Source organism: Lithobates pipiens, unplaced genomic scaffold (genome assembly GCF_037356315.1).
Source record: "Lithobates pipiens isolate NorthernLeopardFrog02 unplaced genomic scaffold, aLitPip1_a1.2 Scaffold_8, whole genome shotgun sequence".
Lineage (NCBI taxonomy): Eukaryota > Metazoa > Chordata > Amphibia > Anura > Ranidae > Lithobates > Lithobates pipiens.
Window position 1 is genome coordinate 72,474,287 of NW_027507903.1, and position 237,943 is coordinate 72,712,229.

At 44.0% G+C, this 237,943-nt stretch overlaps 1 protein-coding gene across 1 annotated transcript; it reads left to right on the forward strand.

Moving 5' to 3' along the window:
• The first annotated feature begins 39,304 nt into the window (after positions 1–39,304).
• On the forward strand, positions 39,305–234,635 carry TNFAIP8L3 (TNF alpha induced protein 8 like 3). Its single transcript, XM_077468398.1, has 2 exons — positions 39,305–39,498; positions 223,999–234,635. The coding sequence occupies exons 1-2, from the start codon at positions 39,453–39,455 to the stop codon at positions 224,559–224,561; spliced, it is 609 nt and encodes a 202-aa protein (XP_077324524.1). The 5' UTR covers positions 39,305–39,452; the 3' UTR covers positions 224,562–234,635.
• Positions 234,636–237,943: the final 3,308 nt, after the last annotated feature.

Here is a 237,943-nt window from a genome sequence, read left to right on the forward strand (position 1 = left end):
GCAACCTAATTAAAGTAAAAGTGCCACCCATCAGTACCGCCCCTTAGTGCCCATAGTGCCACCCATTAGTGCCCATAGTGCCACCTATCAGTGCCCATAGTGCCACCTATCAGTGCCCACAGTGCCACCTATCAGTGCCCACAATCTGCCTCAACAACAGTGCTGCACCTCATATGTCACATATCCGTGCCCATCAGTGTCCATCAGTGCCACCTATCAGAGCCACCTATCAGTGCCACCTATCAGTGCCCATCAGACCCATCTATCAGTGGTACCTATCCATGCCACCCATCCGTGCCACCCATCCATGCCATCATATCTGTGCCAATCTTTGCCCATCAGTGCCGCCTTATCTGTGCCCATCAGTGCTGCCTTATCTGTGCCCATCAGTACCGACTTATCTGTGCCTATCAGTACCTTCTTATCTGTGCCTATCGGTGCCACCTTAACAATGCCTATCAGTGCCCACCAGTGCAGCCTATCAGTGCCCACCAGTGCTGCCTCATCAGCGCATTTCAATGAAGGAGAAAAATGACCTGTTTGCAAAATTTTATAACAAACTATTAAACATGATTTTTTATTTTTTTTTATTTTGCATCTTTTTTTGTTTGTTTAGCAAAAAATAAAACTCCCAGCTGTAATTAAATACCACCAAAAGAAAGCTCTATTTGTGGAAAAAAAATTATAAAAGTTTCATTTGGGTACGGGGTTGTATGACCGCGCAATTGTCATTCAAAGTGCATCAGCACTGAAAGCTGAAAATTGGTCTGGGCAGGAGGGGGTTTTAAGTGCCCAGTAAGCAAGTGGTTAAATAGGCCATCTGGCACCAGTTCTGATGACAGGCACGCGCACGTGTGATCACGTCCGTGCACACGCATGCGTGTTTACTGATGCACCCGTGGCTGTTCTGTGTATTCTTTGTTGGCGCCTGCACACAGGTGTGTGCCTGAGAACGTCAGCTGTACTCCACGGATGACTTCCCTGACAGCAGGTAGCTGAAGCATAGTTAGTAAACAAGCCAAAGGTCGGTAACAAATGGTTGTTGGTTGGGATCAGGCAGAAGCGTAATCGAGGAACAAGCCACAGATCGGTAATGAGTGGTAGTGAAGATACAGACTGCAGCATGAGTAACAAGAGTGAGAGTTTGGCTGGACAGAGCACAATATTCTGGCAAACAGGAAGTGTAAAGGCATGGCTTTCTAGTTCATCGGAGGAGCAAAGAGTTCAAGGTTACATAGCTACATAGTTGGTAAGGATGAATAAAGACACCAGTCAATCCAGTTCAACCTGTGTGGGTGTGTGTATGCTCATGTCAAAAATCATATCCCATATCCCTCTATACTGTGTTCACTAAGGCCGCGTACACACGCGGGGACTGTTCGCTCAACTTTGTCCGCTGAACAGTGTTTCAGCGGACAGTCCGCTCGTGTGTGGGCTTCAGCGGACAGTTTCAGCGGACAGTTTGACGAACAAAGTTTTTCGGAAATCCCGAAAAACTGTCCGCTGAAACTTGGTTTGAGCGGACAGTCCGCCCGTGTGTAGGCTTGTTCGTCAAACTAAGTCTCGCGCATGCTCAGAAAGAATTTACACGCCGAAGGTTGCATTGCAGTGTATAGGACGTCGTTTTCTAGTCCCGTCGTACGTGCCGTTCACGTCATCGCGCACGGTTTCAGCGGACTGTTTGTTCGTCGTGTATGGGCAAGTCCGTCCATGCTAATTTTGAGCGGACTGTCCGCTGAAACTGTTTGACGAACAAAGTTGAGCGAACCGTCCCCGCGTGTGTACGCGGCCTTAGATGCCCATCTAAAAGTTTTTGAAACTATCAAAACTTCCCACTAACACCATCAATTGTGGAAATGAGTTCCACATTCTTTTGCCCTAACAGTGAAAAACCCTCTATGCAGTTTAACCACCTCAATACAGGGCAGTTACACCCCCTTCCTACCCAGACCAATTTTCAGCTTTCAGCACTCTCACACTTTGAATGACAATTACTCAGTCATGCAACACTGTACCCATATGAAATCTGCGTCCCTTTTTTCACACAAATAGAGCTTTATTTTTGGTGGCATTTAATCACTAGTGGGGTTTTGTATTTTTTGTGCTATAAATAAAAAAAGACCGTACATTTTGTGGGAAAAAATGCCTTTTTTTTGTTTCTGTCATAAAATTTTGCTACTTAGTAATTTTTCTTCATAAATTTTGGCCAAAATGTATACTGCTACATAGCTTGGTAAAAAAATAACCCACATTAGTGTATATTATTTGGTATTTTTGAAAGTTATAGAGTCTACAAACTATGGTGCCAATCACTGAAAATTGATCACATCTGATCAGGCCTTCAGTACATCAGGTGAATCTAATTTCTTGAGACACTGACAAGTTAAGAAAGTACAAATACCCCCAAATGGCCCATTTCTAGAAAGTAGAGATTCCAAGGTATTAAGTAAGTAGCATGGTGAGTTTTTTTTAAGTTGTATTTTTTCCCACAATTCTTTGCACAATGAAGATGTGTTTTGTTTTTTCTAATTGTCATATCAGGTTATTTCTCATACACAGCATATGCATACAACAAATTACCGTATATACTCGAGTATAGGTCGATCCGAATATAAGCCGAGGCCCCTAATTTACCACAAAAAAACTGGGAAAAGCCAAGGGTGAGACATCCCTGTGTCCCGTCCATCCCTGTGTCCATCCCTGTGTCCCATCCATCCCTGTGTCCATCCCTGTGTCCCGTCCATCCCTGTGTCCATCCCTGTGTCCCGTCCATCCCTGTGTCCATCCCTGTGTCCTGTCCATCGCTGTGTCCCGTCCATCGCTGTGTCCCGTCCATCGCTGTGTCCCATCCATCCCTGTGTCCCATCCATCGCTGTGTCCCGTCCATCGCTGTGTCCCGTCCATCCCTGTGTCCATTCCTGCCTACCTGTGCCAATCTGCAGCCTCTGTGTGCCATGCCGCACCTCTCCTCCTCGTCTGACAGACGGCGGCCATTCCACTGTTCAAAAGCCGCGCCTCTCTGTCTGTGATAGGCAGAACACTCAATTTCCCAGCAGTCAATGTTCCGCCTATAACGGACATCCTCTCATCCTCGTCCGTAGTATGAGAATGAGCGGATGTCCGTGATAGGCGGAACACTGACTGCTGGGAAATTGAGTGTTCCGCCTATCACAGACAGGGAGGCGCGGCTTTTGAATAGTGGAATGGCCGCCGTCTGTCTACCTGAAAACAGGCCAATGCCTTGCGAGATCCCCTCATTTTAAGGGGATATTCTCGTACCAACTTAACCACTTAAGCCCCGGACCAATTGTCAGCCTAAAGACCAGAGGTCTTTTTACAATTTGGCACTGCACTGCTTTAACTGGTAATTGCGCGGTCATGCAAAGTTGTACCCAAACGAAATTTGCGTCCCTTTTCTTTCCACAAATAGAGCTTTCTTTTGATGGTATTTTATTGCCTCAGCGATTTTAATTTTTTACGATATAAATGGAAAAAGACTGAAAATTTTGAAAAAAAAAGATATTTTCTACTTTTTGTTATAAGAAAAATCGAATAAACTCCATTTTAGTCATACATTTAGGCCAAAATGTATTTAGCCACATGTCCTTAGTAAAAAAATGTCAATAAGCGTATATTTATTGGTTTGCGCAAAAGTTATAGCGTCTACAAACTAGAGTACATTTTCTGGAATTTACACAGCTTTTAATTTATGACTGCATCTCATTTCTTGAGGTGCTAAAATAGCAGGGCAGTACAAACCCCCCCCAAATGACCCCATTTTGGAAAGTAGACACCCCAAGGAAATTGCTGAGAGGCATGTTGAGCCCTTTGAATATTTTTTTTTTGTCCCAAGTGATTGAATAATGACAAAAAAAAAAAAAAGTTTACAAAAAGTTGTCACTAAATGATATATTGCTCACACATGCCATAGTTATAAGTGGAATTGCATCCCAAAATATATATATTTTTGGAGGATTTGGACAATGGCAAACAAAAAGGCAGTTGGCCAGGGTATAAACCCTCCCATTCCCAATATACTTCATTTTTGTAGCAGTATTTAGAAGTAGATCACACAGTGAGAACTGTGTCCCTTGACTGCTTCACGTCTAGTGTACGTACATATGCATCTTGGACTAGAAGTGGGTATACCAGAATCATGGCTACAGCTATGATCCTGGTGTCATTTTTAGAGCCTATAATCGGCTTTACAGTAAAAGTTTTCTGAACGGCTGTATAGGGCTCTGAAAGGCACAGTCGTCCCTCCACTACCATTTCCAGGGTCTCCTGTTCCATCACAGAGCCCAGTACTGCAGAGAAGGAGGAATATCCTTAAACAACAATTTTGTCATTTTGGGTTTAGGTTCTTTGGTCACCTTGTGTCATGGTCTGGGGTCAGGCTTGGCAATCAGTAGATATAGCAGAAAAAAGGCTCTCACTGACCGGGCAGAATAAGTATACAAGCAGGTCACCCTGGCAGATGATGCCGGTTCACCTGAGGTGCAAGGTCTAAGTACTAATCAGTGTTCACCAGAGCTCCTGATGGTGGAGATGGGTTTTGCTGTGTGTTAGCACCAGGTCGAGGTCCTTAGGATTGCCCCACTAGGAGGTGAGCAAGCCGGGGGCCAGTAGCAGATATAGCAGGTGTCACGTACCTGGTGGTGGAGCCTGACCTGTAGAGGAAGGCCTGCCGTACAGCTCTGGCTCAAGGGCCACTGGTAGTGGAACAGCTGGCGCTGGAACATGGTGGAGTAAGAATGCTTAGGATCAGTCCTGAAGTCTGTGTAGGTAGTTGCCAGGAACACACAGGCAGGAAGCTGGACTTGGCTGGTAGCAGACAGGAGCATAGCCGGTTCACAGGCAGGTCTTTGGCAACAGACAGGAGGATCAGGTACAAACAAGAGGCAGAAGAGTGGTTGAGTCACAGGCAGGTTAGGCAGCAGACAGGCAGATCAGGTACAAACAGCAGGCAGAAGTGTATTTGGGTCACAGGTAGGTATGGCAACTGATAGGCAGATCAGGTATAACAACAGGCAGGAGCGTAGTCAGGGAGTAAGCCGGAACGGTATCAGGAATCAACACAGGTAACAAGATTTCAGATAAATGCTGTAGACCAAGCAGCAATTAGCCAGTACTGAATCTGTGTTTAACCGCTTGATATCCGTGCTATAGCCGAATGACGGATGCAGCGCGGACCTGCTTTGCCGGGACTACATCTATTGACGTCGTCCCGTGCACGAGCGGCCTGCGCGCCCCCTGAGGGGCGCGCTCTGTGATCAGCGAGTCTATGAGGCTCGCCTGATCATAGATCGGAGCAAGGGGTCGATCCCGACCCTTACCACATGATCAGCTGTCAGCCAATGACAGCTGATCATGTGATCACAGCAGAGCCGATAATCGGCTATTTTTCCTCCTCGCACTGACAGCGCGAGGAGAAAAAAAAATAGCCGATCACCGGCGGCCGTGAGAGGGACTTCAGTCCCGATCACGGCCAAGTCATCAGTGCCTACCTGCCCCCTGCCAGTGCAACCTAATTAAAGTAAAAGTGCCACCCATCAGTACCGCCCCTTAGTGCCCATAGTGCCACCCATTAGTGCCCATAGTGCCACCTATCAGTGCCCATAGTGCCACCTATCAGTGCCCACAGTGCCACCTATCAGTGCCCACAATCTGCCTCAACAACAGTGCTGCACCTCATATGTCACATATCCGTGCCCATCAGTGTCCATCAGTGCCACCTATCAGAGCCACCTATCAGTGCCACCTATCAGTGCCCATCAGACCCATCTATCAGTGGTACCTATCCATGCCACCCATCCGTGCCACCCATCCATGCCATCATATCTGTGCCAATCTTTGCCCATCAGTGCCGCCTTATCTGTGCCCATCAGTGCTGCCTTATCTGTGCCCATCAGTACCGACTTATCTGTGCCTATCAGTACCTTCTTATCTGTGCCTATCGGTGCCACCTTAACAATGCCTATCAGTGCCCACCAGTGCAGCCTATCAGTGCCCACCAGTGCAGCCTATCAGTGCCCACCAGTGCTGCCTCATCAGCGCATTTCAATGAAGGAGAAAAATGACCTGTTTGCAAAATTTTATAACAAACTATTAAACATGATTTTTTATTTTTTTTTATTTTGCATCTTTTTTTGTTTGTTTAGCAAAAAATAAAACTCCCAGCTGTAATTAAATACCACCAAAAGAAAGCTCTATTTGTGGAAAAAAAATTATAAAAATTTCATTTGGGTACGGGGTTGTATGACCGCGCAATTGTCATTCAAAGTGCATCAGCACTGAAAGCTGAAAATTGGTCTGGGCAGGAGGGGGTTTTAAGTGCCCAGTAAGCAAGTGGTTAAATAGGCCATCTGGCACCAGTTCTGATGACAGGCACGCGCACGTGTGATCACGTCCGTGCACACGCATGCGTGTTTACTGATGCACCCGTGGCTGTTCTGTGTATTCTTTGTTGGCGCCTGCACACAGGTGTGTGCCTGAGAACGTCAGCTGTACTCCACGGATGACTTCCCTGACAGCAGGTAGCTGAAGCATAGTTAGTAAACAAGCCAAAGGTCGGTAACAAATGGTTGTTGGTTGGGATCAAGCAGAAGCGTAATCGAGGAACAAGCCACAGATCGGTAATGAGTGGTAGTGAAGATACAGACTGCAGCATGAGTAACAAGAGTGAGAGTTTGGCTGGACAGAGCACAATATTCTGGCAAACAGGAAGTGTAAAGGCATGGCTTTCTAGTTCATCGGAGGAGCAAAGAGTTCAAGGTTACATAGCTACATAGTTGGTAAGGATGAATAAAGACACCAGTCAATCCAGTTCAACCTGTGTGGGTGTGTGTATGCTCATGTCAAAAATCATATCCCATATCCCTCTATACTGTGTTCACTAAGGCCGCGTACACACGCGGGGACTGTTCGCTCAACTTTGTCCGCTGAACAGTGTTTCAGCGGACAGTCCGCTCGTGTGTGGGCTTCAGCGGACAGTTTCAGTGGACAGTTTGACGAACAAAGTTTTTCGGAAATCCCGAAAAACTGTCCGCTGAAACTTGGTTTGGGCGGACAGTCCGCCCGTGTGTAGGCTTGTTCGTCAAACTAAGTCTCGCGCATGCTCAGAAAGAATTTACACGCCGAAGGTTGCATTGCAGTGTATAGGACGTCGTTTTCTAGTCCCGTCGTACGTGCCGTTCACGTCATCGCGCACGGTTTCAGCGGACTGTTTGTTCGTCGTGTATGGGCAAGTCCGTCCATGCTAATTTTGAGCGGACTGTCCGCTGAAACTGTTTGACGAACAAAGTTGAGCGAACCGTCCCCGCGTGTGTACGCGGCCTTAGATGCCCATCTAAAAGTTTTTGAAACTATCAAAACTTCCCACTAACACCATCAATTGTGGAAATGAGTTCCACATTCTTTTGCCCTAACAGTGAAAAACCCTCTATGCAGTTTAACCACCTCAATACAGGGCAGTTACACCCCCTTCCTACCCAGACCAATTTTCAGCTTTCAGCACTCTCACACTTTGAATGACAATTACTCAGTCATGCAACACTGTACCCATATGAAATCTGCGTCCCTTTTTTCACACAAATAGAGCTTTATTTTTGGTGGCATTTAATCACTAGTGGGGTTTTGTATTTTTTGTGCTATAAATAAAAAAAGACCGTACATTTTGTGGGAAAAAATGCCTTTTTTTTGTTTCTGTCATAAAATTTTGCTACTTAGTAATTTTTCTTCATAAATTTTGGCCAAAATGTATACTGCTACATAGCTTGGTAAAAAAATAACCCACATTAGTGTATATTATTTGGTATTTTTGAAAGTTATAGAGTCTACAAACTATGGTGCCAATCACTGAAAATTGATCACATCTGATCAGGCCTTCAGTACATCAGGTGAATCTAATTTCTTGAGACACTGACAAGTTAGGAAAGTACAAATACCCCCAAATGGCCCATTTCTAGAAAGTAGAGATTCCAAGGTATTAAGTAAGTAGCATGGTGAGTTTTTTTTAAGTTGTATTTTTTCCCACAATTCTTTGCACAATGAAGATGTGTTTTGTTTTTTCTAATTGTCATATCAGGTTATTTCTCATACACAGCATATGCATACAACAAATTACCGTATATACTCGAGTATAGGTCGATCCGAATATAAGCCGAGGCCCCTAATTTACCACAAAAAAACTGGGAAAAGCCAAGGGTGAGACATCCCTGTGTCCCGTCCATCCCTGTGTCCATCCCTGTGTCCCGTCCATCCCTGTGTCCATCCCTGTGTCCCATCCATCCCTGTGTCCATCCCTGTGTCCCGTCCATCCCTGTGTCCATCCCTGTGTCCCGTCCATCCCTGTGTCCATCCCTGTGTCCTGTCCATCGCTGTGTCCCGTCCATCGCTGTGTCCCGTCCATCGCTGTGTCCCGTCCATCGCTGTGTCCCATCCATCCCTGTGTCCCATCCATCGCTGTGTCCCGTCCATCGCTGTGTCCCATCCATCCCTGTGTCCATCCCTGCCTACCTGTGCCAATCTGCAGCCTCTGTGTGCCATGCCGCACCTCTCCTCCTCGTCTGACAGACGGCGGCCATTCCACTGTTCAAAAGCCGCGCCTCTCTGTCTGTGATAGGCGGAACACTCAATTTCCCAGCAGTCAATGTTCCGCCTATAACGGACATCCTCTCATCCTCGTCCGTAGTATGAGAATGAGCGGATGTCCGTGATAGGCGGAACACTGACTGCTGGGAAATTGAGTGTTCCGCCTATCACAGACAGGGAGGCGCGGCTTTTGAATAGTGGAATGGCCGCCGTCTGTCTACCTGATCTCCGTGACTCGAGTATAAGCCGAGGGGGGCACTTTCAGCCTAAAAAAAGGGGCTGAAAATCTCGGCTTATACTCGAGTATATACGGTACACCCCAAAATACATTATGCTACTCTTCCCGAGTACGGCGATACCACATGTGAGACTTTTACACAGCCTGGCCACATACAAAGGCCCAACATTGAAGCAGCGGCCCTGGAGCCCAAAAACAACGGAAATGCCCACAAAATGACCCCATTTTGGAAAGCAAACACCCCAACGTATAATCTATGAGGCATAATGAGTCTTTTGAACTGTTCATTTTTTTCCAGAAGTTTTTGAAATATGTGGGAAAAAATGAAAACGCATTTTGTTTACACAAAGTTATCGATTAATAAGATATTTCTAACACATAGCATGTATATAGCAAAAATTACACACCTAAATACATTCTGCTACTCTTCCCGAGTATAGCGATACCACATATGTGAGACTTTTACACAGTCTGGCCATATACAGAGGCCCAACATTAAAGCAGTACTTTCAGGCCTTCTAGGAGCATAAAATAGAATTTTTATAACAGCTTAAGGCTTCATGCACATGAGACGCTGTTAAACACATGTTCAGAGGCAGTTGGACACTTTTTTCAACTGCCCCTGAACTCATTCAATGTTATCCTATGTGTCCAAGAACACAGTCTAGTTTTTTGCCATTTTTATGCAGTTGCGTTTAACCTCATTTTTCCAGAAGCAAAAAAATGGGTTCACACGCAAACGTTTCCATGTTTCAGAAGCAAACGCGGCAAAACGCTGCTACTGCGTTTTGCCACGTTTTCGTTTATAAGCGCTTTTAAAGGTGACCTATTTTTTTACATTAAAAATCTCAAAAATGATTGCAAATGATGAAAAACCATTAAGAAAATAATTAAAAAAATTGCAGTTGCAAGTGGACAATCCACAACTTGTGGCAAGTGACATGGCAGGTGGCAAGTGACGTGGCAAGTGGACAATCCACAACTTGTGGCAGGTGACGTGGCAAGTGACCTGGCAGGTGGCGTGGCAAGTGGACAATCCACAACTTGTGGCAGGTGACGTGGCAAGTGACGTGGCAAGTGGACAATCCACAACTTGTGGCAGGTGACGTGGCAAGTGGAAATCCACAACTTGTGGCAAGTGACGTGGCAGGTGACGTGGCAAGTGGACAATCCACAACTTGTGGCAGAGGACGTGGCAAGTGGAAAATCCACAACTTGTGGCAGGGGACGTGGCAGGTGATGTGGCAAGTGGACAATCCACAAATTGTGGCAAGTAACATGGCAGGTGGCAAGTGACGTGGCAAGTGGACAATCCACAACTTGTGGCAAGTGACATGGTAGGTGGCAAGTGACGTGGCAAGTGGACAATCCACAACTTGTGGCAGGTGACGTGGCAAGTGGACAATCCACAACTTGTGGCAGGTGACGTGGCAAGTGACCTGGCAGGTGACGTGGCAAGTGATGTGACAAGTGAACAATCCACAACTTGTGGCAAGTGACGTGGCAAGTGACGTGGCAAGTGGACAATCCACAACTTGTGGCAGGTGACGTGGCAAGTGACGTGGCAGGTGACATGGCAAGTAGACAATCCACAACTTGTGGCAGTTAACGTGGGAAGTGGACAATCCACAACTTGTGGCAAGTGACATGGCAGGTGGCAAGTGACGTGGGAAGTGGACAATACACTACTCATGGCAAGTGACATGGCAGGTGACGTGGCAAGTGGACAATCCACAACTTGTGGCAAGTGACGTGGCAAGTGACCTGGCAGGTGACGTGGCAAGTGGGCAATCCACAACTTGTGGCAGGTGACGTGGCAAGTGGACAATCCACAACTTGTGGCAAGTGATGTGGCAAGTGACGTGGCAAGTGGACAATCCACAACTTGTGGCAAGTGACATGGCAGGTGGCAAGTGACGTGGCAAGTGGACAATCCACAACTTGTGGCAGGTGACGTGGCAAGTGACCTGGCAGGTGATGTGGCAAGTGGACAATCCACAACTTGTGGCAGGTGACGTGGCAAGTGACCTGGCAGGTGACGTGGCAAGTGATGTGGCAAGTGGACAATCCACAACTTGTGGCAAGTGACGTGGCAGGTGACGTGGCAAGTGACGTGGCAAGTGGACAATCCACAACTTGTGGCAGGTGACGTGGCAAGTGACGTGGCAGGTGACATGGCAAGTGGACAATCCACAACTTGTGGCAGGTGACGTGGGAAGTGGACAATCCACAACTTGTGGCAAGTGACATGGCAGGTGGCAAGTGACGTGGGAAGTGGACAATCCACTACTCATGGCAAGTGACATGGCAGGTGACGTGGCAAGTGGACAATCCACAACTTGTGGCAGGTGACGTGGCAAGTGACGTGGCAGGTGACGTGGCAAGTGGACAATCCACAACTTGTGGCAGGTGATGTGGCAAGTGGACAATCCCCAACTTGTGGCAAGTGACATGGCAGGTGGCAAGTGACGTGGGAAGTGGACAATCCACAACTTGTGGAAAGTGACGTGGCAGGTGACGTGGCAAGTGGACAATCCACAACTTGTGGCAGGTGATGTGGCAAGTGACATGGCAGGTGATGTGGCAAGTGACGTGGCAAATGGACAATCCACAACTTGTGGCAGGTGACGTGGCAAGTGACGTGGCAGGTGATGTGGCAAGTGACGTGGCAAGTGGACAATCCACAACTTGTGGTAGGTGACACGGCAAGTGACGTGGCAGGTGATGTGGCAAATCACGTGGCTTGTGGACAATCCACAACTTGTGGTAGGCGCTGTGGCAAGTGACACGCTAAATACAAGTACACTGCTGCTCTCACAGCTGCTGCTACTCACTCTGGTCTCACAAAATTGTTGAAATAGTTAATAATACTGTTTTCTGAGCTGGGGAGGGTCTATGATGTTAGCTTAACTAAAGCTTCTAGACGCAAACGCGGCAAAATGCGGTAAAACGCCGCTAAATCGCGGTAAAATCGCGGCAAAACGGGCATTTCTAAACGCCGGTTTCAGCTTTTAAAAACATGTGTCCAGCAGAGTTTGCATCTGTGTCTCGTGTGCATGAAGCCTAACTGTAAAATCCTTTTCTTGGAGTACATCACGGGACACAGAGACACAGTAATAACTGTATGGGCTATATGGCACCTTCAGGTGATGGACACTGGCACACTGTCAGGGAAGCAATTGCAGAATTGGCAATCCTGCCAGGAACCATTACGGTCGCGCTGGGCGAATTCCTGGGCGCATGCGCGCACACAGGTGCGCGACAACGACAGGTGCACACAGATGCGCCAGTGTGCATGGACGTGTGCCAACATGCACACCAAAGCATGTGTGCACACGGGCGCGCGCGCACGGTGATGTAGTTGGCGCCTGCTGGTCTATTTAAGCCTGCTGCAAACTATAGGCAAGTTGCTGGATTATCGTCAGTTCCCGTGTTCCCTGTACCCGCTGCCTGTATCTAATTACCTGATTGCCGTGACCTGCCATACCTCGTATCAGATTGGATCTGCTGTGTATGACCCCTGGCCTGGCTTGACCCTGCTCCTGTTTGCTCCACTGGAACCCCTCCACGCACGGTTGTCCAACCTGCTTACCTGCGCACCTCAGCAGCCCAGCGACTCAGCAAACTGTATCCGGCAACCCGTGTACCTTTGGGCACCGTATTCCCTGTCTCACTCCCAGGGGTACGCTGCACTCAGCCGCAAGGGGCACCCTCTCAGCAACCCGGCCTCCCACCAGAGACTTGATAGTATAATTCAGCCATTACCAAGGCCGGCAGAGGTGCTTCCCCTGTAGAGAGTTTGTGCCAACAAGCTTCCACCCTCACTCAAATAGTCCAAGAACTAAAGGAAGGATACCTGCATTTAGAGGGTAGGTTAAAGATACTAATGAAGTCAACTACTTCTTCATTATGATCCCACCTCCGGAGCCACGAGTACCTACTCCCGAGCGATTCACTGGAGATCGATTAAAGTTCAGATCTTTTCGGAATGCCTGTCTGCTGTATCTGGCTTTGCAGACCCGGACTTTTTCCACTGAAACTATTAACCACTTAGCAACCGGCCCATAGCTGAATGAAGGCTACAGGGCGGTTGCTTAACTCTGGGAGGGCATACTATGACATCCTCCCAGAATTCCGCTCTCGCTCGCCCCCTGGGGCGCGCACCCGAGAACTTCCGTGAACATCACGTACCACGGGGAACGGCTGCTGATCGCGGCCGTTTACCATGTGATCGCTCCGTCCAGTGTGAGCGTAGAGGGGAGAGATCGGTGCCAGCAGCACTGTGGGCTGCATGTGTAGTGCCCACAGTGCTGCTTAGTGACATATCCATCCATGCTCACCCATCCATACTCTGCATACCCATCCATACTCTGCATACCCATCCATACTCTGCATACCCATCCATACTCTGCATACCCAGCCATACTCTGCATGCTCTGCATACCCATCCATACTCTGCATACCCATCCATACTCTGCATACCCAGCCATATTCTACATACCCAGCCATACTCTGCATACCCAGCCATACTCATCCATACTCGGCATGCTCTGCATACCCATCCATACTCTGCATACCCATCCATACTATGCATGCCCTGCATACCCAGCCATACTCTGCATACCCAGCCATACTCTGCATACCCATCCATCCATACTCTGCATACCCATACATACTCCGCATACTCATCCATCCATCCATACTCACCCATCCATACTCAGCATACTCATCCATCCTCAGCAATACTAATCTATTCATCCATCCATGCTCAGCCATCCCATCCACCTCTATTCATAATTAGCTGTACCCAGCCATAATCAGCCATACCCAGCCATACCCAGCCATACTCAGCCATACTCAATCGTACTCAGTCATACCCAGCCATACTCAATCGTACTCATCCATACTCAGCCATACCCAGCCGTACCCAGCCATACCCAGCCGTACCCAGCCATACCCAGCCGGACCCAGCCATACCCAGCCTTCCTCAGCCATACCCAGCCATACTCAATCGTGCTCAGTCATACCCAGCCATACTCTGCATGCTCTGCATACCCATCCATACTCTGCATACCCATCCATACTCTGCATACCCAGCCATATTCTGCATACCCAGCCATATTCTACATACCCAGCCATACTCTGCATACCCAGCCATACTCATCCATACTCGGCATGCTCTGCATACCCATCCATACTCTGCATACCCATCCATACTATGCATGCCCTGCATACCCAGCCATACTCTGCATACCCAGCCATACTCTGCATACCCAGCCATACTCTGCATACCCAGCCATACTCTGCATACCCATCCATCCATACTCTGCATACCCATCCATACTCCGCATACTCATCCATCCATCCATACTCACCCATCCATACTCAGCATACTCATCCATCCTCAGCAATACTAATCTATTCATCCATCCATGCTCAGCCATCCCATCCACCTCTATTCATAATTAGCTGTACCCAGCCATAATCAGCCATACCCAGCCATACCCAGCCGTACTCAGCCATACTCAATCGTACTCAGTCATACCCAGCCATACTCAATTGTACTCATCCATACTCAGCCATACCCAGCCGTACCCAGCCATACCCAGCCGGACCCAGCCATACCCAGCCTTCCTCAGCCATACCCAGCCATACTCAATCGTGCTCAGTCATACCCAGCCATACTCAGCCATACCCAGCCATCCCATCTATACTCAGCCATACTCAGCCGTACCCAGTCATACTCATTCATGCTCAGCCATCCCCATCCATGGCTCATCCATTCCCATTCATGCTCATTCATGCCACATCCATGGCACTACAGTGCCTCACAAAAGTGCAATAGGTAGCCAAATTAGATTTGAAACTTATGTCCCTAGAACACCTGATGGTGCTCCCTGCATGTTGGTCCTTTGTATGTGGCCACGCTGTGGAAAAGTCTCACACATGTGATATCGCCATACTCAGGAGGAGTAGGAGAATTTATTTTGGGGTGTAATTTTTGGTATCTATATGTTATGTGTTAGAAATATTGTTTAAATTGACAACATTTTGTAAAAAAAAAAATGTGTTTTCATTTTCTTTACACATTTTCCAAAAACTTGTAGAAAAAAATGACATGTTCAAAAGACTCGATATGCCTCATAGATTATACATTGGGTTGTTTTCTTTCCAAAATGGGGTCATTTTTGGGGCGTTTCCATTGTCCTGGTTCTCCAGGGCCTTCAAAAATGTAAGGGGTAGTCAAGAAATTATATGTGTCATTTATGCTCCAAGAACGCCTGCTGGCGCTCCCTGCATGTTGGGCCTCTGTATGTGGCCACGCTATGTAAAAGTCTCACATGTGGTATCGCCATACTCAGGAGCAGTAGAAGAATGTGTTTGGGGTGTAATTTGTGGTATGCATATGCTGTGTGTGAAAAATTACCTGCTAATAGAACAATTTTGTGAAAAAAATAAAATCTTGAATTTGCAAAGAATTGTGGGAAAAATTACAACTTCAAAAAACTCACCATGCCTCTTACTAAATACCTTGGAATGTCTACTTTCAAAAAAGGGGTCATTTGGGGGATTTGTACTTTCCTGGCTTGTTAGGGGCTCAAGAATTGGGATAAGCCGTCAGTACTTGAGGTGTGATCAATTCTCAGAGATTGGCACCATAGCTTGTGGACTCTATAACTTTCACAAAGACCAAATAATATACACCGATTTGGGTTATTTTTACCAAAGATATGTTGTGGTATAAATTTTGGCCAAAATATATGAAGAAAAATTACTAATTTGAAAAATTTTATAACAGACACAAAGAAAAATTCATTTTTTACAGAATTTTTCGGTCTTTTTTCTCTTATAGCGCAAAAAAATAAAAAGCCCAGTGGTGATTAAATACCACCAAAAGAAATCTCTATTTGTGTGAAAAAAAAGGACAAAAATTTAAAATAGGTACAGTGTTGTATGACTGAGTAATTGTCATTCAAAATGTGAGAGCATCAAAAGCTGAAAATTGGTCTGGTTATTAAGGGGGTTTAAGTGCCCAGTGGTCAAGTTGTTAAAGTCAGATTCCTTATTTCCTTGCTCTCAGGTGACCCCCCAGGCTTGGGCCCACATTTTATTGGAACGTAAAGACCCAGCTATCCGCACAGTGGACACTTCCTTTGCAGCTGTCCCATTAGGTCCTGCAAGCTACCTAAGTACACTCCAGCATACTTCCAGGTTTCCGGAACTTCTTCCTCCCACCTTGTCCTTCCCGTTAGGCTACAGTTGACAACACGGAGTGTCTCTCTGCAGGCCATAGTGGATTCCGGGGCCTGCAGCTGCTTCTTGGATATAAACCTGGCCAAAGAACTCGGTGTACCCCTGATCCCGAAGAAACGCAGGTTGGAAGTTCTCCTGGCTGATGGTATCTTGCCTAGTTCTGTCCCCATTACCCTAGAGACTGTTCCTCTCTTTGTTACCACTGCCATCAGGAGTTCATACGTTTCAATGTCCTGAGTTCCCCCCATGTTTCCAGTTATATGGGTTCTACCTGGCTCCAAGCACACAACCCCCAGATCAACTGGATCAAAAGAGAAATTTTGTTCACCTCTTCTTACTGCTCGCAGCATTGCCTTGTTCCCGGCTACAAGGATATCTCCAGTTGTCTGTCAGTGCAACCTGTCCCTGCCAGTTATCCAAACGTGCTTCCAGCCTATCATGAATTTTTGGATGTCTTTGATAAGAAGAAAGCTGATGTTCTGCCCCCACACAGGACCTACGATTGCCGATTGAATTACTTCCTGGGGCCGAAGTTCCTTTTGGACGTATATTCCCCCTTTCTGAGACGGAATTAGGAGCTCTATGTCAATATATTGACGAAAACCTAGAAAAGGGCTTCATTAGGCCCTCTCCTCCACTGCAGGAGCCGGAATATTTTTAGTTGAAAAAAAGTCCCTCGGGCCATGTGTGGATTACAGGGAATTTAACAAGATTACCGTAAAAAAACGGTACCCTCTCCCTCTTGTTCCAGAGCTCTTCTAGAGATTTTGTACTGCCTGGATATTCACTAAACTTGACCTACGGGGGGCCTACAATCTCATTCGCATCCGAAAGGGTGACAAATGGAAGACCATGTTCAGAACACGCTTTGGGCACTTTGAATATTTGGTAATGCCCTTTGGGCTTTGCAAAGCCCCAGCCACGTTCCAACATTTTGTAAACAATATTTTCTGTGAATACTTAGATTTTTTTGTCATCATCTATCTGGATGATATCCTCATATTTTCAACTACCCTGGAGCTTCATCGGACTCACGTAAAAACAGTACTACTCACACTGCAAAAACACATCCTCTATGTGAAAGCAGAGAAGTGTGACTTTGAGAAGACGCCCATACAATTTCTGGGACTAATAATCTCCACAAGCGGTGTAGCCATGGACCCACAGAAAGTGTAGGCAATCCTAGACTGGCCAACTCCATTTGACAAAAAGGGGGTACAAAGATTTGTGGGCTTCGCAAACTTTTATAGAAGGTTTTATTAAGAACTTCTCTTTGATTATTTCACCTATAACCCAAATCACCGGCTTACATGCTCGATTCCTGTGGTTTCCAGAAGCCCAGTCTGCCTTCGACAAGCTGAAGTCTCTATTTACCTCAGCCCCAATTCTACGACACCCGGATCCCACTCTGCCTTACATCCTGGAGGTCGACGCCTCTGAGGTAGCCACTGGAACAGTTCTCTCTCAACGCCAGGGTCCTAAATTGCTACTGCATCTCATGGCCTTCTCTTCACGGAAAATGAGCCAATCCAAAAGGAACTATGATGTGGGTGATCAGGAACTCTTGGCCATTAACACGGCACTAGAGGAGTGTAGATATCTCCTCGAAGGGGCCTCTCACCCCATAATGATTTTCACAGATCACTGGAACTTAGAGTACCTCCGCACCACAAAGCGCATAAGACCTCGGCAGGCTCGATTGGCTCTATTCTTTGCCCGATTCATTTTTTTTACATTACCTTCTGCCCTGGATCCAAGAATGGGGAGGCCGATGTGCTGTCCCATATGTTCTCTGACACTCCCAGCGCCATTCTGTCCCCACAGAAATTTCTGATGATCCAACCTGATCTGAGCTCTTCACTCAGACAAGCTTCTTCCCACTGCTCAGAACCAGTAGCATCCTCCCTAAGAAACATGGACGGTTTCCTTCTCTACCAGGATAAGATCTTTGTCCCCCAACAAACCAGAATTCAGGTCCTGAGGACCTTGCACGATCATCAGCTTGCTGGCCATTTCGGGGTATGGAAAACAATGGAGCTGGTCCAACGATACTTTTGGTGGCCGTCTTTGAAATCCGACTGTAGGAAATATGTAAATTCTTGCATCATCTGTCAGCGGAACAAGGGGTCCAACGTGAAATCTTGGAGTCTACTACGTCCCTTGCCAGTACCAGAGCAACCATGGAAAGACATTTCAATGGACTTTATTGTAGAGTTGCCTCCCTCTGAAGAGTCTACAACAATTCTGGTTGATGTGGATGGGCTCTCCAAAATGGCCCACTTTTTGTCCATGAGGGGTACACCATCTGCCGCTGAGACGGCAAAGACTTTTATAAAAGAAATAGTCAGACTGCACAGCTTACCCAATAGCATTGTATCTGATAGAGGGGTACAATTTACCTCCAGATTCTGGAAGGAGCTCTGCAAAATGCTGTCAATTAAGATACATCTATCCTCTGCTTATCATCCCCAAAGTAACGGTCAAACCAAAAGAACTAACCAAACTTTAGAACAATACTTACGCTGCTTCTGCTCTTTTTCCCAGGATGACTGGAACTCCTTACTCCCATGTGAGGAGTTTGCTTATAATAACTCAATCCATGCAACCACCAATCAGTCCCCCTTTTGGGCTAATTACGGGTTCCATCCCTCATTCCTGCCCAACGTTATTCCGGGAAGCTTCAGTTCCAGCAGTTCAGGACCGGATGAACGGTATCCAGGCCAACTATCAGACCCTCCATGCAACTATGCAAAAGGCCCAAGAGGATTACAAAAAGCAGTATGATAAGAGAAGGAGGAACCCTGTGTTTAAAGTTGGAGATAGGGTATGGCTCTCTTCGGCAAATTTGAAGCTTCCTTGTCCCTCCCGGAAACTGGGACCTTGGTTTATCGGGCCATTTGCAATTAAACGGGAAATTAACCCCGTGGCATTTGAACTGTCATTGCCAAGTTCCTATAAGATACACCCTGTATTTCATGTCTCTTTGCTTAAATCTGTTGTCTATAGTCCCTTTTCAGGAAGAGAAGAAGTTCCACCACTCCCAGTCTCTGTGGGAGACAAAACAGAATATGAAGTGGAAGCCACCCTGGACTGTCGGCGGAGAGGTAGGACAATTCAATTCCTTGTTAAGTGGAAAGGTTATGGCAAAGAAGAAAATTCTTGGGAACCGGCAAATAATATTCATGCTCCCAGACTGTTACAGAGGTTCCGTGTCCGCTATCCCGAGAGATGGGCCCGATTGGGCATCCAGAGGCTGCCCCTTGGGGGGGGGCACTGTCAGAGAAGCAATCACAGAACTGCTGATCCTGCCAGGAACCATTACGGTCGCGCCGGGCGAATTCCCGGGCGCATGCGTGCACACAGGTGCGCAACATCGGCAGGCGCACGCAGATGCGCCAGTGCGCATGGACGTGCGCCAACGTGCACGCCAATGCATGTGCGCACACAGGTGCGTGCGCAAATAGACCAGCAACTTGCCTATAGTTTGCAGCAGGCTTAAATAGACCAGCAGGTGCCAACTACCGCCACTGTGCGCGCGCGCCCACACCAATGCGTGTGCGCACCTGTGCGCACACAGGTGCACGCACACAGTTTGCGCACGCACCCGTGTGAACACATGCGTTGGCGCGGGCGCGCACGGTGACTGACGGTAGTTGGCACCTGCTGGTCTATTTAAGCCTGCTGCAAACTATAGGCAAGTTGCTGGATTATCATCAGCTCCTGTGTTCCCTGTACCTGCTGCCTGTGTCTGATTACCTGATTCCCGTGACTACCTAGCTTGCCTGACTCTCCCTGCTCTCCACCTGCACCGACTCCTGGCTTGGACCTGACTTCGCACACGCCTGCTCCTCCTGTACCTCTGCTTGTCCACACGTTGTTGACACTTGGCCTGGCTTCCAACCCTGCTCCTGATTCATTCTGCTGTACCTCGTATCGGATTGGATCTGCTGTGCATGACCCCTGGCCTGGCTTGACCCTGCTCCTGTTTGCTCCACTGGAACCCCTCCACGCACGGTTGCCCAACCTGCTTACCTGCGCACCCCAGCATCCCAGCAACTCAGCAAACCGTATCCGGCAACCTGTGCACCTTTGGGCACCGTATTCCCTGTCTCACTGCCAGGGGTACACTGCACTCAGCCGCAAGGGGCGCACTCTCAGCAACCCGGCTTCCCACCAGAGACTTGATACACACCCTAAACAGGAAGTTCCATTCCCCATATAACCCCTCCTCTTACTGGGAATACCTCAGTTTTGTAGCAAAGCAATACACGTGTAACCAGAAAGAGGGGAGGGACCTCTGTGTCCCATGCTGTACAAGAAAAGGATTTTACAGGTAAGCTGTTATAAAAAATCCTGCTTTCTTTATCGTACATCACGGGACACAGAGCCACAGTAATAACTGTATGGGATGCCCCCGAGCAATGCCACCTGAGGGGAGTGGACACAAACAAAAGCAAACAAAAGTAGGGTGCAATCAGACCTGAGGACCTATACTGCTGCCTGCAGCACACTACGCCCAAAGGCGATATCCTCATGCCTTTATACATCCACCTGATAGAATCTGGTGAATGTATAGACTGAAGACCAGGTTGCAGCCTTGCAGATTTGAGCCATGGAGGCTTGGTGATGCACTGCCCACGAAGCACTAACAGCCCTGGTGGAGTGCGCTTTGACCTGAGAAGGTGGAACCTTCCTCTTCAAGCCATAAGCTTGAATAATTATCTTCCAAATCCATTTGGCAATAGTGGATTTCGATTCTGCCTGTCCTTTCCTAGGACCTTCAGGCAACACAAACAAAACATCTGTTTTCCGAATCTGAGCAGTCGCCTTCAAATCTTGACTGCTCTCACTACATCCAAAGAATGTAGTGACTTTTCTTCCTTAGAACAGGGTTCTGGAAAAAATGAAGGTAAAACAATATCCTGGTTTAGGTGAAAACCTAAAACCATCTTTGGCAGAAAGCTAGGATGAGGACGCAATATTACTCTATCCTTGTGAACAATTAAATATGGCTCTTTACAGGAAAGAGCCTCCAACTCTGATACCCTTATTGCAGTAGAAATGGCTACCAGAAAAACTAGCTTCCTTGTCAAAAGGACCAAAGGAATATGTCATAGGCTGTTTCTGTAATGCTGACAGAACTAAATTCAAGTCCCAAGGGTGCTCTAACTGGTGAATTAAGCCGGGTTACCCCCTGTATAAAGCTACGGACCAAAGAATGCAAAGCAAGCAGACATTGAAATAATATTGATACGGCAGAGACCTGGCCCTTGATAGTACTCAATGCCAGTTTCATCTCTAGCCCCATTTGCATAAAGGCAAGAATTCTACCTATGACATACTTCCTACGATGCCAACCCCTGGATTCACACAAAGAAACATATTCCTTCCAGACTCTATAATAAATGACTCTGGAAGCTGGCTTCCTTGCATTAATCAAGGTAGGTATCACTGAGCCTGAAAGCCCATGATTCTTTAGAATGTAGGTTTCAATAGCCAAACCATTACATTTAGCGTTTGTAAAGTAGGATGGAACACTGGTCCCTGCGATAGCAGGTCTGGACGTGGCGGTAGGGGCCATGGGGCCCCCTACCACCATCTTTACTATTTCTGCATACCAAGATCTTCTGGCCCACACTGGGGCCTCAAGAACTACCGACTTCCTTTCCTGCTTGATCCTGCAAAGAAGTCGAGGTAGCAGCAGAATAGGAGGGAATGCATAAATCAGTGAGAACTGATCCCACGGGGTCACCAACACATCTGTTCCGCATGCGAGTGGATCCCTTATCCTTGATACAAAGTTGTTGACTTTGTTGTTAAACCAGGACGCAAACAGATATACATCCGGGATCCCCCATCTTTGCTTCTTCCAGGACTGCTCCCCAACCTGAAAGGCTGGCATCTGTTGTTAACACCTTCCAGGTAACTGGTAAGAAGGATTTCTCCTTCTGCAGATTCTCGGATATCCTCCACCAACTGAGGCTCTGGCACACTTTTGGCGATAAACGCATTGGAAAACCTAGTGCCTGAATCTTCTTGTTCCAGGCTGTTTTGCAGCAGTCTCAAATGAAACTGAGCATAGTGAACTGCTTCGAATGAAGCCAAAATCTTCCCCAACAACTTCATACAAAGGCGAATGGAAGGACCCTTCTTTGCCCTGACCCCTTGGACCAGCTCTTTTATGGCGCTGATCTTTGCCTGGGGTAAAAACACCTTCTTCTGGGCTGTATCTATGACCAGACCCAAGTACTCTAATCTTCTTGTTGGCTTTAAAGAAGATTTATCTAGGTTGATGACCCAACCTAGGTATTCCAGGTAGTTGACTGTGGTGACCATGCTTTGGTCCAAGGGGTCTACCGACTGGTCTATTAAGAGCAGGTCATCCAGGTATGCTATTATTGTTATACCTTGAGTCCTTAATCTGGTCAGAGGAAGGGCCAGAAGTTTTGTAAACACCTGAGGTGCAGTAGCTAGACCGAAAGGCAAGGCTACAAACTGAAAGCTTTTCTCCTTCGAAACGCAGATACTTCTGGTGAGCGGGGAAAAGTCGGTCTAACGCTAGAAGGAGAGACGTCTTTTTTTTCTCTGGATCTTTGGGGACATTTGACCTGAGGAAACAAGGAGATGGGAATTCTCGGAACTCTAGTTTGTAACCTAGAGCTATTGTGGAGACCACTCATATGTCCCGAAATTCTTCCTGCTAGACCTTTGAGAACTGAAGAAGTCTTCCCCCTACTCGAGCAAGCAGGGGTGCCCCTTCATAAAGAGGCTTTACCGTTGTGTCTTGCAGGTTTCCTCCCCCAAGACTTCTTTTGTTGATCCTGAGGTTTATCTCTTGAACCTGATGGTGGAGGCCATCACGACTGCCTGGAGGCTGATGCCCCTGGCACTGGAGAAAGAGCCAGTTTAAATGAGGGATGTTTACTCTTTTTTCTTAACTGGCAAAAGGGTACTTTTCCAAATCCTCCCCAAAGAGCTTTTCACCGCGGAAAGGAAAACCAGTCAGGAGCTTTTTGCATGGTGCTTTGGCTGATCAACTTTTCAACCATAAGATTTTACTCATGTACAAACCCAAACGTAAGGGGTTTGAAGAATAGAATCTCTGATTGCATCAATTGCAAAGCACAAAGCTGCTGGCAGCTCAGATAATTCCCAGGCCTGCTGTTCAGGGAACACCTTGAGCACTTGTTTCAAATGGTCTCTCAAGGACTGACATACCCCAATTGCCACCACTGCAGATTGAGTCACTGAACCTGCCAGGGAGAAAATGTTTTTTAACAGGAATTCCAATTTTTTTGGATCCCTAAGCATTTGCGCATTGTCAACTGGACAAGTGAAACTTATTTACAGAGGATATAGCAGTGTCAATTACTGGTATACAATGCATCTTAGTAAATTTTTCCTCCATAGGATAAAGTGTTAAAAACTTTTTAGGAGGGGAAAATGTGCTTATCTGGGTGATCCCACTCAGAATACATAAGCTTTTCTAGTAATGAATGGACAGGAAAGGCACGCAAGGCTTGCGAAGGCTTTAGTGAACCCAAACAGGAACTGACTCTGTTAAGGGTAGTTTAAATGTGGAGCGGACCATTTCAATAAGAAAATGTACCAGCAACTTCGCAGCATGTGAAGCTGAAGAAGGTCCTTCCTCACTTGATTCCTCGGAAGAAGGAATCATCAGCCTGTTCACGGTCCCCTGAGGGGGATTAATCTTCCCCCTCCCACAGTTCCTCCGTTTGAGGATCTTCGGTGGTAGAAGGGGACCTAATGTGTTTTCATCCACTCTGCGATGACGTGATTAAAGCCACTAATCTTTCCTCTAAACCACTCATAGCTGAGGAGAAAACCTGCTCAGTTATTTAGACAGAGGCTGAAGTGTCGGAAGAAATTGCAGCCCCTGATGACCCTGATGGCTCACTCTGACTAGCCTCCTTAGATCGAAATGGTGTTGTAGAGGGAGGGTCCTTAGAACCTGAGGGCAACCCCTTTGTGTCAGGCCCAGGGCCCTTTTTGTGGCATTTGAACCACTTCCTCTGGTCATAGTGCTGAGCACAAACGCAGAGGTGCCACCCACTGCTGAGCAATAGTCCAGCAACTGCCGCTGCTATTAAGCTCAGTCTGATGCTTAAGTAAATGTGCCTGGGAATGCCTGTGTCACCCACTCACATGCCACCCATCCGCTCTGTGTCCCTCCTTTAGCTGTATGCACCTAAAAAAAGGTGAATTTTATAGCTACACAGCCTGCGTTGTGGACATTGAAGCATGCCCGCCCCCTTCCTCCAACCACCCACCGCGCCTCCCTCATCTATTTTAAAATAGATTGTTTTTCTGCGCGAGCGGGCTCCGAATGGAGGAGGACTGGGGAGGAGTAGAGGAGGAGAGCCGCCATAATGGTGGTGGGAGCTGCGCGGCATACCGCTGTCTGATGCCATGCTCCCTCTGCCTGGAGGAAAGCTATCCAGGTGGGGGGACATTCTTAGGAGAAGCATTCAGCTTGTACACAGAGGTGAGACTGAAAAGCATAGAAGAGGTACATGCTCTTGACAGCCCCCGTGGGGACTATAGGCATGACAACATTTACTTAAAGGAGAAAACCCACAAGAATTAGAAAAATTCCTTAGGAACCTCCCTTACCTCATCCAGCTGCAGGGTTCTGTGGTAACAGACCCAATCTTCACCTCTCATGGTGGGCTCCATTAAAAAACCTTCAGGGACTGGGGCCCCCTTTTTATCGGAGGATCCACACAGCTCTGGGCCTGTAAAAATCACCCCTCCAGGAATATGGCTGGAAAAACCAAATACTGGATCCCGGGGTCCAGCTCTCTAAAAAGAGAAGCGCTACAGGTAAAACCTTGTTTCTTCGGACACATGCCTGGGTACCATTCAATTCGGTCTAGAAAAGACACTTTGAATGGATCCAGTTGCATGGCTTGCACCAGTAAGGAAAATTCCAGTGGAAGCTCAGCACAGCACTTCTTTACTCGTGATCAACACCTAAGACACTGGCGAAAAAACTGAGGTACTCTCGGTAAGGGGAGGGGTTATATGGGGAATTGAACTTCCTGTTTAGGGTGTGGCAGTGTCCATCACCTGAAGGTGCCATATAACCCATACAGTTATTATTGTGGCTCTGTGTCCCGTGATGTATGATAAAGAAATTGCACATCTCATTTAATTCCTACCTATCACTATTTTAAAGGTCCTTGAGCACCAGGACCGTGGAATTACCCACAAAATGACCTAATTTTGGAAAGCAAACACCCCAACGCATATTCTATGAGGCATGGGCTGCAGATAGGTACTCGGGTACTCTGATGGGCTAGAGATAGGCACTCTGATGGGCTGGTGACAGGTACTTGGGTACTCTGATGGCCTGGAGACAAGTACTCGGGTACTCTGATGGGCTACAGATAGGTACTCGGGTACTCTGATGGGCTGGTGACTGGTATTCGGGTACTCTGATGGGCTGGTGACTGGTATTCGGGTACTCTGAAGGGCAGTGATAGGTACTCAGGTACTCATTACTCATATGAACTGTGACAGGTACTCAGATGGACTCCTACCCCATCCCATATTGTAACAATTGTAAAAGGAATGCCCTAGAGGGGATTGTGCTGGTAGGAGTATGAGTGAGGGATGAACATGAAAGTACCACAGTATATAAAAATATGACAAATTTTATTACAAAATGGAATTCACAAAATACATTTAAGATATCCCTAAAAGCATAGGATATGTATTACATATACAGTTGCTTATTTTGTTGGATCACATATAGACTCCAAGGGGGTCAAGCAGGTGATGTGATCGGACAAATACCCAGTATGTTTTTCGGAAAAACAAGGGAATAGGGATAACAGTATTAATTTCCTTCCTCAGGGGTTTAAGCGAAAGCAGAACTTTTATGTCTGGCAGAAAAAAGTTGTTTTCAGTATAACACATACAATAGAAATACAAATATATATCTTTACTCCTACCTGCACAATCCCTTCTATGCCATTCCTTTTCCAATAGTTACAATATGGGATGTGGTAGGAGTGTTTTGGGAATTAGCTCTTTGGTGATTTCTCCTTTTTCATTTAATATTCACTTAACGTTTGTGAGGATACATCACATGTGTGGTGAAATCATTGTTTGCATATGTGTGCGGACAGTACGTGACCCATGTGCATGTTTGTATTTGCGTTTCAGCGTGGGGGCAGGGGCGCTATAAATTCTTTATAGAGTCTTTAATTTATTTTATTTAAATCTTTTTTTTTTTTTACTTTTAAAAATGTTTTCATTAAAATGCATTGCTATCACAAGGTATAAACACAAAGTTATCTTCGAAATAAGTCCTCGACACCCAGGCACCATCTCACGGGTCTATTCCTCCTTCAATGCACTTGATTGTTCGGGTGCCACCTCCTATAAGTCTCAATGGGAACATGATATGGCGGCATCCATTGACCCTGAGTAGAGTAAGGCCTGGTCTCACGTTGCAAAGTGGTCCTTTAACACTACTACATTGGAGGCTGCTTACAAGGTTCTCTTTAGGTGGTATTGGGTTCCAGCTGATATAGCCAAAGCAAATCCATCCTATAGCGACAGATGCTTCAGAGGCTGTGGACATCAGGGAGACATTATCCACACCTGGTGGTCTTGTCTTCAGTTGATGGGGTTCTGGTCCAGGGTCTTCGGACTCCTTCAAACCTTATTCCACATATCCGTGCATAAGGATGAAAGATGGCTTTGTTGCATTGTTTCAGAGTCTATTTTCGTACCAACAAAAACTAGCGACTTACCTGTTTATTACTGCGAAGAGAGTCATTGCCAGAGCCTGGAAGAAACCCTCTGTTTCAATAGCTGTGATGAGGAGCATAATGACGACCTTATGATTAATGAGAAAATGTTGAGTATTTTCCATGACTCCCACACTAAATTTTTGAAAATGTGGTCCCCTTGGTGGTCTTATGCCCTCCCCACAATACCCCCAATCAGTCTGGCGCTACCTAGATAAGGGTGGGGTCAAGATCCTAGCCTGCAGGTATTTTCCCCCTTTCACTACCCTTCCCTACTCCTTGTGCCTTTCTCAACACTCCCCGTGTAACTTTTCTTTTTTCTTTTCTCCTCCTTTCTCTCTCTTTCCTTTTGGGGCTCCTGCACATTCCCTCGCCCCTTTCTAATATGTGCCGGTGCCTTTAAACTTCCTTGTTGACCTGTACCATGTGGTCATACCTTAAGCTCTTGCAATATAAACTGGACCTCTTTTGGGTTCATTCATTGATGTTCTACTGTATGACATTTTTATGTCTTTCACCTGATCCCCCTGCATGGTTAACTGTTGATCTGCTTATGTTTTTTTTTTTTTTTTTTTAATAAAAAATATTGTACCAGAAATAAGACCTCAAGAACCAAGATGTGTGGCTTGATGCTACTCAAGGCTAACGTTGATCCAAACCTGATTGTGGAAAGGTTAGGATTTGTCACACAGAGTATTTTTTTAGGTGAATCTTTCGCTGTTCCCACCAGACAAAGTAAAGCCCCGTACACACGATCAGAAAATCATACAACAAATACAGCTTTCAAATCTTACGATAATCTGATCAATAGTACACTGGTTTTGTCCAAAATTATCCAAAGGGACAAACACGAAAACTTTTATCATACGATACCAGATTTTACCATTTTCATTTAATCCGTACACTTTACATTACATCACTTCCAAATTGTTATTCTGTCGTATGAGAATGTTTGTACTTTAGTAACCTCTTCATTTTCGATATAGAGACTAGCACGTAAAAAAAAAAAATGGACAATCATTCGTCCGATAATCTCATTGTGTGTACTAAGCTTAAGCCTTCCATATGAAATGGTAGATGCTATGAGAAGTATATTTCCTAGATTTTAAAATTATGAGATTTATTGACTCATGCTGCGTACACACGATCGGACATTCCGACAACAAAATCCATGGGATTTTTTCGGAAGGATGTTGTCTCAAACTTGTCTTGCATACACACGGTAACACAATGTTGTCGGAAATTCTGAATGTCAAGAACGCAGGTGACGTACGACAAGCCGAGAAAATTGAAGTTCAATAGCTTGATTCCGAGCATGCTTAGAACTTTGTGCATCGGAATTGTGTACACGTGATTGGAATTTGCGACAAATGGATTTTGTTGTCGGAAAATTTGAGATCCGATGGAAAATGTCCGATGGAGCCTACACACGATCAGAAATTCCGACAAAAAGCTCCCGTCGAACATTTTCCGTCTGAAAATCTGACCGCGTGTACGCGGCATCAGAAATGTCTCTCAAGACCTGGGCTTCAACAGCCCTGCCATTAAAGCCAGCCACTGTGAAGCAAGGTGGTCAATGAACTTTGAGAGAGGAGATCCAGTTCATCTTGAACATATAGAAGAAACAGGGGGAGGGGGAAGCGCATCTCTAGTGTAGTATTAAAACAGTATCATTTATTGCACAAGATTAAAAACACAAGGTATAGGTGGGAGTCATGCTCGTCATAAGTATGTAGTCCTGGCACTTCTACTGCGTCCCACAGGCTCCTCTCACGATCCGGGTAGCTGGTAAAGGTTCTGGTGTTTCCCAGTTACTCGGATCGTGACAAGCATGACTCCCACTTATATCTTGTAAGTGTTTTTAATCTTGTGCATAAAATGATACTGTTTTAATACTACACTTAGAGAGGTAACCCCCCCCCCCCCATTTATTTATATGTTTTGCAGAGTTGCTGGACACACTCGGAGGAGGGCTGCCTCTTTTTAAATCACCCCCTTACCGTGGTTCAACGTTGTTTTTGCCTAAAGACTGACTACTCAAATGTACCTTATTACAAACTAAGGGCATTGCATCCTGGAGCACTAGATACCTTCACTAGTTCATCTTGAACAGTCCATGGAGTGTTTGCCAGAAGCATAGGCGTGTGCAGGAGGTGTGCCAGGTATGCCTGGGAACACCCTAATCACCCCGGTGCGGCGTAGATTCCCACAGCTTCCCTATTCAGACGCAGATCTGTGGCCCGCCCCCATGCTGCCCCTTTCTCTCCTGAATGGCTGACTGGCTATGATTGACAGCAGCAAAAGCCAATGGCGCCACACTTCTGTCTCAGCCAATGAGGAGGGGAGTCCCGGCCAGTCAAGACACTCCTGCAACATCGCTGGATCTAGATGGACCTCAGGTAAGTATTAGGGGGGCTGCTGCACACAGAAGGCTTTTTATCTTAATACATTCTATGCATTTAGATAAAAAATCTTCTGACTTTACAACCACTTTAAGGCTGGGTTCACACCGCTGCGGGGGGAGAACCGGATGTGATTCGCACAGCAAATCACATCCGATCTCCGTAGCGCTGCGAGTTCAGCCATACAGATAGTATGGCTGAACTCGCAGCGGTCCCGCAGCAAACTCACACGGGACCCTTTTTTGGGTCCGCAACGGAATCGGATCGCATGGGGGTTCACACCATGCGATCCGATTCCTGTGCGAGTCGGCAGATCGCACTGCGATATGCCGACGGATCTGGGGGTGTCATTAACATAACATTGACACCCCCAGCCGTCCGCATAGGGCAGTGTGAACTGCCGGCGGGAGGTATGCGATGCGGGAAAACGCCGCGGATTCGCGGCGTTCCCGCATCACAGCAATGTGAACCTAGCCTAAAAGTAGTGGCTCTGCTGCTTTGAATGCAGCTCAGGTATACCAAGTACTGCTGTTACAACTGCCAATGAAACAGTCGTGCAAGAGAGTCACATTACATTTGTAACACTACCCCGTAAGGGCTGCTGGTAAATGTGGTCGTTTCCCACCCTACACAGCCAGGCACACAAATTTCCAGTCAATCACAGACAAGAAGTAGTCCTTGCGCCTTTTTTTTTTTTTTTAGGGAAATTGAACTTGGATGGGAAAGGGTGCATATGGGATGCCCATTTGATCAATGAAACTTTGTAAGGACTCTTATATACACTCCAGTATATACATTCTCTCCTCTTCTACTTCCAGCACACACTACCTTGCAGACTATCACTCCCAGGACCAGCTAGCACAGGTTTCAGATTCAGCACGATCTCAGCTGGGTCTGGATGAATGCCCTTTGCAGGCAGGGACTATGGGCGCCTATGGTGTAGCAAAAATGAAATGGAAATCTTGGTGCTAACTGTCCTATATGTGGCTATTGCTCCCAGTACCACCTCTTCAGGCACTGCCAGCCCTCCTGCAGCTGCCCCTTTCCACTTCCTGTGCCACCACAGTCCTCCGGACCTCCTCCAGGTCCTCTCCTTTTTCCCAGTACCTCCTGGCCACGACACCTCTGTGGGTTTTGAGAAGGTCCACCCGCCCCTGGTCACCTCTCGGCCGCCCCTCCCCCCCCCCCCAAACTGGGAAGCTCCCTCCAAGGGCACAACAGCCTAGCTCTCCATCTCCAGCTTCCACCTGAACTCTCCTCCACAGCTGGGCTAACCCTGAGTATTTGAGAGGACCTCTCCCCTGCCAACCCAAGTGGCGATTGGTCAGGGCCCTCAAATTACTCCAGGCAGCTCCACTTTACTTCCCCTCCCATTTTTCCAGAAGGTTCCAGTACATTCTGGAACTGGGGGGGAGGTCTCAGTGATGTTGCCTGTGAGTCATCCAGCTCTCCCTGGATCTCTGCCCAACCCAGGAAAAAACACAGACAGGCTTGGCTGCCAGCCAGAGAAAATCACCTTGAAAGCTTTCATGGATGTCATTGACAATTTTATTGCCAAATACGGAGCACCAAACTACATTCAGCTGGTTGACAAACTTCTTACAGCAACAAGACCATGAAGCTCAACATGTCCCTGAAGATTCAGTTCCTGCAATCACACTTGGACTTCCTTTCTGAAAATCTAGCTGCAATCAGTGACAAACATGGTGAATGGTTTCACCGGGACAATGATAAAATGGTGTTAGGGCAACTGGAATCTATCAGTGCTGGCTGACTATTGTTGGACATGGCAGAGAGATGCGCTGCATATGAGTTTTGATTGAAAATCAGCAGCAAAACCCTTTTAACCTTGTTTAACTTATTTCGCATTTCTCAAGATTCCTACTTGATACAGTTGTAGTACCCTTCTGAGTAGGTTGCTTGGAAAGCTAGGTAAATTTAGTTCTTGTTTAAAAAAATGTAGTTCTTTTGGGTTCCAGTGTAGCCAGTGGAGCTGTTTGTGATTACTTTGGGCTGCCCTGGGCTCTGCAGGCTGCAGGTTTAATTTTTTTTCCCTGTCTTCTGGAGGATTCCAGAATATAGCAGGTTGGGAGGAGGCAGTCTGAATATTTATGTTGTCTCAGCCAATTCCTGGGGGAGGGTGCCCAGTAGGTGGCTGAAAAGTGCATAAATAGTCTGGAGCTTGAAACAGTCCTGTTTTTGTCCACAAGGTGACGTATCAAGCCTGAAAGACTACTGTCCATCTGGGGAGCCAAACTGAAAATTCTATGTGCTCATTGGGGTCCATCTGAAATTGTCCATCTGATATAGGAAGAAGGCATCCAAGTAACCATCCAAGGACATTGCGAGTACAGACCCCAGTGAAGGACCCTGGTGACTATTGCTGTGGCTATCCCTAGCATGTCAATAATTCTGCTTGCCTGGCCTGGTACATTTCTGAGCGTATTTTGGTGCTGTCCACTTTTTTTTGGTCCTGTCCTGAGAAGTAGTAACATGGTGAAGATGAATATCATCAATTAATTTCTCAGCATTCGTGGAGTATCCCACAGCTCCCTCTACCCTATCCAATTTATTCAGCAATATGTAGGGGAACCCCCAGACTATTTATTGAGCCAGATGAGTGAATTTTGTTGTGTGCCTGGCTGCAACTGCACCAATCTGGGAAAGAAACCAGAGGAAAACCAGGGGCCTCTTTCGTGGCTGTGTGCTACACAGTTATGCTGAAATTATATTTGTATTCCCTTTGAAGGGATCTGTCATAATCACCAAAAGTTTTACAGAAAGCAACACTTTTGGGAAAAAAAGTGTTGTCCAGTGTAATTGATATAAAAGATTTTAGTTTTATGGCTTAACAACAAAATACACATTTTTTTTTCCTCACAGTGTATGCCAGCACACAGCTGACTCACTTCACCTATTTCTGGTAACAATATATTGGAACATTTAATAATGAGGTATATATGTGGCTGCATCTGAGAGTCAGACATGGGAAGAATTTCATGGCTGGAAAATCCCCTTAATTAGATTATTATTTCAGAAAGGCGTGCTACAACTGATGGCAATGCAAACATTAGGCTCAGAGGTTAGGTGCTGGACCAGTATGAGAATTGGGGTGATAATGACAGAGGATGGTCTCCCCTCATACTGTACACAGCGATATGAAGCGGGATGGTCTTCCCTCATACTGTACACAGGAATATGAAGCGGGATGGACTCCCCTCATACTGTATACAGTGATATGAAGCGAGATGGTCTCCCCTCATACTGTACACAGTGATATGAAGCGAGATGGTCTCCCCTCATACTGTATACAGTGATATGAAGCGAGATGGTCTCCCCTCATACTGTACACAGTGATATGAAGCGAGATGGTCTCCCCTCATACTGTACACAGCGATATAAAGCGGGATGGACTCCCCTCATACTGTATACAGTGATATGAAGCGGAATGGTCTCCCCTCATACTGTACACAGCGGTATGAAGCGGGATGGACTCCTCTCATACTGTACACAGTGATATGAAGCGGGATGGTCTCCCCTCATACTGTACACAGTGATATGAAGCGGGATGGTCTCCCCTCATACTGTACCCAGTGATATAAAGCGGGATGGTCTCTCCTCATACTGTACACAGTGAAATGAAGCGGGATGTCTCCCCTCATACTGTACACAGTGATATAAAGCGTTATGGACTCCCCTCATACTGTATACAGTGATATGAAGCGGGATGGACTCCCTCATACTGTATACAGTGATATGAAGTGGGATGGTCTCCCCTCATACTGTACACAGTGATATAAAGCGTTATGGACTCCCCTCATACTGTACATAGTGATATGAAGCGGGATGGTCTCCCCTCATACTGTAGACAGTGATATGAAGCAGGATGGTCTCCCCTCATACTGCACACAGTGATATGAAGCGGGATGGACTCCCCTCATACTGTACACAGTGATATGAAGCGGGATGTCTTCCCTCATACTGTACACAGTGATATAAAGCGTTATGGACTCCCCTCATACTGTACACAGTGATATGAAGCGGGATGGACTCCCCTCATACTGTACACAGTGATATAAAGCGGGATGGTCTCCCCTCATACCGTACACAGTGATATGAATTGCGATGGTCTCCCCTCATACTGTTGTAGCATTTACCCCCGAAGGAGCTGCTGGTATTGATTGGGCCTGCACTCTACCTAGAAACCCCACTGACTTGACTCAATCCCCTTGGCACAGCTGTGGTGCAATGTAATACAGCACAGTATACAACCATGCAAAGTACCTGTATTGTACCCTCAGGATCCACTGGCTCCACCTGGTGGGGAAAACAGTACACCACACAACTGGATACTTAACCAGAAATATTGTTTACTGTAAAATATTTCAATAGGCGGTTACAGTAATTGTGCTGTCATCCCAACATAGAATGACAGCACAATATATTTCAATATAGCAAAATATAACAGATGTATATACATGTATTTATATGAACCTGGGAGCTCCCCTTGTTTTAAAGGCTATACGTGAGGCCTCACTTAAAGTACTTCAGTCCAGGGGTTTTCTTTTCTTCGCTAGCTCAAATCACTCCTCTGTATTTGTAATCCAAAGTAATGTGAAAGATTAAGCTGAAATGCTCCTGGTGTAATTCCAGTAACTTATTTACATGCGCTGAGGTGCCAAAGTAAATAGGCCCCAAGCCTGCTCAGTGTCAGTGGTTCTGCTACGCCTCCGTGGAACTGCAGATTCCAGCGAGTCCTGTATGCGAGTCTAACTGCGTGCAAAGATTAACAAACAGTGGGTCGTAACCCACTCACCAACTGGATCAGAGTTCCGTGTGATCACTTTGTTCCGGTGACTGTCACTTGTCTTTCCATAAGCTGGGCCAGATGCTCTGTATCGCTCCGCCAAATCGATCCAGTTCTCCGATTCTCCGCTGAATGTCTTTGGACCATCTCAAGCCAGCAACCGTCTCTCAGGCTCCGTCAGGTCACCCCACAAGAACAAACAGGCTGGTGCTCTGCGATGGCTGCCGGCCGCTGCCTCTCGGGACACCCCTCCACAGATCTGCACAGGCAGGTAACGTGGTCCCAAGAGACCTAAAATGGCCGCTGCTGTCCCTTATATTCCCTACCCAGCATGCACTGCGTAAGAGAGTGTTCATGGTTAGGTCACACACGGACTCCAGGGTAACAAGGTCAACCTTCAGAATCCAAACAGTCACTTCCTGTACAAGTCTTTAGGTTGTTCTGAGGTAAATCATATCAATCAACAGGTGCGTTACCCATATTTGGTCACTAGATGGCTCTAGTGCAAAACCACAGTAATGTCCATATACTTCACATTAAAGCATTTATAATCACATCAATAAACCATGATGTCAGCGCTACACTGTACAAAGTGATATGAAGCGGGATGGACTCCCCTCATACTGTACACAGTGATATGAAGCGGGATGGTCTCCCCTCATACTGTACACAGCGGTATGAAGCGGGATGGACTCCCCTCATACTCTACACAGTGATAGAAAGCGGGATGGACTCCCCTCATACTGTACACAGTGATATGAAGCGGGATAGTCTCCCCTCATACTGTACACAGTGATATAAAGCGGGATGGACTCCCCTCATACTGTACACAGTGATATGAAGCGGGATGGACTCCCCTCATACTGTACCCAGTGATATGAAGCGGGATGGACTCCCCTCATACTCTACACAGCGGTATGAAGCGGGATGGACTCCCCTCATACTCTACACAGTGATAGAAAGCGGGATGGACTCCCCTCATACTGTACACAGTGATATGAAGCGGGATAGTCTCCCCTCATACTGTACACAGTGATATAAAGCGGGATGGACTCCCCTCATACTGTACACAGTGATATGAAGCGGGATGGACTCCCCTCATACTGTACACAGTGATATGAAGCGGGATGGACTCCCCTCATACTGTACACAGTGATATGAAGCGGGATGGACTCCCCTCATACTCTACACAGTGATATGAAGCGGGATGGACTCCCCTCATACTGTACCCAGTGATATGAAGCGGGATGGACTCCCCTCATACTCTACACAGTGATATAAAGCGGGATGGACTTCCCTCATAATGTACACAATAATATGAAGCGGGATGGTCTCCCCTCATACTGTATACAGCGGTATGAAGCGGGATGGTCTCCCCTCGTACTCTACACAGTGATAGAAAGCGGGATGGACTCCCCTCATACTGTTCACAGTGATATGAAGTGGGATGGACTTCCCTCATACTGTACACAGTGATATGAAGCAGGATGATCTTCCCTCATACTGTACACAGCGGTATGAAGTGGGATGTACAGTGATAGGGGTTTCTCCCTTTCTCTCGCCCATCCTATGTAAAGTGATGGGGTGTATATCACTCTCTAATCCTATGTACAGTGTGGCTGGTCTCTCATTTTATGTGCAGTTATAGAGGTGTCTCTCGCTCCCATCCTATGTACAGTGTGGCTGGTCTCCCATCCTATGTACAGTGATGGGGGTCTCTCTCTCTCCCATCTTATGTACAGTGATAGAGTTCTCTCTCGCCCCCCCCCCCCATCCTATATACAGTGTGGCTCTTCTCCGATCCTATGTACTGGATGGGGGACCAGCCCAGTTATAGGGGTGTCTGTTCCATCCTATGTAAAGTGATAGAAGTTTCTCTCCCAACCTATGTACAGTGATAGGGGTCTCTCCCATCCTATGTACAATGATAGGGGTCTCTCTGCCATCCTATGTACAGTGATAGGGGTCTCTCTCCCATCCTATGTACAGTGATGGGGGTTTCTCTCCCATCCTATGTACAGTGATAGGGGTCTCTCTGCCATCCCATGTACAGTGATAGGGGTTTCTATCCCATCCTATGTACAGTGATAGGGGTCTCTCTCCCATCCTATGTACAGTGATAGGGGTCTCTCTCCCATCCTATGTACAGTGATAGGGGTCTCTCTGCCATCCCATGTACAGTGATAGGGGTTTCTATCCCATCCTATGGACAGTGATAGGTTTCTCTCTCCCATCCTATGTACAGTGATAGGGATCTCTCTCCCATCCTATGTACAGTGATAGGGGTCTCTCTCCCATCCTATGTACAGTGATAGGGGTCTCTCTGCCATCCCATGTACAGTGATAGGGGTTTCTATCCCATCCTATGGACAGTGATAGGTTTCTCTCTCCCATCCTATGTACAGTGATAGGGTTCTCTCTCCCATCCTATGTACAGTGATAAGATGATAAGAGTCTCTCTCTCATCCTATGTACAGTGATAGGGGTCTCTCTGCCATCCTATGTACAGTGATAGGGGTCTCTCTCCCATCCTATGTACAGTGATAGGGGTCTCTCTGCCATCCCATGTACAGTGATAGGGGTTTCTATCCCATCCTATGGACAGTGATAGGTTTCTCTCTCCCATCCTATGTACAGTGATAGGGATCTCTCTCCCATCCTATGTACAGTGATAGGGGTCTCTCTCCCATCCTATGTACAGTGATAGGGGTCTCTCTGCCATCCCATGTACAGTGATAGGGGTTTCTATCCCATCCTATGGACAGTGATAGGTTTCTCTCTCCCATCCTATGTACAGTGATAGGGTTCTCTCTCCCATCCTATGTACAGTGATAGGGTTCTCTCTCCCATCCTATGTACAGTGATAAGAGTCTCTCTCTCATCCTATGTACAGTGATAGGGGTCTCTCTGCCATCCCATGTACAGTGATAGGGGTTTCTATCCCATCCTATGGACAGTGATAGGGTTCTCTCTCCCATCCTATGTACAGTGATAGGGTTCTCTCTCCCATCCTATGTACAGTGATAAGATGATAAGAGTCTCTCTCTCATCCTATGTACAGTGATAGGGGTCTCTCTGCCATCCTATGTACAGTGATAGGGGTCTCTCTCCCATCCTATGTACAGTGATAGGGGTCTCTCTCCCATCCTATGTACAGTGATAGGTGTCTCTCTCCCATCCTATGTACAGTGATAGGGGTCTCTCCCATCCTATGTACAGTGATAGGGGTCTCTCTGCCATCCTATGTACAGTGATAGGGGTCTCTCCCATCCTATGTACAGTGATAGGGTTCTCTCTCCCATCCTATGTACAGTGATAAGAGTCTCTCTCTCATCCTATGTACAGTGATAGGGGTCTCTCTGCCATCCTATGTACAGTGATAGGGGTCTCTCTCCCATCCTATGTACAGTGATAGGGGTCTCTCTGCCATCCCATGTACAGTGATAGGGGTTTCTATCCCATCCTATGGACAGTGATAGGTTTCTCTCTCCCATCCTATGTACAGTGATAGGGGTCTCTCTCCCATCCTATGTACAGTGATAGGGGTCTCTCTCCCATCCTATGTACAGTGATAGGGGTCTCTCTGCCATCCCATGTACAGTGATAGGGGTTTCTATCCCATCCTATGGACAGTGATAGGTTTCTCTCTCCCATCCTATGTACAGTGATAGGGTTCTCTCTCCCATCCTATGTACAGTGATAGGGTTCTCTCTCCCATCCTATGTACAGTGATAAGAGTCTCTCTCTCATCCTATGTACAGTGATAGGGGTCTCTCTGCCATCCCATGTACAGTGATAGGGGTTTCTATCCCATCCTATGGACAGTGATAGGGTTCTCTCTCCCATCCTATGTACAGTGATAGGGTTCTCTCTCCCATCCTATGTACAGTGATAAGATGATAAGAGTCTCTCTCTCATCCTATGTACAGTGATAGGGGTCTCTCTGCCATCCTATGTACAGTGATAGGGGTCTCTCTCCCATCCTATGTACAGTGATAGGTGTCTCTCTGCCATCCTATGTACAGTGATAGGGTTCTCTCTCCCATCCTATGTACAGTGATAAGAGTCTCTCTCTCATCCTATGTACAGTGATAGGGATCTCTCTCCCATCCTATGTACAGTGATAGGGGTCTCTCTCCCATCCTATGTACAGTGATAGGTGTCTCTCTCCCATCCTATGTACAGTGATAGGGGTCTCTCCCATCCTATGTACAGTGATAGGGGTCTCTCTGCCATCCTATGTACAGTGATAGGGGTCTCTCCCATCCTATGTACAGTGATAGGGTTCTCTCTCCCATCCTATGTACAGTGATAAGAGTCTCTCTCTCATCCTATGTACAGTGATAGGGGTCTCTCCCATCCTATGTACAGTGATAGGGGTCTCTCTGCCATCCTATGTACAGTGATAGGGGTCTCTCCCATCCTATGTATAGTGACAGGGATCTCTCTCCCATCATATGTACAGTGATAGGGGTCTCTCTCCCATCCTATGTACAGTGATAGGGGTCTCTCCCATCCTATGTACAGTGATAGGGGTCTTTCTCCCATCCTATGCACAGTGATGGGGGTCTCTCTCCCATCCTATGTACAGTGATAGGGGTCTCTCTCCTATCCTATGTACAGTGATAGGGGTCTCTCTCCCATCCTATGTACAGTGATAGGGGTTTCTATCCCATCCTATGTACAGTGATAGGGGTCTCTCTCCTATCCTATGTACAGTGATAGGGGTCTTTCTCCCATCCTATGTACAGTGATAGGGGTCTCTCTCCTATCCTATGTACAGTGATAGGGGTCTTTCTCCCATCCTATGTACAGTGATAGGGGTCTCTCTCCTATCCTATGTACAGTGATAGGGGTCTCTCTCCTATCCTATGTACAGTGATAGGGGTCTCTCTCCTATCCTATGTACAGTGATAGGGGTCTTTCTCCCATCCTATGTACAGTGATAGGGGTCTCTCTCCTATCCTATGTACAGTGATAGGGGTCTTTCTCCCATCCTATGTACAGTGATAGGGGTCTCTCTCCTATCCTATGTACAGTGATAGGGGTCTCTCTGCCATCCTATGTACAGTGTGGCTGGTCCCCTCTCCTATGTACAGCACTCTGCTATCTCGGATTCTGCAGGCATGGAACAGACGCTATGCTGCTGCTGCTGCTGCCATGAGGATAAAGAATTCTTCCCATTGGTGATGACGTCGAGGCGGGGACAAATGCCGCATTTTGATTGGTCTCAGCTCGCTCCCTTGTCTGGATCGCTGGGAAGCTTCGGAGATGCGGATCCGCACAGCTCACCCGGAGCCAGAGGCGGCGGAGCTCAGCGGTGTCACCAGCATAGAGCAGCCGGGGAGTGATCCAAGGGAGCAGCCGGACCCCCAGCCATGGACACGGACTCCGGGGACCTCAGCGAGGGGGAGCTGTCACCAGGTAATGACAGAACTTCCCCCCCCCCCACTCTGTACCGGCCCCCCCACTCCACTCACTGACATGGGCGGGACCCAGACTTCACTTCTAACTACTTGTACCGGGAGAGAGGGGACCGGAGAGGAGCGAGCCCGAGCTCTACAAGTGGGACCCGGCGGGTGTGGGCTGTACGGAGAGGGATTGCTCGGTGTATTCAGGGAACAACTCCATACACTCATATACTCCATACACCTGTGCGATCTGTGATCGGCCTCACCTGGGCGATGGGACCATCCAATCCATCAATTCATAAGACACATACCGTGTTATTGATTCAGGAATAACACGATTCCATTGAAATTGTTCTGATCAATCTGGATGGAAAATCTGATTAGAAGTAAAGCAGATCAGGAAGAAGTGTATGGGCAACCAGCGATCGTATCAATCTTCCAATCACATCTCTCTACAGGACAGTACAGACAGTCTCATTGTATATAACATTATTCTGTGTATGGCTACCTGTGCTGCTGCTGTGTGTGTGTGTGTGTGTTTGTGTGTGTGTGTGTGTGTGTGTGTGTGTGTGTGTGTGTGTGTGTGTGTGTATTGTACATGATTCAAGTATGGTTGGGGATAAAAAACACAGATCTATACTCAGACAAAAAAAAAGTATTTTTCCCTATATTTATTTGTGCTCTCTCTCTCTCTCTCTCTCCTATTATCTCTTCTCTCTCTTTTTCTTTCTCTCATTCTCATTCTCATTCTCTCTCTCTCTCTGTTCTATCTCTTCTCTCTCTCTCTCTCTCCTATTATCTCTTCCCTCTCTCTCTCTATTCTCTCTCTCTCTCTCTCTCTCTCTCTCTCTCTGTTCTCTATATTCTCTCTTCTCTCTCTCTCTCTCTCTCTGTTCTATCTCTTCTCTCTCTCTCTCTCTCCTATTATCTCTTCCCTCTCTCTCTCTATTCTCTCTCTCTCTCTCTCTCTCTCTGTTCTCTATATTCTCTCTTCTCTCTCTCTCTCTCTCTCTGTTCTATCTCTTCTCTCTCTCTCTCTCTCTTTCCTATTATCTCTCTCTCTCTCTTCTCTCTCTCCTATTATCTCTTCTCTCTCTCAATTCTCTCTCTCTCTGTTCTCTATATTCTCTTCTCTCTCTCGTCTCTCTCTCCTCTCTCTCTCTCTGTTCTCTATATTCTCTTCTCTCTCTCGTCTCTCTCTCCTCTCTCTCTCTCTGTTCTCTATATTCTCTTCTCTCTCTCGTCTCTCTCTCCTCTCTCTCTCTCTGTTCTCTATATTCCCTCTCTCTCTCGTCTCTCTCTCCTCTCTCTCTCTCTGTTCTCTATATTCTCTTCTCTCTCTCGTCTCTCTCTCGTCTCTCTCTCTCTGTTCTCTATATTCTCTCTCTCTCTTTCTCTGTTCTCTATATTCTCTCTCTCTCTCCTATTATCTCTTCTCTCTCTATTCTCTCTCTCTGTTCTCTATATTCTCTCTCTCTCTCTTTCCCTCTATTATCTCTCCTCTCTCTCTATATATATATTCTCACTCTATTCTCTCTCTCTCTCTCTCTCTGTTCTCTATATTCTCTCTTCTCTCTCTCCCCTCTCTCTCTGTTCTATCTCTTCTCTCTCTCTCTCTCTCTGTTCTATCTCTTCTCTCTCTCTTTCCTATTATCTCTCTCTCTCTCTCTTCTCTCTCTCCTATTATCTCTTCTCTCTCTCAATTCTCTCTCTCTCTCTCTCTGTTCTCTATATTCTCTTCTCTCTCTCTCGTCTCTCTCTCCTCTCTCTCTCTCTGTTCTCTATATTCTCTTCTCTCTCTCGTCTCTCTCTCCTCTCTCTCTCTCTGTTCTCTATATTCCCTCTCTCTCTCGTCTCTCTCTCCTCTCTCTCTCTCTGTTCTCTATATTCTCTTCTCTCTCTCTCGTCTCTCTCTCCTCTCTCTCTCTCTCTGTTCTCTATATTCTCTCTCTCTCTTTCTCTGTTCTCTATATTCTCTCTCTCTCTCCTATTATCTCTTCTCTCTCTATTCTCTCTCTCTGTTCTCTATATTCTCTCTCTCTCTCTCTTTCCCTCTATTATCTCTCCTCTCTCTCTATATATATATATTCTCACTCTATTCTCTCTCTCTCTCTCTCTCCTCTCTATTCTCTCTCTCTCTCCTATTATCTCTTCTCTCTCTCTATTCTCTCTCTCTCTCTCTCTCTCTCCTATTATCTCTTCTCTCTCTCTATTCTCTCTCTCTATTCTCTCTCTCCTATTATCTCTTCTCTCTCTCTATTCTCTCTCTCTCAGCTTTCTCGCTCTCTCTATTCTCTCTCTCATCTCTCCCTTCTCTCTTCTATCCTCTCTCTTCTCTCTCTCTCTCTATTCTCTCTCTCTATCTATCTTTATATATATATTCTCTCTTCTCTCTCTTCTCTATTCTCTCTCTCTCTCTTCTCTATTCTCTCTCTCTCTCTCCTCTATTCTCTCTCTCTCTCTCCTCTATTCCCTCTTTCTCTTCTCCATTCCCTCTTTCTCTTCTCCATTCCCTCTCTCTCTTCTCTATTCCCTCTCTCTCTTCTCTATTCCCTCTCTCTCTTCTTTATTCTCTCTCTCATCTCTCTATTCTCTCTCTCTTCTCTCCTTTATTCTCTCTCTCTTATCTCCTCTATTCTCTCTCTCTCTCTCTTCTCCATTCCCTCTCTCTCTTCTCCATTCCCTCTCTCTCTTCTCCATTCCCTCTGTCTCTTCTCCATTCCCTCTGTCTCTTCTCCATTCCCTCTGTCTCTTCTCTCTCTCTGTCTCTCTCTTCTCTCTCTCTCTCTGTCTCTTCTCTCTGTCTCTTCTCTCTTCTCTCTATTTTTTTTCTCCCTTTCTCTCTCTCTCTCTCTCTCTCTCTCTCTCTCTCCATTCTCTCTTTTCTCTTCTCTTTCTTTTCTTTCTCTTTTTACTTTCAGTAGATTTTTATTGAAATAATTTACGGTAGAAAACATGGCATACTGGAACTTTTTGAAATTGCCAAGAAGATATTAGACAGCCGGAACATAACTGGTGAGAATGTAAAAGCATTCAACAGTATACATGGCATACTAATAAAACTTGTAGCTTGCAAGTTAGACTAGGTGTTAATGAGCCAGCTAAATGTGTTGCAGGCCACAAAACAATAAGCAGATCAAGACATCAAGTCTGAAAAAACAACATGATCTGCAACAAGGAAATATGAAAGAGAAAGGAAGGATGTCCAAGGTAGGAAGGTGGGAAAGAGGGGAGGGGAATGAGTGTCAGGAATGCCCAAAGCCAGACCCCCAATTATAGACTACTATAATGAGTTCTAGCAATCCATGGGCAGCGATGGATGAGCATATTGTATCCACAGGGCCGTATCTGGGAGAATGTAGTTTGCATGTCTAGCAGGATTCTGGAAAGTTCTTTATTAATAAAGAACCCGTTGATCCGCTTACAAACTTCCTCCAAGGAAACTCATTTATCTATCTATCTATCTATCTGCATTAGTAATTCCACCATTATTCAGCAGAGCCTGCCTCATACAGACATCCAAGTTCTATTCCCAAGACTCTGACTTGAGTCTCCTACAGTAACTGTTGTACGGTACTTAACGTTCTCTGTAACCATTGTAACCATATACTTTATTCATTCCCAGCTGATTAAATTGAGGCAATCTCGGGTTAATAAAATTAGTGGTCTTGCTGACCCGTAGACGTAGCCTGCACACCATACAAAAGTGTATTTCATACAGCCTTTGCGCAGGATATTTGGACGGAGCTCCGGTATAGAACAGCAAGGCTAGAACACAATAAATCAAATTAATTGTGTTTAAAACCTAACGCCATATGTTTCCCTGCAGCTTCATAGAACTTATTTGATTCAAACGTTTCTCTTCTTTTGCCCTTCTTTTTTTTTTTTTTTGTTCTGGCACAAAGTATCGGCTTAGGGAAAAGTAAAAGCAGACCTTGTTTGCTGGGGGCCACATCCCTTCCAGTTCAGTCTGATGTCAGGAATGGGGTCATTCCACAACATGACATAAAAAGGTTTGCAAACGGTAACAGTAATCCAGTGAGAGCCCATAAGACTTTTATATATTTTGTTTTCAGAGAGCGTAGGGCAGCCATTCTTATCAAGGGTTCCATGAATTCCTAGGGTTCCTCCAGATGTTGCTAGGGGTTTCATGAGCTGTGGCTGATTGACCGTCAATTAGATGGAGTGTACACGGTTTTGGGTCCAATGATTTCAAGTGACTGTGGGCGGTAAAGATGGGTGGTTGAGCTGCAATTTTGCTGCTCTCCCTCACACCCCTTTCCCCCATAACTGCCCAGCAGGAAGTTAACACGGCCCCCAGCCATGTTAGTTCACACTGCTGCAGCACGGCAAAAATGATACCATAGATCACATTCTGCAGGCAATACTTCCACCAAACACAACCTACTTAGGTGAACAAGGTTGCACAAGTTGAACTGTATGCAATGAATGTGATTGTTGTACAGTACTGCAAGCCTTCAGTCTTTTAGGCCTTGTTTACACTCACATTGCGGTCTGAGGAGTGATTTGCATTTGGAACGCTCTTCAGAGAGCATTTGACAAGTGGTGAGGAGGCATTGTATCGCCTCCTTGCTGCCTGTTTTAACCCCCTAAATGCCTGACTACCGTGCGCATTTGTGGGGCAGTTGCAGCGTGACTCCATGCCACAGCATGTGATCCTCCGCCCATTTCCAGATGTTACCTTTCCAGCTAAAGGGGGAGCATTTTGAGGGTGAGGGGTGGTAAAGCATGGTTCAGTTGTATGATTTTAATGCCTCCCTCCTCTCACTGGCCATCGCTGTAAGGGGGGCAATCCTCTTGCTGCCCATTGCTGTAAGCGGGACATTCCTCCCACTGGTCATCGCTGTAAAGGGGGCATTCCTCTCACTGCCTATTGCTGTAAGGGGGGCATTCATCTCCCTGGCCACAGCTATAAAGGGGGGGGGGGCATTCCTCTCACTGGCCATGGCTGTAAAGGGGGGCATTCCTCTCACTGGCCATGGCTGTAAAGGGGGGCATTCCTCCCACTGGCCACGACTGTAAAGGGGGGGGCATTCCTCCCAATGACCACTGCTGTAAAGCGGGGGGGGCATTCCTCCCACTGGCCATGGCTGTAAAGGGGGGCATTCCTCCTACTGGCCACAGCTGTAAAGGGGTGGGGCATTCCTCCCACTGGCCGCGGCTGTAAAGGGGGGCCTTCCTCCCACTGGCCGTGGCTGTAAAGGGGGGCCTTCCTCCCACTGGCCGTGGCTGTAAAGGGGGGTCATTCCTCCCACTGGCCGTGGCTGTAAAGGGGGCTCATTCCTCCCACTGGCCACGGCTGTAAAGGGGGGGCACTCCTCCCACTGACCACAGCTGTAAAGGGGGGGCACTCCTCCCACTGGCCACAGCTGTAAAAGGGGGGCATTCCTCCCACTGGCCACACTTGTAAAGGGGGGACACTCTTCCCACTGGCCACAGCTGTAAAGGGGGGGAGGGCATTCCTCCCACTGGCCACAGCTGTAAAGGGGGGGGGCATTCCTCCCACTGGCCACAGCTGTAAAGGGGGGGCATTCCCACCACTGGCCACAGCTGTAAAGGGGGGCATTCCTACCACTGGCCACAGCTGTAAAGGGGGGCATTCCTACCACTGGCCACAGCTGTAAAGGGGGGCATTTCTCCCCTGACCTCTTGATAAAAGTTGACAGAGTTATCCCCCATGCCCCCGCTAGCACAGCGCATTCTGACAGAGGGACCCGCTGCAGTCCGAATACACTGATCAGCGGCTACAGCCATTGGAAAAGACAGCGGAGCTATCCAAAACTAAAACGAAAAAGTTTTTAAATACAAATGAGGTCCCGTTTAGATCTATGTACATGTGTGAAGAGGTGTGCTACTTTTGTAGTGTAAGGCAAGTTCATTGTCATGTGCAAACATGCATTTACTTTGTGCATTGGCATTCGGTATTGATGTGTGTTTTCAATTTGTTTTTCATGTTAGGATTTGGAGTAAATAGACTAATGCCGCGTATACACGACCGGACTTAGGTCCGACAGACTTTCGACGGAGTTCTGACAGTTCTGACGGACTTTCCGAATGAATGGACTTGGCCACACACAATCACACCAAAGTCCGACGGATTCGAACGTGATGACGTACGACTGGACTAGAATAAGGAAGTTCATAGCCAGTAGCCAATAGCTGCCCTCGCATCGGTTTTTGTCCGTCGGACTAGCACACACACGAGCGGATTTCTCGGTAGGAACTGGGTCCGGCGGAGTTCTGGCAGAAAAATTTGAAACATGTTCCATTTCTAAAGTCTGTCAGACTTTTGCAAATCAAAAGTCCGCTGCAGCCCACACACGATCGAATGGTCTGCCGGAATCATTCCGTCGGACATTTGATGTTGAAAAGTCTGGTCGTGTGTACGCGGCATTACAGTCATACCTGTTACCAACACCTCAAAACACACATTTTGCGTATTTTCATGCACTGTCATTGACTTCTATGGACCTTCCAATACACAAAGGGCTCATTCACAGTAGAGGTGCTGAACGCACAGCCACAAAGCTGTGTTTTTAGCACATCACACTGTTTACTTTGTTTATTGGAACTTTATTAAAATGTTCCCAGTAACATTTCATTCAGTTGTATTCACCGCAGCCGTGTTGCGATGTGGTGGTTTGTTGCACAACATGCTGCACTGAAGAAAAATGTACTACATGTAGCCTATTTTTTATTTGTTTGCCCACACAATGTAACAAAGTGGTGTGAACTGACTTCATAGCCAACAAGGCAAAATGTCTTGTTTTTAGTTGGAACTGCGCTGCACAGTTCTGAAAGGGCCCTAAAAAAAAAAGAAAAAATAGACATGCCATATTTTTCAAAATGCACTGCAGCGCTGAAATGGAAACGATTATTTTTTCTTTTTTCAATATGGGAAGGATGAACACATTGCAATGTGTGTGTTTAAACACAACAGTGTAAATGGGCCCTTGACGTCCTTTTGCCCTTGTTCTAATTTTCAGAGAAAGTTGCAGCAAGCATCACTACTCTGTGTGCTCTAGACCAGTGGTATCTCACAGGCCAGATGTGACCCTCTGCTTTCCTGCATGTGGCCCTTGGGGCATACTTGTTCCCATTGATACAAGTGACTATGCCTCGGGTCGCTGTTCCTCCCACCAACACCAGCGGCGGGTTGCTGTAGCTCCCACCCGCCCACACCAGCGGCGGGTTGCTGTAGCTCCCACCCGCCCACACCAGCGGCGGGTTGCTGTAGCTCCCACCCGCCCACACCAGCGGCGGGTTGCTGTAGCTCCCACCCGCCCACACCAGCGGCGGGTCGCTGTAGCTCCCACCCGCCCACACCAGTGGCGGATCGCTGTTCCACCCGCCCACACCAGCAGCGGGTCGCTGTTCCACCCACCCACACCAGTGGCGGGTCGCTGTACCTCCCACCCGCCCACACCAGCAGCAGGTGTCTTTTATACTGATAAGTTCAAACAGGTGCCAATAAAACAGGTAATTATTGATCCAAGTGACTATGCCTCGGGTCGCTGTTCCTCCCACCAACACCAGCGGCGGGTTTCTGTAGCTCCCACCCGCCCACACCAGCGGTGGGTTGCTGTAGCTCCCACCCGCCCACACCAGCGGCGGGTCGCTGTTCCACCCACCCACACCAGCGGCCGATCGCTGTAGCTCCCACCCGCCCACACCAGTGGCGGATCGCTGTTCCACCCGCCCACACCAGCAGCGGGTCGCTGTTCCACCCGCCCACACCAGTGGCGGGTCGCTGTACCTCCCACCCGCCCACACCAGCAGCAGGTGTCTTTTATACTGATAAGTTCAAACAGGTGCCAATAAAACAGGTAATTATTGATCCAAGTGACTATGCCTTGGGTTGCTGTAGCTCCCACCCGCCCACACCAGCGGCGGGTTGCTGTAGCTCCCACCCGCCCACACCAGCGGTGGGTTGCTGTAGCTCCCACCCGCCCACACCAGCGGCGGGTCGCTGTTCCACCCACCCACACCAGCGGCCGATCGCTGTAGCTCCCACCCGCCCACACCAGTGGCGGATCGCTGTTCCACCCGCCCACACCAGCAGCGGGTCGCTGTTCCACCCGCCCACACCAGTGGCGGGTCGCTGTACCTCCCACCCGCCCACACCAGCAGCAGGTGTCTTTTATACTGATAAGTTCAAACAGGTGCCAATAATACAGGTAATGAGTGGAGGAAAGAGGAGCCTCTTAAAGAAGAAGATACAGGTCTGTGAGAGCCAGAAATCTTGCTTGTTTGTAGGTGACCAAATACTTATTTTCCACCATAATTTGCAAATAAATTCTTTGAAAAATCAGACAGACAATGTAATTGTCTCTCTCATCTTTTTAAGTGGGAGAACTTGCACAATTGGTGGCTGACTAAATACTTTTTTGGCCCACTGTAAGTTCTAACGCCACAGATGAGCGCCTTATCATAGCTAATGCAAATCAGGTTTTTCCCTCATATACGTAGGAGTCGCCTTCCCTTAATTTTTTGTTTTCCAGTGTAGATTATTCGGAGCACTTCTGATTTTGATTGTGACTCTGACAGCAATTTTGATTTGAATTTAGATTTGATTTCTTGGTCTAATTTAATTTAATGTATTCCTGTATGATTTTGCTGACGACACACTCCATGTCACAGTCATCCACATTTCAATGTGTGCATGCTTTACAACCTTTTGGTATTCGATCGTGTAGTGTAGTGTGCTCGACCGCATTTTCCTTGCCATTTTTTAGTTTCCTATTTTGTTACATGGTCCGCCGGAGGTTCTGTCTTTTGTGACACTGTTTTACACAAGGTTTTTGTTAATTCAATAATATCATTGTTATTATGATTATTCTCCTCCAGTGGTGCCATGTTATTTAAGTTACAGAATATATTCCTTCCATTGAAACATAACAGTTTTCATTTATAGGGGTTTACTTCAGTGTTTTTATGATTGTATGCATTTTTATTTTTTGTGTTTGTTACACATGTTTTTATTTAACCACTTACAGACCGGACCATTTTACAGGCCAATGACCAGAGCACTTTTTGCGATACGGCACTGCGTCGCTTTAACTGACAATTGCGCGGTCGTGCGACGTGGCTCCCAAACAAAATTGACGTCCTTTTTCCCCACAAATAGAGCTTTCTTTTTGTGGTATTTGATCACCTCAGCGGTTTTTATTTTTTGCGCTATAAACAAAAAAAGAGCGTAAATTTTGAAAAAAACTAATTATTTTTTACATTTTGCTATAATAAATATCCCCCAAAAGTATATAAAAAACATTTTTTTTCCTCAGTTTAGGCCGATACGTATTCTTCTACATATTTTTGGTAAAATCGCAATAAGCGATTATTGATTGGTTTGCGCAAAATGTATAGCGTTTACAAAATAAGGGATAGTTTTATGGCATTTTTATTAATATTTTTTTCTTTTACTATTAATGGTGGCGATTTTTTTTTTTTTTTTTTTGTAACTATGACATTATGGCGGACACATCGGACATTTTTGACACATTTTTGGGACCATTGTCATTTATACAGCAATTAGTGCTATACAAATGCACTGATTCCTGTGTAAATGACACTGGCAGTGAAGGGGTTAACCAGGGAGTGGCAGTGTAGGAGTTAAGTGTGTCCTAGGGGCGTGTTTATTAACTGTGGGGGGGCTGGGCTGTGTGTTAGTGAACACTGATCTCTGCTCCAATCACAGGAAGCAGAGATCAGTGTCACTTGTTGCTAGGCAGAACGGGGAGATTCTGTTTACAACGGTATCTCCCTATTCTCCTTCCCCGTGAGAAGATCGCGGGTATCCCGCAGCGATCGAGTCCGTGGAACCCGCGACCGGACTCACGGGGGTCCCGACTGGCACGCGCACGAAATGGCAGGGCGGAAAATTCAACTGGACGTACCTGTATACCAGTTTGCCTGCCCGTGCCATTCTGCAGATGTATATCGTCGTGCGCCGGTCGGGAACTGGTTAAATAAATATATTTAAAAAAAAGTTTAGTGGTGGGATCACCTCAGGTGGTACCGGTTTTGGCAATTTGGACAATAGGTATTTGAACAATTGTCATTCCATGTCACTTTGTTTCATTCTCTGGTGGAGCTGCACAATTCTGGCCAAAATGAGAATCACAATTTTTTTTGCTTAGAATAAAAAGATCACGATTCTCACGGCGTAAAATCTTTCACATTATACAAAAAAAATTGGGCTAACTTTACTGGTTAGTTAAAAAAAAAAAAATCATTACAGTGTAATTTTTTTTCCCCAAAAAAATGCATTTGAATGAACGCTGCGCAACAACAGTGTGACATAAAATATTGCAACAACTACCATTTTATTCTCTAGGATCTCTACTAAAAATATATATGTGTGTGTGTGTGTGTGTGTGTGTGTGTGTGTGTGTGTGTATATATATATATATATATATATATATATATATATATATATATATATATAATGTTTGCGGTTCTAAGTAATTTTCTAGCAAAAAAAATTATTTTAACTTGAAACCAACAAATGTCAGATAAAGGTTTAGTGTTTAAGTGGTTAAACTTCCCTCATTTACAGACCGAAGTCTATTCCTTTGATCTAAAGGACAAATGGTCACAATGTTTATACTTAAGTTCCACTGCTAAAGAATGTTGTGATTCTTGGCAGACTGGCGGTTCTTTTTTTTCTTTCTTTTGACAGCTGTCGCAGAGCAGAGAGAATTCTTCATAGAAAGATTTGGGAAATAATTTATCAAGATTGCAACGGGAAAATAAAATTGTGACAACGATTCTTGATTAATCGTACAGCTCTATTCTGTGTCATCCCATGGCATATACTGATACCGGCTCAGGTGTTCTGTATTATGTTCTGGTAAATGGTTTTCCTATTGTGTATGTGGGTGGCCCTTCCCAGTTAATTACCTTTTGAAGGGGAGGTGACTCCTACATATACAGGAAACAACCTGATTCACATTAGCTATGATTAAGCATCCATCTGTGGCATGAAACGCGTTAGCTGCTTGTCCTGTACCTGTGACCGTATGTGACTGCTTGGATTTTGCATTGTGCGGCCATCCAGCTTTTTCTTGGTTCTTCTATGCTGCACGCAGAGCCTGTGGCTTGACTAGCGGGAGGTTTAATCATGGGATAATTGCCTAGAGCGGTGAGTTCTTATCTTATTGGAAGGACAGCGCAAGTAGATGTCTGCATTGTGTTTTCCTGGTAATGATCCGTATTTTAAGACGATTAACACTAATCAGGAATACAAGGCATTGTACAGTACACTGCTAATGACGTATTTGTGGATACACAATAAGCATTCCTTCTGCTTTTCTGGAAAAGGACCAGGAGTACATAGCGATGTCACACATATGTCGTTTTCTTACCGGCATTATCCTCGGGAATTCCAGTAGGGTCACAATTATCTGGGAGAGATTGCCGGGGGGTCTGTTTAGTGAAAAACCTTCTGTGGTTTACTCCATCGTTATTGTGTCCAATTAACACTTACACAATGTACACATATGTGATCTATGTAGTCTGACAATCTTATAAATAGTCTTATAGACAAGCCTAATATATAATTTATAGCCAGAAAGTTCACTAATACAATCCAGTATAATGGGTTAAAGGAAACCTGTCAAGAGGGGAATGAAGGGGATGATGTCTTGTGATGAATATGTCAATCCTGGTTAGAGTCGGAAAGGGTTAGAACCCCTGTTTGGTTTGTACTGCTATCTTTGGCTCTGTTAGAGAGATTCCCCTTACTTCCTGTCATGGTGACAACACTTTCTCCAGCGAGGGAGTAAGGGGAATGTTCTAAAAGCAACACAAATATATATAAAAGCACATTTTTTTTTTCTTCTTAGTAGTGTAGGGGAAAGCTAAATCTCCTGTCAGGCTTTTATTGCTGTCTCTGATGCATTTTTTTCTTCTCACTTCCGGTGGGTAAAGGTAGCCACACTGAGTTGTTTTCTTTTTCAGCCTGAACAATAATAAAAAAAAAAAATCAAATGCGTTTTACATCCGCACAATACAGCATGCAAGAACAAATCCCCCCTGCTGGGAAATTGTATTCTTGTATTCTAATGCCGCGTACACACGAGCGGAATTTCCATCAGAAAAATCTTGGATGGTTTTTCTGACGGAATTACGCTCAAGCTCAGTTTGATTACACGCGGTCACACAAGTTTTTGATCGTCAAGAACGCGGTTACATACAACGAGCCAAGAAAATGCAGTTCAATGCTTCCGAGCATGCGTCAAATTGTTTCCGAGCATACATAGGAATTTTGTGCGTCGGAATTGGTACAAACGATCAGAATTTACGATGGGAACTTTTTCCAACCGAAAAATTGAGAATATGCTCTCAATATTTTGCTGCCTGGAATTCGGACAGCAAAAGTTCGACGGAGCATACACGCATTTTCCGCATTTTCTGACCAAAAACCCACATCGGTCTTTTGCTGGCCGAATTTCCGATTGTGTGTACGGGGCTTAACAGCTGCCGGTAGTGGCTGTTAGACTACTGAAACAGTAGCTGCATCTGATTGGATGTATCCCCTGTCCGGCTGTCAATTTGCCACCCGGCTACTTCAGTTTTTCATTCAAAGCAGGGATATGCAATTAGCGGACCTCCAGCTGTTGCAAAACTACAAGTCCCATCATGCCTCTGCCTCTGGGAGTCATGCTTATTGCTGTCAGATTCTTGCTATGCCTCATGGGAATTGTAGTTCTGCAACAGCTGGAGGTCCGCTAATTGCATATCCCTGATCTAAAGGATGTCAGGAAGTAGGGGGCCAACGGGGCCACCTGGAAAGCAAATTTTTGATCGGGAACCTGCTGAAAATCGCACAGTGTATGGCCAGCTTTAGTTTCTAATGGAGGCCCAGATGGCAGTGAAAGCAGATCAGGGTTTTAATCCTTCCCTACTCCATCCAAAACTAAAGACGCTGTAAGATTTTGCTCATTTAGCCCTGCAGGTTGGACAAGAGAAATCTTTTGATTTCCCCATCCACCCTAAAAAAGCATAAATTGATGAATCTCCACTGCCAGCTTTTGTTTTCTGAAAGCTGGCATCTACGGCTGTTAGAATACCTGAACGGAAGCTATATCTGATTGGATGCAGGCCCACAGACTTCTGCCCAGCTCTGTTTGAAGGATGTCAAGCAGGAGGGTGCTGACACCCACCCATGGTTTAAACTTCAGTTGGTTTATTAGGAACTGGCGGAAAGTCTTCGACTTGACATACCATTTAACGTATTACTAAATCCAGGACCTGGTCTCCCACAGTACACACAACATTGAAATGCAATTATTTTAGTAAATATAAACCGCTAAAAACCTTTTCTCATCAGCAGTATATAACAGTCTTGTGACGTCCACCAGTGTCTGGTTAAAGCTTGTAGGAAGAATTTTCATTCTGCTCTGATTGTCCTATGAGACTGCTTGACCCTCTGTCTGGATGTACTGTCTATGTAGTCCTATTTCATCCTCTTTATACCACGAATGATTACTTTTCAAATTTTTTTGTATTTTATTATCGTTAGAGCTGTGTCATTACTGGTGTACTAAAATAAGCCCCTGAGGAAGCCAATGCTGGCGAAACATGTTGGGATATAACATCTACTTTTGACTATCCATGACCCTGTGGGACACCAGCGACCAGCTATCAGCTAAACTGCATATGTTCTGTTAGTCAATTTTATCTGAACTTTTCTTTTTCTTCTTATGTAACAATAAAGATTGATACATTTTATATGTATAGTTCATTATTCAAGCACCGTTATAATCCCCACCTTACATTCATTTCTGATACCAGGGATTCTAGAGTCACTCAATCTATTTCCCCAGCTCTGTGTGGACAATGCTGATTGGCCCCGTGCTGATCACATGCAACCTCCCAAGAAAAAAAATAAAGCAATACACACCAAACTGAGCATGCGCAGAGTGACACCAAAGGCTCTGTACCGGGGTGGATAAAAATCAATGTTTTTTTTTTAAATAAAATTAAAAAAATGTTATTTTGTTGACATCAGAAGAGACCAAAGGCCAAAATATAATAGGCAGCGAGTAGACATGTTGTCCCTGAAGTTGATGTTTTGAATGCAGAAAAAGAAAAATGTGCAAGAGGAAGGATTTGAGTGACTTTGACAAGTACCATGTTGTAATGATTAGAAGACGGGGTCAGAGCAACTCCAAAACTGCAGGTCTTGTGAGATGTTCCCGGTCTGCAGTGGTCAGGATCTACCAAAAGTGGTCCAAGGAAGGAGGACGGGTGACAGGGTAATGGGAGGCCAAGGCTCATTAATGTGCATGTGGTGGGTGAAGGCTGGACCGTGTAGTCAGTGCGATCCAATAGAAGAGATACTGGAGCTCAAATTGCTGAAAGTTAATTCTGGTTCTGATAGAAAGGTGTCAGAACACAACGCATCGCAGTTTGTTGTGTATGGTGCCGTGTAGCCACAGAGAGGTCAGGGTGTCCATGCTGACTCGTTTCCACAGCCAAAACTGCCTAGAATGGGCATGTGACCATCAGAACTGGACCACAGGGCAATGGAAGAAGGTGGCCTGGTCTGATGATGACATGTGCATGGCCGGTTGCGTGTGTGCCACCTACCTGAGGAAGAGATGGCACTGGGGGAAAGAAGGCAAGCTGGCGGAGGCACTGATCTCCTACTGATGACCTGGTGCCAGATACCACAGCATACCTTCAATATTTTAGTCAACTAAACTACCACTATTTTAGTAGTATAAAATATGACTAAACCTAAAACCATTCAGATGACAAAAATACAACTTTAACTAAAAAAGACTATGGCTAAAACGAAATCGAAATTTGACGTCAAAATTAACACTGCACTATGCCATAAGAATAAGTAGGGGGCATCTACTAAGCTGCTGATAGGGGGAAAAAACAGGAAAAAGGCTTTTGTTGTTGTGTTCTTTTTTTTTTTTTATTTATTAATATTTAAAGTTGATAAAATATGTGCAATGGCATTTCAAACAATTGTGTTATTTTTTTTTTTTTTCTTGTGTTTTTTTTTTTTAAATATTTTTAAAGTTGCACTTCTGTTTGTCAAAAAGGAACATTTTCATTTGTTTATGAAACTTGGTATTATTTATAAGGACATTCTATATATCACAACGGCTAAGGCCTTTTTCACATGGACTGGTTCGCCTGTCAGTTTTTTTTAGGTGGACCTGAACGGACACTCCATAGACCTCTATGGAGCGTCAGATGTCAGCGGTGACATGTCCACTGACATCCGATATGCTCCAATCGGAAAAAGTGTGACGGAGAAAAAACCTACTCTCCCACCCGTCATCGGAACAGGTGACGACAGACTCTATGGTCCGTCTTCATCCGATCCCCTATAGGGGAGAGCGGCGCTCTGACAGGTCCATCCCTGAACAGTGTGCAGAGACGGACCTGTCATCTGCCTGCTCAGCGGGGATCGACGGAGCGATCCCCCGCTTAGCAGAGCGGGCTCCGTACACGAACACGTCCATGTGAAGGAGCCCTTAATCTGTTTCTGTAGTGTGTTCAAACCTTAATACCATAAATAATATGTTATTAGATTTTTACTCCAGGAGTATATAATGAGTATGGCAATTCTTTAGAAATGCTTAACCACTTCCTGCCCGCAGGATGTCATATGATGTCCTTAGGTTGAAGTAGTGATATCTGAATGATACCTGAAGCTACAGGCATCATTCAGATATCTTTGTTTTCAGACAGCGATTCCCTGTAATCTAAAAGCTATCATAGCGGCTATTCAGCTACTGGATTGCTTTTACAGCCAGAGGGAGGGGACGTTCTCCCCGCATGGGATGAATGAACTGGATGGTCCCCGGCCATCTCTATGACCTCGGGAGGCCAGAAGCAACGTCATGACAGCACCAGCACATGTAAACACTGTTTTTTTGTTTTGTTTTTTTCTGGAAAGCAGAGATCGTTGTGTATAAGTTTGTTTGTGTGTTTATTTTTTTTTTTTGGATCTCATGCTTTCCAGTAGAAGAGATATCTGGGGTCTCATTGATCCCAGATGTCTCCATAAAGAGGACCTGTCATGCCTTATTCCTATTACAAGGGATGTTTACAAAAAATAAAGGGACAGGGTAAAAATCAAATATTAAAAATAATAATAAAAATGAAAGCGCTCTTATCCCCTCGTGCTCACATGCAGAAGTGAACGCATACGTAAGTTGCACCCACATATGTGAACGCCGTTTCAACCACACGTGTGAGTTATCGCCAAGAATTTCAGAGCCAGAGCAATAATATCTATTTACTCAGCATAACCTCATCTTAGGCCGCGTACACACGGGCGGACTGTTCGCTCAACTTTGTCCGCTGAACAGTGTTTCAGCGGACAGTCCGCCCGTGTGTGGGCTTTCAGCGGACAGTTTCAGCGGACAGTTTGACGGACAAAGTCTTTCGGAAATTCCGAAAAACTGTCCGCTGAAACTTTGTTTGAGCGAACAGTCCGCCCGTGTGTAGGCTACTTTCGAAATTAGCAAACTGTTCCCGCTCGGAGGAAAGTCTGCTCATTTCGAGCGCGTGTCAAGGTAGGCGGGGCCCGCAACGGAGACGTCGCGGGCTCCGCCGCCTGGAATGGACTTAAAGGGGAACCCCAACGCCGAAAAAAATCGGCGTGGGGGTCCCCCCAAAGTCCACAACAGACCCTTGTCCGAGCACGCTACCCGGCCGGCCAGGAAAGGGGGGCGAGCGAGCGTGCCCCCCCTCCTGAGCCGTACCAGGCCGCGTGCCCTCAACATGGGGGGTGCCTTGGGGAAGGGGGGGCCGCGCGGCCCCCCCACCCCAAAGCACCTTGTCCCCATGTTGATGAGGACAAGGGCCTCTTCCCGACAACCCTGGCCGTTGGTTGTCGGGGTCTGCGGGCGGGGGGCTTATCGGAATCCGGGAGCCCCCTTTAATAAGGGGGCCCCCGGATACCGGCCCCCCACCCTATGTGAATGAGTATGGGGTACAATGTACCCCTACCCATTCACCTGTAAAATAAAAGTACCCCAAAAAAAAACACAACACACGAGAAAAAATATTTTATTGCACAGCTCCGGGGGTCTTCCGTCTTCGGGGGTCTTCTCGCCGGACTCCTCCGCTATCTTCGTGTAGCTCTTTTGCTAGCGGAGGAGTCCGGCTTTCTTCCTCCCCGCCGCCGGCCTCTTCTCCCGACTTCGGGGGTCTTGTCCCCCTCTTCGGTTCTTCTGCCGGGCCACCGCGCCTTCTTGTAGCTCTTTTGCAGGCGGTGGCCCGGTCTTCTGTCGCCGCTGTCGCCGTCGCCGCCTTCCGTTCTTCTTCTTCTTGTTCTTCTTCTTCTTCTTCTCCAGGAGATGTTGACACGACGCTCTCTCCGGCCGGAATGCCAGAGCCGCCCTGCGCTGCCACTTATATAGTGACAATGGGGCGGTGTCACATGGTATATGTCACATGGGTTGATGTCACATGGTGACCCCGCCCCCTTACGATGTCATAGTCCCCATGTGACATCAACCCATGTGACCAACCCATGTGACATATACCATGTGACACCGCCCCATTGGCACTATATAAGTGGCAGCACAGCGCGGCTCTGGCATTCCGGCCGGAGAGAGCGACGTGTCAACATCTCCTGGAGAAGAAGAAGAAGAAGAAGAAGAACGGAAGGCGGCGACAGAAGACCTTGCCACCGCCTCTAAAAGAGCTAGAAGAAGGCGCGGTGGCCCGGCAGAAGAACCGAAGAGGGGGACAAGACCCCCGAAGTCGGAAGAAGAGGCCGGCGGCGGGGAGGAAGAAAGCCGGACTCCTCCGCTAGCAAAAGAGCTACAAGAAGATAGCGGAGGAGTCCGGAGAAGACCCCCGAAGACGGAAGACCCCCGGAGCTGTGCAATAAAATATTTTAACCCTGTGTTGTGTTTTTTTTTTGTACTTTTTTTCACAGGTGAATGGGTAGGGGTACATTGTACCCCATACTCATTTACATAGGGTGGGGGGCCGGTATCCGGGGGCCCCCTTTTTAAAGGGGGCTCCCGGATTCCGATAAGCCCCCCGCCCGCAGACCCCGACAACCAACGGCCAGGGTTGTCGGGAAGAGGCCCTTGTCCTCATCAACATGGGGACAAGGTGCTTTGGGGTGGGGGGGCCGCGCGGCCCCCCTTCCCCAAGGCACCCCCCATGTTGAGGGCACGCGGCCTGGTACGGCTCAGGGGGGGGGCGTGCTCACTCGCCCCCCCTTTCCTGGCCGGCCGGGTAGCGTGCTCGGACAAGGGTCTGTTGTGGACTTTGGGGGAACCCCCACGCCGATTTTTTTCGGCGTTGGGTGTCCCTTTAAGTCCATTCCAGGCGGCGGTGCCCGCGACGTCTCCTTCGCGGGCCCCGCCTACCTGTACACGCACTCGAAATGGGCGGACTTGCCTCCGCCTTACGTGGGCGAGTCCGTTCATTTCAAAAGTTGAGCGAACTGTTTGGCAAACAGTTCGCTGAAACAGTCCGCTCGTGTGTGGGCAAGTCCGCTCATGCAAATTTTGAGCGGACTGTTGCGGCAACTGTTTGACGAACAAAGTTTCAGCGAACAGTCCCCGCGTGTGTACGCGGCCTTACACATTATACAAAAAATTGGGGTAAATATATATATATTTTTTTTTTCTGTTTTTATTATATCATTTTTTTCACCCAAAAAAATTCACTGGAGTCTCTGTTAAAAAAATATATTTTAATGTTTGGGGGCTCTGGGTAATTTTCTAGCAAAAAAATTATGATTTTTTTTTTTTTTTACTTTTTTTACATGTAGGAGAGGAATGTCAGAATTGGCCTGGTATGGAAGTTTTTAAATAATGCAAGGCCTAGTGGAGTTTATGCCTCAACCGATTGTGGCAAATAGGGGGGCCTTCTCAATATTAAGTGGGTGGTCATGGTGGGTTGTCACAATGTTATGGTTGATCGGTATGTGTGATAGTTGAAAGCTGTTCAGATTCTTGGAGACCAATTATACACCCCTTGAGATTTGTCTATTATTCTGTCAATATTGCCCAGATTTTAGGACTGATTCCTAAAAGGTTGTTACAAAGAAAATGCAAGACTGTCACCAATAGCAAGTGATCAGGTCATGGCTTTATTTTTTAGTGCATGAAGGAAAAATAACATCTGGAATCCGGGGCAACAGCTCTGCTTTTTATTTGTAGTCTTTTTTTTTTTTTTTTTCCTTGTGGTTTTACAAGATGTCACTTAGGAATTCATCATATGCATAGACATCTGTGTGTTGGTCCAATCAGCAGTATATGGATCTTCATGGCAATCAGCGGAGGCCAGGTGGTACGTGTGCGTCTGTGAAATTCATCTATCAGGTGCCAGGAATGCTTGTGCCACTCATTTAGAAGCAAAGTAAAATCTGACATTGTTGCACTCACACTTGGGTCTTCTCATTATTGGTATATGTGAGAGCGTTACTTAATGATTCATTTGTCAAAGAGGGAGGTCAGTGAAAGTCTACAGAGATTGTCTACAGGTTGTTTTCTTCTGGCAATATAAGTTGCAGCATAGCCCCCATCCAGCTTAGGCCTTTCTGCTCTCAGTAACATTCATCATTGAGCCTAGTTTCACACTGGGAACCGCAGTTGAATGGCACAGGAATTGCACTGCGTTCCTGTGCAAATCACATGCGATTCTGTGCAATGTGATTTGAACCCATTCATTTTTGATGGCTCAAAATGGAGCAGTTCCGCATCAAAAAGGTACAAGCACTGAAATCCAGTTCATGCAAGTGCTGCGTTTGTTACCTGCTTTTGGGGTGTTGTTAACCTTTAATTGACACCCACAGCAGATCGCTTAACTCAGTGTGAATGCAGTTTGGGAAACCGGTGAGTGTGAACCAGGGTTTAAAAAGAAGTTCAGGATTTAAAAAAAATAAAACATATTTACCTAGGTGGATGCAGCATCAATTTGATGCTGCACCTGTCCCCCACTGGCTCTGCAGTCAGAATTGAGCGATCAAACACCACTGATCACTCAGTTCTCCCCTCTGCTCTGAGCAGAGAGCCGTGACTGTCAGTCAGCGGCTCTCTGCTCTGCCCTTCTGCGCTCACTGTGGAGGGGGCGGGAGGGGCTGGCTTAGGCCCTCATTGAATCTCTGAGAGGCATCATTCAGATATCTTTGTTTTCAGACAGCGATTCCCTGTAATGTAAAAGCCATCATAGCGGCTATTTAGCTACTGGATTGCTTTTACAGGCAGAGGGGGGACATTCTCCCCGCATGGGATGGATGAACCAGATGGTCCCCGGCCATCTCTACGACCCTGGGAGGCCATAATCAACGTCATGACAGCACCTGGCGCATGTAAGCACTGCCTTTTTTTTTTTTTTTTTGCCGGTCCACACATCTGGGTGGATCCGAACTGTATGCCAAAAAATACAAATATACTGTGTGTATACATGCACATTATGGCAAGAGCTCCTGGGGGGGCTAGAGTAACTAGGTTCCCCTTTAAGACACCAATAGCTAGTGTGATGGTTAGCAGACTCATAGTCTATTGATACTTCCTCCAGCTTACTAAAGCCGCGTACACATGGGCGGATTGTATGGCCTACTTAGTCCGCCGAAACACATTTCAGCGGACAGTCCGCTCGTGTGTGGGCTTCAGCGGACTTTTTCAGCGTGCAGTCTGGCGTACTAAGTATTTCGGAATTTCTGTAATATTGTCCGTCATACTTTGGTTTCAGCGGACAATCCGCTCGTGAGTAGGCTAGTTCGACGGACTAAGAATGGCGCATGCTCAGAAAGGATTTACACGGCGGAAGGTTGAATTGCTGTGTATTGGACTTCCTATTTCTAGTCCCGTCGTACGTGCTGTACACGTCATCGCGCAAGCTTTCGACGGACTGTTTGTGCATCCGTGTGTGGTCAAGTCCGTTCATTCGAAAGTATGACGGACTGTCCGTCGGATTGTATGACGGACTAAGTAGGCCATACAATCCGCCCGTGTGTACGCGGCTTTACTTGAAATTCTGTTCAGTGGTACAGTCAGAAAGCTGGAGGAAGTGTCTGCAGGAGCCTGGCATTCCACCTGTGATCCACTGCTTTGCAGGCTCCTGCAGAAAAGAATAATAAATGCACATTTTTTTTCCCCTGAAAAAACATGTGCATTTATTTTTGTTTAGTAAACCTAGCCTTTAGAACAGGGATGTCCAACCTATGGCCCAAGAAGGCTATGAATGCGGCCCACCCTAGGGGTTTGGGATTCTTTGTAAAAATGTATTTACACTTAGCAAACACATGCGGCCGAACAAAATTTTGACAGTGTCTCTCTACTGGACTTTTATAAGTTTTATCTTCCCAAATGAAATCCCCCACTCTTCACAATCACACGTTTTACTCGTGTCATAAATTTTCGGCAGAACCTATATTTGTTAGCAACTGTTGCTATTGTGCACAAAGGGCAACCAAAATATCTGATGAGCACCTTGAGAATTCATTGAGAATTGCTATTACATCCATCGAGCCAGATATTGATGCATTCGTTTATCAAAAGCAGTGTCAAATATCGCACTAGTTTTATGTCGCCCTCTCTTTTTAAAACATTATTTTAAAAAAATGTACGTTTTTTTTTTCTCAGATGGGTACATTATCTATACTTGTGATCTGCCCGACTTTTTCTGCTCATCGGCTATCTTTTATTGTTGATGTATTTTATGTGTGGCCCTAGCCAATTCCTCGTCTTCCAATGAGGCCCATAGGGTTACCGCCTGTCAGGGGTTTGAATCATGTGTCCGGTTTTCAGTCCATCTGAAAACCGCAAACTTTATTCAGACTGGATTGGGGCTGCCTGAGATAGTTGGAGTGAGGATTGAGCGTTCTCCTCCCGCCAGGCTGCAGGGGGCGATGAGAGAACCCTGCACACCAGCACGCACGCAGCACGCCACTGCTGGGGAGAGAAGACAGTCTGACTGGAGAGCGGAAGAAAGAGCTGCCTTGTTTGTGGCTTATCATTTGTGAGCACATGGGGGAGGGGGGAACTCTGATGTGTGGAGGGACACCTGGGGGCACTTGATGTAACAGGGAACTGTGATGTGTAGAGGGACACTGATTGGGGCACCTGATGTAAGGAGGTACTCTGATGGGGACACCAGATGTAAGAGGGACTCTGATGGGGGCACCAGATTTAAGAGGGGCATTCTGATGGGGGCACCAGATGTAAGAGGGACTCTGATGGGGGCACCAGATGCAAGGGGGCATTCGATGGGGGCATCAGATGTAAGAGGGACTCTGATGGGGCACCAGATGTAACAGAAACTCTGATGGGGGCACCTAATGAAAGAGAGATTCTGATGGGGTCACCTGATGTAAGGAGGTACTCTGATGGTGACACCAGATGTAAGAGGGACTCTGATGGGAGCACCAGATTTAAGGGGGCATTCTGATGGGGGCACAAGATGTAAAAGGTACTCTGACAGGGACACCAGATGTTTTTTATGGGGGCACCAGATGTAAGGTGGTTTTATTTTATTTTACTTTAAATATGGATGTGATTAGCTTACTTTTTTTTTGTTATATTAGAGAGAATTTGGACCTCCTTGAATTTTAATTTCACAACCGCTGCCCTAGGTGGAAGTTTTTACGTTTCAGGAATGTGTGCAGAATTGTGTGCATTCCTGCAATGCACAAAAACACACAGCCCTTTTGCAGGTGTACAGTGGTGCCATTAAGGCCCTTTTCACACTTGTGCGACTTGCCCCTTGAGTACCATTCATATTTGTGTGTGTAACTTCAAAGTAGTCTCTGCACTACTTTGGTTCGACTTTGATGCGACTTGAGGTTCATAGACCTCAAGATTACACAGACATTGCTTCAAGTCACCGCAAAATCATGCGACTTTAAGGTCGCACAAGTGTGAAAGGGGCTAAAGTGGCCCAGGAAGGTCAAAAGGTTGGACAGGCCTGCTTTAGGGCAAACCTATGCTTTTCCCAAGCAGAGCAATGCAACTGTTTGGCAACTGGTGTCTCCTCTCGTGCAACATACTCTATATGCTTTTACTTTATTTCACTACCACACTGCTTTGAAGCAAAAAAGTTCACTTTGACAACTAAGTTCACTTTTAGTAACATATTACACCCTTTTTTAGGGTGTAACATGTTACTAATGCAGCAGCCCATTCACCTCCCAATGCCCTGCTGTGAGAGCAGGCAAGGGTTCCTTTCCCCACACCTGCTGTCACATTTAAAAAGAGCTCTGCCCACACAGCTGCATCATTCATTCACAGCTATCTGTGAATGAATGAACTACAAGTCCCGTCTGGCACCGTGGCATATGGTTTGTAGTTCTCTGTGAACTACCAGAGTGCTAATCAACACCTTCATAGTTAACTGACCCTTCCTGCTCTTCAGTAACTGTCTGTATGGAGATACAGGCAGACAGCTGGTGCCAGACATTGCCTGCAATCTACTGATCGTGGATGCAAGGCTTTACAGGCTCCAAGGTAAAAATAATACACATTTTTTTAATGTGCAAAATCATGTGAATTTATTTTTATTTTTTTAAAAGGTTTACTTAGTCATAAATAAATGTATTTATTATTTATTTATTTATGTTGTGCATTACTATGCTTTTTCATCTTTCTGGAATCCCCCTTTAACGCCCTAGGGTGGCAGTAAGTGCCTATTTTTGGTTTATAAATTAACATTTATGGGAGCTCTCGGAAAAAAACAGGAGCAAGTATAGAAGACCTGTTGTGCAGCCATACGTGGTATAGTACATACTCATTTATGTGAATTGTGACAGATCAGCTAGATCATTAGTGTTGGTTGTCACCATTAATGATCTGGTTGATCCGCTGTGATTCTTGCATGCTGGCATGTGCATTTACATGTGAATTCAGTTTATGTGCTTTCTGATTGGAAAAAGCTTTGAATTGATTCAGACGTCTCTGTTGCTGTGGGCAGAGGCATCTAGTGATATCTGCTCTCAGCAGCATCATTCCAAGCTTGAAAATGCAGAGGAACAGTGTGCAGGTACCCATGTGCATACAAAATAAGAACTCCGCTGTGAGCACGATGCTATTATCCTCTCAGCAGCCATTCTGAACACTGTGAGGCTCTTGGGACCAGTGGGAGCAATGCTATATCCCCGGTGATGAGGACTGACCCTTTTCATAGGTGTCAGCTAGTTTTTACAAACTATAAACCCTGAATCCTTCCTTCTGTGAAGTCGTTTCTTACTTTTTTCCCCTAGACAGCATTTGGCATGTTAATATCTTGGTGCTCGCTGTCCAGTAGTTTTAAAGTCTAATTTGAAATATTTTATTCTGGAACTGTGGGTTGTGAAATACTGTAATATACATTTTGCCAAAAGGGAATTAATCCTTATAGTACCAGCTGGCCTGACTGTCATCTGTTAACCAGGCCTAGGGTGAACATTTTATATCAGGTGTGTCCAACCTTTTGACCTTCCTGGGCCACATTGCAATAAGAGGAATTGTCTTGGGCCACACATAAACACTTATGCCGCGTACACACGACCAGACTTTCCATCAGAATAAACTCTGACGGTTTTTACGATGGAGTTCTGACGGAGTTCCGCTGAAACGGACTTGCCTACACACGATCACGCCAAAGTCCGTTCGTTTAGAACGCAATGACGTACGATGGGACTAGAAAAGGAAGTTCAATAGCCAATAGCTGCCCTTGCGTCGTTTTTGGTCCGCCGGAATAGCATACAGACGAACGTTTTTCCAGATAGGAATTGATTCCATCTGAAAGATTTAAAACATGTTCTATTTCTAGGTCCGTCAGAATTTTTGAAAAAAAAGTCAGATGAAGCCCACACACGATCGGAATATCCGATGAAATGATTCCGCCAGGCCTTTTCTGCCGGAAAGTCCGGTCGTGTGTACGCGGCATAACAATAAGGATAGTAGGGCTGAAACAACTAAATAAATTAATCGACAACCAATCGATTATGAAATGAATCGATTACTATTTTCATAATGGATTAATCGGCCAGTAACAAAATTGGGTTAAAGTTAATGAGTCTGATGATATTTACTAGATTGACCCTTTAAAAGTATATCTCTCCTCTAATAGTATATACACGATATCTCCTCTAATAGTTTATACAGTATATCTCCTCTAATAGTTTATACAGTATATCCCCTCTAATAGTATATGCAGTATATCCCCTCTAATAGTATATGCAGTATATATCTCCTCTAATAGTATATACAGTATATAGCCTCTAATAGTATATACAGTATATCTCTTCTAATAGTATATACAGTATATCTCTCCTCTAATAGTATATAGCAGGGATATGCAATTAGCGGACCTCCAGCTGTTGCAGAACTACAAGTCCCATGAGGCATAGCAAGACTCTAACAGCCACAAGCATGACACCCAGAGGCAGAGGCATGATGGAACTTGTAGTTTTACAACAGCTGGAGGTCCGCTAATTGCATATCCCTGGTATATAGCCTCTAATAGTATATACAAAATATCTCTTCTAATAGTACCGGTATATAAAGTATCTCTCTCCTCTAATAGTATATACAGTATATATCCCCTCTAATATATATACAGTATATCTCTTCAGTCTGTTATTTTCAGAGTGGATTAGATATTTTGCTCCCTAACCATATAGTTGGTTATTTATATTTACTACTGCATAGAGATATTTAAGAATAAATTGCCTTTATTTAAAACTTTACATATTAACTAAATTATACACCACACTTTTTTTTTTAAGGTTATTAACCGATTAATCGAAACAATAATCGACCAACTAATCGATTATGAAAATAATCGTTAGTTGCAGCCCTAAAGGATAGCTGATGAGCCGAAAAAGTTGGGCAGATCACAAGTTAACAATAACTGATACAGTGAGGGGGAAAAGTATTTGATCTCCTGCTGATTTTGTACGTTTGCCGACTGACAAATAAATAATCAGTCTATAATTTTGATGGTAGGTTTTTACATGTTTACAGGTTTTAACAGTGAAAGACAGAATAACAACAAAATATCCAAAAAAGTTATAATTTGCCGCACCCGCAAGGTCCCCCTGCTCAAGAAAGCACATGTACAGGCCCGTCTGAAGTTTGCTAATGAACATCTGAATGATTCAGGAGAACTGGGTGAAAGTGTTGTGGTCAGATAAGACCAAAATCAAGCTCTTTGGCATCGACGCAACGTGTTTAGAGAAGGAGAAATGCTGCCTATGACCCCAAGAACAACATCTCCACTGTCAAGCATGGAGGTTGGAACATTATGCTTTGGGGGTGTTTGTATGCTAAGGGGACAGGACATCACTGCATGGGACAATGGACAGGGCCATGTACCATAAAATCTTGGTTGAGAACCTACTTCTCTCAGCCAGGGCATTGAAAATGGGTCGTGGATGGGTATTCCAGCATGACAGTGACCCAAAACACACAGCCAAGGCAACAAAGGAGTGGTTCAAGAAGATGCACATTAAGGTCCTGGTGTGGCCTAGCTGGTTTCCAGACCTTAATCCTATAGAAAATATGTGGAGAGATCTCAAGGTTCAGGTTACCAAACGTCAGCCTTGAAACCTTAATGACTTGGAGAGGATCTGCAAACAGGAGTGGGACAAAATCCCTCCTGAGATGTGAGCAAACCTGGTGGCCAACTACAAGAAACGTCTGACCTCTGTGATTGCCAACAAGGGTTTTGCCACCAGGTACTAAGTCGTGTTTTGTAAAGGGGTCAAATACTTATTTCACTCATTAAATTGCAAATCAATTTATAACTTTTTTGAAACGCATTTTTCTGGATATTTTTGTTCTGTTTCTCACTGTTAAAATAAACCTTCCATTATTAAAATTATAGACTGATTATTTCTTTGTCAGTGGGAAAACGTACAAAATCAGCAGGGAATCAAATACTTTTTTTTCCCTCACTGTATAGATAATGTACCTATCCGAGTAATAACTTTTTGTTCTTCTAAAAGTAAAAGAGGACAACATAAAACCAGTGCAATACTTGACTCTGTTTTTAATAAATGCAAGCATCAGTATCTTTTTCAATGGATATAGTAGCAATTCTCAATTAATTCTCAAGGTGCTCATCAGATATTTTGGTTTTTGGACTTTGAAAACTGATCTCCAATCCCAGTTGATACCTCCTTAGGGGAAACGTGTTGGAAGGAGCCAGTTGCAATGTCGGAGAGCACAATCTGCACTGCAGGTGGGCGTGCCACAATTTTTTGCTGTAACATTTTTTACGTGCCTTTTACAAATAAAATTATTTTTTTTATCAAAAGGTAATGTTCTATTAGTCTTCCTCCAATTTTTTTATTATCCATCATGAGCAGTTAACCGGGGAGCTATTTGAACCCTTTGAGGAAGGTATAGAGGAATCCATTTTATCAGCCGCAGATCAGTGTATATGCTTACTCATCCATCCGGGTCTGCTGGGAGCTGTTGTCCATTGTGAATGTCTGAGATTTGGCAGACAGAGGAATGCATCCCTAAGCTGTGGATCAGCACACACACTTGTGACCTATGTGGGTCTGGTAAGCGGCCAGTTTTATTACTTTTGAGCACGGTGGTGTCTTCATACTAAAGGGTCCACACACCTTGGGATCGGTATCTGTTAGATTTGCTGAATTTGATTTGCTTTCACACTGACTATTTGGAGCCTGAGAGAGACATCTGATTTTATATATATACTCTCTTGTCAGTTTTTTTTTTTTTCCCTTTTTAGATCATATACACATTGGACAGAGTATAATCCCAATCCTCATTAAATTGATAGGTACAATGCCCGGCGGGTGTGGCGATGCGACTCAGTGTACATTTTGCGGCATGTATGCGTTCCTTGATTATCTGATCAAGGGCGAATACTGCTGTGCAAAATGTAAGCACATTGTTTCCCTGGAAGCCCAGGTTCTGAATCTAGGAAAGCAACTGTCAGCACTGGGAAGACCCTCCATACTAAAGGAAAGCAGGGAACGTACCCGGGAAGGTGCCGGCACAGAGGCGGTGGAGACAAAGAGGTACAGGCAACAGAAAAGAGTAGATGAGTGACAGGAAGGATAGAGGGGAAGTGCCAGGGAGGCTGATCCTGGGCTGGAGCATCCTAATAAGTAAGCTCCATGGAGTGACATTGGTGAAACCAGTCAGGGACCAGCACTGCTGGAGCTGAGGGACTCTTCTAGCTGCCGGGGGAAGAACTCCTCCAGAGAGAGTGGGGGGTAAGCAACGGGAATGGATAGACAGATTCTGGTGGTAGGGGACTCAATTCTTAGAAGGACAGAGAGGGCAATCTTTGACAAAGACCTGAAGCGGCAAACTGTATGTTGTCTATCAGGCGCTCGGGTTCGGCACATCACAGATCTGGTGGACAGATTACTGGGTGGGGCTGGGGAAGACCCGGCTGTCATGGTGCACATTGGCACCAATGACAAAGTCAGAGGCAGATGGAGTGTCCTAAAGTACGATTTTTAGGGACTTGGGAGCTAAATTGAAGAAAAGGACCTCCAAAGTAGTATTCCCAGGAATACTACCGGTGCATCGAGCCACACCAGAAAGGCAGAGGGAGATTAGGGACGTAAACAAGTGTCTGAGGAGCTGGTGTAGTAAGAAGGGGTTTGGGTTCCTGGAGAACTGGGCTGATTTCTCAGTCTGTCACCAGTACTATAGAAGGAAAGGACTGCACCTAAATGAGGAGGGTGCAGATCTGCTGGGAGTAAAGTTAGAGGGGTTTTTAAACTAGGCAATGGGGGTGGTCCAGAGCTAAAGATAGTGAGCGTGGAACATAGTCCAGAGGGTAGTATTGGGGGCATTAGTGGTAGGTTGACTAAAGCACATAAACCCAAGGTAAGTATAGTAACAGGTCTTAGTTGTAGTCTCGGAACAACCAATAAGAGCATAGTATGCAACCGATCTAAACTACGTGGCATGTTCACCAATTCCGGGAACCTGGCGGACAAGATGGGTGAATTAGAGATACTGTTGTACGTGGAGGATTTGAATTTTGTGGGAATTTCAGAGTTGAAGAGCTCTCCTGATTGGCTGGCAACCATTCAAGGGCATACCCTTTATCGCAGGGATAGAGAGGGTAAAAAAGGGGGAGGGGTATGCCTATATATCAAGAATAATGTGAGAGATGACATCACTAAGGGAGCTAGGGAGGAGGTGCCGTTATCCCTCATTGGCAGGATAAACCTACTTAACCACTTCAATACCAGGCACTTAAACACCTTCCTGCCCAGACCAATTTTGAGCTTTCAGCGCTGTCGCACTTTGAATGACAATTGCGCGGTCATGCTACACTGTACCCAAATTACATTTTTATCATTTTTTTCCCACAAATAGAGCTTTCTTTTGGTGGTATTTGATCACCTCTACGGTTTTTATTTTTTGCGCTACAAATAAAAGAATACCGAAAATTTTGAAAAAAAATATGTTTTTTTTTGTTTCAGTTTCAAAACTTTGTAAATAAGTAAGTTTTTTCCTTCACTGATGGGCACTGATGGGGCTACACTGATGGACACTGATAAGGCGGCACTGATGGGCACCAATGATGTGGCACCAATGAAGTGGCACTGATGAGGTGGCGTTGATGGACACTGATATGTGGCACTGATAGGTGGCACTGATAGGTGGCACTGATGGGCACTGATAGGCGGCACTGATGGGCGACACGGATGGGCACTGATAGGTGGCACAAATTGGCATGGATGGGCGGCACAGATGGGCATGGATAGGCGGCACATATGGGCATGGGTGGGCACTGATAGGTGGCACGGATGGGCACTGATAGGCGGCACAGGTGGGCACTGATAGGCAGCACAGGTGGGCACTGATAGGCGGCACAGGTGGGCACTCATAGGCGGCATTGTATTGTTATACTGTACTAATGGATGCCAATCAGTGCCAAACAATAATGCATGCCAATCAGTGATGCCCATTGTGGGCACTGATTGACATCCATTATGGGCACTGACTGGCATCCCTGGTGGTCTAGGGAGGATTACCTTTTGCTGGGCGTCCCTGGTGGTCCAGTGTGGGCATCCTCGGGGGGGCTGTGCTGATAATCGATCAGCACAGACCCCCCCTGTCAGAGGAGCAGCCGATCGGCTCTCTTCTACTCGCGTCTGACAGACGCGAGTGAGGAAAAGCCGATCACCGGCTCTTCCTATTTACACTGTGATCAGCCGTGATTGGACACGGCTGATCACGTGGTAAAGAGTCTCCGTCGGAGACTCTTTACCGAGATCGTAGTTGCCGGGTGTCAGACTACAGACAACACCCAAGCGCAATTATGACATGTGTTAGTAAAACAGTACATCTCATCACAACTACTTTGTGCATCCAGGTGGATTATGCCGCGTTTTTTTTTTTTTCAGGACAAAATTGGCTTTTATTTGGTTGTACATGGTAATGGATAGCTCCTGGATTTACTTTTTTTCTTTTTTTATTATTATTATCATTTTTTTTTTTTAGGTTGGCTGTATCATTATTTTCACTACCATAACCTACTACCAAAGAACAATCCAAAATAAATTCTCATGCTCCCAACGACCACAGCAGTACCACATGTGTATGTTAGTTGTTTGTACCTGTAGTATAGCCCAGAAACAATGGTGCACATTTTTTATTTATTTATTTTTTATCCTACCTAAAACACACTGATACAAAGTTAAAGAAAAATGTTATAAAAAATTTTTTGCCCAAAATATACTGACCCTTACCTGACCCAAACACTAACCCCAGCTCTGACCTAGATCAAACCTTAACCACTTGCTTACTGGACACTTAAACCCCCCTCCTGCCCAGACCAATTTTCAGCTTTCAGTGCTGAAGCACTTTGAATGACAATTGCGCGGTCATACAACACTGTACCCAAAGGAAATTTTTATAATTTTTTCCCACTTTTGGTGGTATTTAACCACTTACAGACCGGACCATTTTACTGGTCAAAGACCAGACCACTTTTTGCGATTTGGCACTGCGTCGCTTTAACTGAAAATTGCGCAGACGTACGACCTGGCTCCCAAACAAAATTGACGTCCTTTTTTTCACACAAATAGAGCTTTCTTTTGGTGGTATTTGATCACCTCTGCGGTTTTTATTTTTTGCGCTATAAACAAAAATAGAGCGACAATTTTGAAAAAAAATCATTATTTTTTACTTTTTGTTATAATAAATATCCCCCAAAAATATATAAAAAATGTATTTTTCCCCTCCGTTTAGGCTGATACGTATTCTTCTACATATTTTTGGTCAAAAAAATTGCAATAAGCGATTATTGATTGGTTTGCGCAAAAGTTATAGCGTTTACAAAATAGGGATAGTTTTATGGTATTTTTATTAATAATTTTTTATTATTTTTTTTTTTATACTAGTAATGACGGCGATCAGCGATTTTTATTGTGACTGCGACATTGTGGCGGACACATCGGACATTTTTGACACATTTTTGGGACCATTGTCATTTATACAATAATCACTGCTATATACAGTAAATGCAGTGATTCCTGTGTAAATTACACTGGCAGTGAAGGGGTTAACCAGTGGATGGCAGTGTAGGGGTTAAGTGTTCCTAGGGGTGTGTTACTAACTGTGGGGGGGTTGGGCTTTCATTTAGTGAACACTGATCTCTGCTCCAATCACATGGAGCAGAGATCAGCGTCACTAGTTGCTAGGCAGAATGGAGAAATGCTGTTTACACAGCATTTTCTGCATTCAGCCGTCCCGTGAGACGATCGCGGGTATGCCCGCGGCGATCGAGTCCGCGGGACCCGCGACCGGACTCGCATGGGTCCCGACCGGAGTGCGAGCGCGCTGCCGCCGGGGCGCTCGTGCGCCGGTCGGGGCCCCCGTGAGTCCGATGGCAGGGCGGCATTGAAGATTGGACGTACCTGTACGCTAATATGCCTGCCCGTGCCATTCTGCCGATGTACATCGGCGTGCGCTGGTCGGGAACCGGTTAATCACAGCTGGGGTTTTTATTTTTTGCTAAACAAACAAAAAAAAGATGGAAAATTTTGAAAAAAAAATCATGTTTAATAGTTTGTTATACAATTTTGAAAACAGGTAATTTTTCTGCTTTATTGATATGCGCTGATGAAGCGGCACTGATAGCCTGCACTGATAGGCTGCACTGATGGGCACTAATAGGCACAGATAAGGTGGCACTGATGGGGACAGATAAGTCGGTACTGATGGGCACAGATTAGGCGGCACTGATGGCCACTGATAAGATGGCATGATCAGTGACTTGGAATTGGGAGTTCTGGGTCCCGATTTGAACAGCAGATGCTAATCAGCGCGTACCAACCAACTGACTACCGCCAGTACTCGCCAATCATCTGGAACACACACACACGGGACAGGGCTCTGCCCATGTAAACAAGGCAGAGCTCTGTCCTGTCAGTGGGGAAGTAATGGATTTTTCCCCGCAAAGCAGGGGAATGAAATTAATTACTTCCCCTAGTAAAAGCACCACACTGTGTACACACAAACACTGGCTAGGCACTGGTCAATGTTTTAGTGTCACTGGTTACAAAAAAGTGTCAGTTAGTGCCAGATTGTCCGCCGCAATATCGAAGTCCCACTATGAGTCACTGATCACCGCCATTACTAGTAAAAAAAAAAAAAAAAAGGAAAAATATCTCATAATTTGTAAATGCTATAACTTTTGCGCAAAGCAATCAATATACACTTATTGGGATTTTTAAACCTAAAATATGTAGCAGAATGTATACATATTGACCTAAATTTATAAATAAATTTTTTTTTTCAATTATTATAATATATAAAAAATATTATCTTTTATTATAATATATTAAAAAAAATATATCCTTTTTTTTTTTTTTACTTTCTGCTATAAAACATATCCAATTAAATATATATAAATGCCACCAAAAGAAAGCTATTTGTGGGGAAAAAAAGGGTTTATTTGGGGACATCGTTGCACAACCACGCAATTGTCAGTTTGTCATTTAAAGTAACGCAGTGCCATGTTGCAAAAAATGGCCTGGTCGTGAAGGGGGGTAAATCTTTTGGAGGTCAAGTGGTTAATGAAGTTTTCCACAGACATGCCTGTCCTCCCTCCTCTCGTTAATCACAGATCCCCCTGTTTAAGACACTTACAGATCAACTGTTTAACAGCTCTGCTGAGCGACTCTAATGCCGCGTACACACGAGAGGACTTATGCCGGAGTTCTGCCGGAGTTCCGACTTCTGACGGACTTTTCGACTGAGCGGACTTGGCCACACACAATCACACCAAACTCCGACGGATTCGAGCGTGATGACGTACGACTGGACTCGAATAAGGAAGTTCATAGCCAGTAGCCAATAGCTGCCCTAGCGTCGGTTTTAGTCCGTCGGAATAGCACACACACGAGCGAATTTTTCGGAGGAACTGGGTCCGGCGGAGTTCCGTCGGAAAAATTTGAAGTATGTTCCATTTTCTAAAGTCCGTCAGACTTTTGCGAATCAAAAGTCCGTTGCAGCCCACACACGATCGAATAGTCTGACGGAATCATTCCGTCGGACTTTGGATGTTGAAAAGTCCGCTCATGTGTACGGGGCTTAAGGTTGACCATACATTATACAATTCTCTTTTACAATTTTCCTTAAGATTTACCAAAACCATATAATATGAGGTTGAACCTAATCACTTTTTCAATTTTTGTGCTATCGGGCAGGCCCTTGCCATACATACCTGAAGGTAAATCTAAAGGAAATTGAATAAGAAAATTGTATAATATATGGCCAGCTTAAGGCTTCCACGCCTCAGGCCTGCTCTTCAAGAGGAAGTAAACTCTCCCACTCTGATACTTCTTTTCATTTAGTCCATTATAATTAGTAATTATCAAACTATAGCCACTGTAATCCAACCCAAATTGCATATTACTTACTGTTTAAAGAAACTTTAAAAAACTTGTTTCCAGGGGTTAATCCTCGCCATCTTAAGTATTGTTTTCGAGTCCACAGTGGAGTGTATTTCCGCCCTTACAATGAGCACTTCCTGTACTGTTATGCCGCGTACACACGACCAGACTTTTCGACATCAAAGGTCCGACGGAACGATTCCGGCAGACCATTCGATCGTGTGTGGGCTGCAGCAGACTTTTGATTTTCAAAAATCCGTCAGACTTTAGAAATGGAACATGTTTCAAATTTTTCCGCCGGAACTCCGCCGGACCCAGTTCCTACCGAGAAATCCGCTCGTGTGTATGCTAGTCCGACGGACAAAAACCGACGCAACGGCAGCTATTGGCTACTGGCTATGAACTTCCTTATTCTAGTCCGGTCGTACGTCATCACATTCTAATCCGTCGGAATTTGGTGTGATTGTGTGTCGCCAAGTCCGTTCATTCGGAAAGTCCATCAGAACTCTGTCAGAACTCCGCCGAAAGTCCGTCGGACCTAGTCCCTCAAAGTCCGGTTGTGTGTACGCGGCATCAACCAAGCATCCTTCTCAATCCAACGTTTGTATGGCAACCCTGCTTCCCTGTTCATAGCTGACTTGTTTTATTTCATAGTATTTACTTGTGCCGATTATCTAGTGTTTGCTATCAGCTTCAGCTGAAAAGACTGCAGTAATGCTGTCCAATGCCCTGCTTTACACTGCATGTGATGTCACATGGTGTGTAGGAGGAAGCTCTGAGTGATTATGCAGCCTCCTGGGAGTTCAGTGTTGTGTGCCGTAGGAGGTCCTGATAACAGATAGATAAGCACATAGATAGTGTGCCGTAAATCAGGGGAGATCTGGGCATGCTCAGTGACGTCATTCTAAAGAACAAAAAGGATTACAACAATACTAAGCAAGCAAGGAGATATCTACAAGCAGTGTTCATTAGGGTTTTTTATGCTGATTTACATGGGACAAAGTTGTGGGGGAGGGTTTACAACCACTTTCAGCACAACCTTTGTGTTTTTTTTTTTTTGGTTTGTTTTTTAAATGTTATTTATGGATTTTCCAGACAAAAGACAACAAGGCCGAAATCTGATAAAGCCATTGGTTTTAGACAGACTGTGGCTTTTGTCTTCTAGTTGGGACTAGGTTTGCTTTTTCAAGGCCAAGTAAGGATCAAATATGTTTTTGATAAAGCTGAATGGCTCTTTATCATTAGCATGACATATAATAATGTAATATAATAAAGCTTACCAGTCTGTAGATGCTGTGGCTGCATTAACTTAAATTTTTCAGAAAATATAGAAAATACCTGTTGATGTTACCAGAAATCTTTGTCACTTTCTGAAAGATCAATTGGAAGCACAAATGTAATATTTCTTCTGTAAACTTCTGATCTCTCTTTCTCAGATGTAACAAAGGTAGACATGTTTGAAGCTCAGCTGCGACAGCCATAGCTCCCTTCATAGATGCAATGTAGGAGTGAGCACAACCACACAGAGACAGAAAAATAAAGGCCTGAAGAATAAGAAAACGGTTTTGGAGTTGAGATATACTTTCAAATTTGTAGCAGGAATATCGTGGCTTAATCAAGATGGATGTTGGTCAGGAATTATGAACGATTGAAAATAAAGATGTATGAGAGGGGTGTCCTAAAATGGGCATTAAGAGGCATACAACTAAGAAAATAAATATGTAGCTCTAAAAATATTAGAACTTTAATTAGCTGATTTATTTTTTATTTTTTAATAAAATGCTTAAGAAATGTCACATTCTCATTAACAGAGATGACAGCAGTAGACGAGAGAGAGAGGGATTCGCCCACCTAAAAAAAAGACAGAAACTGACAATTATAAATTTCAGATCTTCTTCTAAAATCCCAGTAGTTTCTTACCCCTTTCAGGTCAGGCGTGGATGATACAGTCAGGCTTGTGCTCCCCCCAAAAAAAAGCTGAACCTCTTTACCTGGTGTGCGTCTGCTTTCTATTACATGGGAGCCCCAGATTTGGTATCCTTAGCAGGGCCACCAAAATTGGGGTAACCCAGCCCTCCTCTATGGGGCCTGAGCCTCATTAGTCCAACAGGGGCCTGAGGCAGCTTACAAGCAGGAGGAGGGTGAGCCCTAAACTGATCATCCTTTTACAACCCCGCCCTCCCCCGCAGTGCCGCCAGTTTATCTTATTCCTCCCCTCATAAGCTGCTGCAGGGGGATTGATTCCACTAATTGTGCCCCACACCTCTCCGATTTCCCCCTCCCCCATAATCTAACAACTCCCTCCCCCACCGAGGCCAGCTTCTACTCCTGTCCCTCCCGCTGCCTTTCAACCACTGGGATATAGAAGGATTAGTGTATGGATGGAGAAGGTTGATATGATGTGTTTAGCGGGCGCTTCACTTCCTGAATGAACACAGTGAGCAATCAGTATCAATTACTCCTGTGTTCATTCTTAACTGAAGCATAGTAAACTATGAAGCTGAGGCTGTAAAGAAGGGGAATCCCTTTCTCTGTCTCAAAAGCGAGGTATCAGGGGTATGTTTAGACCAGCCTTTCTCAACCTTTTCAACACAGAGGAACCCCTGAAATAGTTCTCTGGTCTCGGGGGACCCCTTCTAAAAATTAGAAATCTACAACTCATGATACATTAATGTGATGGTAAGTGGAAAGAATAGTCCTTACACTTGTGGTCAATGGGAGGAATTACCTCCTTACAGATAGCTAAAAAGATCAATGGCGTGAGTGGGAACAAAAATTGCCCAATGGTGAAGGAACCCCTAGCAACCTCTGGAGGAACCCAAGAGTTCCACGGAACCCTGATTGAGAATCACTGGTTTAGACCCTTGATATTTCACCAAAGCCCCCCCCCCCCTTCCCCAACAGAAGGGATCTGCATTTGGAATTTGCATAGAATAAAATAGGCAGCTCCAGCCACATACACAAACCACTATCACACTGTACAGACCCCATCTCCCATTTCATTGAGCCCCAAGACCTCATTCACAAACTGAACTTTATTAACTTGGTACAGTTTTATCTTTTGGTTTTAGCAGGAATTTTGTAAGTAATTTAGTGTTTGTGTCAGCTAATAAGGATTTTAGTGTATGTTTAGTGAAAATATTGTTGTGATAATATCTGGTGGGGGGTTCTCAGGATGTATGGGGCCCTTATGATTTCAAACAGCAGCCCTGATCCTTGGTGGGAGCCAGTGAGGTGGGGGCATGCATTGCTGGGCATCAGGTGATCGGAGATGCTTTCACCTTCAGTAACCAGGGGTAAGCCCTGCAGATGTATGCTCCCATTGAGTTGCTGTAATGGGAGTCCTACCTACTTTTAAACTTTTCCTTTATACATTTTACCTTTTATATTTACCTTTTTTAAACCTGCATATATTTTCTTTTGGTAACCTTCCAAAAAAGTGAAGGACTATGCAGGAAAGGAATCTATAGCTGCATTCAAAACCACTAAAAATCAAAACAATGTGTTATTTGTAGGCATAAGCTGGCAGATAGTTACAAGAAGATGTAATGGGTAAACTGCACCCTTAAGATTGTAATCAAAGAAATGACTTCTACATGCTACAGTCTATTATGGATTTTTGGCAAAATGGAAATTCAGTCCTATACAAAATTGTTGGCAGCTTTTTCGATAATGTAGTCCTGTCAGAATCCTTTCTTCTATCCTTCAGACTCCTCATTAGATGAAAAGGTTGAAGGGGATTCTTTCTCCTCGGATGACCCAATGGAGGATTTTCAAGAGGATGAGGAAGCACCCGCCATGAAGTCAGCAAATCTCACGTCTTTTTTTACAGTAGAAAAGAAAAATGATTTATTAAAGATTATAGATTCTACCATGAGAGAAATTACAGTATTTGTTGAGTACCAGATGTACTCTGATTTGAAAGAATTTTTTTTTTATACATAAGAACATAAAATCTTTAATCCGTAAAGACTGGAAAGTGCTAGACAAGAGATTGTTTGTTTGTTTGTTTGTTTATGCCCAAGTCATATAATAGAGATACCCATTTGCTAAAAAAGTTTCACAATTGTGGGATAAAGAGTCCAGAATTGGCATTCTATTATCCAAGATAAATAAAAAAATAAAACCTGCCCTTTGACTATATGGGATCATTAACCACTTCAGCCCTGGACCATTTGGCTGGCAAAAGACCAGAGCACTTTTGCGATTCGACACTGCGTCGCTTTAACTGACAATTGCAAGGTTGTGCGACGTGGCTCCCACACATAGAGCTTTCTTTTGGTATTTGATCACCTCTGCAGTTTTTATTTTTTGTGCTATAAATAAGAAAATAGTGACAATTTTGAAAAAAGAACATTATTTTTTACTTTTTGCTATAATAAATAAGGGGCGCTGTAGGGGTTAAGTGTGTCCTAGGGAGTGATTTTAACAGTGGGGGGAGGGGCTACATGGGACACAACACTGATCACCGCTCCCGATTACAGGGAGCTGTCATCAGTGTCAGTGTCACTAGGCAGAACGGGGAAATGCTTGTTTACATCAGCATTTCCCCATTTTTCCTCTTAGTGAGACGATCGCGGGTATCCCCACGGATATAGAGTCCGCGGGACCCGCGATCACACTAGCGGAGAGAGAGGTGGCAAGTGCACACGCCCGAAAGACCCTTCTTAAAGGGCAACATATAGGTAGGTACGTTAATATACCTGTACGTGCCCTTCTGCCGACGTATATCGGCGTGAGCCAATCGGCAAGAGGTTAAAAGATGAGAATATGAAACAACTGAGATACAACAAAAGCTTTATAAATCTGGATTAAACTGCTTCATCATGTCCTCAACTAGAAGACTTCCTGGTCTCCCTCATAATTTTTTTTGAAGACAGAAAGCTCTATCTGTGATGCCATGGCAGATGCGGTATGTGTAGTGTCAAGAACTGCAGCATTATCCAACACAGGTGAAAGGACTATTTGGCTAAAGGCGTGTTGGATGTGGCTTCCAAAGCCAGCCATAACCCTTGTAGGGGAGTACATATTCATTGCTAAACTGGGCAAAACTGTAGACAAAGAGGCAGATAAGAAGTCGTCTCATCCAGTAAAAAGCAAACCTTCCATAGGAGAAAGAGACATAATATAATTTTTTTTTTTCCAAACACCCAAGGAGTGAAACCAAGCAAAAGCAAAGGTTCATTTTTGAAGGTGTTTGTTGGTAGCCTTGGATTCTCCCTACTGGACTTTCCACAGCCTGTCTGAACAAAAGTCTGAGATCAGCCACATTAATAGTATAGGTTGCAAATGTGTGCTCTTTCTTTGATTATAGACTGTCCATCCACTAATCCTGAGATTTGCAAAATCAGCAGATATAGAATTTCCATTATTTTGCCCTGCTTACCCAGACTTGTTTCAATCTAGCAATAGTAACATCCAAACGGTAGTAGAAATCCAGGATCTGGTAGTTTGAAAACCATACTTTTCATATTTGATGACTGTTTTTATGGAGAGCTCTTGCCTTCATTCTGAAAATAAGTTTTTACAGAGAACAGTCTTACCTTTGTTCTATGCCAAATGGGCAAGTGAAGGAGAGAGAGCCAATATACTTGACCTTTGGAGACAGGTTCTCTAAACCGTTGCAGACCGTAATCAAGGTTAAAAATAGGTTAAGAAAGCCTTTGGATTAGTCAACGACTATTTACTTAGCTTACTCTTCACAAGGGAAACCCGTTCCTCTTGGTCTTCGAGCCCACACCACTAGTGCTATGTCCGCTTCATGGACAGAGGTAGCACCTGTGCCACTAGAACAAATATGTTGTTCCAGCTCATGGTTAAGATTATACCCCTTTCGAGGGGCGTGGCCTGGCCTGACTAGAAGATGGATGCTTAGTTCCTGAGCTCCCGCTGCCTCACGACGTGCTATCTGTTTAGCGGAGGTATTAGCTGTCTTTCACACATCCTCTAATGGGGACTGCATCGAGGAACTCCTCGGCATCGCGCTCCTGCTCTCCCCGGGGGAACTCGCGCACTTCCCACAGCACTATTCCGGACTTGTTCAGAGCAAACAGAGTGAACATTGCTACGGCTCACCAAGGCCTCATACAGGACCGTACGTCTCCTCCGCAAAGCGCGCCACTATCTTCCCCCTCTGTACCAGGGGTTGAGTCTGGGAGTTCACAGCCTGCTATATTGTCCTCACAGCCGCAGCTCAGCATACATGATCTGCGAACCATTGCTGCGGACATCAAGGACACCCTCTCAGCGGCCATTTCTGAGCTCCGCTTGGACATCCGTTCCCTGACTAATAGGGTGGGTGTAATGGAGGACTCCTTATCTAAACAAGACTCCCAACTGCGGAAGACGACGCATCATGTGGCTACACACACCTTACAATTACGAGCAGTTCATATCCGCATGGAAGACCTTGACAACAGGGGGAGATGCCACAATTTACGGGTGCGAGGCCTTCTGGAAGCGATCGAAGGTGACCAACTCTTACCCTCTGTAACTAGCATTTTTAATAATCTGCTGAACAGACCTCCGCAAACCCCCATAGCCATTGACAGAATTCACCGTGCATTGAAACCTAAGGGTAGAGACACAGACCAGCCAAGGGATATAGTATGCTGTCTCCCAGATTTCAAACTGAAAGAAGACATCCTCAAACAGGCCAGGGGTACGCCGCACATTACCCATGCTGGTTCTGCGATCCAAATTTACCAAGATCTCTCAAGCATCACGCTGCAACACTGGAGGGATCTGTGACCTTTATTAGACGTGCTTCACGCCAACGGTATCATCTACAAATGGAAATTCCCATTTTGTCTTTCAGCTTCCGCCCAGGGCCGCACCGCGCACTTGAGAGTACCTGAAGACTTACCTCACTTCTGTCGCAGCCTCAACATTCCATTAGTTGATGTTCCCAACTGGTTTGCTGACTTCCGACGCTCTGCTGTGAAAAAGGATCCGCCATTGGCTGAACCAATGGATGCTCAAGCTAGCAGCTATCGGCGACGCAGATCTCCGTCAGCCTCAGACGTTCGAGGCTTGCCCAGGGGCCCTCGCCGCTCTCATAGCCCTTCCTTTACACCAAGCTCTCGGAGAGCTAGAAGAGATCACTGAATGCGCTCTCAGGTACCTGTCACTTTACCTGTCTGTTAAGGTTACACCATACAGTTTATCTCACTGTTTTCATGTTGAACGTTTGGAGCATAACCTGCTGAATGTATCTTAATTCTACACTCTCATTCTTATCTAAACCGAATCTTTCTATGCCCGCAATGCTAACTCGCAGTCAACTGTTCACTTTACGGATACACGCTGCTTTTCTCCACATTAGTTCTATATCACTGTCTTCGCTGTCTGTTCCCATTCTGCATGACCACGGACTTATAGCGATTTCTACTACAACCCCCACAAATCCTTGCGGCAGGACAACCGGCCCATGCTGGATGATGTCAGCGGCATCTCCTCTTGACAGCACATACCTATTCTGGACACGCATTGGAACTCGTACGGTCTTCCTAACAGATCATCCTTACACATTATTATTTCACCCCGCATGTTTCTGGTGATCCTATGGAACTAAGATGGCATTTTCTGTGTCTAGCCATCGGAGGTATTGTCCTCTCACCTCTTTATAGAACTGGTAAGCTACAGTAACTGCCGTTCCAGACGGTAACTTCTGAGGGATATACTGTAATCCTCATACTCTGATATGCCCTCTACACCCACCAGATTAGTTCAGGAAGTATGCTCCTCTTTATCTTTTTAAGATTGTATGTGACAAGTTTGTAATAACACTATGTTTCTGCATCGTTTAGCCTATGCGGTTCCCCCTTTCAATCGGATTACTCGCTCTATACTGGGCGCATCAATATTTTGGATTCCGTGGAAGGGGGTACCTGCTCCAACCTTTCCAACTGAGTGGTAAATATGTTTGCCTATTGCTAGACATCAGATTGTTCTCACTTTTACTGGTTAGGCCGCGTACACACGGGCGGACTGTTCGCCCAACTTTGTCCGCTGAACAGTGTTTGGGCGGACAGTCCGCTCGTGTGTGGGCTTTCAGCGGACAGTTTCAGCGGACAGTTGGACGGACAAGGTTTTTCGGAATTTCCGAAAAACTGTCCGCTGAAACCTTGTTTGAGCGAACAGTCCGCCCGTGTGTAGGCTTGTTCGTCAAACAAAGTTGCGCGCATGCTCAGAAAGGATTTTCACGCCGAAAGCTATAATGCAGTGTATAGGACGTCGTATTTTTCGTCCTGTCGTACGTGCCGTTCACGTCATCGCGCACGGTTTCAGCAAACTGTTCGTCCGTCGTGTGTGGCCATGTCCGTCCATGCTAAGTTTGAGCGGACTGTTTGCCGAAACTGTTGGACGGACAAAGTTGGGCGAACAGTCCGCGCGTGTGTACGCGGCCTTACTGTTGAATTGTTATAATTTTTTTTTTTTTCATGTATAAAATGCCTATCTGGCATCTGCCAATTAGGCATTTTTCTATTTTGTGGGGCTGGTTCAATCCGTGGTTGTGCCTTTAATTTTTAGTTTTGAGAACTAGCGTTCACATTTCAGATTGATTTCACACTGCTGAGCTGCACCATTCTGCATCTCCCCAAGATATTTACAAGCACCTACTTAATCGATTGACATGCGGCAGGTTCCCCCGATTTCCCATACATTAAACTTCACCGTCTCCTCCATCTTTAGCCTGTAGTGTCGTGAGTCAGCATAATAGCGATACACCTTCTTTTTATTTTTCTATTCATCTTCACGGTCAAGCTAGAGCCGACCCCCACGCGGTGGGGGCTAGCAGCAAGCTCTCCCGATATAGGGTGGGTTTGCTGTCCCCGCACTGTACATCTACAGATCCTCCTACTACCGAGACAGGGTGTTACCCCCACTCCTACTGTCTCATCGGTTTTCTGACGGTAGCCACCGTTCCCTAGCTCATCTGTCTACACGGACACACCGTCTCGCACTCTCCTCTACATACCCCCCACTCCCCCCTCCCCCCGGACTGGCAACTATGAATTCAACACTGGCACCGCAACAGGCAACCTCTCCCTACCAACAGCTCAAACTATACTCTATTAACATCCAAGGACTTAACACGCAATACAACACTCCAAAGCTCATATTGTTCTTGTCCAGGAAACTCACTTCAGGGCTGACAGCGTTCCAAAACTATATAGCAAACACTTTCCCACGGTCTATCACGCGCCTAACAATGATGCTAAATCCAAGGGGGTGTCTATTCTAATCTCAAGGCTCTGCCCAATTCAAGTTAATGACACTGAAAGATACCCAGGGCAGGTTTCTATTTCTGAAAGGTACGCTATATAACAAGCCCATAACTCTGGCGAATATATATGCGCCTAACACGCATTAAGTCACCTTCCTGCGCAATACCTTCCAACACCTAACCCTGTTTCAGTCTGGCGCCCTTATTTTCGGCGAGGACCTGAATGTTTCCCTTAACCCTTCCCTTGACACCTCTTTAGGCGCCTCCACTATGGTGGCGTATAGGACTCTTCACACGATTAAATCACAATTCCATGACCTGTTGCTCCATGATTCATGGCGCACACTACACCCCAACGTAAAAGACTTTACCTTTTTCTCTCCCCCCCACAACAAATATTCGCGACTTGATTATTTTTTTCTCTCCCAAAACGAATTATCCTTCTTAACTAAAGCTACCATTGACCCCAAAATCCTATCGGATCACAACCCAATCTCCATGACCCTGTCTATTCCGGACACTATGGCCCGCACACGCATTTGGCGTCTCGACAATTCCTTACTCACTGACTCTGACAATGTACAGAAAATCTCCAAAAATCTCTCCAATTATTTTTCTGAAAATTCCCAGGAAGAATCCACACCAACTGTGCTTTGGGCAGCCCATAAATGCGTCCTTAGGGGGGATTTTATATCTCTGTCGGCCTCACGAAACAAACTTAGAAGAGCTCATATTGATGCTTTGACTAGACGCATACACAGTTTGGAAAAGAAACACAAAGCCTCTTTAGCTGCTAACGTACTCACAGAATTGACGAATGCACGAGAAGAACTTCTGGCAGAGCTTCATAAAAAAATTAAACGGAATTTCACCCTCTCCCAGAAAGTCTTCCATGAACATAGTAACAAGTCAGGAAAGCTGCTAGCTAGAGCCCTCCAGGCTAAGAAGGCGATGCACACCATACGTGCGCTCAGAAGTACTACAGGTGAAAAATCCTCCAAGACGGAAGACATAATGGACAAATTTGTCCACTACTTCTCAGAATTATATAACCTCCCCTCCCCACAACAATCTACCTCTCAGACGGATCGTGCGACTGTTATCCGCACATTCTTCCAACAATATGCTCCCACTCCCCTCACTTGCGAAGAGTCCGCTGCTTTAAACACCTCAATTACTGTTGAAGAAACCCTGACTGCCCTGAAACAAATGATGCCTGGAACAAGCCCGGGCCCTGACGGCTTTACTGTAAGCTACTATAAGACTTTCCCGGATCTCTTGCTCCCTCATTTGGTTAATGCCTTTAACCAACTTCTGAAAGCCAAAGAAGTACATAGGGATATTTTAGAAGCCCATGTTACCCTTATACCTAAACCTAATAAAGACCCACTGCTAGTCACTAATTACCGCCCCATCTCGTTGCTCAACATAGACCTCAAGCTTTATGCCAAAATATTAGCCAACCGTATCCTGCCCCTCCTCCCTCAATTAATTGATCTGGATCAGGTTGGTTTTGTCCCTGGAAGGGAAGCCAGGGACAATACTACCAAAGCGCTAAATATCCATCATTGGCTTACTACCACGGCCACTCCTGGCTTTTTGTTATCCCTTGATGCAGAGAAGGCGTTCGACAGGGTAGCCTGGGACTACATGGAGGAAACCCTTCGGACAATAGGAATCCCACACCATTTACTGCAGATGATAATGGTCCTCTATTCGTCCCCATGGCTAAAATCAGAATCAACGGCTGCTTGTCGAACGCCTTCTCCATTTCCAACGGTACCCGCCGGGGTTGCCCCCCTTCACCACTGATTTTTATACTCACTATGGAACCTTTTCTCCGCAAACTCAGGGACAACCCAGACATAAAGGGCTTGTCAATCAACCACAAAACATACAAGATAGCAGCATATGCTGATGACATTTTACTCTTCCTCTCCGATCCCATTACATCTATCCCCAACTTACTAAACGATTTTAAGCTCTTCCAGGACCTATCCAATCTGAAAATTTATTTCAGTAAATCGAAAGTCCTCAACATTTCCCTACCACCCTCAATAGTAACTCAATGTACTCACAACTTCCCCTTTAGCTGGGAAAAAGAAGTCATTACATACCTAGGCATACAAATTCCCACCAATTTGACTTCCCTATATGCTAAAAATTTCCAACCAATTCTTCATTCTATCCAAGCCGATCTGCATAAATGGAAAACGAGTCCCTTCTCATGGTTTGGCAGAATGGCCATTTTGAAAATGAATGTTTTGCCAAGGATACTTTATTTGCTTCAAGCTATTCCTATTAACTTACCACCTTCCTTTTTTTTCTCATACAAGCACCTATGTCGAATTTTTATATGGAAGTCCAAAGCCCCTAGAATCAGCTGGCAAAGACTCACGCTACCTAAAAATCTTGGAGGTCTTGGGGTTCCGGACATCCAAAAATATTATCTTGCATGTCACCTAAACAGAATTCTGGACTGGCACTCCCATACACTTCACAAAGATTGGATTAGACTTGAACAAGCTTTCTCTCACCTTCCTCTGGAAAATTGGCCCTGGATACATAAGTCCCATATTCCATGCGAGCTTCAAGCACACCCTTTCATACATGCCTCACTCCTGCGTTTCCGGGAAGCTTGCCCACACATGATGCTGGTCCCCACTCATGGCCCAATGACTCCACTGAATCGCAACCCAGAATTTCCACCGGGCCTTACTCTGCATTCACCACACGCTACGCTATCTGGTCCTAAACCAAGAGCCTATAACTTCTTCCACAATGGCAAACTTCTGTCACATCAACTTATAGCCTCCACTTTCCCAGACTACCAAGTCCCCTTTTTCAAATACCTGCAATTGCGGCATTTCTTTCAAGACCCAAAACTCGATGCTCACTGGCACAGGGGCCTTACACTCTTTGAATCCATGTGTGTTAGTACTGAACCTCAAAGACATGTTATATCCGCAGTCTACTCGCTTCTTTTCTCGTCCCATGATATTAAAACAGACAAGATTGTCCAACGATGGGAATCTGATTTGCACCTAGATCTCTCAACGGCAGACTGGGAAATAATATATCACAATATACATAAGGGTTCTGTAAACGTCTCAACTCAGGAAAATAGATACAAAATATATGCTAACTGGTATAGGACTCCTGACAAAATCCATAAGTTCTCCCCTGCCGTCCCCCCGACTTGCTGGAGATGTAATAACGCCTTGGGCACCTTGCTTCACATCTGGTGGGAATGCCCACTTTTGCAACTGTTTTGGACTGAAATAGACAGACTGTTTTCTCAAATTACGACATATTCCCCCGACCTGACTCCTGCCCAATTCCTTACACCACAGTACTACTGCAACCCGGGCATATGCCAAATCCCTGACCATTCACCTCATTAACGCGGCCAACCTGTGCATCCCGGTGCACTGGAGATCTACATCTCCCCCTACAATATTAGAATGGCTAAAAAGGGTAGATACTATAGCAGAGATGGAAGAACTTATTCACCAGGCCAGGGACACCCCGAACATCTACGGGCAAACTTGGGCAGTTTGGAAACACTTCAGATCTATGCTATCTGGACAAACTCACCTTAACCCAACGCAAAACCCCTACCTTGATACACACCCACCAACGACATCAGAAGCTAATTGTGTATCGCGGACACCCCTTTCCTAATAGTTACTAGTTATGCCCTCCCCATACCTTCCCAGTAACTCAGTCGTCCAAATCTTAGCTGCTGTTCACCCGGTACTGTTCGGGCCACTTAACCTCATATTTACGATGCCCTCCATAGGGATCATTCCACATTTTTCCTACCCCTTCCCATCCAGAGAACTGCTGTCCTTAAAAACTCTAGACTTGAGAACGGTGCTCCCCCAATTGCAGTGCAGTGCTGACCATCATCCTTTTGGGAATCCTTGATATCTCCCATCGACGGTCACAGTCAGAGCCCATTAGGGGTGACCGGAGCTGGGATTTTAAATATCGACTCAGCGCTGTACTGCTTTTATCTTTTACATTAACATTTATGCTTCATACTGCTAATGCAACTATAAACATGAGAATATTGACCGGCCCCCATAATCTCCTCCCTCGTATATGGAAGTTCAGACCAATTATACAGTTAGCCGGCCTATATCAACATATATCAGCATCTATTAACTTCTTCTGCTCTATATTATTTTCTGTACTGTTATACATATGTTCTACAGTCTACCTGTTCACTGTGTTTATGTGCTTTACACGATTGCTGTGTACTTACTTATGTAACCACTGTATGTATATACTTGGTAAAACTTCAATAAAATTTATGGTAAAAAAAAAAAAAAAGAAGATTATACCCCTTTCAGGTGGGCAGATACCCTCTCTCTTGTGCTGTCTGGGAGATTCATGAAAATTGGTGTTATGGTGCTACCAGTGAGTGTAACTTGTGTGTTTTGGAGATAAATTTTACCGCACTCCAAAACTCTCTTACATAGTGCCATAGTAGATGAGGTTGAAAAAAGACACAAGTCCATCAAGTCCAACCTATGTGTGTGATTATATGTCAGTATTACATTGTATATCCCTGTATGTTGTGGTCGTTCAGATGCTTATCTAATAGTTTCTTGAAACTATCAATGCCCCTTGCTGAGACCACCACCTGTGGAAGGGAATTCCACATCCTTGCCGCTCTTACAGTAAAGAACCCTCTACGTAGTTTAAGGTTAAACCTCTTTTCTTCTAATTTTAATAAGTGGCCACGTGTCTTGTTAAACTCCCTGTATTGTGGGGTCACCAGTAGGGTATTTGTATATTGAAATCACATCCCCTCTCAAGCGTCTCTTCTCCAGAGAGAAAAAGGTCAGTGCTCGCAACCTTTCCTCATAATTAATATCCTCCAGACCCTTTATCAGCTTCGTTGCCCTTCTTTGTACTCGCTCCATTTCCAGTACATCCTTCCTGAGGACTGGTGCCCAGAACTGGACAGCATATTCCAGGTGCGGCTGGACCAGAGTCTTGTAGAGCGGGAGAATTATTTTATCTCTGGAGTTGATCCCTTTTTTAATGCATGCCAATATTCTGTTTACTTTGTTAGCAGCAGCTTGGCATTGCATGCCATTACTGAGCCTATCATCTACTAGGACCCTCAGGTCTTTTTCCATCCTAGATTCTCCCAGAGGTTCTCCCCCCGGGGTATAGATTGCATTCCTATTTTTGCCATTCAAATGCATTATTTTACATTTTTCTACATTGAACCTCATTTGCCATGTAGTTGCCCACCCCATCCATTTGTTCAGATCTTTTTGCAAGGTTTTCACATCCTGCGGAGAAGTTATTGCCCTGCTTAGCTTCAGTAATCAAAAAGCAAATATGCTCAAAGCCAAACAATGAATTACAATAATCGCACAATAATCGCACTCCTATAAAATAAAAAGTGGATGTGATAATAAAAAATATTAATTTCAAACCCATTAAACAAAGCTTTCTCAGTAGTGATCATCCAACCATATGTGAAAGGAGATATAGGTGAGACCATGTTCACTCCACTCCACCACCACGTACTCCTGTGGACACACTCTCACCTTGTGCGTGGGACCTTAAAATTATAATAGAGTCAAAAGCAAAGGGTCCCGTTAAACAGCTGGGATGGGCTCTAGTGGAGGATTAAATTCTCTTTCAGGATAGTGTTTAATCTTCGAGTAAAGCCCATCATGGCTATTTAAACTACTATTCACCACTGAAGATGATATGTTTAAAGTGGTATCATACCGCCGGTGATAATTTTATTTTTTTTACCTGCAAGACAAAGTTACAATGTGCTATAATGCATTGCATACCAGCACATTATGTGAAACTTACCTTAGAATAAAGCCTTCCAGCTGTGCGCTGTCTCTGCTGACAGGGCTTCCATCTTTACTCAGTCTTCTTCTGGGTTCACGGACTCCAGCTGTGTGAGTGGCCGGATCCACAATGAGGTCAATCCCGTGCATGCGCACAAGAGCTACCGTGTATGGCACAGGACTCTGAAGGAACGGCTGCATGTACAGTAAATATCTCCTAAACAGTGCACGTTTAGGAGATATTTACAGTACTTATAAGTCTTATTATAGACTTACCTATATGTAAAATGCATGCATGGGAGTTTATGGATTTAAGTTGATGTTTTTTTATCACATGCACCTTTTATTTTATATGAGTGCGATTATTGTAATTGATTCTTTAGTTTTGAGCATATTTGTTTTTTGATTATTGCACAGTGTTTTGGAGCACAGTACAACTTATCTTTATATACTTTGGCAAAGTCTATTAAAGTGTACCCCAATATTTCATATTCTGATATGTCTGTGTTAAAAAATATCCTATTCTTAAAAAAATAAAAAATATCCTATTCTCCTTTTGTATTTCTACCTCTGCAGTTGTGCCAGTTCCTCAGCTTTTCTATTTAAAACTGACCATGCTAGGCATGCCATCCCAGTGGGGTCAGTTTTCTGGCTGGGAGCACAGCCTGCCTGTCTGACAATTGTCAGACTTCGGTTGACACGCCCCTCCCTGGGCAGCCCATCACTGGGACAATTAATGTATTGCTCTCTCTGCTTCCTTCTGACATCCCCCTACCTACCACTTTTTGCAGTCTCCACCCTCACCTCTCTAAGCCCCTTATACAGATGTCATGTGAATATTTATTTAACTTTATATATATCTATATCTATCTATATATATATCTATCTATATATATATATCTATCTATCTATCTATCTATCTATCTATCTATATATATATATATATATATATATATATATATATATATATATATATATATATATATATATATACATATAGCTTTTCTTCATGTCTAGGTGCTGGCACCTTTTTAACTGTGGACATCCGACTGTGACTCCTTGCGGCTTCACAGCCAGCTGCCCACTGCGCATGCACAAGCCGCGCTCCACCCCATGAATTATGGGGGAGAAATGCGAACATTTTCCCTTTTGTGTGAAGTTCTGCTTTAATGGGCAGGGTAAATGTGAGTTTTTCAGTTAACTTACAGCACTTGGGTACTCAGAGCACTTGGGTACTCGCACCACTTCTGCACTCGGGTACTCACAGCACTCGTGCACCCGGGTACTCACAGCACTCGTGTACTCTGGGACTTACAGCACTCGGGTACTCACAGCACCTGGGTACTTACAGCACTTGTGCACCCGGGTACTTGCAGCACTTGTGCACCCGGGTACTCGGGTACTCGCAGCACTCGGGTACTCACAGCACTCATGCACTCGGGTACTCACAGCACTTGGGTATTCACAGCACTCGTGCACTTGGGTACTCACAGCACTCGGGAACTCTGGGATTTACAGCACTTGGGTACTCACAGGACTCTTGCTCCCGGGTACTCGCAGCACTCGTGCACACGGGTACTCGCAGCACTTGTGCACTCGGGTACTCACAGCACTCAGGTACTCGGGTACTCACAGCACTCGGGTTCTCTGGGTCTTACAGCACTCGGGAACTCGCAGCACTCTTGCTCCCGGGTACTCACAGCACTCGGGTACTCACAGCACTCCGGTTCTCTGGGACTTACAGCACTCGGATACTCACAGCACTCTTGCTCCCGGGTACTTGCAGCACTCGCGCACTTGGGTACTTACAGCACTCGGGTACTTACAGCACTCGTGCACTCTGGTACTCACAGCACTCGGGTACTCACAGCACTCGTGCACTCGGGTACTCACAGCACACTACACAGGTACTCACACTACACAGCTACTCACAATACCAATGTATAAGCCTGAATATTCAGATTCTGGCATTTGCCCCGATGAAGACTGGTTCTCTTTTAAATAAAAGATGACAGAACAATTTGTTTCCTCAAGCTGATTGCTCTTCAGGGGCAGAGTCAATTTAGAAAGTAATCACAATTATACATTGTCTATATCTGTTGAAGACTGTGATATCGCTTCATAATGTGACAGGTTCATATTAACAGTTGTCACCACCAAACTGTCTTCTGTTGCATTCTGACTTTGATCCTCGATTTGATCTTGCTTTAGGGACGTTTACACTAATTGTCTATTTTGTCTGCATAAGTCACTTTTAAACTTGCTGTATTTCAGTGCAGTGCCGCAGGATATTTTGGTGTTTTCATCAAACTTTTTTTTTTTTTTTTTTGCTCTAAGGTCAAATGAAAAAATTGCTTAGAATGCCAAAAAATAAAATGTAATTGTCATGATTTCCTCATCCAGTAAGCAAATATGCTGCTGAGTTGACAGCTTGCCTGTAGCATCTCGGTTATGATAACAAGTTATTGAAATCCTCTTCTTACGGAGGCCGGGTTCTCACTCCATTTTTTGATTTGTTGTGTACATATAAAGATGCATATATACTTTGTGAATGTTGAGCCACAGATGACCTTGTTCAGCAGTCTTCTGTGCATTTGTGGTTTGAGATTTCGTGCTTTCTAATGTTTAAGTGCCCAGCTTACTTTTGTCATTGCCTTTCTGGCTCCGAGGAAGGAAAATCTGTTGAAATGCAGTTGGAAATGTAACCAAATTGCTTAGATATTTGGCTCGATGTGAGCCTGTTTTCTTTATGATGAATCAGCGGATGATGTCAGGTTAAAATTAAATGGAGTCTTTATGATTCCAAACTAGATCCTCGATCTTCCAGCCAACAAGCCCAGCAAGGCCTTAAATTAACATTCTGATACTAAGTATAATTATATAATGCATTGTCTAGACTCGGTAAGTAATGGCAGGGTGGTTGTAACTGAACAAAGGATTCTGGAGTTTGCAAACTGATGCTGCAAGTGCAGAGACAACACATCCAACTATGTTCTAGGGCAAGGGGCTCCAAACTTAATTTCAAGGGCCACATTATAAATTTTACTCATACGGGCCGCAAATAATAGTTTATAAATAAATCTACAGCAGCTGAAAAGTGGGGCTGGATGGTGCACCTGTATCCTACTCCTGCAGCTAAATTAATTTAAATACATTTGTGTCCCCATCACTCATCAGAGGATCCCTGCAAACTGGTGTCTCCATCAGAGCCCCCCCACACACATTTGTGTGCCCATCGGAGCCCCCCCCCACACACATTTGTGTGCCCATCGGAGCCCCCCACACACATTTGTGTGCCCATCGGAGCCCCCACACACACATTTGTGTGCCCATCGGAGCCTCCCCACACACATTTGTGTGCCCATCGGAGCCCCCCCCACACACATTTGTGTCCCCATCGCTCATCAGAGGATCCCTGCACACTGGTGTCTCCATCACAGCCCCTCCGCACATTTGTGTGCCCATCGGAGCCCCCCACACACATTTGTGTCCCCATCGCTCATCAGAGGATTCCTGCAAACTGGTGTCTCCATCAGAGCCCCTCTGCACATCTGTGTGCCCATCGGAGCCCCCCACACACATTTGTGCGCCCATCGGAGCCCCCCACACACACATATTTGTGTCCCCATTGCTCATCAGAGGATCCCTGCAAACTGGTGTCTCCATCAGAGCCCCTCCGCACATTTGTGTGCCCATCGGAGCCCCCCCCACACACATTTGTGTGCCCACCGGAGCTCCTCCCCACACACATTTGTGTGCCCATCGGAGCCCCCCCCCCACACACACATTTGTGTCCCCATCGCTCATCAGAGGATCCCTGCACACTGGTGTCTCCATCAGAGCCCCTCCGCACATTTGAGTGCCCATCGGAGCCCCCCCACACACATTTGTGTGCCCATCGGAGCCCCGCACACACATTTGTGTCCCCATCGCTCATCAGAGGATCCCTGCAAACTGGTGTCTCCATCAGAGCCCCTCTGCACATTTGTGTGGCCATCGGAGCCCCCCCACACACATTTGTGTGCCCATCGGAGCCCCTCCCCACACACATTTGTGTGCCCATCAGAGCCCCCACACACACATTTATGTGCCATCGGAGACCCCCCACCCACTCGCATTTGTGTGCCCATCAGAGCCCCTACGTACAGTTTGTGTGCCCATCAGAGCCCCTACGTACAGTTTGTGTGCCCATCAGAGCCCCTACGTACAGTTTGTGTGCCCATCAGCATACTGATGTAAATAAACAGCGGGTGGGAGCTGGAAGGTGCAGCTGGTCTGCACTGAAATACCTCTTTGGTTGAGGCCAAGAGTGATTTCTAGGGGGTTGTTTTTTAAAGTGACTTCTGAAAAAATAAAGCATAGAGACCTGGATTGATGGGGGAGTTTGTTTGAATCCTAAAAATGATTTAAATAGTGTTTTTGGTTTGTGGTGCTCAGATGCAGTGAAGATCTGCTTTAAGGGGGTACGATCACCTTGTGTGGACACGTAAACTTGGTGCAAATCTGGTCATCAAAAAATTATAAATATTTGCCAAAGGAAGACAGGAGCTTTTAATCTCTTATTCATATGGAAAGAATTCTGTGCATTAAGAGCAGTCAAAATATCCTCTGCATCAGCTGGATGTAGCTAACGGAGTAAAATGCTTCAGAACCGAACTGGAAGTGTCTCTAAATTCTACAAAATCAAAATGGTTATTTATAGGGAATGCCGCAGTAGAATTTTGATCCAGGGTGTATCCAACTGCCTTTATAGATCAGGAAGGATTTTTTATTTTCTGTGTTTTATAGCAAATTGGACCAAGCTTTCAAAGGTTTCTTGCCTTTCTCTGGATCAACAGAGGATCTTGGATTAGGATGTAAAGTGTTTTTATCTTATTTGTTTTCATCCTTGGGTTGAACTCTATGAACATGTTGCATGCCCCCCCCCCCCCTTTTTTTATTATTATATATATACTTATTTTTTTTGTGTGTGTGTTTAAAGATTAATTTTAGGCATAGATATTTTATAAAATAAAATAAAAAATTGTTTAAATACATTTCTTTTTATTTAAAGCTGTTAATACAGCTAGCCGGGTTGGATCACTTTTGGGTTCTGACAAGTTATTTTATATTTTTTTATTGTGTTTTTAAATTACAATACACCCAGTGTCACTATAGGACGCCGGTCAAATAGGTTTTTGAGCCTTTTTTCTGTTTAGTCCTTGTATGGGGATACCATTATGCTGTATTGCATGTGCCTGGTGTGGTAATTTATGACCCGCCCCCAATGGGTCACCGCCTCATTATATGTGGCTGGCACCATAATGATTTGCATGTTTACACACCCGACTAGTGCCATCAGGAAGTACTTAATTATAGGTATATATCTCTGGGCCGGATGTTGTGATCTGTTTTGCCAATGATGTGGTGGTCACATATATCGAGATTCTGTTGCTATTGGTGATTCATGTGGAGGCCTGGTCATGGTACGACACCTATGGCCACGCAGCTTGTGGTTATATCCACCTATGGTTTGGAACTGAGGTGTGTGACGTCATGACGCTTGAAACTCAGATGTGAATCGCGTTGACGCATAGCGTCATGTGACGTCACAATGCTTGGAACGCTAGCGGGACACCAGAAGCCTGGCCGGCCACACAGGCTTGTAATTATTGTAGTTGCTCATTCTATATAAGCGCAGGAGGTGGATGGCTGACGTGTACCCCAGTTGAAGTCTCATAAGGCGAAACACATAGGGTTAACATGCTGGCCCTGGCCACTTCATACTGCGCTGATTTTTATCATTCAATTGAACCGTTTTTTATTGATACTCCTATTTTTTGCTTGGATATCCTGTTTTATTACAATAAATTCCTTCAAACAGATTTACACCATGCAGAGGCTTTTTTCCCCTCATATGCTTTGAATATAACACCCCCTATCTGGAGGAGACGGTTCCCGGGGAGCTGCTATTGTTTTCCCTTGGAGAGTTCACCCATCTCCATAAAGATTGGCGTTCTTGGATCTGTGGGGCAGGTTACAGTGTGGCTCATCCTGAAAGCCTGACTTCACGTCTCTGGTTCTATGCCTGCTAGACCCACCACTGTACGGTCAGTTGAGTCCATTATTTCTAGTAAGAGTACCTTTTTCTCTCTCTCCTCTTGGAAGGTGAAGGCACTCCTGGGTGTATATATCCTCCATGGAGCACATCTACTCCAGAGACTGTTTGCAGCTATTGCATCATTTCTTTATCACTGTGTACCTTTGATACCTTTTGGGCTATTATTATTTTTATTTTTTATATACATTATAATTAAGTATTGTATTATTTGACATGACTTTATATCGGTCTGTCTCTTTTTTTTTATGTGCATAGAATAGTGTGTTTCTTTTCAATAAGTCACCGTCACTATTACTTCTAGGTTACCTTGTTTTATGTTTATATCGGTTAGAATATATGGGATTTAGCTCTTCTATATGATATTACAATTTGCACCTTATTTTTATATATTAAGTGTTGCGACTTTGTTTTGCTACACACTGTAGCATGAGGTCTTTTTATGCTTTGATTCATTATTTGTGTTGTCACGCTTTCTTTTAATGAAAGATTGATTTGGGTATGCATCTTTGATCAGATTTTTTTTTTTTTATTATCGTACATCACGGGCCACAGAGCCATAGTAGTTACTATGTGGTTATAGGTCACCTTCAGGTGGTGGACACTGGCACACCCTAAGACAAGAAGTCCACTCCCTATATAACCCCTTCCACTACTGGGAGTACCTCAGTTTTTTCGCCAGTGTCTAAATTGTTGGCCATAAGTAAAGATGTGCTGTGCTGAGCTTCACTGGAGCAAACCTTGCTGGGGCTAGCTATGCAGCCGGATCCATTCAAAGTGTCTTTTAGGCCAAATTGAATCGTACCCGCACCTCATGTCAGAAGAAATTAGGTTTTGCCTGTAAACGTTTCTCTTTTTAGACAGCTAGACCCCGGGATCCAGCACTTTTAGTATTTAGGCCATAAAGTTTTACTGGTGGAGGTGCTATTAGGCCGGGTTCACACTATAGCGATGCGGAAACGCTGCGAATCCGCGGCGTTTACCCGCATCACACACCTCCCGCCGGCAGTTCACACTGCCCTATGCGGACGGCTGGGAGTGTCAATGTTATGTTAATGACACCCCCAGATCCGTCGGCATATCGCAGTGCGATCTGCCGACTCGCACAGGAATCGGATCGCATGGTGTGAACCCCCATGCGATCCGATTCTGTTGCGGACCCAAAAAAGGGTCCCGTGCGAGTTTGCTGCGGGAGCGCTGCGAATTCAGCCATACTATCTGTATGGCTGAACTCGCATCGCTACGGAGATCGGATGTGATTTGCTGTGCGAATCACATCCGGATCTCCCCCCGCAGCGGTGTGAACCGGGCCTTACAGGCCCAGCATTGTGGGTTCCCCGAGGGTTCCCAGCTCCTGAAGGTTTATTAACGGAACCCACTGTGAAGGGTGAAGATTGGGTCTGTTGATTTTACCACAGAAAACACTGTAAAGGTATGTGGAGTTTTCTAAGAAATTTTTGATTTTTCTTATGAATGTCTCCTTTGAGTTAGTAAATGTTGTCATGCCTAAGTGTCACCACTGGGGGCTGTATGGAGCATCTACCTTCTCATGCTTGCTCAAAAGATTACAATGTGTCCGGAGCAGCAGGCTTCCTTCTCTCCAGTCAGCAGCAGACCTAAGTCTGGGGGGGCTTTCCTCCTCACCAGACACCCCCACCTGTGCTGTATTTTCCCCCTCTTCCCGAAGAAGAATGTTAGGAGAAAAACTGAAAAAAAAAAAATATCGGCACGCCGCCCTGCTTGGCGGCTTTCAGGCTCTCTTCTCGCCATTTTTTACCCCTCTCAGAGTGATCCCATAGGATCAGAAGCCCGCGCTTGCGTGGGAAAGCTCTTTTTTTAAAAAAAAGAAAGGGGGGGGGCTTAGCAGAGGGTTGGTATCCTCCAACATCCAGTGCGGGAATGTGTTTTTTTTTAAAGCTCCATTTTTACTGCTGCAAACTGACGGAGGGACACAAGAGCAAGAGGGGCATGAAAAAGGTTTGGTGACACAGGCATTCCTTTTGACACATTTACTATTGCATTAGGCTGAGCATTAATAGCAGTGGCAGGGCTGGACTATTGCTCAAGCAGTGGATAAGTTCCTTCTGGTAGTACCTCTGCTTTGTGCATTGGACTATGGTCAGAAGGGGGGTAAAAACACCTCAAAGAAGGGCTTTTACAGCCACTAGGAAGCCTAAAGCCATCTAAAAAAAAAAGAATCCTCCCCTGAGAGTGATATGGCTGGTCAGAGTGAGCCATCAGGGACGTTGGGTGTTGCAGCTGCTTTTAGAACTGCAGCCCCTGTATATATTACTGAAGAGTTTTTTTCCTCAACCATTTTAGGCTTGGAACAAAAAATTGATGCCTTAATCGTATCCCAGAGTGGGACTAAACGTATTATGGCCCCATCCATTACCCAGGACCCTCAAATTGAGGAACAGGGGGCGAGAGATGACAAGTTTCTCTCAGGGGACCACGAAGAGGCTGATGACTCCTCTTCTGAAGAGTCTAATACGGATGGATTGGGTTCACAGGAAAGGTTGTTGGTACAATCTCTCACTGAGTTGGTCCGCTCCACATTTTTGCTGCCAGTAGCGGAGTCAGTCAAAGAGCCCACTTCTTGTTTGGGTTCACTAAAGCCTCCCCAGCCTATTCATGCTTTTCCTATCCATTCATTACTGAAAAAGCTTATGTATTCTGAATGGGAGCATCCAGATAAACAGTGTTTTCCTCCAAAAAAGTTTTCAACACTTTATCCTATGGAGGAAGAATTTAATAAGAAGTGGGGGATTCCAGCAATTGACACTGCTATATCCTCTATGAACAAAACTTGACTTTTCCTGTAGACAATGCTCAAATGCTGAATGACAGATAAGAAGTTGGAATTCCTATTTAAAAAACAATATTTCTCTGGCAGCTGGTGGTTCAGTCTGGACCAGTTTAAAGAGGTGCTCAAGATTATTCCTGATCAGCAGGCCCAAGATTTGGCCTGGATATCAGAGGCGTTATGTTTTATAGTAGACACTATGAAAGATTCTATTCTCCAAGCCTCACGGCTTATGCTCGAGCTGGTACATGTGTGTAGAGTTCTATGGTTGAAAAATTGGTCAGCCGAAGTGCCATACAAAAAGCTCTTGGCTAGTTTTGCATTTCATGGTGAACTGTTGTTTGGAGACAATCTGGATAAATACATCCAAAGAATTTCCAAGGGAAAAAGTTCCCTTTTACCAGTTAAAAAGAAATTAAAAAGCGTTTTTCTTTTAAACAAGCTTCTTCTGCAGTGCCAGGGGCATCGGTCTCCAGGCAGTCACAATGGTTTCCACAGTCAAATTAAACCTCAGGGTCAATGCCCTGGGGGAGAAAACTCACTAAACAAAATACTAAAACCTCCTTATGAAGGGATGCTTCTGCTCACTCGAGTGGGAGGAAGACTTCTGCAGTTCTCAAGGGTCCGGCAGGAACAGTGTCAAGACAAATGGGTGGCTTCCTCAATATCTCTAGGGTACAGACTAGAGTTCCGAGAGTTCCCGTCTCCTCGTTTTCTCAGATCAAACATTCCCAGAGACCCAGAAAAAAAGAAGTCTCTCTTTCTGGCTTTGGATCATTTCTTGTCCAACCGGGGATGTCGCACCTATTTTAGATCTCAAAGATCTAAACCGGTTGTTTTTGAATATCTGCTCTTTTCGCATGGAGTCTCATCAGTGGTCTCCATTCTACAAGGTGCAGAACTGCTAGCGTCAATCAACTTTAAGGATGCTTATCTACATGTAGCTATATATTCCCCACTCACCAGAAATATCTACGCTTCGAGATAGAAAATCTTAATTATCAGTTTGTAGCTCTGCCCTTCGGTCTAGCTACTGCGCCTCGAGTGTTTACAAAGGTTCTGGCTCCCCCTTTAGCCAGAGTAAGGGCTCAGGGTATAAACGATTCTAGCTTAAACTATCTACTCTTGATAGATCACTCGGTAGCCCACATAAACCAGAGTTTGGTCACCACAGTCAGCTACGTGGAATACCTGGGTTGGATTCTCAACCTAGAGAAATCCTCCTTTAAAACCATCAAGGAGATTGCAGTACTCAGGCCTGATCATAGATACATCTCAGAAGAGGGTGTTTTTGCCCCATTGAAAGATCAGTTCCATAAGGGAACTGATTCAGGGGGTCAAAGCAAAGAAGAATCCTTCTATTTGACTTTGCATGAGATTGTTGGGAAAGATTGTAGCTTCATTCGAGGATGCTGCAAAACAGTTTCCTGTCAACTTGGAACAAGAAGGTCCAAGCTCTAGACTTCCCAATGCGTTTATCCCCAAAAGTGCGTCAAAGCCTCAGCTGGTGGTTGATATCCAAGAATCTTCAGAAAGGAAAGTCCTCCCTACCAGTTACCTGGAAGGTGGTGACAACAGAGGCCAGCCTTCTGGGCTGGGGAGCAGTCCTGGAAGAAGCACCTTTCCAAGGAAAATGGTCCAAAACAGAAATGACCTTGCCCATCAATATTCTAGAGATTCGGGCAGCACGCCTGGCCCTGAAGGCTTGGACACTCAGATTACGCAATTGTCCTGTCAGGATCCAATCTGACAATGCCACAACAGTGGCCTATATTAATCACAAGGGGGGCACGAGAAGTCGTGCAGCTCAGAGAAAGGTAAATCATATCTTATCCTCGGCAGAAGACAACATTCCTTGCCTATCAACAGTCTTCATTCCAGGAATAGAGAACTGTCAGGCAGACTACTTGAGTCACCAACAGTTGTTCCCAGGAGAATGGTTTCTTCACCCAACATCTTTCTGTCAATATGTCAAAGATTGGGGACCCATGGATCCTACCACCACGGCCAGACCTTCTCTCACATGGTCCGGTATTCCATCCTACCTTTACAAATGTTAAAATTAATGGTTTGGCCATTGAGACCCACATTCTGAGACCGCGGGCTGTCAGGTTCAGTAGTTTCTACTTTGGTTAATGCTTGGAAGCTGGCCTCTAGAGTCATATTTTATAGAGTCTGGAAGGCATATGTCTCCTGGTGTGAATCCAGGGGTTGGCACCCCAGGAAATATGTCATAGGTAGGATCCTTGAATTTCTACAGATAGTTATTAGAAATGAAGCTGGCCTTGAGTACTACCAGAGGCCAGGTGTCACCCTTATCAGTGTTTTTTTAATGACCACTTGCTTCACACTCTCTGGTTCATAGTTTTATTTAGGGGGTAACGCAGATTAATCCTCCGGTTAGGTCACCCCTGAACCCTTGGGACTTCAATTTAGTCCTGTCGGCATTACAGAAACGGCCTTTTGAGCCGATACAAGATATTCCTTTGGTCCTTTTGACAAGGAAATACGTTTTTTTGGTTGCCATATCTTCTGCTAAAAGAGTATCAGAGTTGGCTGCTATTTCTTGTAAAGAGCTATATTTGATTATTCATAAGGATAAGGTTGTATTGCGTCCTCATCCTGATTTCCTACCGAAGATAGTGTCAGGTTTTCATTTAAACCAGGATATTGTTCTGCCTCCATTTTTTCCAGAACCTCGTTCTGCTGAAGAAAGGTCACTACATTCTCTTGATGTGGTGAGAGCAGTCAAGGTCTATTTGAAGGTGACCGCTCAGATTTTTAAAACAGATTTTTTGTTTGTGTTGCCAGAAGGTCCTAAGAGAGGACAGGCAGCGTTGAAATCTACTATTCCTAAATGGATTTGGCAAGTGATTGTTCAAACTTATGGCTTAAAGAGGAAAATTCCACCATTTCATATTAAAGCGCACTCCACCAGGGCTGTTAGTGCTTCCTGGGCAGTGCATCACCAAGCCTCTATGGCTAAAATCTGCAAGGCTGCAACTTGATCTTCAGTCCATGCATTTACCAGATTCTATCAAATAGATGTAAAAGGTCATGAGGATATCGCCTTTGGGCACAATGTACTGCAAGCTGCAGTATAAGTCCTCTAGTCTCTTAGTGTCCTACATTTGTTGTGTATCCCCCTTCAGTTGGCATTGCTATGGGACATCCCACATAGTAACTACTATGGCTCTGTGTCCCGTGATGTACGATATGAAAATAGGATTTTTAAAACAGCTTACCTGTAAAAGTACATCACGGGACACAGATGGTCCCTCTCTTCTTTTTTGGTATACACGTGTATTGCTTTGCTACAAAACTGAGGTACTCCTAGTAGTGGGAGGGGTTATATATGGAGTGGACTTCTTGTCTTAAGGTGTGCCAGTGTCCATCACCTGAAGGTGGCCTATAACCACATAGTAACTACTATGGCCCTGTGTCCCGTGATGTACTTCAAAGAAAACTATTTTACAGGTAAGCTGTTTTAAAAATCCTATTTTATTCATATATATATAATATTGTACAGTACGCCAAGGTTGGGTCCTGGACGGGTGCTATATAGCACCAGTATTTGGGTTGTGGTCCCTTTAAGGGAGTCACGGTAGTGTTCAGGGGGTCACCCAGAATGGGTGAGGGATTCTGGGATTAGAATCAATCAGGAGAGAACTGACTCACAGTCCTCTCTATCTTAATAAGAGAGTTATTTGGGACCCGGAATTTGGGACGCTCTGAAGTGATATTCGGGAGGGAAAGAGCTTCCACCCCGGACCACAGGGATTCAGCACACAGGGGGTTAAGGGCCTCCAGGAAACAGCTCATAAAATGCAGGAAGTAGTGAAGAGGTGGTGGTGAGGATGAGTAGGTGATTACACCTGTCTTATGAGCTGTGTTTCTGTCTCGAGGCTGCTAAAGATTTTATAAGGACTCTCAAAACCTATGGGGCGAAGACCCGGCCACAAAACTGTATATGTCTTTCCTTTAATTTGCTTTGTGCTGAAAATAAGCGGACTTTATTTTATGCTGAAGATAAGCGGACTTTGTTTTATATTTTTGACCTGTGTGATGAAGAAAGCTTTATTTTTGATTTGCTTGCAAATAAAATCCTTTCTGTTTCAAGTTTAAACGGTTTATGCACTTAAAGTGGATGTAAACCCGAAAAAAAAAAAAAAAATAACATTTTGATGTCATAATGTAGAGTATAAGATTTCCTATCATTTGAGCTCAGTCTTGCCACAAAGAGTTAATCCACCTATTTTATTGTTCAGTAAGAAATCTTGACAAACAGAGAAAAACTTTGTCAAATCCTCCCCCTTGCTGTGAGTGACAGGTGATTTACATATCTCGTGCACTAGCCTAAGAGACATGCATTATTTTGTAATTCCCTCTCACTCATTTCTTCTGCTGCTCTGCAAGGATTGGCTGTTCCACACCTCAGCATGATTTGGCATGCTGAAGTCATGTGGGGACTTTTCTGGGTTTTGACTGGATGTTGGTGATCATAGCAGAAGTTCAGTGTAAGAAATACACAGGAGAAAATGCATGTTGATAAGGGGAGTATAGAGGTGGGCGGGCAGTCTACTAACATCACAACTCCACCCACAGAGCTCTGGAAAACAGACCCACCCACAAAATCTGCAGTTTTTCGGGTCTCATAGCAGACAGAGGGGAGACATTTGACAGATAAGTATACATGCAGGAGGCGTGTATATCCTTCTAGATAAACAATATTGCAGTAGTTTAGAAAGGATGAGAGTGGGTTTACATCCACTTTAACCACTTGCTTACTGGGCACTTAAACACCTTTCCTGTCCAGACCAATTTTCAGCTTTCGGTGCTCTCACACTTTGAATGACAATTACTCAGTCATGCAACACTGTACCCAAATGATTTTTTTGTCCTTTTTTTCCCACAAATAGAGCTTTCTTTTGGTGGTATTTGATCACCTCTGGGGTTTTTATTTTTTGCGCTATAAATGAAAAAAGACCGAAAATTTTGAACAAAAAACGCATATTTCTTTGTTTCTGTGACAGAATTATGCAAATTTAGTAATTTTTCTTCATAAATTTTGGCCACAATTTATACTGCTACATATCTTTGGTAAAAATAACCCAAATTAGTGGATATTATTTGGTCTTTGTGAAAGTTAGAGAGTCTACAAGCTGTGGTGCGAATCGCACAAAATTGATCACACCTGATGTACTGGTGGCCTATCTCGCTTCTTGTGACCCCAACAAGTCAGGAAAGTACAAATACCCCCAAAATGACCCCTTTTTGGAAAGTAGACATTCCAAGGTATTTACTAAGAGGCATTTTGAGCTTTTTGATGTTCTCATTTTTTTCCCACAATTCTTTGCAAAATTAAGATTTTTCATTTTTTTTATATTTTTCCACAAAATTGTCATTGTAATAGGTTATTTCTCTCACATGGCATGTGTATGCCACAAATGACACCCCAAAAAAATTCTGCTACTCCTCCTGAGTATTACAATACCACATGTGTGGGACTTTTTCACAGCCTGGCCACATAGAGAGGCCCAACATGCAGGGAGCGCCATCACGTGTTCTAGGAGCATAAATTACACATCTAACTTGTTGACTACCTATTACACTTTTGAAGGCCCTGGAGCACCAGGACAGTGACACGTGACACTGATGACAGATGGCACTGATACATGGCACTGATGACACTTATACGTGGCACTGATGACAGATGGCACTAATATGTGGCACTGATGACAGATGGCACTTATACGTGGCACTAATACGTGCCACCGATGACAGATGGCACTTATGCGTGGCACTGATGACACGTGGCACTTATACGTGGCACTGATGACACGTGGCACTAATACGTGGCACCGATGACAGATGGCACTAATACGTGGCACTAATACGTGCCACCGATGACAGTTGGCACTAATACGTGGCACCGATGACACGTGACACTGATGACAGATGGCACTGATAAGTGGCATTGATGGCACGTGACACTGACAACAGATGGCACGTGACACTGACAGGTGGCACTGATGACAAATGGCACTGATAACAGATGGCACTGATGACAGATGGCACTTATACGTGGCACTGATGACAGATGGCACTGGGGACAGATAGCACTAACAGGTGGCACTGGGGTGGATGGCACTGGGGCGGATGTCACTCCAGATGTGGCCACAGAAAAATACAGGGAAAGAGGAGAGAGTGCCCCTTATGTTGCAGTGAATGATAAAATCTGTACATAAAGTATTGGATTGTAGAGAGTGAATACTTATAATGTGTTACATCTGCAAGGCTGCCAGTTGCTATATCCTTTATGGTATGCACAACCTCAGTATAAAAGCCTTAGGAGAATAAGTCTTTCCAGGCAGTGATGATCCCGGTCACTCTCTCGATGCTCAGGGGCTCAGTCTTATGGACAGCTTGTGGGACATCACTGTGAATGGCATGTTAAAGCAAAGTAAAGCCCGGGGTTTGCTTTGGTTGCAGTGTTGCCCATACTGTGTAGTAATTGTATTGTATGTAAAAACTACCATAGGAATTTGGAATGTCTAAACATGGTGGGATAAACGTGAAACATAACATTTATTTGACAAATAAGGCTTCATTCACAAGGGCGCTGAGGCCATACAGCGAGAATGATCCATTTTGTTAATGTGGCTGGAGCTGCCTTCACATTGTGCAGACTGTGTTTGGGGCCTTGCACCCGCCCCTGCACTCCAGGTTAATTAGGATGTGCCACTGTGTCCCTCCTTCAGTAACATAGCATGTCTGCATGCAGCTCCACATGGCTCCATCTGCGTGCACAAATGGCTCACTCATGCTACATAGGTCTCAGTTCCCATGTGAATGAAGCAAAGTGTATTTTTGCTTGCATACGATTAGATGGTGGAAGTCAGTGCAACTTCCCCACATTCACTGAGCTAAGGGAAAATTACCTTACAAAGTGAACAGACTATTTTCATTTAGTAAACCAACTTCATGGGAGGATGTAATATTGTCAATGTAAAACAACATTTATCCAGCAGATGGCTTTAAATAATTTGCAGAAGCCCTCCAGGCACACCAGGGTCCATCAAATCTGAGCGTCTTAAGGCCTTATGCACCTGCAGTTCAAAAATCTCTACCTCTAAATGCCCCTCCATGTTGGCTTATGTGTCCATGCACATGTTTACAGGCAATTAAAAACAGGAGCATTTAGAGGCAGGCAATTAAAAACAGGAGCATTTAGAGGCAGAAAGAAAAATTTGAATAGCCTGAAATACGGAAATTTTCCTTTCCTGGGAGCCTACGAATGGGTCAGCTTCACCGCTCTGACCCCATAAGACAACCCCCAGTTCAAATTAAAGGAGGGATTCCTTATACCCCAGCATTCCCAATACCACCTTGTGATGGAACACCAGGGTGGGAAACCCTAAGCTGATATGATGAGCTCCCAGGAAAGGAAAATTATGGTAAGTATGATAACAATTTTCCATATTCCTGGGGCTAATCAGGCTAATCATGTCAGCCTATGAATGGGATGTAGCTAGCATGAAAACCAAGTGTGGGACCAAGAAAAAAAAATTAAAAAAGAAAAGAAAAAGGTAATCAAATCATAAAGAATGACATACCCCCCAGGGAGTCAGTGGGGGGAAACCATGCTGCTGCTCACCATAGACCGCCAATGGCACCCTTTAGACTGCATACATCTGCCCAGGCATTGTGGCACTTCTGCAACAGAGGATTTACCTGTGTCCAGGAGCCCTCCACCTGGAAAGGCTGAACCAGGCAGGAGAGGTAGGGATCTTCATTATTTTTCCTTCACTCATTCTCTCAGTAGCAGGAGAACCGTCCCATACAAAACAGGAATGCTGGGGTATGGGGATCCCTCCTTTTATTTGAGTGGGGGGTTGTGCTGTGTCCGATGGTTTGGAGCTGACCCATTCGAAGGGTTAAAATGATTAGCCACAGGAAAATTAATGTTAATATTCTGGCTAATAGAATGCAATAACGCCTAACGTGCATGCAAAAAAAAAGGCTTTGCAGCATTTTTTTTTTTTTTTTTGCTGCTTTTATGCTAAAAAAAATTGTATGTGCCATTTTATAAGCGTTAGTATTCTTCCATCCATTGTACCTGGTAATATGCACACAATCAAACAGGAGCTGTACAGCATGCAGAGCCTGTTTAATGACATTACCAGGACCTTCTGCCATCATGTAGACATGTACGGAGCTGAAATGAAATGGAAGCGAAGGACATACATGACAGGGTGGAAGTAACTACTAGGCCATAATAGGTTAAGTTATGGGGCTGGTCAAATTCGAGAAATACACTCTTTCCTGACTGGACAAGCTATGGGGTAGGGGGGAGTAGACGGATACTATTAGTTGAGGGGAGGAGCGAAAGGGGCATCCCTTGCAAACTGGAAATTGGAGTAGAAACGTCCCAGGTCTGTCTTGCTGCTGCGTCTTGGCCTAGAAAACCAAAAAACACAAAAGAAAGGGGATGAGCGAGCTTGAACATCTTTTGAGCCAGCTACGAGCTGCTGCTGCACTACATGGCCCAGACAGGGTCCAGACACAGGTCACAGGTTCACTGTAAGGGGTGAGGCAGGACTCCCCTCAACTGAGGCTTGCCTACACACGTGCTTGGATGTCTAGGCCTCCGGAGCGCCTAAACCTGGATAATACCCCTTGTCCTAGGCGCCGGCTTGGGAGCCCTAGTTGGGACCCTTCAGGCTTCCCTGCTAAGCAGCAACCAGCTTCTGCATGGGGGACACCTGAGAGGAATCCCCATCCACGGCAGAGCCCGTGGGGAGGGATCACTCACCATGCTTCTGCACCAGACCCCTCCCCTGTTGTCTCTTTGGCACTGTTGACGATGGTCCGGGCAGTGTGTCAGCCCAGCGTGGGAGAGTGGCATTGTCGGGCGCCGGCCTGTCTCCAGATGTGGCCAGCAGCCCTCATCATCCGGGTGACGGCGTGCTGCAGAGAAGAGGCTCTGAGGCCTGTAGCTCGCATCAGTCGGGAGGACATGCCTCCAGGTCCAGTTCGGGGCTGGCCTTTGTGTTGCGAGAGCAGAGGAGACGTCTGCAGCGTGGACTGATGATGTCAATGACGGGAGCCGGAGCATTGGAGGCCTGAGCCCTCAGGGAGACACCAGTACACTGCAGCGGAGACCGCAAGCTATGTCCAAGGGGAGAGGTCGGTTGGCTGGCAAGCAGCAGAGGTCCTACGGGCAGGCAGTGGTCTGCTTGGAGAGAGAAGAGAGCAGCTCTGAGCAGGGGGAGCTTGTGGAAAAATCCCTGGAGGCGGCAGGGGTGTCTGGATCGGCAGCTGGAGGGGCATCCGGTTTAGTGCAGCCTGGTAAGTATTTAAAAATGTTATGTGGGGGGGATAGTGCTCAGAGTTCCAGTTCCCAGGGGGGAAGTGCCTAGGGCTGGGGGGAGATGGGGGTATTTTGGGATTGTCTGAGAGATTTATTGCGTCACTTGGACAATGGTGCACCGCAGGACTCTACAACAGTGATGCAGTGAAACACCCCCCTGCCCCAGTCCAGGGAGACGGTGGCTGATAACAGTTCCACCCCTTACAAAGAGCCTTCAGGTAATAGTCATGGGCATGCCAGCAGTCACCGCTGCAACGTCGAAGGACAAGAATGCTGATAAGGTGGGACTGGCGGATGTGGTGCAGCGAGAGGTTTATGTCTGCTTCGAGGGACCACTCGGGCGCACCTTAAAACTGAGGTTCACGAAAAGATATGGGAAGATGAGTTTCTGGAAATATTTTCCCTGCTTTTAATTTAATTTAATTTAGATCCTGTCTGTTTGTAAACTTGGGAGGCCTATTCCAAGGTTTGGCGGAAATGGTTCTCTTCTCTTCTCTTCTCTCTACTGGAGGAAGTAGGTGGTGAGTCCGCTGGTAGGGACATGTCATCGTATGTGTTGTATTTTGTTTGCAGGAATTTTTCGCAAGGTGTCTCGGTGTTCAGTGTGGATAGTAAATTAGCAGGCATTGCTTTTCTATTTAAGTTGTTGGGTTTTGAGGATTCTACCAAGTCCTTTGGGGTCTGACATGCGCTGAAGGGTTACCGTAAGAGGTGGCGCAGTAATGATTCCCGCCATCCAGTTTCCTTTGAGGTTCTGGGTTTGGTCCTGGACAGCTTAGATAGGGTTTGTCCGTCTCTCTCTGAGATAGTTTTGGTCAAGGTGGCCTTTTTGGCGGCTTTCTTTGGGGCATTTCATATAAGCAAGCTGGTTAGCCCATCTAAGAAGGTCCTGGGGGGTCTGTTAGGGGACGTTATGTGCTCCAATTCTTCAGTCAGACTATGGATCAGACGATCCAAGAGGGGTCAGAGTGGAAAGGGTGTCCATGTGGAATTCTACAGTTTTTGTGGGAGCGCCCGCGAGTGGATGGTGCTTTGTTCATGCGGATGGCTCCTTTTTATGTAAGTTCCGGTTCACTGCGGTTTTCCAAAAATGCTTATCCGCTGCGGGGTCGATTCCGGAGAATTATGCGGCCCATTCATTTCCCATAGGGGCGGCCACCGAGGCGGCTCGGTGGGGCCTGCATGAAGGTGTGATAAAGCGTATTGGTAGATGGGAGTCCCAAAGATATCTCATATATGTCAGGCCTCATCTGTAAAATTTTGATAATGGGGTGTGTTTTTTCCTTCTTGTTGCTCTGTTTTCTCATGTTGCGTTATGTGTGTTGCCGGGCTATCTTTCAGTACATTTGTGCAGGGTTGTTTTTCTTTCTATCATTGCAGATCCCCCCACAATGTCTCATCTGGATACTGGGACATTCGTATGTGTTCTGGGGGTCGATTCTATTGGACGAATAATCATCCGTTTTTAGTTTTTGTCTTTTTGCATGCTAGTTTCCAAATCGAAAAATTAATAGGTTACTAAAGTACAAAAATTCTCTTACAACAGTAGAAAAATTTGGAAGTCACATAATGTGTTTGTATTGCATTTTTGGACGAAAACTATACGGATTAAACAAAAATAGTATGATCTGGTAATTCAAGAGAAAAATGTTCACGTTAGCCCCTTTGGAAAATTGCCGACGTAAGCTGTGTACCAACAGTCAGAATATGGTACAATAGCTTAGAACAGGGGACTCCAAACTTTGGCCCTGAAGCCAGATGCGGCCCTTTTCTTGCCTTTATCCAGCCCTTGAGGCACTATTCATCTCACTGACATGAGACATTATTCTGCCCTCTGACACCAAAAATTTCTGCCACTGACATCAACAATTGAGTGCCATTTCTTCCACTGACGCCAACAATGGGGTGATATTCCTCCCCCTAATACAAAAGATTGGGCACTGTTTACTCCCACTGATACCAGAAAAATGTTCTATTGCCGCTGGCCACAGTCCGGCCCCCTCTAAAGTCTGAAGGACAATAAACTGGCCCTTTGTTTACGATGTTTGGAGATCCCTGGCTTAGAAAGCAGTTTTTTTTTTGTAAGATATTTTGATTGGCTTTAGTCAACAGAATGAAGAACCATTGTGATTTATCCAGATGTAAAGAGATACTAACTTTTTTTTTTTCCACAAAAACTTTATTAACTAGAGAAAAAGTAAGTGGTACATACATAAATCAGTCCACAACAGAATGAATGTTTATTAAATATAAAAAATATACAAATTTTTAAATTGAATTAATATTTCTTTCATTTCTGTGGCTTTGCTTTGAAAACTTTTGAAGTTGGCCATTAAAAGGTATCTCTTTAACAATTCTTCATCAGTATTTACGATCGTGCATAAAATGGCATAGATGCATGGAAATTTGGAAGCTGTTTTATCTACTTATCTCACGGGTGAAACAACAGAAAATACAAACGATCCAATAAATTATATGGCCATGTCGCAGGCTTCACTGCAGCATATTAGAAGACTAAGTATTTATGAGACAGCAGCAGCAGCAGATGAGGACAGTGTACATGTCAGGTCATTGATCCCTCGGAGTATCGCAGCGGTGGATACTATTTATAGACGCCTGGATTCACACTTGTAACGCAAATGATGCCGGCCTTCGGATTAATTATTTTGGTTGTAATTGGAAAAGCACGAGAATAGAAAGGGGATGGAAAATCTGTGGGAGTATTAAATTATAATCTGAACAATAGAATTTAGAAAGAGCTGTTTATATATTCATGTAATTTTACAGTTCATGGAAAAAAATCCTTATCTGCAGTAATAAAATATAAGGTAAAATTCTCCTAAAGGTAGCCAATTATTTGAAGTATTTTTCAACGTGATTTTTGTGGTTTACATAAGTCCCTGAACGACTCGCATATGGAGAAAATTGTTTATTTTCCCATCTACCAGCATTCATTCTAGCTATTTGGGAGCGTGTTTTTAATGTTTATAAGTAATAAAGCCATTTATGATCATAGATTTTATTAATAAAGCCATTTATGATCATAGATTTTTATTAATAAAGCCATTTATGATCATAGATTTTTTTTTTTTTTAATAAAGCCATTTGCGATAATAACTTTTATATTTCTACCCATTTATTTAGTGAATTTGAGTAATAAGTGAAAAGTACAATGATCAACAGCAGCCAAGCAGAAATCATCTCTTAATTATCCTTCCTGCAGTAAACTGGGATCTGTCTACTAGCGATCACGGTACTTTGTACAGTCATTGCATTGTACTGTCAAGTAAATGGTGGGTGAAAAGTAGTCCTTAGGGGAGCCGTAAAAATCCACATAACCATTCAGTTTAGTTTTCCGATTTGTAACTTCCTGTGTTGCTCTTTTGCTTAATGAATTCCAGGCAGGAAGTCTAAGAAAACATTACACATTGCAGATGTTGCCCTAAAGTTGATTGCATGAAAACATTTGATAATCAGGGGCAGCCAATAAAACCCAGTGGTCCATGTTTGCATTAGTGAGTGAATCGTAAACCGTTTTAAGACTCGGGTTAACAGACGTTGAACAAAGAAGTTCATTCAGTTACTGTTTGCAGAGCTCTTATGCAGCAGCTGTAAACACAAAAAAATAAATGAGAAATTGTGCTTTTATTAATCTTAAGAGTATTGAAGCAAAAAATTAAGTTAATATTTATTTACAATTTGGACATTGGTTCTTAGGCCTCATGCACACTGCAGCTGTCAAACACCCATTTTAGGCTCCTTTCACAGGGACCCTGCATTGTCCAGTATTTAGCGGCGGATGTCAGCGGACACATGTCCACTCCAATCCATGTCCACTCCACACCAATCTCCAAAAACTGCTGCCGTCCAATCCAATCCGATCCTGCCCGCCAAAAACAGACAGATGGTGGTCCTATTTTCTATATGTCTGGTGAATCTGATCGGATAGCATCCAATTTCCCCATAGAGCAGAGCAGGACTGTGTCTTTGTCCGCTCAGCATAGTGGAGCAGACACAGACCTGTCACCCGCCTCTTCAGTGGGGATCAGCAGAGAGATCTCCCACTGAGCAAGCACCCCATGTTAAAGGGGGGGGGGGCGGGTACCGTTTTTTGACAGGTACCCGTCCCCACTTGCGTCTGACCTCGCCGCGGCAAGGTACTGTCATGGATAAACCACCATACTCTTTTGTGCTAATAAGCACCCATTTTGTCTAATGGTATAATACATCTTACCTGTCACTCTATTTCCCACATATCCCCAATAAAACAGACATGACCACCTCTTACGTCCTCATCTCAGCACGACTGCCCCCTCCTGGGCAGAGGCTCTTGCTTTTATTCACACACACACAAAGGAAGTCCCAAACAGGAAGCCCTGCCCCAACAGCCAATCGCTTCCTCCACAGGATGTGACAACACAGGATGTGAATGTCAACACAGGATATGAGTTTATACAACAACCAATGACTACTGTTTCTGCTGATGGGAGCTTATCTGCAGGTGTACATCATGGCACCTCAAATATGTTGATCAGGCATACAGGGGTGACACGAGCGCACATCCTCTAAACTGATAATGTCTTTGCAGAACGAACACATTCCCCCAGATGAACATCTGAGCATTGCACAGGGCCCTTTCACCGGTGGTCATATCCTCACTCTGCAAACGCCTCTCTCCAATCGCAGGAAGTTTTCCACTACCTAACGGGTCTCAACCAGCGTCAGTCTGCCCCAGTCAGCTCTTTAGAGCGTGTTGCGGGAGAACTAACACTGGGAGACACTGTGACAATACATATTAAAATACATCTTCATAACATTTCCACAACAGTATGTCAGAAGTTTGGCTCCATTCCTTCTTTCCCGCCACCGGGCCATTCGGAAAGCTCAGTGCGCTTTGCACATGCACACTAGGGAATCGGCTGCTGGTTTCCCTTACAGGCTATGGTGGCAGCAGCACCCGAGAGCCGATGGAAACATCGGCTGGGGTGCCGACATCACTGGATTCCAGGACAGGTAGCTGCTGACTTTTTTCCATGGGGGGGGGGGCCTGGAGCTCCGCTTTAAGGTAAAAACTCCCCACTGCTTGTTCCCCCGTCCCTAAACACTAACCTGCATTCTATCACTGATCCAGCACCGTCCCATATGCAGTACCGCTGCTCCCTCTTCCTTTTCTCACAGGAGACACTGCTGCTGAAACAGCTGCTGTTGGTAAAACACCTGTGTGGGGGGGGAGGGGCTTACCAGCACTGTGTGAATCTATGGAAGCACACATCCTGGATCGGAAATATATCTGCCCAGGTGATCCCTTAGCACCTGGCTTGCGGAAGGGGCACCCACAGGAAGGAGAAGTGGACAGCACCAGAAGGGGACTGCCAAAGAGGAGATAAGGGATTGTTCTGTGAAATATACACAAGTAAAAAAAATAGCCTTTAATATCTCTTTAATTGATATTTATTAATGTTTACACATTGGCTCTTAAATGATCAAGAAGCAGGAAAGTTTGATGTTAATTAACAAAATGGAAATTCATACAGATGCCAATGCTTGTTTAGTCTAGGGAAGAGGTACCCTCTTATATAAACCCATCATCAGCGCATAGCTAATATTTCATGCTACAGTACTGTTATAGATAATAAAGTTAATCTAAAACATACATTGTTCTAATTTTGGCTGATTCATTGGGTGGCCACGTGGTGCCCTGTTGCCTCCTGCCCAGCATCCCTCGATCGTCAACCGGGCAGCTGGGTGGATCCCAACAATATTGTCGGGATCCTTCCAGAACCGAGTGCCTCTGTGATGTCAGCTGACAGCTGATTCTGGATCACAGGAGAATGAAAGTAAGATCAGCATGACAAAAAAAGCTTTGGCCATACTTAATTATATGTTGATTGAGATGGTTCAGTTCTGCTTTAGGCTCCATGCACACTGAAACTCATAAACGGGTGTTTTTAGGAGTTTGGGCGTTTTTTTTAACAGCCCATAAACTCCCCCCATGCACACATGAACATTTTTGGACATTTAGCAGCAGTGGAATTTATAGGCTGTTTTCTCACATTCAGGAGTCGTTTTTCTAACCATAAAAAACGCTTAAAAAAAGCCAAACGCTCATAAACACTGACAAACGCTAAGAAACATGTCTCACCAGCGTTTTTTTTTTTTAAGTTTTTCATCAATGGAAAAAAACGCTAATGTGGAAAAAACACTAATAACCACTATTGCAATAAACATTTAAAAACGCTGAAAGACTTCCTGCAAAGCTACTTGTGTTTTTATAATGATATTTTAATGTCCAGTGTGCATGGTTTGATGCCGAGCTGTCTAGAAAGGTTAATGAGATATCAATAAGGAAGAAGAAAGGAAGAAAAAAATTTCAGAAATTATAGTGCTGCTGGTACAGTTATAATCCTAATAAAATAACATAAAAGATAGATGTATGTTTTTGCTGTTGCCATCAATACGAATAATAGCATTGGCTGGTAGACTGCCTGTCACTGCACCAGACTGAATTCGTAATATTTAGGTCTGTTTTTACTGCCTGTTAATTAAGCGTGCCTCAGCATGTTGGGCGAGGCTAATAACTGGTAATGCTGTTGAAACACAGTTAAAGTTCAAGAGAAAGAAACAGAAACACAGAATAAGATTTAAGAGGACAAATGCCCTGGTGCTTCCCCAGGTGTTTACAATAGCCCTGTCCTCATATGCCTAGACAAAATTTCCTTAATTTCTGTCTAATGGTGACCACATACACTTTGATAAATTATCAATTTATATTCCATTCGATCTTTCCCAATAGAAATAATTAAAACAATAGTTGATGACCCATTTTTTTCCAATATGATGCGCACAGAAGGGGATTTTGCTTGATTGATGAATGATAAGATATTGACTTATTAATCATATCTTTGTTATCATTCAGTCTAATAATTCGATTGGTTGACATGTGATCAAGTTCATCTTAGTGCTGCCAATCAATGCAACTTGATCAATAATCATCCATCCTAGCCATTAGACTTGAACATAAATTAAATAAATAATAATATAATAATATTGTTTATAATAATAAACAATAAAAGTCTAAACCAATCAGAAGTGAAGTTACACCTTTTTTGTTTGCTGATTCAGTTGTTTTGATCATCCCGTTCTGATCAGATAATAAAATTTAAGTGTGTGTGGCCATCATAAAGAAACACGTGCAGCCCTGGTACCCAACTTCTTTGGCACTGCTTGTGGTTCAGGTAGGTAAATGGCAAATTATCTTCTTTTTTTTCTGCCTCCCCTTTTTCTCTTTTTGTTTTTTGTTTTTGTTATATTCCTTCTGTGGTCTTTATATCATGGATCTTTCTGTGCACAAGCAACTTTCAGTGTCGGTTCACACTGAGGCAGCGCGACTGCCTCAGGCGACCTGGACACGACCGCTGCATCAATTTGCAAAATTACTTTTCTATAGAAGTCAATGCAAGTCGTCCCCAAAGTCGTACAGGAACCTTTTTCTAAGTCGGAGCGACTTATGTCGCTCCAGTTAGAACGGTTCCATTGTCCAGAACGGGACGCGACTTGTCAGGCGGCTAAGTCGCCTGACAAGTCGTCCCAGTGTGAACCGACCCTTAAAGGGGCTGTAGAGAGTACAAAGCATGAATATTTTTTTAAAAGGCTTGTAATAACCGTAATCTCTAGCAGTTTCCTGTAGCTTGACTCCAATCTAACAGTCTCCTGAAGCATGTTCCCAGTCTCAAACAGCTTCTATAGCATGTCCCCAGTCTCAAACAGCTTCTACAGCATGTCCCCAGTCTCAAACAGCTTCTATAGCATGTCCCCAGTCTCAAACAGCTTCTATAGCATGTCCCCAGTCTCAAACAGCTTCTATAGCATGTCCACAGTCTCAGACCATCTCCTGTTGCAAGTCTGCAGTCTTTGACTATGTTCTGTTGGATGTCTGCAGTCTCTAGTTTTCAGCCACACTTGAAACCTCTTGTATCACTACAGTTGACCACCACTGATCTAGAGCTTATGTGTACTTATAAAATATGGCATATGAGATACACTTTTATAACTAGATATAAAATGTATGGGAAGGGTCACTAAGCAGCAAGAGCATTATGCGTTAAGTGTGGAGATACAATACATTTAGAAAATTCCATGCATTTTTTTCTTTGGCTGAAATGGATGTGTTTATCCACAGATCACATGGAGAGAAAAATTGTCCAAGTTTCAATATATTTTCCTTTTCATATCAGCAATGCTTTTTCCGAAGCTGCACTCTCGAAACGCCTTTACAACTCATTAATAACATGTTGGCTGAATGTAAAGTAAACAGCAACAAGCTAGTCACCCCTCTGTGGCCAAGAGATTATAACCTAGTGGAAAATCCAAATGATACTCTTGTCTAAAGCCATAAATTTATGTTTTAATCATTAGGATGGACAGCACATCCGACTGGTCATTGAACTGTGCTGGGAGGACGTGTGTGTGTTATGGTCCTTACTACTACTGCAAACATAACATTATAAAGATGTCTAACAGCCAGCTTTACATATATAGTGAAAATAATTCTTTGATTCCCTACATATTTTGTAAGTTTGCCCACTTACAAAAAAAGAAGGATCTATCATTTTTATCATAGGTGTATTTTAAATGATAGAGACAGAATGTCAACCAAAAATCCAGAAAAAAAAGCATGATACAAATGTTATAAATTGAGTTGCAGTTCAGTAAGTGTTTGATCCCCAAGCAAAACATGACTTGGTACTTGGTGGAGAGATACCTTGTTGGCAAGCACAGAGGTAAGCCATTTCGTATAGTTGCTTGCCAGGTTTGCACACATCTCAGGAGGAATTTTGGTCTGCTCTTCTTTATAGATCTTGGCTGTCGCTTTGCAACTCGAAGTTTCAGCTCCCTCCATACATTTTATACAGGATTAAGGTTTGGAGACTGGCTGGGCCACTCCATGACCTTAAAGTGCTTCTTATTGAGCCACTCCTTTTGTTGCCTTGGCAGTATGTTTTTTTTTTTTTTTTAATCAATAGTTTTTATTAAAGTTTAAATTTTTATCAAGACAAATGACAGAAATTATGACTAAATAACAGATCAGTTACAGTATTTAGATACATAGATAATAGTATCCAAAAATATAATATAAAGAAAACCATATTAATTATCTCAATTATAATCGGGATAATAAAGATAACGATCAGGAGGTTATTAATACATCCATTGTGGAGACAATACACAAAAGTAATATAAATATTATCTTCATATATGTATATACTGCCAATTTAAGTAATTCAAAGATGATGAACCTAAATATATTTCCGAACACCCCTATGGGTGCTAAACTGTGTTCGGGACAGTAATAGTAACCTGTCATTTAATAGATACAAAACAAAGATTAATATATTAGAGCGGGGTAAGTAATTTTTTAATTCAAGTTATCTAGGAACAAAGAACTCGTGCAATGTTTTGGGGACTAGCCCATTTTAACCATGGCTGCCATATTTTATGAGTACGGTATGTTCTTTTTTGTGAGGCCGAAGAGCTAGAATTGATTCATAAATGTAATGAGTTTGAGTCGATTCTATCACTTCTTTTATGGAAGGAGGATCAGGATTTTTGCAGTTCCTCGTTATACTGATCCTGGCTGACAGCAAAATATGTGTAAACAAATTTCTAAACTGGATAGGATATCGATCAAGATCAATGGATAATAGAGCCAGTGAGGGATTTGGAGGAATGACTGTTTTGGTAATTTCAGACATAACTTGAAAGATTTGTTCCCAATACTTCCCAAGTTTAGGGCATGTCCAAAATGTATGCAACATATCACCTTTTTTGACGCACAATCTCCAACATTTTTCGTCAAATGTGCCGTTGAATTTAGATATTTTCTCAGGAGTAAGATACCAGCGTTGAGTCAATTTAATGGATACTTCCCATAATGTAGAGCAGCATGTGGCTTTATATGTGGTGTTACAAGCTTTTTCCCATTGGTCAACTGTATAGGTGTATCCTAAGTCTTCTTCCCATCTAATTAAAGGGATAGTCTTTGTAAACACACTTTTTTGTGGAAGAAGATTATAGAAAAGAGAGATCCCTTTTTGTTGATGTATGGGGATCTTAAGGAAGGACCAAGCCGATTGGGGAACATTATAGGTCCATGATGGGAGGTTGGAAATGCAATTCTTATTTTGGATGTAGAGGAATAAATCTGAATTTGGCAATTGAAATTTCTTTTGAAGTGTAGGAAATGGTTTGATCACCCCATTATCAAGTAGATCAGATAGATATTTAATTCCCTTCTCTATCCATGGTGTAAATGAAGTTGTCTTCGTGAAATTATGTAGAGTATTTAGTGGAATTTGGACTTTGGTAGGAAGAGGGTGTGAGGAAGTTAGATGCAGAAATTGAACCCAGGATTTAAGTGTCGCTAATATTGTTGGGGAGATGCGAGAAGGTATCTTGGCTCCAAGTGCCATGGAAGGAATCCATGTTGATAGATTATTTCCTGGGATCTTAGCAGTTTCCATCTTCCCCCCAAATTGTAGATGGAGGAGATAGAAACCATTCCTTAGACTGTGTAAGAACCGAGGCTAAATAATAATCTTGGAAATCCACATACCCTGTTCCCCCAGCTTGACGTTTCTTCACTAAGTTTGAATGAGCACATCTAGATTTTTTACGCTGCCAGATGAATCTAGAAAACAGAGTCTGAAGGGATTGGAAATATTTTAACGGGAATTGGAATCGATAGAGTTCTAAAAAAGTATAACATTTGTGGAAGGTGAAGCATCTTAAATGCTGCCAAACGTCCCATCCATGAAAATTCATGGGATGCTAGTTTAGTGAGATTTTCTTGTAATGCATTACGAAGTGGAATATAATTATATTGGAACAGTGTTTTACATGAATTTGATAATTGAATACCCAAATATTTAATTGTACTTTCAGTCCATGTATAAGGGAATTTCAATTTAAGATCTTTAGTAGTATTTTCATCTGTCCCCAAGTTCAATATACAAGATTTATTCGCATTAAGCCTGTAATAAGAAACTTTGCTGAACATATTTAGTGTTTCCTGAATTTACGGTAAGGATTTCACAGGATGAGTAATCATAAGAACAACATCATCTGCAAAAAGGTTGATTTTATGATTTTGTTCAGCAATGGTAACTCCTAGAATTTTTTTGTTGGACCTAATACTCTCAGCTAGGGGTTCAATAACAAGGTTAAAAATTAGGGGGGATAAGGGGCATCCTTGTCGTGTACCATTTGTTATTGGGAATGGAGGTGATAAAGAATCCGTAGTATACACTCGAGCCGAGGGGACAGAGTACAGGGCTAATATTGCTTTGTTGATTTGACCTGTTAAGCCAAATTTAGTCAGAACGGATGACAGGTATACCCAATGAACTCTATCAAACGCTTTTTCAGCGTCAAGCGACAGAAACAGGGATGGCGATTTGGTGAGTTCTACATGGTGTATTATATTTATCATTCTTCTAGTAGCATCTGATGCTTGTCTTCCTTTGGTGAAACCCGATTGATCTCTATGGATAAGAGAGGGTAACAAACTATCTAGTCTTTTGGCTATAAGTTTCGCATAAATTTTAACATCTAAATTGAGTAAGGAAAATGGTCTAAAATTTTTAGGTGAAGATGGTTCCTTATCTGGTTTTGGAAGAGTTACAACAAGAGCATTCAGCATTTCATTGGGAAATGATGAAGAATTGGCTGCTAAATTATAAATGTCACATAGTATAGGTGCTAGAGTACTTTGACATTTTTAAAAATATTCCCCTGTAAAGCCATCTGGACCAGGTGATTTCAAGTTAGGAAGAATACGGATAGTTTGTAGAATTTCAGGGATAGTAAAGGGAGAATTGCAAAATTCTAATTGTTGTGGGGAAATAGATGGAAGTTTGACACTCTCCAAAAAGGTGTCAATCTCCTCCTGTGAAGGTTGATTGGTATCGCCATCATTCTTAATGTTATATAAATCATTATAATATGAGCTAAATGCTTCAGCTATTGAAGAAGGCTTAAGCAATTTTTCATTAGTGTGAGGATGGTAGAGGAAGGGAATTTTAGTCTTAGATCGCTAACATTTAATGCGTAATGTCATTGTTTTCCCTGCTTTGTTCCCTGTTGCATAAGTGGTAGCTCTGAATTTTTTATAGGATTTCTCATGTGTCTCTAGAAGTAGGGTTCTTACTTCATTACGTAACTGGAAAATTTGTGTTTTAATGAAAGGAGAAGGATCATTTTTATTGTGTTCCTCAGCTTTGGCTATCTCCTTAGTAAGTTCATCCATTCCCTGAGTTCTCTTTCTTTTAGGTTTAGAACCTAATTGCATAAACACCCCTCTCATAACAGCCTTATGAGCATTCCATAATATCATTGGGTCAGATATAGACGTCAAATTAATTGAAAAGAATTCAGTAAGGTGTTGGAGTGTTGTGGAGTAATTTTCATTTTGGAGAATATAGTTATTAGCTCTCCATATATATGAATTTGGTTGGGATGATGTGGTTGTTATAGACATGCTAATGGGAGCGTGATCAGACCACGTGGCCGTATGTATATGGGAGGATGAAATCTTGTCCAGCAGCCATTTATCTGTCAAGAATAAGTCAATTCTGGAGTAGGTATTGTGCCGTGGTGACAAATATGTGTAATCCCTTTCATTAGCATGTCCACATCTCCACACATCAAATAAGTCGTTTGAACTTATAAACTTATTAAGGGGAGAAGCATAGCGTTTGGACTTAGCAGAAGAATCCATATCATTGTTTGGAATCAAATTGAAATCTCCACATATCAGGAGGTGTCCTTTTTGAACTTTCTTCGCCTCCTCTATAGTTTTTTTTATGAAATGCATTTGCCTCATATTCGGAGCATAAATAGATACAAGGGTGTATTGAATATTGTTAATGGTACAAATCAAAAAAATATAGCGACCTTCGGGGTCAGTGATACAATTATCTAATTGAAATGTAATAGTATCTCTAATAGCTATTAACACCCCTCTTTGTTTTTTGGAGAATTTTGTTTGAAAAATATGAGGAAAATGTTTATGTTGACATTTGGGAGATGCATCTTTAGCAAAATGTGTCTCTTGAACACATAATATGTCACAAATAAAGGATAAGGCAGACCTCCACATAGAGGTTCGTTTCGCTGGGTGATTCAGTCCCCTTGCATTTAGGGACAATATTTTGAAAGACATATTAATATATATCAAAATTAGATGTTACTATAATTCTATATATTCCTAAAAGAATATTCTGTAGTTTCTATAACGCTTAAACTAAATATCTAAGTATTTGTTATATGATCAGTTCACAGTTACTATTAAATCATGCACACAACAATGTTGATTTTTTTTTTCAACCCTATGAAAAAACGAGTTATTACTCTATTAGTAGTTATTTGGCAATATATATTGCAAGAGGAAAAAAATAAATAAAAAATTAATTAATAAAAAAAAAAAATAAAAAAAAATGGGAGAATAAAAAATAAAAGCGTAAAGAAAAAAATATTTTCCAAGAGTCAGCAGTAATCCACTCAAAGGAATGCTGACCAAGATAGGGGGTGAAGTTCAAGTAGTAAGGTATTAAGCATCAAACCAGACCTTATATGTCAGTAATGCATTTAACAGGCAGTTAATTTGTATTTAATTCTATTTTGTTCACGTTTTCGTCCAAAGTGGAACAAATTAGGTTTTTCCTTCAAGGCAGGGGTGTTATGTGGAAGATCAACTATAATACCCCATGTTTGGAGTAATTGCATGCCATCTTCAATGGTAGATAAAGCAAAATGTTTGCCGTTGTAAGTGGTCAAGATAGTGGCTGGATGTCTCCATTTGTATGTGATCTTATGATTAGATAATGCCTTTGTTACAGTTTTGAGCTGTCTTCTCATTTGTAGTGTAAATTGCGAGAGATCGGCGAATAATTGTATATCTGAGTATGGTGGTGGCAGAGTAGTTAGCTCCCTCGCTTTGGAGAGAATTTTCTCTTTAGCTTGATAAAAATGAATTCGCAGAATAACATCTCTGGGAATTGATTCTTCTAGATCTTTTGGTTTGGGAATTCTATGAATACGATCGATTGTAAGTTCAATCGGCGATAATTCTGGCAATAATGTAGAAAATAGTGTATTTGCATAGTTACGTAAGTCCATAGGTAGAACTGACTCTGGTATTCCTCTCATTTTAATGTTGTTTCGACGTGAGTGGTCCTCGAGATCTGCCAGTTTCATCTTGACCCACATGGAATCATCTTTTTGTTCTGTACATGCATCCACTAGCTCATTCACTGTTTCAGTGCATTCCTCCATTTTGTTTTCAACGTATTGCAGTCTACCATCCATATGTTTCATATCAAGAGAGAATTTATGAATCATGGAGGATAGATTAGATATAATAGATAATTGTAATGATACAAGCATTTCTTTCATTGTGGTATCTAGTACTGGCTGACCTGATGTTGGGAAAGCAGATATAGATGTCTGTAATGAGGACATAGCATTATCACTATGCAGAGCTGTGTTCACAGTATCAGCTGCCTGACAAGATGAATCCAGCTTCATCCGCGATTTTGCGGGTCCCTGAGATGTTGGGGATAGATGAGAGGAGCCATTAGAATATGAGGATGATAATTCCTCATCCATTTCAGGTGGATGGCTAGCAGAAAGGTTTGTGTGAGTTTTATTATTTTTCCTCACAGCTCCGGCGGCGCCATCTTGGATTTTAGTCAGCTCACTGCTCTGTTTAAATGTAAATGATGACAGCTTTTTTGGTCCCCTTTCTTGTCCTCTTTTGCGAGACATTATTGCCCCTACTGTCCCAGGAGTACTGCAGAGTATTTAGGTATGTTTTTTAGAGGAAAATACCTGCCTGTTTTTTGCTGTTAAACGGCCAGCTGTGGAGAGCTCTAGGCTTAAGCAGCCATCTTCTTCAGCGCGCAAGCCACGCCCCCTCGGCAGTATGTTTTGAGTGATTGTCATACTGAAAGGTTGTGGATGGGTCTATCTTCAGTGCTCTGGCTGAGGAAAGAAGGTTCTCATCCAGGATTTTACAATACATGGCCCAGTCCATTGACCCCTCAATGCGGCAAAGTTGGCCTGTACCTTTTTAGCAGAGAAACGGCCCCAAAGCATAATGTTTCCACCTCAGTGCTTGACGGTAGGGATGGTGTTCTTAGGGTCATAGTCAGTAGTCAAGTTAATGCCAAAGTGCTCAATTTTGGTATAATCTGACTACAGCACTTTCTCCCAATTCTTCTCCAAATCATTTAGACATTCATTGACAAACTTCAGATGGGCCTGTACATGTGCCTTCTTGACGAGGTGGACCTTGCAGGCGCTGCAGGATTTCAGTCCGTGACAGCGTACTGTGTTACCAATCGTTTGGTGACTGTGGTCCCAACTGCCTTGAGATCATTCACAAGCTCCTCCTGTGTAGTTCTGGGCTTATTCCTCACTTTTCTCTCGATCATCCTTACCCCATGAGGTGAAATTGTGCATGGAGCTCCAGACAGAGGGCGAATGATGGTTCTTTTGTATTTCTTCCATTTGCGAATAATCGTTACATCAGTTACATCCTTCTCACCAAGCATCTCGCTGATGGTCTTGTAGCCTATTCCAGCCTTGTGCAGGTCTACAATCTTGTCCCTTACTTCCTTTGTCAGCTCTTTGGTCTTGCCCATGATGGTGGGTTTGAATGGAAGACAGAGATTCTGTGGACAGGTGTCTTTTATACACATAACAAGTTGTTGTTAGGAGCACCTTCCTAAATTGACAGGACTAATCTGTGTACCACATGAGCACATACTGTAAGCCAGTCTGTGGTAGCCAGAATTATTGTTGGTTGGTTGGGGATCAAATACTTATTTTACTCACTGAACTGAAACTCAATTTATAATATTTGTATTACATGTTTTTTCTGGATTTTTGGTTGATATTCTGTCTCTATCATTTAAAACACAAATATGATGATAATTATAGACCCTTCATTTCTTTGTGGGTGGGCAAACTTATAAAATCTGCAGGGGATCAAATACATTTCCCCACTGTAGCTGAAAACATTTTTTTATGTTATAGTGGAGAGGAATTAGAATACCTGGTTGCATCCGCCATTTAGGGAGATTCCCCCTCTCCTATCCTGGTGAAAATGGTCATCAGAGCAGGAATAGAGGGGAAATCTTCCAAAGGGAACACTAGAACTGGTGACTACCAGGGATTCCCTCACTTTGGAGGGATTCCATCTCAATTCCTGGCATGGCTATGGGACAGGAAGTGCAGAGAAATCTCACCAATGGAACACAGATTAAAAAAAAAAAAAATACTGCCGGGATATAACCCACATTTACTTTATTTACAATTAAAACAAAAATTGTCTTCAGTTTTATTTTTAGAAAGGTCTTGCAATGGCAAAATCATATTTAGTATCTTTTTTATTGGATACATTATTACATGTAGTATACATATACACACACATTTTAGGTTTTAAATCATTTCCTCTATGCAGTGAATTATGGGCTTCTGTATCCATTTTATTGTTAAGAATTGTCACCTACACTTATCAGTTTCTGTGTTTGACTATGTCTAGACGTTTTTTTTACCTACACAAACCTCCACTTTGCAAGAATGGTTCCCGCAGCCTCTTCTTCCCTATGATCTGGCAGTTGCAGACCCTCTGATGTCATCAAGACCCTTAAGCCCCATACACACTATCTGATTTTCTGCTGATTTTTTTCCTTCAGATTTACCAAAACCATATAATATGAGGTCAAACCTGATGCCGCGTACACACGGGCGGACTGTATGGCGTACTTAGTCCGTCGAAACACATTTCAGCAGACAGTCCGCTCGTGTGTGGGCTTCAGCGGACTTTTCAGCGTGCAGTCTGGCGTACTAAGTATTTCGGATTTTTTCGAAATTCTGTCCGTCATACTTTGGTTTCAGCGGACAATCCGCTCGTCAGTATGCTAGTTCGACGGACTAAGAATGGCGCATGCCCAGAAAGGATTTACACGGCGGAAGGGTGCTGTGCTGTGCTGTACACGTCATCGCGCAAGCTTTCGACGGACTGTTTGTGTATCCGTGTGTGGTCAAGTCCGTTCAGTCGAAAGTATGACGGACTGTCCGTCGGATTGTATGACGGACTAAGTATGCCATACAGTCCGCTCGTGTGTACGCGGCATTAGGAGTTTCAATTTGTATGCAATCAGGCAGGACCTTGCACTACATGGTTTTCTGAAGACAAAAATCTGCAGAAAATCTGATAGTGTGTATGGGGCTATAGCCTTGCATTGGAGGATGCTGAGAGATAGTCCACTTCCAGGGCATAGGTGAGCACTATCTGCCAGGGAAACAGAGAATCAGGTAAGTGCTTTTCTGTCCTCTAGACCTAAATGAGCAGTTAACCCTAGGGACAGCTATACTGCAATGGAGAAATTTAACTTTTTCCAAAGTTGACTGCAGAAATGACAGTTGCAATATCACACTTTTCATGCATATTTTTTATATTACTGTTATGGTAACTAAGTGGAATTCCAGGATAACATTAACTACCATAGGTTTTATCTGTTGTGTGGACTTCTTCCTCTGCCCTGCAGTGGCTGCTCACTGACAAGATCTGGTTGTGGAAAACTTCTTTTATTTGAGAATTATGGAGGTCACTGTGCTCTTGGGAACCTTCAGTAAAGCAGCCATTTGTTTTGTAGCCTTCCAATAATCCTGTCTCTGAATTATTGCAGGCAGTTCCTTTGACCTCATGGCTTTTGCTCTGATACAGTATGCATTGTCAGCTGTGAGGCCTTTTATAGAGAGGTGTGTGCCTTTCTAAATCACGTCCAGCTAAATTTTAAGTGTTGTTGCAAAGAGTCTGAATACTTATGCCAATGTGATATTTCAGTTTTTCCTTTTTCATACATTTGCAAACATTTCTAAAATTCTGTTTTCACTGTTGTCATTATGGGGTACTGAGTGTAGATTAACCACTTGCCGACCGCCGCACGCCGATGTACGTCGGCAGAATGGCACGGGCAGGCATAAGCACATACATGTACGTGATTTGCCTCCCGCGGGTCGGGGGCCCGATCGGGCCCCCGCCCGGTGCCTGCGGCGGTCGGTTTTCGTTCGGGAGCGATCCCGGACGAGGGGACGGCCATTCATTCATGGCCACCCCCTCGCGATCGCTCCCGACGAATGGAAATCCCCGGTGACATCACTTCCTCTCCTGTAATGTAAACACAGGAGAGGAAGTGATGTATTCTCTCCTCCGTGTCGGTATTTTTCGTTCCGACACGGAGGAGAGCGGATCAGTGAGTTGCACCAACACATCCCACACACAGTAGAACATGCCAGGCACACTCACACCCCCCCTTTACCCCCCGATCACCCCCCCAATTACCCCTGCCCCCCAGTCACAGTGACACCAATGTCATTTTTTTTTTATTTTTTTTATTTTTTGCATTGGTGTAATTTGTGACTGTAATAACTGTTAGGGCAGTTAGGGTTAGCCCCCTTTAGTTCTAATGTACCCCCCTAACCCCCCCAATAAAGGTTTAACCCCGTGATCACCCCCCGTCGCCAGTGTCACTAAGGCTGGGTTCACATTGCAGCGGTTTATGAGAACGAATGTGATTCGCACCGCACTGCAGTGCAAATCACATCCGATCTCTGTGCGATTCGAGTTCAGCCATTCGCCGCACCCGCCGCACCCGCCACACCCGCCGCACCCGCCGCAAATTCGCACGGGACCCTTTTTTTGGCCCGCAGCAGAATCGGATCGCATGGGTGTTCACACCATGCGATCCGAGTTTGCAGATCGCACTGCGATATGCGAACTGATCTGGGGGTGTCAGTAACATTTCACTGACACTCCCAGCAGTTCGCATAGGGCAGTGTGAACTGCCGCCGGGAGGCATGCGATGCGGGAACCCGCCGCGGATTCGCGGCGTTTCCGCATCGCTCCAGTGTGAACCCAGCCTAATAAGCGATCATTTTTCTGATCGCCGTATTAGTGTCACAGGTGACGCTAGTTAGGCAGGTAGGTATTTAGGTTCGCCGCAGCTTTTTATAGCGCTAGGGACCCCCATATACTACCGCATAAAGCCCCCTGATTGCCCCCTAGTTAACCCTTTCACCAGTGATCACCATATAACTGTTACAGGTGACGCTGGTTGGTTAGTTATTTTTTTATAGTTTCAGGGCACCCGCCATTTATTACCTAATAAAGGTTTAACCCCCTGATCACCCGGCAGGTGTCATTTGTGACTAATAACTGTTAGGGCAGTTAGGGTTAGCCCCCTTTAGTTCTAAGGTACCCCCCTAACCCCCCCAATAAAGGTTTAACCCCGTGATCACCCCCCGTCGCCAGTGTCACTAAGGCTGGGTTCACATTGCAGCGGTTTATGAGAACGGATGTGATTCGCACCGCACTGCAGTGCAAATCACATCCGATCTCTGTGCGATTCGAGTTCAGCTATACAGATAGTATGGCTGAATTCGTGTCGCACCCGCCGCACCCGCCGCAAACTCGCACGGGACCCTTTTTTTGGTCCGCAGCAGAATCGGATCGCATGGGTGTTCACACCATGCGATCCAAGTTTGCAGATCGCACTGCGATATGCGAACTGATCTGGGGGTGTCATTAACATTTCACTGACACTCCCAGCAGTTCGCATAGGGCAGTGTGAACTGCCGCCGGGAGGCATGCGATGCGGGAACCCGCCGCGCATTCGTGGCGTTCCCGCATCGCTCCAGTGTGAACCCAGCCTAATAAGCGATCGTTTTTCTGATCGCTGTATTAGTGTCACAGGTGACGCTAGTTAGGCAGGTAGGTATTTAGGTTCGCCGCAGCTTTTTATAGCGCCAGGGACCCCCATATACTACCGCATAAAGCCCCCTGATTGCCCCCTAGTTAACCCTTTCACCAGTGATCACCATATAACTGTTACAGGTGACGCTGGTTGGTTAGTTATTTTTTTATAGTTTCAGGGCACCCGCCATTTATTACCTAGTCTCACTAGTGTACCCCTAAATTTAGGGGTGTCTACTTTCTAAAATGGGGTCATTTGGGGGGGGGGTTTGTGCCATCTTGGCATTTTATGGCCTTCAAAACTGTAACGCCCTTAGAAAGCCTGAAGGCGGTGCTTGGTTTTTGGGGCCCCGTACGCGGCTAGGCTCCCAAAAAGTCCCACATATGTGGTATCCCCGTACTCAGGAGAAGCAGCAGAATTTATTTTGGGGTGTCATTTCACATATGCCCATGGCATGTGTGAGCAATATATCATTTAGTGACAACTTTGTGAAAAAAAAAAAAAGTTTGTAATTTTCCCGCAACTTGTGGCAAAATATAAAATATTCCATGGACTCAACATGCCTCTCAGCAAATAGCTTGGGGTGTCTACTTTCTAAAATGGGGTCATTTGTGGGGGTTTTGTGCCATCTTGGCATTTTATGGCCTTCAAAACTGTAATAGGTAGTGAGAAGTGAACTCAAAAAATTACGCCCTTAGAAAGCCTGAAGGCGGTGCTTGGTTTTCGGGGCCCCGTACGCGGCTAGGCTCCCAAAAAGTCCCACATATGTGGTATCCCCGTACTCAGGAGAAGCAGCAGAATTTATTTTGGGGTGTCATTTCACATATGCCCATGGCATGCATGAGCAATATATCATTTAGTGACAACTTTGTGAAAAAAAAAAAAAAAAAAAAAAGTTTGTAATTTTCCCGCAACTTGTGGCAAAATATAAAATATTCCATGGACTCAACATGCCTCTCAGCAAATAGCTTGGGGTGTCTACTTTCTAAAATGGGGTCATTTGTGGGGGTTTTGTGCCATCTTGGCATTTTATGGCCTTCAAAACTGTAATAGGTAGTGAGGCGTGAAATCAAAAATTTACGCCCTTAGAAAGCCTGAAGGCGGTGCTTGGTTTTCGGGGCCCTGTACGCGGCTAGGCTCCCAAAAAGTCCCACATATGTGGTATCCCCGTACTCAGGAGAAGCAGCAGAATTTATTTTGGGGTGTCATTTCACATACGCCCATAGCATGTGTGAGCAATATATCATTTAGTGACAACTTTGTGTAAAAAAAAAAAAAAATTTTTTTTTTTGTCATTATTCAATCGCTTGAGGCAAAAAAATAAAATATTCAATGGGCTCAACATGCCTCTTATCAATTTCCTTAGGGGGTCTACTTTCCAAAATGGGGTCATTTGGGGGGGTTTTGTACTGCCCTGTCATTTTAGCACCTCAAGAAATGAGATAGGCAGTCGTAAACTAAAAGCTGCGTAAATTCCAGAAAACGTACCTTAGTTTGTAGATGTGACAACTTTTGCGCAAACCAATAAATATACAATTATTGACTTTTTTTTTACCAAAGACATGTGGCTGAATACATTTTGGCCTAAATGTATGACTAAAATTGAGTTTATTGGATTTTTCTAATAACAAAAAGTAGAAAATATCATTTTTTTTCAAAATTTGCGGTCTTTTTACGTTTATATCGCAAAAAATAAAAATCGCAGAGGCAATCAAATACCATCAAAAGAAAGCTCTATTTGTGGGAAGAAAAGGACGCAAATTTTGTTTGGGTACAACATTGCATGACCGCGCAATTACCAGTTAAAGCAGCGCAGTGCCAAAGTGTAAAAAGACCTCTGGTCATTTACCAGCAAAATGGTCCGGTCTGAAAGTGGTTAATGAGAAAAGAATGAATTTAAAGTGATATTAAACCTTCATTTTTTTTCCCTAAAATAATAAACATATGTCATGCTTGCCTGCTCTGTGCATGGTTTTGCAGAGGCCAGCCCCGATCCTCCTTCTCTGGGGTCCCCCGCTGGTGCTCCAGGCCCCTCCTTTTCGGCAAGTGCCCCCAGGGACAGCCACTTTTACTGGGACAGCCATGCGCGCTCACTCCTGAGCTGCCCAGTCTGCGTCTATTGACAAATACCAAGTGACTCGCCCCTAACCCCTGCTTCCCCCATCACAGCATTTGATTGGCAGCAGCAGGAGTCAATGGCTGCTGCTGCTATCAATCTGCACAGTAAGAAGGGAGACAGCAGGGAAAGCCGATGCTCTTGTGCACTTCGCTGGATCAGATCGGGCTCAGGTAAGAATGCATTAAAGTAAAAAGGTAAATAAGGTATAATGACTAAAGAGTTCCCATCCCAATATTCTTCCAAGTGTAGAAAAATCTTTGATCCAAAGTGACCTTCACCACTAATACAGGAAAACACACGTACTGGAAGTGCATTCCTATCTCACTACAAGATCAGGCAAACACAGCTTGTAATAATTTCAAATATCTTCCAAACAGGTGCAGTCCTATTTGGGGTTCACCTCCACTGAGGTCCTCTCCTCATTCAATGGTTAGATTTAATTGTCGGCATAAAAAAAAAAACAGGCTCCCATAGTGTAGTAGCTTTAATGTGCACATTTATTTGACACAAGTCATCCAGGTACTCACAAAAGCTGTTTAAGCATAAGCTTAAAATCAAGCAAATAGATGTGTTGGCAAAGATATACAGAGAAGCCACTGGCCGCCAGCCACTCCAATTCTCCCCAGTTCTCAAAATCAGCAAAAATGGCAGAACGCCGTTCTTTTTCACCCCAGCGTCAGGCACCCAAATATGAAATATGGGTCATATCTGTGCATGAATTTTCACAAAGAATAATTTATACTATTGAATCAGCACTGTAATTATTATTTTGTTATATCAATTCAGGTTAAAATCAAGTTCCTGTTCTCTTTCAATACACGTATTATTTCACGCTTTGAATGTGCAGATGTTTTCACCATTGAGTAATTACAGTTTTTGTAAATCAATACTTAATTTATTTTGTTAACGTGTTATACTTACCTGCTCTGTGCAATAGTTTTGCACAGAGCAGCCCCAATCATCCTCTGGGGTCCCCCCGCAGGTGCTCCTGGCTCCTCCCTCCTGCTGAATGCCCCCCCCCCCCCCCCCCCCCTCATAGCAATCTGCTTGCTATGGAGGCACTCGAGTGGAATTTCTCCTAAGCCTGCTCTGTGTGTCCATTGACACCAAAGCGTGGCTAGGCCCCATCTTCTTCATTCCCTCCTCGCTGGCTGTGATTGACAGCAGTGGAAGCCAGTGGCTGCTGTGTCGGAGTATATAAGAAGGGAGAGAGCCAAGAGAGCTACTGCTCTCGGGCATATTGCTGGATCGAGATCGGGAAGGGGTGGGGAGGGTTGGAGTGCTGCAAGGTATAAAAAAAACCTTCAGCCTTCACAACCACTTTAAAGTGAATAGGCACACAATTTTTGAGTGAAGATTCTTGACTATTTTAGTAAATCAACTGTCATAATATAACATATCTGAATGCTCCTGAAAATGTTCTCTGAGAAAGGGACACCAGGATACATTCTGCAGAGGAAACCGAGATTTCAGAAATGTAGAGAGGATATCTATTCGTCTATTAGACTGCAGGGTTCAGCAGCACTGCTAGAGTGATGCTAGAAAGAAGAATTCATGGTGAATTCTACACATCTGCTGTAATGCAGATTTGACTTAAATTATTCATGACAGTTTAATCAAATGGAGGCATTCAGTTTTTACTCGTGTGGTTTTTTTTTTATGGAAGAATTGCTAATGTATTCTGTGAAAACAAAAATCTAAGTAAAACTCTCTTTGCGACCAAACAAACCCATTGATTTCTGTTTGCTAAATCTGTACCTGTCCTTTTATGTCATTGTAAACTCCGAATTATATTCGTTTGACTTTGAGAAGGGCGATCGTCCTGCAATGTCATTGCCGCAAGCTGTACTTCTTTTTTTTTTTTCTTTTTCTTTTTTTTATACTAACAGATAAAGTTTCCTGAATAACAAGCATCATTGGTAATCACAGGGGATTAAAAAATATTTTACCAAGTTTCATATTATAGACACCAGTTAGAATACAAAGTTGGCCTGCCACACCAAAATTGTTGGTTCTTGAGCCCAATTCATGTAGCCATCCGAGAGAGGTACATGAATCTGTCAGTGCCTGTCATTGAGGTTGGAGTGTCCATACTCGACACTAGTGCACTACCTCCCTGGTCACTGCGCTGGTCACAGTGACAAACGCATGGCCATGGAATTTTGCAGCGAGGTGGGTGGATCCTACTTGAGAACAGAGAGACTAGTTCCCCAGGAAGCCCATCTGGCTGTTGATTGACAGCACACAGCATTGGATGGATCATAGCTGCTATTCAGTCCAGTTTTGGTAATGGTATGGCCACCGTCCCCAGCCTCTTGTTTACATTAAGATTTCAGATGGGGCATTTCCCAGTTGTTATCTGAATGGGACCAGGGATAAAACGCAGCACAGACATGCCCCACTCGGAACACTGGTGTACTTCTGTACACCAGCTCACAGTTGGTCTTCTCTAACGCCAGTTTCCTAATCTGAGAACTGGTAGTCATTTTTAATAATCTGTTCATGCCATAGTGACCATTTCATTCAATGGTTGGTAGTCAGAACTTCCTGAATGTGTTACCGGCTTCAGTAATTACCACGACTGGCACAATTGCTTGCGTGAATCAGATGCATGTAGTTCTAAAGGAAACTACAGCCAGAGACATGTCAGTAATGCTTTATTGAATTCTCCTGACAGTCTCTTAACCAGTGTCATGACCTTTTGTCTCTTGATGGAAAACCGTGTGATGCCGACATTGTTTATAGCTCATACCTTGTTCTTTGCAGGACAATTGTTCCTTCCCTGCAGAGACATGTATATCCTTTAGTTGTACTTCTCCAGATTCCTTTTATTTTAATCATTTATGTACTTATCCACAGATTACTGGTAAGCACCCTCTAATCCTGCCTTTCTCTACCATTGAACCCTTGAGATAAATTTCAGGTCAGGGGGACCGCTGCTAAAATTATTCCTCAGTAGTTACTGCACATTACATTGGTGGTCAGTGAGAAGAATCCCCCTTCCTTACAATGGTGCTCAGAATGACAACCACAGCTACACATATCATTGGTATTATATGGCTGTTTTTTTCAAGTGGCAATACCTTCATAACTATGCAGGTACCATTAAAAGGGGTCTGTTAAGCCCCATACACACTATCAGATTATCTGCTGAGTTTTTCCTTCAGATTTACCAAAACCATATAATATGAGGACAAACCTTAGGAGTTTCAATGTGTATGCAATCAGGCAGGCCCTTCTACTACATGGTTTTGGTAAATCTGAAGGAAAAACTCAGCAGATAATCTGATAGTGTGTATGGGGCTTTAGTCACAGCTCTAAGAACCCCTAGCAACCTCTGGAGGAACCCTAGGGGTCATTGGAATCCTAGTTAAGAATAGTTACTCTAATCAAGATGTTTCTCCTCAAATGTCATTGAGCACATAGATGCAATCTGTTCTGGGCCTTGATGCAAATCAATATGGTCTCTCTGATGCTTGGCAGATGCCATTACAGTGTGCATATTTCAGACTCTAATGGCTGCAATTTTAAAATGTTTACAGAAGTATTTCTTTTACATCTGCTGTGCCCAGCTCTTTGTACTTTGCTTTATCCATCACTTTGGAAACAATACTTAAACGTTTAGTACAGTACAATGCTTGGCAAACCCAGAACACTAGTAGCCAATGTATCTACAACAGGAGCAATGCCTGTAGCTCTATGGCTATTTTGAAACCATGTTGGTTTTGTATGTATGCATGCATGCTGTAAGCCGGTCCAACCTTTTGAAGAGCGAGGGCCACTTAAGCAACTTGGTGGCCGGTCACAGGCCACAATGAGCAGAGTGGGTGGATGACATGTCCGTGTTCGCTCTGCAGCATGGGCACAGCCTGCTCTACTCTATGGGCCCTCTAATCCAATTCTCCCAGATGGAAGGGGATTAATCCCCTTGTGTTTTTTTTGTTTTGTTTTTCTGGAATGGAGGTAGGTGGATGTAAACGGACACAAGTCTACCATAGAGGTGACAGGCTGAGCTGATTGGACTGATAATGTGAATTGGGGCCTAAGGCTGTTTTCACACTGATGTACTGCAGTTTATCCACCCCACAGGTGCAGCGCAGTGCACCTACGGCTTTCCTGCAGGTTAGCTGCACTTTGCCATAGACTTTTCAGAAAGTGCACCAAACTCACAGGTAATAACAGCAATCTATGACTCAGTGCAGGTAACCCACGCTGCACCTGCGGATCAGTGTGAGAGCAGCCCTGAGTAACCAGTGCAGAAGTACAATAGATATGCCCATTGTGCTATGTGATTTTAATTTAAAAAAACAAAACTTTAAACACAATCTTCACTTCAGAAATCGGCCCGTAGGTGATGGCGGGTCAGGAACCCGCGATCTGGGCTTGCCGATCCGCCATCTCAGAGCAGGAGGTCTCAGGCCACATCAGAGGGCTCTGTGGTGTATAGGTGTATCCTCAAAATCCTAAAATTTCCATCATTTTATTTACTCCTGGTATTGTACAGAAAAGTTGGTATGCAAGGGAAAAATTGTCTTACATTTCAAATAAACCTGAATAGAAGCATGCCACAGGATGTCCTATAAAGAGTGTTATTTGTTTTGGTGTTCATAGCCTGACTAAAAGTACAGTGCCTTACGAAAGTATTCACCCCCTTGGCTTTTTACCTATTTTGTTACATTACAGCTTTTACTTCAATGTTTTTTTTAATCTGAATTCTATGTGATGGATCAGAACACAATAGTCTAAGTTGGTGAAGTTAAATTAGAAAAATATACACATAAAACAATTTTTCAGAAATTAAAAAACGATAATTGGCATGTGCGTATGTATTCACCCCCTTTGTTATGAAGCCCTTAAAAAGCTCTGGTGCAACCAATTACCTTCAGAGGTCACATAATTAGTGAAATTATGTCCACCTGTGTGCAATCTAAGTATCACATGATCTGTCATTACATTGTCATTTTTGAAAGGCCCCAGAGGCTGCAACACCTAAGCAAGAGGCACCACTAACCAAACACTGCCATGAAGACCAAGGAACCCTCCAAACAAGTAAGGGACAATGTTATTGAGAAGTACAAGTCAGGGTTAGGTTATAAAAAAAATATCCAAATCTTTGATGATCCCTAGGAGCACCATCAAATCTATCATCACCAAATGGAAAGAGCATGGCACAACAGCAAACCTGCCAAGAGACAGCCGCATATCAAAACTCGCGGACCGGGGAAGGAGGGCATTAATCAGAGAGGCAGCACGGAGACCTAAGGTAACCCTGGAGGAGCTGCAGAGTTCCACAGCAGAGACTGGAATATCTGTAAATAGGACAACAATAAGCCGTACGCTCCATAGAGTTTGGCTTTATGGTAGAGTGGCCAGAAGAAATCCATTACTTTCAGCATAAAACAAAATAGCACGTTTTGAATTTGCAAAAAGGCATGTGGGAGACTTCCAAAATGTATGGAGGAAGGTGCTCTGGTCTGATGAGACTAAAATTTAACTTTTTGGCCATCAAAGAAAACGCTATGTCTGGCGCAAACCCAACACATCACATCACTCAAAGAACACCATCCCCACAGTGAAACATGGTGGTGTCAGCATCATGCTGTGGGGATGTTTTTCAGCAGTCGGGACTGGGAAACTGGTCAGGGTTGAGGGAAAGATAGACGTTGCTAAATACAGGGATATTCTTTAGCAAAACCTGTACCACTCTGTGCGTGATTTGAGGCAAGGACGAAGGTTCTCCTTCGAGCAGGACAATGACCCCAAATACAATGCTAAAGCAACGCATGCGTGGTTTAAGGGGAAACGTGTAAATGTGTTGGAATGGCCTAGTTAAAGACCAGACCTCAATCCAAGAGAAAATCTGTGGTCAGACTTAAAGATTGCTGTTCACAAGCGCAAACCATCCAACTTGAAGGAGCTGGAGCAGTTTTGCAAGGAGGAATAAGCAAAAATGCTAGTGGTAAGATATGGCAAGCTCATAGAGACTTATCCAAAGCGACTTTGAGCTGTGATAGCTGCAAAAGGTGGCTCTACAAAGTATTGACTTTAGGGGGGTGAATAGTTATGCACATTGACTTTTTCTGTTATTTTGTCCTATTTGTTGTTTGCTTCACAATAAAAAAAATCTTCAAAGTTGTGGGCATGCTCTGTAAATTAAATGATGCAAATCCTCAAACAATCAATGTTAATTCCAGGTTGTGAGGCAACAAAACACGGAAAATGCCAAGGGGGTGAATACTTTTGCAAGGCACTGTATCATGAAGAACATTTGTACTGTATAGGCTTATTGTGAGTCCTGTCATACATCTTTAGTGTGTCTGTCTTTTACTCTTTTCCCCCCTTGTATTTGTAGACTGATAGCAGCTTGCCAGCCATGTGCAAGAAGTCATCCCTGCCCATAACCATGTGCACACCTACACCTTTCAAATTTATCTACAAATTTTCATACAAATCTTCACCCACAAGTAGACACTATTATGCAACATAACTAAAGTGTTACTGAACCGACAACAGTAAAATCAGTCTATATATGCAGAAAAGCATGCTTGTTATACTCACTGCGGAGCCTTGTGTAAAAAGGCTGTTCCTGTCTTCTTTGATCCTCTCCTTCCACAGTCCCCAATCCATCTCCTGATAGTACAGAGCCTTGGAGCACATGCTCAGTGTGGTGTGTATTGCTAGAGAGGTTTTTGTTTTTTTGGGAGGGTGAATCAAATCAGCACAGGGCCAATCAGCACTGTCTAGACAGAGTGTCAGGGGTCATGCAGCCTCATAGGTCAGTCAGGCGAATGAAAACTAATCCTACAAGCTTCAACCGGTGCTCAACCAGATACAGAAGGGAGTCACAAGACTGCTCTAACTGCTGATGGGAAAAGGTATTTAACAGTTTATATTTACTAAAAAGAATTGTATTTCCATGTTCTGTGTACTTTGTCACAAAGGTTCATCAAACCCTGAAAAAGTAGTTGATAGAACCACATTTGTCTCTGACTACTGCTGGGGTGCGTCCCTACTGGTTTTGCACATTGTGATCATGCAGACTGGCACTTGCAAACTTCCCAGTGGCAAATTGTTTTTGAAGATCAGGTTGAATGGTGCTAAATAGCAATGTTCAAGCCTTGCCACACATTTCTATTTGAATGGGTGTTCGGTTTTGGCTGGGCCATTCCAAAACACACACATTTTTGGTTTTAAACTTCTCCGGTGTAGCCTTGACTGTATGCTTTTGAGGTTGTCTTGCTGGATGTTGATCCTCTACCCGATCTTAGGATTCCTCCAGAATTGCCATGAATACAGCTCCTCATTTCTGAGCAGTTTGCTAGACTTTGCCCATGAAAGCATCCCCACAACATCTTGCACCATGTGGGTGGGTGATGAGCCATGTTTGCTTTCCAGCACACATAGCAATTTGCACTACCAAGGTCCAAAACTTCAGTCTAATCAAAGTTTTTTTCCCATGAGTGTGTGGTGTGTCCTGTTGGAACAACAACATGTAAAGTACTGTTACATACATATAGTGTATGCATTATACCTAGCTATCCAGCAGGTGGCACTGTAGTGTGTATCTATGGTAATGTATTTAGAGGAAGTGTTATCGTTACTCAGTGCAAGTAGTTATATGCTCCTTGTTCCTGTTTCTTTCTATATGATGTAAAGCCATGATAAAGATAACCTCCATGAAAGTAAAGTATTCTCTGCATACAACAATCTTCCAAGCACATGATTCAATAACCTGCTAATATGTCCCACATGTCTATTTGCAAACTGCACACAGAATTATTATTTTTTTCTTTCTTGTTAGTCTTTCATAAAGTCCAGCTTTGTAGAGAATGCAGGTTGTGGTTTTGGTTATCATGGCTGTAGATCTTTGCAGTATCTTCAGAGTTACTATTGGGCCGTTTGGTTGCTTCTCTGACGAATGTGCTCCTTACCAGCAAATCGAGTTTTGGTGGATGGCTTTCTTTAGGTCAAGCCATAGTTGTGCCATATTGTTTACATTTTTTTTAGTAATGTTATTAAGCTGTCATGCAGGTGCAAATCTTTTGTAGTGTAAAATCCCCTGCATATTTTCATGCCTGGGGAGCAATAAATGGTCTAGAAGTAGATGGCGGTGTGTAGCTGTACTTGGGTAAAAGCCAATGCTTTTTATACATTGTTTACTTGTGTATGCACATATGACGGATTTCCTGTATATGTAAACTTCTGTACACCCTGAGGACGTTCAGAACTATTATCCTCCTAAGGAAAGGTCAATGTAGAATGCTGTGGCCGGGGGAAACACAGTGTTGTTAGTCCTGGACTGGCTGAAAGCAGAGGTCTGTTCACTGCCATGTGTCAAGTCATCTCCAGCCTAGTTAGCACAATGGTAGTGCCTTCCAAAGTGTGGCTTTCTGATTCTCGGGGCCATGGGGGAGAAGCAGTGTGTGCTTCTGGATCTTTGATTTGCACAGATAATCCCATCATGACCAACAAGGATGAATTATTCAATGTGATTCTTCTTTGTTCAAACGGAAGTTAAGAAATAGAATGTTTTGCGGTAAGGATTTGTACAAGGAAAGTAGAAGTAATAGTCTGTAGAAGAGTTGTTCAAAAGGAAGAGATTGAGGTACAAGCAGTGTATTCAGTCTTTCTTTGCCAGGCCACGGCCACTGAATAATTACATCTAATGTGCAAGGTGTTAAATACTATGGGCATCTCATGTCACCCTTTTTCCCAAGTTCAAGTAACATCCCACAATAAAAGCAACAAAACCATGAAATTGACTCATCTTTGAGTTTATTGATCGTGGGGTGGATGGTAGCAGGGTAAATGGCAGATTGCTAAGTAACCAAATCAGCAGCCCTTACAAGGGTACCGCTACATTTATATTAAGCAAGTTCACAGTGAAAGTGATCTATATGTTAACCAATACATGCTGAGTGCATGAAAAAAATACAATGCACCATGCTACACATGTATTCCTACAAAAGTGCAAAACAATGTGTATATATTCAATAAGAAAAATAAAATACATTTATATTAAGCAACTTCACAGTGAAAGTGATCAAAAAGTTAACCAATAAATGTTGAGTGCATGGAAAAAATATTGAACCCTATTGCATATAACACATAACAAATATGCAATGGGAAAAAAATAATGTCCTGTATCAAGCAGGTTCACAGTGAATAATATTTTGATAATCCAATAACGCGACTGTATCGGTGCTCCACACAATACTGCAGTGACTTCACACATTTGCCCCCCGTGTGATTGTGCTCACCTCAGGGTATGTGACTGCACAATTAAGTTTGAGATAGCAGCTGAACCACCAAAGTATGATGGTCTCTGTAGGATCCCCAGGTAGATCACTGCCAATATCCTCAATGTAAATTAATTTATAAGTTATTACGATAAAAACAACAGGGTACTCACACTCTCATTGTGCTTCCAGAGCACCAATCTACAGCAAGCGTATAGTGATAAAAAAGATCCAAATTCCAAAAGGCTGAAATATTATATAAAACGGATTCTCTGTTTCCTCCACTGCCCTGGCCCCTCCCCTATGCATGGTGACACAGGGCTATCACGTGCCTTCCTCAGGGGGATGTGATTGGACAGTTGGTGGTATTGGATTTATATAGGAACGGTGGCCATTAAACTGAAGCCACGATCCACGCCATTTTATTGTAGGCGCCTCAGAATATACATATTGCTCCAGCAGGTAGGTGGTGCAACAGGACCCACTATTGTGCGATACCTTGTCTGATAAACCTAAACCTATAAGAGAGCCCCGAAATTAAGGGACAAGATTGTGCACAATGTGGTTGAACCTCCGCAATCCAAACCATCAATGTTTTGGGACATCAAGGGTTTTTATGGATGTGGTCGTTGCTAGTTGTACCAGGGTCCCAAAAAATATTGAACGGGTGAAAGCTTTCACCAATCCTAAAAATAATCGAAACATATACTATTAGGGATTTTATTTCCTGACACTATAGGAGTAGTTTATGCAATCAAATGTCCTTGCAATTTAATTTATACCAGGAGAACTAAAAGAGCTTTCAAAGTCAGAATGGAAGAACATGCGAGGAACATTAGAAAAGTGTTTGATAAGCATCCTTTCTCTATTCATTTTAGCGACAAATGCAACAAAAATCCAGCGGGCTTTTTTTGGGTACTGGAGAGGATGTAATTACGTTCGAGAAATCAGCAAGAGAGAGTCTTGGTGGATATATCAAAATGCGGTCACTTGCACCGGGGGGGTTGAACAAGGACCTTCAAAGTTTCAACGTTTTTTAAGTAATAGAGTTTAAAATTTGATTGCCCGTAATCCCAATATTGATCTGTATTATTTGTATCTTTTTTTATTTATATTGGATGGGATTATGTTTGCAAGGTACTCTTGTATACACCCTATGTAGTATATTGGTTTATGTAGCTGTTTTCACCTACTGATGTATGAGTATACTTTCAAGCGTGTTTCATTTTATCCACATATGTTTCAACACAGTGGCTGAGTCCTAGTACTATAGTATTCATTAAAATTGATATCAGTTAGTTTTGATGGTGTTATGGGCGATTGTTTATACCCGCTATGTTTGGCCACACCCACTCCATATAATACATGCACTGCATTACCTATTATATTTGTTGGTAACTATGTAGCTATGTAACATCTAATATGCATGTTTATTTTTGTATTTTCTATTATATTTTTTATAAATTATATATGTGTCTAGGTAGTATTTAGAGATGTGTTCCTTTCCAATGGGCTGTGATCTTGTTTGTCTCATCGTCATGTATCTAAGGCACATAGTTGTTGAAGTTGCATAGCTTTTTGTTAACATAAGGGTATTGTATGCCCACAACAAAATGGTGGGGTCCGCTGCTTCAATAAAATGGCCACTACCGTATAGCTTAGCTTGAAATTATCACTTTTAGCCTGCAACAGACTGATGTGATCTGCTGTGTCAGGTTAATTGGCTGCTGGAGTAATATGTATATTCTGAGGAGCCTACAACAAAATGGCGTGGATCATGGCTTCAGTTTAATGGCCACCGTTCTTATATAAATCCAATACCACCAACATGAGGAAGGCACGTGATAGCCCTGTGTCGCCATGCGTAGGGGTGGGGCCAGGACGGTGAAGGAAACAGAGAAGCTGTTTTATACAAGATTTCAGCCTTTTGGAATTTGGATCTTTTTTATCACTATATGCTTGCTGTAGATTGGTGCTCTGGAAGCACAATGAGAGTATGAGTACCCTGTTGTTTATATCATAATACATTTTAGTTATAAACGATATCACACTATCCAGCCTCTTTTTTTCATTTACATTGAGGATATTGACAGTGAGCTACCTGGAGATCCTACAGAGACCATCATACTTTGAGCCCGGAGGTGGTTCAGCTGCTATCTCAGACTAAACTTAATTGTGCGGTCACATTCCCTGAGGTGAGCACAATCACACGGGGGGCACGTGTGAAGTCACCGCAGTATCCGATACCGTCATATTATTGGATTATCAAAATATTATTCACTGTGAACCTGCTTGATACAGGACATTCTTTTTTCCCATTGCATATTTGTTATGTGTTATGTGCAATAGGGTTCGATATTTTTGTCCATGCACTCAGCCTTTATTGGTTAACTTTTTGATCACTTTCACTGTGAACTTGCTTAACCACTTAAGGACCGCCGTATTGCCAATGTACGTCATTACAATGGCACAGGCAGGCACAAGCACGTACATGTACGTGCCTGACTTCCAGCGGGTGGGGGGTCCCATCGGACCCCCTCCCGCTGGATACGACGGTCCGGTTCGCTCCAGGAGCGTTCCGTGATGAGGGGATGGCCGTTGGTTTTCGGCCACCCCCTCTGGATCGCTCCTGGCCAATGAGAAGCTTCCTCCCACTGTGTATTGTTTACACAGGAAGGAGGAAGTGATGTCATTCTCCTCGGGGCGGTCTTTTTGACCGGACTACGAGGAGAAGACCCAAAGTAAGTGTGCACCAACACTACACTGACATGTAGGTACACACAGGCACACAAATCCCCCCCCCCCGATCCCCCCCCCGATCGCCCCCCGATCCCCCCCCCCCCCCAGTCACAGTGTCACTGATTGCAGTGATCATTTCTTTACTGATCACTGCATTCAGTGTCAGTTGCGACAGTAAAAACTGTCAGGACAGTTAGTGTTAGGTCCAGGGTAGCCCCCTATCACCTCCCAATAAAGATTTAACCCCCTGATTGCCCCTAGAGTTAACCCTTTCACCCCCTTTTGCCAGTGTCACTAAGCGATCATTTTTCTGATTGCTGCATGTGTCGCTAGTGTCGCTAGGTAGCTAGTTATTTTTTTAGGTTCACCGCCAGGTTTTTATATCGCTAGGTACCCCGATATACTGCCCAATAATGGTTTTAACCCCCTGATTGCCGCTAGTTAACCCTTTCACCCCCTTTTGCCAGTGTCACTAAGCGATCATTTTTCTGATCGCTGCATCAGTGTCGCTAGTGTCGCTAGGTAGCTAGTTTATTTTTTTAGGTTCACCGCCAGGTTTTTATAGCGCTAGGTACCCCGATATACTACCCAATAATGGTTTTAACCCCCTGATTGCTGCTAGTTAACCCTTTCACCCCCTTTTGCCAGTGTCACTAAGCGATCATTTTTCTGATCGCTGCATTAGTGTCGCTAGGTAGCTAGTTATTTTTTTAGGTTCACCGCCAGGTTTTTATAGCGCTAGGTACCCCGATATACTACCCAATTATGGTTTTAACCCCCTGATTGCCGCTAGTTAACCTTTTCACCCCCTTTTGCCAGTGTCACTAAGCAATCATTTTTCTGATCGCTGCATTAGTGTCGCTACTGTCGCTAGGTAGCTAGTTATTTTTTTAGGTTCACCGCCAGGTTTTTATAGCGCTAGGTACCCCCATATACTACCCAATTGCCCCTAGTTAACCCTTTCACCAGCGATCACAGTATAAGTGTCACTGGTGACGCTGGTTAGCCAGTTAGTTATTTAGGTTCCCCGTCAGGTTTTTATATAGCGCCAGGGACCCCCATATACTACCTAATAAAAATTTGAACCCCCTGATTGCCCCTAGTTAACCCTTTCACCACTGATCACCGTATAAGTGTTACGGGTGACTCTGGTTAGTTTGTTTTTTATAGCATCAGGACACCCACCATTTATTACCCAATAAAGGTTTAACCCCCTGATCACCCGGCGGGTGATATCAATTAGGTTTTAGGGTCAGGGTCTGCGTCGCCCCAGGCAGCGCTAGGTTAGTGCCAGTACCGCTAACACCCACACGCAAAGCATAAACCTCCCGTAGTGGTATAGAATCTGAACAGATCAATATCTGATCTGATCAGATCTATACTAGCGTCCCCAGCAGTTTAGGGTTCCAAAAAAACGCATTGTTAGAGGGATCAGCCCAGATACCTGCTAGCACCTGCGTTTTGCCCCTCTGCCCAGCCCACCCAAGTGCAGTATCGATCGATCACTGTCACTTACAAAACACTAAACACATAACTGCAGCGATCGCAGAGTCAGGCCTGATCCCTGCCATCGCTAACAGGTTTTTTGGTAGCATTTTATATTTAAATCCGGAAGGCAGTGCTTGGTTTTCGGGGGCCCGTACGTGGCTAGGCTCCCAAAAAGTCCCCCACATGTGGTATCCCCGTACTCGGGAGAAGCAGCAGAATTTATTTTGGGGTGTAATTTGACTTATGCCCATAGCATGTGTGAGCAATATATCATTTAGTGACAACTTTGTGCAAAAAAAAAAAAGTTTGTAATATTCCCGCAACTTGTGGCAAAATATAAAATATTCCATGGACTCAACATGCCTCTCAGTAAATAGCTTCGGGTGTCTACTTTCCAAAATGGGGTCATTTTGGGGGGTTTTGTGCTATTTTGGCATTTTATGGCCTTCGAAACTGTGATAGGTAGTGAGAAGTAAAATCAAAAATTTACACCCTTAGAAATCCTGAAGGTGGTGATTGGTTTTCGGGGTGCCGTGCGCGACTAGACTCCCAAAAAGTCCCACACATGTGGTATCCCCATACTCGGGAGAAGTAGCGGAATATATTTTGGGGTGCAATTCCACATATAACCATGGCATGTGTGAGCAATATATCATTTAGTGACAACTTTTTGTAAAAAAAAATTTTTATTTTTTTTTTGTCATTATTCAATCCCTTGGGACAAAAAAAAAATATTCAATGGTCTCAACATGGCCCTCAGCAAATAGCTTGGGGTGTCTACTTTCCAAAATGGGGTCATTTGGGGGGGTTTTGTGCCATCTTGGCATTTTATGGCCTTCAAAACTGTGATAGGTAGTGAGGAGTAAAATAAATAAATTTATGCCCTTAGAAATCCTGAAGGCGGTGCTTGGATTTCGGGGTCCCGTACGCGGCTAGGCTCCCAAAAAGTCCCACACATGTGGTATCCCTGTACTCAGGAGAAGCAGCAGAATGTATTTTGGGGTTTCATTTCACATATGCCCATGGCATGTGTGAGCAATATAACATTTAGTGACAACTTTTTGTAAATTTTTTTTTTTTTTTTTTGTCATTATTCAATCCCTTAGGACAAAAAAAATAAATATTCAATGGGCTCAACATACCCATCAGCAATTTCCTTGGGGTGTCTACTTTCCAAAATGGGGTCATTTGGGGGGGGGGGGGGTTTGTACTGCCCTGCCATTTTAGCACCTCAAGAAATGAGATAGGCAGTCATAAATTAAAAGCTATGTAAATTCCAGAAAATGTACTCTAGTTTGTAGACGCTATAACTTTTGCGCAAACCAAAAAATATACGCTTATTGACATTTTTTTTACTAAAGACATGTGGCTGAATAAATTTTGCCCTCAATGTATGACTAAAATTTAGTTTATTCGATTTTCCTTATAACAAAAAGAAGAAAATATCTTTTTTTTTCAAAATTTTCGCTCTTTTTGCATTTATATCGCAAAAAATAAAAATCGCAGAGGCAATCAAATACCATCAAAAGAAAGCTCTATTTGTGGGAAGAAAAGGACGCAAATTTCGTTTGGGTGCAATATTGCATGACCGCGCAATTACCAGTTAAAGCAGCGCAGTGCGAAATTGGAAAAAGACCTCTGGTCCTTAACCACTTGCCGACCGCCGCACGCCGATGTACGTCGGCAGAATGGCACGGGCAGGCATAAGCACATACATGTACGTCCTTTGCCTCCCGCGGGTCGGGGGCCCGATCGGGCCCCCGCCCGGTGCCTGCGGCGGTCGGTTTTCGTTCGGGAGCGATCCCGGACGAGGGGACGGCCATTCATTCATGGCCACCCCCTCGCGATCGCTCCCGACGAATGGAAATCCCCGGTGACATCACTTCCTCTCCTGTAATGTAAACACAGGAGAGGAAGTGATGTATTCTCTCCTCCGTGTCGGTATTTTTCGTTCCGACACGGAGGAGAGCGGATCAGTGAGTTGCACCAACACATCCCACACACAGTAGAACATGCCAGGCACACTCACACCCCCCCTTTACCCCCCGATCACCCCCCCAATTACCCCTGCCCCCCAGTCACAGTGACACCAATGTCATTTTTTTTTTTTTTTTTTTTTTTTTGCATTGGTGTCATTTGTGACTGTAATAACTGTTAGGGCAGTTAGGGTTAGCCCCCTTTAGTTCTAATGTACCCCCCTAACCCCCCCAATAAAGGTTTAACCCCGTGATCACCCCCCGTCGCCAGTGTCACTAAGGCTGGGTTCACATTGCAGCGGTTTATGAGAACGAATGTGATTCGCACCGCACTGCAGTGCAAATCACATCCGATCTCTGTGCGATTCGAGTTCAGCCATTCGCCGCACCCGCCGCACCCGCCACACCCGCCGCACCCGCCGCAAATTCGCACGGGACCCTTTTTTTGGCCCGCAGCAGAATCGGATCGCATGGGTGTTCACACCATGCGATCCGAGTTTGCAGATCGCACTGCGATATGCGAACTGATCTGGGGGTGTCAGTAACATTTCACTGACACTCCCAGCAGTTCGCATAGGGCAGTGTGAACTGCCGCCGGGAGGCATGCGATGCGGGAACCCGCCGCGGATTCGCGGCGTTTCCGCATCGCTCCAGTGTGAACCCAGCCTAATAAGCGATCATTTTTCTGATCGCCGTATTAGTGTCACAGGTGACGCTAGTTAGGCAGGTAGGTATTTAGGTTCGCCGCAGCTTTTTATAGCGCTAGGGACCCCCATATACTACCGCATAAAGCCCCCTGATTGCCCCCTAGTTAACCCTTTCACCAGTGATCACCATATAACTGTTACAGGTGACGCTGGTTGGTTAGTTATTTTTTTATAGTTTCAGGGCACCCGCCATTTATTACCTAATAAAGGTTTAACCCCCTGATCACCCGGCAGGTGTCATTTGTGACTAATAACTGTTAGGGCAGTTAGGGTTAGCCCCCTTTAGTTCTAAGGTACCCCCCTAACCCCCCCAATAAAGGTTTAACCCCGTGATCACCCCCCGTCGCCAGTGTCACTAAGGCTGGGTTCACATTGCAGCGGTTTATGAGAACGGATGTGATTCGCACCGCACTGCAGTGCAAATCACATCCGATCTCTGTGCGATTCGAGTTCAGCTATACAGATAGTATGGCTGAATTCGTGTCGCACCCGCCGCACCCGCCGCAAACTCGCACGGGACCCTTTTTTTGGTCCGCAGCAGAATCGGATCGCATGGGTGTTCACACCATGCGATCCAAGTTTGCAGATCGCACTGCGATATGCGAACTGATCTGGGGGTGTCATTAACATTTCACTGACACTCCCAGCAGTTCGCATAGGGCAGTGTGAACTGCCGCCGGGAGGCATGCGATGCGGGAACCCGCCGCGCATTCGTGGCGTTCCCGCATCGCTCCAGTGTGAACCCAGCCTAATAAGCGATCGTTTTTCTGATCGCTGTATTAGTGTCACAGGTGACGCTAGTTAGGCAGGTAGGTATTTAGGTTCGCCGCAGCTTTTTATAGCGCCAGGGACCCCCATATACTACCGCATAAAGCCCCCTGATTGCCCCCTAGTTAACCCTTTCACCAGTGATCACCATATAACTGTTACAGGTGACGCTGGTTGGTTAGTTATTTTTTTATAGTTTCAGGGCAGCCGCCATTTATTACCTAGTCTCACTAGTGTACCCCTAAATTTAGGGGTGTCTACTTTCTAAAATGGGGTCATTTGGGGGGGGGGGGGTTTGTGCCATCTTGGCATTTTATGGCCTTCAAAACTGTAACGCCCTTAGAAAGCCTGAAGGCGGTGCTTGGTTTTTGGGGCCCCGTACGCGGCTAGGCTCCCAAAAAGTCCCACATATGTGGTATCCCCGTACTCAGGAGAAGCAGCAGAATTTATTTTGGGGTGTCATTTCACATATGCCCATGGCATGCGTGAGCAATATATCATTTAGTGACAACTTTGTGAAAAAAAAAAAAAGTTTGTAATTTTCCCGCAACTTGTGGCAAAATATAAAATATTCCATGGACTCAACATGCCTCTCAGCAAATAGCTTGGGGTGTCTACTTTCTAAAATGGGGTCATTTGTGGGGGTTTTGTGCCATCTTGGCATTTTATGGCCTTCAAAACTGTAATAGGTAGTGAGAAGTGAACTCAAAAAATTACGCCCTTAGAAAGCCTGAAGGCGGTGCTTGGTTTTCGGGGCCCCGTACGCGGCTAGGCTCCCAAAAAGTCCCACATATGTGGTATCCCCGTACTCAGGAGAAGCAGCAGAATTTATTTTGGGGTGTCATTTCACATATGCCCATGGCATGCATGAGCAATATATCATTTAGTGACAACTTTGTGAAAAAAAAAAAAAAAAAAAAAAAGTTTGTAATTTTCCCGCAACTTGTGGCAAAATATAAAATATTCCATGGACTCAACATGCCTCTCAGCAAATAGCTTGGGGTGTCTACTTTCTAAAATGGGGTCATTTGTGGGGGTTTTGTGCCATCTTGGCATTTTATGGCCTTCAAAACTGTAATAGGTAGTGAGGCGTGAAATCAAAAATTTACGCCCTTAGAAAGCCTGAAGGCGGTGCTTGGTTTTCGGGGCCCTGTACGCGGCTAGGCTCCCAAAAAGTCCCACATATGTGGTATCCCCGTACTCAGGAGAAGCAGCAGAATTTATTTTGGGGTGTCATTTCACATACGCCCATAGCATGTGTGAGCAATATATCATTTAGTGACAACTTTGTGTAAAAAAAAAAAAAAAATTTTTTTTTTGTCATTATTCAATCGCTTGAGGCAAAAAAATAAAATATTCAATGGGCTCAACATGCCTCTTATCAATTTCCTTAGGGGGTCTACTTTCCAAAATGGGGTCATTTGGGGGGGTTTTGTACTGCCCTGTCATTTTAGCACCTCAAGAAATGAGATAGGCAGTCGTAAACTAAAAGCTGCGTAAATTCCAGAAAACGTACCTTAGTTTGTAGATGTGACAACTTTTGCGCAAACCAATAAATATACAATTATTGACTTTTTTTTTACCAAAGACATGTGGCTGAATACATTTTGGCCTAAATGTATGACTAAAATTGAGTTTATTGGATTTTTCTAATAACAAAAAGTAGAAAATATCATTTTTTTTCAAAATTTGCGGTCTTTTTACGTTTATATCGCAAAAAATAAAAATCGCAGAGGCAATCAAATACCATCAAAAGAAAGCTCTATTTGTGGGAAGAAAAGGACGCAAATTTTGTTTGGGTACAACATTGCATGACCGCGCAATTACCAGTTAAAGCAGCGCAGTGCCAAAGTGTAAAAAGACCTCTGGTCATTTACCAGCAAAATGGTCCGGTCTGAAAGTGGTTAAGGTGTTTATTGGTCCGGGGCTGAAGTGGTTAAAATAAATGTATTTTATTTTTCTTATTTAATATATACACATTTTTTTGCACTTTTGTAGGAATACATGTGTAGCATGATGTATTGCATTTTTTTCATGCACTCAGCATTTATTGGTTAACATTTTGATCACTTTCACTGTGAACTTTCTTAATATAAATTTACTTTTTTTTATTTAATATACCGTATTTACATTTTCTTGCACTTTTGTAGGAATACTTGTGTAGCATGGTGTATTGCATATTCATTGCTGACTTTTATATATGAATTTACCTATGTGTTAAGTTAGTAAGTTATGTAGGTTCTATTCACACAGCGCTGCAATTTATTGGTCAGTATAACAGCCAGGCAACTACAATTTCCAGGGGGTCAGCCATGGCAGCCCCCATATTTTTCTCATGACATTTTTAGTTTAATATGAAGCATTTGAATCCTTTTAGCTACAAACTGTTTTTGGCCCTGGCTTTTTATTGTAGACCCCCCACCCCCCGCTCCAGTGTACACTTTAAGCATGCACAATAATAGATCATTAAGTGATAGTCATAATGATAACAGATGGAAGACAGCAGTAGGAGGACATATTCCCAGGAAATTACATTGGCAGATCTCTCATTTCATAACTGTTTTTTAGACCTGTAAACATGTAACAAAACCCTATTGTCATTAAATTAGAAGCAAGCGTTGGTTTCTCATCTGACCATTTTCCAGAGCATTGCAGAAGCTTAGAATATGTCCTTGACATGAAAGGAACATGAATAAACATGTAAACTTTGTGTTTATTGTATGACTAAAAGTTCTACAGCATAACAATACCACTGAACACGCTTCAAGGAATATAAATGGTAAAGCTGGACCCAGATATAAAAAAAGAATATATAAGAAAAAAAAATTGTATAGATGTATATATTGTGTGTGTGTGTGTGTGTGTGTGTGTATGTATATATATATATATATATATATATATATATATATATATATATTAGAGCTGCACGATTCTGGGCAAAATTAGAATCACAATTTTTTTGCTTAGAATAAAAAGATCACGATTCTCGCGATGTATAATCTTTCACATTATACAAAAAAAATGGGCTAACTTTACTGGTTATTTTTTTTATTTATTATTATTCATTAAAGTCATTTTTTTTTTCAAAAAAAATTACATTTGAAAGACAAATACAGTGTGACATAAAATAATGCAACAACCACATTTTATTTTCTAGGGTGTCTGTTTGGGGGTTCTAAGTAATTTTCTAGAAAAAAAAAAATGATTTTAACTTGAAACCAACAAATGGCAGAAAAAGGTTTCGTGTTTAAAAGGTTAAACTTTTTTTTAATTACAGACAAAATCTACTCCATTGACAAATTGTTACAATGTTTATACTTAAGTTCAGCTGATAAAGAACTTTTGATACTTGGCAGACTGCCCAGTTTTTCTTTTCCTTTCTTTTGACAGCTGTGGCTTCAGAAGAGCAGAGAGAATTCTTTGCATATAAAGAATTGTGAAACACTTTAGTCAAGATTGCGATAACGATTCTTGATGATTAATTGTGCAGCTCTAATATATATATATATATAATATAAAGATAAAATATTATATATATTTTTCTTCTCTTTTAAAGGGTCAAAATAATGTACATCTAATAGTTTCAAATATATACATTTGGCATGCCCTCATCCATCAGGTTTTTCGGCTACTGGATCTCATTTACTCTTAGCCCTTGTACACACGGTCGGAGAATCCGTCGGAATGTGTCCTATCGGACCGCGTCGTCGGATAATCCGACTGTGTGTCGTATACATCGGACTGATTCCGTCAGAATATCCATTGGACCCAATTTTCCAACATGTTGGAAATATTTCCCGACCAACTGGTTCGATCGGACATACTCCGATCATGTGTGGAGAATTTTGATCAGACCAAGTGCCACGCATGCTCAGATCAAATTCCTACATCAGAGCTATTGGCTACTAGCCTGAACGTAGTCCCATCGTAACGAAATTATGTCATCACGTTCTGAATGATCAGATTTTTCGACAAATTAGTCCGACCGTGTGTATGCAACAGTTTCGGACAAAATCCGACGGATTTGGTTGTCGAAATCTCCGACCGTGTGTACAGGGGCTAAAACCTTTCTTTTGGGTTTACTAAAAACATCGAAGGGGCGGTTATTGCTGCTCCTTGTGGTGGCACGGTGTTTAGTGGTGCTTTGGTGGAAAGGGCAGGAGCCACCTTCTTTGATGGAGCTCCACGCTAGCATCCAGGATGTCCAAAGGGTGAAATATTTACCAGCTTTCCTGAATGATTCCCTAGCTAGGCCTAACAGGATTTGGAAGCTGAGGAATACAATAGAGTTTGCTCTTTAATGGCGGTCTTTGCTGTGTATAATCATTCGCTTTCCACCTTGGGGGGCAGGTGTGGGTCGGCATGTTCCATTGGATCGCGGAGTATATCAAATATCTCCCTAAGTTTTTCCTTCTTTTTTTTTTCTCTCCCCTTTCCTTTCTCTGATATTCACAGTTGTTCCTTTTGAGGGACAGTGGTATACTGCTGATTCCTTGTCCACATGCTGGGTCTACATTTGTCTATGGTTTTTGGGATAAACTGGGTTCACTGTATGGCATTATGCTTGTTTTACCTCCTGATGTGTTATCATTGAGCTGACCTATCAAGTATACCTGGGAATTTGCCATCTTTGTCTCTGATTTTGGATGTATTGCAAGACAAAATTAGTCCATGATTGTATGATATTGTGTTTTTTTTCCCTCTTGTTGTTCTGTTTACTATTTGTATAAATTAAAAAAAAAATCGTTAAAAAAAATATATAAATTTAATACATTTCTTAATGAATTTAAAGTATGTGGCTTTTATTTTATACTGACCTTATGCAATCCCCTTTAGAACAGCACTCCTACTGGGAGAGGGAGGGTTCAGAGCTGGAAGGCAAGCACTCCTACTGGGTGAGGGAGGGTTCAGGACTGGAAGGCAAGCATGCCTAATGGGAGAGGGGGGGTTCAGGACTGGAAGGCAAGTGCTTCTACTGGGAGAGGGAGGGTTCAGGGCTGGAAGGCAAGCACTCCTACTGGGAGAGGGAGGGTTCAGGGCTGGAAGGCAAGCACTCCTACAGGGAGAGGGAGGGTTCAGGGCTGGAAAGCAAGCACTCCTACTGGGTGAGGGAGGGTTCAGGACTGGAAGGCAAGCACTCCTATGGGGTGAGGGAGGGTTCAAGACTGGAAAGCAAGCACTCCTATGGGGAGAGGGGGGGCTTTAGGACTGGAAGGCAAGCACTCCTACTGGGAGAGGGAAGGTTCAGGGCTGGAAGGCAAGCACTCCTACTGGGAGAGGGAGGTTTCAAGACTGGAAGGCAAGCACTCCTACTGGGAGAGGGAGGGTTCAGGGCTGGAAGGCAAGCACTCCTACTGGGAGAGGGAGGTTTTAAGACTGGAAGGCAAGCACTCCTACTGGGAGAGGGAGGGTTCAGGGCTGGAAGGAAAGCACTCCTACTGGGAGAGGGAGGGTTCAGGACTGGAAGGCAAGCACTCCTACTGGGTAAGGCAGGGTTCAGGACTGGAAGGCAAGTGCTTCTACTGGGAGAAGGAGGGTACAGGACTGTAAGGCAATCGAGTAATTTGCATGCAAGAAAGCAGTGGGATTTCCGCATCTGATGCTGCTCATTCCCGGTCAGCAGGCTGCAGGTGATTAGCAAACATCACAGTTATCTTTAAGCCCTTCCCGCCACATGTACACATATATGTGGCCCCACAGAAGTGGGTCTTCTCCCTTGAGGCCGCATAGATGGATACTTATGTTTGTGCTGGGAGTGCTCTAAACAGCATGTTCCGAGCACAGGGACTGGGAGCCCTGGGTCCTGTACTGACCATCAGGAACCGGAAGGCCCGGTTCCCGATTACATGATCACTGTGATAGCCTATGATAAGCTATCACAGTGATCAGTCAATGAGCGGTTTTTTTTTCTCTTTTTGAATGAAGAAAAAGCTGCAGTGTATTTTTTCTCCTTTCCGGAGAAGAAAATGTATTAACAGATGTACGAGTTTAATTTTAAATTTTTTTTTAAATATAGATTGTGGGTTTGATTTAGGTTGGGGTCAGGGTCCGTGTATTTTAGATAGGATTACATTTTTTTAAATTAATATAAAAAACGCATCAGTATATTATTAGGTAGGTGAACAAAGGAAAATGTGCACTATTGTGTCTGGGCCCTACTTTGGGTACAAATAACATACACATATGTGGTGTTGCTGCAGTTGTCAGGAGCAGTAGAATGTATTTTAGTCTTTTGGTGGTAGGTTATAATAATGGTAGGAAATATACAGCTACATTTTAAAATATGTATTTTTTTTTTTACTAGTTTTTCTTTTGATAGTAATTAACCACTTGCCGCCCGCCCTATAGGCAATTGACGGTGGCAAAGTGGTTTCATAATCCTGATCGGACGTCATATGACGTGATCAGGATTATGAGCCGCTGCGCGCCCCCGGGGGGGGGGCACGCATCGTGGCGATCGTTGTTGCGGGGTGTCAGTCTGACACCCGGCAACTACGATCTCGGTAAAGAGTCTCCGACGGAGACTCTTTACCACGTGATCAGCCGTGTCCAATCACGGCTGATCACAGTGTAAATGGGAAGAGACGGTGATCGGCTTTTCCTCACTCGCGTCTGTCAGACGCGAGTAGAGGAGAGCCGATCGGCTGCTCCTCTGACAGGGGGGTCTGTGCTGATCGATTATCAGCACAGCCCCCCCGAGGATGCCCACACTGGACCACCAGGGTCGCCACCAGACCACCAGGGAAAAGTTAATCCTCCCTAGACCACCAGGGATGCCAGTCAGCACAATGGATGCCAATCAGTGCCCATAATGGATACCAATCAGTGCCCACAATGGGCATCACTGATTGGCATGCATTATTGTTTGGCACTGATTGGCATCCATTAGTACAGTATAACACCAATGCCGCCTATGAGTGCCCACCTGTGTCGCCTATCAGTGCCCACCTGTGCCGCCTATCAGTGCCCACCCATGCCCATCTGTGCCACCTATCCATGCCCATCTGTGCCGCCTATCCATGCCCATCTGTGCCGCCCATCCATGCCAATCCGTGCCAGCTATCAGTGCCAATTTGTGCCACCTATCAGTGTTCATCCGTGTCGCCTATCAGTGCCGCCTATAAGTGCCACCTATCAGTGCCACCTATCAGTGCCACATATCAGTGTCCATCAATGCCACCTCATCAGTGCCACTTCATTGGTGCCACATCATTGGTGCCCATCAGTGCCGCCTTATCAGTGCCCATCAGTGTAGCCCCATCAGTGCCCATCAGTGAAGGAGAAAATGTACTTATTTACAAAGTTTTGAAACTGAAACAAAAAAAAACATTTTTTTTTTCAAAATTTTCGGTATTTTGTTATTTGTAGCGCAAAAAATAAAAACCGTAGAGGTGATCAAATACCACCAAAAGAAAGCTCTATTTGTGGGAAAAAAAATGATAAAAATTTAATTTGGGTGCAGTGTAGCATGACCGCGCAATTGTCATTCAAAGTGCGACAGCGCTGAAAGCTCAAAATTGGTCTGGGCAGGAAGGTGTTTAAGTGCCCAGTATTGAAGTGGTTAAAAAGATCAGGAGATTTCCATTACTATTTTATCGCCAAATGAAAGCCCAGATTGTCCTGAAAAAAGGTACAATTCATGTGTGGATACACTAAGCAGGTGTGATGATATGTACATTGTACAAACACTTGCAAAACTGTTTAGGCATTAGAATTAGTTTTATGCTCATCATAAAGGGGTTAAATATAAAGACTCATTCACACTGAAGGAAGACTCCTCGGAAATGACCCATCAGACTGTTTATTTTTCAGCTTTCACTGCCCAGATATAAGCTGGGCAAGAGGGAAGAGACATCAGGTTCCCAGACAGGCCTCTGCTGTGTGGTGTGCTAGACCCTCTGAATGGACAGAATTTGCCTGGAGCTCAGATCTAAGATTTATTACATTTTATAAAAACTCAAAATTCTTTGTCTAATAGAGAAGTAACATACTCCTTATATTGTAAATCTGACAAATGCCCAAAAATCCACTCTGCTTTGTCAGAATCTGGACCACCAATTCCATATGCCTTTACATACCTTGAAAGCGTGCCAGATATAGTTCCTTAACATTACTCTGCTGGCTTTAAAGTTGAACTCCAGGAATGATGCCTGTGCTACATGGAGTCGGCGCTGGTCCCTTCCGGGTGCTAAACGCATGACTTGCCTTCTGTATACTGAACACAGGGGTTGTTTGCTCGGCACCACCTCCATTCAGAGAATGCCATGTATGTTTTTAAATGAATAAAGGCATTCATTGATTGGATCAACGTGCAAAATAAATCAGTATTTCACTACGCTCTCTAGGTGTGTGCTAATTGCGATGTCATACCGTGAATGTGCAATATCAACAAAGAACACTTGGTGTCACCAGTGAGTGACAAGAGACATTAATCAACAGAATGATAAATTCATTCAATAAAGTGCAAATGCATACATATGTGACAACCAATAAATTGATTTATAAAAAAGGTTCAATGTCCAGAAAATCAATTATAAATTAAGAGTGCAATGTCCAAAAAATATGGTGATACATATAAAAGTGAAGATCTTCATGATCTTGGTGAAAACCAAATAAGAAGTGATTGTGTATCTTCTTCTGCCAACACCTCCTACACATTGGGAGCCTGTTTCTTCCTTCCATTCACTCACGGATGTCTGGAGATTTGACGGCACAATCTAAGTAAGCTATGGTAGGAACCCCTCTGGTTGATTCGTCTGGAATTTGTACTCAGAGTCACTCTGTGGATGATGAGGAAAGGAACAAAGAGCAACAAGGAAACAAAGACCTGAAGTGTGCCAAAGGTCACGTGGTCAGTATGCCTAAAGGGGGCATACCCAAGTATGAAATGTAAAGAAAGAAATTAAAAGAAAAAAGGGAATGGGTGGGTGGGACACGCGACCGACGTCCAACGAGGAGGAGGTGGAGGAGGGCAGGCTTTATGCAGCCTGACTCCTCCTACAAATACAGGCTTACCCTGCGGTCCGCCTTACACTTGTACTCAGAGTCACTCTGTGGATGATGAGGAAAGGAACAAAGAGCAACAAGGAAACAAAGACCTGAAGTGTGCCAAAGGTCACGTGGTCAGTATGCCTAAAGGGGCCAAAAAATAACACAGTAGGAAGAAAGCTCAACAACCAGATGACCCAGTGAATAATGTCTAACCTGGAGTGGTGGCAAATGAGTTATGCCTTTGCCGCAGAGAAGGAACCGCTAAGAAAGGCAGTAGCCCCTCCCCTGGCTTCAGGAATCACAAGGCCAGCTATAGCACCCCCTTGAGCCCAACCCAGCGACCAACACAAGATAAACCTGAGTACGTGAACGTCATAAAATGAAACCCACCATGGAAAACCAGCTAAGCACAGCAGGGAGTCCCCACCGTTGGAGACCCGGATGCCTTCAAATGGAAAAGCCGAAAATAAAACAACCTGATAGATCATTCAACATGAAATGCTGGGACTTAACTGGATACGCCCAGAAAGTGCTGAAGGCTGATACAAGCTGGAGGAGCCAAAAAGGAAACTAAAACAAAACAGAAAAGCAAAGGGAACTGGACGTTTCACCATCAGGACTGGAAACCTAACCTGGAAACATGCCAAGCAGTGTCATGGGCTCTCCTGGAATTTAAAACAAAACCCAATAATCGAGGCTGCAGTGCCAACCAAATGGAAAACCAATCTACCACAACTGGAACTGACAAGAAAGTGCGTCACTGGAAACCTGCTTCTGAGACCCGAGCCTACAGATACTAGCCCGGGCCCCGTGATCCACGAAAGCCCCTGAGCCAGTAGAAACCGTGGATCAGTGAAAACTGACTAACCAAACTTCCATACCCCAGGACAACTCCTGGCCGGAGATGCAGCTAGGAAATTAAAGCAAATAGTGAGGAATGGCACCCAACTGATCAGGAACACAACTAGCGAGAGAATCGTGATCAAACAAAAGACACCTGCGACAAAAACGAAACCTGCGATAAGGAAACGTGACTGAACGAAAACATGAGAAGCGTGAACCGATCACCGTGAGCGGCTTTAAGAACCGCGGCTGCTAGAAAACACGACCTGCCTAGGAAATGCAGGCTTCACAAATTGATGAAAAACATAAAAGAAAACCCTGGGGGGTACACAAGAGAAAAGAAAAGCCTAAGACACAAAACGTGCGGCATATCGGAATAAGTAAGAACACGAGAAAAGGCAAGAAAACACGAGAAACAAAAGAAACATGGGAAACGCGAGTAAATGCATGAGACACGTAAATAGCATCAGACACGTACAATACATCCGACACTAACAAGCATGAGGAACATAAAAAAGCCTGAGAATCATGAAACTACACAAGGGTAATGACATGAAAGGCGTGAGACATGAAACGTGCGGCACATGGGAAATACGGAAGGAAACACCGGACAACACGTAAGGAAACATGTGAATACGTCAAAACCATGGAAATACATCAGAAAATGCTAGGAAAACATGGGGAAACGTCAGAAACAAGGGAAAACGCAAGAAGTTGCATCACGTAAATAACAGCCATGAACAATGCATCCGATACGTGAATTGCATGAGAAACGTAAAAAACCCTGATAACCATAAATTTATGAGAACCATGAAAGCGCAAGAACTGTAAGTCGTTTAAAAACCGTCAACTGCCAGCAAAACACACGAGAACGCAATTGTATGAGAAACTGTAAAATTACATGGAAAACCATCAAATGTATGAGAAACACCAACTTCATATGTAAATCACATGAGAGACCTAAATCACATGAAAAAACAAAATTGCGTAAGAACCGTAACTTCAAGAAACACCAACTGCATGGAAACCGTGAATTGCATAAACTGAATTGCATGAGAAAACGGCAATTGCATGTAAAACGAGTGAGAACCGTGCGTGAAAACAAAGCATAAGCACGTCAAATCGAATGAGAATATAATCGCATGAGAACGTAAAATGAAACGAGAACATAAAATGCATGAGAACGTAAACTAAACAAGAACATGAGTGTATGAGAATGTTAAAATGAAACGAGGACATGAGTGCATGAGAACGTAAAAACGAAAACGAGGACATGAGTGCATGAGAACGTAAAATGAAACGAGGACATAACTGCATGAGAACGCAAAACATGAAATGCCAAAAAGCATGAAACGCAAAACGCATAACGCTGGAAAGCAATAGAGAAAACCTGGAAAGTGAGAGAAAACCTGGAAAGTGAGAGAAAACCATAAAAAGCATGAGAAACCGTAGTTGCATGAACCGTCAACTGTACCACGGGAATACGTCAGAACCACGGGAAACGTCAGAAAATGCTATAAAAACATGGGGAAACGTCAGAAACACGGGAAACGCAAGAAGTTGCGTGAGACACGTAAACAACATCTAATACGTAAATTGCCTGAGAATTTTAACATGCCTGAGAACCATGAATGCGAAAGAACTGTACGTCGTTTAAAAACCGCCAACTGCCTGCGAACGCACGAGAAACGCAAATGCATGAGAAACCGAAAATTGCATGAGAAACAACAACTTCATAAGAAAAGTAAATCACATGAGAGACCCAAAACGCATGAAAAACAAAATTGCGTAAGAACAGTAAGCAACGTGCTTGAAACCAACAAGCATGAGAACGTCAACTCGAATGAGAATGGAAAACGAAACGAGAACATAACTACATGAGAATGTAAATGAACGAGAACATAACTGCATGAAAACGTAATTGAAACAAAACGCAAATGCAAGAAAACGCAAATGCAAGAAACGCAAATGCAAGAAACGCAAATGCAAGAAACGCAAATGCAAGAAACGCAAATGCCTGAAGATGCAACTGCCTGAGAAAAGCAACTGCCTGAGAAACGCAACTGCAAGAAGATGCAACTGCCTGAGCAACGCAACTGTTTGAGCAACGCAACTGCTTGAGAAACGCAACTGCTTGAGAAACGCAACTGCTTGAGAAACGCAACTGCTTGAGAAACGCAACTGCAAGAAGATGCAACTGCTTGAGCAACGCAACTGCTTGAGAAACGCAACTGCAAGAAGATGCAACTGCCTGAGCAACGCAACTGCTTGAGAAACGCAACTGCTTGAGAAACGCAACTGCTTGAGAAACGCAACTGCTTGAGAAACGCAACTGTTTGAGAAACGCAACTGCAAGAAGATGCAAATGCATGAAAAACACAACTGCAAGAAGCTGCAACTGCCTGAGAAACGCAACTGCCTGAGAAAACGCAACTGCCTGAGACAACGCAACTGCCTGAGAAAACGCAACCGCAAGAAACGCAACCGCAAGACACGCAACCGCAAGACACGCAACCGCAAGACACGCAACCGCAAGACACGCAACTGCAAGACACGCAACTGCAAGAAGATGCAGCCGCATGAAAACGCAACTGCAAGAAGATGCAAATGCATGACAAACGCAACTGCAAGAAAATGCAAATGCATGAAAACGCAAATGCTTTAAGAACGTGACCGCTAAGAGAATGTGAATGGCCTGAAACCGGAACGCATGGGACCGAAACGCATGGGAAAACCAAAAAATGCACCAGAACGTAAAACTGTATGAGAAAACCGTGAAAAAACACGAGAACGTGGAGCTCAGGCGGGGGCAGGCCATGTGGAGCTCAGGCGGGGGCAGGCCACGTGGAGCTCAGGCGGGGGCAGGCCACGTGGAGCTCAGGCGGGGGCAGGCCACGTGAAGCTCAGGCGGGGGCAGGCCACGTGGAGCTCAGGCGGGGGCAGGCCACGTGGAGCTCAGGCGGGGGCAGGCCACGTGGAGCTCAGGCGGGGGCAGGCCACGTGGAGCTCAGGCGGGGGCAGGCCACGTGGAGCTCAGGCGGGGGTTGGGCACGCCACGTGGAGCTCAGGCGGGGGTCGGGCACGCCACGTGGAGCTCAGGCGGGGGTTGGGCACGCCACGTGGAGCTCAGGCGGGGGTTGGGCACGCCACGTGGAGCTCAGGCGGGGGTTGGGCACGCCACGTGGAGCTCAGGCGGGGGTTGGGCACGCCACGTGGAGCTCAGGCGGGGCGGTAGAACCCTAGTCAGGTTTTTTTTTTTTTTTTTTTCCGCTATCTGACATGACAAAATGTGGGGAATGTCAAGGGGTATGAATACTTTTCCAGCCTTCAGTTATACTTTAATATTAATATACAGCATATGGCCAAAGATAGGTGGGCAGCCCTTGCAAATTATTGAGATTTCAGGTATTTCTAGTGAGGGCTTCTGCAAAACGACAGCAACCAAAGACATTTTGGACCATTATGCGCTTCCAACCCTGTGACAACAGTCTGCGGAAGGCCCTTCTCTTTTCCCTGCCTGCACATCTGATGACCCCAACCCCGCAGGGGAAACCCGACAGAAACCTCCCGCCCCCCCCTCCGGCCGGGGCAGCCCGAGAAGGTGGCGGGCGGGAGAAGGGCTCCCTCATGGAGACAAGAGCCAACCCCCCCCCCCCAGCAGCACCGCACGGGGGAAGCCTGAGGCAGGCACCCCCCCCCCCCTCCGGCAGCGATAGCGGGAGAAGGAGGCGGGCGGGAGAAGGGCTCCCTCACGGAGACAAGAGCCACCCCCCCAACAGTACCGCACGGGGGAAGCCTGAGGCAGGCGCACCCCCCCCCCCTCCCCTCTCAGGCAGCGACAGCGGGAGAAGGAGGCGGGCGGGCGAAAAGCTCCCCAGTGGACAAACACTCAGCAAGAAACACACGGGGGAAGCCTAACAGAAAACCCCCCCTCCCCTCCAGCAGGCAGCCGGAGAAGGAGGCGGGCGGAAAAAGCCTCCCCCGTGCAGACAGCCGCCGCGGGTGAAGCGCCCCCCCCCCATGCCCACAAATGGAGCCGGCGGGGCCAAAAGCACCCCCGTCCGTGAGCGCCAGAAAATCCTCCTCCGATCCGCCGGAAGTGACGTCAGCCCCACGCGACCGACGTCCAACGAGGAGGAGGTGGAGGAGGGCAGGCTTTATGCAGCCTGACTCCTCCTACAAATACAGGCTTACCCTGCGGTCCGCCTTACACATGTATATCTTCTGCACCTATGACTACCTGTAATGGGTCTCGTGGTGATCTGGTGAGTAGGGAGTGTAACAGGTGTTGGGGGAGGAACAGTCACTCCTAATTTGGCTTTCACCAGGATCACGAAGATCTTTTACATGTATCACCATATATTTTGGACATTTAAATTCATTTAATATTGATTTCTTTTGTACATTTACTGGCTTCATGTCTATAACGAGCAGCTCTCAGATTTGAATCACTTAGAAACCATCTGCGCAGGTTAGGGAATTACACTACCCTCTTTTTCACTGATTGGATGAAGCACGGGTCATGACATCATCTGCCCCTTCTCTGCGCTTCATCCAATGTTTCTGATACATGTGACCCTACAAGGGCAGGTAAACTACACACAACTACAGAGTTCCTGGCTACTACTATAGGCCTGGGAGGTGTGTAAATATTAATGATTTTACTCCCTTTTATAATGCTTGTAATTGTTACAGAGGCCCTTCACATAACTCTCTTCAAATCCAATGTCTCTGGATTAGTCATATACATTCAGACTCATCTGGATTTTCCTCCACAGGTGGACAGTCCTGAATGCTACAGAGAATGACACCATGTAATGATGTCAGCACCATTCCCTGCAGCATTCTCCTGAGAGTCTAGCTAGAGGGACTTGATAAATCTCCCACCCCCCTCCAGAATGAGAACAGGGCATAGTAACGAGTCGGGGAACAAGAGGCGCAGAGGTGAGTATTGCAGAGAAAGTTGCTGTTTTTTTTAAAAGCAATTTATTAGTATTTTTTTTTAATAAGATAAAAAAATAAACTCTTTATTTGAAATGTCCAAGGTGGTAGCTAGAGAGACTTGATCTCTGTCTCTGTTTCCCCTACCTTTCCACCTCAACCTTGACCATCCATGGTTGAGTGGTGGACAACGGAAAACTTACGGTTGCTACTGTTTTTTTTTTTCTTCTATTTATTTATTTTTATATCCTCTCCTAAAGGTACATTTGCAAGCATGTCCAGTTCTTTTAGCACCTTCTTCAGTTTCTTTTCTTTTTCTTGCTCTTTCCCCTTTATATTTGAGCCTCTATCCTCCCTCTTTCAGTTCCTTAGGCTTACAGGCCCGTTCTTCTTTTTACTCTTATTACTCTTCTCTTCTTTTCTTTAAACCGAAAAAGGAAACCAGACTTTAAAGGCAGATTGGACCACAATATTCATGTAAAAAAATATTTTATATTAAAAAAATATATATTTTATTTGTACATAGAAGATATAAAAGGAGTTTGTGTATACAAAGTAACTAAAATTGAATTTAAAAAGTATTCACATATATGTACAGCCGGCCAGCAATGGCCACATACCGTATTTATTGGCGTATAACACGCACCGGCGTATAACACGCACCCCAAGTTTAGGAGGGAATTTAAAAGAAAAAAACTTTTAGGAGGGAAGTTTAAGGAAAAAAACTTACATTTAAATGCCCATCAATGCAGCCTTGTCAGTGTCAATTGCAGCCTTGCATTGCAGCCTTATCAGTCATTTGCAGCCTTGTTAGTCCTTTGCAGACTTCTATTGCAGCCTTGCCAGTCATTTGCAGCCTTGTCAGTCATTTGCAGCCTTGTCAGTCATTTGCAGCCTTCTATTGCAGCCTTGCCAGTCATTTGCAGCCTCGTTAGTGTGTTTACCGTTTAAAAATGGCGCCGCCGAGATAAAGAGCAGAAGTCCTGTGTATCTCGGCGGCGCTCGGTAGTTCTCGGCCCTTCTCGGCAGCCTTCGGGTATTTTCGGTCGTTCTCTGCTATTTTCAGCCGTTCTTGCCTCTTTTTGGGCATTCTCTGCTATTTTCGGCCACGCTCGGCCGTTCTCGGCAGCTTTCGGCTTTCCGGAAGTCGCAGAGAATGGCTCAAAATAGCCAAGAATGCCCGTAAATAGCCGAGAACGGCCGAAGATAGCCTAAAATACCCGGAAGCCGTAGAGATCGGCAGAAGGGTATAGAAACAGTGGGGGATCGGCGTATAACACGCACCCCTGATTTCCCCCTGATTTTAGGGGGAAAAAAGTGCGTGTTATACGCCCATAAATACGGTACTTCCAAACTATATTTCCTGTTACATGATCTTGGGTAAGTGAGCCCCTGTGCGTCAAAGTGTTTCGCTGTTCCGCTTCCTCAGGACACACAAAGGGGTAAGTATAGAAAACAACAGGCCTCACTGTATAGATGAGAAAATAAATCCATGTTACATTATATCTATTGTTGCATAAGGAAAAAAGATACAGTGCCTTGCAAAAGTATTCACCCCCCTTGGCATTTTTCATGTTTTGTTGCCTCACAACCTGGAATTAGCATAACTAAAGTCAAAAACAGCTCAGCTGTTTCATCCTACATCCTTAAAATTCTGTGTACATTTAATTCCTCCTTAAACTTCAAAGCAAATTCACCCATCCACCCATGTCTCTGTGCTTTATTTTGTTCAGAAATCACTTTGAAACACACCCCTAGTATTTCTGGCCGTGGCCATCTTGAGTAAGGGCAGATGATTCAGGTAGCATTTACTTCCTGGAATCCATCTATGCTTAGCTCAGGCATGCGAGCAGGAGCGTGTATTTAGCTGAGAAAACCCCTTCTGAAGACTCCTGGGATGTATGACATCATTCACGTAGGCATGGAAAGCAGGATGTAACTGAAGAAATGTAAAAAAAAAGCATACGTTTAAAACGCATAAATATAAAATACCTTCCTATTGACACTAGACAAAAATTTGAAGCGCTAATATGAACACCCTACCCACTCTTGATTTTACAGTGTATGGATGGCAAATTGTTGTTTAGCTCTCGCACTTAAGTTGACTTTTTCCCTTTAAAAAATAATCAGAATAGGATGATTTGTTGGTGATGGATCAACCACTGTCCGCCCAACGTATACATGTATATAAACGTGAAGCTAGTATTGCCAACAGCTGCAGCTTTGATTCTGGTACCATTTTATTCAGCCGATGGTTGCCGTGAAAAAGCAATCGCATATAGACATCTAATATCTCTGCATGCCACCTGCCCAAAACTATCACAAAGCTTCTTTACTTCCTTATAATAGCAATAAAGTTTTAAAGCAAAAATAAAACAAAATATATGAAAAAAAAACACATTTAGGCCCCTTTCACACCTGCAGACCGTTCAGATCCGCCTGTCAGTTTTTCAGGCGGATCTGAACGGGAGCTCCATGTACCTCTATGGAACATCAGATGTCGGCGGAGACATGTCCGCTGACATCCGATCAGCCCCAATCCAATCCTAAAACGAAACGGATGCAAACCCTATTTTTCATCCCTCTGGTGGATCGGATCGGATGAAAATGGACAGGCGGTCCATAATCATCCGATCCCCCATAGGGGAGAACAGGGCTCAGACAGGTCCGTCCCTGCACAGAGTGCAGAGGCAGACTTGTCATCCGCCGCCTCAGCGGGGATCAACGGAGCGATCCCCGCTGAGCTATTTACAGGCTCAATGCGGACAGCCCCGTGTGAAAGGGGCCTTAAAAGCACACACACAATTGCACATCTTAAAGCAGGACTTCAATCTCTCAATCAACATTGACCATTTTTGATCCTTATGCTGCAAGCTATTAGTAAATTGATAGGAAAGTATATGATATTTGTGTTAACTGTTTTTTTTTTTTTTTTTAACATTTCTTCAGTTACTTCCTGATTTCCAGGCATAGGCAAATTATGTCATACATCCCAGAAGTCTTCAGGAAGGGAAGAGGGTTTTTCTTAGCTAAGCAGATGGATTCCAGCAAATAAATGCTACATAAATCATCTGCCCTTACTCAAGATGGCCAAGCCCAGAAATGTTGGAGTATTTTTCAAATCTTTCTGCAAAATAAAGCATAGAAACCGGGATGGGTGAGGTTGTTTTGATTATTAAACATTAATGAAATAGTGGTACTCAGATGCAGAATTGTTCTGCTTTAACGGCTAGGTTCACCTTTTCCAGAACACAGCCTATGCAGTCAAGGGGCCCCATAAGTTCTAAAAAACCTGTGCAGTTCATTCATTTTATTGTCATACCTGGAAGCCATTTGGACCCTTCTGGAAGCCTTGACAAAAAAACTCCCAGTAGGTAATCCTCACGTCCTGTCTTGTAGAATGTGAAAACCTCATAATCCTAATTTTTGGTATGCCGCGTACACACGATCGGAATTCTCATCGGAAGAAGCTCTGATGGTTTTCCCGATGGAATTCCACTCAAGCTGTCTTGCCTAGACACGGTCACACCAAATTCCGATAGTTTAGAATGCGGTGACGTACAACACGTACGACGGAACTAGAAAAAGGAAGTTCAATAGCCAGTAGCCAATAGCTTCTGTCTCGTAGGTGATTCTGAGCATGCGTGATTTTTTTGAGTGTCGAAATTGCATAGACACGATCGGAATTACCGATAGAAAGTTTTTCCGTCTGGAAAATTGAGAACATGCTATCAATTTTTGGCTGGCGGAAATTCGGACAGCTAAATTCCGATGGAGCATACACACGGTCACATTTTCCAATGAAAAGCTCTCATTGGTCTTTTTATGGCCGGAATTCCGACTGTGTGTACGCGGCATTAGAGTAACATGCTTATGACTAAAACTTTCTTACAGCTATGACTTTCTTTAAAGAAAAAAAAAATTATTTTATATATCTCCCTGACCTCTGTAGGAGGACGTATATATTCTAATTGTCCGGATGAAATATCAGAAAATGTCTCACTTGAAAACTTTCTTCTGCTAAAGCTCCAGAATGAAATCCCTTCTAAAATAAATATTATAGGGTAGGGCACATTGCATCAAATGTCAAATGATTTCATAATTTGTAGCCAGACAGTCATAATCTTTCCTGTAGCGGGTTGGAAATTGGACCTCAGACAGTCATGTACAAGCTGATACAACACCCAAATGCCCTTTTGGCTGTGTTCCTGGTTATAGATTTGGTGGACATGCAGAAATCACATTAATTCATATAGACATTTCCCTACAGACACACTGAGCTGTGCTGAAAAGGTTAACCCCACAGAGACCAGAAATAGCGGAAACGTCCGACATTTTCATGGACCTCTTGTAGCAAATTTAATTTTATTCTCATCCCCTCCAGTAATGTGCAATTAGAGAGATGTTTTCAATGTCATCCTAATACATCAGAACATTGCTGTTTATAAACTTCCAGTTTAGGACTTGTTTTCTCGTTAAATAAGCACAGCGGATAACTTTCCCCTAAGCGAGGGTCAGGGGACTTCTGTTAGGATGTTCAAAAGGCTGACAGATCTGTCACCACCTCAAGCAAAGACGATGTAGAGCTGCAATCCGGCAGCAGGGCCTTTGTGGACCTCCGTGTCCTCCAAATACAAGCTCAGCAAAAGGGATCCACAACTGCAGTTCAATGGTTATTGTAGTTCTTAAAGTGGAAGCAAATAAATGTATTAAAGTGATTATAAAGTTAAATAACTTTTTGCACCCCCTGCATTAAAAGAGCAGTGCAGGAAAAAAACAAAACAAACATACTGTATATACTCACCCAGAGGACGCCGGAATGTAGAGGGAGTGGGGGCAGCTGGGTCAGGCTCTCAGCAGAGCCAGCTGCCAGTCAGGAATCTGGGCAGACCCCGACATTATTGTTGGGATGCCTGCAGAGCTTGGTCCTGCTCTGTGACATCTGAATCTGGGTCCCAGGAGTGCAGAACTAAGTGCACTCCTATGGCACTCCTATGGCCCACAGGAGACGTATGGCCAAAACAGCTTTGGCCTTACTTCTCTTAAAAATGACCCACTACCTGTCCTTTTTCCCCACCCTCAAATACTTACCTGAGCTCTCTCTCAATCCAGCGCACTGTCCATCCCTGCAGCAGCTGCTCTCTCTTCCTCTTCTTCCATAGGCTCCCACTGCTATCAATTAAATCCTGTCAGGAAGGAGCAGAGGCAAGGCCAAGCCACGCCGTGTGCATCTATAGATGTACAGAGACTGGCTTGGAGCACACCCAAACGTGTGCCTCCATAGCAAGGCAAAAGGCATAGAAGAGGTACAAAACATAAGGAGCTGTGCTTATAAAATAAGTAAACAAATAACGTGGAAGTGAATGGATCAGTCTGATAAGTGGATCCAAAAGAATATATATTAAATCAAAAATAAAAATAAAATGCAAAAAGAGGAAAAAAAAAGGATTGGTAAATGCATATATGTATTTATGGTGAGTGTCCCTTGTTTATGATGAATAAACCGATGGTAGTGAATATAAAAATAAAAAGAGAATAAAAATCTGTAAAATATATCAACAGTCCTTAAATCCTCCAATAGTAAGTGGATAAGGGATTGTAGAGACACAGTGGGGGTTATTTACGAAAAGCAAATCCAGTTTGCACTGCAAGTGCACTTGAAAGTGCAGTCGCTTTGAAATCTAAGGGGTAGATCTGAAATGAGGGGAAGCTCTGCTGATTTTATCATCCAATCATGTGCAAGCTAAAATGCTGTTTTTTATTTTCCTTGCATGTCCATCTCGGATCTACAGTGACGTTACTTCCAAGTGCACTTGCAGTGCAAAGTGGATTTTCCTTTAGTAAATAACCCCCAATGTAATGAAATCTTCCGTGACTTTTGTAAGACAACATGAATCCACCACCACATAGAGTGTGAGCTTACCAGCTGCACAAGCTGTTTGAGCTTGTGGCTAATACCCAGCCAGGGCCTTTAATCCTCCCAGCACCTCCGATAGCTGATGAGCCAAGCGTTCCTGGAGACTATGGATATGTCCAACGATCAGCAGCCAGCCACTGGAATCAGCTCGGTGTAAGTGTTCACACCAATCCAAAAACAGAATAAAGAGGAATACCCATTGGTAAAACCGGGTGGTATATTATTAAATTAAAAAAATTGTGCTTACAAATATAGAATGCATATGTTCAAAAAGTCCATAAGAAAGGTGGCCGGCAAACACAAGTACAACATGCCCGTACAAGCGGTGTGTAAAAACAGCACGGTGACGTCAGCACTTCGCTCCTTCCGGCACATTTCGTCACTAATCTGACGTCGTCCTGGGGCACGGATTGCATACTGACTGCCATAAATAGTCTATATACCCACTCAAGCCTCGGTCTGAGCCTCGAGTAGTTGATGCTGTCAGAGCCATTTTGATTGTGGGAAGGCTAATGCCGCGTACACACGATCAGACTATCCGGCGGACAACCCGCCGGACTTTGCAGCGGAGGTCCGCTGGACTTTCTGAACGGGCAGACCTGCCCACAGACGCCCACACATGACCGGACTTTTCCGGCAGACTAGGTCCGGTGGACAAATGCCGCCAGACTATGGCGGGGGTCCGCCGGACTTTTGAAATGAACGGACTTGCCCACACATGGAGTAGAGTCCGTTGATTTTGAACGTGGCTTCAGGTAGACGTAACTAGCGAAGGAAGTCAATGTCGCCGCCTCCATCGGCGAGATTGACACCTTGCGAGCCCCGTCACCTGGTATGGATTTAAAGGGGAAACCCTGCGCCGAAAAAAAAACGGTGTGGGGGTCCCCCAAAGTCCATAGTAGACCCTTATCCGAGCACGCAGCCCGGCCGGTCAGGAAAGGGGGTGGGGACAAGGGCTTCTTCCCAACAACCCTGGCCGTTGGTTGTTCGGGTCTGCGGGCGGGGGGCTTATCAGAATCCGGGAGCCCCCTTTAATAAGGTGCCCCCCAGATTCCAGCCCCCTACCTTATGTGAATGAGTATGGGGTACGATGTACCTCTACCCATTCACCTGGGGAAAAAAGTGTACATAAAAACAACACAGCACAGGTTTTTAAAATACTTTATTAGACAGCACCGGCGGTCTTCTTCCGTCTTCGGGGATCTTCTCGCCAGACTCCTCCGCTTCTTCCAGCTCTTTTACTAGCGTTGGCCCGTCTTCTGTTGCTGTCGCCACCGCCTTCTTCTTCTGCTTCTTCTCTTCTTCTCCTTCCTTCCGATGTTGACACGATGCTCTCTCCAGCCTTAATGGCAGGGATGCGTTGTGCGGCGACTTATATAGGGACAAGGGGCGGGGTCACCGGGTGATGTCACATGGTGACCCTGCCCCTTATGTTATAGTCCCGGAGGATGCTGGGACTTAGTAAAAGAGCTAGTAAAAGAGCAGAAGATAGCAGAGGAGTCCGGCGAAAAGACCTCCGAAGACGGAAGAAGACCACCGGAGCTGTCTAATAAAGTATTTTAAAAACCTGTGTTGCGTTTTGTTTTTTTATGTACACTTTTTTCACCAGGTGAATGGATAGGGGTACATCGTACCCCATACTCATTCACATAGGGTAGGGGGCCAGAATCTGGGGGCCCCCTTATTAAAGGGGGCTCCCGAATTCTGATAACCCCCCTGCCCGCAGACCCCGACAACCAACGTCCAGGGTTGTCGGGAAGAGGCCCTTGTCCTCATCAACATGGGGATAAGGTTCTTTGGGGTGGGGGGGCCTTTCCTGACTGGCGGGGCTGCATGCTCGTATAAGGGTCTGCTATGGACTTTGAGGGGACCCCCACAACGTTTTTTCGGCATAGGGGTTTTAAATCCATACCAGGTGACGGGGCTCGCGAGATGTCAATCTCGCTGATAGAGGCGGCGACATTGACGTCCTTCGCTAGTTCTATCTACCTGGAGCCACGTTCAAAATGAACAGACTTTTCTCCGTGTGTGGGCAAGTCCATTCATTTCAAAAGTCCGGCGGACTAGCACACAGACGGGCAGATTGTCCACCGGATTGCCAAGTCCGGCGGACAATTTTGAGTCAACACTTCTTTCTAAATCTGCCGGAACGCACAGCCCGCCGGATAATCCAATCGTGTGTATGCGACATAAAAAGAAAATCCCATTCGCCAAAGGACATAGTAGACGGTAATGGGAACAACGGCCACACAATTGTTGTCACACCATCGCACACATCACAACTGTCCTGATTATCGGCCCAGTTATATATTTATATTTGAATAGGTAAATAGCCCCTAAAAATATATATAACATCCAGCACTAGGGGCATTATTTAAACCTAATGCATATTCCATGTAGCTAGACCTAACGATAATCTAGGATGGCAGACCTGAACCTGTAATTAATACAAACAAAAAAGAATATGCTGCCATAACCTAAAAATAGAAATAAAAAATGAGAAAAATTAAATAACAAACAATATCACATAAATGAAGAATATATAGAGACTCGTGTCTCGTATGACATCCAAAGCCAAAACTGATATATTGGATGTCATATATCTGTAGAGAAACCAAACTGGACACCTGGTGTCCAATAGGTGATCCTCGTGGATATCACCCAAAAAGTGCAAATATATTTACATTATAGGAAATATATTGGCTTGTAATCGAAAACACATGGCACTGATACTTCATGAAATAGCCAATAACCTCCCATGGAAAAACTAGAAGAGGTAAGAGGCCACTCTGCACAATACCATTGCACAGAGCAGGGAAGTATAAATCTCTATTCATTTTAGGAAACAAACAATTGACTTTGCAGCTGCTTAAACTCCAGGCAAGTGTGAAAAATGCTGACTAATGCAGTTAAATGTATATAAATATTCAAAGGTAATAACACCAGTGCTTTTTGATTCAGGGAATATCCAAATGCCTTCTGGGAGACCAAGAGGACATTTATTTTTTCCGTCGGAGCAAATGGAGCCATGCTTTCTACTGGAGTGTGTGAACTGTGTGTATGGGATTATGTACAGTGGTGTGAAAAAGTGTTTGCCCCCTTCCTCATTTCCTGTTCCTTTGCATGTTTGTCACACTTAAGTGTTTCGGAACATCAAACCAATTTAAACAATAGTCAAGGACAACACAAGTAAACACAAAATGCAATTTGTAAATGAAGGTGTTTATTATTAAAGGTGAAAAAAAATACAAACCATCATGGCCCTGTGTGAAAAAGTGATTGCCCCCCTTGTTAAAACATACTATAACTGTGGTTGTCCACACCTGAGTTCAATTTCTCTAGCCACACCCAGGCCTGATTATTGCCACACCTGTTCACAATCAAGGCATCACTTAAATAGGAGCTGCTTGACACAGTAAGGTCCACCAGAAGATCCTTAAAAGCTACACATCATGCCAAGACCCAAAGAAATTCAGGAACAATTGAGAAAGAAAGTAATTGAGATCTATCAGTCTGGAAAGGGTTATAAAGCCATTTCCAAAGCTTTGGGAATCCAGCGAACCACAGTGAGAGCCATTATCCACAAATGGCGAAGACATGGAACAGTGGTGAACCTTCCCAGGAGTGGCCGGCCGCCCAAAATTACCCCAAGAGCGCAGCGACGACTCATCCAAGAGGTCACAAAAGACCCCACAACAACGTCCAAGGAACTGCAGGCCTCACTTGCCTCAGTTAAGGTCAGCGTTCATGCCTCCACCATCAGGAAAAGACTGGGCAAAAATGGCCTGCATGGCAGAGTTCCAAGGAGAAAACCACTGCTGAGCAAAAAGAACATCAAAGCTCGTCTCAATTTCTCCACAACACATCTTGATGATCCCCAAGACTTTTGGGACAACATTCTGTGGACCGATGAGACAAAAGTGGAACTCTTTGGAAGGTGTGTGTCCAAGTATATGTGGCGTAGAAGGAACACTGCATTTCATAAAAAGAACATTATACCAACAGTAAAATATGGTGGTGGTAGTGTGATGGTCTGGGGCTGTTTTGCTGCTTCAGGACCTGGAAGAATTGCCGTGATAAAAGGAACTATGAATTCTGCTGTCTACCAAGAGATCCTGAAGGAGAATGTCCGACCATCTGTTCGTGTACTCAAGCTGAAACTAACTTGGGTTCTGCAGCAGGACAATGATCCTAAACACACCAGCAAGTCCACCACCGAATGGCTGAAGAAAAACAAATTGAAGACTTTGGAGTGGCCTAGCCAAAGTCCTGACCTGAATCCTATTGAGATGTTGTGGTATGACCTTAAAAAGGCCGTTCATGCTCGAAAACCCTCTAATGTAACTGAATTAGGACAATTCTGCAAAGATGAGTGGGCCAAAATTCCTCCAGGACGCTGTAAAAGCCTCATTGCACGTTATCGCAAATGCTTGGTTGCAGTTGTTGCTGCTAAGGGTGGCCCAACCAGTTATTAGGTTTAGGGGGCAATCACTTTTTCACACAGGGCCATGATGGTTTGGATTTTTCTTCACCTTTAATAATAAACACCTTCATTTACAAATTGCATTTTGTGTTTACTTGTGTTGTCCTTGACTATTGTTTAAATTGGTTTGATGTTCCGAAACACTTAAGTGTGACAAACATGCAAAGGAACAGGAAATGAGGAAGGGGGCAAACACTTTTTCACACCACTGTATATGGAGGTTTTCCATTAATTTCCATTTGCCTGTTTTATTTATTTTATATCGGTTGAACTTGTTGTCTTTTTTTTAATTTTATTTTTTTACTCCAACCTACTCTGTAAATATTCTGAATGTACTTGATTATGATTATGTGCATATCTAATACCTGAGCTATCCCTGTGAAAGCTGCAAATCAGTGTAGTGTTAAACCTCAAACACACGATTGGATTGTTGGCCAACAAAACCATGGCATTGGCCCAAACTTGTCTTGCATACACATGGCCTCACATTTGTTGGCCAACAATTACGAACGTAGTCACGTACTAGACATACTACGTGTTTTTTCAGCTCTTTAGCGCCACCCTTTTGGCTCCTACTAATTTAGTGTTAGTAGAAATTTGGTGAGTGTCGATTCGCGCTTTTCTTTTCGCGTTTTTCATTTAGCGCATTTCAGTTTGCGCTTTTCATTTCCTGCTTTTCAGTAAGTTTCTGAACAGCCATTTGTCAACCAGCCATGTTGCGAAATTGGAGGAGATAACGTGTTATTTATCATTGGCCTTGGAGTTATTGCTTTGACATTATATTTTTGGTTGAATAATGATTTGATTTGGTATATTTTCTATATTTTTGGATGCATAGAATGCACTTTTTGGTTAAGTTCTATAGGCAGATAGCATGTCTAATTGTATTTTCTTTTTTTTTTATGTACAATAAAAAAAATTGTGGAGAATAATACTTGGTTATGTGTTTTACTTCAAATTACAGTTTGGAAGTAAGCAGTTACATTTTGAAAAATACAATGTAAAATTGACAAGGGACACCAACATATTTGTATCTTTGATCTTAAAAACTACGGGATAATGGTGTTGTTGTAACTAAAGGTCGACCGATATATCGGCCGATATTTGGGATTTTTTAATTAATCGGCATCGGCCGATTGTGCTGATAAAAAGGCCAATTATATGTTCAGTGTGACTTGCAAAAGACTTTTTTAATAGAAGTCAATGTAAGTTGCTTGAAGTTAATCAGTGAAGCAACTTTCATCCTCTCTGGGCAGTCTGCCAAGAAAAGATCAAAGAGATACAATGTTTCTTCTTCAATGGACTGAACTCCCTGTGTAGAGTTCTCAGTTTAACCATTTAAAGACTAAATCTTTTCTGACACTTGTTGCTTACAAGTACAAATCCTGTATTTTCTGCTAGAAAATCACTTAGAACCCCCAAAAATTATATATATATTTTTAGCAGAGACCCTAGGGCAGGGGTGTCCAAACTTTTTTCAAAGAGGGCCGGATTTGATGAACTGAACATGCGCGAGGGCCGACCATTTTGCCTGACATTCTTTGAATCGTTAAAATTCGGTCTAAGTGTGTTCGTTCGAGCTCTAATACACTGCCCAACAAGAATTCTCTTGCCTTTGTGGCTGTGTGTGGGAAGAAATGAGCTTGGGCGTATTTGTACATACTGTATTAATTGGCGTATAACACACACCTTCACTTTAAGAGGGAAGTTTCAGGAAAAAAAAATGTTTAAATAAAGAACTGTGAAGCAAAATAATGGTCAGTGCCCACCAATGCAGCCTAATCAGTGCACATCTGGAGACCCACCTTTGCCAGGAACACACCCACCACAGCCAGGAATGCCCCCACCATAGCCAGGAATGCCCCCACCATAGCCAGGAATGCCCCCCCCCATAGCCAGGAATACCCCCCCATAGCAAGGAATGCCCCCACCATAGCCAGGAATGCCCCCACCATAGCCAGGAATGCCCCCACCATAGCCAGGAATTCCCCCACCATTGCCAGGAATTCCCCCACCATTGCCAGGGATACAGCACCATTGCCAGGGACACAGCACCATTGCCAGGGACACAGCACCATTGCCTGGGACACAGCACCATTGCCAGGAATGCCTCCCCAAATGCCTCACCATTGCCAGGAATGCCTCCCCAAATGCCTCACCATTGCCAGGAATGCCTCTCCAAATGCCTCACCATTGCCAGGAATGCAGCACCAATGCCAGGAATGACTCACCATTGCCAGGGACGCAGCACCATTGCCAGGAATGCCTCCCCAAATGCCTCACCATTGCCAGGAATGACTCACCATTGCCAGGGACGCAGCACCATTGCCAGGGACGCAGCACCATTGCCTGGGACGCAGCACCATTGCCAGGAATGCCTCCCCAAATGCCTCACCATTGCCAGGAATGCCTCCCCAAATGCCTCACCATTGCCAGGAATGCCTCCCCCAATGCCTCACCATTGCCAGGAATGCAGCACCATTGCCAGGAATGCAGCACCATTGCCAGGAATGCAGCACCATTGCCAGGAATGACTCACCATTGCCAGGAACGCAGCACCATTGCCAGGAACGCAGCACCATTGCCAGGAACGCAGCACCATTGCCAGGAATGACTCACCATTGCCAGGAACGCAGCACCATTGCCAGGAATGACTCACCATTGCCAGGAACGCAGCACCATTGCCAGGAACGCAGCACCATAGCCAGGAATTCCCCCACCATAGCCAGGAATTCCCCCACCATTGCCAGGAATTCCCCCACCATTGCCAGGGACACAGCACCATTGCCAGGGACACAGCACCATTGCCTGGGACACAGCACCATTGCCAGGAATGCCTCCCCAAATGCCTCACCATTGCCAGGAATGCCTCCCCAAATGCCTCACCATTGCCAGGAATGCCTCTCCAAATGCCTCACCATTGCCAGGAATGCAGCACCATTGCCAGGAATGACTCACCATTGCCAGGGACGCAGCACCATTGCCAGGGACGCAGCACCATTGCCAGGAACGCAGCACCATTGCCAGGAACGCAGCACCATTGCCAGGAATGCACTGACGAGCGCCAAAGGAGAATCTCCTGTTTACATGGCGGCTTCTTTAATAGAAAGTCCCGCCTCCTTTGATGGACAGAAAAGTCGTCCAATGGCAGTGCAGGAGAAGGACTTCCTATTACAGAGGCCGCCCGTAAACAGGAAATTCTCCTGTGTACGGCGCTCGGTCCTGTCCTCCCTGTACCTTCCGAAGCATATATATCAGGGGTAATGAATTAAAATTAAAGGAGGTCCGGTCGCCAAAATTTTCTTTGGGCCGAGGTCCGAATCTCAAGTCTGTGCTACGACTCAGAAATATTGTAGTAACTGTATATCTATCAAAAACATGAGAAATGTACAATTTCCTTAGCATTTCAACAATATTTATTGTCAAGTTAAATCTGGTGTCCCCATCACAGTGCCCCTTTAAATCAGGTGTCCCCATCGCAGTGCTTCTTTAAATCAGGTGTCCCCATCACAGTGCCCCTTTACATCAGGTGTCCCCATCGCAGTGCCCCTTTACATCAGGTGTCCCCATCAGTGCCCCTTTACATCAGGTGTCCCCATCACAGTGCTTCTTTAAATCAGGTGTCCCCATCACAGTGCCCCTTTAAATCAGGTGTCCCCATCACAGTGCCTCTTTAAATCAGGTGTCCCCATCACAGTGCCCCTTTACATCAGGTGTCCCCATCACAGTGCCCCTTTACATCAGGTGTCCCCATCACAATGCCCCTTTACATCAGGTGTCCCCATCACAGTGCCCCTTTACATCAGGTGTCCCCATCACAGTGCCCCTTTACATCAGGTGTCCCCATCACAGTGCCCCTTTACATCAGGTGTCCCCATCACAGTGCCCCTTTACATCAGGTGTCCCCATCACAGTGCCCCTTTACATCAGGTGTCCCCATCACAGTGCCCCTTTACATCAGGTGTCCCCATCACAGTGCCCCTTTACATCAGGTGTCCCCATCGCAGTGCCCCTTTACATCAGGTGTCCCCATCACAGTGCCCCTTTACATCAGGTGTCCCCATCACAGTGCCCCTTTAAATCAGGTGTCCCCATCACAGTGCCCCTTTACATCTGGTGTCCCCATCACAGTACCCCTTTACATCAGGTGTCCCCATCACAGTGCCCCTTTACATCAGGTGTCCCCATCACAGTGCCCCTTTACATCAGGTGTCCCCATCACAGTGCCCCTTAACATAAAATGTGCACATCAGGATTTCCCTTAACATAAAATAAGTGTCATGCTGATGGGCACATTTTATATTAAGGGGCACTCTGATGGACACAACAAAACATGCCCCTTAACTTAAAATTTGCCCATCAAAGTGCCCCTTTTAATATAAAATGTACCTATCAGTGTTGCTCTTAAAATAAAATCTGCCCATCAGCGTGCCCCTTAACATGAAATAAGGGTCACACTGATGGGCACCTATTATGTTAGGAGGCATTCTGATGGACAATTTTTATTTTAAGGGGCATGCTGATGAGTATATTTTTAATGTGCACATCGATGGGCATATTTTGTAGGGCACATTTTGTTGTACCCATCAGCGTGCCCCTTAACAAAATATGCCCATCGATGTGCACATTAAAAATATACCCATCAGCGTGCCCCGTAAAATAAAATTTGTCCATCGGATTACCCCTTAACATAAAAGGTGCCCATCAGCGTGACCCTTATTTTATGTTAAGGGGCACGTTGATGGGAAAATTTTATGTTAAAGGGCACTCTGATGGGCACATTTTATTTTAAGGGACACGCTGATGGGTATATTTTTAATGTGCACATCGATGGGCATATTTTGTTAAGGGGCACCTTAACAAAACATGCCCATCAGTGTGCACATAAAAAATATATCCATCAGCGTGTCCCTTAAAATAAAATGTGCCCATCAGAGTGCCCTTTAACATAAAATTTTCCCATCAGCGTGCCCTTTACAAAAAAAAGCCCCTTAAAATATGCCCAACAGTGTGCACAACACTGATCACTAATAGATAACTAATGTGCCCACATACCTTAACTGCAGGAGTGTGGGCACAACTGAAGCTGCCTTGCGATGAGATCCGGGAACCGCGGGCAGCAGGGGGGCGGGGCACGCACGTGACGTCACACCCCTACTGCCCGTGTCTCTTCAGCTCCGAGAGACGCGGCCAGGAGCAGGGGGCGGGCGCTTGCGCGCAGCGTCACTGGTTGCTGGGGAAACCCGCGGTCCCAGAAAACCAGTGATTGCTGTCGCTTGCTACACTGGCAGCGCTCGGTCCAGCCATTTAGTGACGGCTGATATATATCTTTTGTGGCCCCGGCGCTGGGAGATCGTCGGGGGCCACAAAAGATATGTATGTCCAAATAACCAGGCGGGCCGTTCAAAACCGGGCCGCGGGCCGCAATTGGCCCGCGGGCCGGACTTTGGACATGCCTGCCCTAGGGAATAAAATAGCGGTTGTTGCAATATTTTATGTGACGTGGTATTTGCGCAGAAGTCTTTCAAACGCAATTTTTTGGGAAAAAATACACTGATTAAAAAAAAAAAACGAAAACAGTAAAATTAGCCTTTTTTTTTCATCCAAAAGTTTTGAGTACCTGTTTTTGTGTATTTAATATATAGTTGTTTGTTCGTTTTTTAATCTAAATTATACATACAAGTGAACTGATTAGAGGTTTGTTTTGTATAATAAATGTTTAAATGTAAGAAATTTTCTGTATCACTTATTACTGAAGGCTGCTTTCATACTGGAGCGGGCAGGCGTTGATGGTAAAACGCTGCTAGTTTTAGCGGTGCTTTACCGTCATTTTAGCGGCGCTATTCGGCTGCTAGTGGGGCACTTATAACCTAGCTAGTGGCCGAGGAAGGGGTTAAATGCACTTGTGAAGTGCTGCTGCCAAATCGCATTGCATGGGCTTCAGCAGTGGTGCGCATTCATTTCAATGGGCAGGAGTGGTGGAGGAGCGGTATACACCGCTCCAAAGATGCTGCTTGCATGATTTTTTTTAACGTCCTGCCAGTGCATTGCCTCAGTATGAAAGCACTCGGGCTTCCACACAGATTGCAGGGGAGCCGTTTTGAAGGCAATTTACAGGTGCTATTTTTAGCCCAAAAGCGCCTGAAAAAGGCCCCAGTGTGAAAGGTGTCTTCGATTTTATGAGATGAAGGGAAAAAAAAATCGGCATCATATATGAATGGGGTTCCCTTGCGCTATCAAAGTGAAAAATATCTGAATGTGGTATGTCGGTTAGATTGCTGCTAGACCTAAAGTGTATACCATGCACTTGAACAACAATAAATAAAAAAGGTGATCAGCACAAACTATATACCAAATATTACTACAAAGATGGAAAATCCTTGTTTGATATGTATTCTATTTCATAGATAATGTGCAATAAATCAATAATTATATCAATACTATAGGTGAATCCTAATGCAAATTGCTGCTGTGCATGCAATTATTTAGCTGCTGTGCAAACTGCTACTGTGCAAACTACACAAATAAACAATTTGCTGTGCATGCAATAATTTAGCTGCTGTGCAAAATGCTACTGTGCAAACTATGCAAATAAATTATTTGCTGTACATGCGATTATTTAACTGCTGTGCAAACTGCTACCGTGCAAACTACGCAAATAAATTATTTTCAAAAAACGCACAACACATTACCATAAATTCATAAAGTGAATAAAATAGCTGCTGCTGTGCAAATAATTAATACAGTGCAAAATGGTGCAAGATTATCATAAAGTTCTGAGTATCAAATGATCCTTTGTGTATGCCTTTAAGTGTGTAGGTGTACCAATACAGTCCTATTTATATTGAGTAGTGATGCCCATAAAAGTCCATCCATAAACAGTAAACGTGCAAATTAGTGCAAAAAGTGCTGGTGTGCAGCAATGTGACAGACAAACTCTTCAGGTGACATCCACTGTGTACTCTTTGTGTGCTCCACTCAGTGCTCTCTATGCGCTTACCTCTAAATGGGTAAGAAATGCCACTCAGATATTTCTAATGATCCTCCTGAGTGTGGTAACCAGGGGAGAGTGCTGTATTGCAATAATGGCTTCCAGTTGGTTAGTTCGCCCGTTCATCCACGGCAAATGAAAGCGGGGAATAAACAGGAAGATCCCATAGCGTAATATGTCTCAAATTGGTTTATTTATGTTTAAAAAATGGCTACTTACAACAATGCTGAAAACGACAGGCAGATCAAACAATGTGCGGTGTTACAAACATCTCTATGCATCACTTCCGGTTGTTCCTTAATCCAGTAACTTTCCTATGCATTACATCACAGGTCATGACTTCATCAGGGGATCTCTGATGAAGTGCTTCACAAGACCATCGGCCGCCGCAATTTCTAAATATCGGCATCGGCCAGAGAAAAACCCATATCGATCAACCTCTAGTGGTAACTTGCCAAAATTAAAAAAAAATAAAAAACATAATATTATTCTTGATATCACTAGAAAGAAAAAGCCTTTGCAGATTAGTTTGCAATAACTCCATCAGTATCACCAGCAAAGCAGCTTTTTATTATCAAAGCTTGTTTGGCTGTACTTCTCTTGTGGATCACACACAGTTCGTTCTGCAGTCTTGTGACCCATTTTCAGAAGACAGCTGGCTGAAGTCCGCTGTCTGCTGACATCACAGAGGTGGTCCAGGCTCAGGCAAGGGGGGGGGGGGGGGGGGGGCAGAGCAGAGATGCTGACTGAGTCACCATCTTTCTGTTCGGGAGCGGTCGGCAATGTTAGATCGCTCGGTTCTCCGTGTTAGAGCTGGCTGGGGACAGATGCAACATCAGACACATGCTGAATCCACCTAGGTAAGTATGATTAATACAAAATAAATTCCCGTACTACTTTTAAAGAAACTGTAAGTGCAAAGACAAAAACTGAAACCAGTGGTTTGGTTAAGTAAATACTGTTGAATGAATTTAGTGCTATACCACTTCTATTATTCTTCACACTAGACCCAATTCTTAGTAGGTGGATTTATTTTGTACATATAGACCCTGTAAAATACCATTTTTATGTTTTATGTGTGGAGACAGCAGGGTGCTCAACTTTAAAAGGGATATACAACATTAATATAGGACAATGTGGCTGGTCTGCCGTTCGTCTTTGTTGCTGATGAAGCGTTTGGGTTGGGTGATCACCTGATGCGGCCGTTCCCGATGAGGACCCTCACCCTGGACCGGAGGGTTTTTAACTACTGGCTGGCCAGAGCCAGAAGAGTGGTGGAGAATGCTTTCAGGATAATGGCCAGCTGGTTCTGCCTATTCCTTATGCCAATCATTATGGCGCAATATAAACGTAACCATATAATCCTTTCATGCTGCATTCTCCACAACTTTTTAAGGATAAATTCTATGAACTATGTGGCTTCAGTTGGGCCTGAGGCCAGATTTCAAGACCAAACCCTGACGGCACTTGAAACTGGCTGTCCTAGCTTGCCCCCCCCCCCCCCAAAGTGCCCGCGAGGTCCGTCAAAAATATATGGAGTCCTTTGCGGGTAGGGGGGCCCTTAAACCTTTTGTAAATAAATTTGTATTTTAAAATGAAATAATATTTTCCTTTTGATTTACAGCTTGTGTTTCTTTTAGCTGTCTCCTAGGTTATCCAATGTGCTTTTTTTTTTGCCCATTTTCTGCAATAGTGCAAACGTAATTTATTTGATACATGAGGTGACAATCTCTTCTTCTGCTAACTATGTTGTGGGTCTGCTACACACACACCTTGTTTTTTTTTGTTAATGTATGTAATGCATTAACCACTTTCAGACCGGACCATTTTGCTGGTAAATGACCAGAGGTCTTTTTACACTTTGGCACTGCGCTGCTTTAACTGGTAATTGCGCGGTCATGCAATGTTGTACCCAAACAAAATTTGCGTCCTTTTCTTCCCACAAATAGAGCTTTCTTTTGATGGTATTTGATTGCCTCTGCGATTTTTATTTTTTGCGATATAAACGTAAAAAGACCGCAAATTTTGAAAAAAAATGATATTTTCTACTTTTTGTTATTAGAAAAATCCAATAAACTCAATTTTAGTCATACATTTAGGCCAAAATGTATTCAGCCACATGTCTTTGGTAAAAAAAAAAGTCAATAATTGTATATTTATTGGTTTGCGCAAAAGTTGTCACATCTACAAACTAAGGTACGTTTTCTGGAATTTACGCAGCTTTTAGTTTACGACTGCCTATCTCATTTCTTGAGGTGCTAAAATGACAGGGCAGTACAAAACCCCCCCAAATGACCCCATTTTGGAAAGTAGACCCCCTAAGGAAATTGATAAGAGGCATGTTGAGCCCATTGAATATTTTATTTTTTTGCCTCAAGCGATTGAATAATGACAAAAAAAAAATTTTTTTTTTTTTTTTACACAAAGTTGTCACTAAATGATATATTGCTCACACATGCTATGGGCGTATGTGAAATGACACCCCAAAATAAATTCTGCTGCTTCTCCTGAGTACGGGGATACCACATATGTGGGACTTTTTGGGAGCCTAGCCGCGTACAGGGCCCCGAAAACCAAGCACCGCCTTCAGGCTTTCTAAGGGCGTAAATTTTTGATTTCACGCCTCACTACCTATTACAGTTTTGAAGGCCATAAAATGCCAAGATGGCACAAAACCCCCACAAATGACCCCATTTTAGAAAGTAGACACCCCAAGCTATTTGCTGAGAGGCATGTTGAGTCCATGGAATATTTTATATTTTGCCACAAGTTGCGGGAAAATTACAAACTTTTTTTTTTTTTTTTTTTTTTTTCACAAAGTTGTCACTAAATGATATATTGCTCATGCATGCCATGGGCATATGTGAAATGACACCCCAAAATAAATTCTGCTGCTTCTCCTGAGTACGGGGATACCACATATGTGGGACTTTTTGGGAGCCTAGCCGCGTACGGGGCCCCGAAAACCAAGCACCGCCTTCAGGCTTTCTAAGGGCGTAATTTTTTGAGTTCACTTCTCACTACCTATTACAGTTTTGAAGGCCATAAAATGCCAAGATGGCACAAAACCCCCACAAATGACCCCATTTTAGAAAGTAGACACCCCAAGCTATTTGCTGAGAGGCATGTTGAGTCCATGGAATATTTTATATTTTGCCACAAGTTGCGGGAAAATTACAAACTTTTTTTTTTTTTCACAAAGTTGTCACTAAATGATATATTGCTCACGCATGCCATGGGCATATGTGAAATGACACCCCAAAATAAATTCTGCTGCTTCTCCTGAGTACGGGGATACCACATATGTGGGACTTTTTGGGAGCCTAGCCGCGTACGGGGCCCCAAAAACCAAGCACCGCCTTCAGGCTTTCTAAGGGCGTTACAGTTTTGAAGGCCATAAAATGCCAAGATGGCACAAACCCCCCCCCCCCAAATGACCCCATTTTAGAAAGTAGACACCCCTAAATTTAGGGGTACACTAGTGAGACTAGGTAATAAATGGCGGGTGCCCTGAAACTATAAAAAAATAACTAACCAACCAGCGTCACCTGTAACAGTTATATGGTGATCACTGGTGAAAGGGTTAACTAGGGGGCAATCAGGGGGCTTTATGCGGTAGTATATGGGGGTCCCTGGCGCTATAAAAAGCTGCGGCGAACCTAAATACCTACCTGCCTAACTAGCGTCACCTGTGACACTAATACAGCGATCAGAAAAACGATCGCTTATTAGGCTGGGTTCACACTGGAGCGATGCGGGAACGCCACGAATGCGCGGCGGGTTCCCGCATCGCATGCCTCCCGGCGGCAGTTCACACTGCCCTATGCGAACTGCTGGGAGTGTCAGTGAAATGTTAATGACACCCCCAGATCAGTTCGCATATCGCAGTGCGATCTGCAAACTTGGATCGCATGGTGTGAACACCCATGCGATCCGATTCTGCTGCGGACCAAAAAAAGGGTCCCGTGCGAGTTTGCGGCGGGTGCGGCGGGTGCGACACGAATTCAGCCATACTATCTGTATAGCTGAACTCGAATCGCACAGAGATCGGATGTGATTTGCACTGCAGTGCGGTGCGAATCACATCCGTTCTCATAAACCGCTGCAATGTGAACCCAGCCTTAGTGACACTGGCGACGGGGGGTGATCACGGGGTTAAACCTTTATTGGGGGGGTTAGGGGGGTACCTTAGAACTAAAGGGGGCTAACCCTAACTGCCCTAACAGTTATTAGTCACAAATGACACCTGCCGGGTGATCAGGGGGTTAAACCTTTATTAGGTAATAAATGGCGGGTGCCCTGAAACTATAAAAAAATAACTAACCAACCAGCGTCACCTGTAACAGTTATATGGTGATCACTGGTGAAAGGGTTAACTAGGGGGCAATCAGGGGGCTTTATGCGGTAGTATATGGGGGTCCCTAGCGCTATAAAAAGCTGCGGCGAACCTAAATACCTACCTGCCTAACTAGCGTCACCTGTGACACTAATACGGCGATCAGAAAAATGATCGCTTATTAGGCTGGGTTCACACTGGAGCGATGCGGAAACGCCGCGAATCCGCGGCGGGTTCCCGCATCGCATGCCTCCCGGCGGCAGTTCACACTGCCCTATGCGAACTGCTGGGAGTGTCAGTGAAATGTTACTGACACCCCCAGATCAGTTCGCATATCGCAGTGCGATCTGCAAACTCGGATCGCATGGTGTGAACACCCATGCGATCCGATTCTGCTGCGGGCCAAAAAAAGGGTCCCGTGCGAATTTGCGGCGGGTGCGGCGGGTGCGGCGAATGGCTGAACTCGAATCGCACAGAGATCGGATGTGATTTGCACTGCAGTGCGGTGCGAATCACATTCGTTCTCATAAACCGCTGCAATGTGAACCCAGCCTTAGTGACACTGGCGACGGGGGGTGATCACGGGGTTAAACCTTTATTGGGGGGGTTAGGGGGGTACATTAGAACTAAAGGGGGCTAACCCTAACTGCCCTAACAGTTATTACAGTCACAAATGACACCAATGCAAAAAAAAAAAAAAAAAAAAAAAAAATGACATTGGTGTCACTGTGACTGGGGGGCAGGGGTAATTGGGGGGGTGATCGGGGGGTAAAGGGGGGGTGTGAGTGTGCCTGGCATGTTCTACTGTGTGTGGGATGTGTTGGTGCAACTCACTGATCCGCTCTCCTCCGTGTCGGAACGAAAAATACCGACACGGAGGAGAGAATACATCACTTCCTCTCCTGTGTTTACATTACAGGAGAGGAAGTGATGTCACCGGGGATTTCCATTCGTCGGGAGCGATCGCGAGGGGGTGGCCATGAATGAATGGCCGTCCCCTCGTCCGGGATCGCTCCCGAACGAAAACCGACCGCCGCAGGCACCGGGCGGGGGCCCGATCGGGCCCCCGACCCGCGGGAGGCAAATCACGTACATGTATGTGCTTATGCCTGCCCGTGCCATTCTGCCGACGTACATCGGCGTGCGGCGGTCGGCAAGTGGTTAATGCTTAAAATATTCATCATTTTCCGCACCATGAATTTATTTTTTTGGAGTTACAAAATTGGCCCGATTGATGCAAATTATGAAGCACTGTGGGTGTTATTTACTAAAGGAAAATCCACTTTGCACTACAAGTGCACTGAAAGTGCACTTGTAGTGCAAAGTGGATTTCCCTTTAGTAAATAACCCCCAATGCTACTGTAAACAACAACTTAAGCAAAAAGAAAAACTGCTATTGAGCATTGAAAGAAGCCACACATTGTTGAGTAGAAACATTTTTACTCTGTGCACATTCACATGTGTGTTTAGAAAAGGTTTTTTTCACAAACCAACATATTTTTGAAATACATTTTTTTTTTTGGTGACAGTAGAAATATCCTTTTTTTTGTGGTAAATGTTTTTTAAACCATACAACAATACACAACTCAGGAAATTACAACATTTAACTTTGTTAAATTGAAGGCAATATCAGACATTAGTATGTCCAAACTGTGTTGACATTGCCTTCATCGGATGGGGTGAAGTCACCCCTTTGAAAGCCAAATTTTGAAGATGCACACAAATTGAGAGTCAAAATGGGGATTTCCCTCCTGATATCATGCATAATGTCAACATATGCTAGCTCCCATCATGGGGGATCAATGGATGTGTTTCGGGGGTGCAACCCCTCCTCTCATCTACTTGAGTTGTGAGGAAGCAGTTGCACCCCCAAAACACATACATTGATATTCTGTGATGGCAGATAGCACATGTTGACACACTGTGTGCATCTTCAAAATGTGGCTTTCAAAATTTTGGAGAAAAGTTAGAAAAATATAAAGAATTTGTTAAATATTGGTGTGTTTTTGATTCTGCCTAAAACATCAATGATGTTTTGGAGTCTTTTTTTCAACATCATTGCTGTCTTCCTTGATCTTCTGTAAATCCCAATTGCATACCATGATCTCCCCAATGAGGACATGTGCACTTGCTATTGTGAAATGTGTTTCTTCTTCAACAACACCCACATCACCTAAAATAAAAAACACACCATGTATTATAAATATGCAGGCATACATCTATTACCTAAAGCTGTGGTCTCAGACACTGACCTGTTGTGGTCACTATTTCGGACAATTTTTAAACCTCTCTTTCCTCCACATCCTCTGGTTGTTGTTTTTGGATTTCCCCTTCTTTAAGAGGTTGGGGGTCCCTGGTGTACTCAGATGTCCCGAGTCTTGTCTCCCCTATGTGAATAAAATAAAGGCATACTTAGCATACAGATATTTGAGGCAAGAAATGGTAATATGAAACATTGCTTGCAGGTGTCGTACAATTGTCTGTTTTGGCAGAGTTCAAAGCTGAAGACATGATTTTTTTCCCTTTAACAAAAAAGGTAATTATTCCAGCTTTGTAAAGTATCACACATGTAGGGACCTCTAGTATCTGGAGCACCTGTGTGGGACATCCTAAAAAGTTTTTTCTGATGTCCCACACTAGTGCTCCTGCATCCACATGTGTAAAACAGCTGCTGAGTGTCCTCTCCTTACACTGAATCAAGTTTGCATTTCATTCTAGTTACAAACCAATCTAGACAACAATGTACTAAACTTCTTTTAAGACAAATGGGCATGACAAAATGTAGTTAACCTGCATCTGCAAAAAACATGGTATTAGTGGGCGAACAAACAATGTTTACTACGGACGATTACTGTGCCCATGAACCTGAAACTTGCCATTTTAAACTGTACAACAGCAAAGAAAAGCACATGGAGCAGCAGAACGTAATAAGAAGAATAGGAACACACAACAAAATACTTACTGTTTTGCAGCACACTCTTGATTCTTCTGTACTGATCGTGCTCCCTCAATTTGAGGTCTGACCATCATTTTCTCAGTTGATCCTTGGATCGTCGTACCCCAAAATTCTTCAGCAGACTTTTCACAACTTTAGGCATGATCTTGGCCTTTCTTACATTTGGGTTTGGGTACAGTCCATGCTTCCTGTAATAGTCGGCTCTCTTGAATATGTCCACCATCTCTACAAAGGCCATATTTGAGGCCCTAAATCTCCTTCGGGATCGGGACGTGGTTCTGGGCTTTTTACATTGCTGCTCTCCTCTGCAGGCACCTGTTGTCTCTCTGCCACATACTCTCCCACTGTGCCAAAAGAGAAGGGGTGGGGAATATACTAAATAGAAGATCAGGCGAGGGCGGAGTTTCACGCATGCGCAGTGTATATAAAGCATAACGCGCGTGTGTCATGCGTACGATCTGTGAGAGGAGGAAGGAGTAGCGGAAGCGGCGATTGTGATAACGAAGGTACAATTTTAACTTGGGCCTATACATTGAGGCCTATATTGGGACAAGGTTAGGAGAGTTTAGCCTGACATTAGGGTTTGTCTTGTGTTGTGTCTTGAAGAGAAAATTGATCTATTGAATGATCAGCACTTTATCACCATATTCATTGATATGTACAATATCAGCTGCCCTGTCTGTGGCAGGTAAACCACCTCTTTTATAACAATAAAAGAGAGAGGCAGGCAGCGCTGGATCAATTGTTGGAAATTATGAAGCCGCCGATCCCTCCAACAAACATCAACTGTTGATGGCCACAATTGGTGGCATGAGGAGCACATATAATAGGGAGCACAAGAAGGTCCAGGGTTCCCGTAGGTCAGAACCTGCAGAAGATGACATTTATGTCCCCATATGACAGACTGCATTTTCTGGCAGATAAGAGGGAACCCAGGCCAGCACTCTCCAGTCTTCCTTCAATGCTTCCTTCCACCCCAGCTGAGGCTTCCGACATCCAACCTGGGCCTTCCAGCCAGTAAGATGTGGAGGAGCCCAGCTTGAGCCAGGTATAGCATTGTTCAACATATTTCTTGTCCAAAAATGACTGATGTTAACTAGATGTTATTATTGATCACTAATTTCTGATTTAACAAAGTGTTTTACATATCAATAGACAGTAGTGGCCACAAATGATTGGGACAAGAATGAAAAATGCTGGGGTCAGAATGATAGTCTTTTCTATTTGTTAACATTCAATTTGCAACAGTCATGAGCTGAAAATTGTGTGTGATTGATGAACCAAAAACGAAAACTATGTCCCTTTTTCATACACCGGAAAGTCTCAGCCAGGAGGAGGCCATGGAAAGTGGCAGCCAGGAGGCGGCTGGGGTAAGTGGCAGCCAGGAGGTGGCCAGGCCCAGTAGCCTGCCCGAATCCTGGGTCCCTGTCCTCCACATTTAAAAAAAAAAAAGTCTGTGGAAGAGGAGTAAACTGGAGGAAGCTGCACTTGGGCTATTTCGGAAGGCTATGGAGGCCCTCAGAACCCTCCCCAATATTCAAGAGGACTATGCCTGCATGGCAGCCTGCAAAATGCAGGAAATGGAGGAGGGCCTCCTTCTGTGAGGAAGTTATTTTACAATCCCTAAATAAGGGGTTGAGGGGCAAACTCACAAGCCAAAGCCAAGTTTGTGAGTTCGACCTTCGTCCTCTTCCACCTCCTGCCACAGCTGCAATACCAGAGCCATAGCCTGGAAGCAAGCGTGTAAGGAAGACAAGAGATTGATGGCCTGGGTTCAGTCTGGTCTGACAAAAGACGTAAGCTGTTGTGTGACCACATGTGTGACCACATCCTGGGGACATATATGTAATCTGCTGCTGTTCTTGATCTCTTGAAGTCCTGGACTAGATTGTGCTCAAAGGACAGTTTGTGAGTAGGCAGGTACATTTCAAAAAGACAATGTCAAAGGGACACCAACACCAAACAAACTCCATGAGGTTAAAAAATGCAAGATAATAATGGTGTTGTGGTAACATGACACACAAAATAAATTAAAAAAACATTATGGAGATCAGTAGAAAAAAAAAAAAAAAACAGGAGATCTTGATAAAAAAATAAAAAAATCATCAAAAAAAGACAAATAAAAAAAAAAGATCACTATAAAAAGAAATTCAAAACATTATTATGGAGAACTGACAAAAAAAAAAAAATATTATTATTCATGAGATCACAATAAATAATAAAGAAATCAGTTTGTGTGAATATCAGCAGCAAAACAACTTCATTATTCCAGCATTATAAAGAAGAAGAGAATCCGCTGCATTAAAAGATTTAAAAATGTGCAGCGTGACGAATGTGCTATCTCCATTACGAACACTAGTTTTACCAGACCGAGTGCTTCCTTCTTGTACATGATTCAGAGTATGCGTGGAATTTTGTGCTTCGGAATTGTGTACACACACTCGGAATTTCCGACAACAGATTTTGTTGTCTGAAAATTTGAGAACTAGCTCTCAATTTTTGTTGTTGGAAATTACGACAAAAAATGTCTGATGGAGCCTACACACGGTGGGAATTTCCAACAACAAGCTCCCATTGACCATTTGTTGTCGGAAAATCCAATCGTTAGAGTTCACCTTCTTCAATAATAGCAGAAATCAATGTCACGGTGTCTAAATACTACTCTCTTGCAATGATCTCATTAAATTTTTCAGATTACTTTTATTTCTCTGAGATACCAGCTCTCAATCTGGTCTCTTCAGTTAATTTTATATTTTTTTCTCTTCCATTGAGGAATGAAAGAAGAAGAAGTCTGCCTCTTTCTACAGTAAGACTGGACACTGGCAAACCAAAAAATCGTATGCCAACCTCGGTTAACCCCTCTTACGACCGATATTCTATTGTTCTGGGAGAATGGAGGTGCTGATTCTTCGGCCCCATTCCCTTCTGCAAGATGTTTTTTTTTTTTTATAGGGCAGCCCATTCTCTTGCCTTACATGTGACACAAGTGCCAAAGTAGCCCCTGAACCTTTTTTTGGCAGTGAGTCTTGCACATTATTATATATATATAAATGTGTCTAATTGTCTGTGCTGGTCACGCTCCTCAACCATTCTCTTTACCTCTTTACATAACTTTTAATGTAGCTGTGGGAGGAAGTGAGAAGAGGGATACTATAGAGTGCCACTTGATTGACAGCTCCAAGTCTGCTGCTCTGCTGACATCACATCCAAGATGGCACGCCTAGCAGCAGTCTTGGGGCTTAAGGATTTGTACACAAGTATTTAACAAGTATTTTAACAGGCAGTCTGTGTTCAGGTCTGATCACACGCATGTGATACTGCTTGAGTGATTACATACAGTGGTGTGAAAAAGTGTTTGCCCCCTTCCTCATTTCCTGTTCCTTTGCATGTTTGTCACACTTAAGTGTTTCGGAACATCAAACCAATTTAAACAATAGTCAAGGACAACACAGGTAAACACAAAATGCAATTTGTAAATGAAGGTGTTTATTATTAAAGGTGAAAAAAAATCCAAACCATCATGGCCCTGTGTGAAAAAGTGATTGCCCCCCTTGTTAAAACATACTATAACTGTGGTTGTCCACACCTGAGTTCAATTTCTCTAGCCACACCCAGGCCTGATTATTGCCACACCTGTTCACAATCAAGGCATCACTTAAATAGGAGCTGCTTGACACAGTAAGGTCCACCAGAAGATCCTTAAAAGCTACACATCATGCCAAGACCCAAAGAAATTCAGGAACAATTGAGAAAGAAAGTAATTGAGATCTATCAGTCTGGAAAGGGTTATAAAGCCATTTCCAAAGCTTTGGGAATCCAGCGAACCACAGTGAGAGCCATTATCCACAAATGGCGAAGACATGGAACAGTGGTGAACCTTCCCAGGAGTGGCCGGCCGCCCAAAATTACCCCAAGAGCACAGCGACGACTCATCCAAGAGGTCACAAAAGACCCCACAACAACATCCAAGGAACTGCAGGCCTCACTTGCCTCAGTTAAGGTCAGCGTTCATGCCTCCACCATCAGGAAAAGACTGGGCAAAAATGGCCTGCATGGCAGAGTTCCAAGGAGAAAACCACTGCTGAGCAAAAAGAACATCAAAGCTCGTCTCAATTTCTCCACAACACATCTTGATGATCCCCAAGACTTTTGGGACAACATTCTGTGGACCGATGAGACAAAAGTGGAACTCTTTGGAAGGTGTGTGTCCAAGTATATGTGGCGTAGAAGGAACACTGCATTTCATAAAAAGAACATTATACCAACAGTAAAATATGGTGGTGGTAGTGTGATGGTCTGGGGCTGTTTTGCTGCTTCAGGACCTGGAAGAATTGCCGTGATAAAAAGAACTATGAATTCTGCTGTCTACCAAGAGATCCTGAAGGAGAATGTCCGACCATCTGTTCGTGTACTCAAGCTGAAACTAACTTGGGTTCTGCAGCAGGACAATGATCCTAAACACACCAGCAAGTCCACCACCGAATGGCTGAAGAAAAACAAATTGAAGACTTTGGAGTGGCCTAGCCAAAGTCCTGACCTGAATCCTATTGAGATGTTGTGGTATGACTTAAAAAAGGCCGTTCATGCTCGAAAACCCTCTAATGTAACTGAATTAGGACAATTCTGCAAAGATGAGTGGGCCAAAATTCCTCCAGGACGCTGTAAAAGCCTCATTGCACGTTATCGCAAATGCTTGGTTGCAGTTGTTGCTGCTAAGGGTGGCCCAACCAGTTATTAGGTTTAGGGGGCAATCACTTTTTCACACAGGGCCATGATGGTTTGGATTTTTCTTCACCTTTAATAATAAACACCTTCATTTACAAATTGCATTTTGTGTTTACTTGTGTTGTCCTTGACTATTGTTTAAATTGGTTTGATGTTCCGAAACACTTAAGTGTGACAAACATGCAAAGGAACAGGAAATGAGGAAGGGGGCAAACACTTTTTCACACCACTGTATGAGAGTGTGTGATTAGCTATGAGAGCCTGCAACCTCCCATCACTTTCAATGGGGGCAGCCTACTCACAGCTAATCATGGGAACCCCTACTGGGTCTCACAGCTGATCACACAGAGGGTGCCTCCCAAGCCTCAGTAGAGAACCCCAAAACTTCTGAACCTCGACTACCCCATGTCACCACTGGTTAGTGAGTAACAAGACTATCTAGGAAGTTTTCAGATACCTGAGATAAATTATGTAGACCCCCGTAACACCCTAACTCCAAACCACTATTTACTCTGTTTGCCGAAAATGCAGGATATACCCACTATGAGCGTTTTTCTATAATATATAAAAATCTGTAAAGGATATTTAGAAATGAAAGCCTGTCTTGACTTTTTGGAATTGTTAGCATGAGCTCATTAGAGTTTATTTACTAAAGCAGGGGAGTGCAAAATCTGAAGCAGCTCTGCATAGAAACCAGCCAGCTTCCAGGTTTTATTGTCAAATCTTAATGTGGACCCTCAGACATTTTTTCATCTTTCCATCTATTAAATCTTCTGGCCTTGTTGTTTTCAGTTTTAGTAAATCTCCCCCATTGTGTTAATACCTGACTGGCTGTCTCCTGCTTAGTTTTGTGATCTGTACAATTTGAATGACATTTCCATTTACACCTCAATCTTTGATCAAAATCTGAATGGATGTAAAATCATTGCTGTTTTTTGTTTTGTTTTCTTAAACTTTTTATTTTTTTTAACCTCTTGGTGTCCGTGCTATAGCCGGACCTGAATTTCCGTGAGGCCATCCTATGAGGCCTCCCCTTTGCATGCTCCCCATGCGCCCTGCAGTCACCGAGACTCGGGTGATCACAGATCCTGGCCCCTTACCACATGATCAGCTGTCAGCCAATGACAGCTGATCACGTGTGTAAACAAAAGCTCAGTAATCTTTTTTTTCCTCCTCACACTGACAGCGTGAAAAGAAAAAAAAGCAGATCATCGGCTTATGTGAAACGGACATCGGTCTCGAAGAGGATACCAATCAGTACCCTCTTCTGTGCCAATCATCTGTGCCAATCAGTACCCCTGCCAGTGCTACCTGCCATTGCCACCTGCCAGTGCCCACCAGTACCACCTATCAATGCCCATGAGTGCCACCTATCAATGCTCACAAGTGCCACCTATCAATGCCCAGTGGTGCCAAGTAGTGCTGCCTATCAGTGTAAGCTACCAATGCCGATCAGTGTCCATCACTGCCACCCATCAGTGCCCATCACTGCCAGTTATCAGTGGCACCTAACCAGTGCCACCTATCAAAGCCCTTCAGTGTCACCCATCAGTGCCACCTCTCAGTGCACACCAGTGCCACCTATCAGTGCTCACCAGTGCCGCCTTATCGTTGCCCATCAGTGCAGCCTATCAGTGCCCATCAGTGCAGCCTCATCAGCGTACATTGATGAAAGAGAAAAATTACCTGTTTGCAAAATTTTATAACAAAATATAAAAAAAAAATGTTTTAAAAATTGGTCTTTTTACATTTTTTTAACAAAAAATAAAAACCGCAGAGGTGATCAAATACCACCAAAAGAAAGCTCTATTTGTGGGAAAAAAATGCAAAAAATGTCATTTGGGTACAGTGTTGTATGACCACGCAATTGTCATTCAAAATGCGACAGCGCTGAAAGCTGCAAATTGGTCTGGACAGGAGGGGGGTTTAAGTGCTTACGCAAGTGGTTAAAGAAAACCCTCATTTCTATAGATTACAGCAATTTCCAATCTTTTGCCCTTGGCACTGCTTTAATGAATAATGTGCAAGTCTCTACTAGCACTATACATTTATAAAACAATAATCACATATACCGCTAGTGCCCCGTTGCTATATAGTAAAAGCATTTTGAAAATACTGGTTTAAATAGTGTGTTGATTAATTGTTTTTAATGTGTGCAGCTGGAGTGCTTTGACAGACATTTCCAATGCTGCTGTAGTTGCGGATAGTTTGGAAACGCTCTTATTCTGCGTAAGGAGGAGAGAACTTGTGCAATCATCCTCAGAAAGACATGAATAAAGAATCAGAGATTACAGCTTAGGCTTGAAGGATTCCTTCATGTGTGATTATAGAGGATTTACCAAAGAGTTGGAGTTCAGCTGCCTTATAGAACTACACAATTATAAAACTCTAACTGCACAGCATCCTTCTGCAGTGCACCCGCAGTGTCCTTATATGTATGTACCACCCTGACCTGCCCATCACCATCTCCACTGCATCACCAATCAATACGCTGCCTGCTGATCTATAAAGTCTTTCGCATTCATCTGATGGCAGTTTAATGTAAAGCTCAGTGCGGTATTAGAGAAGACTGAAAGCAGCTTTACATTTCCCAGCAGTTATTGGGTTATAATTAGATGATCATCACATACGAATCTGCACTCTCCATATATCTAGTATTATCACCTCCTGAAATAACTGGAGTATCTGCTAATACCATATAGTAATTATACATCTCCACTTCCACTAATTCCACAGTACTTCTATATATATATATATATATATATATATATATATATATGAAAGAGATTTTATATATATATATATATAATAGAGAGAGATTTTATATATATATATATATATATATATATGTGTGTGTGTGTGTGAGAGATTATATATATATATATATATATATATATATATATATAGAGAGAGAGAGAGAGAGAGATAATATATAAAGATACATATGCTGTATATACACACACAGTGGGGAAAATAAAACAATTATTTGATCCCCTGCAGATTTTGTACATTTTGCCTACTTACAAAGAAATGAAGGGTCTGTAATTATTATCATAGGTGTATTTAAATGATAGAGAGAGAATATCAAGCAAAAATTGAGTTGCAGTTCAGTGAGTAAAATAAGTATTTGATTCCCTACCAACCAACAATATTTCTGGCTCCCGCAGACAGGCTACAGCATGGGTGTCAAACTGGCAGCCCTCCAGCTGTTGCAGAACTACAAGTTCTATGAGACATTGCAAGACTGACAGATACAAGCATGACTCCCGCAGGCAGAGGATGGGACTTGTAGTTCCGCAACAGCTGGTGTGCTGCCTGTTTGACACCCCTGGGCTACAGTATGTGCTCATGTGGTACACAGATAGTCCTGTCAGTTTAAGAAGGTGCTCCTAACAACTCCTCCTATGTGTTAAAAGACACTCGTCCACAGGATCTTTCTTCCATTCAAACCTCACCATCATGTGCCAGACCAAAGAGCTGTCAAATGACGTCGGGTACAAGATTGTAGACCTTCACAAGGCTGGAATGGGCTATAAGACAATCGGCAAGAAGCTTGGTGAGAAGGAGACAACTGTTGGAGTGATTATTCGCAATTGGAACAAATCAAAAAACGCTCTTGGTCTGATGCTCGTTGCAAAATTTCGCCTCGTGGGGTAAGGATGATTATGAGAGAAGTGAGGGTTCAGCCCAGAACTACACGGGAGGAGCTTGTGCATGATCTCAAGGCAGTTGAGACCACAGTCCAAACAAACCATTGGTTACCCAATACACAGCCATGGACAGCGCCCACAAGGCCCCCTTGCTCAAGAAGGCCCATGTAGAGGTCCATCTGAAGGTAGCCAATGAACATCTAAATGATTCAGAGAAAAATTGAGAGAAAGTGCTGTGGTCAGATGAGGAAGAAAAATGCTTATGACCCTAAGAACACCATCCCTACAGTCAAGCACGGGGGTGGAGACATTATGCTTTGGGGCTGTTTCTCTGCTAAAGGTACAGGCCAACTTTGCCACATTGAGGGACCAATGGACAAGGCCATGTATTGTAAAGAAGATGGGTCGTGGATGGGTCTTCCAGCATGACAATGACCCAAAACCTATCTACAAGGCAACAATGCAGTGACTCAAGAAGAAGCACATTAAGGTGACGGAGGGGCCTAGCCAGTCTCCAGACCTTAATCCTATAGAAAATGTATAAATGGAGCTGACACTTCCAGTTGCCAAGCAACAGCCAAGAAGCCTTAAGGATTTAGAGAAGAAAAGTAAAGAAGAGTGGACCAAAATCCAGTGGCGGCTGGTGCTCCAAATTTTTTGGGGGGTCGCAAACTGAAAAATACTGAAACCACCCCCCATAAATTGCAGCCATTGTGCCCATCAAACGCAGCCATTGTGCCCATCATATGCAGCCACGTGTGCTCATATGCAGCCATGTGTGCCCATCATATGCATCTTATGCATGCAATTGGGAACATCATATGCAGCCACTGTGCCCATCAAATGCAGCCGCTGTGCCCATCAAATGCAGCCATTTATGCCCATCATATGCAGCCACTGTGCCCATTAATTGTTGCCACTGGTGCCATCAGTTGCTCCCACTGTGCCCCATCAAACGCAGCCACTGTGCCATATCACCCATCTCTGCACTTACCTGTCTCTGTGGGACAGCTCCTCGATGTCTTCTTCTGTCCTCTCTTCCCATCCTCTGCTATGATTGGACGCCTGGCGTCCAATCGGAGCGCCTGTAATTTCAGCCAATCAGGTAATGGGTAACAGATCCGAACACCAGATTGGCGGAGAGGTGGTTTAGTGTTAGGAAAGCGAATATTCATTCGCTATTCTAACATACAGCTGCTGGTCACCTTTTTTATTGCCTATTAGAGCCTATGGCTCCAATCAGGTGCTTCAAACCCCCCGCCACTGTAATTCAGGCGTCCTGTGCCCAAAAAAGGGCTGGGCGTGTGAATAGAGGGTGGCAGCGGCGGCCATGGATAGATTCATGCAATGCATGAATCTGTCAGTGCTAGAGGGGGTGGCTGGAGAGAGTGGGCAGTGCCCGTGCGCCCTTATGGATGCACCGCCACTGCCAAAATCCCTCCTGAGATGTGCAAACTGATAACAAACTACAAGAAGCGTCTTACCTCTTTGCTTGCCAATAAGGGTTTCTTCACCAAGTACCAAGTCATATTTTGCTTGGAGATAAAATACTTATTTACTCACTTAACTGCAACTCCATTTATAGCATTTGTATCATGTTTTTTTCTGGATTTTTGGTTGATATTATGTTTTTATCATTTAACTGCTTCCCTTTCGTGCTATAGCCGAACGACGGCCACAGCACGGACCTACTTTGCTGGGACGCCATCATATGACGTCCTCTCGTGCTCAAGTGGCCTGCGCGCCCTGTGATCAGCAAGTCTGAGACTCGAATCACAGATCGGATTAAGGGGTCGATTCCGACTCCTTACCACGTAATCAGCTGTCAGTCAATGACAGCTGATCATGTGATGTAAACAGAGCCGGTAATTGGCTATTTTTTCTCCTCCCGCTGATAGCATGAGGAGAGAAAAAAAGCTGATCACCCGCGCCTGTCAGAGGGACATCGGTCCTGATCGCGGGATCATCTGTGCCGATCATACCAGTGCAAAACAGTGTCACCTATCAGTGCCCACAGTGCCACCTATCAATGCCACCAATTAGTGCCTCATCAGCAGTGCCCATCAGTGCCACCCATCAATGCCACCTACCGAAGCTCATCAGTGCCACCTTATCTATGCCCATCAGTGTAGCCTCATTAGCGCATATCAATGAAGGAGAAAAATTACCTGTTTGCAAAATTTTATAACTATGAAAAAAAAAATGTTTTTTCAAAAAAATTTGTCTTTTTTTTGTTTGTTTAGCAAAAAATGAAAACCCCAGTAGTGATTAAATACCACCAAAAGAAAGCTCTATTTGTGTGAAAAAAATAACAATTTCATTTGGGTACAGTGTTGTATGACCGCATGATTGTCATTCAAAGTGCGACAGCGCTGAAATTGTTGTGGGCAGGAGGGTTGTTTAAGTGCCCAGTGAGCAAGTGGTTAAAATACACCTATGAAACAAATTATAGACCCTTAATGTCTTTGTAAATGAGCAAACTTACAAAATCTGCAAGGGATCAAATAATATTTGTTCCCTCTGTATACATATAGATTGTTAGGGTTCCCAGATGGCTGTCAAAAGCTTGAGATATGTGGTGTAATTTTTACATTTGGTATAAATGCACCAAACTCTGTTCTAGGAGATGGAACAATTTTTTAAATTCTGAAGATGCAGGATTGACACTCAGGTTAGGAAACCTTGTCCCATCACTGTTTACCCAATGATAGGGCATCTCTGGGACTGTAGTATGAGTGCTACACCTCCTTCCTACCTTTCACATTACCTAAACTTGGAGTGTTGCTGCGTGGCCAAAATTAAAACATTGTGAGGTTAATCAACTGTTCTTATAGGCTTGACCATCTTTGATTCCTATGGCCAGCTTAAAGGAGGATTATAGTAGATCTCGTATCAAGTGTTTATATATCACAGCATGAATTTTAACATTAATAGTAATAGAGGGTTCGAAACACTTGCCTTTCCTGAAAAAATGTGGATGCTGGCTTTCTTTAGTGTTGACCATGTGACTGAAGGCATTGGCACAATTTTAATGTACCCATGTAAGAGGGCATAAAAATGTTACCCCTTTCCTCATGAGGATTTTTCATCAATAAAGAAGTACAGTCAATTCACCTGCATTTCTGACAATATACAAGATTCTAGCTATTGAAATTTGTGCTGTTTAGTGGGACTGATGGCTTGTTTGTGTAGAGAACACATATTAGAAGATGTCATCTTCTTCCAATCAAACATACACAGAAGTAGGTTCAATGATATACCAAATTTACCATTTTTAATCAAATACATAATTATAGACTTTCTTGCACGGTATATATTCCAGTTTTAGGGTGGTGCCTTATGCTACTGGTTGCATTGCATTGCATTGTGCTTGACTGCTTTTAGAAGTAAATAGATCATTAGCCGAAATTGGAGAGTTGCCTATTGTCTAAATGATTTTTGATACACATAATGCTGGCTTTGTCATAATGCTTTTAAATTTCCATTGGTAATCCCCATATACTTTATAGGTTTTGAATGACTTATGGCCCATACACACGATCAGAAAATCAGACAAAAAATACAGATTTTGAATCGATCGTACGATAATCTTATGGTTTGTACACAACTTTCGAGAGCCGATCACCACAGTTCATCCAATATTATCCAAAGGGACAAACGCAAACCTATTTCTCATACGATACCAGATCGTACAATTTTAATTTAATCAGTACAGTCTTCATCCAAAAATACAATATAAATACACTACATTACATGACATCACTTCTGAATTTTTATTTTGTCCTGCAAGGAATTGTGTAACTTTATTAACCTCTTTATTTTCCATATGGAGCCTAGCATACAAAAAAAAAAATGGACGGTCATTCTTCAGATAATCTCATTGCATGTACCAGGCTTTAGAGTTATGTTGACTATACATTTTTTTCCTATACCGCAGGGTGGATGTATGCCACCTGCCTTGTGGACATTACTAATGCTGTAATAGCACATGTATGTTTTTGCATTTGCTTTACTTTTATATTATTGTGGTGCTGTAATGTTCTCCATTGGCCAGCACCCACCAATTGACTAATCACAGCACAAGCGGCGTGCTGGAGGCTCCTACCTGAAATTTCTGTAAAAAGTACTCGGTACGTGATCTGGCACAGGAGAGCCACTTTGCCGCTGTATAACGGCGTTATGCAAATGGTTAAAAGGGAGGTGTAGGTTTTGAAAAAACAAACATCAATACTCACCTAGGTGGATGCAGCATCAATCCGATGCTGCATCTGTCCTTCGCCACCTCTACACTGAGAACTAATCGCTCAGTTCTGGGTTTTCAGTGAGCAGAGTGTGGTGACTGTCAGTCACTGGCTCTCTGCTCTGCCTCGCCGGTGCCTACTGGAGCACTGGGCTGTGGAGGGGGCAGGAGAGTCTGGCTCAGGCTCTCAGCAGCACGCTGAAAGGCTGAGCCGGCTGCCAGTCAGGCATCTGGGTGGATCCCAACATTTAAGTCAAGATCTCTCCAGAGTCTGGACCGGCTGAGTGATGTCTCCCAACAACGGGCTGTAGAATACGGGTCACAGGAATGCAGAACTAAGTGCACTCCTGTGACCTACAGGAGAAGTGGTGCCAAAAGACCTTCGGCCCTACTTTTCCTTTTAAGTTTGAAAGGATCTTGTAGATTAGGACTTAAAGCGGAGTTCCGCTTAAAAAACTAAAATTTAAGTCGGCAGCTACCAATACTGCAGCTGCTGACTTTTAATAATCGAACACTTACCTGTCCCAGGGTCCAGCAATGCAGGGGAACAGAGCCCCGCTCATCTCCCCCATCCTCTCTGGGGCGCCGACATTGTCACTGTGGGCGCCCGGCTGTGGCTTCACAGCTGGGCACACACTGCGTGAGCCGCGCAGCGTGCCGTGACTGGCCGGGCAATCATTTGGGAACTGTGACGTGTCCCAGATGATTGCAGAGAGGGAAGGAGGAGAGGTGACCTCCCTTCCGGTGCTGCGGTACGCCGGAAGGAAGTGGGAGCTGGGACCCTCAAAAAAGAAAGTATCCCCCCCCCCCCAAAAAAATGACATGCCAAATGTGGCATGGGGGGTCACCTTCCCGTAAAGTGGAAGTTCCATTTTTGGGTGGGACTCGGCTTTAAACTTGATTTTCAGGCGTTTTCACACAGATTGGTTGCCACTGAAATTAATATGATGGCTTCCATCTTGAAACTGTGGATAATAAAAGGTGATCCTATGAATGTTTTACTCCCTGAAAATCCAAATCAGCATATAAGTTGACTACAATAATGTAGTGTAGTGTTAGTAATACACAGAATGCAATTTTGAGAATACAATTATAAGAAATGTATCTTCTGGTGTGAAAAACAATGGAGTTAATTAATATTTGAAATTCTTATTGTCATGGTAATGTATAATGCTGTTAATTTAATTTCATTTAATGAGAACCATGGGACACTTCCTAGCTGCTTAACGAAATATGCATTGAAAACTGTCTCTTTTTTTTTTCTCCAAATGCCAAGGGGTGCCGGTTGCCATCCTCCTGGGTGTCCATTAGTATTCGCTTTTAGAGAAACCGTAAGGAACAGCTTGACAAGCCATCTTTGAGACATTAATTATCTGGGAAATACATCTAGCCCCATCTAGACTAAAGTCTGCCTTTTTGGAAATAAGGACACAAAGTAGTTCTCTTTATAACTAGAAGAATTATTTGTGTCTACCTGTCTGCATCAGGTGGGTGGTGGAGTATGAAGTGTCTCACATTCTTTATCATATGTCAGCGCCTTCACTGGACTTTGTCAGCAGAAAGCCTTGTGCTGTAGTGACAATCACACTAGGTCCCCTACCTTTTTTTTTCTTCTGATTTAAGAGGATTTTTAGAGAAATGTCTTCATTTATTTACATACAAAAAGCTGGGTGAAGAGCTAGAATGGGTTAAGTGAATGTGTTGTGAGTAGTGATGGACGAACTTCCGACGGGACGTTTCGCAAACGCCGACCGCGAATGCGGCCGATAGTTCGCGAATCGGAATGTTCGCGGCGGGCCCCATTGACTTCAAAACTGACATCAGCAGCGTGACATAAAGCACTCACACCAGCACCGTGATATACAGCACTGACAGCAGCACCGTGATAGAGAGCACTGACATCAGCAGCGTGACATAAAGCACTCACACCAGCACCGTGATATACAGCACTGACAGCAGCACCGTAATAGAGAGCACTGACATCAGCAGCGTGACATAAAGCACTCACACCAGCACCGTGATATACAGCACTGACAGCAGCACAGTGACAGAGAGCACTGACATCAGCACCGTGATATACAGCACTGACACCTGCACCGTAAGCAGCCCCAGGAGGAAGTCAGCATAGCACAGGGATGGTGGGAGCCCCTCATAATGAGCATAGCACAGGGATGGTGGGAGCCCCTCATAATAAGCAGCCCCAGGAGGATGTCAGCATAGCACAGGGATGGTGGGAGCCCCTCATAATAAGCAGCCCCAGGAGGATGTCAGCATAGCACAGGGATGGTGGGAGCCCCTCATAATAAGCAGCCCCAGGAGTAAGTCAGCACAGCACAGGGATGGTGGGAGCCCCTCATAATGAGCATATCACAGGGATGGTGGGAGCACCTCAAAATATGCACAGCAGAGGTACAGCCCCAGGAGGAAGTCAGCACAGCACAGGGATGGTGGGAGCCCCTCATAATAAGCAGCCCCAGTAGAAATATGACACCGCTCAACCTCTTCAAAGAGGAGGGTACGGGCATATAGTACGGTGTGCTTTTTTTGGACAAGGAAGTGAGCCAAATGAAGAAAAAAGGTCTCTGTGCTCAATTAAAAAAATTGTTTATAGACATATACATGGTCTACTGGTCACATGTGTTGAATTCCTCCGAGATCCATGCCTCATTCATTTTTAGAAATGTGAGGTAGTTAACACTGTCGTGAGCTAGGCGAGTACGCTTATCGGTCACGATCCCCCCTGCTGCGCTGAACGTCCTTTCGGACAGGACACTGGATGAGGGGCAAGCCAACAGTTCGATTGCAAATTGGGCAAGCTCTGGCCAGAGGTCAAGCCTGCCCACCCAGTAGTCCAGGGGTTCATCACTCCTCAGAGCGTCCACATCGGCTGTTAACCCGATGTAGTCGGACACCTGACGGTCTAGGCGTTCCCTGATGCTGGATCCAGATGACACCTGTCGATGGGTCGGCTGAAAGAATGACCTCATATTCGAAGTCACCAACACATCTTCTTGCAGGCGCTGTTGGATTGGTACCCGCAACTCCTTCTCTGGGAGTGGGAATTGCTCCTCTGCCAGCGCACGCAAAAGCAGCATTTCTCGAAGCAAGGCCTGGAAGTGCTGCATTCTGACAGCCCTCTGTGACGGCGGTAACATTTCCTCCATTTTGTGTTTGTACCGGGGGTCTAAGTACGTTGCCACCCAGTACTGGTCCTTGACCCTTATGCTTTTTATACGGGGGGTCCCTATTAAAACACTGGAGCATGAAGGCCCCCATTTGCACTAAAGTGGAAGCGGTGTGGTGGCCTGGCTCCTGCTCATCATCCAGGATAATATCGTCCTCTTCATTCTCCTCTCCCCATCCACGCACAACAGGGATTCCAGAAAGGTTTAAAGCATGCTCTTCTTGCTCCTCCTCATCCCCCCCGGCACCATCCTCCTCTGACTCCTCTTCAGACTCCTGTTGTTCACTTGTCTCAGATAGGGTAGCCCCCCCTGGGAATTCATCCAGCATTGCAACTTCCTCATCTTCCCGCTCCTGCTCCTCCACAGCTTGATCAATGACACAATGCAATGCACGCTCCATAAAGAAGGCATAAGGTACCATGTCACTGATGGCGCCATGGCTGCGACTGACCAGTTTGGTGATCTCCTCAAATGGGCGCAGAAGTCTGCATGGGTCGCGCATGAGCAGCCACTGGCGCGGTGAACAAAAAACCAGCTCCCCAGAACCGGTTCTGCCGCAGAGTTCATACAGGTAGACGTTAACTGCACGTTTCTGCTGGAGCAGCCTATCAAGCATATAGAAGGTTGAGTTCCATCGCGTCGGGCAATCACAAATAAGACGTCTGACCGGCAGATTGTGTCGCCGCTGAATGTCAGCAAGGCGAGCCATGGCCGTGTAAGATCTTCTGAAATGGGCCGAGATTTTCCTTGCCTGCCGCAAGATGTCCTGGACCCCAGGGTATTTGACAAGGAATCGCTGCACGACCAAGTTTAAGACGTGTGCCATGCATAGCACGTGCGTGATTTTGCCCTGTTTCAATGCGCTAAGCAGATTGGCACCGTTGTCACACACCACTTTACCAACTGTCAAATTGAGCGGTGTTAGCCACTGATCTGCCTGTGAACGCAAAGCTGAAAGGAGTGCCGGGCCAGTGTGGCTCTTGGCTTCCAGGCACAACAGACGCAGCACGGCATGGCAACGTCTCACCTGGCATGTCGAATAGGTTCTGGGGAGCTTGGGCGGCGCAGCGGAAGAGACGCTAGCAGCGGAAAAGGAGGAGTCAGCTGAGGAGGAGAGGGAGGAGGATGGAATAAGAGGAGGAGGAGAAGAAGAGTCAGCCCTGCATGCAATCCGTGGCGGTAAAACCAAATCTACATGGGTGCCACGGGTTACATGCTTGACGGCCGTCAGAAGGTTCACCCAGTGGGCAGTAAAAGTGATATACCTTCCCTGCCCGTGTTTGCTAGACCATGTGTCTGTGGTCAGATGTATCTTGGCACCGACACTGTGTGCCAGAGATACATTCACTTGCCGCTGAACATGGCCATATAGCTCTGGGATGCCCTTCTCTGAGAAATACTTCCTTCCTGGGACCTTCCATTGTGGTGTTCCAATGGCCACAAATTTGCGAAAGGCCTCCGAGTCCACCAGTTTATATGGCAGTAGTTGGCGGGCTATGAGTTCTGACAAGCCAGCCGTCAACCGTTGGGCAAGAGGGTTATCCGGCGTCATCATTTTTTTACGCTCGAACATTAGGCCCACGGAAGCCTGCCTTTTTGCAGAAAAACGTGAGCTTGGCGTGATGGAAGGTGGAGTGGAGGACAATTGTGAGGAGAGAGGAGAAGGAGAAGTAGAAGACGAGGCTGGACGGTGAGAGCCTGCAGTGTGGCTTTGTGTGTTCCGTTGCTCCCACTCGGCTCGGTGATGGCTGCTCATGTGCCTTCTTAAGGCGGTCGTCCCTAGGTGAGTGTTGGGCTTACCGCGACTAATGTGTTGACTGCAAAGATTGCAGATGGCAACGCTATTGTCAGCAGCGGACACGTTAAAAAAAAGCCCACACTGCGGAGCCATGTGCCGGTGTCCTGGGAGCGCTAGATGTGACCGTACATGGTCGATGACTCGCTCCTGATACATTTGCAGTCTGCTTTGTCCCTCCTGTGCAATGTAAGTTATTCCTGCTTCTCCTCCCTATCTGCTGGTCCATATATCCCTCTGAACTCCCCTCCTCTTCCTCTCTTGTGGGCACCCACGTGACATCACTAGACACGTCATCATCAACGTCACCTTCCCCACCGCTATAAGTAGAGATCTCGGAGTAGGCAGCAACACCGGGGACCAACCTCCTCCTTGGGCTGATCTGGGTACTGTCGTCAGACTGCTGAGTAGCGGTTGTTGCTGCCTCCTCTTCCTGATCCAATACCAAGAGTGGCTGCGCATCAGAAATGTCTTATAAAATAATTCCTGTGACTCAAGCGGAAGGTATGTGGTGGTGGTGGTGGTGTTGTTGGTGGTAGTGTCTTTGGGGGTGCACATAGCAGAGAGTGAAGAAGAGGGTGCAGATCGAGAGGATGAGGAGGGTGCAGAAGAGTAAGGCTGAGCGAGCCACTCAACCAAGTCTGGTGCGTCCTTTAAAGTAATTGAACGCACCTTCTGCAACTTCCCACTTTGGCTCAAGCCTGTTGCTCCTGCCCTACCCCTACCACCCCTGCAGAAGGGCCTGCCTCTTCCTCTGCCTGTCATTTTTTAAATGACCCTGTGACAAAACTCTCAGTCCCTATACCGATGAAGGACTGCTGCAGTATAGGGCAGCGGTCAGCAGTAGTGCACCTCAACCCTATGTATTGTGGACCGATACCAGTCCTTATAGAATGGCAGACTGTACCTCACTCAACCCTATGTACTGTAGCACCCTAGACAAACCATGTTACCAGTCCTTATAAGGACTTTTGTGGACCAAGTAGGTTGTGTGTGAGTGATTAGCAGACTGTACGTCAGTCCCTATACCGATGAAGGACTGCTGCAGTATAGGGCAGCGGTCAGCAGTAGTGCACCTCAACCCTATGTATTGTGGACCGATACCAGTCCTTATAGAATGGCAGACTGTACCTCACTCAACCCTATGTACTGTAGTACCATATACCTTACCGGACCTTTGTGGACCAAGTAGGTTGTGTGTGAGTGATTAGCAGACTGTATGTCAGTCCCTATACCGATGAAGGACTGCTGCAGTATAGGGCAGCGGTCAGCAGTAGTGCACCTCAACCCTATGTACTGTGGACCTATACCAGTCCTTATAGAATGGCAGACTGTACCTCACTCAACCCTATGTACTGTAGCACCCTAGACAGACCAAGTTACCAGTCCTTATAAGGAGCTTTGTGGAACAAGTGGGTTGTAAATGATTAGCAGACTGCAGCAGAAGGGCAGCAGTCAAGTATAATATTCTTTCTATATTTGGAAGAAAGAATATTATACGTGTACAAGCCTATTACCATACCACTGATACCAGTCCTGAAAAGAACCTTTGTGGAACTAATAGTAACAGCTACTGATTAAACTGACCCTCACTGCCTCACACACTGCTTCCTGCCTGTCCCTATATAAACTGACAAAACAGAGGCTACTGGAACAATAATTGAAATAGCACTTTTGTGGACCTGATAGTAACAGCTAATGACTAAACTGGCTGTCCCTGCAGCAGACACACCGTCCTGTCCCTTTCTCTAAACTGACAAAAGACACTCAGGCTGCTGCAACAATCACTAGCACAGCACTGCTTATCCTGAACTACACCTAACACCTATACCAGTCCTGAAAAGAACTTTTGTGTACCAAATAGCTAGCGATTTGGGTCACTGTAATCTCTCCCTGCTCCACACAGCAACCTCTCCCTATAGTGACAGAAGAAAGAATGTAAAATGGCCGCCGGATCGGGTGTATTTATAAGTTAGGGGGAATGTCCAAGTGTCCATGTGCTGTAATGTCTCAATTGGCTGTCCTGTACCCCATGATGGATGTGTCATCATAGGTCAAAGTTCTTTTACACAGTAAACACGGAAGTCCGCCGGGCGAACGGCGCCAATAGTCCGCCGAATGGGCGGACCGCGAACAGCCGAAATTCGCCGCGAAACGACCGCCGGGCGAACCGTTCGGCCATCACTAGTTGTGAACCATTTACATGTGATCTACATGGTAGAAAGGAAATTGTATAATCAGATTATGCAATGTATGTAATACAAAATCACTGCATGCACAATTGTGCCTACTACAATACCCAAAATAAACTACTAAAGCTCGCCAGCACTCAACGGTGCTTCACACCAGTAGTAATAGGAACAAAAGATAAGTGACAGTACGGCACTAATAAATATCATAATCATGCAAACACTCTTATTCAAGTAAAAGTGATAAAAAAATATATAAATACAGTGTATATATAATATAAATGTCCGGCGATCCAAAAACAGTCCCAATGTTCAAACTACATAAAAAAATTTACAGCCTCAATCATCAGTGATAATCCCAACAACTCCAATAACAAACAACTGTCCTTTACAGCAAGGAGCACATGGAAGGGCAACGCATGCAAAATAAAACCAAAGAAAATTTCCAGCTCAACTCCCCAGCCAATTCTCATCGGAAAAAGCTCTGATGGTTTCCCGACGGAATTCTGAGGAAATTCGGCTCAAGCTGTCTTGCCTACACACAGTCACACCAAATTCCGATCGTTTATAACGTGGTGATGTACAACACGTATGACAGGACTAGAAAAAGGAAGTTCAATAGCCAGTAGCCAATAGCTTCTGTCTCGTAGTTGAATCTGAGCATGCGTGATTTTTGGCGTGTCGGAATTGCATACACACGATCGGAATCTCCGAAAATTGAGAACATGCTATCAATTTTTGGCTGGCGGAAATTCGGACAGCTAAATTCCAATGGAGCATACACGCGGTCGCATTTTACAATGAAAAGCTCTCATCGGTCTTTTTCTGGTGTGTATACGCGGCATAGCAGTTTGCTTTAAAAACAGGGGTTTAGTTAGCACATGTTTGCAAATACATGTGTAAGCTGCAGAGCTGCTCTAAGGCACCCCAATATTTCTGCAGTCCTAACTAGTGTAAATTTATGAGAGCCTCCACAGTGGAAGCACATGCATTCTAATGTATAGATAGAGGGTAGGTGAGCCTGGAGGTAGCCCAGTCCTCCTTAAATGCCCAGGTGTACACTGGGCATGCAGCACAACAACTCTGACAACATCTTCACAATGTGTACTCCCACCCTGTGTGCCTATATTGCTTAACTTCATAAGTAGACCTCTCCAAGAAAGTCTACAAATGCTTGTAGATACAAAAATTAATAGGGTTCCACCACTCCTCAGATGCAGCTCACAGGCGTGGAAGGGTTAAAAATCACGGTTTCATCCCAAATCCACAATAGCTCAAAAAAAGAAAAAAACTAATCATAGTATTCACCAGTAGCAACCAATGGGGTTTTTTTTTTTTTTTTTTTTTTTTTTTTTAGAAGCACGTGATTAGAGGCTGTAATTGGCTTTCAAAAAGGGTGGGCACGGGGTGCAGAGCCCTGCGCCTCAAGCCCACCCAGTGGGCTATTCGCTATTGAATTCCTGATTCTCCTCCTGGGAAGTCTAGAAGCGTGTTCTGAGACCAGATTGGCTGGGGGAGAAGCAATCGCATTGGCTGCCATGGAGGAGAAGATGCAGGGGAAGCCGATGTGAAGCAGAGGAGGAGGAGATGCTGGATGAAGCCGACCTAGATGGGGTAAGTGCGGGGCTGGTGGGCTGATGATCGAGTGACCAGGGGAAGTGTGACCGACCTACTGACCTCAGGGGGGTTGGGGTGGCAGGGGATTTTGCCGCTATTGGTACTCACTGAAGTCATATACAGACACTCACACAGAAAATTCACTAACATTTAATAAACTAAAGTGCTCCAAAGAATAGTAGTTCAATTGAACAGGAACCTGCACAATGATCCCTGACTGTGCCCCTTAAGCTGGCCATACTGTATACAATCGCATTGTACAATTTTATTTAGATTTACCAAACCTAAACCATCCATTCAATTTGTAAAAAAAAAAAACAGTCCCTTATGCCGCGTACACACGATCGGACTTTCCAGAGTCCATCGGACAATTTGATCGTGTGTGGGCTCCAGCAGACTTTTTCTTCCCAAAAGTCCGGCAGACCTAGAAATAAGACTGGCTTCAAATTTGTCTGCCGGACTTGGCTTTTAGGGGACAATCCGTTCGTCTGTGTGCTAGTCCGACAGACTAAAACCGACACTAGGGCAGCTATTGGCTACTGGCTATTTACTTCCTTATTCTACGTCATCACGTTTGAATCCGTCTGACTTTTGGAGTGATCGTGTGTGGCCAAGTCCGTTAGTTTGAAAGTCCGGTGGACCTCAACTGCAAAGTCAATCGGATTGTCCACTGGACCAAGTCCGTCAAAGTCCGGTCGTGTGTATTACACTACATGGTAGATCTAAAGGAAATAGTAAAATCTGTTTGTATAAAGTATTGTCAGCCTTACAGAGGTAAACCCTTTCACATAAGCGCATTTCCAACACAGTTGGCAAAATTTTGGATATGCGAAGAATGGTCGCCCCACTACAACAGCCTTTGACCAAACCAGTGCAGAGACACTGATGTATATGAAGTGTACACAATTATTATGTTATAATGTTATACATGTCTTCATGTGAAGGGGGAACCTACATAGTAAACGTGAATTATTACACATTTGCCCTATTTATGCAATATAATTAGAACCTAAATGTAAATATATATCTAAAGACTTCAGGCGTCAAATACAAAAGGCGAGTCCTTATTCTTCCTAGAACATTTTTACGGTTTTATTCTGTAGCAAGATTATTTAGTACCCAATATTCTAACAGGTAAAGGACCGTTATCAAGAATAGTATGATATATTGGGTTCATGTATGTAATGAAAGTATTCAGTATATTTTTTTTTTCACGTAACTTGCTTTTATTTATCTTTGTGTCACATGTCTTTAGTTGTAGTTTTCTGCATGTCTTTTTACTTCACAATTATGTGCTACTTTACATAGTTACATAGTTAGTAAGGTTGAATAAAGATAGCAGTCCATCCTGAGTGAGTGTCTACAATTGTCCCTATCCCTGTACTTTGCACACTCATATTGGGCCCTGCCCTCAAGGAGCCCACGATCCAAGGTCCGCATTTATATACTAGGGTCAATTTTGGACAGTAGCCAATTAGCCTACCTGCATGTATTTGGAGTGTGGGAGGAAACCGGAGTACCTGGAGAAAACCCACGCAGGCACAGTGAGTACATGCAAACTCCAGACAGGTAGTGTCGTGGTTGGGATTCGACCCTTCTTACTGCTAGGCGAGAGTGCTAACCACTACACCACTGTGCTGCCCACTTTGTGTTGGTCCATCACATAAAATGCATTTAGGTTTTTGGTTGTAACATTATTATTATTATTATTATTCAGGATTTATATAGCGCCAACAGTTTGCGCAGCGCTTTACAATATGAGGGCAGACAGTACACTTACAATACAAATCAATACAGGAGGGATCAGAGGGCCCTGCTCGTTAGAGCTTACAATCTAGAAGGGAGGGTCAAGTTGAAACAAAAAGGTAATAACTGTGGGGGATGAGCTGATGGAGAAAATGAAAATACAATTAGGTGTGGGTGGGGTAGGCTTCTCTAAAGAGAAGTGTTTTCAGGGATCGTCTAAAAGCTAATAAAGTAGGAGATAAGCGGACAGATTGGGGTAAGGCATTCCATAGGATTGGGGAGGCTTTGGAAAAGTCCTGGAGGCGAGTATGGGAGGAGGTGATGAGGGAGCTAGAGAGCAGGAGGTCTTGAGAGGAACGAAGAGGACGAGAAGGTTGGTATTTAGAGACTAAGCTAGTGATGTAGCTGGGGGCAGAGTTGTGGATGGCTTTGTATGTAATTGTTAGTATTTTGAATTTAATTCTTTGGTTGAGCGGAAGCCAGTGGTACAAATGTGTAATAATTCACGTTTACTATGTAGGTTCCCCCTTCACATGAAGACATGTATAACATTATAACATAATAATTGTGTACACTTCATATACATCAGTGTCTCTGCACTGGTTTGGTCAAAGGCTGTTGTAGTGGGGCGACCATTCTTCGCATATCCAAAATTTTGCCAACTGTGTTGGAAATGCGCTTATGTGAAAGGGTTTACCTCTGTAAGGCTGACAATGTCATCTCTCGCCTTGACTACTGCAACTCCCTTCTCATTGGCTTACCTCTACATAGTCTATCACCTCTTCAGAGGTAACATGACAAAATGTGGAAAATTTCAAGGGGTATGAATACTTTTTCAAGGCACTGTATAAGGCCCCCTTTCACATAGGCTCCCTTTGTTATACCTCAGCTGGGGATCCTAGACTAATCCCCTGGTGCTTTAGATCAGAACAGAAACCGATGTTGCATGACATTCAGATTTTTCCACATTTAAGTTATGTTACAGCCTTATTTCAAAATAGATTAAATTCATTATTTTCCTCTAAATTCTACAAGCAATACCCTATAATGAAATTGTGTCATTTGTTTAAAATCTTTGCAGATTTATTCAAAATAAAAAGCGAAAAAAATATCACATGTACTGTACATAAGTATTCACAGCCTTTGCTTTTTTTGCTTTACTTTTTTGAAGCACCTTTGGCACCAATTACAGCCTCAAGTCTTTTTGAGTATGATGCTACAAGCTTGGTACACCTATTTTTGGGCAGTTTCCCCCATTCTTCTTTGCGGGACCTCTCAAGCTCCATCAGGTTGAATGGGGAGCAATGGTGCACAGCCATTTTCAGATTTCTCCAGAGATGTTCAGTTGGGTTCTAGTCTGGGCCACTCAAGGACATTCACAGAGTTGTCCCATAGCTACTCCTTTGTTATCTTGGCTGTGTGCTTAGGGTCATTGACCTGTTGGAAGATGAATCTTCTCCCCAGTCTGAGATCCAGAGCGCTCTGGAGCAGGTTTTCATCAAGAATGTCTCTGTACATTGCTGCTTTCATCTTTCCCTCGATCCTGACTAGTTTCCCAGCTCCTGCCACTGAAAAACATCCCCACAGCATGATGCTGCCACCACCATGCTTCACTGTAGGGATGGTATTGGCCAGGTGATGAGCGGTGTCTGGTTTCCTCCAGACGTGATGCTTGCCATTCAGGCCAAAGAGTTCAATCTTTGTTTCATCAGACCAGAAAATTTTGTTTCTCATGATCTGAGAGTCCTTCAGGTGTCGCTTGGCAAACTCCAGGCAGTCTATCATGTTCCTTTTTACTTTGGAGCCACTTCCATCTGGCTACTCTACCATGCAGGCCTGATTGGTGGAGTGCCACAAAGATGGTTGTTTTCCTGGAAGATTCTCCTCTCTCCACAAAGAAACGCCTGAGCTCTGTCAGAGTGACCATCGGTTCTTTGTCACCTCTCTAAGGCCCTTCTCCCCTGATCACTGGCCGGGGCGGCCCACTCTAGGAAGAGTCCTAGTGGTTCCAAACTTCTTCCATTTATGGATGGTTAAGGCCACTATGCTCATTGGGACCTTCAATGCTGCAGAAATGTTTGTGTACCCTTCCCCAGATCTGTGCCTCCATACAATCCTGTCTTGGAGGTCTACATATAATTCCTTGGACGTCATGGCTTGGTTTGTGCTCTGACATGCACTGTTAACTGTGGGACCTTATATAGACAGGTGTGTGCCTTTCCAAATCCTGTTCAATCAACTGAATGTACCACAGGTGGACTCCAATCAAGTTGTAGAAACATCTCAAGGATGATCAGTGGAAACAGGATGCACCTGAGCTCAATTTTTAGTGTCATGGCAAAGGCTGTGAATAGTTATGTGCATGTGATTTTTTTTCAACCTAACTTCCTAAACATTTTCATTATGGTGTATTGTTTGTAGAATTTTGAGGAAAATAATTAATTGAATCCATTATGGAATAAGGTTGTAACATAAGAAAGTGCATCCAGAACGTATTCACAGCACTTCACTTTTTCCACAATGTGTGTGTGTATGTATATATACAGTCAGGGGCGGACTGACAACTCATGGGGCCCCCGGGCAATAGGAGATTATGGGGCCTCCCGGGCAATAGGAGAAACTTATGGGGCCCTCGGGCAATAGAAAATTATGGGGCCCCCAGGCAATAGGAGATTATGGGGCCACACAGTATAAACACACACACCTACAGTATACACACACAGACACACAATATACACACGCAGTATACACACACTGAATACACATACACACACTGAAAAGGTACTGGAGAGGCGGGGCAGCTATAATCTTGGGATTTAAAAAAACAAAAACACAGATTTTTACATACTGTCCCTGGTTTTATTTAGGCTGGCAACCCTGATGGGGCCCCTTGGTGGTACGGGGCCCTCGGGCAGTGCCCGAGAGCCCGGATGGTCAGTCCGCCCCTGTATACAGTGGATAAAAAAAAGTCTACACACCCCTGTTAAAATGTCAGGTTTCTGTGATGTAAAATAAATGAGACAAAGATAAATCATTTCAGAATTTTTTCCACCTTTGTGACCTATAAACTGTACAACTCAGTTGGACAACAAACTGAAATATTTTAGGTGGAGGGAAGTAAAAATAAAAAAATAATATGGTTGCATAAGTGTGCACACCCTTAACCTAATTCTGCACTCAGTCTTTTTGGGTACGAGTCTATCAGCATGGCACATTTTGACTTCTTGCAAACACACTCCAAATCTGTCAGATTGTGAGGGCATCTCCTGTGCACAGCCCTCTTCAGATCACCCCACAGATTTCAGTGGGATTCAGGTCTGGGCTCTGGCTGGGCCATTCCAAAACTTTAATGTTCTTCTGGTGAAGCCATTCCTTTCTTGATTTGGATCCCAACCATGATACTACCTGCCTGGAGGTTGCATGTTCTCCCTGTGCCTGCGTGGGTTTCCTCCGGGTACTCTGGTTTCCTCCCACAATCCAAAGACATGCAGGTAGGTTAATTGGCTTCTATCCAAAATTGGCCCTAGTATATGAATGCGGATCTTGGATTGTGGGCTCCTTGAGGGTAGGGACCAATGTGAGTGTGCGATGTACAGGGACAATTGTAGACACTCAGGTTGAACTGGATGGACTGGTGTCTTTATTCAATCTTACTAACCATGAAACTATGAAGCCTGAAGGGTGTGTGCCAATATTGACTGGTATTTGGGACGGTTCATAATTGCCTCTACCTTGACTAAGGCTCCTGTTCCAGTTAAAGAAAAAAAGCCTCAAAGCATGATGCTACCACCACCATGCTTCACTGTGGGTATGGTGTCCTTTTGGTGATGTGCAGTGTTGATTTGTGCCAAATATATCTTTTGGAATTATGGCCAAAAAGTTCAACCTTGGTTTCATCAGACCACGCACATTTTCCCACATGCTTTTGGGAGACTTCAGATGTATTTTTGCAAAATTTAGCCAGGCTTGGTTGTTTTTCTTGGTAAGAAAAGGCTTCCGTCTTGCCACTCTACCCCATAGCCCAGACATATGAAGAATATGGGAGATTGTTGTCACGTGTACCACACAGCCAGTACTTGCCAGATATTCTTGAAGCTCCTTTAATGTTGCTGTAGGCCTCTTGGCAGCCTCCCTGACCAGTTTTCTTCTTGTCTTTTCATAAATTTTGGAGGGACGTCCAGTTCTTGGTAATGTCACTGCTGTGCCATATTTTCTCCACTTGATGATGACTGTCTTCACTGTGTTCCATGGTCTATCTAATGCCTTGGAAATTCTTTTGTACCCTTCTGCTGACTGATACCTTTTAACAATGAGATCCCTCTGATGCTCTGGAAGCACTCTGCAGACCATGGCTTTTGCTGTAGGATGTGGCTCAGAAAATGTCAGGAAAGACCTACTAAAACAGCTGAACTTTATTTGGGGTTAATCAGAGGCACTTTAAGGCCCCATTCACATCTGAGCATTTTGTAGCTTAAAGCCTGAACACTGGAGAGGGAAAAAAAATCAATTATTCTCTATGTAGATGTTTCATATCTCCACTCCATACCGCCTGAAGCCAGAAGTTCCAAAACGCCTGAAGCTCAAACAAGTTCTGGATCTTTTTTTTTAGGCAGATTTGCGCATTTTTCTGATTTTTACATTGGTGACCTTTTAACCTGTACAAAATCGCACGACTTTCTGCCTGAAAATGCTATGCTCAGGTCTGAATGGGGCCTAAATTAATGCAGATGTGTACTGACTTCTATTTAGCATGAGTTTGAATGTGATTGCTCAATTCTGAACACAGCTACATCCCCAGTTATAAGAGGGTGTGCACACTTATGCAACCACATTATTTTATTTTTTTATTTTTACTTCCACCACCTAAAAGATGTCAGTTTGTTTTTCAATTGAGTTGTAGAGCTTATAGGTCACAATAAAGGTGGAAAAAGTTCTGACATTATTTGTCTTTATCTCCTTTTTTTACATCACAGAAACCTGACATTTTGACAGGGGTGTGCAGACTTTTTATCCATATTTTGTGATGGAGGAAAAGGGGACCTATGTAACCTCCTATAAGTGGCCAAATGTAAGGGGAAATGTGTCTGCCTACCCACCCACATTCGGTCAGGTCCATTAAAGGTGGACCCGGAGCCCTGGTTCACATTGCAGCGATTAGGCATGCGATTTGGCATGTCAAATCATATGCAAAATCGGTAGCTATTGCCAGCAATGGCACCGTCTGAATTAGGGCGGTGCCGCACCGATTGGCAAAAGTCATTTCTTTGCTACTTTTAGCGACTTCTTCGGGTGAAATTTTAATAGACATCTGTGCAGAAACCCGCACAGATGTCTCTGAAATCGCCACCCGAAGTCGAGACTGGCATTCGGGAATGAAATGACTTCATTCTCGCTGTCGGTGTGAACCTAGGTGGATACAAAGTTTTCTGTGCGCTCAGATGAATGCGAGCAGACCCAAAAGTTGGCGCACATCTGTCCCCTTCTAGCCACCCAGTGCGATTATATTGCAGTCTATTTTGATTCCATGTAATAATGGATCAACAATGAACTGACTGACCGCTAATGTGAAAAGGACCTAAACCAAGAAAAAAGAACCCTGACGATGTACACCAGGGATATGCAATTAGCGGACCTCCAGCTGTTGCAGAACTACAAGTCCCATGAGGCATAGCAAGACTCTGACAGCCACAAGCATGACTCCCAGAGGCATGCTGGGACTTGTAGTTTTGCAACAGCTGGAGGTCCACTAATTGCACATCCCTGATATATTTGTCACTATTCCTGGCCATCATGTAAATGTGGAGAAAGCATTCCGCACAACATTTTGAGATGGGAATGAGGGACACCTACTTGCAAACGTATGTAGGCATAGGATACGCCCCCGACACACCCCCTTAAATGAAAATTAACCAAAAAAATGTTTTTTTTTTACCACTACTATTCTTTTATATTGGCTTCTAAATTTACAAATGCAGCACTTTAGAAATTAGATGAAAGGTTTAGCACTGGGAAACAATTTTGAAAAATAAAAAGTGCATTTTATATACAACTATATGGATCAGACCAAAATGAGGGACAAACAAGGGGCAAAGAGGGACAGGGGGACATTGCTCCAAATCAGGGACAGTTGTCAGCTATGAGAAAGGTATAAATGAAGGTGTGTGAATTAGAGGAAAGCATCTGCTATATTGAATAGTAACATTACATATTTAAACCTCCCAGAAATGTACCAATCAAGAAGCTTTTGTGTTAGTGGACCTTATTAGACAACATTCAGGATAAAAGGGAATTGTGTGTGAAAGTGACAGGTGTGTTTTTTTCCTAACACCTTGTCATTTAATTCCAGGGGCATGCAGAGCCAGAGATGTAAGCTGGCAGATGTTTCAAGAAAGCGATAAGCTGTACAAGCAGCAGATTCTGGCATCCAGCAATGCCAGTCTGATCTCCCTCACCCGAGGGGAGGGCAGAGCACACATCAGAGCTGTAAGCTGTGCCCTGGCTAAGTTACATCACTCTCCCAGTCTCTCTACTGGCTTTACAATAACTAGCTAGAACACATGGAAATAAATATAAAGCCACCTGCTCCCTATAGAAAATCTATAGAAAATCTAGCATTTAAAGCAATATTAAACCCAAAAGCAAGCTTTTTTTTTTTTTTTTAATGCAGCTTACCAATTCCTAGATGTGGTGGCTGCATTCGTTTTTGTTTTTTTTGCCTTTCATTCTTCTATTTTTACCTGGTGATCTAGCCAGTAAGTCTCTTTTTCAAAAGAACAAGCTCTTCTGCCACTGTATCTGTTTACAGGGATGGGACTAACCATTCAACACGGACAGGGTGCTTACAATAACCAGCTTTTATTTATTTATGTAATCTCTTTATCCCAAAAGGAGAAAACTGTTTGCTGTGACTGCTTATAAAGTGTTAGCAGGACTTTGGCTTCAATTTGTTAGTGTATCTAATTCTGCTAGTACATCTAACACTGCCTCCCCCCCCCCCAGACAGTGCTGTTGTCTTATGTGCCCCCTGGTAAGCTGCAATATAATACATTTTTGGTTTTGGGTTTAAAACTGCTTTAAAGCCCAAAACCAACTGACCATGTGCAGCACTATGACAGTTGCAGATCAAATAGAAGCAGCTTCCTTGGCTGTAAAAGATAGAAGGGTTTAATCCCACTATAAAGCTGTAAGCAGATCGGCCTCTATAAACTCAGCAGTGCCTAAAAATGGAGAGCAACTGAGCATGTGCAGAGCAGGGTGAGATAGTATATTACTGGATTGTAAACAGTATAGACACTTATTTTTACGGTTTCCATAGCTATACCTGCAAAAGAGGCCAACCTGAAGTGATCTAGCAGGACTTCATTTTCTGACTAAAGTTCCACTTTTAAATGAGAACTTTGTGCTGGTGGCTGCTGTCTTAGTTAAAATCTTCCTTACTCTGCCCCCCACCCAGCAGCAATCTCCGCATGCTGAGGAAGATTAATAGTAGCTGCTGGACCTGTCATAGGCACTCCCCAAGAGCGCAGACTATGCCCATCAATTTCTGCCTCCCTTTTCCATCTATACAAACTATATAAAATAAATATTGAACATGTTAACATTTTTCTAGGTTAATATATTTCTAAAGGTGCTATTGAAATGACATTTTCACCACATCGGTAAAAACCCACACAATCCATACATACAAAGAAACCAAAACAAATACGATTAAGAAATTAAGTTATGTGTAATAAAAAGGAATGACACGGCAAAAAAAAGTATTGAACACATAAATGAATAAGGGGGGGGGGGTGCAAAAAAGCATGGAAAACCAAGACACCAGCGAAAATCTATAAATCAGTAATTAGAAGGCAATCCTGCCCCTTGTCAGTGCAAATTAATATCAGCTGGTTCAGTCTCAACTATGGCCTATAAAACAGTGGTTCATTACCAAGGTGTCACACAAGAAACATCTCATGATGGGTAAAAGCAAAGAGTTCTCTCAAGACCTTTGCAACCTTATTTTTTCAAAGCATACTGATGGCATTGGTTACAGAAGGATTTCTAAACTTCAGAATTTTCCAGTGAGCACTGTTGGGGCCATAATCCAGAAGTGGAAAGAACATAATTTCACCATAAACCGACCACGACCAGGTGCTCCCGACATGCTTTCTGATAGAGGTGTGAAGAAATGATCAGAAGAGTTGTCCTAGAGCCAAGGACCACTTGTAGAGAGCTTCAGAAAGACCTGAAATTAGCAGGTTCAATTGTTTCAAAGAAAACAATAAGTAATTCACTCAACCGCCATGGTCTGTATACACGCCCACCATGCAAGACTCCATTGCTGAGGAAAAAGCATGTTGCAGCTCGTTTAAAGTTTCCAGCACAACATTTAGACAAGCCTGTGAAATACTGGGAGATGAGTCTGGTCAGATGAGACCAAAATTGAACTCTCTGGATGCCATAATTAGGGATGTACCGATACCATTTTTTTCCAATGAGTACCGATACTTTTTTTTTTTTTTTTAGTACTCACCGATACCAATTACCGATACCTATCACAACTGTTTTGTTTACACTTCAGCTGTCAGCAATGGAACACAGCATTGAAAACTCATTTACAAATTAAATAAATTGATTTAGTTTTTTAATTTTGCGTTTTTTTAATGTAAAATGTGTAAATATATGTTAATGAATATTTTCACACATATATATTAACAAAGCAAACAAAAAAAGTTTTAATTGTTTATTGTTTATAAAATAGACGTGAACGTAAAAAAAAAAAAAGAAAAAAAAGCAGGAAAGTAATAATTAAATGGAGGAGAATATGGAGTTAATTAAGGCTGATCAGAGTAAATTAAGGGTTAATAAGGGGTTAAACAGAGGAACATATGTTCATCCCCTCTGACAGCTCAAAGAACCGAGCCTGAAAGTATCAGTTTCCGGTATCGGTGCATTTGCACGAGTACCAATACCTGTGCAAGTACCAGTATCGGTGCAACCCTAGCCATAATACCCATCATGCTTGGGGGTCAAATGGCACTGCATATCACCTCAAAAACACCCCTATACCAACAGTGAAGTTTGGAGATGAGAATATCATGATGTGGGGCTGTTTTTCAGCATACGGTACTGCCAAATTTAATTTCATTGAAGGAAGGATGAATGGAAAAATGTAACAAGACATTCTTGATAAAAATCTACTGCCATCTACCAGGATGATGAGAATGAAATGAGGGCGGACATTTCAGCGAGAAAATGATCCAAAACACAAAGCCAAGGAAACTCTCTATTGGTTTCAAAGAAAGAAAATAAAGCTGCTAGAATGGCCCAGCCAATCACCTGACTTAAATCCAACAGAAAATCTATGGAAATAACTAAAGATCAGAGTTCATAGAAGAGGCCCACAGAACCTTCAAGATGTGAAGACTGTTTTTGTGGAAGAATGGGCCAAAATCACACCTGATCAATGAATGCGACTAGTACCAAGTATTAAATACATTTTCAGTTAGCGGTTTCAATACTTTTTCCCTGTGTCATTCCATTTTATTACACGTAACTTAATTTCTGAACTTATTTGTTTTGGTTTCTTATGTATGGGTCGCAGTGGCGGCCCGTACATTGTGGGTGCACGGGCGCTGCCCCCTCCATCCACGTGCCTGGCCCCTTTCAGGACGCTTGATGCATGGATTCCTATGGCGGGGGTGGGAGGGGTGGTATTTTTTGAAGCACCTGATTAGAGCGAGAGGCTCTAATAGGCTTCCAAATGGGGTGGGTTCGGGGCACAGAGAGTGTGCCCTGATCCCATCCAATTGTGTGATGATGGTGAATTAGTTTTCATACTAACGTTCTTCCCCACCAATCAGGAGTCAGGTCGTCAGACCTGTTACCCAATTGGCCAAAGCGCCTGGCCATCCTATTGGAGAGCTGCATACCCTGATCTGAAGGGTCATACCCTGACCCTCATCTGCATTCCCTGATCTGTATACCCTGATCTGTACTCCCCAAGCTGTATACCTTGTTCATTCATGCTGAGCTGTATACCCTGACCTGTATATCCCATGATATGTGATGCTGTGGCTGTATACTCTGTCCTGTGATGCTGGGGCTGTATACTCTGTTCTGTGGTGCTGGGGCTGTATACTCTGTTCTGTGATGCTGAGCTGTATACTCCTGGCACTATGGGTGGAAGCAAGTGGAATACATGGGACAGAGTGGGTGGATGTTATAAGCGCTGTGGCTTATGAATAATGGGAGGGCAAAAATGAAGGGCAGGGTCTGGCGCGTCCCCCCCCCCATCTTAAAACTTCACCAGCTGCCACTTGTTGTCATGCTAACACTTGTTGAGGGAAAATCCTTCAGAGGTTAAACCCTCGCTATGGAGAAATCATCTCTCACTTCCAGCTGTGTTTCTAGGACAGGAAGTGAATAGAAATCTCCCTAATGGGACCCTATTCAAATCCAAAAAAAAAAACTTGTTGGCTTAACATACACTAGTAAACAAAATACTACCGTATGTATCGGCGTATAATCGGGAAAATCATGAGTGCGTGTTATACGCCGATCCCCCGCTGATTGTGAGGAATGAGCCGCCGAGATCATAGTCGGCGTGACAGTGAGCAGAGCCGAGTCTAGCCAAGTACACTATGATCTCAGCGGCTCTCGGCTACTGGACCTGTGTTATGTCCATCATAGGGCGGGACTGCGAGAGGAGCCGAGAGCCACCGAGTGCCACCGAGATACACAGGACATCCAGCTCTGTATCTCGGCGTTGCCATTTTTAAACTGGAAAGCTGCAATGACACGGAATCAATGACACTGGAGCAAGGCTACACTGACAAGTCTGCAAATGACACTGGGGCAAGGCTGCAATGACACTGGAGAAATGACACTGGAGCAAGGCTACACTGACAAGTCTGCAAATGACACTGGGGCAAAGCTGCAATGACACTGGAACAAGGCTACACTGACAAGTCTCAAATGACACTGGGTCAAGGCTGCAATGACCAGGCTGCAGTGACACTGGAGCAAGGCTACACTGACACTGACAAGGCTGCAATGACACTGGACAAGGGTACAGATGGACACTGATACGGCTGCATTGATGGGCATTTAAATGTAAGTTTTTTTTCCTTAAACTTCCCTCCTAAACTTGTTATACGCCGATACATACGGTATTTAGTTTGCCCACCTCTCATCCATCATCTGGAGTTATTTAAAAAGTTCCTCACACTCCCCATCACCTTGGCAGTGTATTATATGTTTGTAGAATATTATTTAATGTCTAGCATGTGTAAATGTAACCTATCATTTTAAAATAAACTTGGCTCTTCCAACCTATGCTTTCTATGTGTGGGTAGGGACCGGTTTTTGGGCTGCCCAAGTAAACCAATAAGAGGGGGAATTCCTCCTCCAGCTGTTTGGGTAGATTATGGATTACCCCTTTGCCCCGGTCCTTGTAAATAGATATACTCATTAATTATATCATGTTTGAGTCTGCTAATGGGGCTCTTAAATCCCAGAGCATCTGTGCTGTAGAAAATAGGTCTCTATTTATTGTCCTTCAAACCTTAGGGAGGCCGGACTGTGGCCAGTGGGAGTAGAAAATGCCCTAATGTCATTGGGAGTATACAGTCTCTGGATTGGTGGTCAGTCAGTCACCAGTAAGTCATAATGCCTTGGTTAGTAGGAGTATTGCCCCATCATTGGTGTCAGTGAAGCGAATGGTGCCCCGTCGCTGGTGTCAGTGGGAGGAATAGTGCCCTATCATTGGACTCAGGGAAAGGAACTGTGCCCCATCAATGGGGTCAGTGAAAGGAACTGTGCCCCATCAATGGGGTCAGTGGAAGGAACTGTGCCCCATCAATGGGGTCAGTGAAAGGAACTGTGCCCCATCAATGGGGTCAGTGAAAGGAACTGTGCCCCATCAATGGGGTCAGTGAAAGGAACTGTGCCCCATCAATGGGGTCAGTGAAAGGAACTGTGCCCCATCAAAATTTCCCAAAGGCCAGATAAAGGCAAGCAAAGGGCCACAGTCTCTGGATTGGTGGTCAGTCAGTCACCAGTCAGTCATAATGCCTTGGTTAGTAGGAGTATTGCCCCATCATTGGTGTCAGTGAAGCGAATGGTGCCCCGTCGCTGGTGTCAGTGGGAGGAATAGTGCCCTATCATTGGACTCAGGGAAAGGAACTGTGCTCCATCATTGGGGTCAGTTAAATGACTTGTGCCCCAGCAATGGGGTCAGTGATAGGAACTGTGCCCCATCAATGGGGTCAGTGAAAGGAACTGTGCCCCATCAATGGGGTCAGTGGAAGGAACTGTGCCCCATCAATGGGGTCAGTGGAAGGAACTGTGCCCCATCAATGGGGTCAGTGAAAGGAACTGTGCCCCATCAATGGGGTCAGTGAAAGGAACGGTGCCCCATCAATGGGGTCAGTGAAAGGAACTGTGCCCCATCAATGGGGTCAGTGAAAGGAACTGTGCCCCATCAAAATTTCCCAAAGGCCAGATAAAGGCAAGCAAAGGGCCACATCCAGACCAGGAGCGGCAGTTTGGAGATCAGTGTGGTGAATACAACCCTGCCATGAAGGTCTCTTGCCTCTGTTGCATCAAATTTTGTTGGTTAGAGTAATTAGAACATTTTCTTCTGGAATTTCACAGAATCTTCCATCTGACTGTGTTGGAATAGATCCAGCACTCCTCTAACATGACTGAGTTTTCTGGTTTATTTAATAGTTAACAGAAGCCTTTCTTTCCGATTATGGCTTTTCAGTCTCTGTCAATGAGCAGAAGCAGCCACTGAAAATCATCGGCAAGTTTCCCTGTTGTTATGAAGATAAAAGCTTCTGCTCAAAAAGACAGCTGCACAAGCATGACAACTTCCTGAGAATGAATGTAATATGTTTCAAGTATCTGTTTTGAAAATAGAAATAATTACATGTTTAGCAGTGAAGGCCTTTTCTGGAGACACGTGCTATACAATGATGGAAAGCATGCTGAGCATAGAAATGTAACCCTCTGTAAATTGGGTGTAATTACAAAGTTAAGGGGAAGGAGATGAACAGTTTGGCCAGTTTTCATATTTACTTTACAGGATGTGACTACTCCAATAATAATGTGTTATATTGTTCGGGGTTGTGCTCTGTGTAGTGACAAAGCGGGGCAGAGATGGACCTCTTGTGATGGAGGAGTTAAGTGATCTGACTTGCTTCTTGGGCTGCTGTAGAGGGAAGAAGTCTGCTTGTACACAAAAAAATACAGTAACTGCTCCCTACTGTAAGAGTACAGAGAGTGGTTGGGCTCATCCCTCTAAAGTGCTACATTTGCAGGTAAGCTTGTGCTGTTGACAAACAATAGACTTACTGTCTGGCTCACCAGATGAAAATCAAGGAAAGAGAGCCTAAAGCCTCACACACAATCGGACTTTGTACAAACTTTCCTGTGGATTTTTGTACAAAGGGCGTCGGCCGAGATCTTGTATTGCATACACACGGCAGGACTTTTTCAGCCAACTTTCACCGAATCACGTGCTTTTTCTGCTCTTTACCGCCACCTTTGGTCAACTTCTGTATTGTTGTCTGATCTTTTGCATTGGTTCTGAGTATGCGTGTTTGTACTTTGTACAAAAGTCCTATGGTTTTCTGTACACACGATCAGACTTTGCTCCATCGGACTTTTTTTGCCAGAAAGTTTCTCCATTCGCACAGCCAACAAAAGTCAGATGAAAACCGAAAAAGTTTGTCCTATGGAGCGTACACGCGGTCGGATGTTGCTCCAAAACAGCTAATTTGCATGTTGTCAAAAAGTCAGATCGTGTGTACGGGCCTTAAGAAAGCAAATGCAGCCATCACTGATCAGAATTGGTAGACTGCAATATAATGTTACTAAAGGTGTTGAGAGTCTTAACGAACTAAATTGTGTTAATATTCTCCATTTATCCAGTTGTTTGCAAGTGAAGGAAATAAACAGGAAATTCTGCTTTTCACATACTTGAAGTAGTTATTCAGACAATTTGTTTTGTGAAGATTTTAAACTCCTTTAATAGGTCAGCCTCAAAATATCTTCCACAAAACAAGGGCGCAGTTCTCAATGAGATGGCTTACTTACAGACTTGCATTGTGAGAAGCACCAATACGGTACAAACAGTATATAGCCAACAAATCAGGAAAGGCATCCTAAAAATGTAATTAACAAAATAGCTTCCCTGTGTGTGTGTGTATATATTCACATATATTCACAAACCACACATAGAAAATTGTATTTAACAAACCTTAAGGCCCCTTTCACATGGGGCGGATCCACTGGACGGACTCCGCTAACTCAGCAGATCGCTCTGTTGATCTCCACTGAGCAGGAGGATGACAGGTCTGTCTCTGCTCACTATGCAGGGTTGGACCTGTCAGAGCCCAGCTGTTCTCTATGGGGAGATCGGATGAAAGTGCACAACCTGTCCGTTTTTCATCCGATTTGGCGAACATATTGCAATCCGTTTGTTTTGAGCAAAATATTGTCGGATTGGATGGCAGGCGGGTGTCAGCAGACACATCTCCGCTGACATCCACCTGCCCATAGAAGTCAACAGATGGCCCGCTCGGTTCCGCCTGAAAAATGGACAGGCAGATCTGAGCGGGCCGATTGTGTGAAAGGGGCCTAATAGGACTATTTGCAAGTTGATCTCCTTTTTTATAGAAATAAAAAATAAATAAAATTTGTATTCATTACATTTAAATGCTAAATAAATACATTTTAACCGCTTCAGCTCCAGAAGATTTGGCTGCTGAATGACCAGGCCATTTTTTACGCTTCGGCACTGCGTCACTTTAACTGACAATTGCACGTCATGTGACGCTGCACCCAAGCAAAATTGATGTCCTTTTTTTCCCACAAATAGAGCTTTCTTTTGGTGGTATTTGATCATCTCTGCAGTTTTTATTTTTTGCACTATAAACAAAAAAGGAGCGACAATTTTGTAAAAAACACAATATTTTGTAATTTTTGCTATAATAAATATCCCAATTTTTTGATAAAAAAGTTAATTTTTTTCTCAGTTTAGGCCAATATGTATTCTTCTACATATTTTTGGTAAAAAAACGCAATAAGCGTATATTGATTGGTTTGTGCAAAAGTTATAGCATCTACAAAAAAGGGGATAGATTTATAGCATTTTTATTATTTTTTTTATTTTTACTAGTAATGGCGACGATCTGCATGGACAAGTTTGACACATTTTTGGGACCATTGGCATGAATACAGCGATCAGTGCTATAAAAATGCACGATTACTGTAAAAATGTCACTGGCAGGGAAGGGGTTAACACTAAGGGGCGATCAAGGGGTTAAATGTGTTCCCTAGTGTGTGTTCTAACTGAAGGGGGGATGGGACTGTGTAGGGTAGATGACAGGTCGCTTTTCATACTTTGTATGTACAGACGATCTGTCTCTTCTCCCCTCAGAGAACCGGGATCTGTGTGTTTACACACACAGTTTCCGGTTCTCGCTGTTTCACGAGTGATCACCGGAGCCTGATGGTCATCGTGCCCGCTGGGCACTCACATCAGCTCGGGGGGGCGAGCAGCAGGCGCGTGGCCACAGGGCAAAGCGACGTAACATAACGTTGTTTCGCCCACCCGTGCCATTCAGTACAACTGCGGGGGCTGGTCGGCAAGTAGTTAAAATATCAGCAGTGTCTCACTATAAAGACAATCCTTATTTTTCAATAAGACCAGTTACACTTGCTTTATACATCTAAGTGTTGTATATACAATATCTGATCTTGTACTTCCACTACAAAGAAACATTGTACATTTCTTCATATCTGCATACTACAATTAGAAATGTTTTGCACGTATTCATCACAAACATAATGTGCCGATTTCTTCATTCCGTACACAGGACCAGAACTGTTCAGTTCGAAGAGCTTTGCCGTACAAGCACAGAAGAAGATTCTCAGCAAAATGGCTACAAAGACAATGGCAAATATGCTCATTGATGACACCAGCAGTGAAATTTTTGACGAACTTTTCAAAGCCACAAAGGAATACCTCCGGAACAAGAAAGAAGCTCACAAAATCTTAAAGGACCTTATCAAGGTGGCTGTAAAAGTTGGTATTTTGTACAGAAACAACCAGTTCAGCCCAGAGGAACTGGAGATTGTGGAGAAATTCAGGAAAAAGCTGAATCAGACCGCTATGACAGCCGTCAGTTTCTATGAAGTGGAATACACGTTTGATAAAAATGTTCTTTCTGGACTTCTAGATGATTGCAAAGGTCTGCTCCATGATTTAGTGCAACGCCACCTAACGCCAAAATCCCACAGCCGCATTAACAGAGTTTTCAATCATTTTGCTGATATGGATTTCCTTACTGCTCTCTACAGCCCTGACGGGAATTGCAGGTCACACCTCAAAAGGATTTCTGAGGGAGTAAATAAACTTCTGGATGAAAGAATCATTTAAACATTTGCCTTCATCATCTTTTTTTTCTGTGTGAACAAGATGGCTTCTTAATGGACAAGTTGATTGCAGGCAGCCAGATTGAAGACCAGCAGATGTCTGTATGGGGTGTCATTTTTATTTTGTTTTTGGGACATATTTCTGTTATTCATACACAGAACGAGGCCTTCATCTGCAACCATTAAACTATATTTCCTTAAATAAGCAGAGGTACTTGACAACTCATAAAACCATTAGATTGCCATGACCCAATTAAAAAGGGTAAACTGAACAGCAAGGTACAACAGCAACAGTTGGAACGAAACACAACTCTTGAGTTATGTTTATATTTATTATGGATTGGTCTTTTCTTCTCCATTGATAGTCTTTAAACCCTATAGCTCACAGCTGCTTCCATAGTTCTGTGCTTAGGTTCAATACTTTAGCAAAGGCAATGCAAGAGTCTGCATCACCCTTTGTTTATTTGCAAATCTTCACCATGGATTTTTCCTGCACGAAAATCGGGTTGTATGGCCTTAATCCTAAAGCAGAGAAGGTATAATGTACAAAGACAGCATTCTGATTATATGGAGGTATACCAGTGGTTTAGTGAATAAGTATTAAAAAGAACAAACTAATGAACATTTACATATTAAAGGATCAGTTCATCCAAAAGTGATGTACCCGTCAAAGATGGAGTCTCGTGTTCTGTGTCAACCCTCCCTTTCATAATGCCAGTTACAGTTCATGCCCACATTAAATACTTGGGTGATCCATTGACTGCTGAAAAATTATAAATTAAAACCTTTACAGGCAGAATGGGACCCACTGGTAAAGGCTACAGCAGATATGTAGGCCTAGGACCTCTTCCGAGAAAATCACCAAGTTTCCCGAAAGAAAAATATTGTCCAGCCTCAAACAAAAACAGAAATATATTTTGTTTGGACAATCCTTTAAGCACAAAGCTACATTGCAAATTGACAATATTACCAAATAACAGATCACAAATTCCGTAAAATACCAGTATTCAAGCAATTTGATTTTTTTAGATGGCTACAGAATCCATAAGAAAGAAATGGAAATGTTTACAACATTTTTCTAAAGGAAACATGCACACAGACATTTTCAGGCACCAATACAAAGGCTTTCTCTTTGCCTCTGCCAAAACTGTAATGAACCCTTCAAGAGTGGTTTGTCATCTGCATAGAAGTCTACTTTAAATTGTTGGGTAATTATGTTACAGAGCTTGAATATTTCCTGTGAAAATGGAGATGTCACAGAGCAAATTGTTTTTGATTGCTGTATACTTGGGCCTCATACACACAGGACGTTTTGCAAACTCTACTAGAAGTCTTTCCTCCGAACAGCAGCGTTTTGGAAGAAAAAAACACCTGTCTGATGCTTTTACAAGAGTTTAGGTGTGTTTACAGGAGTCAATTCATTTAATTGGTGAGAATAATAATTTATTATGGCCATTGAAATTAATTTAAGCTCAGGAGCTGGTGTAGCATACCGCTGGCCAGAAAAGTGAATGACTGTACACCCCTTATACTCCTGTAAATGCCAATGCTTCTGTGCATTCGCATTTACTCATGTATAAATGTACAACATATTTTTTTCCCTGAATCTGTCAGGTAGACACAGATGCACAGCAGCATTGGTGTTTACATGAGGATAGTAACGTATAGCCAATCAATTTTATGGTTGGCTATGCTCACCACCCATGGCTCTCTGGCCATGGGAAAATGTTGGGTCTTTTATGCTAGGCTAATTTCATGCCTGAAAACATCCATGTGCATAAGGCCTAAGTGGAAATTCTATGTACTGCTCAGCTGTTTAAAGTAGACTTGTATTCAGATGGTTAAGAGAAACTCCAGAATGTTTTAGTGAAGGAAGGTCTTCCCTGTAAAGTTTCTGACCATACATTTTCCCCTATCTTCAGTAGAAATATAGTCATCTTATATACGATACATATGAGTTTATTTATACATTGGTCAAACTTTTCCTAGTTTATTATGACAGTCAAAAACCAGGAAATGTTCCATGTAAATTAGCAGGTGGATATGGATGGAAGAGCAAAGTGGGGTGGCTTTAAAGTGGAAGTAAACCCATCGATTTAAACAGTTAAAAAAAAAGGCATTCCGGGAATGCTAACTGCACATTGGCTGTGCTCTCAGCCAAACTATCAGACCATCCAATGGCTGGTGTCATAATGAATCACATGTGCAGCACCATAGCAGTTGAAGATTAAACAGAGGCAAAGATGGCAGCTTCCTTGGCTGAAAATGATAGGGGAGTTTACTTCCACTTTAAATGCCAATGGTTGCCTCTAGTAATGGCCAGGCTATCCAACATCCTTTACCAGATCCGCTACTGTAAAAACTTGGTTCTCCTTGCTGCACATCTCCAGACTTTGTGTTTATTTGAATTTAAGTTGTTGGGTTCATAGATATGGGATTTTCCGATTATCCAGAAAACTGCAAAATCCTAGAATCTGAAGTGTGTGGGCAGTTCAGAATCGAAGCCAAGTTGTTTTTATAGCAACATATCTAGATGAGGAATCCCCAGAAGTATAGCAATTACGCTTTCCTCCCCAAAAGCTTTGCATTCAATTTCCTGGCGTTCTCTGAAATTGCTCTCTCACTTTCACAAAAAATGAAGTGAAGTCGCCTAGATTTGCCGACACATACCTTCAGCAGCTTTCAGTTCCCCTACTCTGCCCGACTGATGCATTGTTCTAAGCAGAAATCTTCAGATCTTTCTGATAGTGTTGAAGCTTTCCTTCATTACTCCTGCTCCACTCCACATTTTTATTGGCCTATCACTATGTTGGGCTGCCTTATTGGTCAATAGGATTGTGTGCAGGACAGGTAAACCACAACAGTGCCAGAAAGTGTCAGAACAACCTGTTGTTTGGGCGGAGGAGGGGCTGCCGTAGTTATGTGCAGATCTTTCTGCATCCCTCGGCACAAAAATTTTAAAAATACTTGCTGTTCTGCTGCCTGTGCCACCAACCTTCACTTCCTTGAACAGCTAACTTTCCTGAAGAATCTTCAGCATCAGAAACACAGAACAGTGGTGGTGTGATGTTAGTACTGTTTTCTTTACATTCCTTTTTTTAATGTTTAATCTAGGAACAGAGTCCCTGTTAAATTAATCTTAACTTTGCTTGCTTGGAAGGATAAAGATGAAAGATGGGCCAAAATAGCTTGTTTACTCAGTTCCTCCCATCAGGCTCTTACATACGATCAAAGTGTTTCATCGATAGGTTTAATCTGTATACTTGCCTAAACTGCACCACAAGCCTCTGCACTGAAAGAATACGGGTCCTTCTGGGATCTCATCACTGAATGCGATTGGCGCAGAGGCTCCTGGCACAAGAGGAGTTGAATATAAAGCCCCATACACACTATCAGATTTTCTGCTGATTTTTGTCTTCGGATTTACCAAAACCATATAATATGAGGTCAAACCTTAGGAGTTTCAATATGTATGCAATCAGGCAGGCCCTTGCACTACATGGTTTTGGTAAATCTGAAGACAAAAATCAGCAGAAAATCTGATAGTGTGTATGGGGCTTTAGGAATAGGTTTGTTTTTTTTACTGTTAGGTCTTGGTTTAAGATTTATGAGTGTTGGTATTAAAGTAGTTGTAAAGGCTCAAGGTTTTTTACCTTTATGCGTTGTATGCATGAAGGTAAAAAAACATTGTTCAGCAGCGCCCCCATGCCCCCCCTAAAACTTCCCTGAGCCCCATCCTGATCCAGCAATGTGCAAGAGAGCCTGGGCTCTCCCTGATCTCTCCCTTCTCATTGGCTGGTGTAAACAGACACACAGAGCAGTTGCTCGGCCCCCCATAGCAAGCAGCTTGCTGTGGGGGTACTTAGCAGGAGCCAGGAGAGTCACGGTGGCCGCAATAAGAGAGGGATCGGAGCTGCTCTGTGGAAACCGCGTATTTAAAAAAAAAAAACGCCTTTAATATCACTTAAATTCTGAGCTGCACACGCACAGAGACCCTCAGACTTGCAACGCCACCCCCCCTCCTCCTCGGTCCGGAAGGTCCATCACCTGTATTTTAATACCGTTTGCAAAGCCCTAGGACTAGTCGCATAAATAGAGAGTCCTCCTATACTTTGCTTCTTCTCTGGTGTTTACTAAGGCAGAAATCAGCATTGATATGATGACCTCAGTGCTGCATCAGTACACTTAATGCAGGTTGCAGTGGTGACATCCTGCATGCAGTAGAGTCTTCAGTTTTCCAGGTTGAGTGATGCTGGCCATTAGTCATCCCAGAAGACTGAGTACATCTGCTGGCTAAGAAATATGCAGGGAACAGCTCCAAACTGCAGCTGAGTATTGCCCAGAAATAGGCTTTACGTGTTGGAAGAAAGTTATATATGATAAAGGGGGGTAAGGGCTCACTTTATGGGTTGTGTTAAGGAGAAGGCTTGTTTTTAGGGGTTAGGGGGCAGCTTTAGTGTGGTGATACTTTTATTGTATAACACCAGTTGGTTCTACTGACTATGGAAGATACAAGCACAGTGTGCTTGAACGAACGGCGAGATGCCGCTAAGCGTAAACTTATCACTCTAAGCAAGCATGGCTTGGCTACCATCCTTAGTGTAGTCAGTTTACTCATAGAAGGAGGGGCGCAGGCAGCATCAACCAGGTATTAGAGGGCACTGGCAGGACGAAATAAAATAGCAAGATTACAAATCATATTAGAATACATTAAAGAGGCAGTAACATGCTTTATTTCTTTTTGGGTTTATAATTTAGGAAGAGTGTTTCCCCAGGCCTACAGGTGCACTTTAAATCAATATCACTGTGTATTAAAGATGGATAAGCCACCCTTTATATACCTCAAAGGTCCATTTTCTCATATGTTACCTCCATATTGTTAAAATATTTTTCTGCATAGCCAAAGGAAAACTAATAAATACACATTATATATATATTAGTATTTAATATACATAATTACCTAAATGTTTAATTTATACCAGAAGATAAAAGTATTCTTGTATATATGCTTTATGGACAGAATACAAATAACGTGGAAGAGTGACAGCAGAAAAAAGACCAAGTGGTCCAAGGACTCTGCCCCAAGCACATTATTTTGCTGTTGTATCCTCAGAACACACAATACTATTAGTAGAGTTTGCCTACATCCAAGTGTTTAAAACCTGTTTGGATATAGGCTCTTTGAAAAACCCATTCACACTTTGCTGTTATTTTGCATGGCATTCATACATGTCGTTTCATGCTTTAATGTGCATTGTGGTAAAGCTGCCAATTCACTTTGATTGGGCTACCAAGACAGCAGAACAGATGAGAATGTGCATATTGTATTATTCCTAGTGCAGTGTGCCAAAATGCACTGTAGTGTTACCTTACATTGTGGCGCACTGTAGTGAATGTGTGTCAGAGCTACATTTCTTCTGGCCTTGTTCACACAGGGAATACTATACTGTACACCTGTGCAGGGCTGTGTTTAACCACACGAGGATGCACAGGTGTTCTGTGCCGCCCATATGCAGGCAGTCCCATTGATGTAAATTAGGACACAGCGACTCCATGGCCACAGTCCCAAGTCCCTATATGACATCCGTGGTGATGCATGGGCCTGAACGCAGACCGTGTGAGTGTGTCCTGTGTGAACGAGGCCTTAGTGTGTTCAAAATGAACGGCACCGCAACAAGCTGGCATGTGCAACCGCAATGCAAAAATGTGCCCTAAGCCTAGGTTCACACTTGTGCCACCTGCGTTCTGCCGGTCCAAAGTCCCATTCATGGGAATGAGCTGCCTTATCCTCAGAAATGCAGATAAAGAAGTCCTGGACCCCCTTATTTTAATTGTGCTGCTTGGAATTGCGTGGCACCATGCAGTTTGTGTGTGGGAAAACATGGATGCCATACATGGGGCTGCCATTAAGAATTAAAGGCACATCTGCTAAAGAGCAGCGCAGTTTGCAATCATGCCAGTGTTTCCAAGCCACACAAGTGTGAACTAAGGCTAAATGATTACATATGTATTAAAAAATAATAATAATAAAAACATTTTTATTTTATTTTTTATTAAGTAAAAGTATTATTGGAAGTAAAAAGTATTTTACTTCCATATGATTCAAGAATTTTAACTACAAGAATGTAGTGGCAAAAAAGAAAAAAAAGTAGGTAAACAGTAAGTAATTAGTTGCATACTTTAGTACACGATAGCAAGAGAAATAACCTGGGGAAAATACCTCAAATTATCTGAATGCATGAAAATAAAATCTGATTGCTATTAGTTAGACAAACCGTACGTATTTTAAGTGCTCTCTAAGAAATGAGGAACTGCCTGATCATCACAAACAATGCTCAGAATTTAGAGCAAGACTTGTTTTTTTTTTTGTTTCTTTTAATTTTGAGCTTTATTATACTTATTATACTTTGCACCTAGTCATTGCTCTCTACCCTGATCTATTAAATAGGTATGTAAGAGATTTTAGCCAAATAATTTGAGTTACTGATGCAAGTGGCTTATTTGGCAGAATTTTAATTTTAATCACACATCCTCATTATAGCCTCTAGATTTAATCAGCTTTCGTTAAACCAGCAGAGCTGATATGATATGATGTAATTGTAAAAAGAAATGAGATCTACACACCATTACCTTGCAACATACAAATTCCAAGCTCAGCGTTGGGAAGGAAAAATTTGGGAATCTCTCAGTGTGTGCTTTCCCTTCAGTTGCATTCACGGAATGTCTTAGCTGCTACTCTATGGAAGCCTTCATTTTTAACAGACTGCAAATAAATTGCCAAATGTTACATGGTGTAGTGAGGGCAAATTCTGTGCTTACTGTACAGAATGACAGATGTACTGTGGTACAAATCAAACAGCAGCATCAATATGTGTTGACTTTAACCACTGTTTTGTGGTTAAACTATTTTTATTTTTTAACCCCTTCCCCCAAGTTTACCTTTGTATCACTTGTGAAAATTTAGTGCAATGTGTTTCCATTTATTAAAGTAATATATATTGCTTTGTTTGTTAAACATGGCCCATAAACATATGTGTTGCCTCTGGTTATTTATGCTACTGCATGCAGAATGGGGTTTTGTAAAATATCTGGCCAGAAAAGAAAAAAGGAACGTTTTAATATATATACATACTGTACAGGACATCCAACAGCCATCAGAAATTCAGAGCACCCATATATATTCAGCAAAAAGACAATCCCAGCACAGGCCAACTTCCAGCAACATTGTCAATTTGTGATGTCAAACAACTTGTCTCCAGACCAGTCCACGGTGAGCAATGAGCAGTCCTGCATGTTACACTCAGCGTAGCTCTTCCACAGGGATGCGCTGCGACTGGCGTGGTGCCCAAACCAGCATCCAGTCTGCAGGGAGAGGCGGAGTGCAAATATCACTCCAACAAGTTAAGGCTGAACACTGAAAAAATGTCCATTGCAGGGTTATGGGACTCTACATCAATCTTGATGCCATTAGAGGACCTCCCCCAGGCAAACGGCAGCGGTCAGGGCCTTGCCTAGCAATGCAGAGGAGCCTGCAGGAGTGGAAGATCAGGTAAAAAAAAAAAAAAAAAAACTGCTGTACCTGGTCCTCTAAAGATAAACAAGCAATAAACCCTTGCAGTGGATTTCTTTTTTTTTTCCTGTTTTATGTTTGCAAAATCTGACAATGAATTAAAGTGTTTGTTCACCAATACCAGAAGTCAGCCAAACAAAATAGGCGAGTTGGAAGCTCTGGTGCACTAGAACTATGATCTAATTGGTATTGCTGAATCTTGGCTTCATTATTCTCATGACAGGGCTAATAATATTCCTGGCTATGCTCTCTTTCAGAAATGCAGGGTAAAACGGAGGGGTGGGGGTGTCTGTCTCTATGTGAGAAGTGATCTCAAAGCAAGTGTGAAAGAGGACATAGTTGATGGAGAGTGTGAGGAGTCTGAAGCATTATAGGTGGAACTGTACATGGGTGTGCATAGGACAAAGGTTATCATTGGAGTTTGTTATAGACCTGTTACAGGACAATTTTATGGTCCAGTTTATTGAGGCCCCAACTAGGAATGATGCTCTGCTGGACCTGGTAAACTCAAACCATGCAGAGCGTATTACCAATATTCATATAAAAGAACATCTTGTTAGAAGTGACCATAACATGATTTCATTTAATGTTAGCTGTAAGCAACAAACACATACGGGTAAGATAAAAACACTTAACTTTAAGAGAGCAAATTTTCCAAGGATGAGGGCTGCTTTCCAGGACTTAGACTGGGAGGGAATATTGGCATCAATGGCCACAGAACAGAAATGGGAATTCTTCAAAGTGACTGTATGTAAACTCACTGCAAAGTATATTCCCATGGGCAATATGTTTAAAAGGCTAAAAATAAAACCTATGAGGCTCACGGTTAAAATGGCTATAAGTGATTTTAAAAAAAAAGAAAAATTAAAGAACACTATCATTGTTTAAATGTTACAAAGAATATAATAGAATATGAAAAAGGGAAATCAAGGATGCGAAAATTCAAAACGAACAACCGATTGTAAAAGATAGTTAGACAAAACCCCAAAAATTCTTCAAATATATTAATAGTAAAAAAGGTCAGGTCTGAACATGTAGGCCCTTTACAAAATAATCTAGAGTGGGTGACTGGGGACAAAGAGAAGGCAAATGTATTAAATACTTTCTTCAGTTCTACGTATAAAAAGGAGCAGAGGGGAGCTCATGTTCTTAATGGGGGTGGCAGTGACACAGACCCAAATGATCCACAATGGCTCAAAAGTGAAATATTCTAGAAATTTTTAGACAGAATAAAGGTGGATGAAGCACCTGGACCAGATGGCATCCACCCACAGATCCTAAAAGAATTGAGCTCTGTAATTTCAAGGCCATTGTTTCTAATAAAAAAAAAGAAAAAAAAAAAAAGAAAGAAAAAACTGCGCTAAGGTGAAGCAAAAAAGATATAAAAATATATAAACTCTTATGTGATACTCTTAAGGATAAGCGTTTAGCTGCAGCTTCACTGTGTCACATAAATACAGAAAAAACAAAATGAAAAATACTAAGCCGCGCTTAACTTACACAAACAACTAATTGTGCAAAAATTTAAGTAAATGGTGAACCAATGTTGGCAACCATATATAGATTAGTATATACCTATAACGTGCGTAATATAAAACACAAATACATTAGTAACTTAAACCATACAGCTTATTCCTTACAATATAAAATTAAATTATATAAAGCTATAACAACATAGAAAAAAGGGGAAGGGACAAAGACACCCAGTGTTTGAACAATGAGTCCGTATACATGAACCACAAAACTAATTATCACAGGGCTGTGAATAAAGTCCTCCAAAAAATAAGCCACAATAATCATAAGGGATCCGCCACTGGGTCCAATAGAAAAAAGTGTTCGATCCACCACCAACATGCGATAAAATTTGCCGCTTACCAGAAAAAACATGACCCCCCACTACAGAGGGTCACACGAGACTTATAAGAGTAGATGCAACTTCCAGCCAGAAGGGGTCCTCAGTGTTCTCCTGGTTCCACCACTCCAATGGGGGTTAGGAAAAAACTACTCCCGGACGTCTTCCTCATATGTCCAAAAAGGGACTCAAAATCGGGGACATCAGAACCATAAAGGAAAAATAGAACTCCAAATAGTGTAAAACCCTTTATTACTAAAGATAAAAAAGTAAAAATGCACTTACAAATGAATAGAAGAAAGAAAGCCTTAAGTCCGTTGCGCCGGCCGGACGCACACGGACAGACCCGTTCTCCTGGAAACCGTCACAAACATGAGATGATGTATAGCGTACCGCTCAGCCCTACGCGTTTCGCAACAAAATTGCGTCATCCAGGGGTTGAAGAAGATCCCATTGTCGAGTGCCAATGGTAATAGTGGGCATACTCCACCTCTTAAGAGGGACAGTTTTAAAAGAGCGGTTTCTGCCCTCACTAGAGACTGCAGCCCCAATGAGGATTGTTTCCAGTGGTATATAATGGAATGCTGCATATCTGAAGTGCACCAGTATTGTGAATTTTCATCGTGGTTATTATTAAATCCTTGATTTTATGGAAAGCACTATGATGGTTTTTAATTTGTGAGTTTTACATACATTGTCCAAGGGAATTGTGGAGAGATCCCAAGGTTATTCTGAGGTGTGGAATGTTTTTCCCTTAAAAGGGACAGGCACAATTTGTACTTTTTTGGGGTCAATATATGAGGTGAGCTGCTAGTGCTGGCAGTGTGTGCATCACGTGTTGTTATACACAGAAAATAAAGTGTGTATCACAGAATCAGAAACATTTTAACAGATTTTTTTTTTTTTGCACACGGAACATTTTCCAGAACTTTATAATTTATTAAATTAAGTTTTCTTATTTTTTTGATGTATGATGCACTTTGAGGAGTATTATATGCAGCACTGAATCATTTGGTAAAAATATTGGTTATGAACGTGTGAATCACATATTTTGGCAGAAGCATATACATATAGTAGGTTCACAAAATATTGGTTTATTTTCACAGTGGTTGTGCAGGAATGTTTTTAAGGTATTATTGGACTTGGAAGTAGGATGCCCCTTGTTAGGTCCTGAGGGTAAGATGAATAGGGAGTTCATCTTCCCGCTGCTGTTGCTTTGAGGTAGACTCTGAAAGCTCTGACTATTCAGGTAGTGAAGAGAAATTGCCTTTGGGTGCTTTGTAGCAGGGCAAAATATATGGCAGGACTATGTCTTCCATGCGGTGGAGGATTTATACCACTTTAGAAAAAAATGGTATTGGGCATAAGACAACCTTGCCTTTGTAGAATGGCTCCTTTGAAGAGAGAGACGTTAACTCAGACACACGCCTGACAGACATGATAGCAACCAAGAAGGCCACTTTGCCCAAGGGATCATCTAGATTTCAGTGACAGGTTCAAATGGTGGTTTCTGCAGGGCAGAGAGAGAACCAGGTTAAGGTAACAAGTAAGCACAGGGAGCTGCAAGAGGGGCCAGATTTGAGATACACCTTGAATAAAGGTCAGGCCAAGTTCTGATCAAGTCCTGATTGGAGAAAGACCAGAATGAGAGGCACAGTGTAGAGTCTGGGACCGATATGCCTCTGTTCACACCAGGCACAAAAGGATGTCCAGGTATGATAGATCTTTCTGTAAATTTCTTTTAGTAAAGTAGAAATGACAGGCTCAGAGACTCCTCTGTCCCTCAAGACCTGGGCTTCAACATTCATGCTGCTAAGCCAGTGGGTAAGAGACAGAATGCAATAAAGTGCCCTGAGACAACAGGTCTGGCCTCTTCCCAAGAGGCTAGGGGTATTTTACAAATAGTTTGAGTATGTCTGTGTACTAGGTTCTTCTGGGCCAGTTTGGTGCAGTAAGAATCACCAGTTTCTTCTCTCGGCCGTTAGTGGGTCCTTGGTCCTAAGCCACAAACAGAAGTAACTTGTTTTTGAATCTCGAGGCCAAGTTATCCCCACCCAGGTTCCCTCCTCCATGTCCTGTGGACATTTGCAGATAGTTGGAAGGAAGGAGTCCTTCAGAAGAAGGCTATATTTATGACCTGGATGCCCTGAGTTACAGAAGAGGTGTAAGGACCTTTATGAATACTCTGGAAGCACAGGATAGGACAAATGGCAGTATGACAAACTAGAGATTATTATCTCCTACTGCAAAGCGTTGATGAGGTGGATAAATTGGAATATCCAGATAGGCACCTTGGTTATCTGCAGATGGCAAGTATTCCCCTTGTGTCAGAGAGGCAATAACTGACCTGGTGAATTCCATGTGACATTTTGGAACAAGGTGCCCGGTCTTACCTGCTCACTATGCTGGTCCTTATAGGGTCCAGGCTGTGCCTGTCTTGGTGGAAACACACTCTGTGTTCAAAGTCTGGAGTCCATAGGGATGGACCACTATCCTGGACCTGTATAGGACCCTGCAACTAAATACATTTGTTGAACACATACAGGAGCCAGTAACTGAAGCAACATTACAGCCATCCACACAGCATAGGGAACAGTTTCCAAGGTTCTACCAAGTTTGCACTGATCTGGACACATTGCTTCAATAATAGAAGTTGAAAAATCCCAAGTAAAGCTAACAGATTTTTCTATAAGGGAGAAGAGGTACATCACATTTGGACACTAGCAAAAAAAAAAAATGGAGGGTGATGGGGGTAGGTCCAATCACCTGAAGGTACCAGTTTATAACCCAGGGTCTATATATACTCAGCCTGTGTCCTGTATTGTATGATTAAAATACAACTTTGCTTTGCTATCACAAGGCAACTTTTAGGTAGGTAGCTATAATCAGGCTTATTACTTGCATGTTTCCTTATGGAAAAATGCATTGCCCAGGCTGTAACAATACATTTAACCCCTTCCTGACCAGCCACAGCAGAATGGCGTAGCTGTACATTGGCTCTATAAGACGTAGAAGGGGCGTGCGCACGCATCTGCAGCTGACGCGCATGCCTGTTAACCACCGGGCACCCGTGACAGAGTGAGAAACAGGATCAGTGTGTGTAAACACACAAATCCCAGTTCTGTAAGGGGAGAGGAGACTGATTGTATGTTCCTACTAAGTCAGTCCCACCCCCCCCACATTTAGACGACATCTAGGGAACACATTTAACCCCTTGATTACCCCCTAGTGTTAACTCCTTCCCTGCCAGTGACATTTATACAGTAATCAGTGGCTATTTTTTATCTCTGATCGCTGTATAAATGTCACTGGTCCCAAAAAAAAAAGTGTCCAAAATGTCCGATGTGTTCATCACAATGCTGCAGTCCCGATAAAAATCGCAGATCGCTGCCATTACTAGTAAAAAAAAAATAATAATAAAAATGCCATAAATCTATCCCCTATTTTGTAGACGCTATAACTTTTGCACAAACCAATCAATATACGCTTATTGCAATTTTTTATCAAAAATATGTAGAATACATATCAGCCTAAACTGATAAAGAAATTTACATTTTTTTTTTGGGGGGGGGGGGATATTTATTATAGCAAAAAGTACAAATTGTCACCCTTTTTTTGTTTATAGTGCAAAAAATTAAAAACACAGAGGTGATCAAATACCACCAAAAGAAAGCTCTATTTGTGGGGGGGAAAAGGACATAAATTTGGTTTGGGTACAACGTTTTACGACAGCGCAATTGTTAGTTATAGTGCAAAAAATGGCCTGGTCAGTAAGGGGGTAAATTCTTCTGGGGCAGAAGTGGTTAACATGCTGCAAAACAAGCCATTAATGATGTCCACAGAGACACTGTACAAGTTTGGTTTATAGACCCACAGACTTCACATTAAACTTGTGAGAACAAAATAAATTAAAAAAAAAAACTAAATTCTTTAAAGGCATTGCAAAGAATGATTCTAATCTTCA

What these genes read in the sequence shown, in the direction of transcription:
- TNFAIP8L3 (XM_077468398.1), top strand. Translation starts at nt 39,453, where the DNA reads ATGGACACGGACTCCGGGGACCTCAGCGAGGGGGAGCTGTCACCAG. An exon ending in CGAGGGGGAGCTGTCACCAG is followed by an intron (nt 39,499 to 223,998) that starts GTAATGACAGAA and finishes TTCCGTACACAG; the next exon opens with GACCAGAACTGTTCAGTTCG.